The following is a 288,358-nucleotide window of genomic DNA, read 5'->3' on the forward strand; positions in this document are numbered from 1 at the left end:
AGCCCAAATGGGATCATTTCCAGTGCTACACACTAATAACACTTATTAGAAGACCCAATAAAGCTTTCCTCTGTAGCCAGGCTCTTATGGTATGGTATCATTACATAAACAAGCCTTGGAAGGCTGTTTCCAGTTACACGTAGCAGAAGGCTTAATCTGAGAGGCCCAGTAGGGTGTGATTTCAGGCTTTTTTTCTGTCTACATAATAGCAGACTAAATATTGAGGATGATTTGGGGACCACAGTGTTTCAGCCAAAAACATCCCCTGCAATAAATTATTTCCCTTCTTTTCCTCCTTCACTTTAGAGACACGGAGGGTTTGGGGGTTTTTTTCTTATTTCTCTTTTTTTTTTTTTTTTATTCTGGGGAGTCTGTACCAGCATCGGCTTCCCATATGTTAGAGGCATCTCAGGGTTTATCAGTCAGTCTAGGTCAATTGAGATTTGCTGTATTTGCTTTCATGAAAGCTGTGTGTACTATATAGTTCTTGAACTGGAAATCACACAATGCTCCTTATTTGCCTTCAATCACTAGCAGATGCAGAACAGTCAGATCATTTCCTTTTAAATCGACCTAAGGGATTAAAGGAATTCAAAGGCATTTCCAGCTAACTAGTGCCCCTGCCTTCCTTGACTTTACTTCTTGAGCCTTCAGGGTCAGAGTCTCTGGTAACTTAATCTGTCTCTCTCTCCCCCTGATTTGTTCACTTCCTTCCTTTTGTTTGCCTCCGGAGCTGTAACTGAGTAGCCAGGCTCAACTCTGGTGTTTGCTGGCTTCCAAATTCTTAAACCAAGCGTTTGTGTATATCTGGTGGGAGGTGAGTTGAGAGCACAGGAGATTGAAATGCAGCTTTGTAGTGGTTTTGAACCTTTAATGCGCAGATATTAATCGGCATAGGATTGCATCAAAGGTAAATGTGAAAATGAAGATGGTTGGCAGTAGCTTAAATTTGCCATTAAAGGGACCCAGTCTCCCCTGAAAAAAACTGTAGAGATTTGAGGACTGAAAACTGCTCTCAGTGCAGCAGAGTATTGGGAACAAGAGTAGATCTCCCAGTGTTCATGAAAGCTGTCCTGAAGAGAAGGAGTCAAGAGGGGCAGTCAGCAGAAAGTGGAAAATGCAAAGGTGGGAAGAGAAGAGCAGGGCCACAGTCTGCTTCTGATCAGGGATGGCTAATGGCAGTTCTGCATCTTTTGTTGGTTTTTGTTTCAGAAATCGGTCAGGAGTCTTTGTGTGGATTGTCTCAACTATCAAGGGACAGGAGCTTACTTAGCAGGTGGCCATCTGAGAAGTGGCTACTGCTTTTAAAAATACCTCTACTTCTTTTGTTCTCTGCCTGCTGCCATGACTTTGGTGTTTCTAGTTTTGACATCTGCTCTTCATCCAATTACTCATTTTGACTATGTACTTGTAGGGCATGAAAGGGGCTTTCTTTCAAAGGCTCTATGTGTCATTACTTTCTTTGCTGACAGCCATCTTCTGTATAAATCAGTTTCCATTAAAAAAAAAAAAAACAACAAAACCAAACCCAGCAACCTTCTAACCACACTGGTGATCAAAAAATAAAAGAGCTTGCTCAACATTTTTTACTCAAATTTCTCAAAATAGTATTGATAATAAAAAGGTAGATATTCAAAACTCTCACAAATGCATCATTAATATCTGAAAGTTAGAAATTCTTAATTGACTGAACAAAAATCTTCAAAATATGAACCAGATCTTTCCAAGCAAGACAATGATTTATGCCTTGTATTTGCCAAGAATGTGAAAAAATATTCTTTTGTCATTATTAGAACTGCCACCTTTCTATTCAATGAAATATGGTCATCCCAACAAAGGTAATTTAAATGCTTATTTTGCCTACTCATTCCTGAAGAAAAAGAGGAAAACATTTAAAATAGAAGAAAGAATATAATGCCTGGTCTTCCTGTAATAAAGTTGAATTTTCACATAGCAAGCACTTGGCACATAGAATTATCATTTGTGTGACTTCTTCATTGTAAACCAGAGAGGCAAAAAACTGTGAGGGTGGAGCAAAATGTGAGGTACCACTGAATCCATCCAAAGTAGCCAGAAGTGTTTCCAGCAATTTTGTCATTATTTGTTTGGAACTGAATCTAAAGAGCCTGGGGAAACCCAGAAAGATATCAAGTTTAAGAAATCAGTGGGATCTGAGGCGCAGATACAGAGCAAAAATCTAGACAATGAACCTGAGGAAAAACAAGAATTGTCATTCTTTTTTTGAGGTTCAGTCCTAACTTCATTTGTTCAATTATTAGAAAGGAGGGAGGAAATGTTAATGAAGATACTGTATCCATACAGCAGCCTCCTAATCCTTGGGCTCCTCCTTTTGTGCACTTCTGTAGGAAGTGCTAAGTCCTGTCATTTTTTACTTCCTGGTGACAAGGATGAAAGCAATTATATAAAGTAAATAAAACCTTTACTGTGGGAAAGATGGAAGGAAAGGCATTTTTCTTCATTTTCACACGGCATCTTCTCATAAATCAAGCAGCAAGTTAGAGTGGTTTTAGATGAAATTGAAATATCTGAATTAGCCCGAGTATGTGATTGTTTCTAGCAAGGTGTGAAAGTCTAGATTCTTTTAGCCTATCCAGGATGCACATACTGCTAAATTTTGAGTCCAAAATACAGTCTGTCATTCTTTTATATGAAATTTCTCATACATTATACTGGTGAACAAGGTACACCAATTAATTGCCTCAGCAAAGAGGAGTTGGTTATTGTCTCCAATTCCTGCCAGTTTTGGAAGAAGGCACCGGCAGCTTAGTGAAAATGACCTCTATGGATAAGCCCATGGACAGAAGAAGTGTCAAGGTGGCTTTGTCCAGGTGATTTTACTGAGGAAAAACATAGGGGAATTTACGTCGTCCTTGGAAGTCCAAGGCAGACTGGTACATAGTTACAGTTAAAGCAAGGAGCTGCATGGGCACAGTTTGTGCCGTACAAATGCATCAGGTCGCAATCTAAACAACAGGCATACTATGAGACATGCGGAGAGAGAATCCTCATGCAACTTGCTAAAATACTTATTATTTAGTGTGTTATACTCTTATTTTAAATGATCCAACAGATGGTGGTACTTTCTTCTTCAGGGAGGCTAGACTTAGATTTCAGAGCACGGATTTTTTTTTATATTTGATCTACATTTTTTTTGGCTTTCTTCCATCTTCGGACTCACATTTATATCTTCTTAGACCAAGAACCTTGTACAGCTCCATACTGCAGACAACCATGTAGTGTCCTGTAGATCCAAGCTTGTTTCCTTCTGTGGATGACGAACAGAAAGAGGGACTCAGAGGACCGTTCATAGTCAGTCCTTGACTTGGATAATTCTGATGTCTCCCTTGTGCCTGCATCCTGCAGTTAATCACAGCAGCCATTAATTGTAATTAGCTGATCTTGGAGTGTTTTGTCCATGGAAATACTCGAATTGACTTCCATAGAAGAAAGCTCAGGACCTGCTTTTCATCACGGTGGTCAGTCCTTTATTTATGGAAGTTCTCTGAACTTTCTCTGACATATGAACAACTTTCTGGTTTATCTGAGTTTTTATGAAGTGAATATTGATGTTCGAGTTCAGTCACACCACTGCTATACAGAGAACTGTTACCTCTTATATAAGAGATATGATGGCTTTTTCATACAGTTTCATAAAGTGTATTGGTCTCTTTTGCCAGCAAGTTTCTATTACAAGTGCTTTGCTATTTTTGAGTTTTCTTAGTCTTCTTGAGCTTTTTTACCTTTGCTGTTTTACAAGTACCTCCTTCCTGCTGAATATCTGTTTCAGTTTATTTTCCCTCAGACCCATTAATTTGCCTTTTTCATGTTGAATCTCATTTTGTTACTTCCTGCCTATATTTCTGACCCCTCTAGGATACTTTGTTTTATGATTAAACAAAACCGTTCATGGGCTCCATGAAAGAAGAGATCGTGTATTTGTAGGTTTGTTTTTATTGAATCATAGTGAAAATTGTACCGTAAGGGAGGGCTTTATTACATTTAACTACTTAGCCAGGATTTATTAAAATAAATAGCATAAGAGTCAAGACCTTCCAGATGGGATCTCACTCTAAATTGTGCTTCAAAATATATATAGGCTTGTGGGTTATCTACATATAATTCCTCTGGTTAACGAAGCTTAAATCAGCCTATATTAGTTGCTCATTATTGTGGGTTCAGATGCTCCAGAACACTTTATATATCATGGATTTGGACAGGTTGAGTGTGGTGACTGAGGGGGATTTTCCCATTTCAAGGTTCATTGTGTGGGACCAATAATTAAAAATATCACACAAAAAATAATTGACCTATACCCTATGCTCTGCCATGATTAAGACGATTCCAGTATTTTGCGGTCCTCCACCATTTTTAAGAAGTCTTATTTTTTGTCCTGATGTACTGCATAGGGAAACTCTAGTGCGAGGCCAATTAGAGATTATGTAACTTTGGTGCAACTTAAGGGAGACCTGGATTTCTGCACAGAAAGTGTCTTTTATCAGATCATAAACCTCAGCTTATTTAAGAATATCATAAGAATCAAAGCCACATTTTTTGGCTGGTGTGCTGAAGACCCCAAAACCTCCAGTTAAAAATTGGAATATTTGATTTTGTAGAGAGTTTATAGGAAACGAAAGTATTTTGCTATGTAAGTGGAAGGGTTGAAATGAGCCAGGTTCTCATCTGTTGCACCAGTGCAATGATAAGCTACTGATCCTAGTGGGATGACATGGGATTTTTTTCTGGATTCACACTGGCCTCACAGAGATCAGAGTCTAACCTACTATTTTTTAATCGACTTTAGAGAAAGTATCGAGGATATTTGAAGGATTTCTGCAACACAGGAACTATGTGAACAAGTAATTTTTGCTTTACATATACGTATGACAAAGTTTTAGGGAAAACAGCAGGGAAAAAATTCCTTCACAGAAATGACTTACAGGTAAAATACTTTTTTTTTCTCCTTCTTGTTTTTCAACAGTAAAGTGATGGTAAGGTTTAAATAAGCATACTGCACAGCTATGGAAGAAATAAAACTCGCAACTGTATTACATCAAAAACTAGAGCTCAGGCAAGCTAAAATCAAAGCCCGTGTCTAGTACATCAAGATCACCTTCAGGCTTTGTCTGCCCGCTCAAAGAGCTTACTCTTGATGAAGGGGAAAAAAGCAGGAGGGAGCAAGGTTTTACACCGTAACTCACATTCCGTATTACATAACAGCTGCTCTGGGCTTTTCCTCATCCTTTAAATCTATTCTTTACTGAGGAATGAAAGAAAGGAATGAGAAATCTATGGGAGGAAGTGTGCAGTGCCTATGCAGAGAATCTTGTCGTGCTGACAGCTTGCTGTAATGCCATTTAAAATAACCACCACCAGCTAAGGAAACAGGAACACGGTTGTGGGCTGCATGCACCTTCCCCTTACCCCCTGCACATTTGTGCTCATTACAGCTCTTTTCTTTAAGCTGCTGGCTAGACAGCTGGCAGTGCCTCAGAGGAGAGCCGAGTAAGGGAGCATATAAATTACTGCTGCGTTTTACAGCCAAGATAAACTCAAACTGCAGGGTTATAGCCTGAACTGACACACAAAAAAGAGAACCTCGCAGGCCTCTGAAAGGCAAAGGGAAAAAGAAGGAAAGTGTATTTTGGTGAACCTACCAGTCATGTTTTGGGGGTGGATGGAAGAAAAGACACATAAAATGTAGGCCTTATTTAGGTCTAAAGAGAAGAGCAAGGTTAATACTTCTCTGCAACCGTAAATTTGCAATTTTAAATTAGTATTTTTTTAAGGTAGCTTTAGGCTTGCTTGTACTGTGTCATCACTGTAGTTTTTCCAATATGGCAAAGGAAGTCTGGTGATAATTTCCATTTATGCATTTTATTAAGTGAGGCTTAATATACATGTAATTTCAAGTGGGTCAGTGCTTGGGTAAAGTTCCCAGATGAACACTGAGAAGGCTGGTCTGCTTAGAACAGTCTGTGCTGACTCCATGTCTCCCACTTGGGATAAGCTATAGCCCATTATTGGAAAGAATGAGTTCAAGATACACCACAGTGTGAAAGAGTTATTAAGGTTAGAATAATATTTCAGATCCATGCCCATTTGTGGTTGACTTTACACAGAAAAGAACAAATAGTGGTTCCTAACTTGAGGAGTTTTATTTAATCCTGCACCCAATGTTGGGTACGTTATGCCAGAGAACAGAGGATTTGTTTGAATGCAAGTATGGCTTTATGCAGCAGCATAGGATACCAGGTGCCAAATATTCATGCATTTCTATACAGACATGCCAGTCTATTACCTCACACTACTGCAAGTATTTTCTGCTAATGCCACATAGTTTGTGCAACAAAAAAAGCTGAAATTGTATACGGCTTGACTTGTTCCCTCAGGAAAGAGTGCTCAAGTGTCAGAAGACCCACAAAATAAGTACTGGGCTTACTTACATTCAAAAAGCTGCAGACTGGAGCACAGCATGTGGTGTCTATTACTTCTCTGCTGCAAGGAAAAATAAAGCATGAAGCTTTATCTTTCAGCCAGAAACCCTGGAACCTCTGGGAGACCACAATCTAAATCAAGAATTAAAACACTTCCCCAACATAACTTCAAATTAAAAAGAAGCCCTTGTACTGTGCTGGCAAAGGTATAGATGAAGGACGACTTCAAAAAACTTGAAAGGTTCTCATATCAACTTGATAACTTTTCTAGGTGAGAAAAATACCAATGCTGGATATGTATTTGTTGTGATTGGTAGAGTCCTGAGAGGTAAGAATGGGAGTTCTTAAGAAAAGCAATCATTTGTTTGCTGTTTATTAACAGTATTATTGTGCTTATTTTAAAGATATTAGAGTGTGTAAATAAAATGTCATGACTAAGGAAAGTGAGGCAAAATATTCTACAAAATTAATTATAATAATAGAAATCCTACAAAGAAAACCCAGAACATGATTGTGGTATTTCAAAATCAAAGCTGTACTGCCTTTATACAACACTACATTCTATACCAAGCTGAGAGACTGAGTTTAACAAAACTTTTTTGAATTCAGTTCAATTTAAAAAAGTTATAGCACTAGGGCTTAGTACCAGGAGAAAAGGCTGAAGAAAGGGGCTGACAGGAACCTCGTGAAATTCAGCAAGGGGAACCGTCATGTCCTACACCTGGGGAGGAACAACCCCAGGCACCAGCACATGCTGGGGACCACCCGGCTGGAAAGCAGCTTTGCAGATAATGCCCTGAGGGTCCTGGTGGACACCAAGTTGAACATGAGCCAGCAATGTGCCCTTGATGTAAAGAAGGTGAGTGGTATCCTGGGCAACATTAAGCAATGTATTACAAGCAGGTAGAAGGAGGTGATCCTTCCCCTCTGCTTGGCACTGGTGAGGCCACACCCGGAGTACTGTGTCCAGTACTGGTCTCACCATTTCAAGAGAACCATGGACATACGAGAGAGAGTCCAACAAAGGGCCACAAAGATGATGAAGGGATCAGGAGCATCTCTTGTAAGAGGAAAGGCTGCGAGGCCTATGTTGGTTCTTCTCAGAGGATCTCACCAATATGTATACATAGTCGACAGAAAATTACTTTGTTCTTTTGCTTTCTGAATTTGACATATCAAACAAAAGTATAGGAACTCATTCAAAGAAACAGAGGTGGTTGCATATCGCCCATCTGTATCTTTTTCAAAACATACTTAGTCTTTTACTTCCAGTTGCTCCTACAGAACAACCATGGAGAAACTGCTGAAATCTGTCTTCCTGAGTTAGACGGACCAACATGGGGAGAGTGAAGGAGTGGCTTGGTCCAACATAGAATATAAAACTGAACAAATTAATGAAAGAATTTCATAAAGAGCAACAGACGTGAGATGGCCTCAAGCCACAGATGACTTCCTGGCAACTGGCGATGCCCGTTGTCATGATGGTGAGCACATCAGAGAGACCGGTAGTGGGAATCCCATTGTCATGGTGTTTAAGTTGTTCAATGCAATTGCTACATATATTTTGCTAAGTGTAACTGAAGTTCATATTGTGTTCTCTAATATACTTTGTGTCACTCTGCTAAATCAGAAATTCTATGCAACATCAAGTAAAATCAAATAAGTAAATTTAATGTTAAACTTTACACATTCAATGTACGGCATATTTAAAGGGACCTGGTCAGAGAGTAGTGGACTCTGGCAAGCAGGTTCCTCCTGGATGTCAGGAGACACTTTTTCACTGTGAGGGTGGCTGGGCACTGGTACAGGTTATCCAGAGAAATAGTAGAGTCTTACACCTTGGAGATACGCAGAAGTCTTCTGGACAAGGTCCTTGGTTACCAGCTCTTGGTGACCCTGCTTGAGCAGGGAGTTTAGACCAGATGAAATCCAGACTTCTCTGCCAACTTCAACCATTCTGTGATTCTGTGATTCTCAGAGATCATGTCTTGCCTTACAGAGAGGCATGTTGCCTCTCTCCTCTTCACACATTTCAAGCAAAGGTCCTTCTTAAGCCAGGAATTGATAGACAATGTTTGGGTCATGCTGGTTACGTTCAGATACTGCTTCTGTTTTGAGATGCTTAGTAATATACAACGAATATGTGAAGATGACTGTGTTCAACAGATGCTCAAAACAGACTTGACTTGGAGTTCACTGGAGCTTTCCTGAAAGGCTCTGGGTCATCCCTGGTGTGTGTGCTCCTTCCACCAGCTTCAGTAGTGCTGTTACCTTGCAGACAAGAGGCTGTGGTCCTGCTCTGGTGTGCCCAGCTGTTACACCCGCTCAAGGTGCTGAACCTCTGTGAAGACAGTGAGGGAAAAAATCAGAGCTGCCAGACAGGATCTGTTTTATGTCACACTGCTAAAGAGAGGAAATCTGAATTTTACAGAGAGCCTGTTCATTCCCTTCTTCACGAAAGCACAAAACTTCTCGACTAACCCTATATTTTCTGTAAATGCTGCATTAAGCCCAAGTGCAGATTAACAGTCACTTTCATAATTATTACACTTACAGAACAGCTTTTCATTACTAGAGATTTCTCCCGGACTCTGGCAGAGCACCTTCACAATGTCCTAAACCTGGCATTGATACATAATGTCACCAGTATGTGACCGGACATAAAAGCTATCTAAATACTGTAATCTGTTCTCAGTCCACAATAACACAGCAAACATGCATCCTTTCTGCTGTCTGTCATGAATCATTGTGCCTGACAAGTCCAGGTAAAAAGCTTCATAACATCGCATGCAAGCGGATAGGGTTTGTGGGGATTTTTTATCCATATGTAGTAACACTTCCGTGGCTGTGAGCTCTTCCAGTCAAGTAGAAGCAGAAATGGGAAATGGTTTCCATGTTTAATAAAAACACATGATGTCCATGATTCTTGGATTGCCCTATTAGATTTTTTTCATTATAAATGAGTGGTAATTCTTACCTGGAATTGAATTTAATTTCTATATGTGCAGTAATGATTAAATAGATTCATAAATAGAATAACATTTAGTGGTCGGTAGTTAAAAAGCATCTCAAAACTCACTTTGCTGAGGTTCTGATACTACCTTTGCTTTGGAGATAGGCTTTCAATGACTTCTTAGGCTTCTGGTCAACAAAAGAGAAAAATACACTTTTCTGTTTTATTGTCAACTTTTAACATCAGGAAGTCATATATACTAATAATGTTTACTACTTTTGTAGCAAATAAAAGTATAACATTTCTTCAAAGGAATTTTGAATTTATCTAATGATATCTTCCTCCAAACATTACATTTCTTCAAGGCAGGTTTCAACAGTTACATTATCTCAAATTTTAAACAAATGCACTAAGTTATTGAAGACACACTGTAATCTAAACCAGATGTAGTAACAGATTGCCTTGTGATTGAAAGGGCCATATTATTGCCTTTAAAAAAACATGACTTCTGGAACTTTATTTTATATCTTTTGAAGTTAGACATTTGCTGGAGTGTCTGTCACATGATCAGCTGTTTTCATGGGAGGTTACCTTTATAAAGATCTGGAAATTACTGAGTTATTCCCTTTAGAAAACTCAGACTTCCTATGACACTAAGTAAGGCACCAAGTGGTATCAGAGGTCAGAGGTGCTCCAAACTTTACTGATAATTTTTAACTTGCTCATCAGGGCTTCATATGTTATTCCTACAGTTGTTCTGTTTCTCTTTCACAAATCTTCTCCATTCCTCAATAATCGCATAAGAACTCTCCAGTTTGTTATTCCCCACTTATGCTCTTTCAGTGGAGTCATGTTATATGATACCGTGTTTTCCACTTCAATGACATTCTGTTCACTCACTTGACATTCTTAATCCTCGAGTGTAAGAAGTCAGGCAAGGAAGGGAAGAGATCAGCACAGCTCAGTTGAGACCTGCTGGTCAAACTACAGGGCAAGAGGGAACTGCACAGGCAGTGGAAGCAGGGACAGGTATCTTGGGAAGAGTACAGGGACACCGCCCCGTTGCGTAGGGATGAGGTCAGGAGGGCCAAGGCACAGCTGGAGCTGAATTTGGCAAGCAATGCAAAGAATAACAAAAAGGGCTTCTACAGGTATGTCAACCAGAAAAGGAAGGCTAAAGAAAGTGTTCCACCCCAGTGAACAAGAATGGCCACCTCATATCAACAGAAGAGGAGGAGGCTGAAGTACTCAACATTTTTGCCTCAGTATTCACCAGCAGCCTCTCTCCTCAACCCTCCTCTGTTGATGGACTGCAAGTTGGGGACCAGAGGGGTAAAGCCCCTCCCACTGTAAGGAAAGACCAGGTTGGGGACCACCTGAGGAACCTGAACGTACAAAAGTCTATGGGACATGATGAGATGCATCCCAGAGTCTTGAGGGAATTGGCTAAAGTCATTACCAAGCCACTCTCCATGATATTTGGAAAGCCATGGCAGTTAGGCAAGGTCCCTGATGACTGGAAGAAGAGAAATATTGTGTCCATTTTTAAAAAGGGTAGAAAGGAGGACCCTGGAAACTACCACCCTGTCAGCCTCACCTCTGTGCCTGGGAAGATTACAGAACAGATCCTCCTACAAGTTATGCTAAGGCACATGGAGGACAGGGAGGAGATTCGAGACAACCAGCATGGCTTCACCAAGGGCAAGTCCTGCCTGACCAACCTAGTGGCTTTCTTGGATTGAATGACTGCATCAGTGGACAAGGGAAGAGCTATGGATGTGATCTATGTGGACTTCTGTAAAGCCTTCAACACAGTCCACCACAACTTTCTCCTCTCTAAATTGGAGAAACATGGATTTGAAGGGTGGACTGTTCCATGGATGAAGAACTGGTTGGAAGGTCACAGCCAGAGGGTAGTGGCCAACAGCTAGATGTCCAAATGGACGCTGGTGACAAGTGGTATCCCTCAGTGGTCCATAGTGGGACCAGTCCTGTTTAATATTTTCATCAATGACTTAGACAGCAAGATAGAGTGCACCCTCAGCAAGTTTGCAGATGACACCAAGCTGAGTGGTGTGGCTGACACATGTGAGGGATGGGATGCCATCCAGAGGGATCTGGACAAGCTGGAGAAGTGGGCCTGTGTGAACCTCATGAGGTTCAACACGGCCAAGTGCAAGGTCCTGCACCTGGGTAGGGGAAACCCCTGTTATCAATACAGTCTGGGGGATGAAGGGATTGAGAGCAGCCCTGCGGAGAAGGACTTGGAGTTACTGGTGGATGAAATGCTTAACATGCGCTACCAATGTGCCCTCGCAGGCCAGAAGGCCAACCATATCCTGGGCTGCATCAAAAGAAGCACAGCAGCAGGTCGAGGGAGAGGATTCTTTCCCTCTACTCCACTCTGGTGAGACCTCATGTGGAGTCCTGGTGTCCAGCTCTGGAACCCAGAGTTCCACAGGGTGGACACAGACCTGTTGAAGCAGGTCCAGAGAAAAGCCACAAAAATGATCAAAAGGATGGATGATCTGTCCTGTAAGGAAAGGTTGAGAAAGTTGGGGTTGTTCAGGCTGGAGCAGAGGAGCCTGTGGGGACACCTTATTGCGCCCTTCCAGCACCTGTAGGGGGCCTGTAGGAAAGACGGGGAAATTATTTGCAGCAGGGCCTGTTGTGACAGGATGAGGAGCAATGTCTTTAAAGTAAGGGAGGGGAGATTTAGGCTAGATATAAGCACAAAATTTTTTATGATAAGGATGTTGAAACACTGGGACGGGTTGCCCAGAGAGGTAATGGAGGTCCCATCCCCAGAAACATTCAAGACCAGACTTGACTGGGCTCTGAGCAACCTGATCTAGTTGAACGTATCCCTGGCCACTGCAGGGGGGCTGGGCTGGATGACCTCTAAAGATCTCTTCCAATTCCAAGCATTCTATAATTCTACGATTCTATGAATCACGTGAGAAAGGCTACATATGTGTCCTTTTTATTTTTTTTAGTTTGTTTTTATTTCTAGAGTTTAATTTACTGACATAAAGTCCAGGGGATGACCAAAGAGGTCTTGATATTGGAAAGCACAGACCAATTGAAAATGAAAGTATTGCTCTTAGTTTTGGAGTCCACTTTTCCTGGATACATTGTATTTCTTTTGTGATTATTTCTCGTGAGTTACTTAGTCCATTTACTGGATATGTATATGGGCCTTGCAACTCATCTTTATTTTGTGTACATGGAAATAATGTGGGTGTTTTTGATAAGGACGTAGATTCAGTAACAACTTTCTGTAACATTTGCAGTTTATCCTGGATACGAAGGACAATAAGAGGAGAATAATAAGCAGTAAGGTCATCCTAAAGCCATCATCATTAAAACAAATAGCCATTATTTTCCACTTTCAAGTATATTTCATAGGATGGAGGTGGATATGTAACTCAGCTGGACTCAGCGTGCAAAACCTCCATTTTTCCCGGCTGTTACACCGTGTGAGACAGCAGAAGTATTTCTTGTTATATATGTGAAGGTAAACTAATTTTGCAGGTGCTGTAGAGTGCTTTTCACCAATAAATAAATGGTAATGATACATACAAGAATGGTCTTAATGAAGAAAGGCAAGTGTATGATAATCTATGTTATTTTTTTAAATAGAAACACAGACTTTCAAAATAAAATTTGTGTGGTCTCTGAAATCCATCCTAGATAAAACCGTGCGTAGTCATAGCCAAAGTATGTCAATGAATTCCTCTCTGGCTTTTCTTTGAAAAGGAAATAAAATAGCAAGTACACAGAATGTGGAACAAATTACTGCAAGCACAGAGAGAAATCAATTATTCACCATTTATTACAAAATAAAATAGCTCAACATTTCATAAATATGACGTACACTAAATGACTAAACGATGACTATTACACATGGGTTTATTTCTGTCTTTATTATATTTTGCTTTACAGAGCCCTTTAAAAGAGAGGAGGGTATTTATATGTGGCAAATTTACTGGGCAAAAAATTTCCGTTCCATTTTTGGTTATTTCATGCACTTGAGATTTCACTCTTCCATAAAATTCCTCTACGATAATGGAAATTTTTCACTTTGAGCCATATGAAAGTTTGCAAAGCCACTTTGGTGCGAAATGTCATGCTTTGCAGTTCTGATCAGACACTTAGGAGGAATAGTGGCTACATTTTAAATTTGTCTTTTGAAGAAAGGTATCAGTAAAAATGAACAAAAGATCATTATCTAGAGCAGCTGGCTATTGAAATGTTCTTGTGTATTTCTAATTTGTAACAGACCTGAAAAAAGAAAAATCGTTCTTTTTTAAAGAAAGGAAACAGTGCGCCTGATACTCCAAGGGAGTTTTAATCTATGACTTATTTGTAAAGGGACTCAGATGATTTTGCAGAGCCTTGTCTGCTGATAGATCATCTGCCACAGTGACAGCTTCTGATAAATTCCTTGAGTGGAAGGCAGATAGGGATGTAACTGTGATTTCAGTTGAGAAAAAGGAAATGGAGCCTTTCATTTCTAAGTATTTTACTTCCCAAATATAAGTCTTGAAAAGGTGATTCCTTAGTCCAGTTTCTGAGATGAGATTTTTTGCTTTGGATCTTGGGGGGGAGGGATGCCGCAACTACTAAGGCAAAATCCTCATTCCACCATTGTCCCTTTTCTTTGGGATGAAGGGGCCAGAATACCATGAATGAATCCTAAAACCCCTTTCTGGATTGCAAAAGAGTTCCTTCTGGCAGGCAAGCTCTAGTGAAAAGGGCTTGCTTGGGGTCAGGCAGCAAGCAGAAAGGGTCATGCTGCCTCTGTTAGGCGGCAGAGCAAAGCATGGTATGTATAGTCTGTTGGAAGGCAAACATGCTCCTAGGGCTATTGTAAACATGCTGAGGACCTCCTCAGACCCTGGACCAGTGAAAACATGACTGAGAGCTATCCTCCTGGCTGCATCCTCCCTTGGTTGTAAGCTCAGTGCTGCATGCCTACAGGAAGTGGTTGCAGATCTTAATTCTGCAATTTGCGTGCACGCAAGTGCCTCTCTGGTTGAAGGGTAGTAGGTGGAATGCAGTCCGTGGTGAAGCATCAGAGCAAACAACATGCACAAACTGCTAATATGGGAATCTCCAAATGCAGAATCAGTCCTTTAGAGCAAATAGCTCTTCCTGCAATCTCAGTTCCTTATGTTGTAGTTCATGCTCTAAGCAACTTTGAATCAGTCTAATGAGGAGACACCAAATTTGTCCGGAATTAAGTTTCTCTGACTTTGCTGAATCACATTAATGCCTCTATTTCCTCAATTTTACCACTTAATCTGGGATTTAACAAAGATGTTTAAAGTATCATGGCTCAAAGGTAAAGCAGCTTTTTAAAGCAATCACTCTGGCTGTTAAGGACTTCAAGTGATGAAAGAATAGAAAAAATAGAAGTAATAGAGATTAGAGATTTTCTGAAGTCTTTTTGAATTGACTAGAGGGTATCTCCAAAAGGTAGATGGTTTGATCAGAGTTGCAGACATATTTTCTTCACAGATTTTAAGACTTTCCTGAAATTATAGCCTCTCTTTCCCAGAACATCAAGAAATACTGGGTTGACTGGTGTCAGAATTGATTTTTCAGTGCTGATCTGATATCTGTGGTAGAAAGTGAGCAAACAATAGACGATGACATGCAAGTGGACAGCTTTGCAACTCTTATGATACATGTTTTGCTGCTCCTGGGGATGAAGAAAACACAGCAAAACCAGTCAGATGAGTATAGCAAAGCTGTTTGCACAAGTGAAAAGACAAAAATTGTTGGGCACAAAAGCAAGAAACGAGTTTTGAAAAAAAAAGGAATGAACCTATTTCTCAAAGGTACCCCACGATTTGTGATCAAGTTAGCAAATGTCAAATAATGCAGCTGCAAAGGGGGCAGGTGGTTGTCAAATCCAGAAACCGTATTTGCATTTGCACTGATTTCTCCGCTGAGTGAGTCATCACAGTTTCTCAGAAGCTGCAATGCCAGACAGATCTTCACGTGGAAATAAGACTTTGTTAAAAATATACTTGTTAGGCATTTCCTCTTTACATCTGATGCACGCCTCAGTGGATGTCATAATATTTAAATGCTCACTTACTGTTCAGAGTGTGTAAAATGCACAGCTTGAGAAAGTACTTAGTCACTTGTGCAGGACTATGAAGTCAAGGGCAAAAGGCAAGAGTGAGTTTCCAGACTGAAAACTAAACTGCTGGATGAAAAACAATAAGGATGGTGTTGGATACAGACTCACAACACCACTCATACATCTTAAACAGATCTTTGTCAGGCACAAGATCGCAGAGTCCCCCCAGTAATAATAAAGCAGCATGCCTTCCGTTTTTCACTTCTCTCTTTGAAGAATTGTATTTAGGAGCCAAGTCTTCTGACAGGTTTGACAAATTTTTATTACTGTGTGTCCAGCACAAATAGTTCTTCTCAGCACACTTAGAGAAGAGCAAAAATCTTTTAAAAACACAGAGGTGCTTTCAGCTCCAGTCAAGTGAGATTAGTCAGGTTAGTGCGGCTGCATGGCTGCAGTCATTAATTGAGAGCCAAGGGAGATCTGTTCTGCAGAGAGCAGAGTATTTTACAGCATATCACAGGTAAAACATCTTCTGGTCAGTATTAACTCCCAAGCCTTGTTAAACAGCATAATTGAAAGAAAAATGTCACATAATTTTGCTCCTAAATAATTGATAGCGGCTGAGCACTAGACAAAAGGCCAGATTCTCCCTCCCCCCTCTGAGGCTCTCCAGGCCAAGTCTGCAGAAACCTGCCTGCAGTCAGTGGAATTTATGGGGGTGTAAAAATATTGTAGCTGATAAGCGAAACAGGCTTGGTACATACCTGCACAGCTTTTGTTTAGTGTAGTATTTGTCTTTTTTTTTCTTAGCCCTGTTTTCTTTTGCTGAATATACAGATGTGTTCAAGAGAGCAGGGGAAAATACCTTCAGATATGCAAATAAAAGACTTAACTGACAACACTGTAACAAATACTGCTGGCATGTCTGTTGTATTTAAAGCAGCTTAAGACCTAAACAAATACAGGATTAAATTTTCTGTTTAAAAAAAAAAAAAGAGCACAAAATCAGGTTACAAGCTAAGAACACTTGAAAGAGAAAAAAGAAATATATTTTCCTTGTAGAAAAAGACAGATGGACGTTAGAAACAGAGATTATTAATAGTTCTTTTTTCAAACAGGAATTTTTGAATGCAATTTATTTACCAATTTAGGAATCATTTCCTCTAGTGCTAGGGTGACCTTTCTAACTTTCTAGGTTCACAAAAGACCTTCTTCACAGCATGCAATTCATACACGGCTATGAAATTTTGCATAATGCAAATGACACTTCTTGATCCGTTTTCCTCTTTCTCTTTCTTGTGAATTGCAGCTGCTACGTCTGTAGCAGTTTCCATAGTAACACTCAATTTTGGACTCTACTGAAGGGTGGGAATGAGTAGCTCGAGAATGACTGACCAGGAAACATGTTTAAAATGAACAATTACAAAACATATAGAGCCTACCAGGAAAAAAACAAAACAAACCACGAAAAAGCTTAAGCCCTTTCTAGCCCCTTACAGTGTTAAGTTAGCCTTCCAAAACCACCCCAAACAGCAGTTCTGAAAGCATAAACCATTAACTCTGTGACCTGAGGTTTGGCAACTTGGTGAGAGAGTGGTTTCTACTGTGAAGATTATGGTACGGGTGTCTTGGTACTAATTTTTAACGCTAAAGAGTCCTCTCATTTCTGCAATCGTTCCTCTTTCTCTCAGGAAGTGAGCTTGCCCCAGTAACATCTGTGATGGAGTCTCGTGCGACAGCATTAAGGTGATCTGGGCAGGCATTGCAGTGATCTCAGTGCACTAAGATTTAATACTGATCGCATGGTAGTTGCAAGGAAAAACAGTTAATAAATTTTATATGCATTTACTTTTGCCCCCGACAAAGTCAACTTTAGGGACCAAATCCTCAGCTTCAAACGTCACTGTATTAAAGGGGTGATTATACACATTTGGCTAAAGCTGGAAAGAAGACCAGCAGTGTTATGAACTGGTAGCAACCTAAAGAGCCTGGACAGCTTCAGAGAGTCTACCATGGCTACTGCACAAGTCCTCCCCATGGAATGAATAGTCCCTAGAAATAACAGTTGCAAATCACTTCAAAAGGATAGAAAATACAGAAGAGGACAGAGATTTGGTGGCTTAGCACCTAAAATTCTGAACCTTTCACCTCTGGATCCATGCTGAATGCCCAGCTTGAAGTCCTCAGAAAAAAGTATTTTCTACTTCAAAATGGAAAGAACTTACCATACATAATTGGAACTGATTTAAGATAAGGAGCTAGAATAGTAGTTTTATGAGGTCATGACCTTCTAACCTGCACGTTTTGTCATGGTGATTCTTACAGCTGGTGACATTTAGTCCAGGGAATAATTTGTCTTGATGTGTTTTTCGTTTTTGCTTTGGGTTTGGTTTTGTAGCAGTCGCACATAGATACTTTTTGTGATGAGTCTTTAGATGACCTGAATTTACTTATTAGAAGGTTGATTATCTAGCTAACCTTTATATAAATGTAATTCTCATTTATTGTAGCAGATAAATTACAGTGCAAGTGCATATCCAAAATCTGCTTTACAAAGGCATGACTGAATTTCCATGGAAGGAAATTCTTAAGCAGACTAAACAGAGAAGACGGATTGTATGCTCTAATGCCTTCCTGGTGGGGATGGACCATGTGGCGGTTCCAGGTCAACCAGAAGTCTTAATTTCATGCAATCACTGTAGACACCTTCTAGAAGACTGAAGCAAATCACATGACTGAGCCTAGAAAATAATGTTTATTTCCTGTTATCATCCTTTTCACAATGCAATTGTTGCTGTATAAGATGGCTTGGCCCTGTCTCAAGTTGTGCAATTCTGTCACAGCTGGGTTTCTGTGTAAGGGATGAAGAGACTTGTAAGCTCATGCGGTCTGTATCCGCAGCATACGTGAGCAGTGGCTATAGTTTGATTGTTAAAAAAGCCTTTGCTTGAGTCTTGGCCAGAACAGACATTCTGTTATACACAAAATAAATAAACATATTTATGCATACATGCATGTGTACACATTTGTCAATAAAAGATAGTGCTTAATGATTTGAAAGAGATTTCATCTTGTCCAGATATGACTTTGCTAACCTTCTTTAGAATTACTATGATGAGGAAGAGAAAAAGCACCTTAAGAAACAATTGAGCAGAAGTTTAGCCATACGAATTGTGATAGCTTAGGGAGAGTGGGAGAAGGGAAAAAAATAAAATTTCAGAAAAAAAGTGAAGTACTACAAGATGACTGGTGAAAAAGAGTTAAGTGCTTCACTTCGTGGAGATTGGAAAATGGAAGAACACAAATCATTACAAAGGAAAAAACACGCTTGAAAATCTCTGGAGACTGACTTCACATGGCTAATTTACAACCACATGCCGCATCTGTCACTTTTACAAATCCATGAAAGTGCCTACCCTTTAATAGCACAGGGTCACTGGTAAAGGTTGTTAGTGTCGGCCATACAGACGAGACCTTTCAGGATGTCAGCAAAGAACCTCGGTGACGCACATTAACACCCACACGCTCCTTTATGTCACTTCCAATTTACTTTATCTTAAATTGTCAGCTAGCAGAGCTCACTCTCATATTAATAACTAGAGGTTTGCATCCAAGCCAGGAAAAATAAACCCTGCTGATAGCTCCATGAGACAGCTGGCTCCCTCTAAGGAAAGCCAAAAGGGAAAGATTGAGCTCTTAGTCCTTCTTAGTAGAGTCTACAATATTAAGGAAAAGAAAAAGATGATATGACTTACAGATGGCCTATGTGTAGTGTATAGAGAAACATTTATATTTTGTTACTTTCTGTAGATAATGTTCAATAAGAGAGTGGTTCCATTCTTTTACAGTACTGGACTATGAAAGAAGACATTAAGGATGCATATCAATATAAAGTATTTCCTCAAGCTGGAACAGGTTTCCCCAGCCCTGGGTTTATATTTCTCCATGGTATTACTAGGAATTTAATCCTCTTTCCTACTCCGTTTCCAGTCTTCTTGCAGAGACTTAATAGGCCTGATTCACTTTTTTTGATTCAGCTGGTGGAAGCTGAGCTGTGGGACATAGTGCTGGAAACATTATTTGGGTAAATCAACAATGCCAAGCATGTCTCAGCCCAGCTAGCAGGCAGTCCCGCAAAGCACAGATCTATCCCCGCTCTTTAATAGCAGAGGGCAGAACGCAGAGCCAAATACTTGGGAGAAGTGCTGATGCAGTCAGTCCCATAAGTGTATTTTGCCAAGGGTACTCCTGTGGGATCACAGCTATCCATTGGGGGAAATCACAGAGGCCCTGCAGCTCTCCCCATGGTAATTGCAGTTTTCCTCTTTCCTGTATCTAATCAGGTGAATCAAACCCTAGATTTTCTTTCCAGCTTTCTCACCTAAGCAACTTTTATCTACAATTTTGACTGAATCTGCACACGAGAAGCTTGCTTTTGCAGGTAAAACTTGACTGTGTTCATTGGAAAGCTTAGAAGTGAATATATTCCTTTTTGGGTGATTGCAAACCTTCTCCTTGATAATTCCATTGGACTCATTCCCTATTTGTAATTTTATTAATTGCAGCGGTATACATTTAGTCATAATATTTCAAGATAAAGCGTTATGGAACTTTTTTTCTTTTTGTGTGGAATCCTTTTCATGTGTCTGATGTTGTCAGCAAGTTTCATCACCTACATAATCATCTTCTTGTCCTGGTTATTTATAAATGTGTAAAATGCATAGGTCTCAGTAGCAATATTGTGGCATCCTCCCCTTTCATAAAAGTGACCATTTCTTTCTGTATTTTATTTCCCATTTTTAAATACATTATTATTTCTTGGCCTTGTTTTCCATCCTATCTTGTAATACCTTTGGAACCAGCCTTTGATGAGGAGCAAGGCTGAAAACTTTTCGGAAAGTTCAGCTACGTGGTATCAACTAGTTCATGCTTACCCACATGTGCTAGGTGATATCTTCACATAAATCCAGTGGCTACACTAGCTATAACTTGCAGCTACAAAAGCATTGTTGATTATTTCCCAGTATGTCATCACAGTGATCACTAATTGGCTTTTTTCATCTTTCTGGAAATGAATGTTAGTGGCCTAAAGTTTGACTTTCAAGTATGTAATTTTCAGCATTACCCTTGAATGAGCTTTAAAGATTGATGTCACATTTGTCACTTTCCTTTTCTCCAAAAGGAAAGTTAAATACATCTGCCTCGTCAGCAGTCACATTTTTGGATTGCGGAACAGACATAGTCTAAATAGCAATCAATTCAGCAACTGGATGTGTGTCAGTGTGGTAAAAAAGGTTGAACTAGCTGCCCTCTGTGATATTAAGAGAAGACTAAGTACAACTCTCAGAGAAAGTTACAACATTTATTCAGACTCTTAAGCTTCAGGTAAGAACCAGCTCTATTCATCCACTTCTGTTGAGGTGACTGAGTTTTACATAGGAAACAAGAACTGACCTAGCTGTCAATAATCTAAGCTACATGCATTTCATGACAGCTGATCTATGTCTGGTGGCAGGTAGGTGGAGAAAGTGGGCAGTAACTACATCTGGCTGAGACATCCCAAAGTAAGGATGTTACAGTAGTAATAAGTAATAAGTTGCATTGAAAATTTTATCCTTGGATTTACCTCTATTAGGCTGGTGTTTACCAGGCTAGTGTAGTCACACTTTTTGATGTGATAGCAGACCAGAAAAAAACGTTGCAGAATTGTTGTTGCTGCTGTTGACAATAAAACACGGTATAGCTCTTCTGCAGTGCAGTGAAGCAAGACAATTTCTCTGTTGGAGAGATCTGCAAAGTATACAATGTGGTATTAATGAAGAAATATATAGCTATGAGGGACATCTATAGAATTTTACTTTTTCAATATGAATACAGGTCTTCAAGCAGTCATTTCTGCTCTCAGGTTCTGATGGTATCTGTCACATTCACACTGTGGCTTGGCAGACATAGTCTACAGATGAAGGTACAGGCTATTGCTGTTGAGAATAGATTTCCAGGCTTCTTTATATTACACCATTATGTCATCCCAGGTTAAAAACATGGGTCCTTCAGCAAACCTGTCCTCAGGATTTGCAGCACAGACTGACTGGTAATCACTGTAATTAACAATTCTTGTTTTACTAATGAGTACTTTAGCATCAATGTGTATACCGTACAGTGGAAGCTGCACTGATGATAGGTCACATTTTTTGATGATTTTGGTAACATTTGCATGCAAAGTCTCAGGAGTTTTCAACCTAATGCAACCACACAGGAGACCAACAAGGAGGTAAAGAATAACACATAGATGCAATAGGAAAGACACAGTTCCTGTTGTCCTGTATAGGTACAGACATTAGTTTGATCAGTCCATGTTGCTTTTCGGTTTCATTTCTCACCAATGCTTTCCAGAATGACAGAGACGTACACAAACTCTTCAAGTAGTACAACTGGATCCATCTGCTTGGCAGCTTCAGTGACCTATACTCAGATTTTTCTCTGTCGCTCTTGGTATACTGTTGTCACTTGTTCAGGACAAGTTGACAGCCTTAATCATGCCTTGCTGGCTTAGGTTCAAGTAAGCCTATAAAAATGCACTACTTACTTGTGGTTAAGATGCAGAAGCCCTTCCTAATTTGTTCTTTTCTTCCACTTGTGGTAATTAAAATATGTTTCAGATAAAGCATTGTTAAATATAGTTTATCTCACAGTAAATCAACACATATGCTGAAATCATGCTGAACCACGCTTCCGCAAAGGAAACAAACACTGGAGGTAAGGTAAAGGCAATAAAAGCAGTTCAGAGATAAGTGCATACTATTAGCTTTAGCTCTTGCACTGTCTTTATCCAGAAGATGCTGTGCACAGGAATGATTACGACATACCAGCTTGAAATCTGTTAATTTCTTGAGTTGTCAATAAATGCAATATTTTCTAAAGTCACAATCAGTGGCTGGTAAGGCATGTAGAAATTTTGTTTAAAAAAAAGTCTTACATTGCAAGCTCTGCTTGTTTTCACTTTTCCATCAGTGCTTCAAGGAGTAACAGTGTTCCAAATGCCTAGTGTGGGACAAGTTTTTTCTTGTGCCAGGTTAACTCTCTTATGTCCAAATACCCCACACAAGAGAAATAAGCTAAGATAAACAAGGGAACAAATTGCTCTTTAGGTTACACTGTTGGTAAAAAAATTAGAATTAAGAAAAAAATGGTCTATTCAGACACAGATTGTTTTGGGTAAACAGTAAAATCATTAGAATTACAAGAGTTCTGTTTTAGATATTTTTGTCAAAGAATTGTATATTTTTTAATTTAGGTGCCTAAGAAAAATGGGCATTGTCTATATTTCTCAGATCTCTTGCCAGAAAAGAATTGTACTTTATTATTTTAGACCCAGTTCCTGCTATTCTATCTTTTTTCTTAATTCAAAGCCCTCCAAGGGTTTGTTTTTTTATTTCCTCTTCCTTCCTTTTACAGTTTTTGATGTTCTCTGGAGAACATAGACAGGTGAGTAACATAAAATTTTATCTGTGCATCACCCCTGCTCAGCATCATCCCACAAAAGAAAATGGAAAGAACAATCGACACTGGCCAAGGAGCTAAAGGATGAACTTAATTCATAATTAAACAATACTTTCACATAGCTGAGTGAAAAGCAAGCAGTTATCTCTGCTCTGTGATTTTATTTTAGAAGACTCATCTCCACTTGAACTCTTACCTTAAAAATGTTATTTTTCCTGTTAATATTTTCAGCAAAATTTTAAATAGTTATCTAGATATTGAAATTATTTTCTTCTTTTATATGTAATCTGATAATTATTCATTTTTTTATGCCAAATATTATGGCATGAAAGTAAGAATGCACTGAATGTCAAAAAAAAGGCTGAAACAAACTGTACAAGGGTTGATCATCCTTTTCCCACTCTCCTAGAAGGCAGGAGGAGGAACTGCCGCAACAGGATCTGCACTCCTTACTTGTTTGGGGTGCTGTGGAAAAGAAGAGGTTCAAGGTGACATGGGATGGCAGAAAAGATGCTACCCGGAAAAAATATGTTCTTCAAGCACCCTGGACATTACCAAGGCTCCTGGAATAGCGTATCAGAACAAAATAAATTCAAAACCAAAAACAAAACCATAAATTTCTCAATATATGTATCTACTCCTATTATCTGTGCTCAAGAAGATAGCCTTGACTTCTTGAACAGATTCCTACTGTCTTCTTGCATGTGAAACTGTTCTGGGCACTACTGTTGTCATCCCAAACATTTGTTCTTTCATTTTGGATGTAAATCAGAAATCACAGGTCAAGTGTGAGTCTTAAAGGATCTCTCTCTGACTAGAGGTGCTCTGAACACCAGCCTTGGACATGAGGCTCCCACTGTAGAGATTACTCAAGAAGTCTTGATCTTTTATGATTTTTTACTTATGCACTGCCTAAGTCTTGTGCCTAGCTAAGGCCTGATAAACTAGATGACATTAGGTATAACCTAGAAAAAGTGTGTCTGCTCCACCTAGATTAAATAGATATTAAATAATGGCTTTTTCTGAGCTAACCCATTGGTAAACCAAAATATGAGAGCACTTCAATGCTGGTGTTCTTGAAGTAACTCTAACCTCTTGTGGATGGAAAAATATTGCAAAAAATCAGCTTCACACCAGGCTTCTGCACTGGGTGTTGTAATTTGGACATAGACCTTCAGCCTTCATATGTGTCCTGAGTTTTCCAAAAACGTCCCAGTCTGTAACATATTTATCTACCCAGTATCCACCCTGTTTGATATCTGCTCTCCGTTTGAATCACACTTCTTGCAAAACATCCACCTGGAGGGAATGCATGCAGCAGTGGGAGAAAGAATAAATTGCATAACTGGTCTTGCTCACTCCAAGTTTATAAAGAATGATAAGGGTGTCTTCTGCCTGTTAATCCTGGTGGTACAGGCCACCTGTCCATTTGTTGACAGGTATTGTTCAAGAAGTCTTCTTATGAGTGAATAAGATTTTTTTCTCCCATATAAATCTGGGCAATTCTTTTTATCTTGGCCATAAAAGCCTTTACCAGTACTTACAAAATAGACCTAGGATGCACTATTGTGTACCACATACCCACAAAACCAGTATCTTTCCCATGTTAATTTCAGTTATGCTATTAAACAGTATTTTGAAAAAAAGCAATTGCATGGAGATGGTGCAAGAATTTATTAAAAATAGCACAGTAATTCTGTAAATTATCACTTTTCTTTGCAATTATTCCTAAAAAATTTTTTGGAGTCATGGACCCCCACTCTATACCAATGGGGAAAATGTTAAACAAGAAAAGCTCTGGGCGTGAGAAAAACTTCTACTTTTTTTTTTTTACTTCCATAATATTCAATTCTTCTGATGTATTAGAATATTTTAATTCCTGGTTTTCTTTTTTAATTTAAAAATATCTATTTTCGTAAGTGTATTGACTTCAGTCTCCCTTTCAGATCATTCTTGGATGTCATGTATATAGCACTGCATATTACTAAAGAAGATAAGCTTCAGTGTATTCTTGATTTCCTGGATGAGGAAAGAATGATACTAACTGGTGGTAGTGACTGTACGGTTACTGTAATGCTTATGAAAAAATATCCTTTGGGTAAAATCATACTGAATGTTTTAGTAATACCGCATTAAATCTGGACTTGTTGTTTTCCTAAACCAAATTCTGTCTTGTGTTCTTCAAGACAGATGTACAGCAGAGGTGTTCATACATGCCAAACCAATGGTCTTTTTTGAATCTGTGATATAGAAAACATGAAAAGACATATGACCTCTGGGATTATTTGTTTTCCTTTCTAGAGAAGAAAAGGAGAGAAAAGAGTATTATGAAAGCAACGATGAGAATTTAAACATGAAAGCGAAAGAATAAGATGAAAATTAATAACTACACTGAGGCAGAAATGAAAAGGCTTACAGGAAACCTGTGTCTGTGTATTAAGATAGTATTCCTCTGAAGGTTCAGTGAGTATTTTGTGATAATCGTTAACATGTAAGTAGCTTTAACTGTAATATAATATGTTGGATACAGTTGTAGATACTTTACCTGCATTGGTATATAATTAGTTATTATGTTAGTCATAACATGTTAAAGAATATAAAATCTGTGAAGATACTTCCATTTTAAGACAAAGCATTTACAGGACAAAAGGTGCAATGTAGTAGGCACTGAATTTAATGTAATGGCTAAAACACACCACCTGATCTGAAGAGTTCCTGTACCTGCAGTGTGAAGATATAACAAGATCTTAACAGTGTGAAATATAGTCTTGAGAGCCAGGCTGTAAAATGCTGTGATTAGAAAACGAAGTAACAGGGCAGAAAACAAGATAATTGACCATACAGAAGCTAGGAAGGAAGAGAAAGCAAGATTAAATGCTAAAAAGGAACCTATTTCTGGAAGGTACGGTCAGAAATGATTGCCTCCTATTCTATTTCAAAGAAGCTTAGAAATGGCGAATAAGTGTAAAGTAGGTGTTACGAAAGCGTATGATGCAGATTTAAACCACACTTTTGATCAAAATGATTCAAAGAATTGATGGTGGGAGGCAGAAAGAAGTAAGGCAGAAGGAAGCAGACTCAGGTTCTTTCATTTGCTTAAAGGATGAAGTGATCCTAATTAAATAATTTCTTTTGATTTGAGTTGAGTAGTAATGACATTTTCTTCCCCTGGTACTGAAGTGCGTTTTACAGTTTCATCAGCACTCTGTGTTTAAATCCTATTATTGCCTACCAGAATAAACAAGAAGTTTAACACGATTATTTGGGATGTTCCACATTTTTAAAGCTGGATTTGCTACTATATGTATCAATAGATTCAGCATTTTCTTAGACCATAAAATGGAGTGTGAGCATCTGTTTGCCTTCCTCTAACATTTCGAGTGCTGCTTGATGAAAATCTTGCTGGGTTCAGGGAGAAATATTCTCAGAATATTTTTAAAAGCCTATTTCTAAATATACTATTCTTGAGACTTGTGACTATTGGAAAATAGGGGATAGTGAGCAGAACACAACAAATAATCTTGAACAGATGTTTAAGAGGGAGGAATAAGTAGCGTATATTTGCAGAAGTGCCTCTGAAGAGAAGGATAAAAACTCTTCAACACTTCAGGCATACACTGCCTCTGACATCCTTAGTTTATAAAGGTCACAGTGACCACATTTTTTTTCAAACTGAATGCTTAAATGTAGCTGTGTAACACAGGGGTTGGCAAGTCCCATTGAACAAAATACTGGAATCTTTTTCAAGAATAGAAAGATGGTGACAAGAGAGGCTGCCTGATGCTGGGTATCAGTCTTCAACCATCCTGTCACAGAATCACAGAATCACAGAATGGTAGGGGTTGGAAAGGACCTCTGGGGATCATCTAGTCCAACCCCCCTGTCAAAGCAGGGTCACGAAGAGCAGGTTGCACTGGACTGCGTCCAGGTGGCTTTTGAATGTCTCCAGAGAAGAAGGCACCACAACTCCTCTTGGCAGCTGGTTCCAGTGTTCCTCACCCTCAAAGGAAAGAACATCTTCCTTGCGTTCAGATGGAACTTCCTATGCTTCAGCATGGTCCTGTAGCAATGGCCTTCTCCTTCTATGGATGGAGCAGTGAACATGTGACCACTTCTGAACATGACCAGAAATGCAATTTTTGTGGTTTGGTTTGCTAAATGCCATGAAGTACCCTAGGGATGCCATGTTCCAGAGGGCTGGGAGAGGGTCAGGGAAATGGAACAGTCTCCCACAGCCATGGCTCTGCAGAGTGAGTGTGGTCATGACCCTGAACACTTCCAACTTACCCAGCAGCTCATTCCTTCTTCTTTGGTGCCATGGCCCCCTCCCCATCCACCCCTTCCCAGGGAACCTGGCAGGACCAGAACATTGATAAAGCAGGTAGATGGCTAAAAAAACCCCTGCTAACTGTTTAAAAAATGTGATTTCCTCCTAATCGTACCACTTTTCAGGAAAACAGTACTCCAAAGCTCATTTAGGTGCAGAGTCACCATTGATATTTTTGATACATCTGTATCTCCAGTAAAGTTTTTTTCTCATTAGGACCCATTAGCTAGTTTACGGCACGACATCATAATCATTACAGAGTTACTCATTGCTAACTGAACATTTAAGACTTCTGCAATTCATATGGAGTATATTTGTCTAACGTGACAACTCTATTGATGATTTTCCTTATTCATAAATTTTATAGTACAAGTAATTGAAGCTTGTTCTCTGTTAATATACAAATACTGTATCATAGCTTTTTGCTTTTTAATCCAGAGGTTTTGTGCAATTCAGAGAGAGGACAGGGTGTAATAAATTTTTGCTAGAGGTTTTGAGCTCGTTACTGCTGGTAATTTTCCCAAACTCTTTCAAGCTTGAAGTCATCAGCCATCATGTGGTAAAGTCTGCTGCTAATTTTGATTTTCTTTTCTAGTTTGAACTTAAGAGGGTGTACAGCCTTGGACTGTGGCTCTTTTTCCCATTCTATTCTTATCTGCACATAGATAATGTAATAATGCACACAGAAGTGTTCTTCTTTGTTGGGAAAGCTGCAGCTTAGTGTGCTCAGACTAAATTCAACTCCGAACGTGACAGTGCTCAAAGATTATTTTAGCTCTTATTAGCAAGTATGCACATTTTCTTATGCAAGATGCTAGCGCAGATAGACTCTAGCAATCTTGGTTACCGTATCAGAACTGCAAGATGTATTAGGATACCTTGTAGGATTTTGATACCTGATTACAACTGCAGTGCCTGTGTGTTTAAAATTGCAGCATAGTATCAGCATAGAAAGAAGTGTCCATGAAACATGATGTGATGCCATGATGTGCTCCCACACCAATGCTTGCATCAATTGGTTTATTGTATTAGAAGGAGTAATCCTCTAAGTAGTCCTTGCAGAAAGTCGTACTAATATGTTTATGCTGTTTATACTAGTTTTCATTTATACCTCTTTTTTTAACACTGTGTTTTGCCTGGAAACTGACCTTCCAGGTTTCAAGTTTTATTCAAGCAAACTGGGTTTTCATTTTGCTTTTCTATCACCTGGTCACTTGGCTTCATGTCATTTTATCATGTTACTATTATGTTTTATGTAATAGCACAGGAAATAAAAAACTCTTCTGCCATGTTAAAGAGAAGATTTTCATTTGGAAGGGGATATGGTTGGCATTTCTAAATTGGCTACAGCAATTTACAAGTAAAACTGGCAAGAACGGATGAGACATGAATTGTATCTCCTCAGTGAATAACACCTATGATCTTCAATATACCACAGAAATTCAGACATCTGTTCTGTTAAACTTCTGATTGTTTGAAAATTGTCCTTACACACAAACCCCCCTGTGACTGGAGTGTGTGGGTAACTTTAGTTCTATAGCTGTCAGCTCTAGTTAGATATGATAGAGACTGAGTATAATGTGCTTCAGAGAACCTTAAGTGAGGAAGTCAGTGCTGTCTTCAAAAAGAGAAATTGCAAGTGTCTCTACTCTGATATTTCAGTGGAAATAATTGAACCTCATCAGGTAAATTCTATCATCTGTGCTAGATCACAGAATCACAGAATCATGGAATGGTAGGGGTTGGAAGGGACCTCTGTGGGTCATCTAGTCCAACCCCCCTGCCGAACCAGGCTCACCTACAGCAGGCTGCACAGGACCTTGTCCAGGCGGGTCTTGAATATCTCTAGAGAAGGAGACTCCACAACCTCCCTGGACAGCCTGTGCCAGTGCTCCGTCACCCTCAGAGGGAAGAAATTCTTCCTCATCTTCAGACAGAGCTTCCTCTGCTTCAGTTTGTGCCCATTGTCCCTTGTCCTGTCACTGGGCACTACTGAAAAGAGCTTGGCCCCATCCTCCTGACACCCACCCTTCAGATATTTATAAGCATTTATTAGGTCCCCTCGCAGCCTTCTCTTCTTCAGGCTGAACAAGCTCAGCTCCCTCAGCCTCTCCTCGTAGGAGAGATGCTCCAGTCCCCTCACCATCCTCGTAGCCCTCCACTGGACTCTCTCCAGTAGCTCCTCATCTTTCTTGAAGTGGAGAGCCCAGAACTGGACAGAGTACTCCAGATGGGGCCTCACTAGGGCAGTGCAGAGGGGAAGGAGAACCTCGGGACCTGGATGAAGAGTTAGAATGTAGCCTCAGCAAGTTTGTTGATGACACCAGACTGGGAGGAGTGGTAGATACACCAGACGCTCTGCTGCCATTCAGCGTGACCTGGACAGGCTGGAAAGTTGGGCAGAGAGGAACCTGATGAGGTTCAACAAAGGCAAGTACAGGGTCCTGCACCTGGGGAGGAACAACCCCATGCACCAGTGCAGGCTTGGGGTGGACCTGCTGGAGAGCAGCTCTGTGGAGAGGGACCTGGGTGTCTTGGTGGATAACAGGTTGACCATGAGCCAACAGTGTGCCCTGGTTGCCAAGAAGGCCAGTGGCATCCTGGGGTGCATGAAGAGGAGTGTAGCCAGTAGTTTGAGATCCCGTTTTGCAAAGCTTCCTGTGTAAAGTAAACAAATACCTTATTTTTTATTTCAGTATTTCAAATCTTTTCAGGCCATCACCACAGAAAAAACAACAAAAGGTTAGGACCAGGATTTTCAAAAGTGACTTTAACAGCCAGTTTTGATCTCCTCAAATTGGGGCTGATTTTTACCCCATTAACACTGAAGATTTTCTGAACAACTTTCAGTCTTAAGTCATGTCTTTTACCTCTGAAATCCATTTTTTTTCAGACCATTATGTTCTAATTTGTCCTAAACATCTCTTACGATCCTGATCTAAGTCTGACCATGATAATTATCTGACCTGATTTCTGGTGTTGCTTTGCCTGTTGTTTCCACTCTGCATAAACTGTCTTTTCTACTATGGTTTCACTTCATTCAATGTCTAGGTGATCTTGAATGCTGTAATTACACCTTTTGCAATATTTCAGAGAAAATATGGAGGGCTTAAATTTACTTGACAAACGAAATGTTTCTTGAAACTTACTGCATTAATGCCCTGTACTCCATTTTTTATCCTCCAGCCTTTGAGGAATTGTTACATGATATGTGCCCATCCCAAGCCACTGCTTCTGACACCCTGGAAGGTAGCAGGTAGATGTATCCAGACTTTTAGTTACTATTCAACTTCCCTGATATCCTTCCCAGTCACTGGAAAATTTCTTCCATAAAGCAAGATGTAATACTTTTTACACTTAACGCTTATGATACTCCTCCTGTTCTGGTCTTGTTTCACTTTTTTTTTTTTTGGTGTTCCCTGTGTACAAAACTTGCACGAAATGCTAATTATAATAAGCTTGATTTTCCATTTCACCAAGCAGTTTTAGTCAGATAAAGCCTCTATGGTATTTTAAGTATCAACCAGCAATTCAGAACTGACCTCAGCCCGTAACAGTGCAGTGATGTTTAGGGACCAGGAACCAGCCCTGCTCCAAAGTTGCAAACAAAGCTGCAGAGCTGCCTGCTGAGAACCTTCTAGGCTTGTGCAGTGCCTTCCCCCAGACACCACGTAGAATAATCACTCAACTTGGAAATGCCATAAACTGGATTGCTGGGGTATGTTACTGCAGAAGAAAGGTTCTGTTGGGGCATACATAAAATTACGGCCTATCTTCGTTCCTGCTTTTAGTTTCACTAGCTGTAGCCTCCCTCTTGGGGAGTAAATTAGGAGACGCTATTAAATTAAAGCCAAAGCTGCTGCAGATATAGACTATGATGCTGGTCATTGGACTCACGGATGCAAAACTGATCGCTAGGAGTCTCCCCAAGCATCATATTTAATGTCTATAGGTACATGCATATGTGTATGGTCATGTATGTAAATGTATGCAAAATGAAATCAGCTAAGTATGATAAATTGATTTAACCATGCTCTATTATAATCCTTAATCATTTTCAGTTTTATTTTAGAGTGATCATATGAATCTCCATACATTTAGAAGATACGTATGTTATATTATTATATTATTACACAGATAAATGTCATAGTTCAATAATAACATTCCAGTTCTCTCTGCAAAATGCAGATATCAGAATCCATGTGCATTGCCTTTGTCTTACTCAAAATACACAATGTTCAGCCCTTAGGGAAAGACCGGTAAGATTTCATATTAATCTCAGCCACTTAATATTGCAACATATTTCCGCCAAGCTCTTCAGCTTCCTTTTCACAAATAGAAATTTTCTCAGAATAATTATGATTCTTGGTTATAAACAACTGATTTGATCAAAATCTTCACCACTGAAGTGAAAATCCTGAATCTTGATCAAACACTTAAACTCTAGCCACACAGTTTTAAACTTGGTGCAATCTTATTAACTTTAGTACTGAATAATAAGTGATAACACTAAATCTGTTACCCAAACATGAATCATGCTCTGCTGTAACTGTTCAGTCCTTTAAAGTGTACAACTGCACAAGATCAGTTTAAGGAGAAATATTTTAATGAGTTAGGTTTAAGCTACAGGAGGTAATATACCGAAGAACAAGGAAGATGGTGTCACTAGCAAAGCACTTTTCCTGTATTAATTGCATTCTAAGTAATCAAAGTTGTGCACAAGTTTGTAAGAAATGCAATAAAGAACAATAAGTTTAAACTGAAAGCAAACTTTGTTTCAAAAAGATGGAAGAGATTTGATCCATTACATATTCTGTTGGAAAATTAAAGCAAGAAATGATATCATTCTTGCTCTCTGGTGAGACAGTGATCATTATGCTTCAAGTTTACTTTAAAATCCCATCAGCTAGCATTTCTTTACTTGACATATGCACCAACACTCTACAGTGAAAGTTTCAGCTAAGTGGAAGCTGTTAAGACCTTGCTCTGATTCAGTTTGGTATTTGCAGCTTGCCTAGTGGAATTTCACTGTTTCAGTACTGTGGTGTTTTTTAGAGTTCTGCAAAGATGTATTGGCATATGACTTGGAAGTTAAGTTTGTTTCAAAATATATTATACATTTGAGATTTAAATATTACTACATGATCAAGTTAAAAAGTCTATCAACATATTATAGCTCCTAAGGAATCATAGAGTCATAGAATGCTTTGGGTTGGAAGGGACATTTAGAGGTTACCTAGCCCAGCTCCCCTGCAGTGAACATGGACATCTTCAACTCAAGCAGGTTTCTCAGAGCCGCATCCATCCTGGAGTGACTCTCCTATACAAAATTACTGTTCAGATCTAGTATTAAGCCTATTTCAAAATTAACTTCATTTATTCGTCATTTGCTTATCTGCGCCACAGAAAAATATGCCTTTCCTTCACTGTAAATCCAGCATCCAAACCAACAAAATCTTTACACTGTGGTATAGTCTAATCTGTCCAATGCAGCTGATTATTGCCACATGCACTAGATTTATTTCTTTAGTCCACTCCTTTCTCCAAATGAAGATAAACCTTAGGAACTACCAGAGAAGGCAGCAGGATTTGATTCTTATGCAGGTTGGAAACAGTTTGCAAAATCAAGACTGCTACCTCCCAAATCCCGTGACAGCCAGCCTCCCATCACCGTTCTACTGAGGATGGGCTTGATGATGTTCACATGAGTACCAGCATCAGACCTCAGGGGGTTTCAGTTTGGTGGTGCCACAAAAGGAAGCAGGTCTCCCCAGCAGCTGTGTCCTGAACCACTCCAGGCCCAAAGCTGCTTCTGGCCATGAGGTTGGGCATGATGGGGAGGTCGGAATGGGACCAGTGTCCCTTGGTCAGTTACCCCTGATGCATGTGTGTGCACCTGTGCTCTGGTGCAGATAACATTTTGGAGCTGTCTTCAGTTGTAGCCTGCTGTTTTGGTTGTTTGATCTCAGGATTTGCCTTGAGCCTGAAAGACTCTATACTTTGCACAGTTATGTCTTAGACTTCTGACACTGGGTGATTCTAACTTAATACATCTGTGCTCCTACTCCTTACTTCATTTTGCTGGATCTTCTTTACATCTGGGTCTGTCAGCTAGTCCTAAGCCAGGTCGCTGCAGTATATTCTTCTTCAAGATCTGAAAGAATGCTTTATCTTTAAAGATGTATCTTCATGAGTATGCATTCTCTTCACTGTTCCTTTGCAAATTCTGTAAGATTTCCAATAGACACTAACAAGCCTTTAACTGGATCCCAAAGATTAAAATCCCGAATGTTCAAATTCTATTTATGTCCAACTTTCTGGGTTACATCTTAACAGAATTAATAATTATCTTCCTCTTTTTTTATTCATGTATAAACTTTTTATAGACTAGTGGTGTTTGGTACCTCAAATTACATAAAGCTATTAATTTTTTTTGAAAACAAGGTCAGGAATTAAAAAAAAAATCCACATGGCTGCAGTAAGATGAATGGTGAAAAACGGTTTGCTAAAGTAAGAACTTCAGATGTTATAAATGAACATCTTCAACAATGAAAATGATTCTTTTTTAATGTTGCCTTGTCAGTTCAATATAAATTAGAACTACACAAATTCTCATGTCAGTAATTGTCAAACTAACAATTTTTTCAAAGGAACTTGGACATGTCTTTCTGCTTCTCTGATAAGATTAAGTTGCAAAGAGTAAAGAGGTCTACTTTTCCTAAGAGTTTGGCATGTTTACAAAGTAGACTACATAAATATCAGAAGTGGATTGAAACAAAAACCTTGACTGTGAATAGTCGCAAAGGTATAAGAATAACATCTTTTGGTTTGAATGTAACATCAGACCCAATATTTTCTAATGGAGATAAACTAAAACCTTCACCTTTGGGGAAAACGAGTTCAGAGATGATTTTTTTTTTATTCAGCACCATCTATAAACACATCATGTTAATAAAGATAGCTCAGTGCAAAGATAGACTTGATTTTTAGACTCTTTGCGTAGTTTTTGTTACTACTTCTGTGTAGATACTTGTTTCTTTAATTAAAGAATTTTAAAAAGCCATCTTAAGTGTGTTGCCCACCTTGTTTGATAGAATAAAGAATTTTTTAAAGGAGTCTTTGTGATTACTTTATCACATCTTTACTAAATATATACCAACCAGGGAAATGACCAGCACCGCATCTGCACTTTAATAACTTTCTTTCTATGATCATTATTTCATGTTCATCCTCATATACAGAACACTGCTTACATTCTTTCTCTATTTGCAGAGGTATATCATTATAATACTGTTTGAGTGAGAAACTGTTCATTCTTTTCTGTGTGTGTGTTGGCTGTATATACCTTCTTAGTATATCATCATAATTTCAAGCTTAATCTGATCCAGGCAGAAGTGTTAGCAAAATTACCATATGCAAAGCTACACTGATCATATCTCTAACCTAGACAAAGTGAGGAAATTCTGAAAAAATTCCAAGTCAATAGCTGACTCCTAGACTGGTTAAATTAACATTAGAAATAACCTTTGAAAAGATTTGGATGTCATCTGATATAGAATCATAAGAAATATAGGACTTTCACCTCTTAAAATTTCATATGAATTTTTTCCTTGGTTTTGTTTCACCAGGAGGTGCAACAGCATCTCTAAGTTATGGGATGAATGCATAAGAAAAACTGTGTGGGTTAGAATTTTTCCAGGAATTTATTCTACATGCTTACTTTTTTTTCCTTCCCTTTTTATTTAATATATAAGGATAAAAAATTAGTGGAAGGTATTTTAAAGAAAATACTAAGAAATAAAATAAAAACCAATAAATATTGCTGAAGAATAGTTATGATTTCAAAACAGTGACAATACAAAGTACAAATATAGAATCATAGAATCATAGAAAGTTTTGGGTTGGAAGGGACCCCTAGAGGTCATCTAGTCCAACCCCCCCGCAGCGAGCAGGGAAACCACTAACTAGATCAGGTTGCTCAGAGCCCTGTCCAACCTGGCCTTGAATGTTTCCAGGGATGGGGCCTCCACTATCTCTCTGGGCAACCCGTTCCAGTGTTTCACAACCCTCATTGTAAAGAATTTCTTCCGTATATCCAGCCTAAACCTACCCTGTTTTAGTTTAAAACCATTACCCCTCGTCCTGTCACTGTTGTCTCTACTAAAAAGATTGTCCCCATCTTTCCTATAGGCTCCCTTTAAGTACTGAAAGGCTGCCATCAGGTCTCCCCGCAGCCTTCTCTTCTCCAGGCTGAACAAGCCCAACTCTCTCAGCCTGTCCTCATAGGAGAGGTGCTCCAGCCCTCGGATCATTTTTGTAGCCCTCCTTTGGACCCGCTGCAACAGTTCTATGTCCTTCTCGTGCTGAGGGCTCCAGAGCTGAAAGCAGTACTCCAGGTGAGGTCTCACCAGAGCAGTGTAGAGGGGCAGAATCACCTCTCTCGACCTGCTGGCCACGCTTCTCCTGATGCAACCCAGGACACGGTTGGTCCTCTGGGCTGCCAGCGCACATTGCCCGCTCATGTCCAGCCTTTCGTCTATCAGTACCCTCAAGTCCCTCTCAGCAGAGCTACTCTCGATCCTTTCATCCCCCAGCCTGTATTGATAGCGAGGATTACCCCGACCCAGGTGTAGGACCTTGCACTTGGCCTTGTTGAACCTCATGAGCTTCACACAGGCCCACCTCTACAGCTTGTCCAGGTCCCTCTGGATGGCATCCTGTCCTTCTGGTGTCTCGACCGTACCACTTCAGCTTGGTGTCATCTGCAAACTTGCTGAGGGTACACTCGATGTCGCTGTCCATGTCATTGATGAATATATTGAACAGCACCAGTCCCAGTACGGACCCCTGAGGGACTCCACTCGTCACAGGTCTCCATCTGGACATTGAGCCGTTGACCACTACCCTTTGGCTGTGACCATCCATCCAATTCCTTATCCACCGAACGGTCCACCCATCAAATCCATGGCTCTCCAATTTAGAGAGAAGGATGTTGTGGGGGACCGTGTCAAAGGCTTTACAAAAATCCAGATAGATGACATCCATAGGTTTTCCCTTGTCCACCCTTGTTGTTACACCATAATAGAAAGCCACTAGGTTGGTGAGGCAGGACTTGCCCTTGGTGAAGCCATGCTGGCTGTCTCGAATCACCTCCCTGGCCTCCATGTGCCTTAGCATATCTTCTAGGAGGATCTGTTCCATGATCTTCCCAGGCACAGAGGTGAGGCTGACAGCTCGGTAGTTCCCAGGGTCTTCCTTTCTACCCTTTTTTGAAAAGGGGCACAATGTTTCCGTTTTCCCATTCACTGGGAACTTCCCCTGACTGCCATGACTTTTCAAATATCATGGAGAGTGGCTTGGCAACTACGTCAGCCAGTTCCTGCAGGACTGTGGGATGCATCTCATCAGGTCCCATGGACTTCTGTACATTTAGGTTCTGCAGGAGGTCCCGAACCTGGTCTTCACTTACAGCTGGAGAGATTTTACCCTCCTGGTCTCCTTCATGCTATTCATCGACTCGGGAGGGGTGAGAGAGGTTGCCAGTGAAGAATGAGGCAAAAAAGTTGTTGAGTACCTCAGCTTTCTCCTCATCTGCTGTTGCCAGTTCGCCGGTCTCGCTCATGAGTGCGGGTACGCTTTCTTTGACCATCTTTTTCCAGCTGACATACCTGTAGAAGCCCTTCTTGTTATTTTTCACATCCCTTGCCAAGTTCAGCTCCAGCTGTGCCTGGCCTTCCTGACCCCATCCCTACACAACCGGGCAGCTTCCCTATACTGTTCCCAGGAAGCCAGTCCCTGCTTCCACTGCCTGTGCAGTTCCCTCTTCTTCCTTAGTTTGACCAGCATCTCTTGCCTCAGTCTCTTCCCTTCTCTGCCCGACCTCTTACACTTGGGGATCAAGAGCTCTTGCGCTCTGTGGAATACAGCCTTAAAGACCTGCCAGCTCTCTTCTGTTCCCCTGTTCCTGAGGACCGTTTCCCAGGGAGTCCTTCTGACTATCTCCTTGAAGAGCTGGAATTTTGCCCTCCTAAAATTTAGGGTCCTGACTATGCTCTTCGTTATTCCCATTTCCCTCCGTAGCGTTAGTTCCACCAGCACGTGGTCACTGCAGCCCAGGCTACCTCCGATCTTGACATCCCCAATGAGCTCACTCGCATTGGTGACCACCAGGTCTAGTATCACATCGCCTCGGGTAGGGGTGCTTATTACCTGGCTTAAGAAGTTGTCCTCGATGCATTCTAGGAACCTGCTGGATTGCCTACAGCTTGCCGTGTTGCTTTTCCAGCAGATGTCGGAGTGGTTGAAGTCCCCCAGTAGGACAAGAACCTGCGAGCATGAAGCCTCCTGGAATTGGAGGAAGAACGCTTCGTCTGTCAGCTCCTCTTGATCTGGCGGCCTGTAGTAGACACCAATATAATTTTAAGAGTTGTATTTCCTTTGTTGGGAAGATTAAATTGTCTGTGAAAATAGTATGTCCAAAAGAAAATAATCAAAATACCTCTGATTTCTTATGTTAAACACACACCATACTTTTTGAACCTTTTAAAAGATAATAATTACTTACAGCAATTCTAAATAACTTAGGAGAACAGATACTTGATTTTTTGATTAAAAGTTTTTGTAGAGGTTTTAACTGAAAAGAGACAAGACTTGCTGGTCTTTGTCAAAATATATTTGTCAGTTTTAAATTAATGCAAAGCAATAACACCATTTGCCAAGTTTTGCATTCAAATATTAAGATGAATTCTGATACAGGATCATAAATCATCTGTAACTCATCTGAAACTTTGTGCAGGCTTATGAACTTTAAAGATCTTTTTAACGAAACTGGCTGAACTCCAAATCTGCAATCACACAAATCTATGTTTCTTTTTATTTTGGTTCATACTTACTCACATTCATCTTTTAACAGATATCAAATTCTCTGTGTTGCATCATGCCCTTTAAACTGCACCATTTAGAAGCAAGAGGAAAATTCAGTATCTCATAGTAGAAGACTGCCCAGCCCTTTTGAAGTAAAGGGAAATTTTTTATGCGGCAAATATGTTTCTGGAAACTGGCTATGTCTGTGATAGTATGTGAATAAGTTGACACAGTTCAGCTTTGTCATACTTTGTATTTGATCTGAACAACACTCATTTAAAACAGTATATTACACTGTTACATAAAAAGGATAAGCTCACTAATTATAGTTACTTGCACTACATTCAGGAAAAGTACAGCAGATGTATATGGTATCTTTTGTCTCCTTGGTTTTCAATGATAAAAGAAAAAAAAGCTATAACTGTTTCATACACATAAACATAAATAATATCTTTAAGCGTATCCTTTCTTCTGAGCTGCAGCATTTAGCCTTAATGATATTTTTGGCACTACTAAGGGTCACATGCAAGACTTTCTTTTACTTGGCTTTTTTTTTTGGTTTGTTGTGTTTTTCTGGGGGAGGAAGTTCATTTTTTGTTTTTTCCAGGGGGAGATTATTCCTGTGACCAGTAAGCATTAGATGTAGAAATAAAATCCATGTAAAATGACTCAGTTTCATTTAAAATGCCACACAGTTTCATTTATTATTACAGCTGGTTTGGAGAAAGAAAGTTCTCTTTGTTAATGAGACCAACACAACTCATCCCATTATACCAACTCTAACCTAATAAATCAAATATTTACACATTTCCCCTTCATGTTTTTACAAATAGATTTTTTCTTATGGCCATAAAATCTAGTGTGAAATAGGTGTTGTATCTGGATACTTTAAGAAGCAAAAATGAATGGGAAATCCTGTCTGTAATTCCACACAGCCAGGAAGGCTTGTTGAAAATGTCTTAAAGGCAGGAAGGAAGTGAGGTACCTTTTTCACTTCATGCTTGTGTACAGGTCTCATTAATGTCACCATGTTACCTTGTTATTAAAAAGCTTCCTCCAATAATTTTTAGCAGGCTTCATTCATATACCTCTAAACACTGGAAAAATAGCATGGTTGCTAGTGTCGGTGGAGAGACAGTGTCACAAACCTAGCTTAAATACTGTAAGAATCTTATCCCAATGCTTCAGCAAAGGATGGGGAAATGCAGAGTGGCATTGATTTCTTCTAGGCAGTAGGGTAAGATAAAAGTTATTATTAACTCATGAAATCTTGAACTTCAGCAGCTTTCTCAGTGCATGAGGTCAAACTGCTTTCTCTAACCCGAGCATGCTAATGAAGAAAAGCATTTCCAGTGAGAGACCTCTGATTTAACACACAAGAAAGTTTGGTTGCTACATCGTCTCGATTTGTGCCTGCAGCCCACCACTTCGGTTTCGTTTGCTTACCAAATAAAGGCATGCAAACACTTCAGGGATACATTCTGCCTTTCAAAAAGTCAGAAAGCCCACAAAAAGCTTTATTACAGTCATACGAGTCACGATTATGCATCTAAAGGAAGACACAACAGAAACTGCAGCAGAGTGCTGAGGCAGAGGAGAACAAGAGCATCAAGCAAGGAGTCAGCATGTGCAACTTGGGATGAGGCTGACAACCCTGAAAGCGGGTCTGGAAGCTTGACATTGACAGCAATGAGTAGACTCTCTGAGTGAAGGAGGACCATGGTGGATCAACATATCTTCAGAAAACTTGTGTGAGGAAAAGATTTACAGTGGAGTTTTGAAGGGTAGTTTGGCTTGAATCAGCTTGGCTAGCCAGTAGGAAATCACACTACTTCTGTGGTTATCTCTGCCATAAACTACACTGCTTCACTTGGAGCATCATGTACTGAGGAAAGCAGCACCTTCCCTGTTTCCCTGTGACCTAACCCACCATCATCACTCTTCACTTTGTTGGTAGGAATGCATGAGTGATACGCTTTGATGAAAGAAATCAGTGTGATAAGGAGAGGTAAGCTGCAAACTGTTTGTTGTGTGTAGAGTTATGCTTTTTTAGAGCATTTTTACACAGTGTATGTAGGCAAAAACTTGTTCTGTGTGCTTAGAAATGATGACTGCGAAGGCTTTTACTGTGACTACAATGTCATTATTCAAACACAAAAGGCCGTATTCTGCACTGTCTGTTCATGTAAGCCCACAGTGTCCTTTCTCTGGAATTTCTTTGGCTGAGTCACAGTTGAGTGTTTTTGACATAAAGGGCCTGACAGCAAGACTGCATCCTAAGAATCTGCTGTCTTTAACTATCTTCAAATAACTACTTCCTGTTTGAAAAGGCTTCTAGTAATAACACAATTTAATGCAAATAAACACAAGACCAAAAAGAAACTATGCTTTCTACGTACAACACAAGGGGAAATATTGTTAATAATTTGTATATGAAGCTTCACAAGATGCTGCAATACATGATAGGCTACTTTAAATTAGTATCCATTATAATAATAAGGTAGTACTATGTTAGATAATAAAGACCCATAGAAATCCTCAAAAGATACCCAGTATGACCTAAATGGTTCCAGAAGAGGACATCATCCATAAAGGCATCTTTTTTCTAAAGTAGGTGTATTATTTATATTTTATGAAGGAGATTTATTGAGCAACATGGGCCATACTATTTCACTTGCCCAAAGTCAAAGGTGTAAACTTTGGAACTGATCACAAAGGGAGATAAAAGTACAATTCAGGAGAACACAGAGGAATTGTATTTCCTCTTTAGAGAATCCTTTGTTGAATCATGCAGAAAGTATTGATTATATTTCAAAGGTGGGTTTTTTTAAATACATACCAGTGACTTTATCTGTCTAGAGCTGTCTGAACTTCAAACAGATTTGGGAAATACAGTAGATAAAAGGAGTTTATGAGAATTATATTATGTCATAAAAATGACAGAAGTCTATCCCCAAAAGAAGGGTCTTTTAACAGAAAGATTAACCTTTTCCCTGCTTATTGATAATCAGGAAGTTGAGTTGTAACATGCATTTCTTAATAAATAATTTAAATGAGAGGTTTTAAATAGTAATTCTGAAATTATGCATAAGAATCTGTCAGTTCTTTTCTATCAGTTCTTTTCTATTACTATGAAAATATGTTTTGCTTTGTAATTTGAATGTGTATTATGAATGTTTGCTAATTTAGATTTTTCTATCCTGACTACTGTCACGTCTGCAAAAAGTTGACATGTATCTCCCTTACTCTCTCTGATGACATTCACAGAAAGACTTGAAGAACATAGAGAAAGCACGGGCGTCTTGTGTAGTGTTTATTGCTTGTGATTAGAGAAAACTCTGGCAGTATATCACATTGAGTCAACAGCTTGAAGGAATGGAAGAAATCCTGGGCAGCTGTGTACCCAAGTCCCTTCTTTAAGTCAGGCAAAACAGTGATCAGAAAACACTGTCCCAGTACTGTCTCAGGTGACAGCACTCTCAGTGACCCACTGGGAAAGCAGAGAGATGTAAGCAGCCTCAGATGCCGTCTCCGAGTGGTCTGATGCTTGTGCTTAAACTTTGCTCCAGAGGGAGGTGGGGAAGCTGGAGCTTGGGTATGGGAACCTTGGCTGACGAGCAGTGTCAGGAGCATGACGGTTGCAGCCCTTCCCATAGGCACAAGTGCAAACATGCTGTGTGCTCCTGTAGCAGAAACATGGATGTTTCTAGCCCACACCAAAGGGTTGGCAGAAAAAGAGTCTGAAGATATCAGTATATACAGTAGCAATAAAATTGTTGAAAGTCTTTGTTTTCATCGCTCACTGATAAGGTTAAAATTAAAAGGGTTTCTGTTAATTAAAGAATGAGGTGAGAACACTGAAAAGACCATAGGATTTAAATTAAACATATTTTAATCTGTTTTGGAGTGGGAAGGCATTTCTTTAAAAATACAGTAATGTGGGGATGAAGACTTCATCTTCTAGCACCACATGAGAATAATGAGTTTCCTGAGGTTACTGTAAGAGAAAATACCTATAAATTATGCCATCCTAGCTTGATTGTTTTTTCTGTTACTAAAAGTTCATCTTCAGGACTATCTGTACCAGGAAATAGTTTCTTCAAAATCATGTCAGGCTGCCTGGCTGGGTTCTGGGGCTGGTGGAAGGACCAAAAAACATGGCACATGGCACATGGCATGTAGGAAAAAGGAGATGGTGATCTCTTCAGGTGAGATTCTCCAGGGATTTTTCACCTCCAAAACACTATCTAAATTCCTTACTCTGTCCTCTAGACATTGAGGCAGAGGCAGAGGCTGTATAAGAAGACTAATTGTGACATTCTACTGGGTCTGCACTGTCTTGATTTGTCCGTTCTGGTAGTTCTCCTGTTTATTTAACATGGTTGATTTATGATGTCTTGGCTGTGGCTTGTGTGTCCAGCTCGGCTCTTCATTCTGGCAGATTTGCTTTCAAGTGCCATCTGCCTCTGTGAAGGTACCATTAGATCTGCTTTTAGTGAAGCGAATGGGGAGCGAAACTGACAGGTAAAATTGCTGTGTTATTGAAGAAAACAGACGAGTGTATGCTCTCTGAGAGGCAGTGCTTCAGATGCCTTTTCAGTGACACATTTAAAATGCAACATTTGTCCTTTGCCTTTGTCTGCCCAGTTCAGCTCTTTTTCAGTACTGTTTAAGAAAAAAAAGGTAAAGGTGACAGTCTTGCCTTGCAGTACCATTAACAGGTAATCTGCTAAACCACTGAAGTGGTTACAAATAAGTAGATCTCTCATATACTTGTTCAACAAATCTACCAGCTGTTATCAAATGACTTGAGGAGAAATGTAAGGGATGAAAAAGTCCCGTAACTTGCCTATTCCAGGAAGGGAGGGATCTTTCTCAGTAGGATTGCTGGAGCAGAAGTGACAAGTCCAGGATGCCCTGTGGCACCACAGAGCTACTGACGTGTGTGCTGCCTCTCAGTGAAGCGAGTGAGAACAATGTCACATTGTTCAGGCTTGGCCCACAAGCCTGAATTCATGAAGAGAGCTTCGGCACCCTGAAGTTGTTTGCTGATTGTCTACCTACTCCTCTGGTCAAGAGACAAGATGTGACACCAAACTCTGAAAGGGGACCTCTGTAAATCTAGCTTCAGTCCACCAGGTCTCGAAGTGGTTCCGGGCAGCATACACTTTGGGGTTGTGCTTTTGATTCCCTACCCTACCTTGAGCATTTCAGGTTGTTTAATTTAACATTCTGCTGGAAACCCTTTAGAAAGCAGTGGATCTCCAGCCTGCAGTCTGTTCCAGACAAAGTTTTTTACTTTGATTCTTTTTTTTCAAGCGTTCTTGTTCCTGGGGTTGCAAGTAACTTACTTTTTGAGTAAAAAGATCTGTTATTACCTAAATGAGAAGCTACGCTTCTGCATTATACGGAGGTAATGTAGGATGTAAGAAGTGGTGGCCCTTTATAATAGATTTTCTTCCATTTGCTTCACTGAAACTTCAAGGATTGCATTTTGATTCTTCCTTCATGTTTTTACCTCAGAGGCTGGGAATGTTAGGGTTATGAAACTAGAAGAGCTCTAGTCAGATCAAAAGAGGTGGCAAATAAGTCCATTAGGTGCATAAAATCCTCCCCTTCACATATATATGTTTTATGTGAGCACATCATCAGTGAATTACAGCACAAAATCAATGTAATTTAAACAGCTCACACAAGTTCTTTTCACTTTACTTCTACCTCTTCCCTCCTAGCATGAAATAAATAAAATAAAATAAAATAAAATAAAATAAAATAAAATAAAATACTTCCTTATACATTTTTCAGTAAATGCACTTTTGATATCTTTTATCATATTAGTATGACACTTTTCCCTTTCAAGTCTGACATGCCATTAAATAGATGTGTAAAGATTTTTAAAAGCCTCACAAACCAACTTAATTTATACATTTCTTAATGATATAGATAAAAACGGCTTTTAAAAATGGAGACACTCTTATGTGTTTTAAAAGCTGTGTCTTCAAGGGCTGCAACGTGTCATATTTTAATCTATCATAGTAACTGCTTCACTCATTAGTTGCTATGCCTGATGTTAGAAATGTGTAGCCGCTGTAACCACGAAAATTCAACATTCATCCTCCTGCCCGAGGACATGTTTATTCTGAAACAAGAACTACACTGTGCTGCATTCATGTGATATTCACATGGAACTAATTATGGGTATCATGAAATTTGCAGGCTCCATAATAATGCTATTACACTCGCAATTTGATCTTTTCTTGGTTTCCTTCTAAGAATGTCTGCTTCTGCATTCAAAAAATTACACTTAATATTCCCCAAAGAAATCCTGTGTTAAGAAGTATAATAAATCAGTTATAAAAATCCATAGATAGGGTTTTTTATGGAAAAGGAGTGGAAGTTATGAAACGTAACCATCAGTTACCTTCGCCACTCCTTTATGTTCAAGAAATAGTGTGAGAAACAGAGACAGCTTTGGACTTCATTTGAAAGCTTTTGAGCTTGTGCACTGTTTGCTAAGAGGTTGGAAGTGGAAGAAGTCATAATTTCTATCAGAAGTGACTGGGCCACATTGTGTCTTTAGAACATTGGCTTACAAATGAGTACGTGTAATACACTGGCAAACCTCAAGTGAAGAATAGAGGATACAAGCAACTCTCATTTGAGCTGGATGGCACTACTCCTGTTGGTGTAAGTGAAATCACCAGAATCTATTCACAAAATGAAACTAGCTCTGTCTGCAGAGCTACATCCAGAAACAAGTAAGATATTGAGACTCTTTGTGAAATCCAGGCATAATACAACAACTTAAACTACTGAGAAATGTCATTTTGTTTAAATGGTGACTCCTGACTCTCTCCAGGGACATTTCTTCATGCAAGCACACTGTAGCAAACATATCTAGAAGCCACAAAGCTTGGAATGACTAAATGATTACAGTAGCCTCAGCAAACTGAAAATAATATTTTTACCAGTATCACAACAGGAAATGCTCTGAAACACAAAACTGCATTTGTATAGCATTAGGGAGGGCAAGGACTGACAGTCTCCCATACTTTGCCTTAGGTCCTTCACAGTGTTTACCAGAGCGATTTTTCACTGTTCTACATGCAGTTAGCTTACATTCACAGTCTTGCCTCAAGCGAGTAAAAACACACAATTGCCATAAAATCTCTACTGTGCCATAAATAGGAATATAATGCATACCATCTTCTCTTCAATCACAGTAACAAAATGTATAGTTCCTTGGTGATAATCAATATGACTATGATGACAACTGTTATGAAGTATTTTATTTTTCACCCCTGTTTCTTTTTTGAGGACGTGGCAGAGATAATTTGATTAGCTTCTTGGTTAACTGCTTCCTTGTGCTTGTGTTCTTAAGTGAGTGGGTGTGTTAGGAATTCACTGAGATAAAGCTAATTTAAAGAAATTAATTTTGCTCTTAATTGTCTAGTTTATTACTTATTTTTAACTCTTTCAGGGGTAAGCCCCACAGCAAAGAGCCAGTCTGTATGAAATTTCTTACAGTGCTGAGTTTCCCCTTAACTGAAATTTTCATCTAGTACAACAACATTAGCGGAGAAGCAGCTAAGAGCAAGACCGAAAGTCATGACAGGTGCTCTCCATCTGTGGAGAAGATGACTACTTGCTGACTGATTACTCCCAGGTCTTCTTGAGAGAGTCATGGGAAAAATGCATATAGGATAGAATATTCTTCAAAACCTCTTAGAAGGTGCTACCAGCCTTGGAGTAAAGTTTCATGAGAAATAGACCCCTATAGGACTCAGAATAAAGTTGTGTTGCAAGCAACCTATGAGATTTTCTTCTTCAGCACTGCATTATTTGTGTCTATGCCTTTCATCTGAGTGATTTTTTCAACTCCTCTGATTTACTTAAATCAACATCAGAACAAGTATGGTCTCATTTTAGTGGAACAGGAGGTTATAATCTTGATTACAACATCAGAATCATAACTCAAATAGGACACCCCAGAAAGTACATCCTGTTCTGTTTCACACCTGAGGAAGATTTTAGGTACCCAAAAGAGTATTCAGTTTTTCTGAACTAAATTAGTTTGTCTAATCAGAAAAACAGTCATTGTCTGCACACCTTGCCTGCCACATCGTTGTTCCAGCTGCTGCTCAAGGATTCATTTAGGCTCTTTCTTCATGGCTGTTAACTAACCCAAGAGCTTAGGTTGTTGCCTTTAGAGAGGACGTTGCAATTCCTCTTTGCTCTGGTTACGCTTGAGATTTCTGATATTACTAATGCAGCACAACTATTACAGTATATTTTGAGTATGTCTCTTTTTTTATTTTTCTTTCCTGATACAGCCTGCTTTCTACCTGAACCAAAAAATGGTGTGCTTTTACTCAGCCCCAGGAACGCATGCTAAGCATGGGGTTGGGTGCCACTGACTGATCTGTTGAAAGAGACGACATTGGGATATGTAAATTTTTCACAACAGGGCAACTGAATTCCTGAATTCCTCTTGGATTTGATTCCTCTCTTCTTACAAGATGATCTGCATTTTGACATATTCATATGTTTGTAAAAATGAAAATATTTTAAGTCATAGGAACTATTACCATTCTGATAGTCTCACAATGTATGCTGTATAGTTGGCTTTATATAAAGATCACAGGTAGCATATTAGTAATAAAACTGTCAGAGCTGGCATTTAAACTCTCTTGCCACCCACTCTCTTTGTTGGGGCTTGGGCCATCACAGCAGGTCATGTTGGTGAGTTTGAAAGTCGCAAGAAGCATCTGAAACTGGATTTGGTTTCCAAGACAGACCCTGTCTGCAGACACAGGAGCTCAGGTATTCGCAGCAAGGATGCTAAGCAGACAGGCTGGTATGGCTTTGTGCACCTGGAATTTTTCCAAAGCATATGGCTTTGTTCACAGGCATAATGAGCTGCAGTAAGCAGCCATGAAGATTGTGAATCTGTGGATCTCCATGAGCAGTTGCTGTAGGCACAACTGTATCTGAGAAGGTGGGAGACAGTCACAGGTGAAAGAGGATGGATTTGGTCTTTAAAATTCAGTAGTACCTGAACAGAATTAGCAGGCTAATACCAGGCAATCTTGATTGTTGGGGAAGCTACATATCAGAGGATGGTTACCCATTTGTTTTTTCCCTCCAAAATTTGTATTTGGCCAGCTACTTCTCACAGCTGATTTTCTATAGATAGGCATGTGATTGACCATACGTGGAGTGAGGCACAGAAAAATGTTGTCCTCAGATTTGTTTCTCCTTTTTATTCTTTGTTTGTGGCATTATTCAAAGCGCTCTTAAAGTCTCTCTGAATTTAGGACACTACTTATACATAGCCTTTGACTGTAAGGGAATCAGAAAAGAAAAACGCTTGCAAAAAATCCACATCCAGTGAAGGACTGTCCTCCAGGGAAGTCTCAAACCATCGTGGGTTGTATGTGTCTCTCCAGCTGATTATAGGCATTTGTTAAGCTGCTTCTCTCTGAATTTGTCAGGTTTCTAATGCAATACGTAAATAAGTTCCTGCTTGACTCCCACAGCTGGTTTTGATCAGTCTTCTATGAAAAGGAAGTTTCAATTAGCAGTGATCCAAATGTATTCTGGAGGTATATTTTTATGGCTGCTCAACGAATAACACCCTTTGTTCATAAGGGTGCATGTGAGTCTAAAACGCAACGCAGCCGGAACTGTGAGTCATTACCACAAGCACTGTACTTTGTTGCAGAGGTCAGACCCTGCCAAAACCAGAGGAGTTAGCTAGCCAGATTGAATTAGCGGTTGAAACACATTAATTTATGCTGCGTAAATGTTATTGTGGCCCTGTGGGCAAGTACTTAGGTCATATGCTTTATGAACTATTTGCACCAAAAGGGCTTTCCAGCTGTAAATCAGCTCCAAAGTGCACCTTTGCAAAGTGTTCACGGCTCTGTGCTGTGTGCCTCCCCATCCACATCGACTCCATCTCTTGGCACAGCGGTGTCTCGCCGTTCTACATGTGCTCTGCAGGATTGCCTGCAAAAGGAGTGGATCAGTGGCCAGTGGGTTGGGTCTAGTCAATAAGTGGAGACTTGGCCGGCCGTGGGCAGCTGCGGGGCTGTGGCTCCAGGCATCTGGCAGCAGGCAGGGAGGCTTGAGTCAGTGCAGCTGTGTGGTAAATGGAAACCCTGATATCTCAAACACACACACAACGCAGCCCTTGACAAGGCTGTTTCTCTTCTGGGGGAGGAGGTGAATTAGATATACTTTTGGCCAGAATATTTCAGAGTAAAAAAAGTAGAAGTGTTTTCTGGCTGCAAATCGTGGTAAATGAGGACACGTGCCAAGGAAGAATTATGCATAAACGATAGTGTTTAAACTTGTTTTTATGTGTTTGGATGTGTCTCTGCCAAAAATCTGACAGGGCCTCATTGTTGGAGCTTTTTAATCAAGAAGCCACTGACTGCACCCAGTAAATGTTTCATAAATAATGAAATAACTGGGGGCCTTTGGTGTTGTCTGCTGGTGTCGACAGCTGCATGCAACACACTCTACTTTCCAGCAAGCCAGGTAAATGCTACAGCAGTGTGAGAGAGGAGGCAATGTCTGTCTCCCGACAGGAATGGTCTTTTTAAACAAGCATATTTCACTTGGAGCTCTAATTCCACTCGGTTTGTTTGATTTGGGTTGCACCTGCCTTTACACAAAGGGTTATTTGTTTTACTATTGTTCGTTTTTGCTCAGCTCAGCTAGCACATCCACTCCCTTGCACCGCTGCCTCAGTGTCACTGAATCAGGCTGCACATACATCTTCCCCCGCAGAGTGCCACAATGCAAGTCTCCTGTTTTTTTTAAAAGTAACACTGCCAACATCCTTACTGGGCATCTGCAGTGCTGCTGTTCTCAAGGACACAACCACCTCATATCAGACTCAAGACTGCAACTTGCTTTTACCCACGTTCCCTGGTCTCTGGGCTTGTCGATTTAGGAGTCGTGGACATTAATCATCTGGTGTAAATGGCAGTTTTCTTTATGCTGAATATTTCAACAGGATCACAAAAAGAATGTTTATATAGCATTAAATATTCATAAAATCATGCTAAAATAGTTAAGGCGATGTGAAATAGATGAAGCTTTGAAATTATAAATATTTAATATTTTAATACCTTTTCATAGGACTTTTTTTGTTTTCCATGAACCTCATGCTGTTACCATACTTTTGTTTTTTGAATGGGGAAACTGTTATTCTTTTAAGTGTTTCCTATTGTAAATGAAAACATTTAGTCTACTTAATAGCTATTTAGTTTTGCTTAGCTTATGAAAAGAAAAAAACATCAGGTCTGAGAACTGCCAGCCCTGCTTGTGTGAGTAATTGCCATTCCTCCTGCTTCTGAAACTCTCTTGTTTTGACTGTTTTTACTGCAGTTTACCATTACAAGGATCGCAAGATGGCTATTAAAAACTCACGGAATGTATTTTTTCTGCATAAATAGCTTTTTTCTAGAAAGCACATAAATGGTTGTCTGGAATGAAGTTGATTTTCATCTATAATGAATCCATATGTTTCCTATTAAACCTGTCTTCAGAAAACTCATGACAGAAAGAGAAATTATTATCAGTGACAAAAGAAATTCTGGTGCGACTCACAGGAGTTTTTCTTCTGTTTTCTTTTTAGATGTATCTCCATTACCTTTGTGAAACCAGAAACAAAGCACGTAACATTGCGTGGTAATGGTTCTGTGTTTCCTAAGCAACTGTTTAATCAATAAAGTGGTAGACTAGGTATTTACTATATTTCATTAATTGGGTTAAGGAAGTAGGGATATTCATGACTGCTATTTGGAAAGCTGTGTAAAAAGATAGCCAGACAAACAAACCTCTGTAATCCACTTATACCTCACAGATGCCAAAGGGTTGAACAAGCATATTAAACAAGCTATACGCCTGTCTGTTTGGAGGAGCTGTTAAATCATGAATCTCTGCACAGCACCTGAGGCAGTCAGTTAATAAAGATCTTTTGTAGCAGATTTCTGTTCTATTAAGGGTGGACATAAAGCAGAATAATTTAAAATGTGTCAATAACTCAAGGCAAAAATGCTTAATGCACGAAGCATCATCTTCTTGTAGCCAAGCGTACACAGTGGTAACTAGTAGATGGAATGCTACTCATGGGATCAGAAATCATTTTTTTTCGCAAAAATATCCCACAGCGGTTTAATATTGTTGTGTCCGTCTGGAAGCCAGATTTCAGCTTTAAATACAGAAATTATCTTATTTTCCATCAACTTTTCCTAGGAGAGATTCTGAAAACTTGGCTGCCCTTTCACATGAATGAGTGCGTAAAGTGGAGACATTTTCACATTTTGTTATTGGAAAAAAAATTCTTCAGTTCAGGGAATACATGCTTCTGGAGGTGCTCCAAGCAGAGCGACGTGGTAGCAGGAGTAGGTGGTGACGGCAGTTTAGCAGAGCAGCTCCATGGAGGCATGCTGGCTTGCTGTGTGCTGCGTCTCATCGACCACGCAGCAGAGCCATTAACCACATGCACAGCCCCAAAGAGCATGCGCCTGCTTGACAAGCAGACATGGTGTGCACTGACACGTTTTTCTGAGGGCACGTTCCCAAGGATTTGTGAACAACGGGTGCTAATTCAGCAAAAGCTCTGCTCTTCCAGTTCTGCTGCATCCACGGCAGGGGTTTTACCAAAACCAAGCTGTCGAACAGGGCTATGCATCGCTCCTGCCTGGGGCTGGCAGGTGTGCACCAGTGAGAGTATGCAATGTGGGTCAGGGCTGGAAAGTGCCTTCTGAACAGTAAAAGGAGACAGAAGAGGAAAGATAAATATATATACTACTCGTCGGATAAGGTTTGCTGATTATCTCCAGAGGATTAGATCAGCTAGTCTGACTTTCTGTTCCTCTTTTTAGAATCAGTGTTTTCCACCGCCTGGGTATGGCTGGAACATGGCGTCCTCTTTCAAACTATTTGCTCTGTGTTCACCCTGTCACTTTTCATGGATCTTGCTTGAATGAGGAGACAATAGCAGGCCAAGGTACAGCTTAAAAAAGCGGGGGGAAAAGTGCAAGAGGCCTGTGTTAATGGTTATACTTGAAATGTGTAGAGACACAGCAGAAGCTTTAATTAAATTCACTCTATTTAGTAATTTTTTGGCAGTTTTTATTGATTTATTATGTGTTGCATCTGCTCTTGATTTACTGCATTTCATTTATACTACTGTTTTTTTTCTGTCGCTTATGTGCTGCATATTTGTCATGAGTTCTTGTGGTTTGCAGTTTTTGAGTTGCACTGTGCAAAAAATTCATGCTAGAACTTGAAACCAGGTGTTTCAATATGAAAGAAAATCACTCCAAGATTTACACAATCTACTGGGATAGCAGCCCATAGAGTTTGTCAAAATATATTTCTTTAGGTTAGAATTTTGTTTCTAAAGATGATGGTGTCTGCAGTGAATTTTCAGAGGGTTGTGTTTGTCATTTGCAATATAGTTTAGTATTGTAATTATGTATCTTATCAATTAATTGTGTTAATGGTTTTTTCAATGTACTTGCCCTGAGTCCTATGCCAATATATTTAACACAAAACTCAGCCAAATGAAACCAACAATCCTAGCTAATTCTAACTCTGTGATCTATTCAATTTAATACCTTAGTTTAGACTAGTGGAAAGGGTTTTAAAATTTTTGCTAACACACAGAAAAAAAAGGTTCTTTGGACAACCATTAAGTTTAACAAGATGTTTCCTGTGAAATATGACATGGTTGTGATGTAATATATCTAAGATCTTAAGTGTCAGGAATTGTGCAGCTGCTTGAGAAATCAATGTCCTTGTTTAGCTCAAAATGCTGCCAAATTATTACAGAGATCACTTAATAGAAAAATCACTCAGCATTGAAGTGAGTATTCTGAACATTAATAAATTTCAGTATATTCATTTTGTCAAGTAAACTCATAAGGTCACCAAGGGCAAAGAAGGCAATGCAAATATTTTTAATGTGCTCATCACATCACAGGATTGAAAATGTTCATGATTTCTCTGGAAGGAAATAGATCATTGCTAGAAGTTCAAAAGAACATTTTAGTATCTTTATAACTGTGCGTCTTTCTGATAGTAATAATTAATGTGGAATTTCTCCTTTTGCAGATGTGTATATATATTTATATTTTCTGGAGGACATTGGTGTGTTTCAACCACAAGAAACCATGCTGATCATTATAAACTGCCTTGGATTTTCAGAGCTTCTGAGCTGGCTGAAAACTGATCTTGTTTGCGCTAAATCTACTAATAATGATTTTAAGATTATACTGATTTCAGTGGAGTTTCCATTGATATGTGTTGGCATCAGAATCCAGTTCGTGTTGGTAAAAAAGGACTTTTTATCTAACTGTTTTCTAGAAGGAATATTTTCATAATCATCTGTATTTTTTGTGTGTTTGGATTTCAGTATTACTATCCCTCAGTCTTCTTTTTATTACTTTATCTTTCCTTTAGAACAAGGCCTCCTCCTTGTCTTTTGTCCTGCAGTTTAGCAAGATGCAACTTTCTATGGCAGGACAGGCTTGAGGCCATCCTACTCACTGACTCTCCTTCTTGCTCCTGTCACATGCTCCTGGTGTGCACCCTTGCGGCTCATTGTGTCCAGTAATGCTGGACGACCATTCATGTGGCTTTGAACGGACAGTTGATATGAACATTTTTAAATACATATTTCACTCAATTGTTTCTCAGAATATCATTTCTCCAGTACAGCTTACTGCGTGGCACTGCCAAATGCAGCATGCTGTAGCAAGGGAGTGGTACGCAGAGCTAGTACTGCTACCAGCGGCTACTTTGAGAAAACTGCCCTAGGTTTCACTGAAATTATCTAAGAAGCAAGGAATCAATGGCTAATGTCTGAAACAAAATTTTAAAAAAGAAAAATATAATAATTAGTAAATGTGGAACTTGGTGTCAGGTAAATCTTGGGCACAGATATCCAAATGGTAACATGATTTTAGGCCTAGCTGTTAGGTGTCAGGTAAATCTTGGGCACAGGTATCCAAACGGTAACATGATTTTAGGCCTAACTGTTAGGAATCCAGGAACATCGGATGGGCCTGTAACATGTGTTGTTGTTTAGCTATGCGTAACACCTTGCTGGTTAAGAGAAAGATGGTAGAGAAATTAAATCTTTACTTCTGGAGAACAAGATGCTGACACCGTTATCGAGAAGATGGTTAGTATTTGACCTGTGTTCTTGGTACTGATTTTGAAGAGCTTGGATACTTTGAGTTTATTTTGAGTGAGAGAAAAGACAGTGAAAAAATTTTGCAAGTCCCTGAGTACCTTAGATCCCAAGGACCCCAGCTAGCAGATCTTAAGCCTACATGTGTGTGGTGGGTTGACCTCTGCTGGTGTCCGTCAAGCCCTCGTCAGCAGCACGGGGGAGCAAATATGATGAAAAAGCTTGTAGGTAAAGATAAGGACAGGGAGACCACTCATCAACTACCATCACGGATAAACCAGAGTCGACTTGGGGAAATTAATTAAATTTATTACCAACTAAAAAAAGGGTAATATACTGAGAAATATAGCAAAATTCAAAACAACTTTCTCCCCAGCCCCCCTTCTTCCCAAGCTCCACTTCACTCCTGACTCTTCCACCTCCTCTACCCCAATGGTGCCAGGGGACGGGGAATGGACATTGCACCCAATTCATAACACTTGCTCTCTGCTGCTCCTGTCTCCTCATGCTCTTCCCCTGCTGCACCTTGGGTCCTCACCATGGAATGCAGTCCTTCCAAAACAGGCTGCTTCAGCATGTGTCCCCCATTGGTCACAAGTCCTGCCAGAAAATGTGTTCCTGCTTTGGCTCCTCTCCACAGGCTGCAGCTCCAGTCAAGAGCTTGTTCTCGTGAGGGGTCTCCATGGGCTGCAGCTTCCTTCAGGGCTTGTTCACCTGCTCCGATGTGTCATCTTACACGGGCTGCAGATGGATATCGGCTCCACAGTTGACCTCCATGGGCTGCAGGCGGACAGCCTGCCTCACCATGGTCTTTACCACAGGCTGCAGGGGAATCTCTGCTCTGGCACCTGGAGCATCTACTCCACCTCCTTCTTCACTGATCTTGGTGTCTGCAGGGCTTTTTCTCTCACATTTTCTCACTTCTCTCTCACAGCTTCTGTTGCACAACAGTTTTTTTCCACTTCTTAAATTGTTATCACAGAGGCATTACCAATCTCACTCATGGGCTCAGCTCTAGCCAGAGGCAAGTCTGTCTTGGAGCCTGCCAGGACTGGCTCTGTCAGACACGGGGAAAGCTTCTAGTGTCTTGTCACAGTAGTCACTTCAGCAGTCCCACCTTCCCCTGCTACCAAAGCCTTGACATGGAAACCCAATAAAATGTGATAAAGAGATAAATGTGTAGTCTGTTGTTTAAGTATTACTGTGTTGATATGTGGACTTGAATCTACGTATCCTAATTTATGGAAAGCCAGTCGGAAAAAAATACGCAGTATGTTATAGCTTATTCTTCTTTTCTGGTTATGGAGCATAACTTTTAACTTAAAACTAAGAAATACCAGACGTTTCAGATTGTGCATAGTTCATTTATCAAAGACATCAGTAAATAGCAATCATTTTTTATATTGTCAATTAAGGTATTTTAAGACCTCTTTTTCTGGTGACTGAATGAGACTCTTGGAAAATGCAGGATTAGAAAGAAAAACATTGGGAAATACCCTTAGCCAGGAGGAAATATGCATAGTTGGGAAGGAAGGAAAGCACTGGGAAGAAATCAGTTGGCGTAGAGGTATTTGGCTTTATTACTCCCTTCAAAATCAGCAGTAATTCAGGCACTGAATATTAGTTGGAAATCCAGTTCGTAGCTGTGAGAATAAAGGACAGTATAACATACTTTGCAACTATTCTTATATCCTTCTTCTCTAAGGCTCTCTGCTTTTGAAAATATGCCAATCCAGATGCGCAGTCTGTTGACCTAGCTGATTGCTTTTTATGAATTTTTAGATAAAGGCTGGGAAAAGAGGACTAAAATAAGCTACAGCTAAATACCAGTAATATAGATTGGAAAGCAGTTTGCATTTTTTGACTGTGTGAAGTTTGACTACTGCAGATAGTTCACAACAGTTCTGTAAAGAAGGCTGCAACTTCTTACAGTCTCCCTGCTTTCAGAGGGAAAAGACACCATACATACAAAAAGTGCTCCTTACTCAGATGTAACTTCTCATTCTTTGACACTATAGGTTTTGTTATTCAAAATTAAAAGTTACATGTATTACTTCAAGGTTTTTATATACAAATGAAAGATATTCATAGGACAGCTGGGCATTCTTCATCTTCTCTCAATTATTCACTGCACGTGATTTGATGATTCATACTTCACAAATGCTAAAATATGAGTTTCTAGATCATGTTCTCAGTAAATTTCACTATTGTCAGGAAAATAGCTGCTTGAGAGATCTTGCAAACGTTCAGAATTTAACGGCTTGCAATCTCAAATGCAATGAATATAATTAAAGGAAATCAAGGCGGAAGACTCTCCCTGTTTAAGAACTCATGATTCTACACCTATTTCCTAGTTTTACCTTAAATCTCTGGCTGTCTTGATTTACTGTCAGATACTTCTAAATTCTGGAGAAGATTTAAGCAGATTGCAGGTAACCTCAGCCCATGACTCTTTTTGTTAAAATGTTGTGCAGTTACTTTCCTGGGATAGAGCTCCCTATGTATTGGTGTTGACTTCCTTTTCTCCCCCCATGCACATATGGCAAGAGTTGTGGTTTGGCATGCCAAAATAAATAACAAAAAAGCTCAGGAAATAGGCAGCTTTTATTTTTCTTTACAGAAGAGATTCATGTTGTCATTCAAGAGAATTTACATAAGCTCCTGCTAATTGTAGATTTATTCTAACAGTATTGACTCAAGCTAAATTATTGGAAGATCTCGTTCGTAAATCACTTGGCAAGTTATTTGCTGATGTATCAAGTTTATTTCCATTAGAGAAAATGGGTTTCCATGTTCGTCTTTCAACCACTTCAGCTTTGGCATCAAAATTGACAAATAACTTCTATAGTGATATGAAACCAAGGGACATATGTGGTAGGGCACATGATTTAATGCAGGGTTTTGAGCTGATGAACTGTGGCATTTATTTTGCAAAATGTTTGCTTTACTTTTTTCATTTCAAATGTTTTCCATGTGTAATCTGATTTTGCAGGTAAGTAGGGTTATTCTGTAGTACCACCATCCGATTTCTGGAATTTCCAAATGACTTTTAAAATAATCTAGAATTTCTAACTGTCAAAACTTTTGTTTCCCTTTTTTTAATCAGATTTCTTCCTTGATATGGAATCATAGATCTTGTATCCAGAAGAGATGAAATATATATAAGAAAGTTCTTATACAAGCTTTAACAAGATAGTTATGCAAGCAAGAATTATAAACACAACTTCCGCTGACTTTCTGGGGGATTTATCTGCATAGGCCATCTAAGTTAAGGCCTGTAACTTCCATTTGCAACATCATATTTAAGATAGAATATATTGTGGTTTTATTTTAAAATACCACTAACACCTGCAGAATTGTTACAGCACTGCAAACTCATTTTTACCACGTTGGGATGATTCACTGTTAATTGCTCTATTTTAAAGAGGAAGAAAAGCAAATATGGTGTTTCTTTCCTGGGAATAGGTTAAGATTAGAATTACTGGAAACGAACTAAGGATTATATTGGTAGATAACAATCAGTTTATTTTCACCTGACACCTTCAAGTATTGTAATTTGATACAGTAAACCTGATATGGTTTTAAACAAAAAAGAAAATCAACATTTGATCAGCAAAGTCTTGGAGCAGACATAAACGGGAACTAAGTGTATTGATCTAACCATACGTCCTAAAGGAACAGAATCACTGAATCACAGAATGGTAGGAGTTGGAAGGGACCTCTGTGGGTCATCTAGTCCAACCCTCCTGGCGAAGCAGGGTCACCTATACCAGGTTGCACACGATCTCGTCCAAGTGGGTCTTGAATATCTCCAGAGCAGGAGACTCCACAACCTCCCTGGGCAGCCTGTTCCAGTGCTCCGTCACCCTCAGAGGGAAGAAGTTCTTCCTCATGTTCAGACGGAACTTCCTCTGCTTCAGTTTGTGACCCTTGTGCTTTGCCCTGTCGCTGGGTACCGCTGAAAAGAGTTTGGCCCCATCCTCTTGACACCCGCTTTTAAGATATTGATAAGCATTTATTAGGTCCCCTCTCAGCCTTCTCTTCTTCAGGCTAAACAAGCCCAGCTCACTCAGCCTTTCCTCGTAGGAGAGATGCTCCAGTCCCCTCATCATCCTCGTAGCCCTCTGTTGGTCTCTCTCCAGTAGCTCCTCATCTTTCTTGAACTGGGGAGCCCAGAAATGGACACAGTACTCCAGATGGGGTCTCACAAGGGCAGTGTAGAGGGGGAGAAGAACCTCCCTCGACCTGCTGGCCACATTCCTGTTGATGCACCCCAGGATGCCATTGGCCTTCTTGGCAGCCAGGGCACACTGCTGGCTCATGGTCAACTTGTCATCCACCAGGACACCCAGGTCCCTCTCCACAGAGCTGCTCTCCAGTATGTCCGTTCCAAGCCCGCACTGGTGCATGGGGTTGTTCCTCCCCAGGTGCAGGACCTTGCACTTGCCCTTGTTGAACTTCATAATGCTCCTCTGCACCCAGCTCTTCAGCCTGTCCAGGTCACGCTGAATGGCAGCACAGCCTTCCAGTGTACCCACCACTCCTCCCCGTATTGTGTCATCAGCAAACTTCCTGAGAGTACACTCTGTCCCTTCATCCAGGTCATTGATGAGTAAGCTGAACAAGAATGGGCCCAGTACTGACCCCTGAGGGACACCACATTCATCAGATGTGTTCAGATTTTATCTGAACTGTATGTCTTTTATGTTAAACCTATATGCATATTTAAGGACAGATAAATCAGGAAATTGATTAGCCTTGTTAATCTAATCTGAAGCACTGTGGTGTCAACTTCTCTCTTTCTATGCACAGTGTGAAGTGTACACTTACAGTCTGGAGTATTACATTTTCTGTGGAAACGAGAATTTGGGCCAGCCTTGTTCATCTCAGATGAGCAATAGCTTGTGGACAATGCATATTTATGTACCAGCAGTTTTAGCTGAATAATTATGAATGCATCTACAGCTGTCATAATGCACCTGTAAAAAGCAGGGCTGAACACAAGTCATGGCCCTGCTGCTGACACACTTTATCTTCACTTTCTGTTCTTTCCTCCTTTACTTTGTAAAGGAATGGATTTGAGATCTAAACCATTAGATGACAGTGCTGCCACTGACATTAGATGTCCCATGCTGCCACTTTCAGGGACGTGAAGTCACTCCGCACCTCTGCTTCCACTCTCAGGTACTTAGGGTCTCTCTGCAGTCCCTGCCATGACCAGGTTTTGAGCTACTGGCTCTGCATGACATATTAACTCCTACTCTTTTGTGTGTTTTTCGATACTGAAGATTTGCCTCTCCACGGGTATTCTCCCTGTGAGTGATGAAACACATTACTACAACGATGTAATTCTTTGTAATTATTATGTTGTAAACAGTTGGTATTAGGAGAGTTTCAAAGAGCCATTTATCTAAAAGAAAAGAAAAGATATCATTAGAAAATGCTAATGCTTGAATGCAAGATTCTGCAAAGTGCTAAAATTGCACCCCAAAGACTTTTTGTGCTTTTGCAGCATGGATGTAACTATGGTGACAGTTTCTTTCTTAGTAATATTAGTCTAGTGTTCCCTAAACTCTGAGCAGCATATTAAATCAGATCTGATTAAATCAGGTTCCCTTGATAGACCAGAAGATTGCTTAAACCTTTCTAATTTGTGACCTATGATTGTGCTCAGTTAAATGTGATATCAAGGTCAAGGTCTAACGTAAAGTCACAGAGTACACCACAAATTCATTACTACATTTTAATTCATGTAGTGACACGTCTGAGAACATGCTCCTTTACCTTTGACCCTCAGTTGTAAAGGAAATCCATCTGTACTTACTAGGTTATGCAAACCTCTGGAGAGTAGCTTGCCAGGATAGTTAAGGATATAGAAGGTCACTATAAGGAGACATCTGTATAAATACTCTATCATTAATGTTCTCCTTCTCAATGAATATCATAAAAAATCAATAAACAAGGACCACAGACAACAATGCTTTGTAACATCTTTCAGAGCGGAGGACACTTTGAAGGGTATTTATAATGACTATTCCACTTCATGTGTCTTTCTTAGGTACAATTAAGTGGACCAAATAAGGCACCTAAATTTCCTCTGCAGTTAACACAGACAGATACTGACAAGGCAGCTATTCACTACCAAAGTTAGATGCTAAGAAGGCAGTAGGAATACTATCTTTGTTTTGACGTACAATATATGCGAGCAAGACAGAATGGTCATCAAAATGCAACAAAAAAAGCTGAAGGAGAGCAGAAAGTACTAGACTATAGTAATAATTAGAAATGCTTTTATGATAAGATGCCTGTTCCCATGCAGGACAATTCTTTTCGCCCACATCCCATTTATTTGACTCATTCTCTATACGAGTATTTTCATAGGTGAAATAAAAAGAGAGTTTACTGCTTTGTTTGCTGTAGCTCTTCAGCTGGTACAAATGTCATATATTTGGTCATACCTTGTTCTTTAGCACTGTCAACCACCTGTCAATCTTCATATTTGCAAAAAAGAAAAAACGTCAGCCACCCCACTGTGCTGAATGTAACAGCATTGTACTGTCAGAGGAGCAAGAGACAGGTGATGGTTTATGATAGAAATAAATCTTTTATGAGAGCAAACTTGGAAGAATTGCATGCTTTTGTAGGGGATATATCTCTGCACAGCTATCACTGACAGTCTTCTCAAATGCATCAGTTTGATAAGCAAGTTTTTTATTGTGTCTAATCATGTATTTGGGGGGAGAAATAGAGGAGGTATATGTGCTTTGTATAAGTGTAATATGTAATATATGTGTATGTGTATGCATCAATATAGATGCATACATGTCTTCATATATATTTGGAAAAAAATTAGATTCATTAAATCATCCTTAAACTGACTCCCACTTTTTACAGTAAAATTCTGATTGCTACACAGCATACAAGAGTGCTTTGGCCTAATTCACTCTGAAATCAGACAAAATGCTTTCTGGAAAAAGACTTTGATTTGAAAGAGAGGATGTGGAGTTAAACTGTATATTTTGAAACACAGTGAGATGTTGCCTTTTTCATATATTTGCAATTTTGAAAATATGTTGCCTGTAACTAAGTTGCAGAATCATTTCACTTTTTTATTTTAATATGTACAAAAAGAGTCCTACCCTACCAGAAAGAAGTGGAAACAGAAAGCCACACATCCTACAGCCAAGAAAAATCATTTGAAGGAATTTATTACAAGCACTTCCTATAAAGGCAGCCATCACATCCTGCCCTCTCAAGATTCCATTTTTACAGTTAAGCTATTCCGGCCCTGTCATGTTGCCAAGATAAAAATAATTGATAAGAATCGCACAACCCTCACAAATCTCTACTTTTTTGTTATTTATGAAAAAAGCCAGGTTTGTTCCAGAGAGCCACAATGTCATAACGAACCTAGCGAATAGATTTGCAATTCTAGTCTCCCTTCAGCTGTTTGTCTAACTATTGTGTAGCACTTCTGTCATTCATTTCCTAGCCTGACTGCACATAAAGTTATAATTACAAACCTCATCCAGTTTTACTCTCTTTATAATGACAATCACTTCAGTTAAAATGAGTGCTCAAGGTAGTCAGTACCACAAAAGCACAGCACTAATAAGAAAAAAAATCATTTTATTTTTTTCTTTTAGTTCCTCCAAAGTTTTACACTATTCTATACTAACCTTTTCCATTCTGCTTATATAGAAGCTGTTTTTCCTGTTTCGTACTGTAGTTATTGTAGCTTATCTGACTCCCATAATTGCTGCATGGTGTCGTTAGTTCTGTCTCTACCACAGATTCATTTAAAGGGTCAGCAGACAGTCACGGAACCCAAAGGGCAGACCAAGGGTGACAGTGTCTTTTTGTAGTAAGGTAATCTTATAGCAGGAAAATTCTTTAGCTTGGTAGCTGCTACATGATACAGCAGTGGATTTTGGGGTTCACAGGCTGAAGCCTAGACACGGGACTGGGAAGTGAAGGGAAAAAGAGAATAGAAGTGTGTTTTATTTTTACTCTGGATAAAAAAAGCCCATTTTACCTCTTATGTGAAGATCTATGCCAAGCGTCCTACAGAAACACCTGACAATTTTGTTTAGCTGTGTAAGAGTGTTTGTTAGTGTGCTTCAAGAGACCAGAAGACATTACAGTCTTGCACATGACACATATTTTATTCTTATGGCATGAACCTGGAGTGTAGGAAAATAAAGAATACACTGACAGGCCAACACATGGGAAAGATCCCAGTCTGGCCTTGTGACAGTCAAACTTAGTGCCTAGTTAATTCCATCTACCAGTCCTGGAAAATAAAATGTATTATTCCATACACTATTTGGCCAAATAATCCCCACTAGTAAAATTGTTAAACTCTGCAGACTTCAGCTGTGGTTTTTTTGTGAAGTGACCTTGTTGTGTTTCCTCTCTATTCTATTTGACCTAAACCCTCAAATTTTGGCTTTTGGTACAAGCACATGTTTTCAGAGATCTCTTTCTGGCTCATTTTTTTCATAACAGGTATGAATATTAAAAACAAACGGTGATAAAGAATCAGATAGAACAGGATTTCTTAACCCAAACAAATTCCCTCATTCACTCTTTTCTTTTTTTTTTTGCTGTTCTGTTTATTTGTGTGTGGTTTTTCACGTGTATTTTAGATCCTCTGAACCCCATCTGGTGAGTAGCACAGAGTGTCTCTTCCCAAAACTCCCACTCTCAAGAATGCTGTGGGATGCCAAAGCGTAGGATGTGTTAACGTGAAGGCCAGAGCTAGCCTGCTCTGTCGTCAGTTCATCCTCTGCCAAGCCTTGCTCTCCAGAGCACAGACAGCGGCAGTAGACAAAAGTCAACATACGTAGGTCAGATTAGTAGCCAACGGTCTGAGGGTTATCCAGATGGTTCAGATGCTTATTCAAATGACCAGGCATTTAATCAAATCCACTGCAGCACCCATGACCCTAGTCCTACAGCTTGCTATAAGTCTTGTAGTCTTCACAACCTCCCCCTTCCATAATAATCCTTCCTTCTTCCCTTTGTTAGAACTGTTGCCTATTTCTGTTTCTTACCTGTGCAGCCTGTGGTCTCCTCTGATCTCCCTCTGTCCCCATTTGTGGGTGGGTTCCCCCCATGCATTTTGGCTGTGCAGGGGGAGAGGGGGGGGAACTGGTTTCCCAGTTCTGGTGACATTGAAGCATCTTCCCACATTTTTGCAGGCTGCGTGAACTTGAAAAGCCAGCATATTCTTCTGACATCAAACACTCTTGTAGTCTGTTTGCTTATTTAAGCAAACCAGAGAATTTGCTATGAGGTCCAGTAAAGCGGACAGCTGAAGACGTGATCTCCTTTTTCTGGGTTAATGACTTTGCTACATTAAGAGCTGCTTTTTTTTCCAAACACAAGCGCTGTCTAGCCTGTTGGACAGGCGGAACGTTTGCCACTAGTAGGGTTTCAAATTGAATAATCTGACACTTCTTAATGGATATATAGAAAAAGTCTGGATATCACTAAATTTAAGTCTGTATAGCTATTTTCTCCCCAGATTGAAAATGATGTCTGTCTAAATGGTCATTCTTCATCTGGGTTGGTTCAGACTAAGGCATAGAAGAGGATAAATAAGGGAAAAGGGGTTAAATGTTATTTACACACAGAATTATTGGTGAAAATAATATATGTTTCTCCTTGTATTTTAATAAGTGGAAATAATTACTATGAATTTTGTCATAGTTAAGAACAGTTTCAAAATAGCTGTATGCTTGTAACTGATTTTATAAATGTCTATAAGTGTGGATATGTTTATGTATAAATTTTATCCAAAAGTGATATCTGCAGAACATTCATCTATTTTGTTCCCTTTCCTTTGTAGAAATAAAACTAAAAAAGAGACTGGAAAACAGAATCCAAATCCTAAATGTAACTCTAGATAATTGCAATTTCTCGAGGAAAATGATAACCAAAACCATTTCACTGAGAAGAAGTAGATTTTATTTTTATTAAAAATTTTTATTTCGTGAGATGAAACCAATCTGTGGAGAAATCCAACAACCGTACATTCCGAACTTAGAAATTATGAGAACTGAATGGAAACATTCCTTTTGCTAGTAAACTTGTGGCAAGGTTGCTATTCAAAAGGCTGGGAAATTGAAAGAAGACACTTCCTGGAGGACATTATATAGTACAATCTCAAAAAGGTTTGTACAGACTAGAAAAGCACTTACAAAACATACAGTCTTATTAAGAAATACAAGTTTCTTGGATATAGATGTGTATCAGACTCTGTAAAAAACTCTTGTAGAAAGTAATATTTAGATATTTCTTTCTTTTCACTTTAGATTGTACCTTTGGAAAGGGCCATTTTGTCCTGAGAGATGGTGGTGGAAATGGTTATTTGATCTTTCCTCTGCCTTTTAGTTCTTCCCCACTCCACACTCCATCACTCAGACTCTGCTACTAGTCTGTTGCCCCTGGCCTAAGGCTTGGTCCTGTCCCCAGGGTCTGTTTTCAGAAGCCAAGGAACACTAGAGAACAAGGGCAATCTGTCCAAATGACGTCTCCTTTGATTGTGCCCCCTGCTCATACAAATTAACACCTAAACAGAGTCAATTTTAATCCTATCAAAACACTGTCCTTTAAATCTATAGAATATATTAGTGTGCAAATTAATATAATCTTGGGGCAGCTGAGTTTTACCTACAAGAAAATCTGTGAAGGATTATTCACTGTTTTCTCACATAATAAGAAATATGGGTGGAAAGCAATATGGTCTGCAGACCAGATGGAGAACCAAGCCAGTTAATTCATCTGTGTTTTATATGTAAAGTATAAAATGATTAGGGGGAAGGGACAATATGCAGGATATGTGAGTAGATGCATAGAAAAAGTTAATATATTACATTAGTCAGCAATACATGTAAAAACAGAAGGGAGAAGGGAACCATGAAACGGAAAACAAGTGATTAAGTGATCCATGTGGTTTACTGTTCCATGGCCTCTTCATCTGTCTTTACATTATTAAAAAACCTTACTGGAAATGAAAGGTTTAAGAGCAAAATATTCTGCCGCACAATTTGAAAAAGAAGAGAGCTGGGGCATGCAAACTTGCCTAAGTGAGGGAGGAATCTGATATTGAACAGACTGGATGAAGTACAAAGGAACGACACAAAAAGACAAAGACAGCATAGAAAAACTGTGGAAATCAAGGGATCTCGATTTGAAAGGCAACCTTAAAATATGTAAGTTTAAGGTGGAAAGAGAAAAAGTTGATAAGCAGGCTTGTAGACAGGATAAGCATGGTCAGAAAGATAATATGACCATTACTGCCTTTTTGCAGTACACTAGTTCTGCCCTTGGAATATAAAGAGGGTCAGAGTGAGAGAAAATAGGTAGAGAGGATGACATTTTTTTAATAAATGGTAAGAGATTAAGAACCAGATTTAACAGTATTCTTCAGTCGATGAAATAAAAAATGAAAAGCTAAGTGTGAACCGAGAGCACAAGAGGGAAAAAAAAAAGGTGAATGAGAAATACCGTTCATTTTCAGATGTTTTGCAAGACATGTATGTTTGAGTCAAGGGGTCTGTGTTCAAATGGAGCGTTACAGGTGATGAAATAAAGACAGAAATTATTAGGACAAAAGAGATAATACAAGTCTTTGTTACCTTCTACAACTATTAATGTCATTATTAATTTTCCCTGAGCTTCATTATGTTTTGGATCAGAATGTCTGTGAGAAGAGCAGAGACAGACAGGAGTCCAAGGAATGATCAGAATGGGAGCTGTCATTTATCAGGAAAGATGAAGAACATAGAGTCATAGACTCATAGAATGTTTTGGGTTGGAAGGGAACTTATACATGAAGCATGAAGGCAGCAATGTTGGTTGATCACTTGTTATCATGGGGATTGAAATTAACACGAATAGGATAGATGGATGGAAGGTGAAAATTAGGAGCTGTGGGTGGACTGAAGGACATAACGCAGCCTACATGCAGGCCACTGAAGGAGGTAGCACCATTATCATCTACTTAGTACAAACAAGATAAATGTGAATATAAAAGGTTCTCGACCCCATAACAAAGATCAACCATTCCAAAAGCTGAAATAATGAAAAAGAAATAACTTTGAGGAGGGGTTGACCTTCTCTTCCTACTTTCCTCAGATGTTTCTGAAATATGAAAATGCACTGTACTCGCTAAGCAGGTTGGACTGCCCACCTTTTCAATTTTTTTCCCTGACCTTTAAAGTTTTGACTTCTCAGAATATTTTTCCCCTTTGTATATAGATTGTCTTTATCAGATTTCCAATGTCTTAACTTAAATATTTAAGTTAAAAAGCACTTGCAGTAGTTCTCACTTGTCACATTGGGGTTTATATATTTTCACACAATCCAAACTGCCTATGTAGATGAAAGGAGAGAGTGGATACACAGCACTGGAATAGTACTTCACACCTCATCTACTTTTAAGATGTTCTTTCCTTTGCAGGAGTGGGAAAAAAAGTACCTTGCCATTTATCTCTCTAAAACCCACATACTGAAGAACTAAGCTATCTACATCACAAAGCAGAAAATACTTATTAAAATTCATCATAAAGTGCATTAGCTACAAAGGGAGCTTTAATGGCCAACAGTCATCAGTCTCCTAGATTCTCAGCAGTTATTGGTACCTACATCTTCAGAGACATCAGATACCAAAGAAGTGATTCAAACCTTGAAGAAAAAAACAATGAATTTGTTAAAGTACTTTTACAGATATAAAAGCAATGAATGCTTGATCAAGCTTAAGAATTAAGTGAAAATTCTTGTTTATCCTGTTTAATATAGTCAACAAAATGAGAAGGGCCATGATTCTCTCTGCTGAGTACCAAATAAGTTCTTACCACAAGAGATGGTCTTGAGGGAAGTTCTGGTTCTTCAAGCAGTCTATGTGGCCAGTCGTTGGGGAAACTTCCTCTGTAGCTGTTTATTGAAAGCTGTCATGGTCGAATTAAAATGGAAATTTTTCATAGTGGCCATCCTAATATCATATATTGAGGAAAGAAGGAAAATATTTGTGAACGAGTTAAAAATATTTTCAATAAAATCTCTGTAGGAATCTTTAAATGAATGTTTTCAAAATAAAGGATATCAATATGTCTTTACAAATGGAATATCAAAGGTTTAGAGATGGTCATGTACGTCTATAAGGTGAGACACTGTTGTAAAAACTCTAAAGTGAAGAGCTTTGTCACATAATATTTATGATCTCTTATAAAATTAACACACAAAGAATAGGTTAAATACTGCAGTTAGGGAACAATTTAACTCTAGTGAGGATAAATTGGGAAGTCTTTGGGGGTTAATTTGTCATTCACAGATTAGCTACTTTTGTAGTTATGCAATTTTTCTTCATACTCTTCAAGTTGATATTTCCTTCTTAGAGTCTGTCACTGAAATTGGGTTGATTTGGATATTGACAAACAGAAGGAAGTAATTGGGACTGAGGAGGAGAAACAATCTATTGTGGCATATGCATTTGCTGGAGCAGTAAAGTTATCAGAAATCAAGACAATCTAGCAACATTACTGTAAAACATGGAAACTTTTCTATACATTAATATGTTCTGGCTACAGAATTTTTCTTCTAGCCTGCTTAAGCTTTCCTTCTGAAGTTTTTGTCACATATGTAAATGGTACCTCTTGTTGTGTAGGACATTCAGCTCAAATAGCTTTTCTTCTGGGATGTATCATGATTGTTTCTTGATGACTCACTTCTGAAGCATACAACTTCTTTTAATCATTTCATTTAAAGGTCAGGAGAGTCCTCCCTCTTGCCAGATGTTCATTGCATTTGCCTTGCTCTGCCATGGGGCTTCAGAGAATATTCCTTCCCCTTTCATTGCTGAGACACAGAAGCTTGCCAGGGTCTGACAAACATGCATCTCATGGAAACACCAGGAAGGGAGAGCTGGGTCAGTGGGGTAATTCAGCTTTCAGCATCTTTAACATACCAAGCAGAAGTAAGAGCTGACAGCAGTGGGATGGGAAGAGCAAAACAGACCCTCAGCTGAGCTTTCTCATCTCTCATCTATACCTTTAATATTAAAGCAGAGAGTTGCTTGCGCTTTTAAATATTTCCTACAACTGTCTACACCTGACTTTGTGTCACTAACGGTGTAACCTTTGTGTTATTGTATCTCCTCTGAGAACAGTGATGTACATTAGAGTGACTAAAGTGCTTTAGGACCTAATGTTACCTGAAATTGGGTCAGGCTGGATTCAAACCAGCTGTGTACACACTCCCTGGGAGAGAAGAGCTGGTGGGTTTCCACTAATGGACATCTAGATGCCTCCAGTGCTACACGGCTTCTTGAGAGTTCATAAGCAGAAAACCTGCAAATGAAAACTTAACTAAGAGACAAACTTTTTCCTACTAAATCACAGTAAAAATGAGTGACACCAAAGTGGGAGGAGGGGGTCATGGTGCCACCCAGACAGCCTCAACAGGCTGGATAGAGGGACTGACGGGAACATCATGAAGCTCAGTAGGGGGAAGGACAAAGTCCTGCACCTGGGGAGGAGCAACCCCAGGCACCAGCACATGCTGGGGACCACCCTGCTGGAAAGAAGCTTTGCAGAAAATGTCCTGGGGCTCCTGGTGTACACTAAGTTGAACATTGTCCAGCAATGTGCCCTTGATGCAAAGAAGACTTAACAGTGTCCTGGGCTGCATTAGAAGTGTTGTCAGAAGGTCAGGGGAGGTGATCCTTCCCCTCTGCTCAGCACTGGTGAGGCCACAACTGCAGTACCCCATCCAGCACTGGGATCCCCAGAATGAAATTGATACGGACATACTGGAAAGAATCCAGTGCAGGGCCACAATGATGATGAAGGGACAGGAGCATCTATCCTATGAGCAAAGGCTGAGAGACCTGGGACTGTTCAGCCTGAGAACAGAAGCTTCAGGGGGATTTCATTAATATATATACATACCTGACAGAAGCATGCAAAGAGGACAGATCCAGGCTCTTTTCAGTGGTGCCCAGTGACAGGACCAGAAGAAATGGGCACACACTGGGACACAGAAGGCTCCATCTTAACATCAAGAAACACTCTTTCACTGTGAGGGTGATTGAACACTGGCACTGGATGCCCAGGGAAGTGGTGGAGTCTCCATCCTTGAAGACATTCAACAGCTATCTGGACATGGTAGTAGGTAACCTGCTCTAGGTGACCCCCCTAACATGGGGGATGGACTACATGACCTGCAGAGCTCCCTTTCAAACTCAATCATTCTGTGATTCCTTGATTCCGTGAATGTGTATTCCAGATCTACATTTATTCAAAAATCAGTGAATCAGAACAATCTTTGTATAGTCATTGAAACTGTTATGAACTGAATTATCTTCCTGTGTACACCAGGAGAAAACATATTCCTGTAATTTTTACACTAACACTTCACTATTTGTTAGAGTGCCCTGGTGTTGTAAGACCACCTATGAAGCTTTTAACTGTGTTCAGAACCGTGTGTTTTATCACAGTTACATTGCAACAGTTCCACAAGATTCTTCCGCAGAATATTATAATGTATTTTTCTTGATCCATGTATAAACAGGAATAATAAAAGAATAGACTTTTAATAACAAGTTTGCATCCCTGTTACCTTTACCAAGAGTCAATATTCCTGCGATTCCTAAACACTTTTCTCTCACCCTCCTCTTCATTATTATTTCACTTCAAATAAATCAGATACATAAGGTCATATATATTTTTGCTGCATTGACTTTACCAGAACTATTATACGATGTTGATTTTCCTGCTATCATTATTTTGAAAATCTGCTCATACACAATATCTGCTCTATCCTTGTTCAAATGTCAGAGGGGTTGGGAATAGGGAGATGTTATGTGGACTACCCTTCAAATATTTCAAACTGTGCAGACTTAATATGTCTCTTTCTTGCCAGCTAATAAAGCCGAAGAGTGATCCAGGTCATCCACTGTTAGGAGATGGGTCTTTTGAACTGTTCATCCACACCATACCTTGACTATATATTACAATGCCATCTGTAAAATTAAAAGAAGAATCTGTTCTTGTTCCTTGTTAAGATATAACAAAGCTTTCAGGAATTTGTAAGAAAGGAAAAGAACCCATTAGGATCTTTACTAGGCTCCTCCTCAGAAACGGGCACCTCTTTGTTATCCCCAAATTCACAATTAATCAGGTTTCCTGTGCAGTTCAGTCTACTTCTCCATTATGGGATGGAGTGGGAGGGTTCACAGATAATGAATTAAAGTGTGCCTTAAGAATTTCTTGTACAGGGAGGAGAAGGATGCAAGAAATCACAATTTCTACTTTGCTCACAACCACAATTATTTCATCAGTAGCAACAGATATTAGGTCACAATCATCTGTGTTCTCTCAGAGGAATGCCCTGAGAGGTCAAGTCTCCTGTTATTTTATTGTTAGGGCCCAAGTAATTTTATTTTCCTTGTCTGCTTAATCAAATATTATTGATACCCCAGGATAGGAGGAAAAATAATTCAGAAGACTTTCATAGTCTGTGTGCCTGGCATATAAGTTATATTGTTCTGTGTGATCATGTAGCTGAAGACTATTATAATACACACACACAGGAAGACACTCTCATAGTTGTGAATTCATCCTTAACTTTGGCTTTTCTTGACGTTTCAGTAGTTTGCCATGTAAACTTCAAGTTGCATAAACACAGGATTTTTTGGCCCTTAGTTTCTTAAAGCACTTATTACAGGAAAAACTGGGTACAAGAGAGGGAGAAACTCAAAGTAAGTTACAAGGTATAGATGGACTTTGAAGCTTTAGAGTTTGGAAATGATGTGATTACAGCTTCTTGATTCCATTTTCAATGTAGGTATCAGGATAGTCTATGAACTCAATAGCCCTTGATGAACAGCACCAGAACAGAACATTCTAGAACCTTTTTAACGAAAAAAAGCCCTCTCTTTCATCTTCAGTTTGTAACTTATATCTTAAAAGATTGTCCATGTTAAAAATACCAGCTTAATCGCCATCAATCTATTTGTTGCTAGAGAAATTCATGGTAATGTTGTTTCAGTCAAGCAATGATCATTACTATTCACTACTATTAAATTAGCTCAGTATCCTGGGAGATAAATTCTCCCATATAGCGTCTTCAAATGCAGTATTTAAGGCCTTTCATTCTGAACATGACTTATACACAAATTATCACAGAACTGCGATTGCTTCTGTAGAGGACAACAGTCAACAGCCTCCAGGATTTAACAGAAAGGACAAATGTTTAGCAAATGCAGGCAGATTGCTGCTCTTTCACCTTCTGCTCCACAAACTGCATACAGTATCAGAGTATAGGTATAAAGTTTTGTTGTGGAGTATCTTGTGGATAAATTCACAATAAATGGTATAAAACTGTCCTGAAGGCACAAGGAGAATGAAAGTAAGGGTCAATTCACTTCTGAATGGGATGTGAACTCCCAACAGAGTAAAGATTTCAAGTGTTGTTCCCATGAGCCATCCTCCTGAATAACTCTTGTGTTTATGAAGAAAGGATACAGTGCAGACAGTGTCTTCCAGACCACACATTACTTCTACTTTTGCTCTGCTTCCTCAGCCTCAGTCACTGCAGAGCATGTTGGGCTCAGAGGAAGGAAGCAAAGGCTGGGCCAGGAGGAAAGAAGTTCTCTCTGTACAGATTTCTTTGTTCCTCCAAGCACAAGGAAACAAATATCTATTTAATCCTTCACATGTTTGAAAGGCATTACATTCAGGAAGTCTTTCATAAATAATATCTCCCCAATGAGTATTTATAAATGCTATTACACAAATGTGAGGAGCTAAATCTTTTATTCTAAGGCTACATAGACAGCATGTTTCTCTACTATGAGTGCTTTGCTCCAAATCTGATGGATATTTTATGTCCTATAGAGAAAACAGTAATGATATGTGATCTCTTGCAACAGAAACTAAACAAGCAAGAACTAGTTCTCATGTTCTATGCACACGTAACTTCAGAAAAACTATGGGAAAGAGATGGTGAAGGAAAGCCGTGTACATCACATACATTTTTGACTGAAGAGTAAATCACCACAGCAGGTCTTTAAACACTTGTGACTCTCTAAGAATAGTTTTGGATTCCTTTCATATTTCCTTAGGCACTTACTGGTCATTAATGGACTTCATAATCTATTTCCTCAGGAAGAGTTTTGGGGTTTTTTTTCTTCAATCAGAATAACACTTTTTGTTGTCATAAATCTTAAATAGCTGAAAGGAATTTTTTTAAACTGGTCCAAGATGCTCACTTTTGGAATGAGACCAAACATGAAAAGTCGCCACACTAGCAAGGAGTGATCTGTTCTGAGTGTGCGAGTTTTACATCCCTAAACACTGCAGCTACAAGGGCTTTGCTGTGTGTACATGCCTATATTTCAAAGCACTAAATGTTCTGTATAATGATTCACAGTGATATCATTACACCAACAAATAGCCTCTTTTGTGTATTTAGGTTCATTAAGTGGTAAGTCCAAGAGTGACTTAACTGTTGCTTCTAGCCTTGATTTTGTTCGTTACGCATTAAGGAAGCAGACTGACCGTGCTTAGTGCCCCAGTTGCCTGTCTCTGCATGCAAACAACAGTCAGCTTTGCTGCCTTTCACTTACAGCACTTTTCAACAAGTGCTAAAGAATTGCTTTAGGAGCTGGGGAAAGCTGTCAGATCCCCTGTGAGATTAGATGAACACGCTTGCCAGAACAGAAAGGAAAAAGAGAATTTGCTTGCTCAGGGCATGCATGCTTTGGCTTGCTGCTGTCAGAAGAGGGGCTCTGTAGATGCTAGCTGTAGAAGCAGGCTGTAGTTTAAGGAAATGTTTTTGTGTGCTTCACAAACCTGTAAGGACGGAGTAACCGGGTTAAGTTCTGATCCATCTCTTTCTTAGGGCACTTCAACCCACGTATACAAAACTCCCTTAAACTCAAAGAACTCCAAGGCCCAAATGAAATATGAAGACTTTTTTGCAGTGATGTATTCAGAGATATTCATTCCACCTTGGTGGTTTTTGTCAGTCCTGCTGTTGCTTACTTGTCAAGGACTGGGATGCACAAAATAATAACAGTGCTAGCAGAAAACGTTGTGGATACAAGTAGTGACATGACAGACTTTCTCACAGGTGCAGTTCTATCACCTTTTTAAAATCTGCCTGTAGATTCATTGAGCAACTGTGAATGCATTGAAACAGATTTCAGCTAATGAAGGATTTCTTTTGTGCATGCATCTTAGTTTTCTGCTCAGACAATGGAAACAGTTCTGTCTGAATTAATTATCCATAAGGAATCACTGCTTGAATTAGAAGCATTTAAATCAATGATTGTATAAACAAGCTTGAATCTATTTTTTTTTCCAGAAATACTTCATTAACTGATATTGCTTGGAAATTGTTATCCAGGATGCAATGGTAAGAATGGACAACACTGAGACTAATTGGGGAGGCCTGTAAAAAATGCTTATAATATTTCTGTAATGTTTACTGTAATTCTTTATTTCTTGTTCTTTGCCTTTCTGATATACACTTGCTGCAGATTACCTGGAAGAGACCTTCTCCTCTCTGCACTTTCAACTACAGCTAAGACATGCTTCCTGACCAGAGTGTCACTTAATGATAAACACAGTACTGAAATTTCTGAGCACTTTTCTATGTTTCTAGGAATAAAAGACAAAAAGAGTTCACTAAAATTATTATTTCTCAGTCTTTAGCAAGGGTAGGATTTGTGTCTTGTGAACTGGAATCAGATGTCCAAAGATGTTTAAATCTGGGGCTTGTTACCAGACTCCAAGCAGACTAAGAGAAATCCATTAAAGGTGAAGCAGACCCTTTTTTCAAAAGTAAGTTAATGTAAGCTAAACTATAGCAGCTCTTAAAGAAGCGAGAAAGATTTGACAAGCTGTAGCTGTTTGTTGCTATAAGAGGATGAGATTAGGCATATCACAAGCGGGTAGCCAGTGAGGCCATTCATTAGGTTTATGACGTCTGTTGGGGGGATCAAGGATGACTAGTAGGTGTGATGTAGACGGGCAAATGTTATGTGCAAGCAGTAACAAATATGATCTGTGCTGCATGGTCAGGGAATACAAAACAAATAAAATTAAATTCCTCCTTATGCCTTTGTAGAGTAGAGACAAAATGTAGCTTTATACAGGGAGGTGGAGTGAGCAAATCATTGTGCACGGAGGCAGCTAATTGCTGAACTTGATTGCAACTGCTAATCAGAGTCACAGGGAAAAAAAGTGTTGGGAATTAATTAGGCAAGGACCTTCAGAACAGCAGCAGGAAGCCTCCAAGTGACCTTTATTTACAGTCAGTTAAACAGAAGTGTGACTAAAAATGCCAAGGAGCAAATCAGATTATTAATATTGATTGCTTAAAGAAAATGAATAATTTAGGAGCAGTCAGAATAAATATGCAGTGACAGAGATGAAAGAGTACCACGTACTGCCTTTCCAACATTCATCTATCATGCAGCAGTGCCCCTTCACACAGAAATGGAGAATTTCCACCATCACAAAACATAATTAGTTTCATGACCCAGCATGATTGCAGTATTGCTGCTACAAGGAGCTTTCTTTTATTATTATTTTCCCAAGGCAGCAAAATGTGGAGGGAGACACGAGCCAGCTGAACAGAAGCTTTGCTCTTGGAAATTTCCTCAGAGATCAAATTCAGGTACTATGGGATTAACTTTTAGTTCTTTGTCGACAAAATAGCAGAAACATAGTATATAATTTTTTCAGAGCTGTCAGACTAACTATTTTAAGCACAGCTTAAAAGCATCTGTAAAATCTCTAACTCCTAAATTTCATCTCCTGTTGTCTATACTCCAAGACTTTTTCCAGTGATTTTTAGACTGAAAATTTTTAATATGGTCTCCTTTTTTGCCTAATTTTAATCTTGTATCCTAGTAAATTGGCACAATTGGTTTCAGGCACTGTTGGAATAGACACTGGTTTTTTTTCGTGGAAAGCCATGGAGTGATTTTTTTTCAAATTTACAAATTTGAATAAAAATAATGTCATAAAATATAATCATGAAGTTAAAATAGCACTAAAAGTATAACATAACAACAAAATAAGTTTGTGTGTATATTTACTTAATCAGTCCCATTTTTCATAACCTCATCTGAAAAGGAACCTGGGTATCTTTTTATTTTCTTGTCTCTTTTATTTATCTCCTCTTTTTTGAAAGAAAAGGAGATGAAGATATAATTAACAAGCACAAGTAAACCACATAAATCTAAGACAGAAGTGTCTCCCATTATTTTGCTGCTAGTCTGCCCAGGAATGTCAAAGCAATCTTTAGTATTGAAATTGTGCAAAAAAAGATGATTCCAAAAATTTTGATTTTTTCTCTGAGGAAAACAAGAGTGCCACTACCGAAGTTTTCAAAAGATGATACTTAGGTTAATTGTATTGTGTGGTGGCTGTATTTACTCCTTTACTGTTAATGGTCTCAAAGGTGGTGGCACACTGACTGTCATGGTACATTTTGACTACAGAGGGGTTGGACTCACACTAGGGGAATTCCCTGTTGGCAGTATTTAGCAGTATTTTGTCTGTATAAATGAACATAAGGGTCTGATGACAGCATATATCTGAGGATTATGGCTCCAAATTTCATGGTAGTGTGTGCCCTCTTGCACAGGCAATACTCAGTTGGCACAAACAAAACAGGTCAGCATGCATTTCATGTTCATACATATCTGTTGAACGTAGATCCATGGGGCAAAGTTGTACTTCAGGAGACACCTTGGATAAATCATCAAAAAAAGTGAGTGATTAGAACACACTCCCACCCCTTCCCCACGACAAGTGCCTGTCAAAGTCAGCCAAATGTGACTGAACAATACAATCTGTGCAGAAAAGAGACCTGTGCTGGTTATCCATAAATTCATACTGGCAATCCTGAGCAAGCACTGCTTTTCTCATGTAGGTTTGCCTTGCTAAATGTGGGAAGATGTAACTAAGGCAGGTAGGTGTACACTGTAACAAATGGTATTAGGAGCCATAAATATTTTAGTTTTCATTTTCTTTACTGCCACAGAAGTGGTTTATGGATGACACGATGAGTTTGTTTCTCAGATAATTGTCTTCAGTTCAGCAGACTTTCACTATTTGCATTTAAGCGACTGTTTGGAGTCCCCAAAGTTTGCAGAAAGTGCTTCATTTCCCTGCTTTGGATATGCCTCAGTGAAACAGAGGGATGATGCCAGCAGATTAATAAACAAACTAAGTAGCAGTGACCAAGGAAGCTATGGTTTCAGTATGAATAGAAATATATTCGAGCCTTGTAAGACCTTACTCATGCGAGTTAGGCCTGTTGATTTCAGTGAAACTATTCAGAGGAACACCTACTCACATATTGAACATCAGTATGACGACAGACTATGTCATGCTATATTCACAGCACTATGAAAGAAAGAAATGCTGAAATTCAGCTGGTCTATGTATCTTTAATTAAGACCCTTGGCACAGAGGATACTCTTCATTAACAAGCCAGTGTGCTCCTCTTTTATTCTGTGGACCATAAAAACATTCAAAACGGATGATGAACAAACAAGGAGAACCTTGATGCATGTTTAACATCAAATCTGGCATTCAGAATTTGTTTTTGCAAAATAGATAAGACTCTTGTCAATGTAATTCTTTTTAATCAACATCAGTGTAAAATTTTGTCTCATATGACAGAAAACATCCTCTATATGAATTTTAGATCATGTGTGAATTTTAGCTCATAAAGTGAATTAAATCCTGCTTTTAAGGACAGAATATGTCTGATAAATGGATGCTATTGTAAAGTGAGTTGCTTTATGACATGCATAGCCTGACCTATATCCACCAGATTCGTGACATCTTTGTGAGCCTCCTAATTTCTTGATCTCCATCAGACCACAGAAAAATGTGTAGAGAACAACGAGAGCAGATTAGATGAGTTTCTCTTTAATGTTAAGCATGGAAACTTGCTTGGTGACCTCTCATCCTTGTGCTTTCAAAACCATCTCATTATAAAACCCACTGTAAAGTTTAAAAAAAACCCAAATTGACAGCTCCTGCTCAGGAGTGGTGCAGAGCTGGGATAGCAGGCGCCCTGCTGCTCAGGACCGAGAGGTGTTGGCAGCGCCGTGTGGGAAAGCCGGCATGGCATTAGCCCACGCGATATGATACCTGGCTCCTTTTCAGTCAGCGCTGTTCATCTCTCACTTTCATGAATGCCATAATCACACTGGTTGCTACTTAAAAGTCAGCATTTGCCAAGAGCTGTCACCGAGCTGTGTCTCAAGCACCAGAGCTTTGCAGGAAAAAACTGTGGTAGCTGTGTGGTACCTGTTGAATAATGCTGGCTTTTAAATGGCTCCCAGAGTAAAGAAGCCCTCAAAACCTGTTCTAACTATACCAGTGGGAAGCAACCATTTGTTTGTTCACACGCCTTTCCATTCAGCCTTCCTCTGGTGCGTGAAATGTCTGTAACTTGAGAGAATTATAAGAGCTTCTTTGGACGTGCATCTTGTGAAAGGTCCTTCATCCTGAGTAAAGCATCATTATTCAGGGGATATTCCCTATTTCTTCTCCGATAACTCATTCCAGTGTATTTTAAATTAATTTGTTTAAATTTACATTTTTTTATAACCGCTATTCAGAGGACAGGACAAGAAGAAGCCATAGAGATTTAATAAAGTAGAGGCTTAGAGCCTTAAACACATTAGATATCAAAGTAATTTATTTTTTTATTGAGGTGCGTCAAAATGATTCCAGAAGTTGACAAATGGGTTACTGGTGGTTTATAGATGATATGAGCATTGAATGAGCTTCTATTTGCTCCCACACAGTGCCAAGACTCTCTACCCTCCTTCCCAGCAGAGGCTGTTTTAATTTGCATTACACCACACAGTCATGCCAAGTTATTTTGCATCATTTCGTACAATGAACCTGTGTATTAAAAGGGAAAAAAAAAAAAAAATAACAACGAATGAAAGAAAAAGACTCAACAATGCAAATCTACTTTTCTCTGCTGCGGTGAATATAAAGCCAAGTTCTTTTGACAGGAAAATCCCCACGTAACAGGCCAATACGCCGCACTCGGTAGCGGCGGGCGCAGGAGCAGAAGCTGGCTGAAGCATGTGGGAAGGGGAAGAGACACAGCGAGACCCCTGCTTGCTCCTTCTGGCCCTTTGCCCGCCATCACACGGATGCTGTCACAGCACTTGGACCACCGCACCTGGGGGGGTGGAAAGCAGAAAGGAGGAGGGAACAAGATGGGTGAGCTAAAAATGCACAATTTATCCAGGAAAGAGCTATTGTTACTCCCAGAAACAGTCTTTCTCTCTGTTGTTGCCTCTCCGTCAATGTGCAGTTAATCAATTTGTGAAAGTACTTAAGCAAATAATGAAATCCCATGATATTTGAAACACGTGTCTTGAAATTAAGCATGTGTTTAAGTGTTTTCTGAAACTGGAATAATAATAATGAAGCACGGGGAATGCCAGCATGGTTCATAAGGGAGTCTTCCTACTCTAACGTGGTGGAAGGCTATCATCACCACGGACCGGCCACCAATCTCCAAAGTTACCTTTCCTTTAAATTGGCCTTGGAAGAAGCACTTAACACTGAGAGTTAAAAAGGCAGTGGCAAACACGGAAGCTGATTCCAGAGATCCTGATACACGAACATGATAACACTTGAGTAAAAATGTTGATTATTTCAATGAAATTACTCCCCTGAATAACATCTCATATCGTGGCAGTGTTTGAGAAATCCTATCATGTTTAGAATAATGGTCTAATCCTGCATAATGCTCGCAATCCTTCAGACTCACTGAAATTTGTGCAATCATGCAACTTGTAGTGGATCAGAGTTTTTGTGAGCCAGATAAATGACAGAGAAGCAGAGCAGTACGTGTGCCAGTCTGTACATAACAGGCAGACAATTTAATCTCATCCATTTTCCAAAACCAGACGGTATTATTGCAATGCAGCCTGATGTTGCACTATAATAAAGCATCATCCTTAGAATGGGTACATGTTTCTGTTTTATCCTTTTGTTTGTACACAGATTAAAGTGTGATCCCCATTGACTGTAACCTATAATTGAATCAAGGATTCTGCCGCTGTCACGGAGAGCAGGAGTGGCGCTTGATTGTTTTATGAACTCAAGCAGCACAACCTGAAGATTTAACTTCATCTTTGATCTTCAGGCTGCCACCATGAATTTTCTGTTCATAACACAGAGAAAGAAAAATAATACTGATAATTAGGAATGGGAGAGTTGAAGAGGAAAAGAGGTTAGCCAGGGATCAAAGACACTTGTGCTCTTTTGGTGTGAAACTTTGATGACAAGCAGTCAGCTAAAACTGTGGAAAACTGTAACTGGTTGTATTTTTTCACATCTATTTCAAAAAATCTGTTAATGTTTTTGAAGGGCAGATCATTGGATCCAAGTAGGTGAACTAAACTGCTTTGTTAGTTCTTTAAGCTTCTGAAGTCTCAACACAGTTTTGAATGAGAATAAGTTATTTTTTTCCTGCGCTTTACATGCAAGTCACAGTTTTCTTACTGGGTTCCAAAGTACCCATGGTCTCAAAGCGCTACTGCACAGCTGCTGCTACATATGTTGCTGCTGAAAGTTAAAACTTGCTGAAATAATCATTCCCAGTGTTTGAAGAGGATGTGTTTTAGGCACTGCTTGATGCATCTTGTTTCTTCAGGGAGTGAAGTCACAGCACAAAACAACATCGACATCAATAATGCGGGTTGGTGTGGGTTTTTGTCACCCCCCCTCCCATCCCCACCTCAGTCTCTGGCAATGTGAAGGACTACAAAAAAATGCTTGTGTCATAAACCTTTATTTTAGGGTGACTGGATTGATGTTCATGTATAATTGCCCATGCTGGATATGAGAGCTGTAAATTTTTAATTTGTAGATGAAAAAAGAACAATACAGTGAGCACGGTGTAAACTATCGAAAAAGAAAACAAAGGAAGGTGCACTTTTACACTGTTCCGCTGTCATAGGATACAAGATGCATAAAATATAAGCTAGCAGGCTCAATCATACGTATAGGCAAGACCAAATAAGCCATATAGTAACCCTGGGAGACAGATGTCCTTCCCAATTCTTTCACTCCATCAAGATAAATAGCTGCAATTTGGTTACCTGACTGATGCAAATTAATTGAACTCCACTGAAATCTGCGGCAGTGTTGGGATATTTTTTTCTCCGTGAAAATGGTTCTCAGCAGAGCTTGGCCCACTACAAACCATGCAATGAAAGAGCAGTTCAATATGTTTTAAATTTGTTTCTATGTTCCTTTTTCTCCCTTGAACTTTATTACTGGCAGCTATGACAGACAGTGAGAAATGTTCAGAGGTAGAAAAGGAGTAATGAAAATATTCTTGTTCCAAACAGACAAAAGAGCAAAACCAGACATCAGAAACTGGAGGAGGAGGTGGGTGGGAATTTTGGTTCTGACAGATCTGAGGCCTTAATTTGTCACCAAGGTAAAAGCAGAATGAAAATGTTGAAGGTGGTGTGTCCAGACCTCACCAGAAGTGGGAAACATTTGGCTCTTTTTGCAGAGCAAAGAGTTCTGATATGATCTCTACCCATAGCATTCAGAAACTAACTTTAGCCATTGAGGCTGGAAAATTCCCAGCAATGCCTGGTAGATCTAAACCTGTGGGATTTTCACAGCCACTTGTCTCTTCAAATTAAACCTGAAAGGTGCAATCCACACCTGTGCAAAGCCCGTGAAAGGCCTGTGAAGCAAGCAAGGGCTGAAAGCAGAGTTGTGCATGGGGTTTATGTGGTGCCAAGGCTGTGTGATGCTCCACTGCACAGGGATGAATTTAATCTGAGGAGAAATGGGCTACATGCTGGATAGCCAGTCTAGTCATAACATGCTATTGAGGAGGACAATAACAAGGACACAGCATCTGGTGGAAGGAGGGACACAATTACTCCTCTTTCCTTCTCTTTCAAAGACAGCAGCTCTAATTCTCTTCTCACTCCCCTTTTTTTTTTTTTCTGATGCTGTAACTTCACAGTTTCCTGTGAGGCAAAGCCAAGGTGTGCCAACACAAAGAACTCAGATTTCATTCAGCCCAGTGCGAACTCTTGATATTCTTTGAATATCTAATTGCAGCTTAGGGGTGGTGACATCAAACCTTAGTAGAGAGCCACCATCTGAAGACTGTGCCTCTTTAGACTACCAAAATCTGTGCAGCAGAAAGGCTTTTCCATGCAGGCTCACGCAGAACACAGAAATCCTGCTCTGTGCACAGGAACCAGAGCTGGGAAAATAAGCTAACAAATGTTCCTCATGAATATTCATACACATTTTCAAAGGAAGGAATTGATCCATGTCGACATCTCATTTACGTTTGCATTCTGCCAAAGTGTAATAGTGAATAACCCAGTATGTACACAATTTAAAGCAAATTTTAAGTTAAAACAATGGCAGCTATTTAAAACTTCATTCTTTATTTGAAACTAAGTGCATATCACCCTACCTGTCGTTTGCTCTGTTTAAACGTAAAAGAGCATGGAGTGAAGACTCTACCCAGGGTATCTTACTGGGGCTTCTTACACATGTAAAACAGTCTGCAGATCTTGTGGGAACATTGCTTCCTCTACCAGTCACCTAGAAAGAGCAAGACTTTTGGCTTATTTGAAGACATATTTCTCCTTTTATCTGTAACTGGAGGTGTAATACACACCAGATGTCAGAGAGTTTTAGAGTTTGCTGAACCTCAGAAATGGTCCAATTTAATTCTAGGTTACAGATCAGCATAAATTATTCTATTTTATGCATGTTAATAAATATATCTCTGCTGAAGACTGAAAGTGTATCGTTTCATGTGGAGTTGGCTTGTTCTTCTTCATACAAGCTTCTCTTGAAGATTTCCAGCATTTGAAAGGACCCTGGCCTGTGCAAGGAACCAAAATTTGTCATTGTATAAAAGGTCATTGAGCTCAGTGGAAGCATCTAACACGACATAATCTTTTAGTCCTTTCCTCCCCAAACAGCTCCTAGTGTTCTGAGAAGTTTTAGGAAAGCAATAAACGCAACTGCATTCAGATGGGTAAAATCAACCCCTACCACAGCAGTCTGGCAAAGAATATTGTCTTGAAAATTGTTATCTAAAAGTCGAAGACAGTGTCCACAAAGATTTATCTGTAACAAGCCTTACTTTAAATCCAGACTCCCAGGACTATATAACGTGTCTCCTATTTAAAGACACTTCTCTTTTGTGGCCTGCAGCTGGAGTAGATACTGTAGTTCACACTTGCTGTCGGTCAAAGAAATGCTTTCAATTTTTTCTAACAAGCTGTAAGCATCAGCAAGTTTTAAAAAAAGGAGACTGAGAGAGAAGTTATCTCAACAAGCAAACTCCAATATATTCCAAGGTTACTGCTGTATAATTAATGGCATACCAAATGGAGCTGAAAGTGTAGAGTCTGCAAATGGCTAATAATAAGGATTAGATACGCACTCTTTTTCATTCATGTTCTTACTGTTTCTTGTGAAACTAATTGAAATCAGGAGGGTTCTTCCACATGACATTTTCAAATTCAGCTCTCATCAGTGGCAAGCAGTGCATCTGTCCTATGGAAAAACCTCTTATCATGTATTTCTAGGAAAAAAAAAAAGAAAAAAGAAATCTTGCTTTTCTTCTTTTGGATCAAAACTGCAGTAGGATTTTTCACATTAGAAAACTGGGAAAAGTGTTTTCAGATGGGAGGACTGGCGCTGTGGCTGTATGCTTTTTTATCTCTAGGATTACATTCAGTAAGGTTTTATTAATGGGAACAGCCACTTCTTGCAAAAACGTGTTAAAGATATCAAACTTGCTTCAAAAGTCTGTAAAAAAATGGAACACAGACCAATGCTGGAAAACACTTCTAAATGAATCATTCTGGCATCAGATTACTCTGTGATAACAAAATCCACTTTAGCAACTAGGTCAGAGTACAGCTGCTAAAGGTAAACATTCTGGTGCAATGGAGGTTATGGTTTTAAACACTATAAAAACGATTTTGGATTAATCACCTTCCTGCCTGCAGTAAAGGTTATTTATAGAGCGTGCTTAAAAATAGAAGCAACTTGGATAATATCTCTAATGTCCTACTAACCTTATACAGTAAATAGCAAAGCATTATCTCTGTCTGCATTTCTGAATCCAGTCTTTAATTATACCTTTCCCATGTTTACATGAACTTTGGTTTGCTTTCAAAAGCCTCATGGAACAATTCCTGCAGCTGACCTGTGTGTAGTAGTGAATTTCTCCATAAAGTGAGTATTGATGAGCTGAAAAGTTCAGTGAACAGGAAAATTCTGCTGCTTTTATTGCCAGTGTGACAGGTTACTTTATTACCATGCCTTTCACAGCAATTTAACAGTTACCCTGGTAACGGATTCAGTGAGGTAATGGGATCAGAGGCATTAGAGGAGAGGAAAGGCTAGCGACGAGAGAAAACCATCTGCTGGCTTATGTTCTTGGGGCTGTTTGCTCACTGCGAGCTCCTGACAATCATTGTACTTGGATGTAAATGAGGCAGGTTAAACCACAGGCCTGCCCTATTTAGCCGTACTCTGGTGATTTGTCTTTCTAATTCTATTGAAATAATAATCAGGATTTGTTTCTGATTAATTAACTAACCTTTTGGTAAAAAGATTAGATAATGAAATTGCTGCCTATTCAGAGATAATGAGATTTTTATTACTCTGTCAAAGGGAAAAAAAAAAAAGTACATTTATGTGTCACCAGCCACCACGTCAAGGGAGGAAAATACAGATTTAAATCTTTATGTCAGACATTTATTTCCTCCACAGATTAAGTGTATATTGAATTCCATGGGTGCACATCACCTTGTTTAAAGCATTTCAGAAGAGCTTTTAAAACACCAAATAAAGTAATAAGCACATTTAAACCATGAGGTATTTGGCATTAATTTGTTTCAAATAAGTCTCCTAATGGAAGAGAAACACTTGACAATTCAGAAATCCACCTGTACTGTGTGGGCGTATATATGAAAGTGCAAGAGTGTGAAGAAAGCAGTAAAATTTCAGTGTGAGCGCTTTAGACTGACATATGTAAATAGGCTGCTATTATATCTCGCAGTACAGACATGTCTGATACAGTAATTACAGTAAAAAATTATTTACATGGAGGAGCTTTGCCTCACTGTGTGAAATACCACACAGGACACTGGAAGCCAATGTAATTAAATAACAAGTGATAACAAACCATGACATTTAGAGTCTCCTCACAAAAGGGTGCAGGAGAAGATGCAGCTGCAGCTCTTGGTGAGTGACCCAGACCTGCAGAAGTCTGCTTGCCAGACCCTGGGCGGCTGGGATGCAGCCCGGCCAGTGCCTGCCCACCAGCACCTTACTTCCTCCCCACAGCTATCCACACCAACAGGGCAGGAGACCAAAAACACATAAAAACTTGCTCCTGCAATCACAAAGCCAGTACATCTATGAAACCAGTTCACTGTGCATCAGCGATGCAGCTGTGGAGCCGTCAGCCATGCCTTGCATGATGGTGTAAATGCAAACTCTTGGTGATAGAACTGTAGTAAGTGGACAGAATTTGCTGTGCCAGGTAGCATTCTGCGGCTTATCCATTGCAAGAAGAGCTGTGTGCTTTGCTGACTGTCAAGTCACTAATCGTGATCTGTTAATTAATAGATCTCTACATAAAATTGCGATGAGAGCGTTTTCTGTCACGCACACAAAGCAAGAGAAAATATAGGACACAGCAGAGTATTTTGTTGCAATGGAGTTAATGAATGCACTCTCAGATATGAGGTGACACTTACATTGGTGGCGTTCGGTGTGCTTCATTACTTTTACTTTTACACTTTAACACGAAAGGCTCTCATATACTGAAAGTCCCTACTTCTCCCCAGCGGTGTATATAGCTGAAAGCCAGTCAGAAGCGTGACCCAGTTAACAAAAAAGTCTTTGGTAAAGAAATCTGTGTTCCTCCCCTGTTCCCACACCTCATCGTTTCCCTTTGGTGATTACCCAGTATGGCCAGCATTCCTCCCTTCCCACTCCAGCTTTCCAGTGTTATAGTCCTGACAAAGGATGTAGACAAGAGAGCTTTCTTCTGCCAACAGAAAATTATTTCCCTCCCCCTGCCCTCCAAAAATTCTTACTGCAGACTTCTGACCCTTGATAATCAAAATCCCTTGAAAGGCAAGCAAGGCTTTTTGGCTTAGTACCCATTGTAAAGAATTTGTTATCCCTCTCTCTTTCCCCTTCCCCCCATGTGAAATTTAAGTTTAATATTAGTAACTATTCTTAAAATTAGCAAAATGTTATCAGAGGATCTCAGCTAAGGAGAATAACTATAGGTTTCCTTTTTCCAGACAATGACATCTGCAGCTCTACATTTTCATGAAATGACTGTACTTCACAAAAACATTACTTCATTTTCATGGTATTTCTTTTGTGCCTAGGAGCAACCCTGTAATTGTTCACTTCAATTACAACATTACTATTTTAAACTGAAACCCATTTTATCTGCATGCCAGCTTTTTATTTGTTTTACCAACTATATCTATTTCCATTACTGCAAGGCTGATGGTTTGTCTCAAGAGGAAATCAAATCCATTAATTCAGAAATTTCAAGCACGGCTGCCTCTGCCATAAGCAGCATTTCTTATGCTAATAGCAAATGTGCTGAGACTGAAAAGAACTGACACAGCTCTGTTTTTTATCATAACTTAAGCATTTATGTAAAAAGGCAAATTTAATAGTACTAGGAAACTGTAAGTGTTATTATGTATAATTCACTTTTACTGAGATCTGCATAGGACCTGGTTTGTGCAACTGTGGTTTAAATCATGCTGTTTGTGGTTAACTTGCTTGACATTTGGGGTCTGATTTTGATCTTGGTTACCTCAATGTAAATCTGCCATTGTTTGTCTGATAACAATAAAATTATTTCAGATTTACCCCAGGCAACTGGAGATGAGGACATGTTCATTTTGCTTAATGTGAAATACCACCTCACAATCGTAACATGCCAAACTAGCTTTTTACTCGGTGTGTGTGTGTACAGAAAATGTATCATAGAAGTTGGACATCTTTTTTCTCCAGCCACAAAAATAGCTATTTCAAAGATAATTTAGGTATTTCCAGGAAGCTGCACCCTCTCAGCGCACACAAATTAAACGCACCACCCCTTCCCACTGCCTCCTCATTTAAAACACTTAGTCCTGTTGTATCACATGTGCTGTGTTCAATTAGATAGCTTAACAAGATAAACTCTGACTTTGACCCAGAAAAAACAAACCAGATTGCTGCTGAGTTCCACGTAAGCTTTTGCAGGCTTTGTGACCTGTTTATGTCAATGAAAAATGTGAGAGAGCCTTACTGTGGGGGCCAAATTAGTTTCTGAGTGTTTGGATTTTTTTTAATATATGTGTGCACAGACAGGATGTACAAAAAACAGTGTACTGTTCTTGCCCTTCAGTTTTGCAGCAAAACCCTTTAGTGCTGTAAATCAGATCTCATTGGGAGATCTTATACACTGGCCACTGATAAGCTGTTGAGAAGTAGACAGGGCTTTTAGGAATTGCTGAACCATGAAGCTGACCTGCTTAGGGTTTTGTTGTAGGCTATTAAATCCAGGATTGGTGTTTTAAGATGATTCTGCTTTCTTCTTCCCATGGCCTGGTTAAGCAACTCTATCCCCATCTCATTATTTAGCTGATTAAAATAAAACCTAGAATGAGAAGCCTGCTGTTTGAAAATCCTACCTTTGCCCATCAAATTAATGAGGGTGACTTCTGCTGACGTAGTTTATGGCCTTAGCAATTTGACACTAATTTTGCATCTAAGAAAAGATTTACTAACTCGGCTTTGGTGGCTGTCGAGTGATATTCTTTTCTCCAAAAACAAACTCTACATCTTTTCTAAACATGCATTATTTTGTTGCTTTGTTGTAAATGGATCCTGGTCGGGTAATCCTACTTCTTCTCACTAGTATATTGACAATCATGCATCAAAATACCCATTGAAAAGAGTAAATTTCAGCTGGAGTGTTCTTTTTTTTCAGAATTTTCAAGTGTTGTAAATATGTTTTGCACTGTACATGTTACTGCTGCCTAGTTAGAAACATGCTGGTTCTTTGCACTTCCCTTTCGTACTGAGAGAGAAATTAAATGTGCTGGTTTATTTTTCCTGTGTTTGACAAGTGTTAACAAGTGCAGCATCTGAGAAAACCCAAACGAAATAAGGCTCTGTAGCTGTTGCTGCTAAGTAGAGTAAAAACCACCTGGTCACTAAGTTCACTGGAGCTTCATTTCTTTGTGTGACTGAGAGAAAGAAAACAAGTGAGAAAGGGACTCACATACACATGAAAGTAAATCCTGTTGAATCGCACTAGAGAAATAATATCAGAACAAGTATATGTTACATACATATGCAGGTAGACAGACACATGCCCTAGATTCCCCTTGGTGTGAACATAAAGGCACTCAAATTCCAGGAGGGGAGGAAAAGTACTTGTAATTAGAGGTCACTCTGTGCTGCCAAATGCACCTCCACAGCCGATTTTTTGAAGTTAGATATATTTGTGTCACAGGCATATGTTTATCCCCGTGTTATTTAGAGCTCTGATATCAGTTTGACTCCCACTGGGGCTATTTTCATATGATCACTCTGTTTATATTGGGACTCTTACCATGGCTTAGAGTACTTGAGCTTTTAGTGCAATGGTCTTATTTAATGAAGCTGTCTGGTTTTAGTTTTCCCGTAGTCAGAAAGGAAAGGTGTGAGAAGTAAATGAATCAAAAAACAATAGGGCCCATCACATTAGAATGAAAAAAGAATTAATTTGGATATTATATGCACAAGCAGTTATGTTTTCCAGGAAGCAAAGCAAATTACTGTGCAACCTTTCCCCTTCTCAGCTAAGCTATTGTTCCTTTTTTAATTGCTTATTTATATTTTTAACACAGACAAAGGATAAAATTGAAAATTCAGCTCTAGTATCCTGGCCGCATCAGAGATTTAGCAGTGGTTCTTTTCATAATTTCAACAGCTGCGCATGGAACAAGCTGTATTTCCCACATTCTAGGTCAGCAAAATTTGTTTTCCTCCATGTATTTTACAGGCTCAGATTTCACTACAAGCCTTACGTGTGCATTCAGGCTTGCAATGATGAGCAGTCTTCTAGGGCAGTTAGATCACAAGCTTAGAGGTTTGCTGTTTGTTTTTTTTTAAACAGTATTCACACAACTGCTGCTCAGTTTGCTGCTGTGTCGTATCTGTGAAATAGCAAAATAATAACACTAATAGAAAAGAACATTATTTACTGCTGTGGGACTGCTTCCACTCCGCCTGGAAAAAAGGAACACAGTAGTTTATTAGTGAGAAATCATGTGAGGCTGCTGTAGGGAAATCTAGATTATTTCCATGGTAATTACTGACTTCTAGTGCCATAGCTGTAAATAATTATACTAATACTATGTAAAACACTTGCACTGTAAATAATTGTGTTAAAATTACGTAAAACACCTGCTTCAGAATAGCAACAGTTTCTTAAAATTATTCTTTGAAGTTTAGAAACGGTATTCCTCCATTAATCATCTGTCTTCTAACAAATAATTGTTATTTCAGCAATGATCTATGTAATCAGAAATGAAGTTTTACATGCATTTTTTATAATTTAAATCAGAAAAAAGGGTAATGAGACTTACTGACACTTTTTCAGGCATATTCTACAAAAGAGAGAGCTGGTTTGTGACTCAAGGATTCCCCCAAAGTGTTTCAGACTCTGGGTGTGATTCAGCTCATAATTTCAGTCATTAAAAGAAGGATATACTGTACTGGTCATCCAGTTACCAGGAAAAGAGACAGGTGTTTTCAAGCGCAGGTCTATTCCCTGTGGTTTTGCTCCTTGCTTGTGGATGGATCCAGGTTAACTAGCCTGCACAAGACAGATAAATTCTGTTTGGGACTGAATCCCACTTTCTGTGTTACCTAGGGTGGGTGAAAGGTTGTGCAATCCGAACAGCTTTTGAATGGCTAAGTGCAATCATTAGCTTAGGATGAACTGAACTAACGCCTCCGTAGTAACTTTACCCTAATATAAACTATTTCCTCTTACCCTGACCTTCAGAACCCATAAAATATTTTTTCTAGTCTAGCTACAATTTCTGACAAGTAGTGCATGAGGATATCAGTTTGCTCAGTTGGTCAGCAATGGCCAGTCAACCGTGAAGCTATTTACATGATATCTGAGGGGTCTGTTCTCAGATCAGTGTACAGGCAGGATTCCCATTAACAGAAATAAAAGTTATGGACAGTCATGAAAGTAAAGAAACTCGCTAATTAAAAATAATGAAACATCAGGCTGTTGTAGTTCTGAAAGGCTTTAGTGCCCATATTTACTTTGATATCAAATGAACACAGCAACTAAAAATGAAACATTAAGCTCATAAAATGGGGCAAAAATAATTTACAGTTTGACGTACTATGTAACCCTACATACAGCCTCTTCATGAAGACATGTGCAGACGTATTATTCTGCTGCAATGTGGATTTGAATATGTTTTCTACATTTAACATGAAAGCACATGAATGAAGAAAACCTAGGGAATTGATGTCAGTGCACTAGGAGTTCCTGACGACTGTCATCCTGATACTGCTTGAAATCATGCTGGATAATGCCTTTCATAAACCCACAGAGCGTCACTTTAAGTTAGCTCTTTTATTTGTTTCTATCCTGGCTACTTGTCTGGGAGTTCTCCTCTGAAGCCCCCTTCCTGCAGGGCTGCCGTCATAAGATTTCCTAACCTACTCATGGCCAATTTATGGCTATCTATTGCTATTATAGCTTAAAGAGTTCTTTTTGCTCACTGGTGTTTGACATATATTGTATTTAGTGTATTTACAGAATACAGCCTTCGTTTCTTAGGCAGAGGAAGAAAGTTTCTTTTTAGCATTCTCGTGTTAGACAGACTGTCTATTTTTATTGTCCACAAAGAACACGTTATTTTCAAGGCCATACTAGAAGAATGAATTAATTTTTTCTAAATTTATGTTCTTGGAATACGGGTTCAGAATTCTTTCCCAGATAAGATCTCACCACTGTTTTGCAGATTAATAAGAATTATTAAAAATGTAGGAATATGTTTTAACATATGCTAGGTTTTAATTCGCTTTCTTTCATAGGCAGTAATATGACTTTTACTCGTTTACTGTTTAAATAAATGCTAACGTCTTTCTGTTTCTTCATATGCTTAAAACCGATGAGCTCACAGATTGTCGCAGAAATTGTTGTTACCTCCAAGTGCATGACCTTGACTTTTGTATTCTTTTTCTTCAGATAAGCAGTCCTTAGTGTAAGCCAATTTGTTAACAAACCTACTGTGCAATGATAAACGTATCCTAATTTGATCCTCTTTGAGGCATATGTACCAGTTTGGAATATATTGCTTAGAATATCACAAAATCACAGAATCACACAGAATCACAGAATCACAGAATCACAGAATGTTCAGGGTTGGAAAGGACCTCTGTGAGTCATCTAGTCCAACCCTTCTACCGAAGCAGGGTCGCCTACAGTAGGCTGCAGAGGACCGCGTCCAGGCGGATCTTGAATATCTCCAGAGAAGGAGACTCCACAACCTCCCTGGGCAGCCTGTTCCAGTGCTCCGTCACCCTCAGAGGGAAGAAGTTCTTCCTCATGTTTAGATGGAACTTTCTGTGCTTCAGGTTGTGCCTATTGCCCCTTGTCCTATCTCTGGGCACCACTGAAGAGTCTGGCCCCATCCTCTTGACACCCACTTTTAAGATATTTGTAAGCATTTATTAGGTCCCCTCGCAGCCTTCTCTTCTTCAGGCTGAACAAGCCCAGCTCCCTCAGCCTCTCCTCATAGGAGAGATGCTCCAGTCCTCTCATCATCCTCGTAGCCCTCCGCTGGACTCTCTCCACTAGTTCCTCACCTTTCTTGAAGTGGGGAGCCCAGAACTAGACACAGTACTCCAGATGGGGCCTCACTAGGGCAGAGTAGAGGGGAAGGAGAACCTCCCTCGACCTGCTGGCCACACTCCTGTTGATGCACCCCAGGATGCCATTGGCTTTCTTGGCAGCCAGGGCACACTGCTGGCTCATGGTCAACCTGTCATCCACCAGGACATCCAGGTCCCTCACCGCAGAGCTGCTCTCCAGCAGGTCAGCCCCAAGCCTGTACTAATGCATGGGGTTGTTCCTCCCCAGGTGCAGGACCCTGCACTTACCCTTGTTGAACCTCATCAGGTTCCTCTCTGCCCAACTTTCCAGCCTGTCCAGGTCACGCTGAATGGCAGCACAGCCTTCCGGTGTATCCTACCACACCTCCCAGTTTGGTGTCATCAACAAACTTGCTTAGGGTACACTCTAACTCTTCATCCAGGTCATTGATGAAGAAGTTAAACAAGACTGGGCCCAGTACTGACCCCTGAGGGACACCACTATTTACCGGCCTCCAACTAGACTCAGTGCCGCTAATAACAACCCTCTGAGTTCTGCCATTCAGCCAGTTCTCAATCCACCTCACAGACCAGTCATCCAGCCCACACTTCCTGAGCTTCCCTAGGAGGATGTTATGGGAGACTGTGTCAAAAGCCTTGCTGAAGTCTAGGTAGACAACATCCATGGCTCTCCCCTCATGTACCCAGCCAATCTTGCCATCGTAGATATTATATCAGTATTACTAACAGAACTGTTACATTAAACCAGTCCAAAGACTAATCCTTTAGAACAGCCCAGGTTAACTTCTTTTGGGCTAACAGCTGTTTTCAAGCAACCTGTGGATGTTTCCCATTATTTAGTATCTCAGTGTTCTTACAGTTCTTGCCTCTCTAATCAGAGAGATAAATTTCCACATGAGGGCATGTTGCACTTCTTTGGACTTTACTGAATTTTCTTACAAACTCTTAAGAAATTCCACTGCATTTGAAACTATTAGATGGAATCACAGAATCATAGAATCATAGAATGGTTTGGGTTGGAAGTGACCTTAAAGATGATCTGTTTTCAACCCCCCTGCCATGAGCAGGGACATCTTCCACTAGACCAGGTTGCTCAGACACTGCCAGGAAGGGGGCAGCCACAGCTTCTCTGGGAAACCTGTGCCAGTGTTACATCACCCTCATGGTGAAGAATTTCTTCCTAATATCTAATCTAAAGCTGCCCTCTTTTAGTTTAAAGCCATTCCCCCTTGTCCCATTACTACACGCCCTTGTGAAAGTCCCTCTCCATCCCTCCTGTAGGCTCCTTTCAGGTACTGGAAGGCTGCTCTATTGTCACCCTGGAACTTTCACTTCTTGAGGCTGAACAGCCCCAACTCTCATAGCCTGTCCTCATAGGAGAGGTACTCCAGCCTCTGATCATCTTTGTGACCCTCCTCTGGACCCACTCCAACACATCCATGTCCTTCTCATGTTGGGGGCTCCAAAGCTGCATGCAGGACTCCAGGTGGGGTCTCACAAGAGTGGAGTAAAGGGGCACAATCCCCTCCCTCGACCTGCTGGCCATGCTTCTCTTGATGCAGCCCAGTATGCGGTTGGCTTTCTGGGCTGCAAGCGCACATTGCTGGTTCATGTTGAGCCTCTCATCCGCCAGTACCTCCAAGTCATTCTCCTCAGGGCTGCTCTCCAGCCACTCTCCACCCAGCCTGTACTTTTGTGCTTAGGATTACCCCAACCCATGTGCAGGACCTTGCACTTGGCCTTGTTGAACTTCAAGCGGCTCACGCAGGTCCACCTCTCCAGCCTGTGAAGGTCCCTCTGAATGGCATCACTTTCCTCCAGTGTGTCAACCACACTACAAAGCTTGGTGTCGTTGGCAGACTTGCTGAGGGTGCACTCAATCGCACTGTCCATGTCGACGACAAAGATATTGAACAGCACCGGCCTCAGTACCGACCCCTGAGGCACACCACTCATCACTGGTCTCCACCTGGACATCGAGCCGTTGACTGTAACTCTTTGTGTGCGTCCAACAAGCCAGTTCCTTGTCCAAAGAGTGGTCCATCTGTCAGATCCATGTCCTTCCAATTTAGAGACAAGGACATCATGCGGGACAGTGTCGAATGCCAGGCAGACGATGTCAGTTGCCTGCCCTTTGTCCATCAATGCGGTAACCCCATCATAGAAGGATACCAGTTTGGTCAGGCACGATTTGCCTTTGGTGAAGCCATGTTGGCTGTCCCCAGTTACCTCCTTGTTATCCATGTGTCTTAGCATGGTTTCAAGGAGGATCTGCTTCATCGTCTTGCCAGGCACAAAGGTGAGACTGACTGGCCTGTAGCTCCCTGGGTCTTCCTTTCTTCCCCTTTTAAAAATCGGGGTGATGTTGCCCCTTCTCCAGTCGGTGGGAACCTCCCCAGATGGCCACGACCTCTCAGCTGTGATAGAGAGTTGTTTGGCAACTTCGTCTGCCAGTTCCTTCAGGACCCACGGATGCATCTCATCAGGCCCCATGGACTTGTGCACCTTCAGATTCCTTAGGCAGTCTCGAACCTGGTCTTTTCCTACAGTGGGCGATTCTTCATTCTCCCAATCCTCGCCTTTGCCTTCTGCAACTTGGGTGCTGTGGCTAGAGCACTTGCTGTTGAAGACTGAGGCAAAAAAGTCATTAAGCACCTCAGCTTTCTCCACATCCAGGGTAACCAGGTCTCCAGCTTCCTTCCGGAGAGGGCTCACATTTTCCCTAGTCTGCCTGCTATCACTGACATACCTACAGAAGGTTTTGTTGTTCCCTTTGACATCCCTGGCCAGATTTAATTCTGTCAGGGCTTAAGTTTTCCTAACTTGGTCCCTGGCTTGGTCCCTCTACTTACCATGGGTCAGTAATATTTTTGGGGTAGGGGGGGCTTCTAAGTTAGCACAGGGCTTGTTTTCCACCTCTGTTCATGTATTTTATTCCTGTGGGTCTGCTTTCACTTAATTAAGGGCACTTTCAGCTGGAAGTAAAGAATACTACGTTAAGTGACTTGTGTTTAGGAAACGTTGGAAAGAAGACCCTAAATGCTGACTTCAGAAGAAGCTGAGTGATAAACAAAGAATACGGACTTCAGGGACCAGCTGGATACAAAAGATAAGATTTTTTTTTCAGACTTCCACCACAGATGGGTTAGCACTGGGAGAACTGCATAATCTGAGTGTTACTAGTCTTCATGGTAGTTTTCTAAAGAAAATACATTTATTGTAGCAGTGTTTTGACAGTAAGATTAGAACTGCTGATCAAAACATTTGCCTTTTTTATCTGTTCTACATTCAATCGTTAACACACATGAATAGATATGTCCATCACTAATAACATTTCTATATCTACAATGGACAATGCTTCCTAAATGTATTGGTCTTCTTTCTCTACCGTTCAAAGTAAAGACCTTAAACAAGTAGATTTAACAAAAAGCAGCAAAAAAGTCTTTGCTTTTCACAGAAACCATTTGTTAAATAATTCAATAATTAAATACCTTGAGCCATCGGTAGTGTTTGCTTGACTGCTCTGAAATGAAGAAAATTTTCATAGCCAAATCTAGAAGCTATGCCCATCTAGGGAACCTTAACATGTTCTTAGAACATGCCCAAATTCCTCACCATTGCAAAGAGAGCGTTTAGAGTACAACAGATGACCAGAAAGAGGAGGACATATTCAAGCATCCAAAGGGAAGAAATAAATAATTCACAAAAGTTTTCTGTTTTCTCTGTTTTGGTGTTATCAGATGTCTTCTGTATTTCATTAGAGGGTAAATCTATATTTACTCATATCGATTTTTTATTAATTTAGAAAATTTATCAGTTGTGTTCCATTAGCTATGTCATAGTCAATGAAAGCAGTGGTGGGTAAAACCCCAATAAGTACAATTGCTGAGTACCGGGTACTTTTGCAGCTTGTTAAAGAGTCTGAACTTTTTGAGAGGTCAGCTTTCTCTCTGTTTTCTTCCTTACTCCACAGCAGCAAGACCTACAACATCAGTGCCAGCCATTATCTCTAGACCTTTAAACTTTACAAGCTAATGTATTGCTGAGATTTCACCAGCCCTGATCTTGCTAATTGCTCTGAGCAAACACTGCTTACTCCATGCTGTTCATGATACTTTTAATGCTATGCAAGATTAACACTTCTTAGCCGTTGCAAGGTTTGTTTTTGTTCCTCTCTACTTTTCTGAAGTGTGACGTGGTTGAAGGGAAAGCCATGATAAAGACTTTTTGCAGCTGTGCTCTTCTGTAGTCAGACCTTGTGGAAAAGCATCTCTTTTTTTCCTTCTTGATCAGTATATACTATAGTTATCTCATGGGAAAGACTTTAGAATTTATATCTAAGACAACCAAGTGGTATATTTGCATTTAGAGCCTTCATTCCAACAGAGATCTCCATTCTGTAAATGCAGAAAGAAATATGCAATAAACCAAAAACTTGACTCCCTTAAAATGGACTGAAGGAGGTAGCTCTTAGTCTTGCACGCTTTCTAGCAAGTTATGCTTTACGCTTCTTACAATGCATTGATGTGAGCCCCAGCCCACCAAAGTTAGTGGAGCATCGTAGCAATGACTGTCCTTTCTTAAAGCCCTGCACAATGTTAAGTCGGTCAAAAACTACTTTATTGTGACACAGCTATACGTGCACATCCAGGTGCTCATCATCAATGAAAGTACAGGGATAAGCATGGTTTTATGCCTGTTTTTGTAATGACAGTATCGCTAGTGCTCACAGGAACTATCTATCTATGCAGGTCTGTCACCCCAGTCTCAACAATGGTCACTGTGCGTGCGTGTTAAATGAATAATTCCATCTACATGGCCCTTCAGTCCTGTCCTGTTCCCGATTTTTTATGTGTACATCACTTCTGTAACCTTTTTTCTTCTTTTTTTTTCCTCAATTTTCTTGACAGAGATTTAATATGACTAAACCATTCAGCTCACAAACTTTCAACTTGAAATATGTTTTACCTTTTTGTCCAATCTCTGATCAGGCAAGTGCTGTCTGGATGTTGTCTACTTCATTCCCTGTAGGTTTTGTAATGTAATATCTTCTGAAAAAAAATAGAAAAAAAAAAGAACAGACAGAGAATCCACCATTTGCACTTTGCAACATTCCCCTGTCTGGGTCCTCCACTTTGGACTTCATGAGTGACAGGGAGCAGTAACAATTCTTTCGCTTATATGAGCAATCCAGTTATGGGCACGTAATGTGCAGTCTTCAGTTTTTTTAAGAATTCCTGGTCCACAACTACAGAAAGCACAGCAGAGAGCATTTTGGCGCTCTCTGAGAAATACAGGATCTAGGCATTTTTGACTCACTGTGTTAGAGACCGGCCACATTAGGTGTCTGTACTCTCGCTCCAGATGTGAGGGAGTGAACAAGCATAACCTTTCATTAGCACAGTACAGCAACGAGTGAGCCATTCCCAGTCTTACTCACTCATGCAAGATAGCTTAGTGCAAGGTTGGAAGAAAGCACTGAAATATTTTCCCCAAATACATTTGCTGTTGCAGAGTTTGTAAACAAGTGAAAATGACACTATATACAGTGAAATGTTAGGAACGTGTCTCACTGTTTTAAGATTGACCTACAAGATACATATGATCCTTTAGCAGCTTTAAAATACTATGGTCTCATTTAGATTGATGGAAGAGAGTTATATATAATTTATTTATATGTTTGTACAGAAGATGAAAGAAAAAAAAATCCATTTCTGATGAATTTCTGGGTACTTGTATTTCTGAAACATTGTATTTTGTGACTCTGGTTGGAAAGACCAGCCAAACATGTTATCTTGATTTCCTGAATGCTGCATCTTACACGTGAATTAGGATTCTTTTCTAGTGTGATATTTTCTTCTTACAGATGTATATTGGAAATAAAATAGAGAATAAAGATGTACAAGCACACATTTAAAACATTTTTGTTGATAGTAGATCTTTCATTTGAAAGATCTATAGGATCATATTTTATCTCTATAAATCCTTTGTGCTAGACTAAAATTTGAGACGTTTTTACCTTGGTTAGAGATAACACATTATAAGGCACTAGTCAGGAATATACATAAGTACTCTTTTCATGTACTCTCTACTTTCACTCTCTACTGATTCACCAGTGGGAATCAGTCTGGCACATACAGCTTCTAATAATTATGTTATGTTGCAACTGTGCACTGAGTTTCATAACCTTTTATTGACATTGGCTCATTTTCACATCTATTTATGATGTAAGGAGCAGGTCAAAAAGTAGCACATCACAGATGTCTGAAAGTGGTTGTTCTACACAGAAATTTTGTACTTGCTAAATGCATAATCAGTGCAGTAGAGTTAGCTATTCCTGGTTTTTACGCATGTGAACCTCACTAAAAGCTGAATCTTGAAAAAGTCTGGGTTTTGTTATTGTGAAAACAGGGCAGATATTTTTTGCCAGATCCCATCCTATTTCTGGTGATTCACTCTGGATAAAAGAATCTTTTATAATTCTGGATGCTTCTCACTAGATGATGTGCACTTTCAAATGGTGAATGATGGATCTTATAGTGAAAATCAACAAAGAAAATGGGAATAAATGGTTTGCAACATCTAACATGCAGGCCCACCTTACACTGTTTCATGAAAAAGCATTGGGGAAGTGGAGAAATTGCTGTAAAACATTTCAAGTATTAGTGAAAATTGAAAGTATTTGTAAAAAGTACATTATTGTCATTACAAGAAATTTAATGTATTTGTGAAAGCTAGAAGTAGGCAATGGCAGAACAACACCTGTATTATAACCAAAGGGGTGAAGATGGTACATGGAAAGGAACAGAGAGTAATCTTTCTAACGCATAAGTTTTTATTTGGTACTGTGTAAATTCTCAAACAGATTTCTCTAGAAAAACATGATTAGGGTCTTGAGGCAAAAAAAAAATAATAAAATACAGTGTAGTTTTATCAAAGGTAGATTGTGCAAGACTGATTTTTTTTTTTATTATATCTGATTTTTTTGACAAGGTTAATGTGGTGGACCTTGTCTGTCTTAAGTGTTTCCTACAGTGTCCTACAGTAAACCATCATGTAAGATGGAGATGATGGCCATTAATATGGGAAGAATGAGAGGGGAAGAAACTAAAACGGAAGATGCAACAGAATATAATTCAGGGAGAATTATCAGCCTGGTGGTTTTCTTTACAGTATTCAGAATATTCTGCTTTGTATGGTGATTTCAGACTAAATAGTAGACAGATGTAAGTGAAATATATGGATGATAAACACTGACTCCCACATTCCTGTCAACAAAACAGAGGAACATAGCATCTATAAAAGGGATAGGACTGGGAGGTGGAGGGGATGGCAGGGAATAAAAAGCCTTATTTGCATGATGACCTTCCTCTCCAAAGATAGTGGTCCTGTGCAGATGATGTTTATTGACCCTCAGATCTGCCTGGTAGTCATTCATATTCACTTGCAGCACCTCCCAATGCATTTGTGCCCTGGTTCGAAACCCAGAAACAGGATTTCAGTTCAAAGGATCTCTGACTACTCGCACTAGTATGAATTGTACTCACAGCAGAAAAATCCCTAAATTTAGATCCGTTCAGGCTTTGCTCCTTCGTCAGATATGGAATCACAGAATCATAAAATCAAAGAATGGTAAGGGTTGGAAGGGACCTTAAAGATCATCTGGTTCCAGCCCCCATGCCACGAGCCGGGACATCTTCCACTAGACCAGGTTGCTCAGAGCTCCGTCCAACCTGGCCTTGAACACTGCCAGGGAGAGGCCATTCACAGCTTCTCTGGGCAACCTGTTCCAGTGTTTCACCACCCTCATGGTGAAGAATTTCTTCCTAATAACTAGTCTAAATCTGCTCTCTTTTAGTTTAAAGCCATTCCCCCTTGTCCCATTACTACACACCCTTGTAAGTAATCCCTCTCCATCCCTCCTCTAGGCTCCTTTCAGGTACTGGAAGGCTGCTTTAAAGTCACCCTGGAGCCTTCTCTTTTTGAGGCTGAACAGCCCCAACTCTCTTAGCCTGTCCTCGCAGGAGAGGTACTCCAGCGCTCTGATCATCTTCGTGGCCCTTCTCTGCACCTGCTCCAACACATCCATGTCCTTCTTATGTTGGGGCACCAGAGCTGGACACAGTCCCCCAGCTGGGTCTCACGAGTGCAGAGTAAAGGGGCAGAAGTAATATTTTACACCTGCTTCTCATGCCCAGATTTACAGGAGAAGTGGATGTGCCTGCACTCGTGTCCCCACTGCAGGGCAGACCTGGCACTGGGTCTTGTCTCCCTTACTCAGGCAGCTAGGAAGAAGAACTTGTACCAGGCTCTCTGCTCTGCCTCTCAGGCAGAAATCCTCAACAAATGTTCAACTTCAGAAGAAAAAAATCTGGCTGGAAATCTCCGAGTGAAAAGTGTAAGTGTATGGTAACTAAGTGCTACTATTACTGAGAAAAATACCATCACACAAGAAGTACAGGATGACCTTGTAGACAAGGAATAGAAACGGGAATGAAATTTCAGAGCACAAAATGCAAAATCATGCACTCGATCACTAATAACAAGACTTTTCGATATTACAGAGGTGCTCATCAATTGTAGTGATGATGAAGTATATGCATACTGGTCATGGGATGACTAAGAGTTGCTGTATTGATGCAAGTCTGAAAAAAATTAATGCAGCAGTTAAGGTGTTTTAAGCAGACACAGCTACATACCAGTACAAGTCTACGAAGCAAAATCTCACTGTGCTGTTGTGTACGTTTCTGGTCACTTCTATTCAAAAGACTTAAAACAGGAGAAGTACAAAGTTCTAAAATATTAGGAAAATTTTGAGTCTATTGAGGATGAGGGATTAAAGACAAGTTGTCATGCATAACCTAGAAAATCAGAGACTGGAGGTGGGGAACAGTATATGTTCATTCTGTGTATTTTTGGGAGGTCCAACTTTTTAAATGAAAAGATAGCACAAGTGCAAGGTAGACAGCTATGAATTTGCCATAACTATGTTTAAACTAGAAATGAAAATATTTCTAATCATCAGATAGTTACTTTCCTTTCAGATAGGAAAGTAGGACTATAATAATTTCAAGACAGACTTTGAAAGTTGCATGGCAATGAATGTATGTCACAGTAACAGTGATCTTTTAAGTTGTCTTGTGCTACATGGAAAAAATCAGATCCTTTAACCTAAGTGCTTAAAACCATTTTAGATGCTATACATTATTGACAGAATCTGCATGAGACTCACATATTTAACAGAGGAGATCTTCACACATTCCATGTGGCAACTGGAAGCCCTCATGGTATTAGAGGGCAGCAAAATCACTCTGAGGACATTTTAGCACTTATTTTCCACTAGATGGACAGATTTGCTGGCATCTCTAGAGCATTTTGAAAAGAATCTTAGAGTCATAGAATTATTAGGGTTGGAAAAGACCTCTAAGATCATCAAGTCAAACAGTCAACCCAATACCACCACGCCTACTAAACCATGTCCTGAAGGGCCATGTCTGCATCTTTTTTAAACACCTCCAGGGATGGGGACTCCACCACTTCCCTGGTAACCCTGTTCCAATGCTTGAACACTCTTTCAGTAAAGAAATTTTTCTAAATATCCAATCAGAATCTCCCCTGATGCAACTTGAGGCCATTTCTCTCTTCCTATCACTAGTTACTTGGGAGAAGAGACCAACACCCGCCTCTCTACAACCTCCTTTCAGGTAGTTGTAGAGAGCGATAAAGTCTTGATCACAGATGATTGCCTTTGAGAGGTATTTACTCTATAGATTTTTCTGTTGCCCATGGCAGCAAAAAAAGAATTCTGTTCTTCTCATTTCTTTTTTTCTCTTTCTCTTCCTCTCTGTCCTACCCCATATCTCCTGATACAGAGTTTTATTTCCAGGAGGATATGTTTTTCCTCTTTTGCACCAGAAATTTATCTTGGACAGAGACGGTGTATTGGTATTCCTAAGAGGGTCAAAACTCCCTCAGGGTTTGAGCAAGATTTCAAGACAAGGAGGGATCTTTTCTCAAAAAGAATTGGTTGGGTGCTTTGGGATTTCTCTGGCTTGCTTTGAAGCACAATGCTTCACCTACTTACTGCCTCACATTCAAATTTATCTAGTGGTCTCTTGGTTATTTTGGGGACCTTGGAAAATGGTATTATCTTTCTCATTTTCGTCACCTGTGACATATTGGTCATTCTTGGTGCTGATCTCTTGTAGATTTGTTGCTGTTGTTGTTGTTAATGATGACCTAAATATCATGTTACGAAAAGCCTTTGCTTGTGGGGAGCAAGAAAGATGCACATTCCTAGGGCGTTTCAGGAAGCTGCCTGCAGACCACTGGACTCAATGCCTAAGTAGCCTGTACTAGTCTGTGATTTGAGCTGCCTGAAACAGTTAATGAAGCACACTTCCAGCACTATATTTCCATACCCAGCAGTTAGTTGCACCGTAACACTGTGCAGTCAATACAAAATCTGACAAAATAACTTGACAAAAGGCAGTAGATTAACATACAAGGAAATACAGTTCTCCACACATGAAATATGGACTGAGTGTATTTAAGACTTGTGTTCTTTGTGATCAAAATCCATATTCGTCATGACTTTAATATTAGTAGTATTCATGGTCACTTTGGTATATTTGTTACCTCTACTGTTGAGGTGTTTTTTTAATGATGTGGAAAACAATCGCACAGCATTCAAACCACTCTCTAGTCATGTATGCACCTTAGTGATGAGTACAGTTTGACATTTGCAGAATCCACCTGTCCATCTTCCTGGATGACGCTCTCAGCATTGACATAAAGGTATTCTTTTCTCTTCTTTGACCTTGTATCTGTGTCTTAGGATCACATAGACTGCTGTCCGCTGTCAGTGTCAGTCTCTTGGTTTCACATAATGTTTCATTCATTGGATCCAGTCTGAAATCAACAGGCTAGAGAAATTCATCAAAAGGATGTAACTCACATAATGCATTCAAAACCTGAGCCCAGAAAGATTTAAGCCTGGGAAATTTGTGGAGGAAAAAGATACTAGGCTGTATTGCCCAGAAACTGAAACTTCTGAGACCTTGATTTAACAGAATGTCTTCTGTCCCCTTATATTATTAATGCCAAGTTTTCCACACCAGGAGCTGTTAAGTGCAAATTCAAAGGATGTGTCTTTGCATGTTGCTCTTTCCTGTCCCTCTGCTCCTGCCTTAATCCCTATGGTTTTGCAACAGATTGGGTTGTCTCTCACATTCAAGGCAGCCATTTCCCACCTAACTGTTCCATGACACAAGCACTTTTAGTGGGAGTTATGCAAATAGACTGATCACATCCAAGATGCAGTAGTCTAAACCACAGCAATATATGTCTTATTGATATAGAGCTTAATTTGAATGACATGAATGCAGTTTCTGAATCAAAACTACAAATTACAGCATCTTTAGTGCAAAGTATATCAACACATTTCCTCATGATTGCACACAGGTTATGTGAGCTCTAAGTTTATTTTCCATCATGTTATATTTTGGATTTACTTCCATACTAATAAAAATTTGAATATATCAATATGGCCACCTCCAAGTTGAGTTTAAACTGGATTCTGTTTGTATTTTCCGACAGAGTTTATACTCTCACTCTAGCATTGAAAGAACTAACATGGGATGATTTGTAACTCTGAAAAATTATATTGCATATAAGCTGTTTTTTCATACAATCAGCTGGAAAGAGGTAAAAATATAATGATACTGGGGGTTACTGCTTTTACTCTTGAATTATTGCTTTATCTTAAATTTCTCAAGATATCAAAGACAGGATATTTGTAAATTCAGATACTCTATTTGCACAAAAACTGTCTGGAAATGACATTAGAAAGTATACTGGGAGATTTGTTGATTTGTGAAAATAGACTGTAAAAGATTCCATTTTGCCCAGTACAAATAACCTTATTGGTCTTTCTGTGCGTCTGCTTGGAGAAGAATTGAGAAGGCTCAGAAATCAATGGAATATACCAAATTATAATTTTAAAGACATATACAGTTCTCATTCAAGCAGAAGCTGAATAGGCCTTATTAGTCAAGACTATTCACTCCATCTTTTCTCATGCCGTGTTCAACATGGCACATGTTTTTGAGCCCTTTCTGATAACAGAGGAAACACAATCAGCTACAATAAGTTTTAATTCTGTTATAGCTTTCTTTAATTTCCTTTCTTTGACTTCCATCTTGCAGAAACACCTCCAAGGAGGCTGGCACCCTCCTAAACCCATTGAAGTTCATTTTGTCTGAGACTAAAGTGTTGCTTCAAAAACACGGTGTTGTTGATCCCAGGATCATGTCATAGACACAGCGTTAAGATCCCTGAAAGTCTTGATAATAATGGGACATGACACGTTCTAAACACCAGTGTAATAACATACTTTGCCACTTACAGTTTCACTGTGTTTTCAGATGTTATCAGGGAATTAACTTCAAAGGATCATGGTAGTATTTGTTCCGTAACTTAATACACAGTCCACATTTTTTAAAGACACTCCATGCCACAGGTAAGTACAATTCATGTACAATAAAACCTCCACTCCTTATTTTTCTTGATAACCAATTTAAAAATGGGTAAAGGGAATTTTTGTCAGAGAGGCCAGAAGTATGATGTCAGCTAATGTAAGCATTTTATTGGTATCCCATTTATTATAAAGAGCTCTCCTGAATGACAGAAAAAAAATAGGCAAGAAATAATGCATAATGATTCAATCGTGCAGCACAAGAGAACAGCTAGTTTTGACTAGTAACAAGGTCACTAGTTAACAAGGAAAACATTTGTGAAAAATGACTTTTTCAAACATGTCAAACTTGGGAAAAAATGTGATTTTGACTTTGCGGATACAGAGAGTGATGGAAAAAGTTGTAGCTTTCACTATGATCCACTTTATAACATTATTGTTGTAGCATTAAACTCATTCTGCTATATATTAAATTGATTTGTATCATTCGCGAAAGCCTGGTATATTTACAAAAAATGATCACAGCAAGAAAATATAAGCCAAATCCAATATGAGTTTCCTAGATCTATTAATTTGCTGAGTAGGTTTGGAAGCTCTCCTAATTACTACTTAATGTTTTGCAAAAGTCATCAAAACCTCCTATTACATCTGCAGACTGCACGACTAGACAGATTTAATTCTAAGATGCAAAGTGAATGTGTAAACACGTATCATTTCAGCCTAGCTTTCTGTAAGACATTTGAAGGCTGCCAACTTTTGTTCAAATTTTGCAACATTTTTTTCGCTTCCTTTGGTCTCTTTCTTCATGTTAAGCACACATTTAAATGACTTCTATCATTGGTGTTCGCAGCCGGCTTTATTAAGATTTCAGGATATTGTTCATTATTATTATTCAGATATATTTGCCAGGTTGCAAAGATCCAGAATTTTTTTTAAAATTACTTGTGTTAGCATACATATGTGTGAACCAAAGACTCATTTGGCCAGCTGGCAAATGCCAGAGAAATAAGAAAAAAAAAAAAACACGGAAAAGGAGAACTAAATAGATTTATTTATGTGTTTTCTGTAACAAAATTCTCCTCAGATACAGACACAGATTAGCTAATTGTTGTCAACATGTGCTATATTCTTTCAGGACTATTTAAAATCTAGAGTGTTTTTTTCTTTACTGTAATATTGTAGAAGAAATCATACCTGTTAGAAAAGGAAAGTGGGATTTACAGCTGACTATTAATTGAAAAGATAAAGAAGTGGAAAACTCATGTTCTGTTCTAGCACAGTTTTTATTAGACTGCAACCTACAAGTTGATCAACAGCTAGGGAACGTATTCAGCTGGGGAAGAAGAGCAAGATAGGAGAAGGAAGATGTTACAGAGGCAGGTTGGTTGCCTAGGTTTTGTTTAAACTCAAATCTAAAGAGCTATATGGCTCTTCTTTCCTCATTTAGGAAATGATATGGCAAGTAGGGCTGAGGGTTAAAATAGAGTATCAGTTGTACAACCTGTGAACATACACACATCCATCCCAGCAAAAGCTGGAGCATTACAAGTCTGAAAATTTGACCAGGGATCAAATATAAATCCTGGATATCAAAGCAACTGCACACTCATGAGACTTAGAGAGCTCTACCCAAATGGATACCGAGGTATCTCCGTATAATCCTAATGAAGTCCTTCTACTTTCCAACTTTTGCAGGGTACTCTCCTTTGCATGCAGGTCAGGAAGGAGCCATTTATGGTCATCCATATGACAATACTCCAGCACATGAATGTGGCAAAGATTCCCTGCTTTATATTTTAGCATAATGATTTAAGAGAGATATGCTAACTTACACAAGTTGTGCTTCTGGCTATAACTTCACATAAATATGCCAGCGAACATAAGGAAGGGATGACTTTTTTTCCTCAGACATACACATACATTTCCCTTCAAGTTCAGCAAGAATATCTCAAGTCCTATAGAAGACAGGATTTCACTTTTAAGCACTTACATGTGTAAGTACATGTACATACAGACGCAATCAATTTTTTTGTCCTCAGCTTTGAAATTTCAGCAGCTTTGTAATGATTATAGCAAAAGCAGGAAAAAAATCCTAGTTCATTAACTTCCTTCTAAGCTCTAATCCCAAGATTTACGTGTGTGTTTCCTACTAGAAGGTAAAACCTAGGGCTTGTACCATGAGATTTCGGTAAAATTAGTGGAAGGTAGCTTTTGTTGTGAAAATTGTGGCAGCAGATCTGAGATGAATAAAATTTGATCAAGTTTTGCTTGGTTTTTAACAAATGTGTTGCTCTTGTACAGTAAGATTCCAAGACCCTTTAAGTGTTTTATACCATTACGAAATTCTCAGCATCTGACAAAAGAACCCAAAAGCATAATTGTTTTTGGAAAAGAAGATGTGTAATAGACCATCATAAGTGGATTATTTGTATCATTAAGGAGAATTGTTATGCATTCTTCCATGAGAAAACATTCTGGAAGAATGGAATTTGATGGTAAAAATACATATGCTGAACAGCAATGCAGGTGTACATTCACAGAGAGATAGTTACTTTACATGATGATACTGACAGAAGCATTTGAAGTCCATCTAAATGTCAAGCAAAGCATTTAAAAACACATTTTTTTTATGATAGCTGAAAGAAATTTTACACCTCTGTCAGCTTTGCAATGTAGCTTTTTTTTCCTCCTTCATAATAAGTTAAATTACTCCCAGAAAAGGATTTACACTGTTCCCAGGTGCTCCTCTGCATTTTTCAGTCAACATTCAGTATTTAAACCATGACTTGAATGGACCACCTCTCCAGTATTATGAATGGTAATTTAATCTCCATCCTGAATCAGCCATGAGCCCCAGAAGCAAAGGTTGCCAATTATGTTGAATTGTACCAAACTATGCATCATTTTCTTTCAGACATTCCGTTTCTCATTGTTTTCATTCTTATATCTTTTGTCTTTGGCACTAAAGAGAGCTTTTACTAAACCAACTGCTTTAAAATGGAAAAAGCCATATGTGTATGGAGGAAAATACAGGTATTTGATTGAAACAAATAATTCAGCTATACTGCATAACATTTGTCCTTAGCAGAAAGCAGAGAGCTAGACCATGTTCCTGCAAATCCCAGTGACAGACAGGCATGTGAAAGGGATAAAACATTGTAATTTAGAATAGTCTTAATCAGTTTTGTATCTCAGTTTTGTATATTTGGATTTAGGTGATCTAATTTTTTGAACACATTTTACTTACTATCTAGCTAGTTCAGCAGTAAACCTTCCTTCTCTACTTTTCTGGATAATTTGAGTGTAATATGCTTATGTGCGTGATAAACCTTTTTCAAAAGGTTCTGCAGTACATTCAAACTGAGCGCTATGAATTTCCAGGTGTTGCCTGGGGTTGCTTTTAAGGATGAAAAAGATTCACTAATCTGTTTTCTGTGTCGACAGTGTTCACCCTTCTTGTTAAGATGGTTATACTCACTCCTCCAAAACATATTTATACACTTCATAAATGTATGGATTAATTTTGTACTCATTAGGTGTGGAGGTAAAGAACTGCAAGACTTTATCCTGAAAAGTTGAAAATGCACATAGTTCAATATCCTCAGGCAAATATCTGCCATCACTACTAACTGAATCTATGCTAGCCAGTGCAGAATGTAGAAATATGTCATCAAATCAATATTTCAAATACTGAAGTAGTGTATCTTGCTCTTTTAATTGTTGAACAATATTTTTTTCTAGGCTATTGGATGGCAATGTTATAATTCAAACCACATTTTAAAGGAATTTCTTGCAATTCTTATGTTCTCAGAAAGCAAACAGAACTGATCGGTAATTACAGGTATTCAGGAATGCAGCTTTAGTAAAATCCACACAGTTATGGATCTTGTATCATAACAGTACAAACAAACAAGATCAAAGCAACATCATGTTAATTGAAGTGATAAGACTTAATTGTCAAAAAGTCAGTTATAAGCCACCTTTTACACTGTAGTTCTTGGGTTTTTTCAGAGATTTGAAAAACGAATACCTGAATCAGACCATGGAGGGCTGAGCCTTTGCACTAAGCTTAGATATAATCATCTTTTTATGGTCTGAATGTGCAAGGCATTGTCCTCTGATAGGCATGGCTGTGCCCTAACTTGCTTGTTATTCAACACATACTGAACACATGTAAATAACACGATCGTAGCTAAGACATCTTAAATTATGCAACTTCATATGAGTGGAAAACCAATGAAAATTCCTGGCTTACTAGAAAGCATTTTTATTTGTAAGCGGTAGTGGAGCTCACTGAATGTTTATTTTTTCTTTTAAGAACTTCTCCTCCATTAAAGACTGTTAAGTCCCAGCAAATGGATCAGTAGCACAGCAGACTCAGTAACAGTAAATGAAGTGTTGTAAGCTTACATCAGACTAATTAGTCTGAGAGATAAAACATAGTTAAAAACTTTTCAGGTTGTTTTGTGAAAGACAGTTTGCTTAATTAAGCCAACGACTAATTGTTAAATATTTTTCAGGCATTAACACAACTACGCTTACTGTAATTAAATTTTGATTTTAGTGGTGTTTGCAGGGATTAAAGTCAAAATCTGTTGAGGTGCTGAGGTTAGTTAATATTCACTTCACTGGCACAGCTGTCCTCCATTACATTACAAAGGACAGGAAAAGAGACAACAGAATAGGGTGAAGTAATGAGAAAGCTATTCATTCATTTCAACCAGCTCCACACTGTACAGTTTTCTACAAATGGATCTGATCTGCATGACACACAAATAGGCATTAAATCCGATTTAATTTGATACAATAAAGGACAGCCTAAGCTCTAAATGCATTTTTATTTTTGTACTTAAGCACTATGCAATGTATCAAAAAATATAATCATGTGATTATCATATGATTCTATTCAAGTGGTATTTCTTGACTTATTAGCTCTACAGGAGTCCACAAGGATTGTAAACCAATTCCCACTAAGTCTTTATTTGTCCCATGTGTGTGTGAATGAACCCTTCACATTTCTGGATCGTGAATTTTTGTTCGTAGTAGAATATTTACTGGTAAGATCAATGTCTTGAAGGTTTAAATTTCTCTTTCTTCTGCACGTGAGTTGCATAAGATTGCCATGCAGATGGAGCAGATAACCAGGGCCTGAAGTATGCCATAGCTGAAAGAAGAGGGAGAAACTGGTCTTGGTGGTTTTTCATACCAACAGTATTTCACGCATAAGGATGTCCTTTTGTAAAGCCAATATTGGGCAGGGTTTGAGTTCACAGAATTCATCTTGCCAAGAAATGCCAAAGTCAGCAATCGTGCACATCCGTGCAAAAATGTTCCTCTTCATCTCATGACGTGCCCTGTATGCTCTTTGTTGTATTAAATCTTTCCGTTTGGCACAGCCTCAGAACCTTTGATCACTATTGTCACCGTCAAGCTGGCCTTAAAATTGGCATGTTTAACTTGTAGGAATAAGACCTAACCTCTTCACCTCTTAAGAATGTGCCAGACAGTCCCTGGTTCTCTGACTGGATGCAGATCAGTTTCACTTCTTTTCTTGTGGATGTGCAGAGTCCTCCTGGGGAGAGGTTGCACCACGGCAATACACAGTAGTTATAAGTACCCTCTGATTTCCCCCTGGGAGACAGAGGTCGTGCCAGTTACCGTAAGGCCTTTGTAGTGGCTGTAAAGGCAGTGTGTGGCCATGCTTCAGTCACTCCACGAGAGGAAAAGAACCCTGTGGATCTCAAAATATTCATAGTCTTCATCTTTTTTCTTCCCATTTTCTCCTGGTTGTTGTTCCACTAATGTTTCATTTTACCTATTTTCCAATGCCATCTTCTTAACAGTTGCACCTTGCCTGCTTACCCTTTGGCATCTACTCATCAATCCATTTCAGACTGAGTAGCTGGGTAAACTCTTAAAATGCAAATGTGCAGAAGTCTGTTCTCCTTTACTATGTGCCCAGCATAAAATTAATTATTACAGTTCAAGATTTCTAAGGGAGGGATTTTTTATAAATACCAGAGAGAACTTCATCACAGAAAAATGTAACTTCAGAATTTATACAGTAATTCCTAAACACTCAAGGCTCTTTCAACTATCTTCTTCCAAATGTGATTTCTGACTCGTAGTATAATGAACGAAGGGTTTTCTTTCCTATTTCCTGTAAACCTAAAGACATTCATTTTCTCTACCAGCAAATTTGTTTTAAACCTGAATTTAGTCAAGACTATTGCATTTGTATCATATGGACATGTTGTATTAGGACTAGATGTTGTCAGCAATCCTGTTTGTGTGCATTATCAAAAATCTCACGTTTCACTTAAGTAGTTGAGGAACTACTGGTATAAATAAATCTATGAATAAAGACAACTTTTCCAGAATCAAGGCCTCACACTAGATACAGGAAGTAATACTACCATGCTTTCAAACCAAAAGGAAAATTGGAAAAATGGTGGAGACTAAAGTCCATGTTTAAACAAATATTTCTGACAATTATAGTAAGGAGCATGCGAATTTTTCCAAAAATCATGAGACTGGAATGGATTTATATTTAGGTGTATTGTATTTCAAAGTTTCTCAAGTACAAAGGTGTCTCTTTAAAGAGGATCTTTTCACTAGCTATCTAACAAGTCATATTGAAGAAAAACGAATATTAGAGAATATAATTCATACCAGAACTATATAACATAGGTAAATGAACAATAAAAATGATAAATTGGACAATAGAAAAGATTACAGAAATAATGCTTTCACATATTGGGCATTCATTAAATTGACTTTCCAGTGTAATTACTTTAACATTTCTGCCTCTGATTCAGCACAGACTTTCAGATCATTAAACTGGATAGCAAATACTACAGAGTTTCAGGACCTGCTCTTGCAGATGTCTTTCCTGGAAATTCAAGAGCCACATCAAAGCCTTTGCTCAAGGCTGACCTTTTCTGTAGGTCCAAATGTTCTGGATTGGAAAATGAATTCACCAAGAACATTTTACTTTCTCAAAAAACTGTGCAAACTAATAAACTTCACTCTTGTGTAAAGACTAAAATAATTTTAAATAGTATAGTAAAAGTAGGGATGAATTAACATAAAAACATGATTCACATTTGTACAGTTATTTGTGTGTATTCTAATAATAGGTTAAGGCCAAAAATAAGGATTGGTTAAAACAGATAATTCCAAAGTCATCTAGAATTGTTATTAATTCTTATTGTTGGTGGAGTTAGAATTTGCTATTAGATACATCTAGGTAATAATTCTCATGAATAATTTCCTTTGGAAAATGTTGACGTTACTGGCCATTTCCCTGTAGTTATGGCTCCCTCTTCCTTAAGGCAGCTGCCTTCTTTTCTGACTCATCAAGCTTAAACTGGGAGTTATGTCCTGTAGGGTCTTTAGAGATTTGAAGATGCCAGCTTAGTTTGTGGAAGGCATTCTTTCATTTTTTAGTATATAACAGGCTGAAACAAGAGAATTTATGCAATATTGCAGTTGCATTTTTTTGTTTATTTCTCTGTTAAATTAATATATGTATTGAAAACCATATCCCTGTTGGGGTAAGATAGTTTTTCCTTTGACCAAAACTAAGGAATGACACAGAACACCAAGACATGTCTTTTGGGGAGTTGTCAGCTGGATTTACCTCTTTAGCAGGAAGGATATTCAGGAAAAGGTTGGCTAAGGACTTGAAATTTATAGTTGTTCTCTACAAACCAGTAAAGCAATGCACATTACACTTTCGTTATCAGTGAGGTGTTTTAAAACTTCCTAAACTAAGGATACTGACAATGATTTGGCAGTCTGATCTTGCCTCCCAGAAAGATACATTTTGACACTGTGCTGCTTACCATGAGGTGATGTTGCTTTGTAAGGTGACAAATGAATGCCATGACACCGGAGCTCAAGGTGTTGTGTCAGATTGCAACAGCTCTGTTCTGGAGAAGAGAATGAGCACCTGGTTGTAATTTAATCTTTAAAAATTAACAAGGCTACCCCAACAGAAATCCTGGTGCTTACTAAGGCTCTCATCCAAGAATATGATAAACTCACATGTGTTTTGAAAAAAGAGAGACCTGATGATGTCCAAAGGATGGCTGGAAAGCCTAAATATGAGCAGGTATTTGGGTTTTTGCCAAACTGAGACTTCAAGGCCCAGCTATGCCACCAAAGAGCAGATTTATACGGAAATATAGGAGAAGTGGACAAAAGAAAGGAAATCTTTCAGTAGTACCATGAAATATACCATTATCTTCTCATAACTGTGTTTCCCCACACCATAATTCATCTCCCAGTCCAAATCTAAGCATATTCATACTCAGATCCCTGATCATAAATAGAAAGTTAAGCATATTAATGTATGTCTGTAGAGTCAAGTAACCCCTTTTCAGTCACTTTAATTAGCAAATGATTCTCTTCTTGATTTACTTTTAGAGGTGTTTTCTCTTTTCTCCTCCCAATTTCATTAAATCAAAAATGTTTCCTATCAAGACTGAAAATTTCCAGTTCAGCACAATATTTTTGACATTTTCTTCTGTAGCTTAGTCTTTTCCTCTTTCCTTTTAGAAGCTATTTATTTCTAAGTAACTGGATGGATTCTGTCTTCTACATCTTCCTGCATTTGAAAGGCCATTTTCAGACTAACTTGCAATAGTAATGTGTGGTAAAGTAGTGCTTTTGATCATGTAACTGTATCAGGTGATCAAGCTAACATGTTTCAACAAGGCACCAGTCCTCAGCAGAAAACCGTCGTAGATCACATGAAATATAGTAAGGGAACAAGTATAAGGATGTTTTCCATAGCAAAGACAAGGAAAAACAAAGTGTGTTGAGATCACTCTGAATGTGAGGACGGTGTTAGTTGCCGTTTACTGTTGCCTGAAAGAAGAACAGAAGCTGACTCACTGCAATTCTGTGTTCTTCAGTTGTGTTTCCAGGGACATTTCTCTCACAGGCAGTGTCAGCTTCAGCACTTGCCCGGTCACTTTTTCCTGCCTATAAAACCTGTTGTTCATCACATACCCCTACAAAAAAGCACAGCTGAGAGAATACTGTGTTGAAAATGATCTAACAAGAGGATGTGGACAAGGAAAGCAGAGTACTACTTTCAGTGGTAACAGCTTAGGGGAAATGTGAATAAGATTACAGTCTCAACATGGGTAAAAATGAAAAAAATAAGCTTGTAAGTGAGCAATTACTTTTCATTATGTCTATTGTATTATTAAAGCTTCAGCTGACATGCTTTTCGTGACATATCTCTAAGTATATATTAAGGAATAACATTTATAACTTAGTCTGCAAAGGAATATTCCATTTCATAGTGCAATAGTCACAGCAGAAAAGTAATTTAATTCCAAAGTCTACATAAAGAAATAATAGCAGTTATGCTAAAAATATTTATTCAGATCACAGATTTGCAAGACTTCAGTATAGGGTAAGCAGGCCTTTGTCGGGAGTCCTGTATTTTTTTCATGTGTAATGATCTCTTCTCACTGAAGTTCCCGTATGACTACAACAGCAGTCATTGAACCTTCCACTCTGAACAAGAAATACACGAAGTCGGGCTTTATGCAATGCTTTCACAATCTTAGTCCTGTCATGTTGGTTTGCTCTCAGTCAAACGGAACTACCAAGAGAATAACATATTGCTGTATTCCTCTTTCATGATGTGGGGGTCTATTTAATTTTTAACTATTTCACCTTTCTCACTCCCTTTTGTTAGGTGTCTACTAGGAAAAATATATCCACCTGTCTTTATCTTCAGTGGCTGCTAAAATACTGTTGGGTCTTGTAAAACCATGCTGAAAAAATAAGTTGTTCTAAATCAAGACCTATTCCCAAGGTCACCACAATCAGAATGGCTGCAATATTCTTGTATTTCATAACAGACTTCCACGTAAAGAAAAAAGAAACAAGAAATTATCTAAAACATTTACTTGTGTGTGTAAAATGCATGCAGGTACGTAGTGGTTGAAGTCTCATGAAAAAGATAATTCCCTTGGCTCTTCTCCTGTGCAATGTAAATGGCCTATTTGGCCAAATCCATCATGAGTTATGCAGAGAAGAATGTGTATTGTAATATGATGCTTCATCAGCCTATACCAAAGAATACTGGAATGGTCAACAATGTAAAGTATTGTCACTATTTTAACCAGTACTGCAGGTTTCAGTCCTCCTATCTCATGCATCCAATTACTATGTAGGTCCTTAATGAGGCAGTCTTCCTAACAAGAATTCTGCAAAAATCAGTGAAGAGACATGTTTCTGGAGGGGTCGAGAAAGAGATCTGCAATCACCAGCTTGACCTTCCAAACTCCTTCATGCAAGAGGACATATTGTCCATCAGGGAGCTTCCAAGATGTCCAGCATCTTTTTTCTGTGTAGAGAGGGAATTAGGGACTTCCTTTAAGGGAAAGGCTTCACTGTGCAGCTGGATGGATCCCACACGTCTTGCATGATATAAGGCTCTCTGCATGTTTTTCTAGGATAGTTAAAACAGGCAGACATGGTTTCATTTTTAAGATCTTTCCTTGGAAACAGGAAAACTTGAAACAGCTGAAAGCAGAGCTACTGCTTAACAACAGAGGAACTTGTTTAGGTCCCAGTCCTGCTTACTCCCTCATATCCATGCATCCACACTCAGTTTGCTAGATCTCAGTGACTCATTGATTTCCCTGAGAAGGAGGTACCATCCCCTGATTTTTGGGCATAAACCTAGCGTTCTCTGATATAGAATCACAGAATTCTAGGGGTTGGAAGGGACCTCTGTGAGTCATCTAGTCCAGCCTTCCTCCTGAACCAGGGACACCTACAGCAGGCTGCACAGGACCCTGTCCAGGCGGGTCTTGAATCTCTCCAGAGAAGGAGACTCCACAACCTCCCTGGGCAGCACGTTCCAGTGCTCCGTCACCCTCAGAGGGAAGAAGTTCTTCCTCGTTTTCAGACGGAACTTCCTGTGCTTCAGCTTGTGCCCATTGCCCCTTGTCCTGTCACTGGGCACCACTGAAAACAGTCTGGCCCCATCCTCCTGACACCCACCCTTCAGATATTTATAAGCATTTATTAGGTCCCCTCGCAGCCTTCTCTTCTTCAGGCTGAACAAGCCCAGCTCCCTCAGCCTCTCCTCATAGGAGAGATGCTCCAGTCCCCTCACCATCCTCGTAGCCCTCCGCTGGACTCTCTCCAGTAGTTCCTCATCTTTCTTGAAGTGGGGAGCACAGAACAGGACACAGTACTACAAGTGGGTCCTCCCTGGGGCAGTGTAGAGGGGAAGGAGAACCTCCCTCGACCTGCTGGCCACATTCCTCCTAATGCATCCCAGGATCCCATTGGCTTTCTTGGCAACCAGGGCACACTGCTGGCTCATAGTTAACCTGTCGTCCACCAGGACACCCAGGTCCCTCTCCACAGAGCTGCTCTCCAGCAGGTCAGCCCCAAGCCTCTACTGATGCATGGGGTTGTTCCTCCCCAGGTGCAGGACCTTGCACTTGCCCTTGTTGAACCTCATCAGGTTCCTCTCTGCCCAAATCTTCAGCCTGTTCAGGTCACACTGAATGGCAGCACAGCCTTCCAGTGTATCTATCACTCCTCCCATTTTGGTGTCATCAGCAAACTTGCTGAGGGTACATTCCAACTCTTCATCCAGGTCATTGATGAAGAAGTTAAACAAGACTGGGCCCAGTACTGACCCCTGAGGGACACCACTTGTTACCAGCCTCCAACTAGACTCAGCGCAACTGATGACAACCCTCTGAGTTCTGCCATTCAGCCAGTTCTCTATCCACTTCACCGACCACTCATCCAGCCCACACTTCCTCAGCTTCCCTAGGAAGATATTATGGAAGACTGTGTCAAAATCCTTGCTGAAGTCTAGGTAGACAACATCCATGGCTCTCCCCTCATCTATCCAGCCAGTCATGTCATCGTGGAAAGCTATTAGATTAGTCAGGCATCATTTCCCCTTAGTGAATCCATGCTGATTACTCGTGATAACCTTCTTTTCCTTCACTTGCTTGATGATGGCCTCCAGGATAAGCTGCTCCATCACCTTTCCCAGGATGGAGGTGAGGCAGACCGGCCTGTAGTTCCCTGGGTCCTCCTTCTTGCCCTTTTTGAAGATTGGAGTGACATTGGCCTTTCTCCAGTCCTCGGGCACCTCTCCTGTCCTCCAGGACCTCTCAAAGATGATGAAGAGAGGCTCAGCAGTGACATCCGCCAGCTCTCTCAGCACTCGTGGGTGCATTCCATCGGGGCCCATGGATTTGTGGACGTCCATATCGCTTAAGTGATCCCTCACGCAGTCCTCCTCGACCAAGGGAAAGTCATCCTCTCTGTGGGCTTCCTCTCTTATCTCCAGGGCCTGGGATTCCTGAGGGCCTGCCTTGGCACTGAAGACTGAAGCAAAGAAGGCATTCTGTAGTTCTGCCTTCTCTGCATCCTCCTTCACCAGGACTCCCGCCTCTTTCAACAGTGGCCCCACATTGTCCCTAGCCTTCCTTTTACTACTGATGTAGCTGAAGAAACCCTTCTTGTTGTTTTTGACATCCGTTGCCAGCTTTAATTCTAGGTGGGCCTGGAATAGATTGAGACAAGCGAAGTTGTAAGTATTTAAATCACTGAAGAGTAGAGGAAAACAGCCTTTGACTCTAATGCTTATAAAAGCAGCATGAGAATATACATAGATTTTTCCACAACTAAAGCTTAAAAGCTGAAGTTTGTTGTGTTGCTCCAGCAACAACAATCTAATGAAAAAGGAGAAAACTGCCAAGTGCAATCAGGATGTGCAGAAAGAAAGAAAAGTGTAAGATTTCTCAAATTTACATCAGAAGAAAAGATTCTCAGCTCATGCAGTTGTGTGTTGTTCTGAAGCCCGTTGTCACTGAGATATGGCCATTTACCCTATTTTAAAAATGAGTTAGGAATCTCAGAAAATGATTTGCTGGAGCTTAACACATATTTTCCCCTTCAAAATACAGTAAGGAAAAATAAAAGAGACAGCAGTCTACTGAATGTGCTTGGTGCAGCGTGCTCTGTCGCTCCAAAGTGTAGCATGAGTAATGCAAGGTTACTGCAATAAGTACACATTTCTTATTGGATATCAGAGAAAATGGGTGTGTAAAATCCATGTAATTTGATAGCACATACATCACCACTGCCCCTGGGAGTACTGATTCATAGAGCTACATATTTAGCACAGTAAAAGAACATTTCTCATCTTTTCGCTGAGAAAATTCTATAAAAATGAGTGTGGGATGGGAGAAAAAGCTTATAAATCAAGTATTAAAACAACAGGCAAAGTGTAGAGCTGCTGCAGAGACAAAATGTATATCTTTTTTTTCATTGCATGACATTTTACTTTAAGTGCCCCTCTCCCCTCTGTGTTTTTAGTACCAGTGTTAAATTACAGTAGCACTTTTATGGAAATACATGTGAGATTCACATGAATACCAAGTACATTCATTATGATCGGTGCTGAATTCCAAATGAGAATAGCTTCTCTTTGTTTTCGTCTCTGTGTTAACCTTCAAGGCAAGTCAACACATCTCAAACATCCTAGTCTGCTTTCAATTTGGAAAACAGTCTTAAATATACCAGTGCCAAGTCAGATCGACTCAAAGCTGTGAGGAATGAAGGCAAGGAGGAGGAGGGGAGGCAGGACTGCCGCAGCAAAGAAGCACTGTGAGAGAAAGAGAGGTGAAAATGAGAGCTAACATCAGCTCCCCCGGGGTCTGCTGCAATCAGCAGACAAATGGTCTATACTCATGGCATGTATTCATTCTGCAGCAAGGGGCTGCCAACAAGAGCCTTCCTCTGTCTGTTCAGAAATACAGTACTAGCCTTCCGCTATTCCGATGCTTTGAAATAAAACAGAATTGCTGACAAACACTGCTTTGGGCATTTGACACTGCTTTTTGATCTAGTTATTCAGACAGTGTAAAATGAACAAATTAGGAATCTACTACAAAGGAGTCTCAGTCTTAGCTTGCTAAAATGTCAGGGTTTATAAAATTAGGGCTGGTTTTTGTGGGTTTTTTCCTCTCGTTCTCTCAATTCTTTAAAACCAAAAGAAATCCCTTCCCTTTTTTTTTATACTGGCAAATGTATGTTTTCTTCAGTTTCTGGAGTGACATTTTTTAGATGCATGTGTGTGCATGAAAAGGGCGTTAATATCACACATACCAAATATATTTTCATATTCAACATCTAGATACATTTATAATTTGTGTAGATCCTATCTCTAGATATGTGATTTGGATTGTGAAAGGTGAAAATATTCTTTCAAAATGTTTTACAGGATTTCTTTGTTTCCCAGGAGGATTCCACTGTTAATTACCTTAATTTCCTGTTTTAGTGGAACAAAAATATGTTTGTGTGAGTAAAATGCCCATAATCATGGCTTAACAATTACTCTGGAGCAGCACAACTGTTCTTTTTTTCAAGTACATTATTTTTCAAATGCACTTTTATAGTGACATATTGTTTATTGAGCACTACTGAGCTCCTCTGTGGAGCGAAGTTACGTCACATGCTTTGAAGCATGTTATGTGTGCTTATGTAAATGTCGAAAAGCTGCTCCTTTGAAACCACATCTCATTTTAGAGTGAGGAAAATTAGGTAGGCTGCTAATGCAAAGCCAAAAGCAGACATCATACAATAGCCCCCAAGACTCATAATGAAATTAGATTTTTTTTAAATTCAATGATCCAGATGGATTCATTGATGGAACAGCAAACCATTTCTGAGATCACTAATACTCTAATATATAATTGCAGGATAGCAACTACTTATCCATTACATTCAGCTGTTCTGCCAGTGCTCCCAAGTTTAATTATCAGTCTGCCTTAGAAAATCCATTTTTCCCTCTCTTTCTGCAACAACAAAATCAAATTTCAGTCACAGTTTGCATTATAATACCTTATCACGAATCCACGGTTCAGGATGAATAATTATAGTCATAGGTGCCTAGTGATGGAAAACATTTACAATGTGCAACTGTTCCCTGATGATTCCAGCTCTGATGGAGGAGCACGTGCAAGCATGGAAGTTCATCACTGTTTCCTGATCTGGCTGTGATAAAGAGGCAGATAGATAACAGCCTGCTTTTCACCTGTGAGTATCCCACTTCTAAGCAGCCTTAAAATCTCACAACAATGTGACCACAAAGGCACAAGGACTTTGCAAAAATGGTCCAAGCAAAGGGTCAATGGAGTCTGTGAATAAAAATTTTATCACTTTAACGAATGAGATCCCAGCTGTGTCCCATCTGCTCATTATTTTGGATATTCAAGCTCATGCTCACACATATGAACAACAGGATGGAACTTGTTCTAGATGCGGCTTTTTATGTAGTGCATATGTACGAACAGTACAGAGGAAGGGCAGAGCACGAATTGTAGATCAAAGCAAAATCTTTTTTTCTTTCCTGTTTTTTAGTGAATGCTGTGCTTTCACTAGGTGATGGATTGGCAGTCTCTGAGGCTGTGTTCCTGCTCAGTGAGAGGAGAGGCAGAAAGGATACAGTGGAAATAGAAGGTTCCTGTGCCAAGGTTTTCTACCTGAGACAGGAAGGACTATGTTTGCTGTGGCCAGGACAGACAGCTTCCACAACTCAGTATTTATTTCCCTTGTCCAGCTGTAGAGTAGGGTACTAATTGTTAATGCAGAGTACAGCTTCTAAGGTCTTTCCCTTTCCACTGTATATGTAGCAGATACATACATAGACAGACAGACAGATCACAGAATCACAGAATGGTAGGGGTTGGAAGAGACCTCTGTGGGTCATCTAGTCCAACCCTCCTGCCGAAGCAGGGTCACCTACAGCAGGCTGCACAGGACCTTGTCCAGGCGGGTCTTGAATATCTCCAGAGAAGGAGACTCCACAACCTCCCTGGGCAGCCTGTTCCAGTGCTCCGTCACTCTCAGAGGCAAGAAGTTCTTCCTCGTTTTCAGACGGAACTTCCTGTGCTCCAGGTTGTGCCCATTGCCCCTTGTCCTGTCACTGGGCACCAGTGAAAAGAGCTTGGCCCCATCCTCCTGACACCCACCCTTCAGATATTTATAAGCATTTATTAGATCCCCTCGCAGCCTTCTCTTCTTCAGGCTGAACAAGCTCAGCTCCCTCAGCCTCTCCTCGTAGGAGAGATGCTCCAGTCCCCTCACCATCCTCGTAGCCCTCCGCTCGACTCTCTCCAGTAGCTCCTCATCTTTCTTGAAGTGGGGAGAACAGAACTAGACACAGTACTCCAGATGGGGCCTCACCAGGGCAGTGTAGAGGGGAAGGAGAACCTCCCTCGACCTGCTGGCCACACTCCTCCTAATGCATCCCAGAATGCCATTGGCCTTCTTGGCAGCCAGGGCACACTGCTGGCTCATGGTTAACCTGTCGTCCACCAGGACACCCAGGTCCCTCTCCACAGAGCTGCTCTCCAGCAGGTCAGCCCCAAGCCTGTACTGATGCATGGGGTTGTTCCTCCCCAGGTGCAGGACCCTGCATTTGCCTTTGTTGAACCTCATCAGGTTCCTCTCTGCCCAACTTTCCAGCCTGTCCAAGTCACGCTGAATGGCAGCACAGCCTTCCAGTGTATCTACCACACCTCCCAGTTTGGTGTCATCAGCAAACTTGCTGAGGGTACATTCCAACTCTTCATCCAGGTCATTGATGAAGAAGTTAAACAAGACTGGGCCCAGTACTGACCCCTGAGGGACACCACTAGTTACCAGCCTCCAACTAGACTCAGCGCCGCTGATGACAACCCTCTGAGTTCTGCCATTCAGCCAGTTCTCAATTCACCTCACGGACCAGTCATCCAGCCCATACTTCCTGAGCTTCCCTAGGAGGATGTTATGGGAGACTGTGTCGAAAGCCTTGCTGAAGTCTAGGTAGACAACATCCACGGCTCTCCCTTTGTCTACCCAGCCAGTCATGTCATCGTAGAAAGCTATTAGATTGGTCAGGCATCATTTCCCCTTAGTGAATCCATGCTGATTACTCGTGATAACCTTCTTTTCCTTCACTTGCTTGATGATGGCCTCCAGGATAAGCTGCTCCATCACCTTTCCCAGGATGGAGGTGAGGCAGACCGGCCTGTAGTTCCCTGGGTCCTCCTTCTTGCCCTTTTTGAAGACTGGAGGGACATTGGCCTTTCTCCAGTCCTCGGGCACCTCTCCTGTCCTTCACGACCTTTCAAAGGTGATGGAGAGTGGCTCAGCAACGACATCCGCCAGCTCCCTCAGCACTCGTGGGTGCATTCCATCGGGGCCCATGGATTTGTGGACATCCATATCGCTTAAGTGATCCCTCACGCAGTCCTCCTCGACCAAGGGAAAGTCATCCTCTCTGTGGGCTTCCTCTCTTATCTCCAGAGCCTGGGATTCCTGAGGGCCTGCCTTGGCACTGAAGACTGAAGCAAAGAAGGCATTCAGTACCTCTGCCTTCTCTGCATCCTCCGTCACCAGGACACCCACCTCATTCAGCAGCGGCCCCACATTGTCCCGAGCCTTCCTTTTGCTGCTGATGTAGTTGAAGAAGCCCTTCTTGTTGTTTTTGACATCCCTTACCAGCTTCAATTCCAGGTGGGCCTTGGCCTTCCTCGTCGCATCCCTGCATGCTCTCACCACGTTCCTGTACTCTTCCCAAGTGGCCTGCCCCTCTTTCCACATTCCATGGACATAGATATATGTCTATAGATAGATCTATAGATTGTGTGTGTTTATGTTACTACCTGCAGATAGTCTTTAGAAGCCACTACACCAGGCACAGACAACATATAGTTAATATCAGAAGCGATTCATAGCTAAAACTTTCCAGTTCTTATTATCAGTCACCTGCATATTTCAGTCCCTCTGGGAACCCTGCAGCATGCTGACTTAGCAGAGAGGCTATAGAGCAGAGATGGCAGGGTTTGCATCCATCTACAAATATCCACAAGATTTTAGAAACTCCTGTGCAATGAATCTTTGTGTGGATATGCTGTGAAAGTCACAGTTTGTAGGACTTTCGTGTTCTCGTGGTGTGCTTAGTACATCAGCGAATAAGGAGGCCTACCAACTTATATCGGATAATAAAATACAATATTTGTTCTGCTAGCTATGTCACCCAAGTAAGGAAAAGTTTTATGTATTTTCTAGGTGTAACATAAATCAGATACAAGAACTGTTATCAAAGAATGATGATTTCCAAATCATTGGTAAGTAGCTAATCCAGTGAAGCTAAGGACTGTGATGATTATCTGCTGCATACATTGTGGCAATGGCCAGAAGCAGGCCAAGTCAGCCCGTAATTTATTCAGTTAACACATCCAAACTACTAGCTTTTCGAACTTAGAAGTGTGCAATACAGTCTGAGGGCAAAACATCAGAAACGCATACTGGCTTTATTTGAAGGAAACTGTTTCATTGACGTTTGAGGCAGTAGGGAAGCTGATTGTCTCAGGCTCACCCAGGCTTACCCAGGAATTTTCTGCAGGCTATGGAGCACCAAAGCATGACTATTCCTTACTTGCATCTTTGCTGTCTAGAGATGACAGTCAGGAGTCTTGACAGCCTTCACTGATGATTAGAATGATTTCCTAATTTGCAGCATGCATTGTGCATAGAGCTGTCTGAATACAGCTGTTATAGCTGGACAGAGTATCAACCGCAATGGCCATGCCACCGTTTTGGTCTCCTGACTCTTTGCGGTCGACTAAGTGGAGAAATTCTGCCATCTTAAAATCTCAGCTGTGAAGGTATGTTATCAAAATTATGCCGGTCCCTTTCACGTAAGATATAAATGGTAAATCACAATAAATTGTTATCACTTCAGTAAGGGTCCCTTTGGGATCTGGCCTGTGAAGTGAAACCTGCAGATGACTTTGACTACAGTTTCTTCCTTGTATTTAAATTGTCCTGCTTGCTTCATTTATTCTGAACACTTCTCCAGGGCAGATGAGAACAAACTGATGAACAGGTCTGTGAATGCTGAGAGTGCAGAAGGATTGACATTTTAAAGGTAAACATTGAGACTTTTTACCCAGAAGATGCAACAGCTGCTGCAGATACTGATATAACTTCTGACACATAGTGATGAGTGATATGTAATGTCAGTTCAAGATGAGAGGCTACAACTTAGTTAAAAGAATCTACTGAATGCGAACCACGAGGCTGGATGCAGCTGCCCTGAATCTCTTGTTCTGGAAAAACGACCTACTTAAATGCTAGGGATGACGTCAAATACCCTGTCAAATTTCAAGACAATTAATTTGTGATCAGGTCCTCCCGACTATAGCGAGGGCTGTTTTAAATTCAGAATTTCTGCTGAAAGAGTTGCCCAAAAAATACCTTGCCAAGCAGGGCTAGTTGGAGAACATTATACTCTGGACAAGCCCCTGAATTCCTCTCACCGGCTATGAAAAGGATCTTGCCAAGGCATTACGCAGGAGGCACAACTCTTCTGCCAGGTGAAGACAGGTCACATTTATAACTGTGTATGGAACTCCAGAAACATTACTAGTCAGTATTGAGCCTGACAGTGGTTAAAGGGAGAACCTGGGGGTCCATATCCCCACGTAGTCCAAATCTTACTGTAATTTTAATAACTTCATTTTGTTGATTGGCATCCAGCCTGTGTAACCTTGATGAAGAGATGCCAGATCGGCAGCTGAATTACATTTTTGTCATTACCAGAAGCAGTTAAGTAGAAAGGAGATTTGATCTGAAAGAAGCCTCCAAATTTTCAAAATGTTTGAAGCTTGCTTATATTTCCACGATAAAAGAGTGACTTTGAAAGAAGGTGAGAACAGCTCAATTCCTTGGTATTTCCATTCCAGGCAAATCCCACAATGCAGAGGAAAAGAACGATGAAACAAAATAGAAAGAAACTGAATTTAGCTGATAGAAACAATATAGAAATATTGCACTTCAGTTCAACTCTACATTGCAACAAAGATTCCAGTTAGTTTTCATTTTATACCACATCTTTTTTCCCAAACCTTATGACTGTATAATTGTATTCCTTTCCTCTAACTTTGCAAGATGCAGACACCACACTATTAGATAAACAAATGAAAATAAGTAATGAGCAGTCAAATTTGTAAATCTCAGGTGGTTGTGATGCAGCTTGGAGGTTGATTCATCTTTTAAATCTAACTACATTTGCGTTATTTGCCTCTCTCAATTTATGCGAATTCATGTTTTTTTATTCTCCATTAAACTTCATTTGACTCTGCCTAACTTTGTTAGTCTGCGGTATTTTTATGAAAGTGTGAATCAAAGATCTAGAAAGAACTAGCTATTATCAACTTGAACATAAATTAATAATATAAAGAGGACTGCTTGAATACATAGTTAACTCAATTCATGGGGTGTTTTCTTAACCTTTGACACCAGTGTTTAACATGAAGTATTTAATGAGAACTTCCAAAAGGAGAACTATCTATGAGTAAATGTCTTGTTTTAAAAATATATGGGTTCAAGGGACAGGAGCACTTAAATAGTAAGTACTATTGTAAATCATCAGCCAATATGTGTTTTCGTGGGAAAATTCTTTTTTGTGTTAATATTAGTCATTGCATAATATTTTCCAGGCTTCTGTGTCTGCTTCCCAAGTACTTGTGTTAGGAACAATAAATCTCTCTGATTCATGAGCGATACATGTTGATACTGTTCTATCACAGAAAGTCTTCAATTTATATTTCTTCTGTTTCTTTGAAGTCTCCTATGAATGAACACCTCAACCACTTCAAAAAGCTTGCACGAAGGCACAGATATTACAATGTCTTCTTTTATGTTTTTGCTATAAAACCAATAATAATAATAATTATTATTATTATTATTATAAATTGTAAGAATTAGAAGGCAATATGTTTATTGCTTCAAGGAGTTAAGCAGATTGTAACTTTCTGTTGGGGAGTCCACAGCTGGTGTCTACATGTGCTCTGATATTTTGATTTATTATTAGAGAATAAATAAGACTTCAGCAGCTGAAAGACTAAAGCTGTTATGTGGAGGGAGCAATATTTTCAGGTATGTCCTATTTTCTTACTTTCCTTTTTGCTTGCTTACTTGCTTTTTCTCTTGCTTTCTCTGTTTTCTTTTTTTCTTTAATATTCATATTTCTGAGTCAAGGCTAGAGAGCAGATGGCACCACTAAGGCTTTTCAGTCTCATTTTGTGGCTCTTTCGTACCTCCACGCTTGACAATGATCAGTGCATAAAATGTTTGGTTGTGGAACAACCATAATGGGTTTTGAACTGTGTTCAGTCATAGGGATTTCTCCAGAGGGCAAAATTAATTCTGCACATGAGCCCCCTTCTCCCTCCCATTTCCCCTGCCTTTTAGCTGCATGCTTAGATAGATTCACTGGAAGAATCATTTCAAAATACATTTGATAAAAGAATATATTATTGCAGCATCTCCTATCAGTCATCCAGTTAGAGCACACCGTATGTAAATCTTATAACACAAAGAATTAGCTCTTTTCTTTGGTAAACACGCACTTTAGAATGAAATGTAGGTATTTTAAACAGGCTGATCTTTATAAGCTCCAGTTTTATAAACAGATATTTGCATGCAGATATCAGCAGTGGCATGGACTACAGGCTTTTCTCGTCATATCCAATAAGATATTTCAATTCACAGTCAAGTGACCAGAGCTGAAAAATTCAGAGTTAAACAACCATTTATATATCAAACCCAGACTTGGTGACGGGAAGTTATTCTGAACACAAAAGAATTACTCACATGTGTAAAACTACTTACATGTATAGCTGTTTTGCAGAAGAAGAAGCTTCAGATTGATTCTGGACTGCAGCAGTCAATAGTTTTGCTATTTCAATCAGCTGGAGCACTAACCAGCCAGCTTCAGCTATAGGTACTCTCATGTCAAGACCAGCAACTGATGAACAGCAGTTTTGCAATATTGTAGAACCCTAGAATCATAGAACGCTTTGGGTTGGAAGGGACCTTTAGACGTCACCTAGCCCAATCCCCCTGCAGTGAGCACAGAGATCTTCAACTCGACCAAGTTGCTCAGAGCCTCTTCCAACCTGACCTTGAATGTTTGCAGGGATGGGGCCTCCACTACCTCTCTGGGCTATCTGTTCTAGTGTTTAACCTTCCTTATCATAAAAAATTTCATCCTTATATCTGGTCTAAATCTACCCTCCCTTACTTTAAAGTCATTGCTCCTTGTCCTACCACAACAAGTTCTGCTGCAAATATTTTCCCCATCATTCCTATAGACCCCCTACAGGTACTGAAAGGCCGCTAGAAGGTCTTCCTGGAGATTTCTCCGCTCCAGGCTGAACAATCTCAATTCTCTCAGTGTTTCCTCATAGGAGAGGTGCTCCAGCCCTTGGATCATCTTTGTGGCTCTCCTCTGGACCCACTCCAAAAAGTCCATCTCCTTCCTGTGCTGGGGGCTTCAGAGCTGGATACCAGGACTCCACATGAGGTTGCATCAGAGTGGAGTAGAGGGGCACAAACATTGACCTTGCCCTGCTGGCCACGCTTCTCTTGATGCAGCCCAGGATATTGGCCTTCTGGCCTGCGAGCACACATTGCTGGCTCATGGTAAGCTCTTCATTCACCAGTATCCCCAAGTCCTCCTGGGAAGGGTTTCTCTCAATCCCTTCATCCCCCAGACTCTATTGATAACGGGGGTTGCCCCGACCCAGGTGTATGACCTTGCACTTGGCTTTGTTGAACCTCATGAGGTTCCCACAAGCCCACTTGTCCAGCTTGTCCAGGTCCCTCTGGATGGCATCCCATCCCTCACATGTGTCGACTGCACCACTCAGCTTGGTGTTGTCTGCAAACTTGCTGAGGGTGCACTTGATCTTGCTAAGTCATTGATGGTAATGTTGAACAGCACCGGTCCCAGTACTGACACCTGAGGGACACCACTTGTCACCAGCATCCATTTGGACATCGAGCCGTTGACCACTACACTCTGGCTGTGACCTTCCAACCAGTTCTTCATCCACTGAACAGTCCACTCATCAAATTCATGTCTCTCCAATTTAGAGAGGAGAAAGTTGTGGCGGACTGTGTTGAAGGCTTTACGGAAGTCCACATAGATCACATCCATAGCTCTTCCCTTGTCCATTGGTCTAGTCACTCAATCCAAGAAAGCCACTATGTTGGTCAGGCAGGACTTGCCCTTGGCGAAGCCTTGCTGGCTGTCTTGAATCTCCTCCTTGTCCTCCATGTGCCTTAGCATAACTTCTAGGAGGATCTGTTCTGTGATCTTCCCAGGCACAAAGGTGAGGCTGACAGGCTGGTAGTTGCCAGGGTCCTCCTTTCTACCCTTTTTTAAAATGGGCACAGTGTTTCCCTTCTTCCAGTCACCAGGGACTTCACCTGACTGCCATGACATTCCAAATATCATGGAGAGTGGCTTGGCAATGACATCAGCCAATTCCCTCAGGACTCTGGGATGCATCTTATCATGTCCCATAGACTTTTGTACATTCAGGTTCCTCAGGTGGTCCCAAACCTGGTCTTCCCTGACAGTGGGAGGGGCTTTGCCCACTGGTCCCCGTCCTGCAATCTATCAGCTGGGGAGAGGTGAGGAGAGAGATTGCCAGTGAAGACTGAGACAAAAATGTTGTTGAGTACCTCAACCTTCTCCTCATCTGTTGGTATGAGGTTGCCATTCTTGCTCATCAAGGGGGACACACTTTCTTTAACCTTCCTTTTCTGGTTGACATACCTGCAGAAACCAATATATACAGAATCCTATATGCATAAAACATTTATTTATCATGCATGGTATATTTTGCATGGGTGTTGAACAAAAAAACTGCAGTAGAATGGAAACCTGGAGAAAGAAATTAGGAAGCCACCAATGAAATGAACTCACCTTTGGGGAAGACTACTAATTCATAAGAATGTGGCTTTCTTATTTAGTAAATCTGATATTTCCTTATTTAGTAAATTAGAGGGCTTTTCCAGCTAAAGCCCACAGAAATGGGATTAGACTGAAGTAGACAGCATTTTTAGATATATGGATATTATGAGTTAAGGGCAAACAGCATTGATAGGAGAAAAGAGAATCAGGACTAGAAATTAGCCAGACCTTCTGACAGTGTGTAGAAGAGGATTATATAAATATAGAGAAAAGTCTCATTTAAGAAAGACCACCAATAGAAAGACAACACCATCACTTAATAAATGACTTTTTGTTAACAGGTAGAGTTTCATTATCACATGAAAAAAAAAATTAAACAAATCGGAAGATGCCCATTATTTCACAGACCATACTGTCAACAGGAGCACTGACTTATTAAATGTGCTTATTTAGAATGCAGGAAGTGGAAAACTACACTTGTAGGTGAGGAAGACTATTGGAAAGGATCATTCCATTAAAATTAAAGATTACCTCATCAAAGTAGAGGCAGCCCTACAGGTGATGGCAAAGCCAATGTCTCCTTCACAGTCCCATCAATTTCTCATGATTTGATAACATTTTTCTGTTTCTTTCCTCATCAGGATTTATTGATTCTGAGAGGACAATTAGAGCAAGTAGGGAAGATAACATTCTTCCTTTGCAGAAAGTTTCCTTAATGACAACTCAACTACACAGTCACAGAAATTTTTTATTCATTTTTTTCGTGCATACTCCTCATGAATCCAAAAGAGATGAATAGCTCTGGAAAACAAACTCTTCACCTTTTCTACACAAAATAGTTGGTGGACTTTCTTAATGGAGCTTGAGCATCCCTCCTCTCTGACCTGGGGTGACTGGTCTACGGGTCAGAAATTCACTCTTCTCAGCTAAGACTGCATAAAAGATTGTCAGTTGTGAAGGTGCTTATCACTCTTGCCTCAAAGGAAACCGGCTTAAGACTCTGACTCATTTTAAAGGAGCACAAAACCACCCTCAGATGGTAATGACTCTTGGATCACTGAAGACTTAGACTTGAATCAAACCAGTGACCCAGAGTGAAAGGCTCCACAAACCCTTAGCAGCTTACTAAGCCATTCAGGACTTCATGGAGAAGGGGAGGGGAGAAAGCAGTCTCAAAAAAAGGCCTAAAATTTACAAAGAATTTACCAGCACCATGCTAAGCTTCATCCTCTCGTACACTGGCAGAATTCACTACACCAGATTCCACAAGCGAGATCTACAGGGACAGAATAGTAGAATGTAATGACAAATATGAACATTACAAATAGATATGGATTGAAGAAAAATATTTTTTTTAACATTCTTCTTAATTTCATGAGGCAAAGAATCTTTGAAGCAAAGAAGTGTCACCTACTTGAAAGATAAGAAATACTAAAATCCTAAACCTTTCATGTGAACAGAAAAGGATCTTTGGAAATATACCTGCATATTTAGTTCACCTTTATGTGTAGGTTTTTAGGTGGACTTCTTTCATTTTAGTTCTGACATTTGCCATTCATCTGAAGTTGATCATACGTGTGTGTGTGTGCATGCGCATATGTGTGTGCACTCGTGCCCACATGCCCACATATAGATGTATCTAATCTACTACTGGAAATATAATCAGTGGCTTTAATAACCTTGCAAAAAATAACAATTATTATCACTCAGTAATATGTAGTGTAGGTTTTCAGCATTGAGATGAAGTATTTTTTTCCTTCTTTTATTGATTCACTATAATTATTATCACTTGCCTTTTAAACGCTGATTAATGCCTCTCTTTTACAGAAGTTAGTTGTTTTGTTAGTTTCTTATTTTTCTAGATGATCTGGTATTGTAGGCATTTGTCTATTGTGACTGCACTGTTTTGCTTTTTACTCCTCTTCACCTAACTCCATCATTTTCCATTCTCTTCATGTACCTTTTCTGAATTTCATTTAGGGAGTAAAGACAAATTAGTAAATGCAGACTTTGAAATTTGATTTTTTTTTTAATTCCTGCATTTTTTTTTGTTTATGTCACTGCAGTGATTAACGTAGGGTTGATGTGGTTAGCAATTGGTGTCTTTCTCAAAATTGTCCCTCTCTATTGGAAATTAATTCATCAAATTTTTGGATTTCAAAAACTTTGGCTAGACTACCAAGATAACTGCTAAATTAATAAAAATTGTCAGGCTCTGTGAAAAAACAGCTGTATTTCAATTTTAGGGGAAGAAAATTAATAAAGTAGTCCAAAATATATATACACAAAGGGTGTCTTTCACTGGCCACTAAGGTACAAAAGGTTTAAAGTTTCATGTTTTCAACAGTATTCTTCAGTAGCAGCCTCCAAAAACTGCAATTCTTGTTTTATGTCTGAGGTAACAAAGAAAATCAAACAATTCACTGGGTATTTATTCTAGTAAAAGTTAACTACTGACCTTCCTACCTATTCTATAGACTACTATTAACCTTGCCTGCAGGAGGGTGGTGATTTTAAGAGTTATGATTGTTAATGGCCTTTGAATGCAGCAGTCTCAGACCACTTACACCCCTGTGTACCACATGGCTCAGACTTTTACGGATGGGAAAATGATAAGAAGACAAGGAAGATATCAGGTCATTCTTGAGGCAGCCTTGAGAAATGAAATGAATCGTGAAGGTCTGTGGTGCTTTACCCAGCATTTTTCTGTTCTAATTTATCAAGCCAAAGCTTGTTGACATGAAAGTGAATGAAATGACTGTGCAGTATGTTCTGAGAAGCCAGTTCAAAGGTTTTGTGCATCAGCTCATCTGCAAATAAAAAAGAGGATCCAGGAAATATTCTGCATGTTGGTGCTCTCCATAACATCTGATATCCATCTACCACATGCTCAAATACTATCATTATTTTCAGCTGCAAAATAAATAAAAAATGAAGTCTCTGAAATTTTCCAACAGTTTGTTTTACGTCTATTATCAATTAAATCAAACTGACATTGGCGATATTTCCTCACCTGGCTCTGTAAACCTTTATTTACTTGTCTATATCATGAAATAACTAGACAGGATATCTCTGTAATGGAGGGGGGGGGTACATTCAAATGAGCATGGCATTACTGTTAGGAAATTTCATACTCCAGTCCAAATCTCCAGACTAAGGGGGGGGGGGGGGGGGGGGGGGAGGGGTGGAAAATCTCCCCACAGTCATCCAGTCTTGGAAATCTTTGCTAAAGACTGGCAGCCCAAGCTACATGTTGTCTTTGTGCAAGTAGGGAGGTGTGTTAAGGAAACATGAGATTTAACAATATGAATTTCTAGCTGCTCTGTTTTGTTTTCTGTATTTGAGTCTTCCAGAGTGAAACTTACTATTTATTACAGTGAATCTTGCTGTTTATTGTAATACTGCTTCATGGCTCCCAGTGCTGTAATTATGAGAACGACATTAAATGCTGTGTGACTCAGAACAGAACCACTGGAGCAGAGCAGTAACATACAGCTCTGAACAATTTCCTCAGGGTTGGAAAAACAGATACATGTTTCACCTGCTCTTCCTTCCTTCTCACCCTTTTGGTCTCTGTCAGAACCAAGCAAAGCATTGAACAGAGGGAGAGATGCAGAGTACAGCCTCTTGCTCTATAGGTTATGATGATATTTGTGGTCACGTCTGAAGCAGGAAAGTCATGACAGTGGCTTTAGGGAGGTCTTCGCAGTATAGTACAAAGGTTGGTGAGATAGCTCGTGGTTTACTTCATCTAATATACAGCATGAACATAGACAGCCTTGAACAGCATGGACATAAACTAGACTGTGCAACTTGACATGAAGATCTACATTACTCCTGGTTGACCAAGGCAGGACAGAAGCAATCCCTCATAACCTAGGTCAGTAGATTTGCAGTAGAAGGACACTGGGTAGGAGGTAGATATTATAAATTTTGACATTATTTCTGATTATCATGACTTTCTCATAAGAGAACTAGTAAGTAGTTTCTGAGCTTTCATTCAAACTGTTAAATAAAGTCTTTGTCAAATTGTAGTCCGTATATTGCATACAAAAAAAAAGACTGGAATTTCAGCTGTGTAGGCAAGACAATTATAGAAAAACTCCACTCCTGAAAACTTGTTCTAAATGTTTTATCACATCCTAATACTAATATATGACAAAATCCTTTTGCTCTTAGTGCTGTCACGTTTGTGTGAGATGAAGGTTTTTGTCTCACCCACACAGACGATAAGATGACACTTTAATTGGAAAGTGACATTGTTGGGAACATTTATGAATAATTTAGTATGTCCTCCCCACTCATCTTTTTATATGTTCTCCAAGTCATTATTTTATTTATTATTTATTAAGAACTGACATTGTGCTGAGAGAAGAAAGGAGAACACAAAGTCCTTGCCCTTGTGGATCTTATGCAGCAAGAAACATAGAAAGCTCTTTTCCATCCTGCTTATGAGGTAGCAAACATATTCTGGCTATATTCCAGACTTTTTCCTCGCGGAACTTGCCTTTGCTGACAAATACAACAATAACATTAATAATAAAAATATCTCAGCATGAAAGTTCTGTTAGGTTAGGCTGGTTTTAAGGTTCTTCTTACCCTCTGAGACCTGCATATCCTGCTGTAGTTTCCTTTTCCTCGCAGAAATACACAGAAATTTTTATCATGTTGGACTGAAGTTGATAGAATTTGCCTGGGTTGACATCAGAGCACATCAACAGAAACTATTTTGTCTTTCTTTGCAGGTACCTGAAACTCACTACCCTTTTACAAAACTACAGGATTTCTTAATTGTTTGCTTACTTTTTGCTCTTTTTTTTTTTTGTCTTCTTTTGCACAAGCATGTAAACATGCTTGTGACAGGTTGGATTAAAAGGCTTTGCCTTTCTCTTTGGTTGCAGAACTCTGGCAATGTAGACTGTTGTCCTCTATTTGAGTCTGTAATGCACATATATGAAGAAATATAGATTGTTTGGGTGATTGTAGTCGCTTACTAATGCAGGATTGACTTGCTGACTTTTATTAATCTAGAACCAGCTCTTATCCTATTATATCTGTTACCTGTATCAGCTCGTTAGACATGAAACATTGAACCAACCTTTGTTATCAAAAGATAGAAAGAATCCTGCTTAAAATGATGTGTTTAGGGTTAAGTAATTGCCTTCAGCCTGGTATGAGGCTTTTAAATCTTTTATCATTTTCTACTGAAAGACTAAATATATTTTACCTTTCAGGATGTCTGCTTTTTAAGTATGTGATTTTTTACCAGTTACCATTTAGAAAGTTTTTGATCACTCACAGTACACATTAAAGATTTACTCATAGTTTATGTCTTGGTGTAGCAGGTGTTCTTCCCTGTAAGATATTTACTTTCCAAGCAGCTGATGCCTGAGGAGAAACATTCCATTAGAGACAGCTATGCTCATGTATTCTGTCTGTATGCTGCTTTTTTGTCCTTCTATCATTACATTTGGGGCTTTTTCCCTGCTGGAAATGAGTCTTTTCTAGGATATCACAGTATTTTCTACAGCAATTATGTTATATACATGGAGTTTGTGAAGGACTGAATGAGAATTTAAGATGAATCACCAAATCATCCAAATTAGATTTAGTTTTGAAGGGAAAATAAACCTAAGGTAAGCCCAGCAATGAGTAGAAGACTGATTGACAACTGATTTTTCTGAACCTTACTTTGTGAAAAGAGAAAAAGTTATCGTCACCATTTTCACGCCAAATTTGGCATTGCTCAAGTGTTAACACTTAAGGGAAAGCTAAATTGTAGCTGCAAATTTTCACCCCCAAAAATTAAGTTTTCCAACAGTAACAAATCAGTGATGGGGAGCAAGTGACAACATGCTGGAAAGGAGGGAATTTGCAGGGCCTAATGCAGCAGGCAGTCTCTGCGCAGTGAGAACAAGAAGAATGAGCATGAAGCCTAATTATCTGAGAGTGAAAGGTCATCAAAATCAATTTGCAGCATGATGTACAAAGGTCATTATCTGACTCAAATTTTCTATGCCCATTTAAAACACAATAAAAAAATAAAATAGTTTCTTTAATAACTATGATTAGTAAAGAAAAAAGGCATATCATTGAGCCATCTGTTTAAACATTTGTGCTACCTTAGTTTTTATTCACAACATTGCAAATAATGAGAGGTGGATTTTGGAAGGCAGTGTTCCTGAAATAGACTCCATTCATTTTCAGGATCTATAAGGCTGACAGAACTGAAAGCACCTCTGTAAAATTACAGACCTTCGAAATCAATAGCATAATATTTGTAATTTGTTTCTTTTTTATTACAGACCACTTCATTATTATTTTTATTCTCAGTTTATGAAACGAGATAGACTAGAATCCATCATTTTCTTATCTGCAGTTAAATTGCTTACTCAGGCGTGCAGATTGCCTGTTTTGTTTTGCCTGTTTTGTTATAACGTCTCAGTGGCAGTACAACCCTTGTGCAAGAAAACACAGATCTGTACAGCCAGCAGAAAAGACATTACAACAGCAACACCTAATCGTAAAAGCATACTCAGAAAACTATTTACGCTGGTTCTGAAGGTAAATATAATCCACAGTACAACAGGAAAAAGATCTGAGCTGTCAGAAGAGGACAGTTACCAGAGGGTTTTTCTTACGAAGCTTTTTGTCAGACATCAGAGGTAAGAAGTCCATACAGGGAGCTCTCATGCAACAGGAGCTAGTGGCTAGTCTGAGTATGATCTCTCAAAAGGTGAATGAAGTTCTGAAAATTGTGCATTAATTCCCTTTTGTGTTTGGTTCCCTCTTTTTCTGACACAAGGACTCTCCTTGCTCAATTCACTATAAAGAAAAAACACTTGAAGTAGATGAAGGACCCAGCTGGATATGGGTTGGAGAGTGACTGGTGTCCACTAACTAGACACATTTCTACAGAGAGAAATTTCTCCAGCTTTCCCTTTTTGTCTGGACTGTGTTTTGCAGGACATTAGAAGTCCACTTGAAAGGCAAGAAAATAAATTTCCTGCCCACACAGGCAGCAAGCCTGCAAGTGCTGCCCTTCCGACAGTGCTTCTGCGTGGGCACTCCTCATGCAGGCTGTGCTGTGGCTGTGTGCAGAGCCCACAGGAAAATCAAGAGCATGTCGTGCTCACAGCCACTGCTCTCCTCATGAGCTTTGTAAGCATAATCTCTAGTTTCTTGATACCTTATCTGTATTGTGTGTCATCTAGAAATGGGAGCAAAATAGAACCATAGAATCATGGAATGGTTTGGGTTGGAAGGGATCTTACAGATCGTCTAGTTCCAACCCCGCTGCCATGGGCAGGGACACCTTCCACTAGACCAGGCTGCTCAAAACCCCACCCAGCCTGGCCTTGAACACTTCCAAGAAGGGCGCAGCCACAGCTTCTCTGGGCAACTTGTGCCAGTGCCTCACCACTCTCACAGTAAAGAATTTATTCCTTATATCTAAACTAAATCTACCCTCTTTCAGCTTGAAGCCATTCCCCCTTGTCCTATCACTACATGCCTTTGTAAAAAGTCCCTCTCCAGCTCTCTTGCAGGCCTCCTTCAGGTACTGAAAGGCTGCTAGAAGACCTTCCCGGAGCTTTCTCTTCTTGAGGCTGAACAGCCCCAACTCTCTCAGCCTGTCCTCATAGGAGAGGTGTTCCAGCCTGCTGATCATTTTTGTGGCTCTCCTCTGGGCCCGCTCCAACAGCTCCATGTCTTTCCTGTTCTGAGGGCTCCAGAGCTGGATGCAGGAGTCCAGGTGGGGTCTCACCAGAGCAGAGTAGAAGGGCAGAATCCCCTCCCTCGACCTGGTGACCATGCTTCTTTTGATGCAGTACAGGATGTGGTTGGCCTTCTGGGCTGCGAGCGCACACTGCCGGGTAATGCTGAGTTTCTCATCAACCAGCACCCCCAAGTCCTTCTTCTCAGGGCTGCTCTCAATCCATTCTCCTCGCAGTCTGTATTTGTGTTTGGGATTGCCCCGACCCGTGTGCATGACCTTGTACTTGGCCTTGTTGAACTTCATGCGGTTCACACCAGCCCACTTCTCAAGCCTGTCAAGGTCCCTTTGGATGGCATCCCATCCCTCCAGTGCGTCAACCTCTACACACAGCTTGGTGCCGTCGGCAAACTTGCTGAGGGTGCACTCAATCCCACTGTCCATGTTGCTGACAAAGATATTTAGCAGCTCCTGTCCCAGTTCTGACCCTTGAGGAACACCACTCGTCACTGGTCTCCACATGAACATCGAGCCACTGACTGCAAGACTTTGAGTGTGACCATCCAGCCAATTCCTTATCTGCCAAGTGGTCCATCCGCTAAATCTGTGTCTCTCCAATTTAGAGACAGGGATGTTATGTGGGACAGTGTCAAATGTTTTTTTCATGTCCAGGTAGGTGACATCAGTTGCTCTTCCCTTATCCACCAGTGCAGTAACCCTATCGCAGAAGACCACCAAATATATCAGGCACTATTTTCCCTTAGTGAAGCCATACTGGCTGTCACAAATCACCTCCTTATTTTCCATGTGCCTTAACATATTTTCTGGAAGGATCTGCTCCGTGATCTTGCTGGGCACAGAGATGAGACTGACTGGCCTGTAGTCCCTCATGTTTCCCTTTCTACCCTTTTTAAAAATGGGGGCTATGCTTCCCCTTTCCAGTCACTGGGAACTTCACCAGACTGTCATGACTTCTCATGAAGTCCATGATATCATGGATAGTGGCTTAGCAACTTCATCTTCCAGTTCCCTCAGGACCTGCAGATGCACCTCATCAGGTCTCATGGACTTGTGCACCTTCAGGTTCCTTAGGTGGTCTTGAACCTGATCTTCTTCTGTAGCTGGCAGTTCTTTATTCTTCCCTGCCTTTTCCTTCTGCGACTTGGGTGGTGTGGCTAGAGGACTTGCTGGTGAAAACTGAGGCAAAAAAGAATACCACAGCCTCCTCCATATCCCAGGTAAACAGGTCTCCTGTTTCCTTCCAGAGAGGGTCCACATTTTTCCTAGTCTTCCTTTTATCACTGACATACCTATAGAATCTTATCTTGTTGCCCTTGACATCCCTGGCCAGATTTAATTCTACCAGGGCTTTAGCTTTCGTAACCTGATCAGAAAATTTTTCTGTATTCCTTCCAGGCTTCCTTTTTGTGCTTGACTTTGTCCAGGAGCTCCTTGTTCACCCATCCAGGCCTCCTGGCATGTCTGCCTGACTTCCTCTTTGTTGGGATGTATTGGTCCTGAGCTTGGAGGAGGTGATCCTTGAATATTAACCAACTTCCTTGGTGCCCTCTTCCCTGCAGGGCTTTATACCACGGTACTCTACCAAGCAGGTCCCTTAAGAGGCCAAAGTCTTCTCTCCTGAAGTAGTGAGCTTGCTGTGTGCCCTCCTTGCTGCCCTAAGGATCTTGAATTCCACTATTTCATGGTCACTGTAACCAAGGCTGCTCTTGATCTTCACATTCTCCATCAGCACCTCCGTGCTGGTGAGAGCAGGGTCCAACATAGCACCTCTTCTCGTGGGGTCCTCTGTCCCTTGGAGAATGAAGTTATCATCATTGCACTCCAGGAACCTCCTGGATTGCTTATGCCCTGCTGTGCTGTCCTGCCAACAGACATTAGCGTGATTGAAGCGCCCCATGAGGACCAGGGCTTGTGAATATGAGGCTGCTCCTATTTGCCTATAGGCAACCTCATCTGCTCAGTCTGCCTGGTCAGGTGGCCTGTAGCAGACCCTCACTATAATGTCATCAGTCCCTGCCCTGCCTTTAATCCTGACCCATAAGCTCTCAGTCGGCTCCTCATCCATCCCCAGGTAGAGCTCCATGCACTCCAGCTGGTCATTCTCACAGAGGGAGACACTCCCTCCTTGTGTCCTCTGTCTGTCCTTCCTAAAAGGCCTATATCCTTCCATTCCAACACTCCAGTCACAGAAGCCATCCCACCAGGTCTCCGTGATGCCACCAAGATCACAGCCCTGCAGACATGCACACATCTCTAACCCCTCTTGTTTATTTCCCATGCTGCGTGCGCTTGTACAGAGGCATTTAAGTCGGGCCCTCAGTGAAGCTGACTTACTGGCTGGAGTTCCTTTGTGCTGTCCTTCAGGCGCTCTCCTGCTGAGCTGTCATGCTTCTCCAAGCTCTGGGCATCTACTACTGGGACTGGCATCACACTGGTAACTGTGTGATGGAATGAGGTTCCCCTCCCCCAGCATCTTTAGTTTAAAGCCCTCTTCACCCACTTGGCAAGCCTCTGACTGAAGATTGTCTTCCCTTTCTCTGTCAGGTAGACACCATCAGCCCCTAGCAGACCAGGTTTCTCAAAGCTTCCTGCGGTCTAAGTAACCAAACCCCTGGCTGTGGCACCAGTCCTGTAACCATTTGTTGATAGGCCAGATTCTACTGGCCTTTTCAAATCCCTTCCCTTTCACTGGGAGGATTGATGAAAAAACTACCTGCTCTCCAGATTACCTCACCACCTGTAATCCTTCTTGACGCTCCTCAGGCTGCTCCTGACTGTATTGTTTGGGCTCACATGAAAAAACAGTAGCAGACAATAGTGGACTGTACAAGGCTTGGAAGTCTTTTGGTGATGTCCCTGATACGGGTCCCTGGTAAGCAGCACACCTCACTAGAGAGTGTGTTAGGTTGTCATATGGGTGCCTCCATACCTCTCAGAAGAGAGTCACCTACTACTATCACCCATCTGCTTTTCTTAGTTGCACTGTTTTTTGTACGGGGAGCAGATTGGGCTGTCTTTCTCGGCTCCATTGTCTCTCCTAATGGGCCTTTGTTCTTCAGTCTGCAGAGAGGTGAAGTCCTTCTGCAAGGGCATCTCAGGCTTCGGGAAAAGTCTCTTCCTCCTGCTGGTCCTTGCCTTTGCAAGCTTCCATTCATCTGCATTAGCGTCCCCCTTCTCTTCTGCACGTGCCAATAGCGAAGTGTTTTGCTGTTTGGCCGTGGGCTGTGGGTCCACTGCAGACTGCATTTGGAACCAGGTATCTATCCCCTTCTTAGCCTCCCTGACTTTTCACAGCTTTCTTGCAGGTCCTGCAGCCCAGTCACTTGAAATATCAAAATAGATGCTGGGAAACCTGGGGTTTTTTTCCCACATACTATGCAGCCTCTGAAACCATAATGTTGTTCATTATTAATATGTTCTTAACTGTAGTCATCACACTTCAAACCTTCAATAAAAGAAGCTCTTCCTGCATGCATTTTCCTTCTGTTTTCTTGACTTCTAAGTCTCTTCACAAAATGATTTGTTGTGGTTTTTTCAATACTAAGCTCAAAACTTAATGCTCTAATAAAGATGCTGCTGTCATTTTCCTAACATCTTTCTTTTTTCTACAAATTAAAAGGGACAAAATTGTGTTTTATGTTCTTTCAGAGACATTTTTGTGAGTGAGGTGACCACCACAGAATATTTCCCTTTGTGTTAGTCATGGAAATCTTCCTGCTAAGGAAATGAGATTCAGCATTGCTAACGGAAAGATAAAAACACTCAGTATTTATTTTACAATTTGCTAATAATGAAGCAGACTGAGAGGATGATTGGCTGAATGCACTTGGAATAATAATAAAGGGCAGGGCAGATGCAGAATGATATTTTTCATGTTTCTTCTTCTAATTGATGTTTGTTTCTTGTGTCCTTTGTGTGTATTTCCTGAATTAGTGTAGCATTCTCTGAGGGTAAATCAACCTAATTTTCCCCTCCTGACAGCTGCATCCTTGATGATATTCAAGGAATAGCTCCAGCCTTGAAACTTGGTGCTCATGAGAAGGCTGCACCGGACTCAACTTTTTCTAGATCACAGGCAGAGGTCAACTGCTCTGCTTTTGCACTCAGAGCCGGCTGTGGTGGGCTGCAGATCCGGGCCACTCAAAGCCTGCGGGTGCTGTGCCACACCTAACATCAGGCTGTTCGGAACCCGATGCCTCCTCATAAGATGACTCTTCTTTGACGTCAGAGTTCACACAGCCCTGCCTGGCTTGGAGTACCAGGCTGTTGGCAGCAAACTCTGCTGACATATGAGTATGCTTTGAGCAGGTAGTAGTGAAAACACTGAAGGACTTGAGTTAGGGTCTCAGTGACAAACAGACAGTCAGACTGGGAGAAAAAAGTTAGTGAGTGAACTCAATGAGAGCAAAAGGGACTTGAACTCACTTGCACTGATGTCATGAAAAGCAAATCTTCATGTTAATGGAAGAGCATTAGAAAATTAAACATTTAGAATTTAAAATTTAAAATTGCAACAATAATTTTTACATCACAGTACATTAAATCTCACTGGGCTTTGTTTTTACAGGTACTAGCTGTACCTGTTACTAATGAGTTACAGTACCTGTACTAAATGAGTATCATTACAGGTACTGTTCTATGATTCTGTGACTCTATGATTCTATGATACTAGCAGCGTATCTAATTTTTCTTCTCATAGAGATGAATGGGATTGATTTGCTTCTGAATTTAAAGACTGTTTCACTTTAGTTATTAACAAAACAATGCTATAACTCATAAGTTTTGAGCACCCCAATTACAGATGTAGAAGTAAGCAATGGCCTAACTTCAATGCTCTGCCACAGGACCAAGTCTCCCCTCTACAACTAACTCCTGCAGTAGCTGCTGGTATACACATCTAGGTCCCTTTGACTGATCAGTACCTATTTCCTGTCAAGCCACCTCTCACAAGAGCCTCTGGAAAAATTGACTTTAAGTCAGCTGACTGGTGCTTTCTCTGCCAAGGCAGTCTATACAGATGTAGTTTAGGTGCAAATAGGCTGATTACTCATTTATCTGGAGAATGTCATACGCTTACACTGTTAAGAGGCCCTAAGTCCCTGTGTTGTGTGCATTTGTTTATTGGCAGTGTGCTTGGGCTTCAGCTGATCTTGCAATACAGTTCTAAAAGTCTTTTTATGGGGGAAGGTCTATGTGCAATCCTGTGTTCTTTCTTCCTCCGGTGTCTTGACATTTATTGAGGACTTTGGCAGCAGTGAAATAATACTCTACATTAGAGCATTATATTATGTGTTTTATGAATAAAAATGAATTTGATTAGCCCAGCAACATATACTCTTTAGTAGAATATATTTTTTTCCTGCCCACCTCAAATGTGTCATATTTTCTTCAGGATTTACAGTCTTGATAGCAGTCAACTTGTAGAGAGTTTGGCCTAACCCATGTTTCACTACCATATTTCTTTTCATGCTTTGATAATACAAATCTAATTAAATATTACTTCTGGGAATGTGTGGTCTCAAGATATTGTGCTTGTAAATAAGCATTTGATTACAACCACTTTTATTCTTAAAGTGGAGTTACAAAGTGATCCCAGGTATTCCACAGAGCCAAAATTAGATCACGAAGAGCTTCATGATTGCAGCTCTGCGGAGAAGCCACAAGATCAACAAGTGTATTTGATGGACAGATGTAGACTTCCATGCCACATAAAACTGAAGGCTTTAAATTACATTAATGAGACTACCTGGGTGTGGAACAGACTATTAGGAATTCATTCATTTTTTAGCTTTTAATTATTTCTACTGGCATCTGCCTCTCTGTAAGGCAAGACCAGTGAGGTGCTAAGGGGCTTTTGGGAGATGTTACTGAGTCATCTCTGGGTTTGTGGGAATTCTTCATTGCCATGATGGACAGGCATCACAGGGCAAAAATGAAAGATCAAAAAGCATTGCTAATTTGCCTTTGAGCTTACATAAAATGCTAACTGTTCCTTAAAAATACATGCCCAAAGCATTGAGGTCGCATATTGCAGCATTTAAAAGCAGCAAATGCAGATGGTCAGCTTTGTGAAAATTACAGTGCTCAGTGCCTGGCCTACTTTAATTTGTCAGTGCTAGGGAATGCACATAACATTTCAATAATTAGTGACAAGATTACATGGGATTTCTTAGTAAATATTATATAGTATCCTAACATTTAACCCCATGAGACAGTCTGGACTCTGCAATCTCCGTTTTTTCCCTTTGTCTCCAGTTTTAAAAATTTCTCTCACTCCTTGGAAAATAAATTCTGAGTCTAATGAATCTGCTTTTTACCAGCATTTGCTAATATTATGCCTCTTTTCACTTCTTGTCTGGTGACCAGAAGCTCTACATTTTTCTGGCCTCTGATACAAAGTTTGATTCTGCATAGATTCCATAAAGTTTACGACTAGTTCTGACAAAGACAAAGCATCCTGTAAATATTGTCTTAAGATTCTACACTGGTCTTCCTGTTTGAAGAGCAGTTAGCATTGCTGGTGTCCTTGCAGGAGAAGGACTTATGTGAAGGCTAATTTAACTGGCTTGCTGCCTTTCAACTAAGGTCACCGTGTTACTTCCTGTATCCTGTTTTCTGGTCCATTTCAAGCTTCACATCAATTGTTGACATGGAGTTTGTTGATGAACGTGCCCTAACAGGACCATAAACCAATTTGTGGAGCAAATAAGCAGCCTACGAAAGCAATGACATTTCCACTCTCTGCAGTGAATTTCCACTCTCTGTCTCATGTCTGTGTCTTAATTTCCCGATAGCTGCATCACAAAATAAAAAGAGTTAATAGCCTTCTTATTCTTTGTGTTCCCCTCCCCCCCTTCTGTTAGCTTTCAGTGGACTAGTTCAATAAAAGGAGAAAGGAGCACTATTCACAAGAAAACAGTTATTTAGGTACAATAATTTGTACTTTATGTCATATTGTAATGGTGAGTGTAAATTTTCCTTTGAACCATGTTTTATTAACATTTTTTTCCACAGAGTTACATCAAAAGACTCTATAAATAAATGATGTGCTCAGCCTGCCAGCTCTTACGTGCATACCAATTACTTCTATTGGTTTCAGGACACGTAGTCAGTACTTTAAACAACCCAGATAATATTGCAAACTGAAATATTCAACATCTCCATCTTGGTATGCTGTCACCATGCAGAGAATGATTATAATTGGTAATCAGTTTCACTGCTGGTAAGTTGAGTGGCATGATGCATTTTATATCCATGCTTATGTCAAACTCAATTAACATTCTACACAGTGTATTTCAAAGACACAGACCTAATCTGAGTGAACAACGCAATTATTTTTTTGATGTTCAAAATTCTCAGTTCCATGAAGAGAAGAATTTGAAGCACAAATACATTTATTAATACTGTAGCACTTTCAGGTTTTGCTTGTCAGAGGAATAGGTGACGAACATTTATCTTTCATCTCATATTCCTGTCATAAGTGGGGCATGCCAATGACATTAGAAACTGCAGTGAAATCAGAAATACAAAGTGATGAAGATTTTTCTTTGTGATACATGCTGCTGTATCAAGGCATGATGTGTATTATGATACTGTGGACTGAAAAAGGGTTTAATCACAGAATCACAGAATAGTAGGGGTTGGAAGGGATCTCAGTGGGTCATCTAGTCCAGTCCTCCTGCCGAAGCAGGGTCACCTACAGCAGGCTGCACAGGACCTTGTCCAGGCGGGTCTTGAATATCTCCAGAGAAGGAGACTCCACAACCTCCCTGGGCAGCCTGTTCCAGTGCTTCGTCACCCTCAGAGGGAAGAAGTTCTTCCTCATGTTCAGATGGAACTTCCTGTGCCTCACTTTGTGCTCATTGCCCCTTGTCCTGTCACCGGGCACCAGTGAAAAGAGCTTGGCCCCATCCTCCTGACACCCACCCTTCAGATATTTATAAGCATTTATTAGGTCCCCTCGCAGCCTTCTCTTCTTCAGGCTAAACAAGCCCAGCTCCCTCAGCCTCTCCTCGTAGGGGAGATGTTCCAGTCCCCTCATCATCCTTGTAGCCCTCCGCTGGACTCTCTCCAGTAGCTCCTCATTTTCTTGAAGTGGGGAGCCCAGAACTGGACACAGTACTCTAGATGAGGCCTCACCAGGGCAGTGTAGAGGGGAAGGAGAACCTCCCTCGACCTGCTGGCCACACTCTTCTTGAAGCACCCCAGGATTCCATTGGCTTTCTTGGCAGCCAGGGCACACTGCTGGCACATGGTTAACCCGTTGTCCACCAGGACACCCAGGTCCCTCTCCGCAGAGCTGCACTCCAGCAGGTCCGTCCCAAGCCTGTACTGGTGCATCAGGTTGGTCCTCCCCAGGTGCAGGACCCTGCACTTGCCCTTGTTGAACCTCATCAGGTTCCTCTCTGCCCAGCTTTCCAGCCTATCCAGGTCACGCTGAATGGCAGCACAGCCTTCTGGTGTATCTACCACACCTCCCAGTTTGGTGTCATCACCAAACTTGCTGAGGGTACCTTCTAACTCTTCATCCAGGTCGTTGATGAAGAAGTTAAACAAGACTGGGCCCAGTACTGACCCCTGAGGGACACCACTTGTTACCAGCCTCCAACTAGACTCAGCGCCGCTGATGACAACCCTCTGAGTTCTGCCATTCAGCCAGTTCTCAATCCACTTCACCGACCACTCATCCAGCCCACACTTCCTGAGCTTCCCTAGGAGGATATCATGGGAGACTGTGTCGAAAGCCTTGCTGAAGTCAAGGTAGACAACATCCACGGCTCTCCCTTCGTCTACCCAGCCAGTCATGTCATCATAGAAAGCTATTAGAAAGATACTGATATACTGAGGACAGTTTTTATTGACTGATTTATTTAATAGCAATGATCATCACAGTGCTTTGTCAAATGCTGCATAAATAAATGAGTAAAAAAAAGCATGAAGACAAAGCTAATATATGTAACATTGTTAGGAGACATTAGGAACTTGAAAAGCACAGATAAAGGTTGTAACATTGTGGAACTCGATTTCATTGAAAAATCTTGCCCCCACACCTTTTTTATGCGTTATGTGTTTCTCCCATCATCCTTAACATAATTTTGTAATAATGTAGGAGCCTTTACAGCACAGAATGGAAGAGATAAAATGCACAAAAGATCTTTTATAAAAACAAACCAAACGCCCAACTTTTCCTGAGAGACATTACACAACTTGTCTAGAACAGTCTTGTTCCACCTGTGGTTAGTTTGGTTATCAGGCAGATGGTCACAACTTGCTGATTCATTTGTCCTGGTGGAAGTGGCAGTATTTTGCTGGATTGTCTTCTCCACATGGGCTCTCTAGTATTCAGTAGCTGCATGGTCTTTATCACAATAGGTATTCCATCAAGTGACCCATGCGTGGAAGTTACAGAACCACAAAACAGTTGAAGCTGGAAGAGACCTTTTAAGGTCATTTTGTCCAACCTCCCTGCTCAAGGAGAGTCAGCTAGAAGAGGTTGCCCAGGTCCATGCCCAGATGGCTTTCAAATATTTCCAAAGAAGCTGGAGGAAGAAGAAACATGAAAACAGTCTAATGCTTTGCTTTTCCTTCTTACAGCAAGTTCGTGGGGCTTTTTCGGGGGCCAGGGCAGGAAATACTGGAAAACATCAAAACACAACTGCTCTGCTGAAAGGAAGCTTCATAGCTGTGCAGTTCAGAAAATAAACAAAAAGGTGGTACCATCTACCTTGATTCCTTTGAGATAGAAACGCAACTCATTTGGTGGCAGGTGGGATTGGTTGAAGTTTAAATAAATGTAACCATGTTTTTCTTGAAGTAGTTGAATCTTTTGAGTCTGCAGACCTGGCCTGGAAATCTAGAAGGAGAAAATCTGTCTGACAGTTCTAGCATACTGCAATCTTTTTAAGGATTTTTTTTGTCATCTAATGTTACTGTTAATTCACCACAAAATTGTCAGGATGAAAATCCTTGACTAGCTTGTGGAACAATCAAAAGGTTCCCAGTAGCTTTTACTATCAGACTCAGACCGAGTTATCACAATTGACTTTTCTGAACTTCAAAACATTAAAAAGTTGTCGGTGGAATAACTGACCTCAGCTGTAAGCTGTGTGAGCAAGACCATATGAAATAGAGTGCAGTGGAATCCTACCACTGTGCAAAATCCTCAAATCTTGACTATTACTGTCTTTTGATCCTCCGAAATGGAGACGTATAATGGAGCATGTTCTAACAAAACCTGACTGAAGACTGACATGACTAGTTTCTGTGTCACAATGTCTGGTCCACTACGAATTTTTATGAACTGTTGACCTGAAATTTAGAAAGAACACTCTCTTTTCTTCCTTGAAGAAATGGAAAAGTCTTATGCTGTTCCATATTATCAGGAAGAATGGAGCAAGATGTCAAAACCGTGTATCTTTACATCTCAAGAGCAAGACCTTATGCTTGCTTTCTGGCAATACAGACATTGTTTTCATCACTCTCTTCCCTCCTCCACAGCCCCAGGTGCAAGATTATGCTTTTCTATTTAGTTTTACTAGTACCTGTGGGTTGGTACAAACCTCTTCTGAACAGAGTACGGACTATATTTTTTATGATGATATACTCTTGTTTATTCTGTTCTTGACCATTGAAACCTAGATAAAGTCTTGATATTACCTGATGAATTAATCAGAATGATCCTGTATTTATTGGAAGCTATTGAAAGAAGTTATTGATATAAAGATATTTCATCATTCTTCGCATACCAGTCTTGTCTCTGATTTGGATGTATTGATTATTTGTACATCATTTGCTACTATGATTCCTTTGGGAGTATCAGCATTTGGTAACAGGACAGAAAGCAGGCATCTAAGTCATTTGCTATCCCTTTTGCTTCTTTACCTCAACAGACAATTTCGACATTATATTAATTATTTTTGACATTCAAAAGAAATATTCCATTGAGATTAACACCTTGGCATTCTTAGGAAGAATCTTTATATCCTTTTCTATATTCACAATATATTTTACATGAGCATCCTGGCTGCAAGCCATGGAGAATAATTTTTGCACCTTATCAGTGCAAAGAATGTTTCTCACTGTTAACTTAGCTGTTCCTGAGAGGGACTAATAACCATGGTGTCACATCTGACCACTCTGTTTCCCTGAAAAGCAGTATATTCGATGTGGCAAGAGCACTTCTTTAAGCAGCACCATTTACAAAGACCACATTTCTATTTATCCCAGGACTAAACTCGCAACAGCGTTGCATAGTGTTTTGGCCACAGGGCTGATTAATGTAACACATTCTTAACAGGGCTCCAGGCAGTGTAGGTTAATTCCCTGACACTGATTTAGTGTGTACAGTATATTTGCTCAGTGGCAGAAGCTTCTGTGTTTTGAATATTGCCACAGATTTAATTTAATTTAAAAATTTTGAGGATTTTTTTTAATTTATCAACTTCTGAGAATGTCTGAACAGTCACTTCTTTCTCTTGATACGACCTTCCTCACAGTAGGAGCAGAATGCATGATGTACATTGTTCTGCAATAGACTTTTATAATTGCTGTGTACTAGTAATTAATATTCCTGTGGCATATTTACTTTAGTACAGAGAGCGTTGGACTACGTGAATACTATCTGATTCTGTGAGTAGCCTTATTAAAAGTCATGTTTGGAAAATAAATATGTGAAACAGAGTCTTGGAATCTGACAAAATTATTATTGCTATATTGTTAATTAGGAAAATGGTAAAATCGAAACAACCTATAAAATATCTGCTGCACTGATGTCTAAACAGTTCTTATTATTTAAAAGTTCTGGTACTGCATTTTAAGTTGCAGATGCATTTACATTCAGTGATCACTGGGAATAGTATTATGGAAGATTTTGTCTTTACCAGCACTCCTTTTCTTGAGCCCTTTCTCGAGCCCTTTCTCCCTTACCCTTATTTCTGTTCAAACACCAAAATAGGATAATTTGTATAAAATTCATATTTATTTCATAGCATGTTTCATAGATTATATGTTACATCATATAATGACCTCAGATAACAAAACGGATTACAAGAAATTTTAGAAATGCAGTAGAGATTGTAAAATACTTATGATGCCAAAACATTTCTGGCATCATAGGATTTTTTCGATAAACTGAGCTTCCTTCTTTCTTAAAAAACAACTTTTGAGGATGCATGGCCTCATCTATCAGCCTCATCTTTCATTTCCTTTTTGCTTTTATCATAGTCTGGATTCATAGAAAATGTAGGAAATAATAGTTCACATTAAAACAATGGCAGAGTAGTCATCCTGGTAAAATCTGTGAGCTTTTTATACTGAAATTGTTTATTATTTCTGTGGCTATTTCTGATTTACAAAATTACAAGAACTGATCTATTATTTGAGTATTCTTGTATCTGCTTTCCAAGAAGGCATGACACATATCTGACCTTTTCTCCAAGCAGACTGTGCATATACTTGCGTAGTAGATAATTCTGGTAAAATGTTTGTAGAAAGCTAATTTCATCTTTGTGAAAATTATTTCTTTATGCATGTATGCCAGATGATACTTTCTCACAAATGTCCAGCCAAAGAAAAAGATAATATCATACCATTTCTGAGATCAATCCTAATGAAATCATTCTCACACATTTAGAAACTGAGATCAAACACTTATAAGAAGTGACTTGTGATTAATTCAGGAGGTAGATGACTTTTAAAAAATTTTGTGACATATAGTTGACAATGTATTTGGCATGTAACACTTGCTTTACAGAAATTTCCTAAGTGGTGCTAAATGTTCTTCCACATTGGTTGTTATAACTTCTCCTACCTGCACTCTTTAATTTCTACAATTTCCTCTCTGATACTTATACTCCCTTATTTCCCACCACCTCTGTTTTATTGCACTCCTCCATTACAATCCTGCATTCTCAGTCACATGCCACAACCAGCCTTGCATTTTCTCCAGCTTCATCTCTGTGTCACACAAACACTCTGACCTTCTCTTCCTTTTGAATTGACTTCATAACATCCACTCCTTAAATGACATCGACAAACAATTATAACTGAGGGGCTTTAACATCTAGAGATGCATAATTTAGCTATTTTTTAAATTATCATATAGTTCTGTACAGAATTATATATAAAGCACAGAAAACTTTGCTTTGCACTTTTCATGTGCTTTATTTAATAACTTTCTTCACATCCAAGATATAGTTATTTTCCTTTGCATTTTTTTGTTGATGATAATGTATCCTCATCTATATCCACATCTTTGGGACCTGACTATCAGCAGCTTCTGAGCTTACAAACTTAATAAAAATAAAAACATTAGCTACTGTTAGCAATTTTATTCACATCAAGTCAAAATCAAGAATGGATAGATATCCTGACAAAAGACAGCCCAGGGCTATGGCAGCCTCTCCCTTGCACTTTCGCGAAGACTTCTGAGAAGCAGCTAATGGCATGATTAATGCGAGATAGAAAATTGACAACATTTGTTGGGACTGGTTTCAGGTTGCAAACGAGGAGCCCAGCCCATGGGTTTACACCAGTTTCAGGATTCGTGCAAGGGACTCTCATGCGGGGATCCCTGCATCCTTCCATGGGGACAGGCAGCAGTGCTCAGCTGTCCTCTCCATACCAACCTGTGCTTATGTCAGAGATCCCCATGGATGCACTCATCTTCAGAACATCTGGGTAAGGTAGGGAAGCACAGTTTTGTTTATTTATTAGCCTGGAGGGTTGCATTGCACACAAAGACCTTGGCCAGGGAGGTCCTCAGCCACTATTACAAGGTCACCCAGGAAACACGAGACAGGTGGAAAACAGAGAATGGGGCGGCTGAGGGATTAAATCACCCATTATTTTTCTTTTTTTCTCCTGGTGTGAGGCAGGATGGGCTCCCTCAAACCTTGTACCGACAGGAGTGATAAGGTTTAAGTGGCGGGGGCTACAGCAGGGTGTGGTGTGGGAGGAGGCCATGGACCCACACAGGCCCAAGGCAGCTGGCTGCAGCCACCACTGATGCCAGTGGAAACAGCACTGGAAAGAAAACCTTCCTGAGCCATGACTGTGTCACTCAGAGCAGCACAGACAGACCCTGATAAGGAGTGTTTAAGGAAGGCCCCAGCTGCTGGGGCTTAAGACACACACTGGGAAGGGCATAACGTGCTAAAAGGGTAAGGGTGCCCCCGAGGGACTGAGGCCATGGGACACACACATTGGGACAGAGACACCCTGAGGTCCTGCGGCCATGGGGAAATCGTATCAGACTAGGGACATCTCTGAGAGACTGTGGCTATGGAGGACCCTGCAGCCTGTGAAAACAAGTGGACCTGGGGATGGGGGAGGACAGGTGTTCACCTCAGTGTGTGTGTGTAAATGAGTACGTCTGTTTTTCCCTCAACACCTGAACTGGCAGCTAGAGTTTTGTTTGACAGTAGATTAAATGAAATTCCCCAACTCAAGACGGCTGCTTGCAGTAGGGATGAGTGCAGCGGTGGTGGTGACAGAGTAGGGTGCAAGGGCAGGCAGCTCCTGCCAGCAGCCAGGCAGCAGCATGCACGGCGCTCGCTGAGCCAGGCTGACGCACAGGGCAGCTTGAAGACAGACTTTGTGCTGCAAAGTGAAAACACACACGAGATGGTTCAGAGCCACAGAACGCATTGCGTCCAGCCTCGTATAAAAGCTGGATCTATTCATTATGCCAGTTTAAGAAGACCAAGTCATAAACGCATATTCATCAACAAACTGCAAAACCTTGAACAAAGAGTCTGAAAAAGTTGAAGGCATGTTCCTCTGATATACTGCCATATATGTGAGCAGACATATAACTTCAGCAGAAGCGTTGGCTAGAGGCACTACTGAAGTACAGCTGCCAAGAGTGCAAAAGGAGTACAGCAGCCATTATAGGCAGGCAGTGGCATCTCTGGGACTGCAAAGACTTTCTGAAGCCTGGAAAGGCAATGATATCCACCTACTAAGTATTTAGTGTCCTGTCACATACCTCTGTATTTACCCCTGTCAGATAACCCCACATGTTCATATTGCTTGTGCTTGATGGTCATGCTGGGGCCCCAGTGGTGTAAACAAGCACAGTTAGAAGAGTAAAATTCCCCACTGGAAGTAGATCAAGGAATGTCTTTAAGACTACAACAGCACAGGAAACGCAGGGCTGTACTCTAAAAATAAATATAATTTGATTTGTTATTCTTAAACAGTTCCTTCATTCCTTCTTTCTCTCTATTCATAAATACAATGTGTTTTGCAAACACCTAGTTTAATGCTGTTGCAAAGGGAAGACTGGTTACACTGTCCGTAGCTGAGCAGAAAGTCTAGAACTGCTGAAAGCTGAATGAGCTAGACTTCCACTTAATAAATCGAGTCCAACCTATAATCTACCTACTCTTGTCACAGACTGACACTATCAGCCATGCTAAATGGGAATACATCATTATGAGCCAGGTAAATTAACTAAAATTACACACTATGTTTACAAGTGTTCTGAACTCTTTCCTGCTGAAATACCCCTAAACAACAGAGTTGGCCTTGTCCCTGCTCTGTGAAGCTAAAAAGCATCTGGCCTGTTTGTGTTCAAATAGTTTTTTTGAACAGAATGGAAATACTGTAGTAGTAAACATACTATATAGCACGGTTAAAGCCTGTATTTGGTTAATTTTTAAGTTACAAATACTAAGGGTGAAATGTCTCTCTTTTGAATCACATAAGGGAAGATCCTTCTAAAAGGATTTAATAAGAAATTGTTTTTGAAATATAACAGAATAAGGAACTTCATAGTGTTAGCACTGCACATAAACATTAAAGCTCGTTTCTTGGACTCTATAGTAAGAGCTACACAGGTGCCTCTTCATGTGTTTTTCTATATTCCACTGCAGTTTCTCATCTCTGCCTCCCTTATAAGAGTTAAGGTCCTCCCATAGCTCTGAAAAATACCCATTTACTCATATGCTATTCAAACTGACCATAGACTTGTCAAGTTGACAGGTTTTTGTCTCCCAAAGGAAAAGCACAGTTGCAGTTTCTCTCACAGTACATAAACGGGGTGCAATAAATGAAGAGAAAGTGATTCATTCTGGATGCCAGACACATGCAAGTACTAGCTTTCCTGTCCTTGTCTCCCTGCAGACAAAAGACCTCAGCACAGAGAACACAATGTTCACCCAGAACCTGCCCAGATTAGCCAATTATACAACGAGTTGACAGTGTTCCTGAAATATTTTCCTTGTGACTTTAGACCTGTTTTGGAAATACTATAGTTCCCAGAAGGCTTAAAGCAAAGAGAAACAAGTATAGTGCTTGGGTCAGAGAACAAGTGTCACTGAGCACAAATGAGATGAATGAGGTCTGTGTTAATATGGAACATGAATTTATCACTCCAGCTGAACACACAAAGGTAATATGTAAAACCACAATGTTTATTAAACCGATTACAAACAGGTGCACTTCAAAACAATATGGCTTCCACACTTTAAGGTCTCTAAGCTTACAAAAAAGCTGAGGCTCCTTCACATTTTTTTTTCTCCCTCCTCCCTTCCCCCCCTCCCCCCCACTCCATGTCTGGCTGAAAAGCAGCTGTTAAGGAGAGATGATGCAGTGTCTCTTGGGTCATATCATTTTATTAGAAGTTCTGAGCGAACAGCTTTGCCAACAAAGGATCAAAGTAACTTTTTGATAGTCCATGTTTAATTTCTATGTGGAATGTACTAAGTACAATAGAAACACTAGGTTTTGGCAGTCTCTAGCCTGTTGTCTCCTCAAATGAGTGCCTAAGAAGGTCAATTATACATCTGCTATAATGCATCCTTATTCCTAATCTGACAACTAGTAAATCAAGAATTACCACAGAAATTGTTGAAATTAACCGAATAGATGCAATATTGTTTTTAAACTAGATTATTAACATGCATGAAAACTACTCCAGTTTGAAGGTTTGGGCTTTCCTTCACTTCCTTCTTCACCTGTTGTTCCTCAGGATAAAGTGGTACAGTCAGTTCAGTGTTTGTGAGCCATGTTTTTTTAGGCTTCTTTTGCAGACCAGTTGAAGGAAGGGTAGAACAATGTCTGTTCCTGGAGCGAGCTAAACAGAGCTGAGGCAGTAGCAGCGCTGACTGGAGGTGTTACTTCACTTGTCCAGCGTCATGCTGCAATTTGTGCATCCTGATAGTTTAAGTGTCTTCCTCGCAGTGACAGAATGCTGTGGATTCATGTTCTACTGCTGATTAATCATAACCTGCAGATCCTTTCGTGCAGTACTGCCACTGAGCAGTTGCACCCGGTTCCACGTCGCAGTGACTGATTAATACTACCAAAGGACAAGAAAAATGTTCTGTAATCCTTCCCTTTTCTTTTTGTCTTTTTCTCCTGGCTATTTATCCAGTTTGTCAAGATCATTTTGCATTCTGAAGTAGCCCTCCAGCACTTACAACTGCTTGTAGCCCAGTGTCATCTTCAGATGTACTAATTATGCCCTACTCCATTATCTAGGTCATTAGTGACCGAAATAGTATGAGACTGGGAGCAGAGATTTGGGGAATCCCCTCTTTATTTTTCTCTTCTATTCTTATAGTTAGCGCTTAGTAAACGCTCAGTGAGCTCATGCAAATGTGGAATATTTTCATTAAGCTTTTTTTCCCCCACCTTATTTGCCGCAATGAAGTGATGGGGTGGCCTCGCTAAACTTTGCAGAACTGAGGTCTTGATGCTTCAGTAGCCCAAGCCTTTTGAAAGCTGTGTCCATCGCCATTCAGAAAAAGTCCTCGTACTTCTGGATCCTTGTTGCAAATAGTTTTGTTCCTCTGGCTTCTGTAATTCAGTAATGCTGGTATGATTGCCAGCTAGGCCCTTAACATACTGCTGCAAAATAAGGAAAGTTCATTAAAAAAGATCCTTGTGTTTGAAAGACTGCTCTTAAAAGCTAATGACAAGCTCTTGTTACTATCAGGAATACATTCTAAAACTTGGTTGTTTTAGGAAACTACCTATTTGTGGTAAATCTCTGCATAGCTGCTTCAAAAATTTTGGTTTATAACTGTGTTTGTAAACACTTTCCTCTTATTAAGAAATAAGCCTTTTCCCAGAGATGTAGTGGTGATGTGGTTTGTTCATTGACTTTGCTAACATTTAGCGAGCAGAACAGCAGAATCTCATTTCAGAGAATAGCTCCATAATTTCATGCACCTGCCATAAAAACAAGCAAATTGACACCCTGCCAGGAGTAGCCAGAGGAGATCTTAGAAGAGACTTCATAACGATACTATTGCCATATTGCATGCCTGTAAATAATTCATTAAGTCAGCTACCCTTTTGTTTTAAGCAAACATGAGCAGATGCCTTCCTAAATTGGATGCAGACAACAGTCTTCAGCAAAACATTGTTATAATACGACACTTAAGAAGAGTAACATTTTTCTCTTATTGATTTTTGAACCGTTATCGACTCTGATAATTCACAGTGATTACTTCTGTTGCACATTAAGTCCCTCATTGCTTTTCATCTACATGTTCCAGATTTTTTGCTGTGTGGTAGCTGTAGCATGGTGGAAAATAAAATAAATTCACAGGCAGTTAAGAGAACAGAGAAGTTTTGCAGAGGCCCAAAATGTTAGTATTAATTATTTAATGGAATACCTCTAGTTTAGCCCTTATGTCTGCTTTACATTTAGAAAATCAATGAAGAGAAATAGGCAGGTAATTAAAAGACAAGAAACAACAGTTGTGGGAGTTCAAGCAAAAGGTTAAGGCTAGTGTTTACACAGCTGATGACTCTTCAGTACTCAGCTTGTAAAATCAGGTCACACCTTTCAAAATACCATAGTTATAGTGTGTGGAAGTTTGTAAAATTCACTCTTATCTGTAACCGTGTTGTATTCTTTTTACCTCCCCAGTGGTGTGGAGGAGACTTACATGGGATTAAGAGGCAGTATTTTATGTTTTGCTGCTTCTGCTCTGAATTTTACCAACCTCTCTTCATGTCAGCATTTTTCTGTGTACAATTTCACCCAGCATGGGCTCTCCTTATGTGCATTTCCCTATACTGATTGCGTTCCAGATTTTTCTTCTCCTTTGCAAAAACTTTGAAATAGGAAATAAGCATACTGGATGTATCAAAAATTAGATGTTTCTGCAAGTTCTGAAAAGTGCAGTAAAATATCAGACTTTTGTATTATTTAACGATATTTTTTTACATGTGTTTTAACTTATTACTGTGAAATACTTGTGGCAATTTTTGCACTATTTCAGTCAATCATTAAATTATATTTCAAGTTCTACTAACTCAGCTTTACAACGAAAGTTTCTTCTCCTTTAGAAACTCTTATAAGGGCATCCAAGGGTAGATTTTCCATATATTATTTACAAATATATATCAAGGAATATTCAAGCATAATGATTTTATCAGTCTAACTGGTGTTTCAGTATGCTACAATGATATTTTACATATTGTGTAAGACAGTTATAAACCTTAAATAGTTTTTCATATGAATTACATAACTTTTATGGTACAATAAGATGTTTGGAAATGAGTTGCTTTCTAAAAAATGTTATACTTACATACTATGTGTTTGAGTTAGTCTAGTTTAGTCTAAAGCAGTCGAAGGCGGGGAGGAAACTTACAGTGAATTAGACCTTTATTTTTCTGTCCATATCTCTTATGCACATCATAATGCCTGCAGATGTCAATCCGTTTTCGTTTTGGTTTGGTTTTTTCCCTTCCCTTTTCCCTCCATCCCCTGTTTTCCAGGGGACGAACTGCAAAAATGCCATTGGTGCATATCCCAAGCATCATACAGAGAAATCGTAAAATGTAATTGGGAGACTCTTAGGATCTCTTGTCTGAAGGGATTTTTAAACCCTTCTAATCTCACAGGCTCCAGCACACGATCTAGTTATTTTTGCATTAAGGTAACAGTGCTTATTGTGAATTTAAGTCAAGAGAAATAATGTATACACAGAGCTTCTAGCCTTTCTTCAGTTGTATATTATTGGCATATTCAACATATCAAAGTGTGGCATTCATTAAAAACCTTTGGGTCTAATTCACGCCTCTAACCGTGACTACTCTGAGGAACTTGTTTCTCATACATGAGTAACGATGTAGACAATGGATGCACAGGTGCAAAATCAATTTCATACTATGGTCAGGTTAAAAGCCTTAGCAAAAATAAGAAAAGCTTTTATGGTGAAAAGTCACAATGTTTTTCCAATTATTACAGATAGTGTAGATGAATTTTGATTTGTCTATAAAATCTCCACACAGAAAGGATTTACTCTCACTCATTTATTAAAAATATTCCACTAACTTAAAAATATTCCAGGAGAAAAATAATTTTTCCAGACTGGAGGACTCGATGGACTTGATCAACTGCTCAGTGATTTTGTTGAGGAGCAGGGGGGTGTGGGGAGGATTGCCTTGTAAGGTCAGTCTTATAACTTTGGGTATAATAAATGACTTAATTATTCTAACGTAGCCTGAAAGTCAGTAATTTATGTCAGATCCACAGTGTGCTGATTTTTCTGAATGGAACTGAAATCTCTTTCAGAAAGATTTACAGTGTTAATAACCTCCAGCTATTTTTAGTCACAGACAATCTTCATGGAAACACCACAGAGATTACACAGTTGTTTTTTTTTTCCCTGTGGTTACAGCCTTATATTTTAAATATAAGCTGCTGGATGAAAATAGTATTGTACATTCACACTTTGAGAATGCTCACAAGGTTGTGACTTTCTTCTTCTCTTCCTTTTGTCCCCACCCCCTTTGCTCACACATTACATGTGGAAGAAAGACTGTTACCCTCTGTCAGCCAGAACTGAACAAATGGCTTTGGGTTAAACTGATTCAATTGGGAGCTGTTCAACTTCAACTAGATTCACTTACTGTGAGCTCAGTAGATAGTCCTAAGCAGTCATCCCAGAATGCCCGCATTTAAACAAGCAGACAGACAACTAGCATATATAGATGTCCTTAAGCTGACAAACTGTTTCTTTGAAAAAGACTATTCGCACATCCCAAGTGACGAACAATAAAGAACAGGTCCTTAACCTTGCAAAGTGTTAGAAGTCTGTACGAAATCCGAACTCTGGGACATTATCCAGGGAACATGGTTTGTTTTCAATGAGATCAGTGTGTTGTCAACTGCTGCCTAAAATAGCTCTAAATAGTAACACTGTTTGAATGTGTTATCTTTGGGCATGGTTATTACCTAAACCAACCATTGTCATCAATTTTTCTCTAAATGACTTTGTCAAATTAGAGTAGAACTTTTCTAAGCAATAAATAACCTTGTGTTAAAAATTATGCAGCAGCCTTGTTTTCTGTTTTACTTCAAAGTGTCATAAAGACGAGTACCTAAAATTAAGGAAATCTTAGCAGAGAAGTTATGAACAACCCAGTTCCTTGAAACAAAATGCTGATTTTGTTTAGCACTTTCTGGTCAAATACTTCACTTTTTTTTTCATATGAAACTTAAATGGCTTTAATCTGCAGAAATCTGATTCAACCGGAACACGAACCACTATGAGAAAACTTAAATTTACAACGTACTTGCTGTTTTACCAAGCACACCATGAAAAAGTTGTGGCACCAGGACTGAATTGCAGGTATGGCAGCAACTTCATTATGTAAGATGTTTCAAGAATTCTTGGTCAATGATTTATCCAGCACAAGCCATCTTTTCCCAGTAAACTGTTCCATCATTGACTCACTTTTGATTCAATGTAATGTTGAATGTGTCACTGGAATCCACCAAATCTCCTGTTACACTTAGGTTAAAAAAATTGCAAAACAGAGTTTCCTTGACCGTCACTTTTCTTAACATGACTGTGTCAATAACACAGTGCTCTGTATGTATATTTTGTTGCTAGTGTGACTTATGTGATCTTGCTGAGTGGCTCTACAAGTAACTCTAAGAAAAGTAGACGAAAACCTTACCTCCTGGTCTAATCTAAGAATAAGGAGAAAAATTTTTCTAGTTCTTGAGAGAGATAATTTGCTGATATAGTAAAACTGCAAAACTCTGTCTTGTTTAGCTTAGGTAAAACAGTTTGAAGTTTTCTTGGTGGAACATATGAAGTACATGTATGCAATGCTATAAGTCACTGCCCTTACATCTCCTTTATACCTCTTGTGGGTTTAAAAGGAATCAAGCACTTTCCTTTCTCTGTACTTTACACACCACACAAAGCTTATGATGTGCTTTTTTTTCTGTGCCTTTTTTTTTGAAGACAAAAACATTTTTTTGTTTTGTAAGGACCAGTTGCTCAGTTCTTGTTGCAGTAAACCCATTCTTTCTTCCCAAGCCAGGTATCCCTCTGAGGCTCTGTAGCTTCAGACATCTGTCTGCCAGGTTCCAGCAGTGACCAGGGGAACTGGAGCTGACTTACTCAAATCATATTTTTTCTCAACACAACCTGCTCTAACATTTTATTATTGCAAAACTGTTATTTAGTTTCCTGAAAGCTATAGCCATCTGTGTGTTACAGAACTTACATAAGTGAAAAGACAGTCTTGTTGTGGGCTTTGGTATAATAGTGAGGCCATTTTTTGCAGAATTAGTATCGGTACTTGGAATATTTTAGATAGAAGTTGTGAGTATGCACTGAATTCTGTCACCTTACTACCCGCTAATATTTTTGATACAGATAGCTTTTGTAAATTTTTACTTGCTATGAAATGAATATGTGACACCTGTGCATAAAATCCTACTGCCCTAAAAGCATAGCTTCCCATCACAGTGGTGAATATTGGACACTTCTCTCAGGAATAAGGTTGAAGTTGGTTTAAATACATACAATAGTTTCACACTTGTGTTGACCGAGTATATTTTTTCCCTAAAAACACCCAATTTCTGCAACGGGTCACAGTCTGTCGTGTCCTGAAGACTATTTTAGGTCAATAAACAAGTAATTAGAAAGCACATGCCAAAAGGGTCTTTTTAACACTAATAGAAGAATTCTTCTTTTGGTTGCTCCTATAAACTTCGCATCAGTGCAATCATTTTGCTGGTTGAGTCATTCTTTGCTCTACACCTCCCAGTTGGCCATACTGAGTGTTTTCTACTGCATTCTTTTAGCTGATGGAGGAAACAGCTGATGTTTATATTTTCAGCTTCTGCAGAACAATAGAGTGTTATGGTTCTCTTTCCAGGACAGAAGCCCTGCCAGGCATAAGAAGAGGAGAGTGAATACTGCATAAAAGAGTTGCCAAATTCTTTTCCTATTAACTGGCATTGTGGTACACATTAAGTCATTGAAGCAGCTGTGGTAAGAATGGTGCATGTTCCTAACCTATATTTGATTTTATTTTCCCATATCTGCAAATAGATATATGTTAAAAAATTTGGGTTTTCCTTTTGGCAGCTACAATATGTAAGTTGTCCTAAAGCAGCATTGGCTTTTTGCAAACACCTTGGAGCTCACATCTAGCACAAAATCTGCCAAAATGCATCCTCTTGTTTTTTTTTCTCTTTTCATCTCCCATAAAATGAAGTGTTTGAATATTGGTCCTAAGCAATTCCTCCTTCTAGGCTGTAGAGACGGAGGTTATTTTGCCACTGGTGCTTTTATTTAGCATGAAGTCTGAACAACAGCTGTCTTGTTTATATACTGACTTAATAGGTCTGACCCTTTAGCACAGTATGATTATCTTGTATAGCACCGACAGCATTTATCTTAGTCTTGATCAAGCTGGTTGAACTTTCTCAGAATAAACACGATCCAGTGGAGCCACAGAAACTTTGTTACACAAACTGCTGAGGCAGGGGAAAACAATTAAGGTGGAAGAAAGCTGTCCTATCTGACTCTCCCGTGGCTACATGAATTCTATGTCCTTGGGCAGCTATCGTGTACAAGAATTCAATTTTACCTTGAACCAGCATCTGGTTTGCGGTAGTGTCACATCTAGCCTTTTGAGTTCCTGTAAATGTGGGCTTCTGAGCTGCCCTACATGCAAACTGGCTTTGTGGCATGGTACGGCTCTTTACCATTGTTTATAGCATACTACACAGCCTCAAAGCATGTCTCTCAGTTAGCAGGGTACACTGAACTTCCCATTCTTTACATTGCAAAACATTCCATGTATCCAGAGTGTCATTTTGCTGAGTGTTTGTGTTGTCATGTGCTCTGTCTTTTTTAACAACTCCTTTCATTTGTATCATTTGATCTAAATTTTCATTTCTTGTAGTGCTTTCTGCTTAAGGTCTGGAGACCAGGGCTTATTTCCTGTTGCTTCAGATAAACTTTACATCATGGTCCTGGATGTTGTGCTTTGTGTATTTGCTATCTTCAAAGCATAAAAGAGAAAACAGCTAATCCAGGCACTGGGCTAGAGACTCACTTATTTGTATGCAATGAACAGGTCATTCTGACCTAAGAGTAGCAGAAGATTGAATGCTGTAACCCTTTAGGCTCAAGCTTCGTCAGTAAAATTTGGGAGTTTGCATAACCAACGTGAAAAGGTGCGTAATAAAAGGTAGGGTGTTGAAATACTTTCCTTTCAGGTTTCATTGTTGAGGGTTTTTTTGCATCGTATCTTGCCCATCTATTCCCATTTGCACCTGCAAACTCTAGCTGAGAAAATACAGACTTCATGGTTCTTGCAGAAATATTAATATCTTTACTTTTTGCCAGTCTTGGAATTAATGATAAAGAAAAATAAAATTGAGTATTGGAAAGCAGGCTTCTGCACTTCTGAAAATCACTAGGCTCCACTCTGTGAGAAGAGCAGACTGGGCACTGAGTTGGAGTGGGAGTGGGTGCACAGTAAAGAGGAAAACATAATTCACCCTTGACGTGATGGGAGAGTGAACAGCAGAGCTGCCTTCATCCACTGCAAAGTCTTCTAGGGTATTTACAGTATTCTCTGCTCTGCCTGATGATAAATCTTTCTAGCCACTCGTGTTGTTGCCTTATGGCCTCTGCTAACTTTTCTCTCTTTATGGCCTTTTGGGCATAGATTCTCACCTTCTTAAATAACTTGAAGCTGAAGAAGAAACACTACCAAAACATATAACAGATGCACAAGTGTACCTTTGGGATGGATGTCTTAAGGACACAGAACTGTCATCACACTTCCATAAGCACTTTTTTACCGTCTCATTCATCATGCATGTGTGGCTTGCTGGCAGAACAGTTGCTCCCAGTGGGGTAAACTTCTATTCTGAGTCCAAACTAGCCAGATACATCTTTTTACCCTGCATGTTAGATTTTCTCTTCCAGTCTGAGGCTTCAGATCTCCATCTCTTGTAAATGGTCTAAAAAGCATTTTTATACCCTACTTGATGTGCAGCTGAAACTTAAGTGTAATACTAGAAGTTTCCACTACCCGTAGCCTTGGAAAGAAATTCAAGGTCGTTTTGACAGTGTTTAGAAACAACGGGAAATCAACAAGTTTTTAAGGTCTGTGTGAAATTTACAGGAGTAAGATTTGTTTTAAAAAGATTACCAATGCCTGTGCAGAATGGAGTTAGATGTAATTATACAGCCCTGGTTTTATGTGAAGCTATTACAAATGGTAATCTGACCTAGATAACTGAGTAGATAGCTATAAAAATGCCTAAGTAAGAAATGATGGCAGCATGCCAGTCTTGACTGGCATAGTCCAGCATAACTGCAGGAGAAAACCTTCATGACTCTACACCAATAGTGATTAAGTACCACTTATCTTCACCCATTTTCAGAGATATTCAGAAAGATTAACTCCCTATGGAATAGAGAACTCCTTTACACAACAGTCAAGTGTCAGAACTTAACTTGTGTTGGGATTTTGATGTGTATAAACTATCCTGACTTTTTCTTTCTCTGGGATGATTTTCCCAGTTTTCTCCAGTGTTTTCTTCTAGTGTTTAACCATCAAAATGAGGAGAGGAAGGAGGGAATAACAGTCTCTTCTCATTGATTTACTCTACTGTTAACCTCCTATAAAAGCATGATTAAGGCACAAAAATCTTTGTTGTCTTACGTACTGAAGGGTCTTCACCATCACAGAGATATATGAAGCTCTTTCAAGTAACTGAAGAATCGTATGCAACCTTCCTCTTTATGTCACTCTGAAAAAAATATTTTCTCTGAGTTGTTTTCTCTGTAAGACTATTGTTTGTTTTCTGATTTTAGTAATTCTATTAATTTCTGGAAAACTACTCTAGATTTCCACTACAGAAAAAGTGACCACAACATCTCTTGTTTTTTTGCTTCTTCGAAGGTTTGGTGTGTGTTTGCAGCTAATGGAGAAAGGGGAAGGTGGCTCTTCCAGATGTGCTGAACCAACCACTGAGTGTATTTATTTCCAGAGGCATGCGAAGCAGTTCGTGGAGCTAAGGGTTATGTACACCCAGGAGATAAGATGCTGGCTGAGATTCTGCTGTTATTTTCACTGTTGTGCAACCTATAGTAGGACAATTTTTCTATGATCTTTAGTGGTATTAATACAAAATTGTGCAAGTTTTTATCCGAGTGTTGATATGTGAGTTTATGATATGCTGCTGGTTAGGAACGGCTTGAAGGTATTTCACAGGATACACAGAAATACGTATGCCATGCTACCTTAGTTACTGTTGCCCTTACAACTCATTGCTACAGTTTCTGGACATGAATTAATAAGTAAAACTTTCTGTTTAGACACATAGAGATTTTTAAGAGTAGTCCTGTACAAAGATTTTATGTGCTTGCCAATGTAGAGTAATGTTAGGAAAATTGACTTTTCCTAGCTTATAAAAGCTCTGTCAAGGCAACAAAACCCTACAGTAGTGATGGTGTAAATTCTGCAATGCCTCATAAATGTCCACACAGCATGAAATCGGGAACACAGTTTGAGACAAGATCAAAACAATATTTTAGCTCCTTTTTAAAGGAGATTTATCCAAATAATGCAGAAAACAAAAGGGATGTCTAAGATGCCAGCAGGATTACCACCATAGGAAGTATTCCTCAAACATGTGAATGCAGAGAAAGGAAGAAAAACTTAAAATTACACATCTTGATTCAGAAATAAGAGAAATATCCTAGATGAAAAGACCTTGTGTGTTGGAAACATCAGTAATTTTTAATCATTATTTCAGAAAAAAAAAGTTGCTTAAAAATTAAGAATGCTAGAATTGAAATGAGTTATATTGCTATACCAAATAATTAAACAATTAAAGTGTGTATCAAAAGCATTCGAATCTCGTCTTTCTTGCAACCACAGTTACATGATTTTTACCTAAACAAAATAACAAGAAGTGTAGCATGGACAGCAATGCAGTTAAAATTACCAACTCTTATCACTCTACATCATGGTCAAAACAATCTATTACACATCCCTTTCGTATTGTGTTATATGTCTGCAACATGAATGCTGGTGATTGAGCAAACAGCCTATCATTCACAGCAGAAATACAAGACTTTTAAATGGAAAATTAATTTTAGTACAGACCAGGATGTTATCTCCAACACTGTAGACCCTACAAAGGGGAGATCAAGCTATAATAGAAGCCGTCAACCCCACATGAACCACTTAATCAAGTTTATATATAACTTGCATATTAAAAAGCAATATCCAATGTCAATGGCTCAGATATAAAAATATCTTAATAGTCAGTAACTGACTAATGAATACTACAGTAATAACAGTTTAATTTGAAGAATTCTGACAGCTGGTTGCCTTGATGAATGCTGTTGCCAGGGAGCCCTAGTCCCATGCTGAGAACATCCACTGCATGCTGATTTATAGCAGCAGTGCAGAACTGTTTAATGTCAGCACCTCTCAGTTAAAGTAATAATAAACAGGAATGTTATGGTTTATTTTTCTGTATGAATTGTTCAGGCTCTGTATGGTAAGCACCAACTCAATAAGGGATAATAGCTGCCATTCCCCAGGGAGCTGTAAGTGAGGTTTAAGCATTTTTATTGGCAAGGATAATACATCGAAATGAATCCAGAAGTTGGTTTTGCTATTCTATTTTTTCTTTCTTTTTGCTTGATTTCTCATCCCATCCTGCAAAGCAAATATACTTCTCATAATTATGTAAGCTTCTTTTAGGTTTCAACTGCACTTCTTTTTTGTAATAGTTTAACTGCCTTCTTCTGTTTAGTGTTGGGTGTGAACTTACTACAGACATTGCTGTGTAGCTTTCTCACTCCTTCCTTTTATCCCTCCCCCTCTCCTAAAACTTGCAAATGTGAAGTAATTTTGCAGACTTCAAAGATTTGAAAGCAAGCTGCTATTTAGTTAAAACTTTCATGTAAAGAAATGTAATGCATTGAAAGATTTAAAGCAAACGTTTTATTTTTTTTGATCAGGTTGATTTGCAATGTTTCCCCTTTCTGTATACCTGCAGTTTTGAACAAAAGAAATTCCTTAGGGGCAGCACCTTAGAATACATTTAGAAGAAGTCTTTTCTCAAACCTTTTTTCAGAGAACTTCAATATCACTGACCCTAACCTCTTAAGCACATGCTGTATTTGGTAAACGTAGCCAGGCATTGGTAAGATTCTTGCCTTATTATTCCTTTTTCCCTTTTGCACTGTGACATTTTTGTTTTGTCTGGAAATTTAGATAGGAGAGTACTAACTGCCTAACCAAAAGATGGAAATGAAATCTTTTCATTGTTGATGGAAACCAGTGTATCTCTCGAGTACCCATTGGAGTTCTGCCAGAGCCCAATAAGGGTCACTCCATAAACTGGAGTTAGAGACTTGAGGAACTGTTTCTTTCTTTGAAGCAAATCAAAAAGAAAAATCTGTGATTACAGAGCACTTTTGGTTTACTACTAGTTTATGTTTTCTGCAAAGACACTTACTTTATCTGTGCTACAATTGTTACATTACAATTGATGAATATTTGAACATTCCTCTTTTATAATCCTGGGGCACAAAACATAGAGAAAATATATCAGGGACTGGCTAAAACCATGTCTATCTTCACACTAATGCACCTTGACAAAGGTAAGCACAGAGTAAGCAAAAATTCACACACACATGCCTCCCACGCACAGCCCTTGACACTCCACTCCAAGAGGGTGTACCTCAGGCACCCCTGCAGGGAAAAGCTGCATTAGAAGTGGAAAAGGGGGAAGGTGGTAGAAAGAGATGAAAAAAGGAATGTTAAAGTCTGCATAGAAAAAATATATGGTTTTGTATGTTTATGTACGTTTTATGTAAGATATGGTATATCAGTGAAATGTGCATCAGGAGAAGTGTGGCCAGCAGGTCGAGAGAGGTGATTCTGCCCCTCTACTCTGCTCTGGTGAGACCTCACCTGGAGTAATGCGTTCAGCTCTGGAGCCCTCAGCACAAGAAGGACATGGAACTGTTGGAGCGGGTCCAAAGGAGGGCTACAAAAATGATTCGAGGGCTGGAGCACCTCTCCTGTGAGGACAGGCTGAGAGAGTTGGGCTTGTTCAGCCTGGAGAAGAGAAGGCTGCGGGGAGACCTGATTGCAGCCTTTCAGTACTTAAAGGGAGCCTATAGGAAAGATGGGGACAATCTTTTTAGTAGAGACAGCAGTGACAGGACAAGGGGTAATGGTTTTAAACTAAAGCGGGGTAGGTTTAGGCTGGATATAAGGAAGAAATTCTTTAGAATGAGGGTTGTGAAACACTGGAACGGGTTGCCCAGAGAGGTAGTGGAGGCCCCATCCCTGGAAACATTCAAGACCAGGTTGGACAGGGCTCTGAGCAACCTGATCATCAAACAAGTGGAAGAAAAGAAGGTTATCAGGAGTAGTCAGCATGGATTCACCAAGGGGAAATCATGCCTGACCAATCTAATAGCTTTCCACGATGACATGACTGGCTGGGTAGACGAAAGGAGAGCCGTGGATGTTGTCTACCTTGACTTCAGCAAGGCTTTCGACACAGTCTCCCATGATATCCTCCTAGGGAAGCTCAGGAAGTGTGGGCTGGATGAGTGGTCGGTGAAGTGGATTGAGAACTGGCTGAATGGCAGAACTCAGAGGGTTGTCATCAGCGGCGCTGAGTCTAGTTGGAGGCTGGTAACTAGTGGTGTCCCCCAGGGGTCAGTACTGGGCCCAGTCTTGTTTAACTTCTTCATCAACGACCTGGACGAAGAGTTAGAATGTACCCTCAGCAAGTTTGGTGATGACACCAAACTGGGAGGTGTGGTAGACACACCAGAAGGCTGTGCTGCCATTCAGCGTGACCTGGATAGGCTGGAAAGCTGGGCAGAGAGGAACCTGATGAGGTTCAACAAAGGCAAATGCAGGGTCCTGCACCTGGGGAGGAACAACCTGATGCACCAGTACAGGCTTGGGGTGGACCTGCTGGAAAGCAGCTCTGTGGAGAGGGACCTAAGCGTCCTGGTGGATGACATGTTAACCATGAGCCAGCAGTGTGCCCTGGCTGCCAAGAAAGCCAATGGGATCCTGGGGTGCATCAAGAAGAGTGTGGCCAGCAGGACGAGGGAGGTTCTCCTTCCCCTCTACACTGCCCTGGTGAGGCCTCACCTAGAGTACTGTGTCCAGTTCTGGGCTCCCCAGTTCAAGAAAGATGAGGAGCTACTGGAGAGAGTCCAGCGGAGGGCTACAAGGATGATGAGGGGACTGGAACATCTCCCCTACGAGGAGAGGTTGAGGGAGCTGGGCTTGTTTAGCCTGAAGAAGAGAAGGCTGCGAGGGGACCTAATAAATGCTTATAAGTATCTGAAGGGTGGGTGTCAGGAGGATGGGGCCAGACTCTTTTCAGTGGTGCCCAGTGACAGGACAAGGGGCAATGGGCACAAACTGAAGCATAGGAAGTTCCGTCTGAACATGAGGAAGAAATTCTTCCCTCTGAGGGTGACGGAGCACTGGAACAGGCTGCCCAGGGAGGTTGTGGAGTCTCCTTCTCTGGAGATATTCAAGACCCGCCTGGACAAGGTCCTGTGCAGCCTGCTGTAGGTGACCCTGCTTCGGCAGGAGGGTTGGACTAGATGACCCACAGAGGTCCCTTCCAACCCCTACCATTCTGTGATTCTGTGGTTTCCCTGCTTGCTGCGGGGGGGTTGGACTAGATGACCTCTAGGGGTCCCTTCCAACCCAAAACTTTCTATGATTCTATGATTCTGTGTCTCTAGAAAATGATTTTTCTTCCTTCCTAAAGGTGGATGTCACCTGGATGCAACACCAATGCAGACGTAAGCTGAGTAAGAAAAGCAGACAGTTCTTGGAAAAATCTTAAGGAAGTGCCTTATACTAGGAACATGCTTAAATAATTTCTCAGAGCGTTTCTTTAGGAAGGGGATTCTCATTGAAATAATTTTGGAAAGGCAGAACAATACTTCATATACATCAGGCAGCAGTTCTTTGAGCTATTTTGGAGAGGAGATTGGCCAATTATCTTCCAAGGAGGCACGACTGGAACTAAAGATGAAGAGCATCTTTATTTGAAGATTTGATCTTTCTCTTGAAATAGATAGCAATTTTCTCAATTCTATTTCTCTACTTTCAGTACTGAAAGCTTGCAAGTTTGAGGGCTTGTTTTTCTTTTTTTTTTTTTTTGTTAAGCAGCTGAAGGGACTTTGCTGTTCCTTTATCTGTTAAATGTCATACCACTGGTTCTGGGGCAGTGACCTGGCATGTCCACCCTGTGGCAACAAAACTGAGAAATATTCTGTTCCTGGTCTGAGGCAGTCTGCTGGTGAAACTTTCCATTGGAACCTCCTGCAGCTGCTCAGTCAATTCGACATTTTTGTCAGTTTGTTGTGGGTACAAGCAGTGAAACTGATGAGATCATCAATTTGACTTAACAACTGCAGAGTTCAGAGAGTTTCCGGTTCATGGGAAATTTAAAAATGTCTGATTTGGATCCAAATCAGACCAAAATTATACAATAGGGAAAAAAAATTCCCATCAATCAAAATATTCTTTTTGTATGGGATCCTCTTTGCTGAATTTCCAGGAGAAAATTCCCATGCTCTGCATGTTATTTACTATATGTAAAAGCTGTCTGCTGATAATTGGTACTATAACTCAGAGTGTTGACTTTTTCATTTTTGGTAGCAACTATGGCTCATAATTTGCACTTAATCTGTGATGTGTTTTTTCACTTTGGAATTTTAGTGGTGGTGTTCTGTTTTCTTTAGGGTTTGTTTTTACTGTTTGGCTCCTTTAAGTTCAAACAATTAGAAGTAAAGCCTTTAAATCTTTCTGAATGTAACCCTTTAATATTAGCATGTAATGAATCGTTCCACGTCTCACACAGGCAGTTAGACCACTTGTGCAACAGATCACTTTTAACCGCTTCTTATATTTGTCTCATGTTTATGTCTACTACCTGCTTATACACGATTCAGCATTTGTTAACTCTTTGACTCATATATATAACCTTAAGAGGAAGTGTAACAATTTGAAGGTCACCGTATGATATGCAGACCACTGTAAAAATCTCATTTTAAGGTGACAGAATTACAATATCAGAGGTCTAAGACCAACAGCAGGATCACATAAGTGACTTCAGCTCACATTATATTGCAGTCCTGTTGGGTAGAACTAGTGTAAAAATTGTCTATAGATCTCTGAATGCGGCAAGTTCATGAATGCAGTATGACCTTTTATCTCTAGCTGGTGACTAACAGGAAAAAAAGAATAGGAAAAAAGTAACATAGCTATAATTAATCTGAAGTCTGTGCTGAAAATACGAGAAGCAATCCAAGTCGTCTTAAAGAATTTTTCTTCAATAGTGGCACAATATGAAGCTAATGAATGATTTGAGCTATTTCTGAAATCACTGTCTCTGCAGCCAATAAAAGCAATTTGAAATAGTCTTGAAATCAAGCGAACTGTGAAAAAACAGAAATAAGGAACTTAACCTTTGCTTATTGATTGCGTTTTTGACACCATCTTTATATTATTGCCTTCTTTTGGAGCTTCAGACTGTCAACTGCAGAAGCAGAGTAGGACTTCTTCTTCCCTAAAGGCATATATCAGCTTCTGTTGATTTTTATGCTTTTTTATGCTTTTTCACTCTTTTCTCTGAAGTAGCTGATAAGCCATTGTTAGCATTGGGCAGCAGCTTCCATTCGTCCAAAAAAGGAATCTCTCTTCCTTCTATACTCAGGATTGGAAAAATGGATAGAATCAAATCTGGAAAGGATTTTCCCTTGCCTGAAATTTCTAGGGAGTACTGGGAATCTCTCAGCTACCTCTGGGTGTTTTATGAGGCATGTATTCCTGTTCCTAGGAGAGCAGCCTGACTACTACAGGGCTTAGGACAGTCGTGATATTCCTTAAGCTCTCCTTCTCCTTTTCTGTCCTGTTTTCATTTGTGGGTTTGGGTATTACAACAGCTGTTGAAGAGAGTTACTGGACTGTTGGAAAGTGTTTTATGGTAAGTACACACTAAAAGTTTATTCCACCTAGCTTGTGTACTGTCTGCTTAGAGTTAGCAGAGAGAAAGAACTGAATTCAGTGATCCAGGCAACGGCTATCAGTCTTCTGTTGGTGAGTTCCTAAAGACATACACGACTATTTATTTCCCTCAGTTGCATACACTTCTTGCTTTTATGCTAGGATCTTCAAAGGGTTTGTTGCTACTTATTTTTCAACGTTTCTGTAATTAGTACCCCTTTACAAACATTTTTGACTTAGCAGCAGATCACAGGGGTTTTTTACTTAGAAAGAAAATATGTTGGAGCTATCCAGTTCTGCTAGCAAAGCATGCTAGCATCTATTAGGCTCATCTTACAATAAGACAGATGCTTTAAGTAGAAATTTTGATTCTTGTGAAAGTGGGAGTCTATCTAAATAAGCTTTGTCTTCAATGCAATAACAAATACATTAGAGCTGGGCAAAGATAATTATCTCTTACATAGAAGTGACACGATGCAGGCCATTTGTACGTATGTTTACATAAATCGGTATGTCAATTGAATAAAATTTCAAAAAAATTGGTTTCATTCATTTTCTTCCCATTTTATTGTTAGCAAAAGGCACTTGTGAGGGAGGGAAGGAAGAGAGAGAGGAAGACAAAATCAGTTTGCTGTGGTAAATTTTATGCAATGGCAGTACAAAAATGGAGACACATTTTTGCTTCCTGTTCTTCAAAGGATTGTTTTGGTTAAAATGTCAAAAATGCCTAAGGGTTTACCCTGTGCTGAATGGACTATGCCATCTGTTTGTGTAAGGAGTTACTTGGTATGCATAAACTGTTACCTAGGTGGTAGGATTCTCAGTCTGTCAGCTCTCCTGTCAACTGCTGTCCTTGTTGCAACTGTGACCCCTGAAGGAATTAGTTGCTTGATTGACTGACTGATGATGATTGACATCCACGCACAATTAACGCTTTAGCTGCAGCCACCGTAGAAGGCGATCCCTATGTATTTAATCTACAGTACAGGTATGCTGTTATTTTCTTGCCAGTGAGCTTGCACAAAGTAAACATGATTAAGCTGATAAGTGGAAGTCAGGCAGATCTGTGAGATACGAGGTTTGCTCTGAAGTTTAGTTACTTTCAATCACTTGCAACAAGACTGTTTCTTGGTATACTTTCAAGCAAAGATAAAATTTGCTGCCCTTAAAACAGCTGAGCGTCTAGGGTCCAGCTTCTAGCTCTCAAAACTAGCCTTATCCTGGAAGTTAGTTTGAAGGATGGCACAGTCTGATATTTGCAATAAAAGTGCTTAGACACAATGTCACTGAATTAAAAGGGACCATGTACAGAATTGATCCGGGCAATGGCTGTTTCGTCTCTCTTCTTGAGTTGCCCAGAGAAGTGGATTGAGACTTCTCCCTTCCCTCAACTGTATTCTTAAGGTCATTCTTCTCAGCGGAACAGTAGTAGTCTAATACCTGTGCTTATCAAAAATGATAATGTTTAGTCTTTGTACAAAATACAAGTCTGGAACGAAGCATCTTGGGAGAGATTTTGGAAGTTTGTAGTGTTAAAAAGTGCCAAAAAGATCGCTTTCATGTGTAGGTAGCAACCATATCTTATATATGTAAATCTTTTTTCTGATATAACTTCAGATGCACCACTAACAAGAACTAAATAACAACCAAATCTGTCATTGTAATAAATATCTACCAACAGCTTCTCAGACATGGCATGACAATTCTCATCTAAGCTGCTAAATCCTTATTCTTCTTCAGAATTCACCTTTAAGATGCTAGTTCCTCAGAGCCCTAATCTGGGGACCCATTTTTCACGGTGAATTTTCCCACCTGATTCACGCATGACATGAGTTGTTTAACTTGCACTTCCATCTATGTCTTATTTGAAAGGCAGAGCATCCCATGACTGAGTGACTTTTACGTCTGGGGGCCTGTGTTTGAACTAGTGAAGTCAATGACTGAATTCCAGTTGTCTCGAGAGTTAAAAAGCATATGTAGATTTTTGCTCCATTTTTGGCATGCTGCTGTAAGCATATAGTCAAAAGACTTCTTGTTAAGAGTGCTTATAGTAAATTGAAGTTCTGATCTACAAAAGGCTTGTGATGTACAAAGGACTCATTGAATGATCTAAGCTCAGAGCAGTAGCCTAAATCCAAACAGACTAAAAACTTTCATAACTGCTCCTTTCTTAACACATTTGATCAAAAATAGATCAGCAGATTTTTCAAAAGAGTAGCAAAAATAACTAGGTACTGGCATGCTGGATATAGTGGCAGTTTATTCTGGACTGAAGTATCATTTCAGTGTGCCTTCTGTTGGGATCCTAGGTTGGTGAACTGCTTTTCAGAAATGGAGAATATTTAGCAGGTCCCAACTGATTGTGAAAGCTTTGGCATGAAAGCATGCAATGCTCTCTTAAGCAAACAATATAATAAACACTGTCTCATTATTTAACCATAAAGGATTAACTAAAGGATTTGTGTTGCACTGCTATTAACATATTTTAAGTAAACAGTTTGGAAGGAATATGGAATTGACCATGTGTGTTTACAGTAATATCTGCAAATGAAATACTTTTTACTAGTACTGCTTAACCATGTGGAATGGGGAAAAAAATTATTGAATTTATTTGTGTTCTGGCTGCTAAATTGTATGTGTAATTTTTTTTTTAACAATACTATGTACTTAGAGTTATAGTATCTTAGTGCAATTTTCCTGTTGGTTACAAATGACTAAAGTGTGGTTTCATATCCCAAGTTTTGAGTAGACAGATTTAGGCAGAGGTTGCTGAAGAGTGTTTGCCTGTGACATGAGATGCACATTTTTATTCTGGCTCATTGAAAGTTTTCTGATTGGTGGTGGAGAAGGTATTGACAACTATGTCTTCCAAAACTGGATTCCAATAGGACTTGTGTGTCCCAGTAGAAAGTACTTTGTTTTTCTGCCACTTTTTTCCCCACCATTTGTAGGATGGTAGATTTCACTGTATATCAGACTATGTGTATATTATACTTGCACACATAAACATATTGCTATATTAGACATATTTAATGCACATTAATCTTATGAATTAATACCTAATAAATTTAAAATAAATTATATACAAAATATCTCTAAAGAGAGGGTTTTCCCAGGAGTACTGGTCAAATTCTAATCCCGTTGCAGTTAGCAAGAATAACTTCATAGTATAGTTGTGGGAATTCCGACTTTTTTAGCAATATTCAAGCCCTAAAATATATTGTTTAGCCTCAGCTTCTGGCTTTGCTATAAGAATTGACCTCAGTCTAGAATAAAAGAGAGGACATGCTGTCATGTGCCATGTCTCTCAAAACTTTTCAAAGACGTGGGAAGAAAGGTGAGATTGAAGATGGCAAGCCTATTATTGCACTCTACCAGATCTTGACAGAAATTAATACAGCAACAGAAGTGAAAAATGAAAACAACCAACCAAGTAAGACTTTTTGCATGTGTGCAATGTATTACTTGAAATGCCAAAAGGAAGAAGATGCCATAAAGTGGCATCTATAACTTCCTAAACCTCTGTAATTCATTTCATCACCTTCCTCTTTAAGTTTGCCTATTGAAATCATTAGCACAAAACTGTGTGTTACGTAAATCATTTAGAGTAGAGTCTTAGGGTGTTTTTTCAGACTTTCAGGATGAGGCTTGTTTTGGCTTGAATGCTTGAATAGCTGGAACTCTGTAGGGAAGAAAATTTTTTTCTAGTAAGGGTGGGTGTCAAGAGGATGGGGCCAGACTCTTTTCAGTGGTGCCCAGTGACAGGACAAGGGGCAATGGGCACAAACTGAAGCACAGGAAATTCCGTCTGAACATGAGGAAGAACTTCTTCCCTCTGAGGGTGACGGAGTCATGGAACAGGCTGCCCAGGGAGGTAGTGGAGTCTCCTTCTCTGGAGATATTCAAGACTCGCCTGGACAAGGTCCTGTGCAGCCTGCTCTGGGTGACCCTGCTTTGGCAGGGGGGTTGGACTAGGTGACCGACAGAGATCCCTTCCAACCCCTAACATTCTGTGATTCTGTGATTCTGTGATTAGTACAAGGGCATCTGTCTCTACTGATTGTTACTTGGTTTGGCTTCTTGCTTTATGTTTGCAAGATCAAATGGTGCAGTATATCTATTTTTACAGCAATGTACCTCTGTTTAAACAAGGTTAAACATAAACTCTTCGAAGCAAGAATAGTCTTTTTGTCTATTTACATATCACCAGCCCAGTTGGGTGTTACTGGAAATGGCTACATGCAACCCTATTGTAATAGATACCACTTTCAGCCTAGTGTAGTTAAAACAGATTGTGCAAACAGGCAATTCTTAAAATAGCATATGTAACTTTTTAAATTCAATTTCTGCTTTTTGGAAAGTTTTTTGCACAGTGAGAGAATCTTCTATTTTCTGTAACATGCTGGTTTTGGACGCTTTCAAAGTTCTAAAAGGTATTAAGCTGCTACCAGAGGACTATATTTTTTTAAAAAGGTAATATTTCAGCCCTGTGGCCGCTCTATCTATGGTTAAAACTATGTAGCTTTTGTATAAAAGAAAAATTAGTGTCTCGATTTGCCTTCCTTATATCTTCTTCTTTCAGTAAGTGTAGATCATGAGTTCATATAGAGGCTATGGAATAAATAGTAGTGGTACCTTCTGACTGAAATATTTGAGACATAGGATGAGGAGAGGTGTCTGCCTCTGAACTTAACTATTTCACTATGTGGCCTGTAGTGACGTATGTCTGGGACAACCCATATCACCCAGAGCCACACAAATTTGTGAGAGTAGGATACTGCTGTTTTGAAAAATACTTATACCTAACTAGGTTTCATCTTGAGCCTTATGGTTTTGCGTATCCAAACTTTGTCTTATGCTCAGTAGACATTACACTATTTAACTTGTCTGGAGTCTTATAATTTTTCTTAGCAAAACATGTGTTGGCATTATTATTTATGGAACTAAATTAGGACCAGAGTTAAAGGACTGAACAGAACAGAATCTCAGTAACAAATTGAGAGCTGAAAGGAAAGAAAAATGAGCATTTGAATAAAAGATGGTAGAGCTTGCATGAAGGAATGTAGAAAAAATAGACAATTTGAGGAAGAGAAGACATTTCCACAGTGAAAACAACGCAGAAAAGGCAGCAGAGGGAATGAGAACATAAAGCATAATTCTTGAATATTTTCTCTTCAGAGGCAGAAAAGAGCAAGAGAAGTTAGCTTATGTATTAATGTGTTGTTTGTCACAGGTATGCTGATATTATAATGCCAAAACAAAAAATACAGATTCAAACAACAAATATATATAACATCTATGGAAGAAACAGGAAAAAAAATTATAGTTCTCATATGTATGTCTAGACTATATTGGTTCATTATTCAGGAAAACTAACTGCCTTTATAGAAACTGTCCATGTCCCCATCCCCAGAAACTTTCAAGGTCAGGATGGGTGGGGCTCTAAGCAACCTGATCTAGTAGAAGATGTTTCTGATATTGCAGGAGGACAGACATGATCTTTAAAGCTCCCTTCCAACGCAAACCATTCTATAATTCTAGCATTCTACAAAACTACATGTGTGATACCAGACAACCATTATGCAAAAAAACTGATGCAAACAACTGCAAACGGTTACTTTTTATCGTGGAGAAAGGAACATGTTTTCCATAGAAAAATACTCTTATCTTTGACTTTCTTTAGACCAGCACTGCAAAGAAGACTTTGGAAATAGTTAATAAAAACTTTAATTTTACCTCTAAGGTCTATTTTAAAGATATTAACCATGATATCAATACAAATTTGTTTGATTGCACATTGGTTTGCCATAGAGCAACCTGAGTTTAACTTTTCACAGAATCACAGAATCACAGAATCACAGAGGCTGGAAGCGACCTCTGTGAATCATCTGGTCCAACCCCCCCAGCTGAAAGCAGAGCCACTTAGAGCAGGTTGCACATGACCTCATCCACGTGGGTTTTTAATATCTCCAGAGAAGGAGACTCCACAACATCTCTGGGAAACCGGTTCCAGTGCTCAGTCACCCTCCGACGGAAGAAGTTCTTCGTTTTGTTCAGAAGGAACTTCCTATGTTTCAGGTTGTGTTTGTTGCCCCTTGTCCTGTCACAGGGCACCACTGAAAAGAGTCCGGCTCCATCCTCCTGACACCCACCCTTCAGATATTTATAGACATTTATTAGGTCCCCTCTCAGCCTTCTCTTCTTCAGGCTAAACAAGCCTAGCTCCCTCAGCCTTTCCTCATAGAAGAGATGCTCCAGTCCCCTCATTATCTTTGTAGCCCTCCACTGGACTCTCTCCAGTAGCTCCTCATCTTTCTTGAAGTGGGGAGCCCAGAACTGGACAGACTACTTCAGATGGGGCCTCACAAGGTCAGAGTACATGGGAAGGAGAACCTCCCTCCACCTTCAGGCCACACTCTTCTTAATGCACCCCAGAATACCATTGGTCTTCTTGGCAGCCAGGGCACACTGCTGGCTCATGGTCAACTTATCACCCACCAGCACTCCCAGGTCTCTCTCCGCAGAGCTGCTCTGCAGCAGGTCAGCCCCGAGCCTGCACTGGTGCACGGGGTTGTTCCTCCCCAGGTGCAGGACCCTGCACTTGTCCTTCTTGAACTTCATCATGTTCCTCTCTGTCCACCTCTCCAGCCTGTCCAGGCCTCGCTAAATGGCAGCACAGCCTTCCGGTGTATCCTTTTCACCTTCCTAGGGGCAGTCCTAAAATGAGTCACTCTTAGTCCCAAGCGGACTAATAACCTTCCCATTGTTATCAACCCCCTCAGCAGCACAGATACTCTTTCAATCATACTAATAGTTTTGCATTGAAGTTAATAATATTATTCATTGTTTCCAGTCTCTTTTTACACTGAATGATAGATCGTTTCTATTTCAGATCTAAAGACTTTACTTGTCCAAAGCCCTTTCCTCCTCCCCATCAGTTAATTTATTAAAATGTTATTTTCCCTGCTAAATATTTAGTCTGCATGCATTTATTGGATCCAGCTTGGAATCAGAAGCCCAAGAACTCTGTTAGTGCAATGGTTCCTTTGGACTAACTACATCTTCTGAGGAAGAAGAGTATGCCAAGAGACTTGCTTTGTGAATATAAACCACTCTGTGTATTCTTTGGGAATATTTCTACCTTTCTGCTAGTGACATGTTTAAGCAGTTTTAATGTGCTTAAATTCAATGGGCCCATGCCTACTTCAAAAGTTGAATTAGAATCCCTGCATTGCTTTCATAGTTTACTTGACATTGGTCTAAAATGCTATTAATGTTATTAAGTTAAAATATTATTAAGTTAAAATGTTAAATTGAGTTAAATTGTTATTAAGTTAAACCAGTACACACTCTGTAGACAGCAACTCCTAGGAAGAAGTAATAAGGAGAAGGTAAATCACAAAATTTAATAAAGTGTTCCAGAAACAATAACAGAAGATAAAAATTCTAGCACAAAATAAGATGAGGGGGTCTAAGCGAGAGCACAACCCACGTGAGGATAAATGAATGCAGAGTATATGTCTTGGGGCATTGTTTCTGCAGTGTCTATGGATAGATATAATTGCATAATACTGCACAACAGTGTGAATCTTCATCCTTCTCATCCTATAGAATATTTCTTTGAAAATATATTGACAGTGCATTTATCTGCAATGATACTTTATGAACCTAAGAACAAACCAACAGTAATGAGCAACTGGTGTCACTAAATCCATTTTTATGTAAATTACCATATTCAGAAAGCTGCAAGAGTAGTTAATGAACCTTGGTTATGTTCTTGTTAGAAATGCCTGACTTAGACCCTGATCTCCTCTTTAAGCCTTGATAATGATTATGCCTTCATAGTTTAATGTGTTTATTGTTTCCCTTCATGACACTGTAATTATAATATTGTCTCTCCTCTTTCTCTTCTTTTTTTTTTTTTTCCTAAAGCATTTAGCAAACTGGCTTGCAGAAATGAAGAAATCTTAGGCTTATGTTTGATTTTCTGTCTACAAATCTAACTCTCTCTGTGGATCTAATAAGAACAAAATGATAGTCTTCTGACAGTTTCTCCACAATTAAAGGAAAAAAAATGTTCCTTACCTTGAGAAGAAATTTTCTAAACCTTTTTCTTTCAGAACAATCATAACTAAAACTAGCAGCTAAGTGTTATCAAAAACAATTTTAAAATTAATCAGGAATTGGAAAAACTGATTACATAGAAATCATGTGAAAGTAATACCTGATACTAATTACATTCATGTCCCAGTTGTGAACTCACTTACCTCTCAGCTCGTAAGTCAGTGATTTCCTCTGAAGTACAGGATGGCTTGCTAATGTCAGGACCTGTTTTATCTTCCAAGTTTTACCACTGCCCAAAGCAAAAACACAGGGAAATCATTTTTCAGCTCTGTTTTTCCATATAGAAATGAATATAATGCTGAAGATCTCTTTTACTGTGTTTTTTTGAGATGCACAAATGAGCAGCACCGTACAGAAGCTGCTGTTATATGATGAAATGTTTACACTTTTATAAGGGCCTAATAAGGTGTGTGTTGACCACTACTCCAGCCCTGGACTTACGTTGCAAACAGCTGCAAATAAGTATGCATGTTAACAGACCTTTAAGCTAGTTTTGTGAATACAGTTTGAACATTTGTTTGTTTACAAACAAATGCATTTATAGTACATAAGGAAAGTAAATTCATAAATACTAATAACAGCTATTCTAAAAATACACAAATTTAAGGTTCAGATTAGTGCTTGGAAGAAGTAAGAGGTGGAAATATCTTCTTAAGTTTTTGATCTCTTTTGTTTATAGAATGTTCTTGAATATAGATAACTCATTTCTCTGGATATTTGTGCTTTCTGAGATCTGTTTTCAGTTACTGGAATTGTTCTCAGCTCAGATGCTGTAGGGCAGCTAAAACCGATATGGCAATCCTCATTCTTTTTCTCCACTGGAGTTCTTATCTCATTTGTTTAAAGCAATTTCAGGTAGAAAAAGAAGGGAGACTCATATGAATTCTAGAGGCAGTCTCCTCTGCTGTCAGCGAGGTGGGCAGCAGGGAGGAGGTGGGCAGGCTTTCCTTGCAAGTTTTCCTTGTTCCCTGTCTACAGCCCAGCAGAAAACTCTGATCTTGCAAAGCAACCAAATAAACTTTTAATTTCTTTGGAAGATTTCAAAACAAGTGAGTGTGGATTGAGTAATTATTTAACATAGTAAGAATTCTTTCTTATCCTCCGTCCTTCTGTCTGTAAATCTATCCCATTGGGCAGGCCTTTAATGGAGAATAAACAGGACCAGTAGATCTGTGATTCAAAAACCAAAAGTTCCCTGCAAAAGTATCTGTAAGAGTCTTGGACAACCTCTGTGTCTTGAGACCTCTGTGGGTATAATAAACCAAACTACTTGCTGCAAAGGGGGAAAAGAGAATACAGAGGCACGAGAAGCTCTGAAGTAATTCAAATTCATATGTTCCAGTGGGTTTTTTTCCAGATTGTCTTTTATTTCTGCAGGTAGCAGTGACTAATATTGTTGCTTATTTGTATTCAAAGCAAAGTAAAACAGCTAAACTGCTAGAAAACTGCTAACTGCTAGAAAAAATGTTTTCTCTCCTTTCTCTCCCCATCCTAACAGTCAAGCTTATCTTTGAATTCAGCAGCCTCTTTGATGTCTTTCATTTTACAGTGTATTTTATAATTCAGGTTAATTGAGGACATGGTCTATGGTTGACTCAAGAGCTGCTTTAATAAGATTATGTTTATTAAACTGATGAAAGAACTGTTTGTACCCATAATCGACTATGAGAATGTTGTTTGTGGTATTAGAAATAGATTAAGATACACTCAGCCAAATTAAACATTTGTATAACAAGTTTTATTTGTGGAGAGTAGTACTGCTGGTTTTTCCGTGTGCCTTTTTTCGCCTGTACTAGTGCATGTCAAAGGGCAACATTTCTGGATCTCTTTTACTCACAGGAATTCATTGTCCTGTCCTAATCTTTCCACCTGGCAACTACTTGGTGTGTAGCAGTCTGGCAGTGCCTCACTGGTGGAAACTGTGCAGGGATTCCCAGCTGTCCACAGCGCAGGATCGGCAAGCACACTACGTGCAGTCAGCATGCCTGTCTGTAGGGTGATGTCAGCAGGACCTGCATGAGGATGCTCTGCCCTGATTCGGTTGTCTGACACTGTGTGGAGCCTGAAATTTGCTGTGAGCAGGGGAGTTTTTGGTTACTGGTAAATACCTGTGCAGAGATAATATGAAGACGAGCCGAGATGCTTCATAAAAAAGCAGAATAATGATCAGACATGAGGAATAGATCTTCCTTGGGACTATTTAAGACATTTCTGCTTGTTTCATCTCCTACTGAATTTCCAGTTCTTCTTGTGCGAAGTTATCCTTTTTCAGCAGCTTTTCTTAGTTCCATGCTTTCACAGTTTTATATGAAGCCACAGGTTCCATCTGAGCAAAAAGGCAAAGTACTATTTCAAATTCAAACTGCAGTCATAATTTTCTGCATGATGAAAACTTAGTAATACCCATGAAATTAAAGGCAAGCCACAAAAGAAATTATCTGATGATTTTTTTTTTAGCTCTGAATTTATTATTGGCATTAACAAAAACTGCCCCACAGAAAGAGGAAGATTTTTGGAAGCTTGAGGAAGTATTGGAGGTGAAATTTCATTTAGAAACATAACTGCCACAGTAGAGGAAAACCCAAAATATAGGTTGATGAGTTTCCTATCATAACTATGAAGTGCTATGTTTCTTATTTCCACAATAACTCACATGAGACTAATGCTTGCTCTCACAGAAAAATTTACTGCTGTTTCTTCTCACATAAAAGTTCTTTGTCCTAGGCACTTGCATGACAGGTACTTACCCTTGTTAGTTATCCGCAGATGTATGACTGCTACCAGATTTCAGATCAGAGAAGAGAACTGTTCCATGTTGGCTGTTAGTTTGGTACCGGTCTCAAATTAAGGGACCATTTATGGGAGTCAAATTATTGGGCTCAGTTATTAAAAATAAAGTTTATCATTTTGTTTACAGTTCCCACCCACTTGACCTATCATGGCCAAGTTTTTACTTTGGACACCAGAAACTGTGTATTAGGAACTATTTCAAGTTTTCCTTCAGTAAGATAGAAACAATTTTGTGAAACACTTGGAATGATCATGTCTCATAAATGTACTTCAAAAGTATGAAGAAATACAAGTGGCCAAGATTAAAAGATCTCTAACTACAATATACATGTTAAAAAAAGAAAAGCTAACCAGAATTAAAGAAAAAAGCAGACAGCAGACTGAAATGGTAATCAATGGCTTTTGTGTGACAAAGAGCTATTGTGAGTTTCTTAGTCAAGCAGAGAATTAGGAGAATTTTGCTTTCAACATTTTGAATATTTGCTTGATTAAATATAGAGTTTTCATGTTTATAGTCTGTATAGAAAACTAGGGAGAAGGGCCATGAGATTTTGCTACTAAGAAATGGTATAAACTAAGTGAGTGATGACTAATAAGATTACAAAGATCTTCTCAAAACAAGAGCAGATTTTAAGATCCTGATTTATCTGCATGTAGAACTTGATAATTCAAGTAAGACGTGCATGAAGGACTCTCGCACCAGAGTTTTGATGGCAGTCACCAACCAGAGGATGCCTCCATTAACTTTTATAACATTTAGGAAGCTGGAAAATGCTAGTATTTCTAGTTATATTTCTCAAAACCAAAGAAATACTGTTATTCTACCAAATTGTAGTCTACTCATTTTTAGACAAGGTGAGACCACAAGGCAGCTGCAGAGCCTGAGAGCTTCCTCCCAATCTATTCCAAATGGGATCTGCATAGAGCATTTCCCAGCCCGCCATGTGTATGCCCACACTGCCTAAAATATATATTTCTTGAGACAAACACTGGTATACAAAATATTAGTGCATCACAAATTGGACAATGCTGATTTGTTTCTAAATGTCAACTGTTTCAATAAGCAAGCGTATCAAAGCCAAAACTTTGGAAATGATGTAGGTATTTCCAAATTACTCTAGTGTTATAAACATACAGACCTGGCTTGGAAGGTAGAGAGGGTGAAATAGCATGTTTAAGTCTTTTCATTTTTTTTCCTTCTTACAGTTCTTTGCTTCCCCATATGACATCCTCTTTGCCACTTGGTGCAGTGTTTTAATATTCTTTTTTTCTGCTTCAGTACTTTTCACATCCAGTACTCTTCACCACCCCTATACTAAGCTTCGTATTACTCAGGAAAACTAAAAATGCAGACTGGACTGGCACGTCTTTCAAAAAACCAAAACCCTTCCCTTCAGAGGTAGAACAGGTTAAGTTTTGGAGACCCACCACCAACTGACCCTCAAATGTAGCACTATTGTATTTTTGTTATCCCTCTTCCTTGTTTTATTGCACAATATTTTTCTTTTCATGTTTCATTGCTTCAGCATGTATAGTCCAGGCATGATAGCACAGACTATGAGTGGTAACTGAAATGACACTCAGAATTTCTTCTGCCTTGCTACCTATTAAGCAATTAGTTTTCCTCTGAGCCCTCATACCTATCAGGTTTAGCTCTGCTGGAAAAGTCATGAGCTTATGATATTTGAATAGGCTTTAAAATTCCTGTAATATAATATGTTCATTCCTTTGAATTCTTGCTATCTTTTCTTTTGTCAGAATAAATCTTTGTAGTCTGTTGTCGATTTTCCAAGATGCTTAAACTTGATCAAAAGAAAGGATGTTAACCCAAACCATTTTTATGTACTTGTTCCTGTGGAATACACATGAAACCTATGCTCATTATTTACAGGAACTAATTTAAATGATAATGTTTTCAAATGGCCAACACCAAATAAACTCAGGGAGTAAACATCAGTGCAACATGGTAAACAAGCTATGAAGTGCAGCTGAGTGTGAAGATGATTATCAAGGGATAAGGTTTGTGAGTACTGGGCAAGTAAACCAATCTACTTCTAGATAATAATAATGTAATTTTGCCATGCAATATGCCAGATTACTTCTCCCTCAGCTCTGCTCTTGCTGCTCTCTTTCAGTAATATTGTTCATTTGGTGCACTCAATTCCTGAGCCATTGCTGGCTACTGCAACAATTATCAAGCTGCATGTGTGCATATATGCATATGCACAAACTGCTGCTAGTATGAATTTTCTTAGCTGCTTTTAGACTTTCAGAAATTCCAAAGTAGTCATTAATCTGTTTCATTAAGCAGAGGCCACAAACTGCTTGTAAACTGGGCACATGAAGGGAAATTAATCTTATCTCTTTTGGTAGCAAAGATAAAAATATTGGTACAGTGCTTAATCAGAGGAACTTTTATTGTATTTGTCATCATGTTTTAGTTTAAAATTTTGTAGACTATACTTAATGATTGGACCCTTAAACAGACTATTTATTGACAGTGCTGTTCATGACCTCTGCAAAGTCACATTTTGTAGCCAAGTGTAAAGGCATTGTAAGATATTACTGAAGGATTTTATTAAGTTTTTCTTGATACATGTTTCTGCTGGCTCTCAAATTGGAATGTTAATCTAATCCACATTTTAGGTGTTTTTACTTACAGTGGACAGTTTTTCTTTCTATCAGTGAGACAGGTGTTTGCAAATATGTGCATTTATTCAACTCTTTTCGTCTGATGAGCTCAGTAAGCTTTCAGCACCCAATTATTTAGCTTTAGTTGTCATGCTTACGAAATTAATTTTACAGAAATGTGATATGAGGCTCATGTACTCCAAATAGATTGTGATACATTTGGGGAACAGTGGGTATTTTCAGAGAAAAGATGTCTTTTTCAGTAACTTGGCATGCATAATTCAGAAATAGAAGCAGTGGGATTTGATGAGATTACAGCCTGGAATGTTTTTCATATGCATTCTGCAATGAAAACCATTAGCAAGCATGTGATTAAAATCCGTATGTACCCAAACCCAGTTCCAGACTCCTTACTTCCTAATACTTATGGGGTACTGACCTGAGAGAAAATAATTTTCAACCTGATTTAAACTGGACATGCAGTGCCAGATATGGGAAAAGCAGGTTAGATACCCTACACAGGCCATTTTTCAGCAAGCCACTGTAACTCTGCAGCAGCAGCAAGTGCTGGGTCAAGTCAGCCCAGGGAAAGCAAGCAAGACTCACTTTTTCTCAGTGGTGGATTCATCAGCACTCTTTATGTGTCATCTGGGAAGGAACTCCCTCACAGATGTATACCAGCTGAGCCCTGAACCCCTGGTTGCTTGCACCATCTAACACATAAGATTAAACACCTTTCATCGTGAAGCACGTCTCTCCTACGCTGACTGCAAATGTAGAATTTCCCAAAGAATCTATACAGATCTGGTACACACAGATGGTATATGATTCAGTCCAGGATCAGTGAAGAATTAGTCTAACATCACAACCCAGTCAAAGACAAAAGCAGACGTTCCTTGCCAGTAACAAGCCAGATTGCCATCTTTCTAGTTATTGCATAGTTAAGGACCATTTTTTAATACACTGTTTAAAAATGTTAAAAATGCTTTCAGCTTGATATTGGTGAATTTGGAAAGGCATCGCTTGCAGTTGTTCCTGTTCTGTACTTTTTTCACAAGGAGACATCCTGATGCTACTGGCCTCCACCTATAAAGCTGAGAACTGAAAAATGGTACCAGAGACAATTTTATTAACGTCGTGATATATTTACCAAACTCTGCTCCACTAATTGCATTGAGTGCATGCAGTAGCATGGAGTAATAGAAGATAGAATAGGTATTTTATTTGTGATGATTTGTACAAGATATGCCTGGCTTGTCTTGCCATGTAATCCTCCCAAAAACCATACACAAAGCTATCATCTCTGTCCTCTCTAAACAGAGTAAACTAAGTATGTATTTAAACTTACATGCACCTAACATCTTATTTTGGATTCATTTTCCTTGTGCATCAAGAGAAAATTTGTTTTGTGTTTTTACTTCCTTCTGTTTCTGCCTAGATGAAATGACTAAATTCTGTTCTTTTTTAGGAGCAGATTTAAAAAGACATTGATTGTCCAAAGAACAGATGAGTCAAAATATGGTCTGATTAACAGATTGTAGGATTCTGAGAACACGTATAGCTTCTAGTAGCCTAGATTTGATTTTAAAAATACTAGCACTTGTAATGAGTTAAGTGAATCACAAGGACACTAATCATGTAACAGGATATCTGACCAGAACAGCATGGATCAAACTAGAACACCCCAGCAACAGAAACCCTGTAGACCTAAGCAGTTAGTGTTACTAACACAAGCCATAACATTTAATACAAAAATTTGTAGAGAGCAAAACAGAACATCAGGGAAGGGACTGCTTCTTTAATATGCATGGGTCCTTTTTGTATACAAAATTGCTGCTCCTTGGAGCAGCTGAAAATATTATTGCAAACGCTGAATTTTCCCTGATTTACTTTACCATGATCATTCCATTTGATAACCCGTCACCAATAAGTAAACTGTAGTTCAGGGTGTTAAATCTTAGCTTGCTCTTCTCTAGCACTTACCCTTTTGTGATAGCCAGGTCTTTATTAGATCTCAGGGCAGGGGTGTTGGGTTTTTTTTCTTTACGGAAAGATCTTGCACTTCTTTTTTTTGTATCTACTGAGCTCAGCCGTTACTGAGGTCTGCTTAAAAGGTAGATTGCAGTGTTTTCAGTTTTGAAACTTCCTTTTGCACAGGAGTGTGTCAAAAGGGTACAGATCAAGATCCAGCATAAAGTGGAACCTTTTGTATTTTAAAGTGGATTTTCATTCTATGAAGAACTATTTTTTTTTGGCATTGTTTTGTTGTTTTGGTGGAGTCCAAAAACTGCTGATGGACATTGCAGGTCATGTTTTCTGTATTAACTCTTCTAGGGATGACAAGGCAGTAATGCTTGCTCTGAATTGCTCAGTGATAAATGGTTTCAGTTCATTAGGCAAGATTCCTTTATTCCAAATGCTGCAAACTAAAGAATGTCAGTCCTCAGTCACTACAGAGATGTTTGTTCATCTCATTCCTCATTCACTCTGACTATGAAAAAAAGTCTGTTTGAGAACACACAACAGTGTAATTGACTCTATGGAGCAGATGTCATAGGGGTTTTGCTGTAAGAAGTCATATTAGCCTTCCTTTTAAACTTGTTCAAGGTAATAAGTCATCATTGACATTCAAAATTCTCACAGTAAAATAACTCATAAAAAAACCCCACATACAATATGGAGCTTGGCAAAGAAATAATACCAGATGTTTGTCATGCAGATTATGTCCATTTTTAAAAGTGACTTACAAAGGGGAGGAATGAATGTTAGTTTCTTACCTCTTATTCCTCTTTATTTTTTGTAGGCTGTCTAAAAATCAGGGAGAAGATTTTATCTTTTCTAAGCAGGATTAAGTACAAGTTACTGGAAACATTTCTTACTATTGTTATTATTTTAATGTGGAAATAAATGTGTTTTTTCTGGCAGCCATTATCAATGATACCAAAAAAAGGCCACTTCCTGGAAACACTAATTCTTTCAATGGCTGAGTACGAGGGATTTTTAAGCGTCTGATTCCCATTTAGTGTGAGTGCATTTTAACACCCCTGTACGTGTGTTTATTCTGAGTTGTGGAGGTAGAGGCTGCAGTGAAATATGAGTTTCAGAAACTTATAGGACATATCATGACAGTGATGGATCTTGGTTTGCCCCATGTTTTCTTTAATTCTTTCAGCTGAAAAAGTCTTTTCTTTTTCCACAAGCAAAGTTAATCCCAAGAAGTCAGCTGGAATTAACCTCCCTTGAAAAGTCAGGTCCCTTTGGTACCGACTGTAGAATATTGTTTTCAGTGAGAGATACTGACCTCTTAAATGCTCTTCACAGCAGTCCAAGATGACCAAAGTCGCTTATCTGCATACACCCCAGACTTGCATAAGTGGCAATAAGCAAACAACAGAAGCAGTGGAGAGATGCAGCTTCTCTCTCCTACGGAAATACACCAGAGACAGTGAAAAAAACTGGGCTACACTGACCTTCAGGAGATGTAGAAAGTGTTGAGGAGGGCATTGTGGAATATCTTCTAGACTTAACCACAAAGAAATATTGCTTAAAATACATCAGAGAAGGAAGCACAGCCCAAATTAAAAACAACTCGGTTTTATATCTTCAAGTATGTATTTCTCATGACTACTTGGTTTTGGGTTTATTTCCAGCTTGCCAGCTGTATCTCATAACCAACCCACAGGGGTTGGGTACAACATGTTTGTAATGATCAAGCTACAGTCTAGGAAAAAGTCAGAAGTTTCAGGGAATTTAATTATATCCGTATACTTTCTTCTTGTTGTGGTCAAATATAAGGTTAAGTAGGACTAAATTGCAATGTGGATGTCTGAAGTGGAACAAGATTTGTTCTCTTTAGAACTGGTCATTGTCAAGTAAACCCGTTTAATTTGCTGTTTCAGTGTATTCCAACATGGTAAGATTTTACAGCAAGTGCCTTCCTGGATGAAACAGAAACTAATGGCCCATTAGTACTGTGATGTCTAAATCCCAAGAGGACTGTAATTTTTTTTGTTCATTTGGTTAGGCTCAATTTACATCAAAATTTAACTGTGAATAATTTACATTTTCCATAAATTTTTTTGATAGACTTTGTATTTTGTTCAGATTACATAAATAACCAAATGCCTTAATTCTGTGCACATCCAAACGCATAAATGCCTCTGCTTCTTAAAGTCCCCACTGATTCAAGCCTCTCTTATGTCCCTCTGACAACACAGTACTGTAAACTGTCTTGTAGCTGATTTAAACACTACACCTTTCTTTTGGCTGCACTGTCTAAAAATAGTTTTGACACCAGCTTGCTATATTTAGGATTATAAAAGATGGTGGAGTGACTCACTGAAAGTCTAATTCTATCCATTATAATCTTGCCTCCCAGTTTATACTATTTTAGAAGTATTATTTGATCTGGAAGATCATTCTGTAACCTTCAGATTACTGCTGGGTGACTTCTGCAGAAAAGGAATTACCAATGCATTAAATTTGAATTAGCTTTGAGAAATCATGCAGATGTACGCACAGAATATTACAGCAATGCTGTCTCCAAGGCAAGCAGAATTGCCTTTATGCAGTTTTAAAGAATCACTTGAGCAACCCTTAAATTGCACACATGATGAAGCTGAGCCAGCATCTTTACTTTGGAAAAAAAAAAAAGTACATGCATATGCACGTACACAAAGCAAATGCAGCTTTGAGAGTTGTCTTTCAGGGAAATCTGATCACAAATGGACTGCTGCTGAGTGGGCCATTTGGGCTCAGACCTGCCGTATTAGAGAGCACTACTGCACATACTGCAGAAGTGTCACTTAGACTAATGATTATGAATTATGCAGAGGGTCACATCCTCTTAGTTACAAGTCATTTCCACAGTTTCCCTCTAGACTGGCTAGCCTAGTTCCATTTTTTTCCCCTTTTAGTGCTGCTAGCAAATAACACAAGGAATGAATGCCAAGACCTTCATTTATTGTCATTTTATTTTCCTCCCATAGCTTCAAGTCAGTAAAATGACTGAACAGTTGGAGGGGGAGAAAGGGAGCCAGCTGCTATTGGTGGATTAGGAAAAAGCTCCCTTCGGTTCAGTAGGTCATTTAGCAAAGTAGGACAGCAGAAAGCTGTAGAAACTGTCTGTTTTGCTGCAGGCTTTGTGTCCCAAGCATTTATGTCAAACACATTGGTTCTACACCTTCCTGATTTGGAAAAAAGGCTATAGTTTGACAAATTTTAAAAAGCATTGCTGTTTTGGAACTACTAACCTGGCAGCACTGGGTGCATGACCTTGCGGTGTCTTCGTGCTAACCAGAAAATCTACTGCGCAGATGAATAGGAGTGCCAGCATGGTTCAGGGAGCCTCTGTGGATCAGGGCCTGTGATATGTACAGCAAACACATTCTCTGGCATGTCTGGATATACCCTGAACGTCCTTGATACTGCATGGGGACACGTCACATTTGGAGGGCAGCAGCTAAGCAGCGAGCTGTGGCAGTCATGAAGATGAAGGAGTGTGCGTGAGAGGATGTTTCCTTGCTGGGAGACTTTGCCTTTCTCCCACTGATGATGGGTACTGGGGGGAAGGATAACAGCAGCATCTATCTCCAGGAGGTTCCTCTCTCACAAGCACTAAGGGGCGATGAGCACAAACTGAAGCATAGCAAGTTTCACCTCAACATGAGGAAGAGCTTCTTTACTTTGAGGGTGATGGAGCACTGGAACAGGCTGCCCAGAGGGGTTGTGGAGCCTCCTTCTCTGGAGATAGTCAAAACCCACCTGGGCGTAGTCCTGTGCAGCCTGCTCTGGGTGAACTTCCTTTGGCAAGAGGGGGTGGACTAGATGCTCCACAGAGGTCCCTTCCAACTCCTACCATTCCGTGATTCTGTGATTCTGTGATTAAAGGAGGAAGAGGACTGTTAGTTAGAAGGATACCTGCATTTCTTAAAATGGATATACTGCTTTCTAGCTTTTCTTTAAAAGTTAGTTAATGTAGTAGAAAATGTAGTTCATCCCTTAGCAATGAGCATAAAAGCTCCTCCAACTGTAACACTTTGATTATAATACCTTTCTGTAAATATCTACCAGTCTTGTTTTCCATTAGAATCTGTGAAAAATTGTTCAGCAGGTGTGTTTCTATCTGTACCATGCATTCAGGAAAGAAAAAAACAGGGAACATTTCCCAAAGCTTTTCCTTCTTGTTAGTACGTGGCCAGGTTTGATATTAACATTTGGGAACAAAATATTTCATGACACACTAGAAAAACTTCTGTCTTGCAAGAGTGTCTAAAAAGCAAGTCATATTTAATTTATAAGATACCTATTCTCACTGATGTCAAAACACCTAAAAAAAAAGGTAAATTAATTAATACTCTTGGAGCCAACTCAGTTAAATGGTTTCCTACTCTTCCTGCACAAGGGAAAACTGTCTCCTCCATCAGCAAAATCTTGCACTAACATTTAGATTTTGCAGTGTGTGCTTGGGTTGAATAAATTTGGACTTTCTGCACAGAGCATAAGGAGCACCTGTAACTGTCCCATAGGTAAAAGGGCTACTAGTTTGAGTAGCCCACATAATGCTAAACATCAGGACAGATCAAGAGGCTTGTGGTAGCTTTTTATCATGTCTACCCAAAGAAAACTAAAAAAGGAAATAAACACTGATTACCTCTTTGGGAGCATCATCTGGACCTTTTTTAAGAAGACTTTCTGGACATAATGTTAAAAATGCTGTTGAAAGTTAACACTCCATCTGTGAGTGAGCTTCCAGTTTCCCTACAGTAAACAGAATGAATATTCATCCATCTTTCATCCTAAATGACCCTCTGTTTCTGTTCTGCTTTTTTAAATTCTTTTGTGATTCAAGTGTTATTTTCAAAGAAAAGTCCGAAGTGCTTTTCCCACATACTCTTTCCAACTAGGACGTATGGATGGCAAAGACAAAAAATGTAACAAGCAAGTGTGGTTAAAAAGAACCAACCTGGACGGCAAACTGAAAAGTCCTTGTTTTCTGTGCCTAAATCAGACGTAATCAGACCACTTCTTGTAGGTGTCATCTGGAACTAAACCACAAATTAACAGGGATTATGAAGTACAGATGGAGAAGCACAGCTAAGTAACGTGGCATTCCATGGTATGTTCCAGTTTTTGAGTAGCTTTAGGCCTAGCATAGACAGGGTGTGCTGGAGTATCTGGAAGATCACCATTTGAGATTTTTTTTCTGTTTACTCTTAGCTGCTGTGATTTCAATTGTTTAAAATATCTACGGATGCTGCAAAACACTCTTCTAAATCCTGTTGTTCATACTGACTGACAGAAAGTGTTTTATCCAGAAAACACTTTTCATTTTCATCCTGGATTTTTTTTTAACTGAGAGGTTTATTCCCAGCTGGACTTCAGATGAAGTGAATGGGAATACTATCGACATGCTGCAAACATTGCGCATTCAGCTTATGGGGTGACAAAAAACATATGTGAAGGCGTATAGCATGTAGAAAGGTATGGTGTGGTTATATTAATTTCCGGGAAGAGTGACAGTAATCAGGATAACTTACCCCCCCTAGGACAGATGTTCATTAAAAGCAAAAATTTTGTATTTTATTTATTATACACACTGACTCCTTGGTGCTGTGTTTGTATTAGAGTACGAATCACGGTTATCCATGTTTTTTGCAAGGAACTCCAGCATGCTGACAATCTGGTCAAGGGAGTTAAACTAAGCAATTATCAGGATTTGGCTGTAAATTTGAAAGAAAATCTATTTTGAAATAAAAATAGTAAGCCCCATTATGGTAAAATACAGTATGTCTTTATAAGTATATAAGTATAGAGAGAGCTTAGTAGAAATCCCTTAACCATTACACAAAATCACAGAATCACAGAGTCACAGAATGTTAGGGGTTGGAAGGGACCTCTGTGGGTCACCTAGTCCAACACCCCTGCTGTAGCAGGGTCACCTACAGCAAGCTGCACAGTACCTTGTCCAGGCGGGTCTTGAATATCTCCAGAGAGGGAGAGTCCACAACCTCCCTCGGCAGCCTGTTCCATGACTCCGTCACCCTCAGAGGGAAGAAGTTCTTCCTCATGTTCAGACGGAACTTCCTATGCTTCAGTTTGTGCCCATTGCCCCTTGTCCTGTCACTGGGCACTACTGAAAAGAGTCTGGCCCTTTCCTCCTGACACTCACCCTTCAGATATTGATAAGCATTTATTAGGTCCCCTCTCAGCCTTCTCCTCTTCAGGCTGAAAAAACCCAGCTCCCTCAGCCTCTCCTCGTAGGGGAGATGCTCCAGTCCCCTCATCATGCTCGTAGCCCTCCGCTGGACTCCCTCCAGTAGCTCCTCAATTACATTACTATCAATGTGACTTCTTTGTTTGTGGTCAGGCCATTCTGTGACTTGATACTGTGCTCTCCTTCACTGATACAATGCAGAAATTGAAATGTGAAAGAAAAAGAGATATCATTATTCCCTCCTCTTGACAGCAGAGAAACAAACCATGTAGTGTAGCAAATCACTTTGATCCATAGTAGAAGCAGACGATTATAAAATAATCTACTGAAGTGCTAACATTGGTTTTTAAGTGTACTTTGGGTTTTCTGACTTCTTTACTGGAAACCAGATACAACATTGATGCCTGGGTGTCTGAAATCCTCATCCGCAAATGTGCCTATGACAGGGGCCTTTCCTTTCCCTTCAAGTGAAGTGCAAGGACCGGGAAAAAGAAATTCGATTGCACACTGGTTCAGCCCTTAACACTGGGGATGGAGCAGCAGCTCCTCAGCTGCCTCAGACCTCCCATCGCCTGAGAGCCTTGCTGGTGCTGCTGGACAGACGCAGTCTCCCTCCACCGCCTGCAACCCCTCTGCCTTCCCCGAGCCCCTGACAGCCGGCCGCAGCCCTCTTTGAGGCCGTGCTCCTGCTCCGGCTCTGTCCAAGGCCGGTGGGGCACAGAGGGAGAACGGCGGGCATGGAGGGAGCACAGTGGGTGCGGAAGGAGCATGGCGGACCCCACAGCCACGGGTGAGCAGGAGGGCACAGCAGCTGGAAAGCCATCCCAGACGGCTGGCAGGTGCACAGAGCGGCAGGGGGGCAACACCAGACGGGCGGCAGGTGGAGAGGGCAGCGGGAGGGCAACACCACTTTGTAGTTGATTGGACATTAATTACACTTGTTGGAATACTATGTGGCTCCCAAGACCTTTTTTAGGTGTTAAATTACAAATTATATTTGTTTAGATTCTGGAAATAGCTTCCCTTAATGAGTGAAGACTAGGAAGGTGGCTGGAGAGGAGGAAGGAGAAAGATGACCTTCTCCCATCCTTAAACCATGAAACGTGACCGGACCTTGTGGGCAGGTATGAGCTGGCATTTCATTAATTTGCCCCTCTCCATCCTTGCGTTTTAGGAAAAGGCCGCAGAGGCATTAAAATGTTGCTGCCTTTCTCGATGGCTCTATTGTGTGGAGTTCCACATTGTGCTGTTTGCTGAGGTGCCCAGATGTTTATAATTAATTTAGTCTGATTGTTTCTAATCACTCCTTCCTATCTGCGTTATCTTGCATTTGTCAACTTCATATGTAAGTAGCCCTCCTGCCTATTCGTTTAGTTTTGTAAGGTCCCTTTGGTCCTTCTTAACCTTCTCTAGTGATGACTAATCTAAATAATTGTGCTGTCTGCAAATTTTTTCCAACCTCTTTTTCCAGAACATTAATAAAGAGAACAGAGTCTTGTCCCAATACAGAAACAAGAAGAATCCCATTGCAAACCTGCCATCATGAAAACTGACCAGTAGCCTCTCTTTTTGTTTTTTTCTTTGTTTTTTTGTCTGTTAACTGATTTCTGATTCCTGGCAGTATTTTAACCCTTCGGTCTTTACCATATGAATTTCTCAAGTCTCTTGTAAGGTATTTTGTCACAGGCTTTTTCAAAGTCCAAGTAAATCATATCTGTGCCAACTACATTACTGGTATTCTCAAACAAATCTGTTAGACGAGAGAGATGGATTTTCCTTTCTAGAAGGCGATTTCCTTCAACATGTCTTGCTCAGTTATCTGTTCTATAATTTCATTTACTTTTAATTGCTTCCTGTTGATTTTCTGAATCTGAATTAAAACATAGTATGTAACTCAGGGCTTTTTCAAAGTGCCTATTTGTGAGTCCTTCTAAAACTTGGATCTACAGTTTCAGACAAACTTCTTTTTTCTTGGTCCCGCTCCTTGAAGCCTTCTTCTTTTGGCAAAAATTACATTTCAAGTAGCCATTTTAGTCTCTTCTCCTTATTGTTCTCTCCAGAGGAAAGCAGAAAGCTTAAGAGAAATTTATACACTTAAAATGTTCACTGGTCACAGCTACAGCAGTGACCTAGAACAATCCTCTGATAGTACGCAGAAATTATAAGATAAGACCCATATCCAAAATTATTTCACTCTTCTAGGCATCCTTTATTTCATCCTTTATTACATACATGACCTCCCAGCATTGGCTCTATCTTTCTGCATTGCAAAGGTACCAAACAGAGAAGGAGCCCCTTCACTTTCCTGTGCTGCTGGTGACCTTCAAGGTCACTTTTCTTCATTTTGTGGCTCTTGGTCCACACACTGGAGCACACTGAAAAGTACAGATCTTCCTGGGTGAGAATTTCTAAATAGGCAGATTGCTGCAAGGTCTAGCTAGAGAGCAGGAAAAACAGGGAAAACTACTGGGATGAAAACATAGGGGAATAAATGTACAGGTATTATTTCTGTCTGCCTGAAAGGAATTGAATTCTGTCTGTCCACTTCCCGTTGCCACCCCAGTGCCCAAACACAGCACCCTGAATAGTAAGTAGGCAGGGGGAACTTACAGGAGCTCTCAGGAAGGGCAGAGCATGAAATGTTTGCAGCTTCCCTTTTCTAATCCTGCTTTTCTACTGCTCTTGCTCCCAACTGTTAAGCTACAAAGGAGACAATGCATTGCACTGCACTATTCCTGTAAGTTGGAGAATTTTAAGGAGAAAAAAAGAAAAACTCTCAAGTCGTTCAATGTGAACCTTTGCTCTTTCCCACTGAAGATGATCCATTTGCCTTTACCTTAGAGGGACAATTTGACATGAAGCACTGTATTTTTTTCATTTGTCTTTGTAAAAGCTGTGCTGCATTTTTTAATTCTTCCCCTTCCAATCAATACTTTATGATCTGAGCTGAAGAGCTGTGATCCCTTTCTTTCTGAAACAGTTTCGAAAACGCAGGTCTTACAGTTTTGCTTAGATGTCATTTGTGTGCAACAGATGGATGTATCCAATTTCTAAAACAGGACATCCCTTTTATTAAGACCATTAAAAATGAAACCTGTTTGTATCTGGCATTACTTGACAGAATATAAAGTAGGAGTCTCTAAGTCTGTTTTCTTGACTAGTACAATCTGAACATGACTCACTTAGCATTTCCAAAGTATTTTCATCCAAAAGTTTCAAAATCTTTACAAACTAACTAAGCCTCACAGCTCTACCTGTAATAAGTTAGATTGTGTCAGAGCAACCATTCAGCAGTGTAACTGTAAACACAACATCACATTTTAGGATATCGAACAAGTCTATTTTCCTTTAAAACCACAATACCAATAGAGTTAAGTGCTCTGAGAAGGTACATATTCAAGAGGGAAAGTAGTCACAATGAAGGATGACTCTTTGCAGAAATGCTAAAGCTATGGCTACCAAAATCTCAGCCTTTCAACAGACTTTGCACATCTCCAGATCTGTTCTTCACCCCCACACTCATAAATGGGTTGGTTCATCGTCTTGTTCCTTTTTGAGTAAGGACTGACCATAAGAGGCATCTTGACCTGTTTCATTAGGCAGACAGACCTGAGAGGTAGCAGAAAATCACTCAAATGCTTTGGCATTGCCTGCTGAGCCTGGACTTAGTATCTCTAATGTCTCAGTGATAAGAAAGACAAATCTAAAACATTCAGTAACGCTTCTGCTGTTATACTGTAATTTCCTCTTCCTGCAGGCGGAAGACAATGGGTCAACTAGTAATGGTTAGGAGCCAAAATGACACATTTGTGTGTAAATAATTTGGGCACTGGTTGAAACTTGTACAAACCCGAGCACATTTCTAGTGCCAAAATCCATAACTCTGCTTGGGCCCCTTGTATCTGCCCCTGCTGGCAGGAGCTGTTTTTTGTGTTTGGATCTGCTCGGGGGTTTGCAGCCACCATGTTCAGCAGTCTTCACAACTCTTTCCCACTGCACTTGGGCTAATTGTGGGTATGTGAAGCACATGTGCGGAGGTGGGAGCGCAAAGCAAGAAGGTCAAGGAGTGTTCACCTGCAACCTGCAGGGGTTCCTCAGTAAAGTTAATTTACAAAGGCTCTGTACTCAGGGCCCCCATCCCTCTGAGCCTTGATGAGGTATTTGATTAATGATTCTGGAAGTCAAACACGAGGAGTGCCCCATCAGTTTTGAAGGTCACAGGTAAATCCTGGCCTTATTCTGACTCCAATAACGCATTTATCTAAATGCCACGTCTGAGTCATAACCACCCATCAAAGTAGGGACTAGGTAGTGCAGCAATTTCTACCAAAACATAGAGCGCTATTTGATAAATTACATCTGCAAGATTTTTTTCATATATCAAGCACACACTACTTCTAAATGAAATCCTAAAACATGCCTTATTTAGTCAAAAGTAAGCAAAATGCTGTAATTTATAATCGTCTTGAAGCACACTGCAGTGCACATGAAAGCAGACTATTAAAATTTAATGCCTCTTTGGCGGAGTAGCACATTTCTGGCCATGTTTGATGCAGCGTTGTTTTCTCACAACATTGTGTACGCACAAAAAGTCAGCTTGTGTTTGCCAACGTTTGTTGAAACTAATTGAAAAAAATCATTTAGCTGTTAAAAGCTGACATGGGGCTGGAAAATAATTGTCAGCAGAGACACTGATGGCAGTGGCTCCTTTCTCATCCTCTCACCCCCATCCACTGGCTTTTAACAATTGCCTGTTGTTCTTCAACCCAGCTCCCTGCAGTACAGTTGCTAGCAAGTATTCATTGGAGTGTCATCTCTGTTTAAAGTCTTGTCCAACACACCTATTCATCTGTGCTAAGTGAACAGCAGCATCAGCTCAAATTAAGCTGGCATGAAAACAGCCAGTGTTAATAATTTCTGCTGTGATTCAGCTTAGCTTTGGATAACAGGTGAAGATGTTTCATAACGGAGGCAATTATAGCTCAGTAAGCTCTTTCCGGCTGCCTGTTTAATCAGAGGAATGGAGCACGGTAGCTGCTGGAGCATGTGGCATTGCCGGGCCCAGCCGCCATCAGACTGCATTTGTTATCTGCTGGATTGAGCAGGCTGCCTGTCAGGGGCAGATGCTGGGCACAGTGATTAGCATGCAAAGTGCTTGGAAAGGCAGGGATGAGGGGGTGGAAGTCAGCACACTTCATCCCAACTTACTGCAGACCTTATCCACCAGATAAATACCTTCTAAACCACCATTGTTTTTGCTGGAGTGGAAATTTGTGTAAGGATGTGCAGATGTGCCCAGACATCACATGTGTACGTGCTTCAGTGTCGTGTGTCCTATATGTAACTAAAGATAAGATTACAGGAAGTGCAGAGCTTTATTTGACAAAAAAGGACAAAATCCCGTTTGCAAAACAGTAACAAGCGGTGAACTTCTGAGATGATAATCAGGTCTGCTAAAGAAGTAACTGTTTAACATCTGCTCATTAGGATGCAGATGAAGGAGTGAGATGAGTGGAAATTAATAACTAGCAAAATATAAATGAAGCCTGTACTTTCATATGAGAAATGTTACACTACTGTGATGGATCTTTAACAATTTTTTTAATTAGAGAACAATGTATTTTTATCCACTGAATCCCTATTGTTCTATTATTTAAGTTATCTTTCATGTCAGTGCCGCATGGTTTGAAGTATATTAAAACACAGTCATATACTTAATTGTGTGGATTTGCAGATGGTTCATTTCCAGCCAAATATTTTTTTCCTTAGAGCTCGAAAGAAAATTTCTAGCAGCTTAAATTGAATTTTTATAAAATATGATTTCCAGAAATGTACTTCTTAATGGTTTCTGATGTGCCTAAAGGCATGAATCTTGAACTACTTTTAGAAATGTGTTAGAGAGAAACTGCAAAGTGTGTTGTGGGTTGTGGGTTTTTTTGTTTTTAGTCCCACTCCCACCCCAGCTGCAAAGAGTGAATTTCAGTTATGGGCGTTAACCTAATTTTAATGTATTGCCATAATGCTTTCCTGAGCACTTGTAACAATGAAATATAACAACACATATTTCAGAAGTGCTTGATCACAATTCCACCGTATCTGCAAAATGTGTGGTTTATATTGATTTCCAGAAACAAAAGACATGTCTGCTTCTTTTTCAAAGAACAACCTCAGTTGCTTTGAAATACTTGAGGTTTATCTCTTACAGAAGTTGGCACTGAGAATGACCTATTTCCATATTCCCCTTTTTTTTCCAAACACAACATTGAAGGATTCTCCATTCAATTAAGGGAAAATATTTTTGCAACTATTTTTAAGTGCCTGAAAAATGAAATTGGTTGTGAGCTTGTATCCATATTCAAATTCTACTCTTCCCAGCAAGTAATTGTTTTATTCAGTTCTGACAATGCTTTATCTATTGTCATCTTAGACTATATTCTGCATAGTGTCTCTTCCCCTGACAATGACTGCTGTTCCTTATCCCTGCAGCCTTTAAAATCTCTGTGTAACATTAGCCTATCTAGCCTAGTGAAAATGTCTTTACAGATTAGTGTTATGTTAATACTGCTGGCTCCCTGCTTTTGACCTGAAGTGGAATATATTGCACTGCTGGAGCAGATGGAATCGGGGCTTCACTGGGAAGTGGAGATTGCTTGGCTGCCAGCCAAGAGCGGAGTGCTGGCGGTGGTGGCCGGAGCCCCACCACCGGGACTGGCGGCAGCGCAGAAGTCGCTCTCTGCCCTTGCAAAGCCGGGGAGAGGGATGGGAAGCATCACTTAAATTTACTTGGGATCAAAATACGTTTAGGGTTGCCCATCCACAGATGTTCACATGGCATTCTAGGAAGAGAGGAGTCTCTGTAAAAATGGAAACCGCTTTACTCTAGGTTTTTAGAGTTGGGGGAGGGGCTGGGTTACTAGTTTTTTTAGTGGAAAACATGAGACAAAAGAAACATAAAACACAGACTACGAAGCTGTGAACTCCTAATAACCTTCTGAACGGACACAAATTGGGTCATAAGGACAGTGTAGTGAAATGTTCCTATTGCTTTTAATGAATCAAATATACTTTTCTTCCTTTGCTTTTTTATCAAAATATTATGATATCCCAGTGAAAAGGATTTCCCTGAAATATTTACTTTTACGCATCCTATGAAGCTCATGTCGTGCTAAAAAATAGAAATGGATGGAGGATTAGGACGGACACTTCTTCTGCTGCATGTTGTGTGTGGTTCAGAGATTAAACGCATTAACGGCAACACATGCACTTTATTATTATTACACCTAATGAAACTTCCATTGAACATCCATGTCAAATCTGTTACCCAGGATTTCTATCTTTTGTCCCTCTCTGCAATCATATTTTTCTCTCAAGTACTGCATTTCCCTAGCAGTAAAACATATGCTGTTTTCTGCCTAAGTAGATGGATAATGTAAGCTGTGATGTGGAGAGTATTTTTTCTTATCATTTTCTTTTTGAATAGTTGTAGTAACATATATGTGCTTTTATCTGTGATAAGAACTACCATCTGGTAGCCAAATGTGCACAGCTTATTGCTTGAAGTGCTTGTACACATTGAGAAAACACACAGCTTTTGTGTACGTTAGGATACAGCCTATATGTATTATTAATAAACCCACATATTAGCTATTTGAATATGTCAAACGATTGTAAAACAGAACAGTGATTTTAGACAAATAGGATTAGGACAGGCGTGTTGCCAAGTGTGTATTTATTCCAGCAGTACTATTGTGACCTTTTAATATCATATTTTTCTCAACCTCTTCCAGACGATAATTGTTTGAGGGGGGGAAACGGAGCCTCTTTGACAAAGGAGAAGGCCTTTGTTACATTCAAGCAGCTGAAGCTTTCATCCTTGGTATACCAGTCCACAAAGATGTGCGCTGAATGTGTGTGAGAAGCAAGAGAGACAGAATATATAAATTTGAGTTACTTTGACCTTTAATCCAGGAGACCAAGAAGAGAAATGCACTAGGAAAGCTGGTTTGTTGCTGTCTGGAGACTGATAAGCTGTAATAAAGGTGCACTCCATTGCAATTCATCTAAAGCTTCCATTGCTATCATCCTCTTTTTTCGATTTTTGTTACCTCGAGTACTTATCTAAATCCCTTTCAATGCCAGCTTGAATGCACTTTGTATTCTCTCCAACTGTGACTGGTGCTGTCTGTGTGTGTCAGTGTGCTTCAGCATACACTCTTTTCCCTTGTTTGACAAGAGCCAGTGCCAACACCTAATTAAGGATAAGCCGTGGAGCTCTCTGCTCTATCTTTGTCAGCTGCTATGTTCCCAGCTTTCTACCTAGTTGAGTTTTTATGACAAGAGCAACATTTCGGGTTCAGCCTACCTCTGGCCTCTTGGTTGCCCACGTGAGAACTAAATACAACTTAACTCAGCGGTTGATTTTAGAAACATTTATGGTAACTAAATCCACAAATCTCTTCTGTCTCTTTCTGTTTATACATAGATCTGTCTCTTCATGTCTATATAACTAGACAAGAAAGCACATGTATATCTGAACACACTATGGACATTTTTCAGATTTCCTTCTGTCTGGTTTCCCCTCCTCCCCCACAAACTCTTTCCGAGGAGATGATCAGAGGGGTTGGGACGGTATTTTTCTTTTGCAAATAGTGTGTCTAAAAGTCTACCGGGAGCCTAATTTAACAGAACAGAAAGCCACTAGTTCAAACTCCCATCGAGCTGCTTTAAGCATTTTGTCTCAAAGACACAGATGTATTTAGGTCACAAAATAAGAAACTCTTTCAAAGAGTTAAGAATTTGATAAGCTTGAAAATCAGATTAATACGACTGAGAGGTGACTACCAGACAGATAATTAAATGAGTACATGCAACAATTTTGTGGGGAGATTTAAGTATATGTCTGACTGCATAACCGAGTTAAATTACTTCAGAGACCAGATTTAATCTTTTTTTTCTTTTTTTCCTGTGTCCAAATCCTTGCATCCAAATTCTGATCTGAATTTTATGTAAGACTGCATAGCTTGCCAAGCACGTAGCAAAGTTGCAATGGAGACACACTGGCAGAGTTCAGAACAGAATCTGATTTAGTGATCAAGTGGTAAAAACTACTGAATCTTCTAGATGAAAATCCTGGCTACATAATAGGAACCTCCTTTGCTGTTAAATACATACATAACTGAAGGCAAAAAATGTGATTAATGGCTCTAGTGTTTGAGATCTTGCTTTGTGTGTTGTTAATCTGACAAGTAATGGAGGGAATTTGAGTGTGAATTTCTATCAGTAAGTCCTGAATCTTAAGTCTGTGCTAATTCTAAATGAAAATATCAATAGCAGAGACAAGGATCACCTGAAAAACTAGTTATGACATTCAGGACACTTATAAACAGTTCATAGAATCTGGACAGCCCTTCCCAACTATACTTCACAGTTTGGCCAGCTCCCATTTTTGAAAGATGTTTAGGACCAATTTACTTTGCAACTACAAGCTCATCTCCTCCTTGAGTTTTGTCAGTCGCAGTAGCATCTGTGCTGCTCTGGTTTTAAGATCTTCCAGTTAGTCCCGCCTTTTTTCACCACCCTTAATTTGTCATTACATTGAGAAAGAAGAGAAAGAGGTTTGCAGGAAGCCAATTCTCTGTGCAGCTCCTAGCTGTCTTCGTGAAATTACTTTGCATTCATGGTGAACTGTTCCATAGCGGATTTCCTGGGACACTAGAGCAAAAAGGACAGAAGTATTTTATCTAAGTTTTTGGCCAACAGTGAGTAAAATCTTGCTGACAGCATCTCTGCTGTACTTCATAAAGTGCATAAAGACATTGTCTTGTCATTGATGTAGACTATGATAAAACTGCCCTAAATGTTTTTTAATTGCTCAGGTATGACAATGGGCACTATGCATTTCAGAAGGTTAGTCTCTGCAATTACAAGCAATTTTTCCTGAGGAGCAAGTCTTTGGAAAAGCTGTTTAGAAATCAGAGAAGAACAGAAAGAGTATACTTTACTCATTATCTTAATCTTGCATTTATTTGTTTATTTATTTTACATTAAGCAGCTCCCCAGCCAAGACATCTGGAGGCTGAAAGTTAAAACCTGGCAGTGAAAGAGATCGTAATGGGCAGACATGCGCATTGTGTGTTCCAGAGAAAAAATGGATTTGATTTGGCTAGGTTATGAGCCTTGGAAAATCACTTTTCATGTGAGCACAGTACATTTAATAATGATAGTAAAATTAATTTCAATCACGTTAAATTCCAGAAGTAACATAAATGAATTTCAAGAACTTTACTCAGGCAGAGCATGGAAAGACAATATTGCATTGTGTGGGACCTATGTATTTTGAGTTCAAAAAAAATCCCAAACAAAAAGATAACATTGTGCTAATTGAGAAATAATAGTGTAGACACATTAGAAGAGGTTAACTTTATTCATTACATTGCAATTATGAGAACAACTAGGCTGGTGATCATTTTTGTTCCCACAAGCCTGAATAATATAACTTTTTACAGCTTTCCTGGAACAATAGGTCCAAACATCCTACTGCTGCTCACTAAAAATATTGAGAGCTTTTATGCCCCATTCTGCCTGACGTGTGCCAGGATTACTGCAGCAGCCAGTTGTGTATTACGAGAAGCAGCCACTTCATCTATTTTTCCACAATGCAAGCAGGTGCTTATAAACTGACCTTGGATTCTAATGCAAATGAAGTAGATAATAAAGATCTTCAAGCATATGTCTACATTAGTAGCTTTAAGCAGAACCGGGCTGAGTATTTCACACAAGTATTTAAATCTGAACTACCTGCCCCACAGACCCCATTGCACCCCATCATAAACAATATGTGAAGAGCTCAGCTACAATCGCTTTGCCTCACTGTTTCGATTCAGCTGCTACAAGAAAATTGCTAGTATGAACACAGTCATTGACTTGTGATGAGAGCTAGATTTCTTCTTGTTCAAGCTATTTCTAAAAGCTATTTTAAAGGCTTTGGAAAATGTTACCCCAAGGAGATGACAGACTTATCAGCTTTTCTCTGCATACTCACAAAGATGACCATAGAGGAAGAAAGAAAAAGCGTGGTTTGAGGATTATGCACACAGCCCTAACTTCTTGGCATGTCTAGGGAGTAGCTGCAAAATATCAGTGTGCCTTCTGCACGGACAATGGGTGTCTGTGGCAGTTTACACTGAAAACAGGGCAATCTGACAAGATCCAAGTCTGGTTGTTCCCGTTCCAGTGCAGAGACAGCAGGAAAAACACACAAATCTTATCACTGTAAGAAGTGGTAAGCACCATGAGCCAAATTAGCAACAAAATCAGGCTGTCCTCTACAAAACATAATGCATGGCACTAATGTTCTCATCAACAGTGCTTATGTCACAGGCAGCACCAAATATGGAGCAACGACAAGCTATTTTCCAGCTCTAGGAAACTGTGGTGAGTAGTTTTGCATATGGCTGTGTGTGTGTGTGTGCTCGTCTGTGCATACCTATGCACCACACATGTGGAAAACGGCATCCTACCACAGCACATGCGCATGCTGGATCTGCTCCAGATTTCCCTCCTCCCTGGGGTTTCCTTTGTAGTTAACTTAAATAACAACAAACACGCCTGCCAGATTTTGCTTTGGAGCTTGGCTGCTTCTTGGGCTACACTCTGCAAGACCTCTTTTGTCCCTGTCACTAGTTTCCTGTGCTCCAGAAAGGCATTCACAAGCCGTTCCACATTCAGGACTGGTGCCAGAAGGATCCACCTGCTCTGCTTGCTCTCCGACCAAATATCTCTACATCTTTCTAGAAGTCCTTAAATCATGACCACAGAAGTGAGAAAACAAAATAGTCTGGCACTTTCATGCAAGGTATAGGTGCTGCTTGCTTGTTTACGAGGTGCTAGAAGCAGTTTGTACACTAATGCACCCCAGCTGACAGAATGGGGCTGGGGGTGATTGAAACAGCCAGAGTTTTCCTGAGTAACTGAAACCTGCATTTGCATGTTCGCAGTTGTCAGGCCTTTTCATCTCTGCGGTGGTGTTTGTTGGCTTGGATTTGCATAGGGATCAAGTCTGCTGTTTTCAATCACATGGCACTTTTCCTCTAAGTCCCTGTCCACTTCCAAACTCCCCTCCTGTATCTGCCTGTGTTCTAGTCTAGTCAGAAGCTGGTCATCTAAGACAGCAGAGAAGTCACTCAGATGTTTTGCATGACAGAGTGCAAAAAGGGTTGTGACTTAGAAATAGAGATTACTTCTCTGTATACCAGCTATTGTTCCTCAGAAGTACTGTGTCAGTAACCGGAAAGCAAACAGTAATAAGCAAGCTGGAAAACGCATGCGCAGCATCAGCTTCTGTTTTTCATAGCTTCTGTGGAGGAGTATGGTGAACGACACAAAGATTGAGGCTGAAGGTTTAATTTGTTTTCATTTACTTTTAGTAGATGTGTATGTGCATTACACATGTCAGCGTGAACTTTAAAGTCCTGGTATGACCATAAAAAAAAGTTATTCAAGGCTACAAAGTGTTTTTCCTGCAGTTTGTGTGTGAAAAGGGACACGTATATGTCTGAAGTCCCAGTGCTGATACTCTTTCTCATTTTTATCACTGGGCTCAGAAGGTAAGCATTCCTGCATGATTCTTAAAGCATTTTAACTGATAACAATGACTCCAAGCATGTAGGACTAGCCTCCAGAGAAGTCTAGCTAACTTTATTAAATTTCTTCAAATAACAGCTGATCTAACTTCCCTTAGCCTGCATACGCTTTGGCATTGCTTTTCTACAAATATACTAGCACTTAGAGAATATCCCTCATCCACCAACCTTTTCTAATTAAGGTTAAATGAATTCTCTGCTGTAAGTACACATATAACTCTTTTTAAAGGAATATGGTGTTAAATATCCGTTTGCATGTTGCTTAGAAGACAAAATGATAAGCTTGATTTTGCTCAGGGAAAAAAAAAAATAAAGCATCTCATTATGGCAACTTGGTCAGAGAGATGTAAGTTAGTTTCAACTAGAGCAGAATCTGATGTCAGCCTGATAATTACTAGGCAGAGTCAATAATACCTCTCCTCAGTATAATTGCAAATCCACTACAACCATGACCAGAACTAAATTGCTTGAGAGCAATCAATAGAAATCTCCTGATTGCATTCCCTGGTGTACACATCCGATATAAAAAGGAAAACTGTCCATCCAAGCTAAAGGTCAACTTTATAAATGAAAACTGCAGTATACGGCTAAGAAGTTGTCTGTCCACACAGAAGCCTCTTGGTTAACTCTCGCTATAGGTTAAGGATGGAGGCTAATCCTATGTGAGCAGTAATTTGATACAACTGGAGTGGAGCAATAGGTTCATGTAGCTGATGCTGTGTTCCTAATACTTGTTCCCTGTGTGGTTTGTGGCTTTTAGTCAGACTAAATTTAGTCTGTTTCCTTAAACCGAATATTCTCTTCACACGTGGCTCAAAAGTTGTTCGAAGCACCTATATTTGACTCAGACAGGCTGGACACCATTAGATTTGCATGTGGAGTGGAACTTCTAGCTCAGATTCCTCAGAGACGAGTGTAGTTCAAGCACACCAAAACCACTGTGAGGACCAAAGCAAAGCATAGTAAGTGGGGAAGCTCAAGGGATTCATTTCAAAACCTCACTGGTGCCTGAACAAAAACAGTATCGTAGCTGCAGCCAAAGATTTGCTCCAGAAACCTTAATTGTTGTTTTCCTAGGTGCTTAGGACCTTACCTTGCTGCTTTTTCCTTCCTCAGTCACTTTTGCTTGTACATAAATCCCTGACTACAAACGTTACTTTCTGTGCCATGTAGTTCTTATCACTTGAGTTTTTCTGGCAAGTATTAAATAAAAAAAAATCTAATGATTTAGTAGAATACAAGACGAATTTTACTTACTAGTCTGATAGAGTGTCAGAGGCAATAGATGAGTTTGGTGCTGATGTTGTGAGTGGGTTCTTTTTAAAAAGATGAAAAGCTTTTTCTGTATATGCTTCAGCAGTTGAATATAAGATTTGAAAAGTGCTGAAACTAGGTCCCTTGAAACTTCAACAAGAATTTCTAGGCACCAGAGCTGTGAGAGCCCGGATATTTACTTAGGACTCTCAAAAGCAATGCGGAAAATAAGCATCTAATAGCCACTGAATTCCCTTTAAATATCTGTCCCTAGTTGCTGAAGGGGCTGGAGCTGCGGTATGTTAAATTCTTTTTTTAATATCTCTTCTTTATTATCTTTGTTTATATTTTGTAGCAAATGAAGCGGCAATTGTTATGCATTCTGTCTGCTACTACTTTTTCTTTTGGAGATTTCTGTTGCAACGGATTAGCTTTCTAAACTGTCTGGAGTTTTCAGAGAAATCTGCTTGAGCATAAAATTGTTACTTTTCTCACTATGTCAAATTACGCTGCCCACACACTACACAACACAAAATAAATACACATGCACAAAGCTGTGCTGTAGGAAACATTGAGTCTTTTTCCTCGGGCTGTGCTCACAGAAAATTTTTTTTCCCAATATAAGTCTATCTTTCATTTGACAGGTCTTTTGTTACAAGTTTATGAGCCAAATATTTTCAACAGGTGCCAGATTTAAAAATATATATATTTTTCAGATGTCTTCATAATTCCATAATGAGAGAAAAAGGTATTTACCCCAAGAGAAAGTGTTTTGTAGAAGTCAGTACAAAATTCTATTCATTGCTCAACAGAGAAAAAAGTATGACAGGCATTGCACTTACGTTATGGTATGGATTAAAGTACTGCAGTCACAATAGCATAAAAAGGCTGTTAAATAGCTGATAATTTCATCCTGTTGGAACCAACTGTGGAACTACAATGCAGTTGCATTAGTACTGTAATGCTATGAACATTTTCAATTATCTTGCTTAATCTTGCTAAGAAGCTAAAATGAACGCTATCCGTACAGTGTGGCAGGGAGTGGCACATAACAGCCTGCTATTCTCTTGCTTTCTCTTCCTCTCTTTTTTCCTCTTTGTTACAGTAAGGGAAATGCGTGGACTCTTGCCCACATCATTTCTAAATTGCCCAAGCAATTGTTTCCTGTAGATTAATTTGTAATTCTGAATCTTGAGAAGAAGGAAATGTAAGCACGTTCCTCCCCCAGGCCATTTACAGATCTGGAGTTTTAATGTAATCTAAAGCAGAGGCTGAGGAACCGACACATGAGGAAAGGGAGGGAGGCAGCAGTGAAGGCGATGCCAGAGTATTTCCTCAGCAAAGGTTTTTCTTCATGTGCCAAAAAAATTTGCTTTACCCAATGCTTACAGCTTCCTCGCTGTTTTCTTTCATGCAGACAGGCTTACACAAAAAAGCTGGGGAGACGACTGTGTGTACATGGCGTATCTACACACACAAGGCTATATTTCAAGGAGGCCCATGTACGACTGCCTTTTTTGTTGCCCATGGTTGCTCCGGTGATGATAGATATTTTCCTTACATGGACAAATTAAAACAAACAACTTCCATCAACACTGACTCTGTTCTTCATCCTGTTTACACGGGGCAGTTGGAACTGTGTTTTTAGGGTTATTCAGGCATGAAAGGCAGCAGATAGGCAGATTTCAGGGAAAGTTAGAAAATAGTTAACGAGTGATCTGAACACGTTTGTTAGTATTAAAAGCCCCTCTAGTAGTTATATATGACTCCATTGTCTAAATACTGTTTAAAATCAGGCATTCCATAGGCACAGAATTACCAATCTTCACTTTCTTCTACATATTTGGGCTATTCAGAATAACTAAATCACTTCTATCGATGTCTGTAGGGCTTTCTTTTGTTCTTCCTTAGTAGTGAAGTTTTCTGCTCACCTTAGGCTGACCAGTCCACCATAAAAGAAGGATAAATATGGAACAGAGGAGGCTAAAGGGACGCAGAAAAACAAAGTGTTACTGAAAGAGGGAAGTTAATTTGGCTTTTTGCAAGCTTCCCGGAAGACTTTCCAGAGGGGAGTTCCCAAAAGGTGACATTGTTCTATTCCACTTTACAGGGTGAAAGGGACAGAAGTCTCCAATGACAATGAAAGAGAACTCCATGCATGTGACCATGATGAGCCTTTAACACAACAAAGTCATCAACATTACAGCAAGAAGCTTTGGAGAGAATACTTCCTGTCTTTACCAGGTTTCTCAGCCAACTGCTACCAATGAGTTTTAACCAGAATATTCCAGGGTTTTTTTATGTTATGGGTCTTTCATCTCTGCTTGCAAATGGGAAGTTACACTCCCTGATCACAAGTGTAACTTCGGGTCTCCTGCCTCCAGGTTACCTGTTTCTTTCTGCCAAAATACAGCCCTTCAAGGCAGACTGCCCTCAGCACACTGGAAAAATCATGCCTTGGGAGCTGGCAAAAAGCACGAAATCAAGTTGTCTTCCATCATTTCACTGGTGAGTTCTTATGCTTTGGTCTAGGGTCTCTATAACTGAGTGGAGAGTGCATATTCTCCTGAAAATGGCCAAAAAAACAATTAAGGAGGAGAGACGGACAGTTAGAAAATAAACCTCTGTGACATTATCCCAAGGACTCCAGCCAAATTTTTCTCTCCTTACATTTTAGCAAGGATTGATATTGATTTTTGATTGCTTAGTAAATTTATTTTTATTAGAGACTTAAGGGAGTATTGTTAAATAAATATTTAGTATTACTGTGGAGTCTGGAGCCAGTTTGTTTCACAAAGGTGTTAAATTCCCAGCCATTCTATTGCAGTGCAGGGAGGGGTTAAGAAGCTTATCTGTTCTCTGCCCAAGGCATATTAACTCCTGCCAAAATCTCTTTGCTCAGACAACAGTGTCAAAACTCAGCCTATAACTGTTCACAAGACAAGGAAAAACAGCATGAAACAAATGGGCAACAGAACAGGAGGGGTTTCCAGGTGCTGCAGAGCAAAGGAGAAAGTCTTCCTGGGCGCGACAACTGAGAATTGCCTTGTGCTCCTCTTGAACAATTTGTTGTGGTACCACAAAGGTAGAGAAGGCATCTGAAATCCTGTCTTTGCCATCTACAATGGGGATCTCGCTGGTCATAAAGAAAATTTATCTGTGTCAAGAGGACGCTGAGATTGCGCCTGAGCACCTCCTGGTGCGTGAGCACAGCTGGATGTTTGAAAAGGAGGATCAGGAACCTGGAAGAAGGAGCATGTGCTAGAATCAGATGCCATTTGGCTGAAGTTTAGGCATCTGTTTAATTAAGGTGGAGAAGGTAATCTAATTGGGAAATGAGAGAATCTGGGACATTTTTATTTGATTTTTATTGTTTTTCATGGATCTGTTTTCCAATTACAAATATTTTAGACTTCTAAGATACAGATGGCATTCACTCTAGTGGCTAGACCAGCAGCCCTCTGAATGTCACTAATTTTAACTGTTTAACTTGATTAACCAGGGAAATTGAAACACTTGTAGAACTACACTATATTTTTGTCTCCCTCATATCTGTTCTCTTAACCTCTAAATGTCTCAAATAATCCACTTCAACCTGATGAGTTAGAAGGCTCTTTCATGCTCAGGTAAAATATATGTGTTGTCCAAATGTTGGCTAAAACATGCTGGTAAACTAACGCAGTCAAAGCAGGTGTATTTCAAACATGAGATTTACATGTTGAGATTAAACTTAATGTGGCAAGGTTGTGAAAACCCTCCTGTTTTCCTCTTCTGTTGTTTGTACTCTGCGTATCATGTGTGCAGATGATGCTCTGATGCTGTCCTTCACAGAGGGACTGCTGGTGTGCACCCCTGGCTTGAGCAGCACTGTTCATTGGTGCAGCTGACCCAGGCCTTTCAGGCTGGATCAGAGACCTCCCTCCTGTTTGGTACAATTAGACTCTGCCCCAGGGCTGGAGTCCTAAGTGCTTTGGATTGCAATGAAAGTGAAAAGGGAGGAAAAAAGGAGCAGCTACAGCTATTGAGTGCCAAGTCAAGTTTCCGACCATATGTACAATCTCCTCTTAATACTCATGGAGATTTCCAGGGCAGCTTTTCAGGTTATCTGATAAGCTTTTAGAAGGAAGGCTCTGATACAGAAATCCTGCTTTTTAAACAAGATGGCACCTGTATGAGGACCTTGAAAAATTTGGACCTTTCCTTTATGAAATCTGTACTCCATAGCCCAGAAGAATTTAGTAGGAGGAAGCTAGCATATATGCCTAAGGGGCCTTAAAAATATTAGGTGGAGACAGGTATTCCACTGTCAAACAGCTTTTCTTTGTGTTTACTGTCTGCAGATCTATCTTAGAGAGCTTATTACAAAAAAATTTAGAGTTTGTCTGAAGTTGTCCACTGGCTTGAAATTCAAAATAACTCTTTTTTCCATTCAGCTTTTTGAAATGTTTGCTGAGATTACTCAATGTCTCAACACAAGACTGGTTTTGCTTCAGACACTTTACCACACAATTTGCCTTTTCTTTTCATCCCTTCACTTAAATTTTTTCTGCTTGGCAACTCCTTGTAATCTGACTTCAAGAATCCTTCATGGGCTTGCTGTCAAAAGCATTCAACTCCCTCTTCTCAGCATGTTCACTCCATTTTACGTGCCCTATAGTCTTGTTTATTGTTGTTTAACTTTACTATTATATGGTTCTTAGATTTTTCAGCTGTATAGGATCTTTGAAACCTGGCAGGATGAATTGCTTGGTTTCCAGTCTTTAATGTTTATCTCCCCTTGGATCTCACCATCTGTTCTTATTCGGCTGTGCAGGTAAGTGAATTTTTTTCAACTTCCTTTCGTTTGCCCTGTTTCCTGCAGATATCTAGTTTGTCTGTTTCCTCTTTCTCTCTCCAGACTTCATCAAGAAGAATTTGATGGCATTTGCTAAAGCTGATGAATCTGACTGAAATTTCCATGGTGGATTGTGTGTTGCAGGGTTTGCTTAATGAGGAAGAGATAGGGATTTATTTTTTTTGGTGGGGTTTGTGTTGACTGATGCTTACTCGTGGAGTATAATCCAATGACATCCACAAAGTCAGGACTGGGTTTTTTTCCTTTCATTCAAGTGTATTCCTCCTAACTTCTTCCATTTGCCTTTATTTCTCCCATCTTTGAGCATATCAGCAGGCCACATACCTGTTATTTCAGAAATTAATGTCTGTTCTGTAAGAATTCTGTCCCAGTACAGTCCAATCCCAGCACAGTTACAGCTACCAGAGAAAATCCCACATTGAAGACCAGTAGTCATGTAACGGAGTCTTGAACTTCAGAGATGGTGCACATTGTTTTTGCAACTTTTCTCATTTGTGGTCACCTCAGAGTGACTGAAATCTTTCACTCTCTTTACCTTGTGAATTGCAAAACCTTGAAGGGAGAGTCTCAAGACCTGGTGATCTCTTATGCCCTTCTACGTACTGTTCAAGGGAAAGGAAATAAGAATGAAACATGGAATGTGGAAAGGAGAAGACATTTGTTTTTCTAATACTTATTACCCATAGTAGAAAGCCCTGCTTTGAAAAGCTGCCTTCAGTTTTGAAAGTTCTTTACTGCTACTCTGGGTAATTGTATTTGTAAACATTTGGAGGTACAAATGCCATCTTTCAGAGTCAGAGGTACTATTCTTCTTGTGCACAGCATTCACTTCAGGTCTTATAGAGTGTTCTTTCACAGTATTTCTACTTTAATTATTTTTTATAGTTGACATTGAAGTCAAATGGGATCAGCTGGTGGTGTATGCTTTAATGAGTTACTGAAGGGCAGTTAAGGATCTGCTTCATGAAAGGATTAATCTGAATGAAAACCCATATGTTGTTCCCTTTTGTCCTTCAACTGTCCTCAGATTCTCTTCTCAGTCAGACCTATGAAATAATTTGCCAGTTGTTGCAGTCTGTCAGCTATGCCTGTTAACTAGAAGTTATTTCCATACAACAGCTGTCCCTCTGTAGCTTATGCATAAAGAGTTGGTTGTCGGTCCCCTTCCAAAACCAGAACCCACAGCCATTTGGCCTGCTTCTCGGGAGGGCTCATAAAGAGCCCAAGACCCAAGCTGACACCAAGATTAGAGTGCCAGTCTGGGAGTCAGGAGCCCTTCTTGCAGTAGCCTCTAGGATTTTCAGTCATTTCTTCTAGTTCATTAGGTCAGTGATGTTGAACGGACAAAGTGAATCTTGCATAACTGTTGGTACAGATTTATCTGTATCTGCTGTATGGCTAAACAGAGTATTCTGATTTTCAGCTCTGTTAGCCAAGTATTTTTCCCCAGTTACTGAAATTTAATTTCTAAACTATACTATAAGGGCTTTTACAATGATATTTTCCTTCTTTTCCAGTAATATTTGGAACTTCCAGTTCCTTGAAGTTAATGCAGGACCATCAGATCCTTTTGATGGCTTAATGTCATGGGTTTGTGTGGCGAGGTTTTGGTAGTGGGGGGGCTATAGGGGTGGCTTCTGTAAGAAGCTGTCAGAAGCTTTCCCCGTGTCTCATAGAGTCAGTGCCAGATGGCTCTAAGACGAACCCGTCGCTGGCCAAGGCCAAGCCAATCAGCAACAGTGGTAGTGTCTCTGGGGCAACATAGTTAAGAAGGGGAAAAACCTTCTGTGGAAGGCCAGTTCAAGAGAGAGGAGTGAGACTATGTGAGAGAAACAACTCTGCAGACACCAAGGTCAGTGAAAAAGGAGGGGGAGGAGGTGTTCCACACCGGTGAGCAGGGATTTTTCCCCTGCAGCCTGTGATGAAGACCATGGTGAGGCAGGCTGTCCCCCTGCAGCCCCTGGAGGTCCACAGTAGAGCAGATATCCACCTGAAGCCCATGGAAGACCTTACTCTTAGCCAGAGTTACTCATTCCTTCTGACTCAAGCCAAAGAAGCTGTAATAGATGTCACAGCGGTGTCTGGACTATTGACACAGGTAGTATATAAATGATGAATAGCTACTTAGACATTCTGGTCTGTGATGATATTGGTTTCCCAGGTACTGATGATTTCCTGGTAATTGCTGTCTTCAACAATTTTGCAAGCAACTACAGGATATCTGGTCTTTAGACTGAATAATGCTTTTAATTTTTTTTCCATTTGGGTGAACTTTAGATTCTAGACCTTGTTCAGAAAATATTAATAAAAGCACTTAGGGCTTTATTATTTGAAAAAAAATGTTTCCTGACTTCAGCTTTGCCTGTTTGATTCAAAAAAATTTGTCTGTTTTTATTTCCTCCAGCTTAGACTGATGGCTCCGCTTGTTGATTCATCTAGTGAAATGTTTTACTACACTCCAAGCACTGTGTGAAATTTTGCTGTCAAAGTGCAAAAAAGCAGAGTGACACTAACATGATTCTCATTTAGGACTTGCTACTCATGCAACAAAAGATAGATTTCAAGGCCCCACTAATGTTCTGTAATGTCTTCTATCATCAAGTCCTGGAAGACATTTCAGACTTAGATCTTGGTATTGCATGATATGTATTTCACATATTAATGTACTGCGCGACTGAAATAAAAACGACCACCTGAATCACTGTGTTATCACATGTTTAAATTATCTATGGAGTGCGCCTTGCTCTTTTGTGTGGGTTATGCTCTCATGCATCACAGAGCTGGCAGAGGGGAGGAAGAGCAGCATACACTAGGCACTCTGTTTCACCACTCAAAACCACGTGAGCTGTTATTCAGCCTTATTTGAGTCCACTTCAAATTTCAGTTCTCAAATGTCTTATGCTAAAACAAAGCCAAAACCACCACGCAGTGTCTCTGAATTCACTATGTCACTTCAAAACACTGCTTCTAGTTAAATCAGGTTAAACCCTTGGTGACAAGGCATAGCTGGTGTTGCTGCAGCTGGCTGGGTTAGGAGATGAGTGACTCCATGTGCACATTCCCAGCTGGTTCAGATTTTCTGGCTTTGCTGCTTTTGCAACTGCTGAGAATAAGCTGTGCTAACTTGCATACATCTTAGGCTTTTTGTTTTACTGTAACACTTTATTTCACAGAAACTGGTGAAGATGTCACTGCTTACCTGTTGTGCTGGCATCGCTGAGGGAGCAGGAGCGAGACAGAGGAGGGGGTGAGCAGATGAGGACAGCGACCTCTTAATCAAGTTAAGCTGTAGCCACAGCACATCTAACTGTGCTCTGAACAATTTTAATTAAAAAAAAAATACAAACATTAACATGGGGATAGCTAGGAGCCAGGGATGAAGTTCTGGCCACGCTGAGCATGTAACTGGGAGGAATTCCCCGCATTGACGAATTTCATCTCATGTTTTTCCAGGAAAATATTCTTGAACTGATCATGGTCCACATTAAAGTTTATTTGGTCCATTGACCTGCTACCCTTGAAAGCCAAACATCCCATAGACATCATTTGGTTTGGGATTTCATTTCAAGTGATTGTTCAGAGGAGCCATAAATATTCTCAGAAAGTTTCTAACTAACCCTTCAAACTGGTTTCGCCCACACAGACGCCAATCACAGAATCACAGAATCACAGAAGAGTAGGGGTTGGAAGGGACCTCTGTGGGTCATCTAGTCCAACCCTCCTGCCACAGCAGGGTCACCTACAGCAAGCTGCACAGGACCTTGTCCAGGCGGGTCTTGAATATCTCCAGAGAAGGAGACTCCACAATCTCCCTGGGCAGCCTGTTCCAGTGCTCCGTCACTCTCAGAGGGAAGAAGTTCTTCCTCATGTTCAGACGGAACTTCCTGTGCCTCAGTTTGTGCCCATTGCCCCTTGTCCTGTCGCTGGACACCACTGAAAAGAGCTTGGCCCCATCCTCCTGACACCCACCCTTCAGATATTTGTAAGCATTTATAAGGTCCCCTCGCAGCCTTCTCTTCTTCAGGCTGAACAAGCCCAGTTCCCTCAACCTCTCCTCGTAGGGGAGATGTTCCAGTCACCTCATCATCCTCGTAGCCCTCCACTGGACTCTCTCCAGTAGCTCTTCATCTTTCTTGACGTGGGGAGCCCAGAACTGGACACAGTACTCTAGATGAGGCCTCCCTGGGGCAGTGTAGAGGGGAAGGAGAACCTCCCTCGTCCTGCTGGCCACACTCTTCTTGATGCACCCCAGGATCCCATTGGCTTTCTTGGCAGCCAGGGCACACTGCTGGCTCATGGTTAACTGGTCGTCCACCAGGACGCCCAGGTCCCTGTTGCTGTCCTGATGCTTAAAGACACATCTGCTCAGAGTAGTGCCCTCCATTTTTTAGGGAAGAATCAGAATGGCTCTACAGGTTGCCAGAAGAGGATTTTCTGCACATTAAACATGTTCTGCCCCACAGCTGGGAAGGTTTTGTGGTTGAAGTCTCTGTTTCTCAACGGGTAGGTGGTGGCAGGGGAAGATTTCTTTTTCCTTTTCTCACACAGACCTTGCCTTCACCCAGGCTGTGTGCTGGTGAACAGATTTTACCCCAAGCTAAAAGGCAAAATTGAGAGTGTTAGAGGTTGAGGCACTAACCTAGCTTACAGTATTACAACTTTTTGCCATTGGCCTTGTGCTGGCAAGGGTAATTGCTTCTCCTTTCTCTGCAGTCTTCTGATTTCTTGCTTGGTCAGCTCATACCTCCCAGTTGTACTCATTTCCCTGCCAGTTCTGGAGAAACTTGTCAAATGGGCTTTGCCCTTTGCCTTCCTAAAAACCACACATCTGTGTTTTCCAGCTTTCCTTTCAACAGAGGATTTTTGTTTATTTCCTGGTTTTGTCATTTCTGTGTATTTCTGAAAAGTGGTGGAAAGGAAGACAAGCAAACGAGACCATTTGCCTGTCTGGCAAGGGAAATGGTATGATTTAAAAGAGGTTGAGCTAAAGAGATACTAAAATCTCCCGGAAAATTCTAACATTTGTTCGGATGTTTTTTGTTTATTTTTGGAGCTGTGGAATATCCATGATTTTCAGTGTTTTGACCTTTACTAAGAAGAATGTCATAATTGTGCCAGCAAACTCAGCTGTCAATATTTTCATTTCACACCTCTTTATAGAAGTTCATAACTGACCTATAAAATTAGACATACTGAGCATATGTGGTCTCAGGCAGGAAAAGATTTAATATATAAATACATAAATACAAATGTGTCTTATAAAGCCACAAAAAATTATATTGGTGATTTCAAATGCATTTGACAGTCCTGTAACTCAAAAACTATCTGGTCAGGCTTTTCTTCTTTTAAACTCAAAATTACTAACCTCTTAGTCTTTAATGTGGACTGATGCAGTGCCTGTGGCCATTATGGCAAATAACCACATTATTGCATTTAGGAAATTAGCTACTGTGTGCTTGTGGTAATTTTGTCTCCATGAAAATAGCTCACAAATTTTAAGCAGGCAGACTTATTACAGGAGTCAGTTCTGCTTTTAGATACACACCATCTTTGTACATTCATGTAGGTCCATCAAACTTCGTTTGAAAGGATCTTTGTCAGCTAGCTTTAATATTAGTAGTTTTCCTGCTGAAGGACTGGAGAAGGGAGGAGGGAAAGGGTCTGAGTTTCATAATGCTGTCTGTTTTAGAGCAAAAACAAGTCCATTTTTAATGTTCCTCTTTTCAGAATTCATGTCCTTGTTTAACAATTAGTTGGTAATATGCCTGAAAAACTTGTTATGGCACAATAGTTTCCAAACTGGTACTTATAGTGTAAAAATGTTGCTGGGTAAAAGTGATGATTAAATTCACAGGAGCTTAATCTTCAACTCACTACCTAGCCTCCTTTCATAAAATATTGAAACCACCCAGCTACCTTGTACTTTTGAAAATTCAGCATGATTCTTTTTTTTTTTCCTAATGAAACATACATCCTTATTATGTTTTCTTCCAAAATTGAGTTGATTTTAGAACAGCACTGTGTAGCAAATACTCAACTCTGCTAAATGGAAGAGGATCAGTGGGGTACATGGCAGACCGGTGAGAAGATTTTATGCTACGAAGATAGTGTGGGTGGTAAATTCTTCCCCTCCTTTTCTGCTCACTAAATATCAAACTGATGTGAAAAGGAAGAAAAGCAGAATGTGTCCTCTGCACAAATGCAGTGAGAGATGGGAGTTTTCTTCCAAAGAAGATGAGAGAAGGAGCCTCTCCCACGTTTTGGTGAGAAACTACTCTCACCAGGCAATCCAAGCTGTCATTGTGTTGGTTCGGGCAATGCTTCTTCAGGATATCTCTCAGAGTGGCACACTGTTCAGCCATCAGTCTTAGTAGTAAGAGTGACAGCACAGGTCAGTCTCATGCTGGCCTTTTGTTGTCCTGCTCACACCTGCAGTCCTGAGAAGGGTTAAACAGCTATGGTGTAATCTCTACCATGTCCATGTTGCTTCCACTTCAGGAACTGTGACTTGAACAGGTAAAAGTTTATACTGAAAACTTATTTTAGGGGGGAAGGGAGGATGGGAGGGTGGAAGGTGGTGTTGGCCCAGCCCTGAGGATTTCTGAATGCCCCAATGTTTCAATTTGCCCTGAAATCCTAAACCCGACTGTGCCTTGCATGGTTTTAATTTCAGTGAGAAAAGTTCACATAGTTCAAGTCCTAAGGTTACATTAATAAGGCAATATGTTGAAAATATATAGGCACAGCATATGTAAGTAAACTATAGCAGTTCTGTGCTTGGAATACACGAGTTTTTGGTGCCGTGAAAATCCTATGAGGGTCTTCCATACCCTAGTCTTTTCAGTTCAGTGTTTTAACGATTAACTAATTGATCCCTTAAACATCTTGTTAATTCTGTTACAGATGTAAATTAGCATACTTTCTCTCTAGAGCTTTACAGGATACACTAATAAATCTCAAGAAAATAATGAGTAGAGAAGTCATGGAAACCAGTCTGGAAAAATATTCCATATCCTTCAGCTTATGTTGCAGGACTAGGTAAATATTCGATAATTCAAAGAAAATGTTTGGTTTTCCAGCATTCCCTTACCTCTATTAGTGTGCAAAAATAGCCCATTTCTTTAAAATGTCTGGGTTTCTTTTTTCCATTTTGCACAGTACCGTAGTATGAAATGAAGATTAATGTCAGTCTTTGTATGAGAGCTGTCCACACCTGTAATAACAAAATTCCAAATGCAGTGAAACCCTTCTGATTTCAGATTTGCTCACAGTTTTTGTTAGATTTTCTGATTTTGTGAGCAATGTACCAAAATTGGCAAGTTCAAGTCATATTCTTCAGAGGCACTCTGTACTGAACTGCCAAGAGTATTCTGGAGCTGGTGATTGTACCTGGGAACCTGGTAGCTGGTTTTGCAATTTCACTGGTGCTGAACAGAGAAAGGAGTCTGGTAAAAGATCTAAAAATCTCCATTGGTCCTCTGAGAACTATGTTTGTTTCCCTTGGTTTGGAAAAGAGTCCTGCAAAATAGTAATCAAATGGGAATAACCTCCTTCTTGACTCCATATTCCAGAAGACTATGAAAATATTTAGCTAGGTAGTGCCAGCATTTCATTTTTAGGGACATCTCATGTATTTCACAGATTTATTTAAATCTTTGTTTATTATTTATTTGGAGTCCCTTAACAAAAATGTTGCACGGAGAATGTGTACAATGTATAAATCCAAGCTGCTCCTAGTAGTAAACCATTCTCATCTCACTAATGAGCAACTCACAGACCAAACTTGATTAAAAATAACACGTTTATGGGAATCACGGATATCTCATCCTAACACACTTTCTTAGACTACTCATACTGCAACAGAACTATTTTAACTTTCTGAGCAACAGAACAACTCTTCTCACTTAGCTGTGCATAACAATAATGCTATAGTAAATGGAATTGGGCTCACACTTGAGAGCTGTATTACCTGGAAAGTAAAAAGAAGAGTCTTTATCACTGCTAGAGAGGAGGCTGCTAGAAATCCTGCAGTTGAATGCCCTGGGGAATGGATGAGTTTTTCAATGTGCTCAGAGGATTACAATTCAAAGACAGAAGAAAATGCTGTACTCTCCCAAATAGCTATTGATTGACTGATACACTTAAAGGATAAGGACTGAATCCTGCAGAAGGCCAGGAGGCTGAAGACAATCATACATAAAGAAAAGAGAAGAAAACCGTGTTCTTTCCAGAGCTTGAGTCTAGTACTTAAGGTAGGGGACATATATCTGGGTGCTGCTGAAACAGGGCTTTACTAAAACAGTGGAAGCATAAGATCTTGAAAGCTAGGAGGCTCAGTTATCAAGGACAGGTGCAGATGTCACTCAGATCAACCTCTCAAACAGTTTACTTGGAATTTGGTAGATGATGTTTCAGTGAACTGAATTAGTGTTTTTTAATAATAAATATTTGATAAATTACCTACTCAGAACACTAAATACAAAATATGGAAACTATTATTTGTTTAAAATTAAGCCAGTTAGCTTTTCTGTTTGGGAAGGAGGGAAAGGGGCAGGGACATTGAATTTTTACTTCTTACTTTTAGCATTTTTCTTACATGGAATCTTTTTGTGAACAGTATAGTCTCTCCCTGTGTAACCTGGTGTTGTTGACAGAGTGTAAATATTTGAAAACAATAAAAATCTGAGACTTCCATGTGACATGAGAAGACCTCATCACTCTCTCATGTACTGGTGTTTTCATGTGCAGTTTTTTTCTCTTCTTCTACTGTTCAGAATTATCGTCATGTATCCCTGGATATTCAGCTCTTTTGTCTCCCCATAATTCAGAGAAGCATAAAGCAAGTATTTTTGTAACACTAAAATAGCCTTAGAACTGACCTGTCTCTTGAAAAATGAGCAATATCAGAACTTATGAAGTGCAAAGAAAATATGCATAATGAGGAGCAACAGGATGACCTTGGAACAGTAAACTAAGGAAAGGGAGTAGTATTTCTGCCCTTGCTAGCAGGAATGGTGCAAAGGTGGACTTCACCAAAGAACACCAGTGTGCATAAAGAAAAAAGGAAATCTTCCAAAACTCTTCCTATAAAGTCCCATCCCCTATCTCCTATCACATGGGAAAGAGACAGGTCCAGTGGGAGGACAAAAAAAAAAAAAACCAGCAAAAATTAATTTCTTTCAGTAGTCTTCTTTCTCTTTGAAGTGCATTACCTAAGAAAACAGCGATTTTACCCAGGTCAGGAGAGAAGAAAATGTTTTTTCCCTCTCACATTTTTCTCTTAATGTTGTGGTTTTGCTACTCTATGCAGAATACTTTACCTAACTTCCATTGTAAGGAGCTGATTCAGAACAGATTTCCTAAAGAGAATATTCAATTACAATGCTAAGCTAAGTATCAGAAAATGGAAATAATCAGTTTTGAGAACTCCATTTTATCTGCAGGAGTTATATACAATTAAAAACATCATCAGTTCTTATATGCAAGTAGCAAGAGACAAAAGAAACAAAAGATAAAGTGATGGACGAAGTGGGAAAAGTCTTTAGGGACATTAAGACAACTCAGAACAATATGGAAGGAATCAAAAGTCAGTCAACAGACCAAATAAGACTTCAAAAGAGAAAAGTACAGACTAAAGCTGATGCAGCTTAAGGAAGGCTGGGTGATGGTAGAAGCATTATGTTTACGTATGAGACTGAGAGATTACAAAGCAAGATATGAAATAATTAGGGTTGGTTAGATCCCAAAAGGTTTGGAACTCTGTTTTAGTTAGAATAAGCATCAAGATGTTTGGCTGCTCACCCAGATCTTCTCCATGGTTTCAAGAAGTTGACAAACAAAACTAGAAAATCACACGAATGAAGAATATATACTGAAATCCTTCACTTTCTTCTTTCAAATATTCCCCCCCACCATGTTCTGACAAGTTGTTAATGCTTCCAGAGGCACATAAAAATTGATAATGACCCTAATGTTTCTTTAAACACCTTGATTCCTAGGTAGCATTTGCGTAACACATTATAGTTTGCATGAACATGTTCTTCCAGAATAACTAGGTCTATTTTGCAAAACTTCTACTTAGGGAAGCATGTGTGTCATTACCAAATGTGTGTGTGTGATTTTATATAAACATATATATATATGCATGCAGACAAAGTGGAGACATAATGTTGAGGAAAAGCAAAACATCCAAATTCTAGTGCGAAATTCTAGCAGTCCTTCCTGCTATCTGTGTTTGATCTCTTCACTGACATATGTGCCAAGCTTGTAGCTGACTATACTTGCTACTATTCAAGAAAATCTTTCAATCTTTTCTAATAAAAGTGTTTACATATATGACAAACTTTGTGTAGTTTGATGGCTTATCAGCTATCTTACTTTCTTTTTACAGATAAATGTAGTATTTACTTAATGATGTGTTAATATTGCTATAAATGTATCTCCCGTTCTGGCACTGACTGTAATGCACCGTTCAGTTCTGTATATAGACTAGTGTACAACTAAGGGCAGTTTTCACATCCCTGACTGGGGTTTGAACTTCAGGTCTTGTGTCAGAATGAGCTGGTTTACTTTGGCTTTCTGTATCAGTAATGAAGAGAGAAAAAGAAGTTATTCTGAGGGAGGCTCAAGCCATGAGTTCACATCAGGTGTTCTGAATTACTCTGTGGAAGAATCCCTCTCCCCTGCTGCTCGCTATGTAAGGACACTATGGAGATTAGCATCCTAAACTCAGTGCCTACAATCAGTCAGTGCAGATGTCCCTCTTAACACCATTTCTGCTACCAAAAGTGTACTGTGAAGTATGTAGAGCAACTGCAAGCATTTTTTCACGGGCTCCCACAGTACTTTGTATCAGGATGACAACTTCCCACTAGAAAAGGAGGCAGACTGGATGCATCTGCCGTAAAGCCTGATCGCTTTCTTAAGGAAACATCTTAAACTGTAAAGAGATGAGCGCTAGTAGAAGGGAAAATTCAGACAGCAGACACAAAACCCCTGACTGTTTCCAAGAACAGAAAAAGGACGTAAGCTTCAGAGTGAGGCCGTGTTTCAAATAGGCACATATTTCCATAGCTGTTGCCAGATATTAGTTCTAGGAATCTGTAAACAGCAAAGACCACATCCTAGGCCTGACTTTGCTAAATAACTCTTTCTATGAGGTCTTTAAAGGACTAGCAAGGAAGTCTAGAAGCTTAAAGGGATTATGGTATGTAAGCATATTCTCAAATATCAATAAGAAAAAGTTACTAATTTAAGTGAGTCAAAGCAGCATCGATGATTTCAGAGTGAAAGAGGGCATGCAGTCAGTTGTAGCCAATTTTAAGTTATTTTTGGTATGAGCTCTACTTTGATTACACTCCTGGATTTACTGTTGTTGCAAAACATGTGCTCTAGATATTGCATGTCTGTGTTCCCAGATGCTTAAAACCTATTCACCAATCAGACACATTTCAGAGAATAATTCATCCTCACTAGATAGAATATGTATTTCTGGTCTGTAATATGTGACTCTACCCACAAGCTCTGTTCATTTACATTTTCCACCACTGAACATTTTCTTTTTTGCCACTGATTGCCAATTTTCCTTGTGAATCTTTGTAACAGTAATTTATTCTACTTCTGCTAACATGGTCTGAGACCAAATCAGTGACATCTAATGAGAGGGGATCACAGGTCTATGTATTATCTCCACCATGAGTATTGTGCAATTGGCAGGTTTGTTGGTAGTCTCTTGAAAAAAAGCACAGGGAATTAAAGAGGTCAGGACTTGCAAGTAGGTGAGATACAAAGGAGATAGCTTGACTCTGAGAAGAATTTAACAATTGTGAAACAGCTGTGTTCCTGAAAAGTCCTCAGTACCCTGAAGAGACACAGGAACCATCCAAATGGCCTTTAGCTAGTGCTTTAGCTAATAGACAATAATGGGGCTTGTTCAGTTCAGAAACATTTTATGTGAAGTAGCCTTGTGAACTGCATTGTCCGTTTCTGCAGCACAGCTGCATAGTGGTAGGATCTCTCCAGGTTTCAGAACTTTTTGCCAAATTGTATGATACTCAAGCACCAATTCTGTGAATCACTGGGAACTGACAGAAGGCTGAGGGCATTTAATTTCTCACTGTCTCACATTTGAAAAGCTAGACCTGGCCCTACAGGTATTCCAGTCATACAAAAAGTAACCACCACAGCAAAACACTGAGCAGTCATTTGTGGCTGATTTTGACTATTTTCTGAAATAAGCAGAATTCAGGAACAACACCAAAACTGCACTTGTATAATTCAAACAAAACAGCAACAAAATGTATATAACTAATTTATAAACTACAGAACAAAGTGCTGCATTCTATTCTTTCTATTCTCATTCTTTTTATCAGTTTTGAATGTAAATTTTCATAAAATATTCAGCAACAGTCTCATTATTTTTAACTAGAAAGTACAGTGTAGACGGCTGAGAAACAAAGAGTTTTCTGACACACTCTATAGTCTGTCTTCAAAAGCAGTGTATACTGCTTTTATGACTGAAAGCTGATTTCGTTTTTCAGGATCAGTGTAAAGAATACCTAATTACCCACAATGTCCAGAACCAACCACTAAGGATTGCCTGCACAGCCTCCTGATTGTTTTACACCTTCTCACCATCTCTGTTGTTCAAATTTGTCTGATATTTTAAATATTGTATGATTGATTTAACACCCTTTTCCAAGATATGCAGAAAAGACCCCCAGTGTTCAATTATTGTTTCCCAGGCTTGCTCACATTAGCCTGTTAAGAACAGGTGCTAACCTTTATTAGACCCTGGAGAAGAAATGAATTTCCATTTTTTGCATTTCTTCCAGTGGTGAAAACTGGGAAGGCCAGCTACACAAACATAATTTCGCTGTTTTTTGTGTACAAAGAATCCAACCACGCAAACACTGACACACTTGCTTGGCTTTATACACATGAACAGTCCCATTAAAGTAATCTATTGGTATTTAAAAAAAAAAAAAGGCATGAAAAAATGTGCATTTACAGCTCTCCAAAATTAAGGCTACTATTGTATTTTATGAGTATAGTTTAATGGATACAGAATTTAGATACACTTAAGGTTTAAGTACGGGCTTGCCATTGAGAAAGTCTAAGAGAAGAGTATGTAAAGATATTCTAGTAATCTGGAACTCACGGTAAAGTCAGTATGTTCCTTGATACACAGCAAATTTACCCCTCGTCTGTAATTTTACATGAAACTCTCAGTACTTTACAGCATCTAAGTAAAACAAAAGAATGTTAAGACCATGCAAAAAAAAGCACAGTCTTTCAACTGCTTCTAGAAAACTAGTAACTTTGCACTTGTTTGCTAAGGTAAATAAAAAGAAAATATAATCTCTCAAAGATTTCTGAGATAAACAACCAGCTTCTCTTTCAGTGATCATAAAACAAGTATGAAATGAAATCTGAAATATAACTCCAGCCCAAGAAGAAATTTAAAACATAATAAAGAATGTGAAAATGCTACTGTAAAAGCAAGGGGACTGTATCACAGGAAAATCTGTGTGACTACACACAGACTTTGGGTGACTCAGTCAAAGAGTCTCAATGCAATAGCATCTATAAATCCAAATCCAAGTGTACAGGTAACTGCCAGACAGCCTAATCAAGAAAGGATCACAATAACAAGGATGAATATTGGTAGCATACACTTGGGACTCCAAATCAGGTCCAAAAACGCACGCCAATATTGAAGCCGTGAAACAGCCACCGAAGTGAGCTAGGCAGCATAGTAATCAATGATGTATTTTCAAAGTCTATAAACAGTACCTGAGGTTTGGTAATATACTTGTATTCTAAATGCTGATATTTAAACAGAGTGGCTGTGCCAGGCTGGAATAGATTATGCAGGGTGTTTTAATAGTTACATTTCTGGTGCTACAGCAAGAAAGTCCATAACCAAAAATCACTGAACAAAAGAAGGCTTCAATTATTATTTTTGGGGGGGATCTGTAAAGGTCTGTCTTTAGATGAAATTTTGAATTGCTTAAGGACTTTTTTTTAAACTGTTGATAACACTGCTTCTCAAATGTTAGTATAATATAGGATTGGGTAAATGGATGTATTAGGTGGTGAATCGGGGTATTTCAGAAAAGTGTTTTTGTAATGATCTCATACATTGTTTGAAGAGTCTCATAATGATACTTCCTTGTATTACAAAAAGCCTATTTTTCCATAATGGTATCTTGATCGAATGTAGGTGGAACTAGTGGTTCCCAGGGCATTTGCAAAGCAATAAGAAAAAATATTTTTGTTTTCTGTAGCTGTTCTTTGTAACTTGAGGTAAAATAGGTATTGAATTATATATGCTGAAAAACAGTGTATCACTAGAAAAGATATACATCAAGAAATTGTAATTTGCATTTTTGACATTATTCATTAATATCACACCCAGTCTCTTGAGGCACTGCAAGTAATCTGGGGCATTTCTTTTGAATTTACCATAACACAGAAACTGACATGTCTGAGACTAAACGGGATTTCTGTTTTTCTGAGATGCTTAAGTAAACATCCCAGCAAATGGATTCAGAATTTCTCTTCTCAGAGAATCACAGAGTATATGAGGTTGGAAGGGATCTCTGGAGATTGTCTAGTCAGTCACCCTTGCTCAAAGCAGGGTCAGCTACTGCAGGTTGCTCAGGGCTCTGCCTCTTGACATGAAGATACTCCAAGCCCTCAGCCACCTTTGAGGTGGCCCTTTGCTAGACATGCTCCAATATGTCCATGTATCTCTGCACTGGGGAGCCCAGAACTGGACCAAGAACCTAGACGTGTCTTTAGTCCAGTGCTTCATGGTGTGGAAGAGTCACGTCCCTTGACCTACTGGGAACACTGTTCCTATTGCAGACCAGGAGGTCTTTGTGGCAAATGCACTTTGCCGGGTCAAATTCAATTTGGTGTCCACCAGGACACCCAAGTCTTCTTCTGCCAAGCTGCTTTTCTTCCAGTTGGTCACTAGTATGTACTGATGCCTGGGGTTATTGCCCCGAAGGTGCATGACTTCACAGTTCTCTTTGTTGAAATTCATGACTTTTCTGTGGGCTCATTTCTCCAGCTTTGTGAGGTCCCTCTGAATGGCAGCACAACTATCTGAATCGTTCAATCCCCCCAGTTTATTATAACCATCAGATTTCCTGATGGTGCACTCTGTCCTGTCAGCTGGGCCATTAATGATAAGGCTAAACAGTACTGGCCTAGTGTCAGGCCTGAGGGTACGCCATTAAGGACTAGTCCACAGTTGAACTTCATGTCACTGATCACAAACCTTTGAGCACAACAGTTCGTCCAATTTGATGTCTACCCTACTGCCTGCTTATTTAGCCCATACTTCATTTTGTCAATGAGAATGTGACGTGAGACCTGAGATTTATCTTATCCTGAGATAAATAATACCCACTGCTCATCCATGAAACTAGTCATTTCTTTTATAAGGCTATTGGATTGGTCAGGCATTGCAAATCAGTGGTGACTGCTCTCCATCACCTTCCTTAAGTTCCTGTTTCTTTTACTCTGAAGAGCACAAAAAGGTTTATGAACTTCACCTGCGTAAATGTGATTAGTTTACAGCTGTTAGGATATGGACATTGTAAAAAATGTTATACCTGCCAATCTCCTGATTAAAAACATGATCCTGATGTAAGCATGGAGTCTTGTGGTTAACCAAAATGAGAGCGAGATGAAGACCGGAGCTGATTTGTAGAGCTGATTTGTAGTAAAAGGTGAGTTTGGCATTGGTGTTTGGAGACTAGTTTCTATCTTTTCGGGCTGACTCAATTTTATAATGTTGCATTTCTCCACTTTGCTGTAGCTGGTAAATGATTAGTGTGATGTGCTTTGCCACAGCGCAGCAACTGAGTCAGTGAAAGATTATGATCCCGTCATAACTTTGCTTCCCTAATCTTTCTAATCAATGTGGCAGTATTCCTGAAAGTTGTTCCCTGGGCTAGCAGCAGAACGTGGCCTTAAGTGATATGCGATTGCATGATTGCAACAGCACAGGAAGTTAGATTGCAAAGATAAAAATAAATATTTAAAAAGTAAGACAAGTCTTGTTTATGTACCTTGGGAGATAGTATCCATTTTAATAGTTCAGTTATTGCAGTTATCTAGAATAGGCTGCAAATCCATTCTATGAAAACACTGCCATATTTTTCCTCTCCCCTTGTCATTTAAAACAGAACAATAAAACTATCTTGATGATTCTTGTATTTAACTGTCTCTAACTGTCCACAGTATATTTACAGACTGACTGCCAACCACAAATCAACAGTTTGGTGTAAAGTAATGTTCTGCTCACCCTTGTATCTGCTGACTTCTGAGGAGTCTTTCTTCCAAAACATATTTCCTTTTACCCTGTATTTGCTGCATTATTGGAACTCTGTCTGCCAATACAGCCAAGTGTCTGTCAGCATTTCCATTCTGAACCCTCTATTTGGGGCTGATAATTCAAATGTTCCCATTAGTCTTAAGCCAAATTAACTGCAATATTTTAGCCGAAGAAGGGCTTCCGTAATCACCCACAATATTTTCATGATAGTAAGTCTTCAGTAATGACAGAAACATTGAATTGTATTGGATTTAGGTTCAATTTCTCTATTCTTCAATCTCAAATCAAGCTGAGTTTTCAATCTAAAAACTTTATTTAAGAACTAGTTACTATTTTAATTTTGAGAATTGAAACTATTTCTTTGACTAGATATAAGGAAAAAATTTTTATAACAAGGATGGTGAAACTCTGGAATGGGTTACCCCTCCGAGAGGTGGTAGATGCCCCTTCCCTGGAAGCATTCAAGGTCAGGTTGGATCCGGCTCTGAGCAACCTGATCTAGTTGAACATGTCCCTGCTCATCACAGGAGTTTGGACTACACGACCTTTAAAGGTACCCTCCAACTCAAACTATTCTATGTTCTATGATTTTAACTAATTTGTAATGTTGGTCTTCAATGTGATCTAGATAGCATGGTTTGAAAATGCTCAGAAAAAAATTCTATGCAAATGAAACTAGAAATATTTAAGTCCATGTTTGTATTCTGAGCGTCCCATGGTTTGGAATTTTACCTTACAGGTGAGGTAAAAATTCTTCCATGGCAAGGAAAGTGAAACTTAATTTGACTAGGGAGTTTAGTTTGGGTGAATCAGAATTTCCCTCTGTGATTCTGTATTGATTTGTTCTGATTTGTTGTTAAAGAGCTTTGTTAGACTGCAAAGATTTTCAAGTAACTTTGCAAAAGAGTACCACTGATTTCATGATCTTAATACACTACTGTTATCTTCCTGATAAAGCCCACATCTTGTGTGGGAACTGATAGTTCGATATTCAAATATTACCTTTTCCGCAGTGGCATCCATCATTTTATGCATTGCTTCTGATAACATTGGCCATGAAGTATAAGATGTCACATAATGTTGTATTACAACTTTTCCTGAAAATTGTGTGTTGTAAAGGATTTGTGAGGCATGAGGAGATGGGAGGGAGGAAACACTCTGACGGGTATTTGTCACTTTCCTGGGTGTTTGAGAAGTAAGAAAAGAAAAGTGAGCTCACCCTTAACCTTTGACATGTGGACTCCTCTAGAGGTGTTCGAGCTGTTGGACGTGCAAATCAGTAGCAAATAATCTCTTATGCAAGGGCTTTGAAAATTTTCTAACTGCAGCTTTCAGCCTGTGTCCGGCAGATCCCTTCCGAATTTGCTAAGTGTGACTGCAAAAAGTTGGTCACTGACACCATGCAGCAAGCTATGCGTGTTAAATTCAGCTGAAAAACAAAAAAGCTGAAATACACTGCTGTATTCCAACTCTGTAATAAGAAACAACTCTTGAGACACTGTAGTTGTCTTTATTACTGAGTAGATTATGTGTAGTCATAGTCTACCACCTGATATTCTTTGGCTCTGTCACAAGGTCTGTCTATACATTTTCTTTACGACAACAGAAGGTGCTGTCAATAGAGGCCAAGGACTATTTTAATTCTGTTCTCCATTGCTCCCGCAATTGGCTACAGGCTTTGCTGGAAGAGGGAATGTTTTATTTGCTTGAATCCAAAGAAAACGTAGGTGAGAAAAATTCATAAATATGCAGGGGCATCTGAGGTCTGAAGCTGAGAGTGAAGTCAGAACCAGCAGAGAGGTTAGGTCAGGGATCAATAGGATTCAGGACCAGGCAGGCAAGTGCGAGAGCCAAGGCAGGGAGCACCATGCCTGCAGTGAGGGGGTACAGGCAGCTGGAGCCCAGCGGGGGTCCGGTGTGCTTGGGACACAGGCAGCACTCGTCCGGACACGGCTCCCACACCGGTGAGCACAATGTGCATCTCCCAGGAGAGAGAAAGCAAGAGGTGACGACCGAGGGCAGCCTTCGAAAATTCCAGTTATTTTTTTTTCACTCATGCTGTGCTGATTTTGAAAGATTGAAACACTTCAGCAGAAACAGACCAGTCAATGCCTCTTTTTACTAAAGCTTAGGTCTCCTGTTGAAGTAAGGTCATCATCTGTTTCTTAATCTGTTAGATAAGGACACTGGTCCCAGAGAACATTTAGACAGGTCTCCTGAATTCCAGGCTCTCATCACAGCCATCAGTGTACACAAGGCACATAAAAGTCTTTTATTTCTTTTCTGAAGAAACATGCTTACAGTAATGTATCACTATAATATTTTCAGGGCTGAACAACGTACGTATTTATTTCTGCAAAAAGATCTAGCTTGCTTTAATGAATGTATGTGTGCATGCATGCAGTTAGCTTTTGTATATGCTTGTATATAACAGGAACAATAAGTAAATAAACAAAATGAGGCCAGATTTTCTGAATTAAATGCCATTTCCAGCAGTTCCTTTAATGGATAAACCTTTTCTATGTGAAGATGAATTCAGACATTGTATTTAAGCAGAGAGCAGAATCTCACAATCATTTTTACTGAACAGACATACTGTCTTGGCATAAGAACACCAGTTGGCTTATTTATATGTTTTTGCCTAATCATAAAGATTTATGTTGTGTTGCATTGTTATTTTCACTTGTAACTGGGGTTATATTTGTGTTCTTTAAGAACATTGTCAATATTTCATGTTGTGTCTTTAAGAAGTAAAGGGGGCCTTGGAGGTATTAACACGTGAAAGGAAAGGTGAGACAGCTGTTATTACTGAAAGTTGCTAAGATGTGGCATGTAAGTAAAATATTAAAAGTGTGTATTACAATTTGTGTGGTAGGATGGGGATATTAGACATCAGACATTTGTTAATCATCAGCAACTCAGAATCACAGTGCAGACTGGAATAGGATGCTGATACTTTGCCACAACACCCTCACTTTCAAACAGCAAAAAAAGAACAAAGTGAGGGAGCAGGGAGGGAGGTTTTAAACCACCAGTCTGTAATTCCCCCGAAGAAAAAATATAATGGTAAGTGATTTGTGTGTGTGTGACTTGCTGTCAAATCCTGCAATCATCCAGTAACAAAATTTCATTTTATTTTCTCAGAGAAATAGAAATTAATTTATTTATCCAGAAAGTCTTGCAACTAGCAGAAGATAACTTGACTTGGCTCTCTTTCTTGTGAATTTGTGAACTTAAAACTAGCAACTACTTAGATATCTTGGTCATGACCCTACAGCGTTTACTTGATGACAAGAAAACAAAACACCAACCACTACTGTGTATTTTTGGATCTTCAGCAGGGCCAGTTTTCCAAAGCTTATAAAGCAACTGACAAGGGAAATAAATTTTAAATGCCATCTTAATCTGTTGCTGCCAGCTCTGAAAATATAGTTGTTAACAGGGAGATATCAATCAACAGAACTGTTTCTGCCAGGAGACTAATTCTTGTTCCAACAATATTTTTATGAACAAATCTGAATGTTGATACCATGCCTTTTCTGCAACAATTTTCAGGTGGGACAAAAATTGGTCTAGCTATAAATAATTAAAATGGAAGATTCTTTTTTTTTCTGAAAACTGACATGAATCACCTATTTAAACAATTAGAGTTCAACTCAAATTTTGTAGCACAGCTCGTGCTTGTGAGGATAGTAACTCCAGCGTATGACTGTGGGGTAGGGAACCTGTCGGAATTCAGTGACTCTGGAAAGGCTTCAGGGTAGATGGAGATAACCTGCAGTGCTGCCATAGAGCAAGCGAAGACCAACTTTCAGAATGTAAAGGAAGTAAAAGGATGTGAAGGTGACCTAGTATCTGAATAACTAGCCTCACATAAGGATGCTTAATTCTTTGAGGAGAAAGATGACTTATTCATTCTATTCAAGCAACTGCCCTAAGCTGCAGACCTCATGCACAAGGGGCAAATTCCTCAATCTGTAGTGAACAAACGTTAACAAGTTTCGGTGGTTAGGAGTAGGCAATTATAAAATGCTGGGGTTTAGCACCAAGAATTTATCTGGGGAAAAGTTACTATCAGGAAGATAGGAGTGTGAGCGTCATCTGAAATTATCTAGATGTGAATTTCATTCTGTTTCCAGGAGAAATTCTACAGATTATGTGTAAATATCAAAGTCAGACAAAGTTTGTGATTCTTTCTCTTTTTGGTATCTTTGACTGTCTAACCTTTGCCTTGAAAATATTCCTTCCCTTCCTCGCTAAGGAGGGCCTTACTTGTGCTCCTCTCAACAATATTATGGAAATTCCTGAGCCGCACTAAGTAAAAAGTCAGTTTGTTAAGACAACTCATCAAATGGTCAGGAACACTTTTTTGTCTGGTTTGGTTTTTTTTCTCCCTGCTACGTAGTTGGCCGGAGGTCTTGTGTCAGTATTTTCTGCCCTTTCCTGTCCTCGTGGAGGAAAGACACTGGAAGAAGTAGGGCCAGTGAAGAAAGAAGAATGTAGTTGTTCCAACTTGTTCATGTATTCAGCTTTAAATTGACCATATTTTTTGAATGGGAAGGAATGCTTCCAGCACACTAATTTATAGGGTTTGATAGATCTCTTCTGTTCTGGAATAGCCTACACAGGTGCTGCCTACACAGCTGCTTCATTTAGAGGCATCAGTGGCACTGTTTTTCCATTTTTCACTGTCCATGGTCAACACATCTGTAGACCCAAGAAAATATAAATAATATAGTCTATTATTACTTGGCTACAGAGTTCTCAGTTAAAGCAAAGGAATATCTATGGTACTCAGAAAATTAGAATGGATAAGCTTACCTAGAACTGTGTGTACCTATTATGAATGTTATTTTATATTTTCCATTAAGAATCGTAACCTCTTCTAGAATGATAAGCATCTCATAAAATACTAGGAGTTTTCAAAGATTAAATATTAGAAACTCATTTGAAATGGACTAATTCTTTCTATGGAGAGTGGTCTTACTCTAGGAGCAATCTTGTTCATTTTTACAGTTACTTTCAAATCCAGGCACTACTTTTATTCAGGAGTAGGTTATGTTAGTAAGATACGCTGTATTATTTAGGTTCTTTAAATAATGTGAGATGTATATTATAGTCCATACAATTCCTTTTAAAAAGTGTCAATATTCACACATGTTTAAGTAAGCATATGAGAAAGGCTGCCATTCTCAAAACATTCTCGGCATTGAGAAATAACCTGAAGAGCTTTTTGACTCTCCTACCTGTTGTACTTCTTATGTTCATGTTAAATTTAGAGAGAATTTCAGAGATATGTGGCAAGGCTTAGCAGTACGAGTAATAGCTGCTTCTTAAGAAAGCACTAAATCATTGTGAAAACCAAGTATCACTAGTTAGCTGTATGCAGGAGAAAAATACATGACACAAGAAGCTTTCACTTTACACAGTGGTTGCACCTAGGATGAAAAATACAGATTTTAAAGTGTGAAAAATACCAGCTATAATGAGAAGATATCCAATTCAGAAAGCATTATTTGTTGGTTTTTCCCCCCCTGTGGTATTCTTTCTGCCTTATTTCTGCCATCTACCTTATGTTCAGATTGATACCATCTGGTCTTTAGAAACATAGACCTGGAGAAAGCCTGACTAATTTTTCTTCAGAAGAGGGTGAAACTCAAAATAAAAGTATCTTTCAATCCATAGGAGAAGGACAGGCCAAATTAGGCTCATAAAGGAAAAAATCCATTTCATGCCTCTTTAAAGGAACCTTCTTCCTTACAGTCCCTGCTTAGACCCAACTAAGGGAGCTGCTTCTCATGCAGCTTTCAGCTGTCGTAATCCTGCTTTGTCCACCTCATGATAGCCAGTTGACTTGCATGCCTGTGACTTTGTTTTAAAACTTCAGGTGTGATACTGCATCCACCATTGGATGGGTGTACAAAAAGCCATATTTTTAGAACAGTTGGCTTCCTGTGATGTCATGGGCAAGTGTGTACTGTCCAGTTTTGGCTATTTCACAGGCTTAAAAGCAAAACATTCAGGAGATGATTTACAAGTGCAGCACTTCCTTTATCCTCCAGAACACGATACTCTCCCCGTTTGCTCACTAGAGTTTGGAATTTATAATTTATAGTTGTTGTATTTCAATATCAATATTTGTCTAAAAATGGAAATTGACAAGAGGCCCACTTTAACTTTTTCTCTCCCAGCTCCATCAGTGAAGGAACACTGGAATGGCTCTGGCATGCTGCAGTCATCCAAAAAATGTGTAGCATGTATGCATGAACGAATGTCCCCATATCCCTAAAAGAGCTCTAACAAATACTAATTCTGCTTTAACGGTGAAGTACATGTCAGTCACACCCGGGATCACTGCTCTCTGGGAATATTTATAATATTGATTCTCCAAGCCAGAATCAAGGGCACTCACTTTCATTAAAAATAAAAAAACAATTTAGAAAGCCTTGCAATATTGATATCTCAATGTCCTGTGTGCAGCTTGCTCCATTGTTCTAGTTTCGTATGCTTGAGAATTACAGCAAGTTCTTTAGAATAATGAGATCTCTTCATTCATTTTTTTTTTTAAATATTAGAAGAAAATTGATATATTTTCCCTTAGCCTTCAGAAACAGTTGTGTGTTTTCTGTAAGTTGAATGTACATACATATGCAGCCACATACTTATGGCTGTGGCTGCTAGTTCATACCTTCGGTTTACAAACATCGAACCGTAAATGGCAGCAGAGTCTGAGATCATGCTATTTCATGTGGATGTGCCAGAGCACAAGGCTGATGTTACCAATACAATCTCAGCCGTAGAGTTCAGTATCTTGTGGTCACAGACACACATAGAATCAGTGTGGCAATAAATGCCAAAGGATCCTCAGAAACCTTTGATATGCTGTGACACACCTATGGTCTTGAAATGTGTAACTACCACCCACAACAAAATTTAAACTGGAAAGAAAACTTCTGAACACAAACCTGGTAATTATTTCAGCCCTGAACACAGGGAAAAGCATATCAAACTGGCAACTGAGAAGTTCCAATGTTAGTAGGAGCCCCATCACACATTATCTCCTGTTATAGACAATCTCAAAAGCATCAGAGGAAACGAACTCACCCACCATGTTTCTCGCCTTGTGAATGCATCAGAGACATTAAAGTTTTCACGGCCCCATGGACAGCCAGCAGAAGCACCAAAATTATATTAATATATCAAATAATATCAATGCAGCAATATATCAGACAGCAAGTTCCTGCCTCGTGTTGCATTCCCTGACATATTCCAAACACCACAAGCATAAGAATTCACCTTGCAATTTAATAGTCTACCTCCAGGATTTTTTTTCTATGATGTAATTCTTCCTACAAACTTAGCTACCCCTTCATTAGTAGCACAAAATACACAGTTCATTTGCAATATTTCTCATTGCATATACTGTCCTAAAACTACTTACTGGTTTCAGAAAACAGAATTTGACTTGAATTGAAACAAATTCCATTTGAAAATTGTGAGAGTCATTTCTTACATGTGGGTCCAATTAGTACCTCTTATATTGTTATTGCACTTTGACCTCAATGCTCTATTAGAACAAGTATTTATATTAAGCTCATACACTTTTAAGAACTGATAGGTCCTATTAAACTGGTGCAGATTTAATAATTTTTTTTTCTTAGGAAAGTTTTTTGGATATGTGGTAATTTTTGAGATGATCTGGAAAAGAATTTAAAGGATAGCAAAAACCTCTTATCAGTTTCTGTGGTTACAAAGCTCCTCCTGGAGAACATATGATGGCTAGAATGACACCATCACATCCCAGGTTTTGTGGAACAGCTGGTGGCTTAAAGTGTCCAGGGCTGCATAGCATTAGCAATGCTTGAATTTGAGATGCTCGGTAAAACGTGAGAACTGATAGTTTTATATTTTTCAGGACTACAGACTCTATAGACAAGCAGAGTATTCACAATCTAAAATCACAGGAAATAATAAACTTTAAATAACGTATGTTAGTTACGTAGTTAGAATATAGGAAATTTGCAAATGTCACAAGTATCGTTTCTAGCATACTGAGTTGGTAAAAACATCTTCTGTGTGGAACTGATCAGTAATAATCGTGGATAGCTGTGATATTTTTGAGGCACAGTTCTATACATGGGCACCCACTTAAGTGAAGCATTTTTTGTACTCACTGACCTGTAATTTTAATGCAACTGCACGCATAGTTTTGCTGTGATTTCGTCTAGCTCTAGCATCTGTGTTTAGATGACTGAAATTATACTGATGTTTCTCAAGTGAAACCACATGCTAACTAAAGCCAGTTTATTAAATCTTCATGTTCTTCTATAAGTTTCTAAGCAACTTACAAAACACAAAAGGAAAACCAGGTGGGGTTTCAAGCCAGGATTACTACAGGGAACAAGCAAATCTTGGTCTTGTGTGGTTGCAAAACTTCATAATAATTCCCTGAAAAAAATTAAAGGTACCAGTTTTTAAGAATCAGGAGTGTTCAATGCCTCCTTGTTTTTGAAAGTCACTTTCTATGATCATGCTTGAAAGTACTTAAATGTCTTACCTCTGCTCATCTCAGTGCTATGGAAGTTGCTGAACCTTGCTGAAACTCTCTTTTGAAAATTGTATTTTGGTTCCTTTCATGCTCTGACACTTGGAAAAACTTTATTCAAACATTAATACAAGCAAGGTTTGTTACAACATGGTCATGACTAATGACTGGAGATTTTGATGTTTTCTTTGACAAGTCTGCGCTGACTTCAGGAGATGTATGAAGGTTTGGAAGAACCTTTTAGGGAATACTTATATTTACACAGATTTTGGTATTTGTCTTTTAGAGTTTTATTTTTTACAAAGATTACTTAAATTCTCTAATTTGTGGTCTGGCTCCACAAAAGGCTGTATCATAATATTTTATAGGCTAAGAATTACAGCATAGACACAGGTCTGAAAAGCAAGAGAATAGGTAATAGCTATTTCTTAAGCATTTACTGTCAAGATGCTGTTTTCTATATTGGCTACCTTTTGCTTGTTGCTGTTGTATATCATTTCTATTCTCAGGTACAGTGACTGAAAATTCAGGATTTAAAAGCCTGAAAAGGACCACTGCCATTAACCATGCAGATGTGTCCTGTATTACTATTCCTAGAGACATAGAGCTCTTTGAATCAAACCAGGGATTTCTTTCTATTTCATCTTGGTTTCAAGATTTTGCACAGCAGCAGACCAGAATGTTTCTGCTTATTGTCCTGGTTAATTACAGTCTGTGCTGCTCTACCTTTTCCAGCCTAAATATGACTAGCATACATGTTCCAGCCATTGGGTTTTGTTACGTCTTCCTCTGTTCTGGAGCCATTTGTAATCAAATATTGCTTTTCCTTTTTGGCACATTGTCACAAGCAAAACAGTCTCGAGCTGGGGAAAGGTGTTTGACTCATTGTCAGTAAACACAAACTTCTGATCATTGATTTGAATGTTGAGAAGGAAGAAAAAAACACAAGCAATTATACAAGCACTTTAGATAAACAGCTATCCTTCTCTCTCCCCAGCCTCAACTTTTTGCATGTTTTCTGAGAGGTGTGCTCAGTCCATCAGGGCTCACCCAGAGAGGTGGGGGTGGTATAGCAGACTGAGATGCTCTGCCCATTGGCTTTCCCTTGTTCTGCGCCTGGTCGATTCTGCTGGCTGATGTTTCATGGTATTTCACTGCTTCACGTGTAGCTCTGTGTGTGGGTCTGTTCCCTTTTGTCCTTGCTGCAGTGCAGGTCACCCACAGGCTGCAGGCCCTGCAGGGATGTACCATTCCTGCTTCTGGCATGAAAGCTACCCAAAGAGCCCATCTCCAACTGTCACTGGCTGACAGCACTTCTCTGAAATATGTCTGAGCAGGGCACCTTGTCCTGCTATGATTGGATATACTTTGGCATGAAGTTTTAAAGTTCTTTATTTTTTTGCACCGTTGCTTAAATTGGTTTTAGAGCCAGCTGCAATGATTTTCATCTGTCCTCCCACGCAGGTCACAGCTGTGGCCCCCTACTCCTTAAACCTTGTAACTTCTGTCATTTACATGCACATACGCAGTCAGAAAGAGGATGTTACTGCTTCTTCTGGACAAACAAACAGGCTAAGCTTGTTAAGTGGCTCAAGATAAGGCCTGTTTTCCAGCTATCAGACATTAGTTATACTTGTTTTCAAGTACTTTCTAACTTTTAAACATCATTTTTAAAGCATGGATAGTGATCATGACACGCCAGTACACATTTACAGTGTGTAGAAATGCCAGCCTCACTATTCAGATTTACAGGTTTACCTACTAGGGAATCTGCCACTTTTGTGGTTGCTGCTGTGGTGTGTGGCATAAGCTGAGATTGGTGTCCAGTAATTTACCTACAAATAGCACCGTGTCTTCCCCTTGCTGAAGAAAAGCAACTCAGTATTCTTGTAGTAATTAAAGTGTCCTGCATAAGTTCTTTATTCTTACTGTTTTATGGTTTTTGCTGCCTTATTTAGAGTTCATATGTAACAAAATGGCTGATCTATTGCTACAGGTCTTGCAAGTGGGGTAAAAACTGTCTTACCCTCCAATTTCAGATGTGCAAGCATGTTGCAAGCAGTATTACCTCTATTTTACATTTTGACAACAAAATCAGGGAGTTTAAGAGTGCCTCCTACTAGTCTTATGGGTTCAAATTGGAGTGGCTTTCCATAATATGAAGGTAATAATCCTCTCAAAAAGCACAGAAAAACTTTGCTAGCCTTGAACTTCAGTAGAGAGCTTGCAGTGAATTCAGCATTAAGCAACAATTCCGCGTAATTATTTTTCGGAGATGTAGAAAGAAAAGTCATATAAATTACGTTTCAGCTCTGTTCTGCAGGATCACCAGTAAGTTAAATAACTTTAGTTTGAACAGAACGGTGTAACTTCTAGCTTGGGACGTCTGTGAGTCATAGATTGTTGGAGGCTGGCAGAACATTTTTGTCACAGTGTGCTTTCCTCCTGCTTTTGCATTGCCCAGGCACATGCTGCAGAAGACAGGCTTCCGGGCTGGCAGGAGATCACTCCCACACCTTTCCTTCTCACCAGGAGAGCAGAGGTGTTGGGAGGGCCAACAGCACTATCCAGGTCTCTGGGTTGCACGAGGAGTAATTAAAATGTAAGATGTCAGCAGGCATGAGTTTTATTCTCCCTATTGCCTGAACCTTCCTTTTTTCAGTTAGCTTAGTGCTTTCAGGAGAGGAGAAACCTTTTTCCAGTTAAAACACAGTAAAACTGTTTCTTCCAGTGGCTTGCTGCACAGCCTTCTGTGACTGGCTAACTGGTCTCCTATAATTATTGCCCTAGCTGAAATAGGTTTATTATTTGATGCGACATTTATGTAGGTCATCCAGTTTCATGCAAAAGTTGGGCTGCACTCAGACATGAAGCCAGTCTACGTTATCTCTGACTTTTCTCATTTGCTAACATTGAAGCACTGCCACGAAAAATATGGTTTAATGGAAAATATGTCTTTTGTACACTAGCATAATTAAAGGAGGAGAGCTAATATTAACATATTCAGAGCTTTGATGTACAATGCTGTGTGAAATAACAGTCTTCCTTTACATGTTCTTTTCAGGTAGTAGGTGATACGCATGCAGTCATATATGTGTCTGTGAGACTTTGACACCTCTGGTAAAGTATGGCTTCAAGTTTCAAGGTTAGACTGCATGCGCCTGTAAACAGCTATTCAGCTTAGATATACATACAGTTGCATCAGATGTATGTAAACAGGAAAAAGAGACATTTTACTTCTAGACCTCGGCTTTCAGCTTTTATATTTTACTATCTAATTTTATCTGACACACTGTTTTCCTGTTTCCTCTCTGGACAGAAGTAATATATGGAAATTATGCCATAGATTACTTGTTTTAAAAATAAAATTATGTCTATCATTAGCCTGTTTTTAGATTAACTGGATGTGTAAAAAAGTTCAAGTGCTTCAAGATCTCAAGCAACTCATTAACTGAGGAATTCCTTTGAAACAGAAGAATTAAATTTCTATTGCCTGCTAAGACCTTCAACATCTAATCTTTTAGTTTGCTTGTTGGGTGGAAAAAAACCTCCTTATCAATATCAAAAACCTGTTTAGTTAGTTGTTTTCCATTTTTATTTACTCCTGTTAAATTTTGTTTTAAATTCAATGCAGTCTTTTCCTTCGTATTTTATCTTTGACTGTAGCAGCATTTCACCAGGGTGGAATTCTCTTTGACTTGCCTGGAAATGGACTCCTTTGTTATTTATTATGTGACAGAGGGGCATTAGAGGTTCTTTTCCGTCAGGTTGAGGGCCTGCGCAATTATAGGCACAAAAGTAGTGCATCAAAGCAGGGCTCATTAGAAATCTACATATATGGCTAGTTGGGCTACCCATTATTCTACCTGTCGTACACAGCAATTTACAAATGTCCTTCTGTGCCAAAGTACCAGCCAGAAGCCTTGTATGCACACATCAGGATCCTAGTAAATTACACTGAGAGCAATCAGATAATGTTGTTAATATGACTCACTTCAGTGCAATTTCTTTGCTCCTCCCTGTATGATTAATTACAACCAAATTGATGTTGCCAGCAGTGATTAATTTACAAGTTGAGATGCAGACTAAATGAGCTAAGCAAAGCTGAATTGGCATTGCCCCTCATTTAAGAAACTGCACAAGGGATAACAATTCACAGCTAACCTTGTGATCCATTACTGCACTTGCATAAAAATTGGCTAGGTTGAATAACTGCAAAATTATAATTTATTATTTAGTGATAGCCATTTAGGAAAAAAAAAATATTTGGTTTAGTTTAGTTAAATGACGAAACACAGAGGGTGAATCAAGATTCTGTTGCAGAATTTCTCTGTAATTCAAATTCTTGATCAGATAAAATAAAAATGCCAAACTTTTGATAGGGAATTGAAGATGAGCACCATATTCTTGATGAAATTTCTGAAGTTCCTTTTGAAAACAAACCACTGAAAAGAATAAATGCTTTCATTTAATAACTGCTTTTTCTTTAATGATAATAATAAATCCGTCCTCTAGGAACTGTAATTTCTTCCCACATTGCACCTAAGTCAGAACTGCTGTCTGTATTAAGGTCTGCGTTAGACTTTTACATTATTCTGTGTTACTGAGCATTTGAGCATCGTCCACATATAATCCACAGAAGTAATAGATTTCGGGGGCTATCAGAGACGCTTACTCTAAAAAAAATCACAGGATTATTGGGTTTTTTAATCAAATTTCCTTGTGGAGTGTACAGCATTTGTTTGGTAGAGGTGAAATTCGGAATTCAGTCTTCTTCATTGAAGTAAGGAAGAATTTTCACCCGATGGCAAGTATTTCTGAGGTATGAGAGAATTGACTGGCAGCCTACCTTAGGCTCCTTTTCCACTACTCTAAGTTATTTTTTGATGTAAAAGATGGTTTAAAAATAAAGTACACTTTTACCCACAGCTATTTGCAATTTCTTAGCAGGGGAGTTCTAGAGGCTCTCAAATTGAGTGTAACAGACAGACAGGATCTGGACTGAGAACTTTTGGTCAGTACCTCCTTTCCAGAGAGAAAATATTTTGGCTAACCTGACACAAAGAACTCGGAGGAAAACTCTCTTCTAATTATGAAGGTCTCAGATCAGTCCCCAAATCACTGCACTAGACACAATGCCATTTGTTCAATTCCCTTGCGACCTGTGCCCTTGAAGTTGATAATTTAGTCTCTGCCATACTGCCTGAGAGCTGGTGTCTAGATGACTACCGCATGCTCCTTAGTGTTCTGTGACAGTTTGAAGGTAAAGGGAGCAATGCTCGGATGAACACCAAGAAAGAGTCCAGGATGAAAGAAATTATAGTGCTGTAAAGATTCAAGACCCTAGTTAAAAAGAAAAATAGCAAAAGCTTTGGAAGCAGCTAAGGCAACAGCCATGTGTCCTAGTCAACTTTTGCTCCTCTTGCACGCCTTTTTCAAAACTTTCTGCCCAGATAAGCAGATAGGCTTTGAACCAAGAGCTATGTCCCGTGAGAGATTCCTAACCCCTGTGCTGAGCAGCCAATGTCTCACTGGCCTTGTGGATACCTACTTCCTTATCCAAAGAGGAACAGGTCCAGCAGGCAACATAAAGAGATGCTGGCTCAAAAGCAGCTGTTGCTTTAGTGGTAGAGTCAGACAAAGGATCTGACCCAGTATATTTTACACCTCTGTACATATATAAACTCTTAATCTGTTTGCTCTTTGGGGATAGATGGGTCACACACAGGTTTCCTCCCTCTCTCTCTCTCTCTGACATAGACATAGGCACACTATTTTGAAATGCCTGGGATTTATCCCAGCACAGAAGGGAAAAAGCTTAAATTTCAAATATTGTGTGGGAGGGGAAGGCCATTTCCCATCTAATTCTAAATCTAATGCCAAAAAGGGTGCAAACGTTGTTTACTATCATCACATCAACCTGAAATCAACCTTCTGCTTGTAGTTATCAGGAAGTATGGTTCCATAATTGTAGATTATAATATAGAAGCTTACACAGTTAAATAAAGGGACACAGTATAGAGGGATATATCGAACAAAATTTTATATGTCTTAGAATAACCTATTCTGGATTGAGTCTGTGTAAATTTGAGTAGCAAGATGCTAAAAAACTATTTAAAGTGAAAATGGAACTTCACTGTTCAGCTATTTTTAATGACTTACTTGACCTGCAATAACCTTAGTGACTCCCTCCAGACAATTTTGGTTGCCAAGCAATGCTGTAGTTGTTGTTTATGCAGTGTCCTAAAATTTTCAACCCATGGGAGACAGAATGCACCAGTTTTTGCCTTGTGAAACTCCTCTGAAGTCAACAGAGTTGTACAGAACATGACCTCTAATTGAAGATTATCTGGATGATGTCAGCACACGTAGCATACACTAAATTTTCAAGTTCTTATTTGTATTATTGCAGAAGAATAACTTTCTTTTGCCCTTTCTTTGCTGCAAATCAGAGAAGATATGAGATTTAATCTAAGTTGTGTTACATTTCATAACAACAGAGTATATGAGTTTATTGAAATGAAAAAAGGGATGCGTTCAGAAACCACACACTGCAGAATAGGATATATGCTGGCAATACATGAGTCTAGTAGATTTCATCCTTGTGTGAACTGCAAGGATAAAGAGCTGTTGTATGAACTCTGATCTGCTAATGCTAGACTCTGGATCTTTGGAGTTAGGCGTAATGTCACTAAAAATAGTCAGGCTTTTGTGTTACATCAGCTTAAGTTACTGGCATATCCTAGTGGAGTGATGAGCTAATGAAAAGCCAGCTGTGTTCAAGAACATCTTGACTATTTTAATAATAGATTTCAAGAAAATGTACATATCAGGTATTATAACTTGCATGCAGGAGTGCAATTTTTGTGCTTATCTTGAAATTCTTCCAGCTCAAACACAACAATTAATAACTGGATTGAGATTACTGAAATTCAAGTCCTTGTTCAAAGTCTAAAAGTGTTTTCTGTGTAATTTTACACTATTCAGGTAACAGTTTGGACTTTGCTGACCTCCTAGTGCTTTTGTAGAGGCCATCTATGTAGCTTCCCTAAGGAACAGGTTTTGCTGTAAACTGTTCATTATAACAGCAAGAGCTCCCTGAATGTCTCTTTTTTTTCAAACCCTAGCACTCTTTTCAAACAGGGTAGGAATGGTGCCCTTTCCTACGGACTGTAGACTATTTCACTGTTTTCCAATGCAAGCCACCTTCCAATTAGGTATATAGCTGTATTTCCCAAGTCTCTATACTTTCTGAGTCTGAAGTGGGTGAATATAAGGTGCTCTCTGCACACACCATGTAGTCTCAGTAGGAATGTGATAACACGGGAAGAAAGGAATGGTGCTTTTGAAATAATATAATATTCATAATTCATTCCTTTCACTACAGTAATATCCACCTTACGCAAAAGAAACTTCACCACAAATGGCTTCCAGGCCCTGCTTCTTGGGTACACCTCGCAAAAAGGCTAAAGTTTGAGTTCATAAAAAATACACATTCTCATATGGGCAGTCAAGATCGAGATAGAGAATTTTCATTTCCTTATCACCTCTGCCACAATCGCAGCTCTGGATGTCAAGTGAAAGGCTACCCCAGCATCTGCCATCTATGCTGACATTACTGTAACCTGTTCTGTAAACAGTCCAAAGTGCTATCTTTTTTGGCACTCTTTAAAGGCTTTAAAACCTATTTAAATCAAAACAGATTCATAGTATTTCACCTGAGACGCATGTAAGATCCAAACAGAAAAGCATGAACAGCCCTTCTGGATTTAAAAGCCACCACACACCATTGTCCTCTTCTTGGGAGCTCAAGAAATTTGAGAACGTGTCGAAGTTATGCCAACAATTCATTTTTCTCTATTCTTGTTTACAATACAGCAACACAATACACCTTTTTAGTAATCACAAGAACACAGAAACAATTCCGTAGAATAATCGTGTAAGTGAACTGTTGGGCTTGAAGAGGTAAACATTCTTGCCTTCATGCATGGATGGTCCACTATGCGTGATTTCTTCAAGAGGAGGGAAGTTTCCCAGCTCGAATATTAATTCGGAGAGAAATTACAAGGTATGTCTCTTTGTCCTGTCTCTCAGAGGAAAAGTTCATGTGTTTACAACATCAGCAGCAATAGCGAAGCTGCCTGTGTGTGCCTTTCTGATAACAATCCAATGATATGGCTAGTTTAAAGAGCAAGAAACTGCGATTGTTAAACAGGGGCTACTCAGTGAGTTTGCAGACTCCTTCTGAATAACAACAGTGTTATAGTTCTGTTGTTAACATTTGCAAAATTATTTTCATCTTTTATACCAAATCAATCAGACTTGTTCAACAGATAGAAAATAAAATTTTGTTTCATTTTCTGTATTCAGTAGGCAATGGCACCATGGTCCAGTATCCATTGGTGGTGTTAGTCAGAGTGGTCTGTTGCTTTGTAGACAAAGTCAATCTCAGCTGTCATTATCTGTGTCCTGGGCATGCAGATAAGTCTTCGCATTCCTCATGCAGCTCATTTGAATATTGCATATCTCCAGCAACTGATACGGAAATAAGGTGTAAACATCTGAGGACCTTCTATCCTAACTTTGATACTGATGGAGTTTTTTCTGACAGATGAAGAAATCATACTATTGAAATAATATCATGAGTACTCTATAAAACTATTACTGGAAACTGTCTCAAAAAAAATCGGATAACTCTACATACACAGCAAATTCTACTTTGGTTTTGTTCCTATTTGTCACCAAAATCAAGCAGGTTTTCAATTTCACTGTGTTATTGTAATATTCTGGATGTAACAGGGAAGTTATTCTTACGTCAAACATAGTTTAATATAATCAACCCAAATTTAAAATAATATTACATTGAATTAATAGCATGTTTATACTGCAGGGTTGAAATTTATGAAGCTTCAACTTTTTTCTTTAAAATATATTAAATTAACTTATTTCTATCACTTAAAGTATATGTTTTTTGCCTCCTACTACAAGTGCTGCATAAAAATTATTTGAAAACAAGTAGCCAAGTTCTTTTATAAGACTCTGGTGTTTAATGTGAAAGTAGAAAACTTTAATTTATTTATAAATTTAGGTTAAAATTTAAAACAGGAGACTAAAGAAAACATCTTCTTTCTGTTACTTTATGCAATAAAGCCTTTCCTTTCAGCTTCAATGCTAGTTCAAGTGAATTTCAGATTAGGTTCTTGTAGTGTTTTACTTTTTTTCCCTTGGTTCAACCCCAAACAAAAATGTGTTCACACATCCGTAACTGTGAGATTACGTAAACACATAGAAAATGTAACAGTAAGCACGTGGATATTGAGTAATGCAACAAGATACATGGTATGTTGTGCTGTGAGGAAACATCAGCCTTAAGCTTGGGAAAACTTCAGATCTTGCCATGCGATACTGCAAGATATTTATATAATAGATCATTTCGATCTCTGTTATAGTAGAACATTTGCTGCAATACACAAATGTGTGATTTTTGTATTATGTTGGCTGGCATAAATACTAATTTAAGGAATGTGTAATTGTCGTAATCCTTAGGTCCAAAGACTTAGATTCAGTCTTTTCTGGAAAAGTATGAAAGTGTAGTTTTAATACGAACTTACATACACTAAACTTACTGGGTTTTTTATCTTTTTTTTTAATTGTGTCCCCCATCAACGGGCTTGATTTTTTACTTAAAATACTAATATTGAAGACACACGGAAATTTTTCTAGATTATTTGTGAGGAATTTTTTCCTCTTGTATGGAATTTCATCACCCCTGCTGGGCTGGTTATATCTGACATTTAAGTCCTCACTGAAGGTAATGAACTTTATCTTTTATTGATTAACATATTTATATGAATTAGGAGGTTTTGGAGAGATTATTTCTACTGGGTCAATTTTTTTTTCTCAAATAAATGGGTGCAAACTCTGTTAAGGCCCTAGGAGACACTGAAGTTCACATTCACACACACAGTCAGTCTGTATTACTCAATCAGCTTTTCCAATGAGTAGCAAATATACATTCCCCTGTTGCATGCCTAGAAACATTGAAAGACAAGGGACTTCAGGGCCTGAATGACACCATCTGAAATTAATAAAAGTGAGGGGTTATTAACAGAAATTCCTTAGACCTATCCCTGCAGAAATAAACAGAAGCATTTCAAGTCATTTGATTTTGTTATACATGCTCTTTTATTAGACTTATAACTCACCATCCTGAAGAGGTTTTTTTCTGCCATCCTTAGCAGCAGATTGAAAACTCTCCTTTTTTTAGAACTTATGGTTTATTGTAGCATGTTTATACTCCTGCTTTACTTGTTCCTCTCAGGCCTGACTTCACTGTTTACAAACCTACCACCTTCCCACTTCCACTTAAGCGGCTTCAAAAATGATCAGAGGAATTCATGAAGAAAAATCCTTCTAGGGCTAGTAAATACTGGGTTGTACAAACCAGCTCTGAAGAAGCCCTTAAGCCCCCAGCTGCCGATAATGAGTGAAAATGCTAGAGGGAGGATGCCTGTCACTCTCATTTTTTCTGGTCTTGCTAGCTTCAGAGGATGTCAGACACAGAGCAGTGGGCTGGATCCAGGCAGACCTTAGATTCGACACTGTGCATCTGCTTTTATGCTATTAAATATTTCTTTACCTGCTTTCTTTATGAAATACTCCTTTTCCAGTTTTAGAGCTCCTGTATTCTGAACAGCACCTTTTTGCCTCGCAGAGTGGGCAGTCCGAGTTCTTCATAGCTACAGCATAAATATTCTCTATTAGCACAGATTCCCAACTTTAGGAGGCTGTGTAGAGATGTAGTACACTGCAGCCTTTCTTGTGCATGTGTAAGAAGTTTCTTGCACTGGTGTTTCCACTGAGTGGGCAAGAATTTGAAACCAAGAGAGGGAAACGTACTTTGATTAAAAACCAAAGTGGGAATCATTGTCTTCTCTGGCAGCAAAACAAGGCCAGCATGAATAACATGCACTTTTAACACTCTCATGGCGCCTAATCAGTCAATAGCTTTGCATGTCTATAGAGTTGGGAACCTTCTGGAGTGGTGGCGAATAGGTGTACTTCAAATGTAGGTGTGTCGTTTTGTGCTTGTGTTTTTCTTCTTCCTCCGTTGCCCTTTCTCTGTCGAAGACATGAAAAAAAACAGCAAACGGGCAAGTATCACATTTCAAGATCTTTCTAAGTGCTGCTATCAAGACAATCTAAAGGAAAGAATAAAAAATGCGTGTTTAATTTTCTCCATTACTTGTGAAAGTAATGAAAAAATAAAATAAGTCTTTTCTGGTGTCCACTTTAGTCTTGTGAATTTTGATCACAGGAATAAGTGGTTTTGACATAATTCACTTTAGATGGAGTTTTTCTGCATTTTACTTCGTATGCTTAGACCAAAGGCACACTTCCCATAGCCAGACTAAATACCAAAACTTAATTCTGTGCATTTCACTTAGGGTGACACCATGGCACCTGTGCCTTTAGTTACAGAATGAAACTCTTACTGATGTGTGAAATGGTTGCTTTTCTAAGGTATGACGGGGTATTTACCTGCAGCCTACGGGTAAGACCTTTTTTCTTTATTATTTGTATTGCCTGAATCAAGAATACCTCAGGAACTGGCAGCCCTTGAGGAATTGTGGTTCAGACTTCTATCCAGCATCATTTAAAATGCCAAAAGATGAGGGTATAAGAATAAGAGTATAGTACACAAGCAAAGAAAAAGACGTGAAAGAAACCAAGGGTTGAAAGTTAAGTAGTTTACTGTCAGTATCCTAATCTCTTCAATGCTGTTCGGGGTGGGGGGGGAATCCTCCAAAATCGGCATTTTGAAACAAGGCCAACAGAAATGTACAGGCAAAGAAAAATGGGTTTTTCCCCTGGTCCTTCAGATCACTATCTGCATACTAACATAATTTTAGCAGCTGCCTGAGCTGTGGGATGCTCCAGAGTCAGTGATGTGGCATCTTGACAGCCCTTGGCACTCTCTAAGACTCTTCAGTGAATGTGACCCAGCTAAGCCTGGCAAATAGTGCTGACATTTGATTTCACAAGCAATGTATAGTGGAGGTTATGCGCATATTCTCTTTTGTAGCAAAATGATTTTATGACTTGGCATGCTGTAGTACATATGATGAGCAACAGGAACACAACATTAATAAACAGGCATCTGTCGCCATCCCAGAATTCTTACTGCATCTTCTGCAGTGTTATTTTTGTTTTCTTCAAGAGAATATTTAAATCTAATAGTAGGTATTAATGGTTGTAAAAAGACAAATGTACAGATTTTTACTATGACTGAGGAGGAGCAAAAAGGAATGAAAGAAAGAGAGACCATATGTGTAGTATATTTGTTGTTACAGCTTGCACTGATTAAAACTGTGTTTGTCGTATTATACATCATTGTACTGTAGTTGTAGTAAATGTTCCTTGTAATGCATTTTCAAGTACAAAAATTGCCTCAGAAAAGAGCGTTTAGGAAACTAATGCTATTGAAACCAATGAAGTGTTGACACATTGCCTGATGTGGATTTGTTTAAGGAGGCATATTTTAGGTTATAAAAGTACGGTCCTTAAGGCAAAAATCAGTGACTGCTTGGTATAGTGACTGAGAGAACACTGCAACAGTTATGTTCAGCAAGAAACCCCTCATTAATTCTTTCCTGTAATTCTACCCTATTCACCTTCCCCCTTGCCTGACTCAATAGAATTTAAAACCTGCTGTCAGCACAGTAACTAACCCAGAACCCGTTCATTACTCAGTCAAGGCATTTGAAATGTTTGCTGATTTGTCCGTGAATGGGAACACAGTGTAAATCTGGACTGAGGAGAGCTTTTTTCCCCTTGTCAGTTTAATTGCTCCTGTGTGATGTGTTCAAGTGTTAGAAATCATCAGGGGTTTTGACACTCTCATCTGTTTGAACGGCCATAGCATTTCACTGCACCCAGCCTCTGAGAAAACCCGAACGTTTGCAGCTGAGCAGAAATATGCATCACTAACTAAAAGCTGCTTATTCGCATCAAACTGGGCCACTGGCAGTTCCAGAAAACTTGTAGTGCCTAAAGCCTCTGCTAGAATTGAGCATAAAAAAGCAGGCATCCTCCTGCATCCTCAAAAGCACTCCAACATGACAGAATTAAACAGTGTAATGATCAGAGGAGGAGACAATTAATTCAGTGACTCAGCTGTTGCCAGAAGGATGCATGCCACAATTTTATAGGACTTGTGTTGAATGGACCAAAAAGGCAAATGGCAATTTGTAGTGTATTTACATGGTCCCTAGTAACTACTTCCTCAGCAAATGGCCTCTCAAGACTCAACAACCAGGAATGCAGTGGCAAGCTGGACGCCCATCTGGAATCTCAAGAAAATTTATATGTGTCAGTCATTTACTTAACGGACTAACATCATTTGTTGCTGACACATAAGAAAGGCAGAAGGGGACACCTGGACATCTGTGATGAAGCTCAGAGGGCTAGTCCTTTTGGCAACACCGTGCCAAGTTTCTGTATGTATCCTGCCTCAAGAGTAGCAGTCTTTGTTGACTGGTGGAGGCTCTTGGTGTTTGTTGCTTTGCCATCAACAATAGGGAGGGGAGGGGGCGGACAACTTCCCACTTCTATTTTAAGTCAAATAATTTGATGGCTCAAGAGATCTTTCTGTTCTTTGGCACCTCCACTCCTTTAGTCTCCCTCACAAACATTTCTAATTTTCTTATTACACCTCTTGCTCTGAAAGCCTGGCTTTATGCTCTGTATAACATGGCAAGCTTTGCTACCGACGGCATAATGGTGTTCACACACACGTACCCACACACTGCCCCCAGACTGCAATAATGGCATTGTCTGACATCATTTTCTCATGCAAACCACACTGCACCAATGGATCACCGAGATAAGTCGACAAATGTGAAGCTGCCAATAGACCAAATAAATCATGGGGTTAAATCCTCACACCTCGGGGGAACTCCTTCCAGGCTGAATCTAAAAGTCCTCTCTTGCATGGCACAAGATTGGCAGCCAGGCCCTCAGCTGCCTAAGCATACGTAACTCTGAAATTGGTAGCGCGGTATTAACTTTCACTTCACCTGCCCTGACAGTGGGTTCTTCGGGCTGCAGAGATGCTTGTCCCTGTTGAGCCTGGGGTCCTGATGCTGCTTTCGTAAATCTCTCCCTCTCCAGCAACTGTGAAAGAGATTTCTAATGAATTTGTCCAGCTAACACCTTCCTAGCTTCCAATGCGAAAGAGGTACTACTTCTGTTAATTATTGTCAAACCCCATGCTAAGGAGTTTTTGCACTGCGGTTTAGGGTTTCATGCCGATCCAGTTGACATAGCTTGGATCAATTTGACCCGCTACCGCAGTTGTCCTCCTTTGATCCAGAGCAGTTTGTAATTTGACCCATTCAGATGACTTTCTTATAATAGCCCTAGCAAGACAAAACCAAATCAACTCCATTTATCTTAATGGGCTTTTTTCAGACATGAGGCCTTGCCGATCTTTTGTACAGAAGAAAAAGGAATCTGTGTATCTGATGGGCTTTGAAATACCATCTGCTGTTTAATGTTATTGTGCTCTGTTCTCACAGAGCTGTGCTGAATCACATCTTCAGAGTTCAACAAGCATTCACTCACAGCCACCATTCAATATGATTGTGTCATTATCAAAGATTTGGATTTACCAAACGCAGCCTGCAAACAAAGCAGATTTTACAGACGCTTCTCCCTGAGGCTCTGCTAGCTAAGAGGAGTTTTTAAGTGTGAAGCCTGTGTGCCTTACATCTTTAGCTGCCATTTGGATGCACAGCAATCCTGTTTAACCTCTAAAATTATTGTACGAGATACAATCATAGGTGTTACAAGCACAGGAAGGGCTTTTACTAGGGATATGTGAATCTCCTAAAGGCTGAGCTTTTGAGATCTTACCTATTTAGAGGTGGGTAAACCAGATTTCCAAATACCCTTCACCCCTCCCCTTGAAATCATACTTCAATACTTCTCTATTTGTTTAGTATTTACAGCATTTCAGTGAAAATAAAAAAATACAAGTGTTTTGCATTTTCTAACTGAAGAACCTTGTGTTACGCATAGAAAACAGGAAAACATCTCTCCCTCCTAAATGAGATTATCCACCAACAGGTAACCTACATGTGACAGCATATGTATCTTTAGGTGCTATTCTCTGTTCCTGTTTTTTTTATTATTTTTGTTTTAGCAGTCTCTGTATGGAATCTTGGCTTCCTTGAAGCCAGTGGCACGGTGCCCAGTGACTTCAATAGGGTCAGGATTTCACCTCTGTGTATTTAGTTTTCCACTCGGTTTACTCTGAACTCCATTTTTCTTTCTTTTTTTTTTCCTGAGCCTTGTGTCTACTTCTTTATTCTTTCTTCCCCTTCCCCCATCTTTACTGAAGCGTGATGTGAACCAAAGGACTTCTCAGATGAACTTACAACCTGTCATCTCAAAGAAGTTATTTCACTAGCTAGAAACCCAAAATTCCAACCGCTATTTTTAATAAAAATACATGCCTATCATGTTTCTGTCATTTTACACATGGTCTAACTATACTTATATTTTTCCATCTAAATTGATGTGGATGCATATTAATCACTTTTTCTTTAAATTAGAACATATGCCAATCAAGCAGAGAATTTTCTTTCACATTTAGTTAAATTAATAGGCTTACAAATGCTACCACTCCTTTGTACAAATAATTATCAATTAACCTCTTAAAGGTACTTTAATTTCTGATCTTGTGCTTGGATCTTTCAGAAAACCAACATGGTATTCTGTTTTTATTTAATAATGATTGGAATGCTTTTGCATGAGACACAAGTGTGGAGCATTTTTTGCATAATATTCATGAACTATTTCCCTAGAAATGCATTTTTGCTTTTATACCTCAGTGAACAGCTCTATTTGAGTAAATGATCCATCCTTGACTCATTGTGTATACAGAGAGAAGATCTGCCTTTGATTGTTGTTTTAATAAACTGGAAGTCTGCCAGTGTTCTCTGTGAAGAGGAAGAAAGCTTTGATGATTGCACTATGAAGCTCGTCCTTGCTTGGTCTTGCACCAAATTTAACCCCCACTGGCCATTTTTTCATACTGAAATGGCTACTCAGGCTAGTCAAAAAGCATAGAGTAATAACTGCTGTGATTTAGAAATAAGAAACTTTTACAAGTGTCTAATGTGACACATTTTAAATCCTTCTTATGGTGCTTAGAGGATGGTGATTAATGAGCTATCAAGAAGCTTCAGTTTGTGTTATCTATCAAAATGCTTCTCTCATGCTGCCTGGTGTGGGACACAATTTATGGTAAAGAAAAACCTGCCATCTGTCTATAGTATCTAAATCTATCAACTCTACACATTCATGCAAATAATCTTAAATGATAGATCTGCAGCTATCTGAAGATTAAAAATAAAAAGAGAGAAATTTTGAACTGCCAGACCAATATTCTTAAAAAAACCAGACATGAAGTTATTTCCTTCCACCCCCTTGAGCTACTGAGTGTTCTCTTCCTAGCACCAATTCCTTACTGAAACTAAGATAAGAAATTACAAATGATAAAGTGACATTGTTAGTGATGCTCAGTAATTTTTTTTATTGTTTTATTTTATTCTGTAGTTCCCTGGAAGTCATCTGTAATATATCAGATAAGGGTCATAGATTTTTATACAGAGAGCTCATAATTGCTCTGCTTTGTTCTCTAGCTCTTAAGCTTTCATAGAGAAACCCGCCTGCACCTTGCATAAAGCACACTTCTCTCCATCTGTCAGGCAGGGAATTCTCCATATGAGAGCAGCAAATGCATGAAGAGGAGAGGAACATATGGCCTGTCTTAGTCCTCCCACCCCTCCCCCTGTTACCTTGTGATTGGTCTCTCTCATGCATTTATATTTTTCGATCAACTCATACAATGTTTTATCAATCTTAGAACACTAAAAAGATTGAAGAGATGCCAGTATCTGCCATGTAGTATACATCATACCATGGTGATTGGCAAAAAGGAGGCGATTCACTTCACATCTCCATACCTGGTAGGGAGACAACCAAGCTTATTCCTTCTGTTTCACAATTAATTTTATCTTCATGCCTTTAAAATTTAGAAGAGTATGAAATGGCATAATAGCAGAATTTTGAGTTCCTAATATCTTGCATGTTGCAGGCAACGGCGATTCCTGGGATAAGAATGTGTGTTTTTCACAAAAATAATTTTTGTCACTGGCTATGATTTCTGTTCATTTTCCCACTCATGCAGCAAGGCGCTTTGCATATCATGCTGTAACCTCTGGTTCACCAATGAGATCAACAGCAATAACTTGAGAAATTTGTGTCCTTCTTACCCTTTGCCATGTTTGCTCATATCATTGCCAAGTTATCAACCAACATCCACAAAAATTTCATTACTGAATAGAGAGCTTGATTTTTTTGTTGTACTAAGGACAAATACAATCAACAGCTCCCTCAGGAAGAAAAAAATGTGTTTATTTTTCCCGAGATTATTTGATGTAATCAAATTAAGTGAAGTTATGTCCTTGGGCCTAATTCCAACCACACAGTGGTACAGATGCTTCATTCATTACTAAGGTCAGTGCGAGTTCAGTGTTTAGAGAGTTACACTATTAAGGTTCAGAGTGACCGCGAGAAATTTCACATCTTTTTTTAAGCTATTCATTACTTTTGTTAATAGAATAGAATGGTAGAATTAAGCTATTATGTTGTTTAAATTTCCACACTTTCAAACAGTCCAGAAGGTTTGTGGAGGGAAATGGAAGCAACTCCTTGATTTGAATTCTAGATGCTCAACAAAGAGTAGTGCTCTCCTGGATTTCCTGCTTGTAGATGAGAAGGAACTGGCTGGGATTCTTGTCTTAAGGAGTTTTTGCAGGGAAGGCAGGTTTTTTTTAGTTAAAAAAATGATGTATTAAAAATAACTTGGCATATTTTCTTGCAGAAATATGTAATTGTTTAACTATGTCAAAAAAGTCATCAAATACAAAGGACTAATATAGCATGAGAAAAAAGGGGGAATCATTTCACGTTCCTTTCAATCCTGACCATTCCTCGACCTTGAGCAAATTTAAAACAAAAAAGCTGAGGCATAGTAACAAGAAATATACTTTCAACACACTTGTCAATTAGTTACTCAAGCCTGATATTAAAAGTGTCTTAATGGGTGTAATTAAGTCTAACTTGTCTTGGCTACTTTCTCATATGTGTAGTAAAAAGGGTGAAACAACATCCCTAGATGTACTAATTTTCTAAGGTGAAAACCAGAAAAGTTCAGAGAGATTGATTATATTGTAATAGCAATATTTTTACTGAAGTAGATTTATGTGCTGTTGCTGTTCTCTCCCATGCCCCAACGACAGCAGTTGCATTCCCTTCCAGCATTCCTCCTCCTCCACTTTCCATTCTCAGTCATTATCAAAAGCCTCCATCTTGTTTAAATAGGTTGGTACTTAACCCTTGTTTGATGTTTGGAATGTAAGGCTGCTGAAATTACAACTAGGAGGATATGAGAGTGTGTATGGATATGTACTCAAAACCTTTAACTTAAGAATTATTCACCCAAGTACCTGCGTTGCAGTCAGTTAGATTTATAGCAAACATTTTGCTTGAAAGCTCTGATTAAATTAATAATAATTGACCCAATATATTAGCAATTATGCACATAATATTACAAATGCTGTTTTGTTAGGGTTATATGATATCTAAAATATGGGGTGTTTCCTAGTTAAATGTGTGTCTAGATCTTAATTTTAAATTGTGTATTCCATTGCAGACAGCATGTAGGTAAAGAGCATAAAGGTAAGAAGTAGCTGATGGTTTTGGATGGGTGTACTCTTCACTGGATACAGAACTGATTGAATGACTGAGCCCAGAGAGTGGTCGTAAATGGAGCTAAATCCAATTGGCAGCTGGAATCGAGTGGTGTTCCACAGGGCTCAGTTTTGGGTCCGGTCTTGTTTAATATCTTTATCAATGACCTGGATGAGAGGACTGAGTACTCCCTCAGTAAGTTTGCAGATGACACCAAGCTGGGCGGGAGTGTCGATCTGCTTGAAGGTACGAAGGCTGTACAGAAGCATCTGGACAGGCTGGATCAATGGGCTGAGGCCAGCTGTATGAGGTTTAACAAGGCCAAGTGCTGGATCCTGCACTTCAGTCAAAACAACCCCACGCAACGCTACAGGGTTGGGGAAGAGTGGCTGGAAAGCTGCTTGGCAGAAAAGGAAGGATCTTAGGTTGTTGGTCGACAGCAGGCTGAACGTGAGCCAGCAGTGTGCCCAGGTGGCCAAGAAGGCCAGCAGCATCCCGGCTTGTATCAGGAATGGTGTGGCCAGCAGGAGCAGGGAGGTGATCGTGCCCCTGTACTCGGCACTGGTGAGGCCGCACCTTGAGTACTGTGTTCATTTTGGGCCCCTCACTGCAAGAAAGACATTGAGGTGCTGGAGAGTGTCCAGAGAAGAGCAGTGAAGCTGGTGAAGGTCTGCAGAACAAGTCTTATGAGGAGCGGCTGAGGGAACTGGGATTGTTTCGTGTGGAGAAGAGGAGGCTAAGGGGAGACCTTGTTGCTCTCTACAACTACCTGAAAGGAGATTGTAGTGAGGCAGGTGTTGGTCTCTTGTCCCAAGTGACTAGCCGTGACACGAGAGGCAATGGCCTCAAGTTGTGTCAGGGTAGGTTTAGATTGGATATTAAGAAAAATCTCTTTACTGAAAGAGTGGTCAGCATTGGAAGAGGCTGCCCAAAGAAGTGGTGGAGTCACCATCCCTGGAGGTGTTCAAAAAATGTGTAGATATTCCACTTCAGGAACTAGATGATGTAGTTGCTAAGCCACTCACCATGACATTTACAAAGTCATGGCAGTCAAGCGAAGTTCCCAGAGACTGCAAAAAGTAAAACACTGCACCCATTTTTGAAAAGCATTGAAAGGAGGACCCAGGGAAAAACTGAGCTGTCAACCTCACCTCTGTGCCTGGGAAGATCACAGAACAGATCCTACTAGTAGCTATGCCAAGGCACATGGATGACAGGCAGGTGATTCGAGAGAGCCAGCATGGCTTCACCAAGGGAAAGTCCTGGCTGACAAACCTAGTGGCTTTCTGTGATGGAGTGACTACGTCAGTGGACAAGGCAAAATTAATGGATGTCATCTACTTCGAGTTCTGTAAGGCCTTTGACATGGACCTCCACAACACCCTTCTCTATAAATTGGAGAGATAGGCATTGGATGGGTGGACTGTTCAGTGGAGAAGGAATTGGTTGAATGGTCACATCCAGACAGTAGTAGTCAATGGCTCAATGCCCAGATGGAGATTAGTGATGAGTGGTGTCCCTCAGGGGTCTGTACTGTGACAAGTACTGTTTAGTATCTTCATCAATGACATAGACAGCGGGACTAAGTGCACCCTCAGAAAGATTCAAAATGACACTAAGCTAAGTGGTGCAGCTGACGCACAAGAAGGAAGGGATGCTACCCAGAGGGACAAGGACAAGTTCAAGATGTGGGCCTGTGTGAATCGCATGAGGTTCTACAAGACCAAGTGCAAGGTCCTCCATCTAGGTCAGGACAGCCCTTGCTATGAATACAGGCTGGGTGGAGAATGGATCGAGAGCAGCTCTGCTGAGAAGGACTTGGGGGCACTGCTGGATGAACAGCTGGATATGAGCCAACAATATGCATTTGCAGCCCAGAAGGCCAACCATATCCTGGGCTGAATCAAGAGAAGCGTGGCCAGCATGTCAAGCGAGTGGATTTTGCCCCTCTGTTCTGCTCTGGTGCAACCCCACTTGCAGTCCTGCGTCCAGCTTGGACCCCTCAGCACAGGAAAGATATGGACCTGTTGAAGCAGGTCCAGAGGAGGGCCACAAAAACGGTCAAAGGGATGAATCATTTGTCCTGTAAGAAAAGGCTGAGGGAGTTGGGGTTGTTCAGCCTGGAGAAGAGAAGGCTCTTGCGAGACCTTGTTGTGACCTTTCAGTACTTAAAGGGGGCCTGTAAGCAAGATGGGGACAGACTTTTTAATAGAGTCCATTGCGATTGGGGTAATGGTTTTAAACTAGAAAAGGGTAGGTTGAGACAAGGTATTAGGAAGAGACTTCTTGCACAGTGAGGTTGACGAGACACTGGAACAGGTTGTACAGAGAGATGGTAGATGTCCCAGCCCTGGAAACATTCAGTCAGGTTGGATGAGGCTCTAAGCAACCTGATTTAGTTGAAGATGTCCCTGCTCATTGCAGGGTGGTTGGATTAGGTAATTTTTGGAAGTCCTATCCAACCCAAACCACTCTGTGATTCTGTGGAAAGACAATGAGGCCAGCCTCTTTTCAGTGGTGCCTGATGACAGGACAAGAGGCAACAGGAACAAACTGAAACACAGCAGGTTTCCTCTGAACATCACGAAACACTTTTTCACTCTGAGGTTAACAAAGTACTGAAGCAGGTTACCCAGAGGAGTTCTGGGATCTCTATCATTAGGGGTATTCAAAAGCTGTCTGGACACGGTCCTCGGCAACTGGGGCTGGGTGGCCCTGCTTGAGCAGGGAGGTTGGACCAAATGACTTTCAGACGTCCCTCCCAACATCAACCATTCTGTGATTCTGTAAGTGCAGCAGCCACGATTATTATCTTTTCTTCAGCAGATGCCTCACTTGGAAATTAGTAAAACTAATTTAATAGAAATAGAGGGCTGTAACATCATATTTGCAAGTGACAGCCAGTTGTAATTTTGCAAGCAGGTATGGTACTTGTGCTCCATATGTGTATTTCTAGCAAGCAACAATCATGCAATCCAACACAGTTTGAAAAAGATCTTATCCATGTATGGCGTGCTATTTATACCAGGCTATTTCAAAATTCTAAATTCAAGTTTAATATGTAAGATATTTTAAATAATTGATAATATACTTAAATAATTAATCAGTGGAAAGATACTTTTTCACAGAGAGGGTGCATCTATTTATGTTCCATGATGCTTGAGGAAAGATGGTAGCTGCCTTTGAATTACTAGAGTAATTGTCTGTCATGACTTGCGGGAAGGTTCAGAGAAGCAAATCGCTTTAAAATGTCATAGAATCATAGAATCATAGAAAGTTTTGGGTTGGAAGGGACCCCTAGAGGTCATCTAGTCCAACCCCCCTGCAGTGAGCAGGGACACCACTAACTAGATCAGGTTGCTCAGAGCCATGTCCAACCTGGTCTTGAATGTTTCTAGGGATAGGGCCTCCACTACCTCTCTGGGCAACCCGTTCCAGTGTTTCACAACCCTCATTCTAAAGAATTTCTTCCTTATATCTAGCCTAAACCTACCCTGTTTTAGTTTAAAACCATTACCCCTCGTCCTGTCACTGCTGTCTCTACTAAACAGATTGTCCCCATCTTTCCTATAGGCTCCCTTTAAGTACTGAAAGGCTGCCATCAGGTCTCCCCGCAGCCTTCACTTCTCCAGGCTGAACAAGCCCAACTCTCTCAGCCTATCCTCATAGGAGAGGTGCTCCAGCCCTCAGATCATTTTTGTAGCCCTCCTTTGGACCCGCTCCAACAGTCCCGTGTCCTTCTTGTGCTGAGGGCTCCAGAGCAGAACGCAGTATTCCAGGTGAGGTCTCACCAGAGCACAGTAGAGGGACAGAGTCACCTCTCTCGACCTGCTGGCCACGCTTCTCTTGATGCAGCCCAGGACACGGTTGGCCCTCTGGGCTGCCAGCGCACATTGATGGCTCATGTCCAGCCTTTCGTCTATCAGTACCCCCAAGTCCCTCTCAGCAGGGCTGCTCTCGATCCTTTCATCCCCCAGCCTGTATTGATACCGGGGATTACCCCGACCCAGGTGTAGGACCTTGCACTTGGCCTTGTGGAACCTCATGATGTTCACACAGGCCCACCTCTCCAGCTTGTCCAGGTCCCTCTGGATGGCATCCCGTCCTTCTGGTGTATCAACTGTACCATTCAGCTTGGTGTCATCTGCAAACTTGCTGAGGGTACACTTGATGTCGCTGTCCATGTCATTGATAAGTATATTGAGCAGAACCGATCCCAGTATGGACCCCTGAGGGACTCCACTCATCACTGGTCTCCATCTGGACTTTGAGCCGTTGACCACTACCCTTTGGCTGCGACCATCCATCCAATTCCTTATCCACCGAACGGTCCACCCATCAAATCCATGGCTCTCCAATTTAGAGAGAAGGATGTTGTGGGGGACCGTGTCAAAGGCTTTACAAAAATCCAGATAGATGACATCCATTGGTTTTCCCTTGTCCACCCTTGTTGTTACACCATAATAGAAAGCCACTAGGTTGGTGAGGCAGGACTTGCCCTTGGTGAAGCCATGCTGGCTGTCTCGAATCACCTCCCTGGCCTCCATGGGCCTTAGCATTTCTTCTAGGAGGATCTGTTCCACGATCTTCCCAGGCACAGAGGTGAGGCTGACAGGTCGGTAGTTCCCAGGGTCTTCCTTTCTACCCTTTTTGAAAAGGGGCACAACGTTTCCCTTTTTCCAGTCACTGGGGACTTCCCCTGACTGCCATGACTTTTCAAATATCATGGAGAGTGGTTTGGCAACTACATCTGCCAGTTCCCTCAGGACTCTGGGATGCATCTCATCAGGTCCCATGGACTTCTGTACGTTTAGGTTCCTCAGGAGGTCCCGAACCTGGTGCCCCACTTTGACTCCGTGTGAGTGTATAGCATGGAGCACCACTGTCGGAGAGAGCTGAAACGTATGTATAAGGGCACAGGCACTACAGATGTACCTCTCCTTCCATTGACCGCGCAGAGAATTAGCTATCAGGGAGATCGTGTAAAGAAGGGAAGCCTCACCTCACCTTCCCGTCCTCAGCTTGGAAATGCTTTTTGCTCATAAATACCTTTCTTTTTCTTCAGGTGCTGAAGGTCTGGCTGGGCCTCAAGGTCTCCAGTCTGGGCTTGTAGCTGTGGTGGTGTCTGGGTTAGACTCTGTTCCCTGGGGAGATGCATCTGGGTACTCAGTGTTGTTGCTCAGATGCAAATGAAAACTGGAATTTCACTTTGCATGTAGGATGACTCTTGAATCTTAAAATCTGATTTCTCAGCAGGTGCAATATCCAAAGGACATATAGGCTGGGAATATGATAAGGCATGAGGTAGGGTTTGTGGTGAGAGGCTTGTTATCATGCATAAATCCCTGCCACAGCACAGAGAAAATATTACCTCTTAAAATCTATTATGTACTAGTAATTTATGCATTTATCTGTTCCACTCAAAGGAACATGTCTGAAAAATTACCAAATTCACTGTAACTGAAGCATAAAATCTCTACAAATTCCTATTTCATTTAAGAAAATGAGGAAGTAGAAGATCTGCACAATCCAGCTTTGAGACAGGAGATTTTTGTGACTGTTACTTTGTAAATTTCTATTGATATTACTCCATCAGATGAACTAATATAATTTGTTTGTAAAGTAGCATTAAATTCAGAATTAATTTTCCATAGTTCTGAACATGCATGTATGAAGTATTCAAATGCTGTGGGTTGTTACTGGCTTCCTAAGCATCTTCTGAGGCAAGCATCACATAAAAACAGTATCCAGAATTTCACCCACGAGATGTGAATACAGAGCAATATTCTCCTTCAGGCCTGTTTCCATTCTGCTCTGTCAATTTATTTCCGTAGCTGTTGAAATTAGTTGTCTATTTCCCGTACGGTTTACTATTTTCAGAAAAAGATCTGAATTAGTTCAGATACATAAAAATGCTTACTGAATGGTTGTTACATGAGTTTCAGAAGCCAGATACACAAAACGTTTGTGCAAAATTAAATTTGTTGGAGATTTTTACTGTGTCATGCGTGCTGTAATATTTTCCTATTTTACTGATGCTTCTCTTCTTTCAAAAACTCTTATCAGCTGTGCTTCCACTACGAAATCAGCAAAAATCCAAAGAAGTAATTCATTTTTTGCTATAGTAAAGCGCAGCAGGATTGACTTTTCTCATCTTCCATTTCCTATCAATATTCTAAAATACCTTCAGTTTATGTCAGCTGTTCTCTCAGGCATTACAGGGAACTCACATATCTGCTTGCACTAGTTATTTTGGACTGTGCTGGTTTTGGTTTTTGTCTAAATAGTGGTTTGACATATGTTGGCAATAGCATTCAACAAGATGAGCCAGAAGTACAGTTTCATGCAAAATAAAAAGCAAAGTTACCATTCTTAATCTGGAAAAATAAAATAACCCAAACAAAACCCCCAAATATAATGGGATAATATGGAATTAAGTTGTTCAGGTATTTATGTAGCCATTCCATTGCTGAATGATGGCTCCATCCTACAGAGACAACACTCCAGTACTTCCAATGAGTTTCAAAATGAATCCTATTGTACTGAAAGTATTTATTTTACCACACTTCCCATAATCTGAAATATCCACTCCTTCATAAAGGAATCACATTCATGAATCACATTCATATGCTTGTGATTTACTGTAGTCTTAAAGATACACTAGTATAATGTATGAAGTACACTACCATTTGGCTTAGCATCAGATATGTTTCAAATAAATGTATGATCTTCTGCCTTTTATCATTTGTTTTACATGCAGAGCTGAAAATGACTGCTTTAAAGAATGATTAGCTGCATTTTTCATATTAAACCAGCTGGATTCCTTACAGTGACAGTAATGTCTGTGTTGAAGGCACTGGACCTTGACTGTTGACCTCATATAAGGATAATAGGTATGTTTTTAATCATTGCTTGTCTTCCCCAGCTGAATGGACTCTAAACCAATGTATCAATATTCTACTTGATAAGGACAGCATTGTCTTTACCTCCTTTTGTGGTCTTATACTCTTAACAAATAAACCACCTAATTTTGTCCCTCTTTTAGACAATGACTGTATATCCTTTGTACATGCAAAGTACAAATTCAAAAGTTCTTCTGTCTACTAGAACAATTACAGAGGAAAATTGGAAGGCTGCCAAATTCGTGGTAATTGGGAAGGGAGGGGAACCTTCTCTAAGTCAGATGGGCAATGGAAGGTAACTTCCATGCCCTTTAGCTATAAATATTTATGAAACTGTCTCACAAGAAGCGAGTTGAGAGTGGGGGGTGAAGGCAGCCCTCATAGTTTATAAGAATTCTTTTGAAGATAGCCCCTGTTATGTGATACCCCAGCACTCAAGACCCTGGTGAAAATGATCTTATAATGCAGGATACAATTTCTGCAGGGGTCTGTTGGATGCAATTCACAACAGTCTAGAAACACCCTATAAATCCTTTCATTAAAACCAGCTGGGACTTATTAGGAGAGCAATTGTGAAGGAGAATTCACCTTCAATAAGGATGAAGGAGGAATTGTCAGGATTAACTACAGGGTCTGTCTACCTAAACTTGTGTGAAACCTCTCCACCCCATCTCTTTTCCATTTTTCATTTTAAAACTGGGCCTGGGGGAAAAAAAAAAAAAAAAAAAAGATAAAAGAAAGGAAGAAAGTAAAGGGTCATACAGAAAAACTGCTCTAGACATCCTACCCCTTTCTTTTTCTGACTAAAATTGGCCTACTCTAAAGAAGTAGCTTACTACAAGTGAATTTGCATGAACATAGACACTAGCTTTAAAGCATGTCCTTACAAAAGAAATAAATCCAAGCTGATATTTGGTACTTCCAGATCAAAAGTATAGACTTTCTTGTGATTTTCAGCTGAGGAGAGTGTGGTTAAAAGGAGCTAAATTTGGGTCAACATGCATTTACAAACAAATTTAAGGCTGGTTTTCAGCACCTTCAAGACCTACAAATTCCAGCAGATAGTCTTTTATGAAACAGTTATCTCAGGAGAGTCCAGATGCATTCTGTTATTGCGCATAGTATCAAATGAACAACTGCTTTCATGGATAAGTAGGAACCTTCTAAAAAGAAAGACTGTTTTTCTTACCGATCTGATCTGTGTTTGTGCAATATGATACTACCACAAATTTTAGAACAGAGAAAGCCCACAGAAGCATGTAAACTCAAGCATGATAACTGGCAGATCTTAATCCTAGTCCTATTCCTAACCAGTAAAGGTCTTCTGACTTGCTGTTAAACTGAGACTTTCAGCTGAGACAGAAAATCTTGTTTCATTGATTATATTCTTTTCTGGTAGAGCCAGTCTTTTTGGAAGGGTTCCTCCACGACTCCTGACAAAATGCTATTGAGGACCACAGCTTAAAGAGCTGGAGTAGAAATTTCAGTGACAAATTCTGCCTTTTGCAATGGAGAGGGAATATGTTCAGAGGGGTTACAGGTGAAGCAATTAATGTCAATCAGCAGTTCTGGCATAACTAGGAGAGAGATGTGATGGGACGTCTTCACTCTGCAGGTGATGACTTGGGGTGTCTCCAGAACTTCTTCACAAGACCAGATATGCATATGAAAATCTTGTCCTGACACACCTACAGTCAAGCTGTCCAACCAAGGGGGGCCCTGCTAATCTGAAAAGGAGTTGCTGCAGAAGACGTGTAACAGCTGAGTAAGAGCTGATCAATGTGTTCTGAGGTAATCATGCTAGCAATTGAAAAACAAGGAGCAACTGTCAGTGCTGTGAAGGTCTGTTTTAAAAATTCATCACTGCTCTTTATTTATGGACATATATAAATTCTGAAAAAAAAAAAAGCCATATTCACAGAGTTCTTGAACTGCTATAGGTACTGGGTAACTGTGTCTAAAACAACTGCAGGTTTGTGATGGTGGAAATACTGCTTGGACTGTGGATGCTTTGTTGTGACTGAAATAGCCAGGCAGATTGTCTGCAGTTACACAGAGAACAGATTCTGCTGATTGGTGAGATGAAGGACAGCCCAGAGCAAACTGAAAGAAACGGAAGAAAAAAAACCTGCCATCTGGAGACTGAACAACCTATCAGATAAGCGGAGAGCTATTGAGATACACGGAGAGCCCTTGCAAATTTACCCTGCTTGGAAATCTGACGTATAACTATTTTTTCCCTTGCTCCTGTTCAGACATGCTGAGAAGTTAGTGGTTGTAGAGGTCTGCAAAGAGTTGTGGATTGTGTTAGTGTACCTTTTGTTCTTCATTTGTTCCTTATGTTGAAACTAAAAAATACTTTGCTTTGAAAAAGCTGATTAATCACAACAGTTAAATGCCATGTGTTGAAGAAAGAAATACACCAAAGAGAAGGTGAATAGTAGATTTCAAGGGAGACTCTGAAAAAATGGTGCTGAGAAAGATTAGCAAGGGTGAAAGAGGTACCTGTGGCAGCGTGGTGAGCAGCTAAACCTTTCCAGTAGGACTCCAGAATAAAATGACCCTTTTACAAAAAAGTCAGAATTTCTTTTCATTTCTCATAGTTACAACTCCTTATTTTTCCTTTTCTTTTCTTTTTTAAGTAACAGAGAATGTCTAAATGTGTATGCTTGTGTTGCATATCCAGTTAACTATGTGCAAGATGTCTAACCATGACCCTTCTCAAAACCATCAGAAGCTAAATGGGACAGACTCAGAACATACCCCAAACGAAACTGTTAATACCACCTTGTTGTAGAAAGTCTCTTGTAAACATGAAATCTTTCCTAGAGGTGAAGATGTCACATAGAGCTTTGCTGAACCAGTGCTTTTCTGGAAAAAGTTTTTGGTACTTGCCATTTTCAGAAAAAAGTTTCAACAACAACTTTCATCTGGGCCAAGCTGCGACCTCCACCAAGGAGGAGTACTTGGAAAAAGCTGTGCTATTTCCCAAGCAAGTTCTGTGGGCAGAAGGCAAGACCCTCACTACTTTCACAAGAACTAATGTAAGTGTGATTTTGTGTGTATAAGTAAATATGCAGGATCCAAAATATTGCCCTTTTTATGAGACTGAAAGTAAGCTCCCAGTCCTTGAAATCTATTTCTGGTTCCTACACAAATAACTTGAAGCCTGTTCACTTAAAGATGAGTTATAGTTATGTGTTGTAAATTGAATTTCTGTGATGACAAAGTCAATTTGTTGTTCTTGCTGTACAGTAGAAAAGCTTTTTCTAAAAAAAAAAAATTAGATATAAAAAATGTAAATGCTCTGGACTGACTTCATCCTTTTTATCTTTGATTTATTTGGGGAATGAAGTCGTGAACTATGAACCTTTTAGCTAGCTCTAATTTTGCCTTATGAATGTTTCTGCCCATCATGCATTAGTATTGCTGTGCATTAGGTACAAATACAGCTCTATCTATTTCAGCCCATTTTACTGCTAGCTTTCACTACAAAAGAAAATAAGGTTGGGAATTTCTAGTTTTCACCCATTGCTCTTTCAGTCAATTCTGCCTTTCTCATTGTCCACAATGCTTGCTCTCAAATCAGCAATTGTGTTGAATTATTGACAAACCACAGTTTACAGTAAATGTTATCCTAGGGTAACATTGTCTGAAGCACGTGTGCTTAGTGACTGAGTAGAAGTTGTCACAATGGATTATTCAAAACCATACTTTCCACAATCAGCATGTATCACAAAAAGACCAAACCAACTAGGAATACTTTTTTTCCCCAGGATCCTTATCAGCTATCATCTAGGGCTAAAAGAATGAAATGGGAAAGGTTAGTGACATGCTGAAATCACTCGCATCCACTGTAAGTTAATTTTTTTATTGCACAGAATGGCTTCAGGATTAGATGCGCACAAATGTGATCTTTACAATTGTTCTTTCTAACCTGTATTCTACCTGATTCTGCCTTTGCATATGCTTGTGCAATTCTATTAAACTATCTTTGCTTGCTAATTGCAGTGTCTAATGTGGGTTAGGTCCCACTTCTGCTTGAGTCCAAATAGTTACACCAACTCCAGAATTTGCCTGTGCTTCAGATTTTCATGTATTCTTTTCAAATATTGATGCATTTATACCACCTTTCAAATAAGGAAGTAAAAGAGTTGTTTCACCTTTAGCAAAAGTGATTGCTTTGCTTATTTGAAAAAAAAAAAAAAGTTTTATGCCTAAAAACCGGATTTTGCTTCTCAGATGTTTTCTGCCTGTTTTTAGCAACAGATGCATCAGAGAGATAGTGCAGAGTGAGCTTGTTTTGTAAACTAAGCAACCTTTCTTCTAACTGTGGCAGTTATATGAGAGGAATTTTAGACGAAAGCATTTCCAGCAGCTAAAAAAGCAAGTGTCTCACTGAGAAAGACGGAAGACTCTTGATAATTCCTCTGCCAGAAAGCAATGGAAAATGAGACCTGTCATCTAGAAAATGACAAAGCCATTTCTAGTCCCTGTAGATTAGCACTATATATTTCACTGAACAAATATGCTGGTAAAGGTGTTGACCTGTATACCAAACACAGAAAAATGTCACACTGGTATCAGAGTGGAACTATTTATCTGTGTTTGAAATGTAATATAATTATTAAATTGTTTGTATTAGAAGTGAGCCTTCCTAGAAACTCTCTTCTGAGAGAGGTAGGCAAAACACTAAACTACTATAGACAAAATGTTTCTTTTCCAAACAGCTAGTAAACTAAACAGATATGGGGTGGTCCAGGGGAGTGAAGAATCTTGTCCCAGTGTTGATTAGGTCAGCGGCAGAGTTATAGATAATTTTCTCCAGCTCCCAGTCTAGTGACCTATTCACTTGGCCACATGGGCTGAAAAGTGATGACTGTTGACACTGAGTCACTCAAAATCATTTGAAATATACTCTTTAATTCCTCTGCATCTTTCTCTTGTACACCTTTTTTCTATCTATCTGCTTCTGGCTGGGTATGACTTTACCAATGCCCTTCTAACAGCACCTTTTTCTCTCTCTCATTTTCCTGCTAAGCTGCTTATTAAACAGAACACTGTATGCAGGCAGTCTGTGAGATTAGCTGTCTATACAGCTTTTTTAAGTGATTATCCTCCTCCTTCCTCCTATCTTTTGGTCAAAAATATATAGTTTCTATCTGATTATGGCTGGCCTCTGCTCAACCTTTTGTGCAGGGCTGATTTAGATTTTCCAGTTCAGTCACAGCAGGAAAGATAAACCCTGAACAACATGATGATGTTGGCAGTGTCAGACAGTGGAAATGAAGTCTCCGGGGGTTACCAATTGACATTTCAACACTTTGGCTGCCAAAGAACAGGCTTGCACCAAAAAAAAAAGTTACAGGGGTAAAAAATGTTAAAAGTCTTGAAAGTTGAAAGCACAGTGAAAAAACTAGTATGCATTTGTAAACAGAAAGTGAGCATCTATTTTACTTTACGTATGTTTTTGCATAACAGATGCAAACTGACCTTAGATACTTCCTGCCTTCCAATAATACCACATTAAGTTCCCAGGGGTTATAAGTAACTCGGACATATTTTAAGAAGTGAAGAGTTATATTTAACATGGGATGATTGTTTTGTTCTGGTAGGAGTTACAAGGATCCAGAGCTCCCTTACAAATGTAATTCTTCTGCAAATTTTATAATGCAGTGGGCCTAAGTATTTCTTCTGCTGTACACTTGACTTACACCAACACAGTTCCATGGCTTCAGCTAATTCTTATTCACACAAGTGGCAAACCAGAATCTTCATGAATGTTTTTGACAGAGAGAAGGTTTTTATCATCCAACTCCTGCATTTTCATTTTTCTTCAAGCTTCAAGCTACATTTCTTTTTTCTTAATTAAAAAAAAAAGATGTGTGAGAAAACAGAAGAGCATATTCAAGTCATACTAAAAACTCTGTTTGATTTCTCCCACCCCCTTTTCTCTTTCTCCTTCTTCTTTCTTTTCAATGACATTTCCTATGATGAGCACTTAGAAAGAATAGCTATTGCCTCTCTTGTCAGTTTTGTTTTGTCAGCTCTGAATGCTGGGTCTTGCTTTGCCATTTTCAAGGTCTCTTTCAATCCCTTGAACACAGCTGGCTCTTCAATCAAGAGCTCACACCGTGAAGAGGCTGGCAGTTGATCCCCAACCAGCTATGTGGAAGATACATAATATATTTCACAGTACACAGTGGAATACCCTTTTCATTTCATCATTGAGAGAGACTGCTTCACTCAGGAGTTCTTCTGTACAAAAATATTAATAATGTCCCTTTCCCCTCAGGGATGTGAACATTTGGGATGTGAACTTCAGTGACCCCTGCTTGTCAGGTTGATGTGACTTTAACAAATTCAGTAAAGGAAGCCTTTTTGTGCCTCAGTTTACAGTTTTGTTAGCTTCACTTTAGAGAATTTTTTTAATCACTTCCAAGTCGTGGGAATTGAAGGCTGTGAAGAGAGTCTGTGGCTACCCAGTCATCACAGAAATGCATAACTAAATGTTGCAGTAGGAAAAATGCTGTAAGGTCTGAATACTCTCACCTTTGTTTTCATTAATTATATTTCAGTGATCAAACACACAACTGAAAACTCTTTCTTTTGTTATGTGTTTGCTCTTTAGTGTATTAGTTGATGCAGTTAGAAAATGTCACACAAAATTCCCACAAGCTTAAGTAAGGACTGCAGTGTGAGTGTAAATCTGTGAATTTTGCGAGAATTTTTGCATTGTGTCCTCCCTTTAGAGGGGAAAAATCTGCTGTCGGTGAAGCGCGAGGAGCAGAACTCCCAGCAAGCAGGGCTGGTGTCTAAGGATGACTTGTGAACCAGCACCTATTGCAAGCCATTGTTTTAATTAGGAAAAAAGGGGTTGCAAAGGCCCCTGTGCGCATAGTAAACCTGACAACAAGTCTACCTCTCCTCAGCTGGAGAGGATTTCTGTGGTACTGTTTGCTGTGTTAGTCTGGTTCTGCAAAGCATGTGTTTCTCCATGATTGAAAGTCTTTGATTCCTATCAGCCTCGTTGAACTAGGAGCTTAGCACTCAAGCAAGAGAGTTCATTCAGTTCTACTTTCCTCTTATGCAGTGAGCACAGGAGTTTCGTGAAGCACTTTCTTTCTTGATTTACATGTACAATCTAAAGTAATATGCTTATTAGCATACTTGCTTTTAAAATGTGCACATTTTAAAGTCAGTTGGAATATGTTAAATATACTCATAAAAGAGGAACTTTGGCCCTCTTTTTATATAGGGTATAAATATTCATTCTTACAATTCCCTATTTTAGGACCAGGGAAAACAAAGACACTGGGGGCTCTTAGAATTGTAAAGAAAAGAATGAAAAGAAAACATCCATTTGAGTGTGAAAAATCTGAAGCCCATTTAGTCACGAGTTTGGGGAACCCTGCATTTGTGCTTCAAACACAGAAAACCTGACAGATGGAGCCCATTTCCCGCAACACCCAAAGTGAGTGGAATGTACAATATTTACAGAAAACAGGCTGCTTAAGTGGTTTGGTGTGCTCATAGGACTTTTTATTTTCTCTTTAATCTTTTATTTTCTCTCCATTTCTCCACTCCCTCTTTCCCTTGCATGAAATGACAACCATGGCTAGTTTAGCAAGTTATGATGTCAGTGTGGGTTTCCTTTACTACAAAGGAGATGTGCCACTGTTAGTGACTGATCTAACAGCAGGGACACTGGCCTGGTAGCTGAAAGCTGTTCAGAGCTGTCCTTGGGCTTTTTTACCTCTTCCTACCTTAACTGGTGAACAACCTCTCTCCTTATCTTAACACCCAGATGCTCATTGTAAACAAATTGTTTTTCTCTTAGACAATTCAGGTTGCAAATTTTCCAAATACTAGTTCCAAATATTAGTTGAACATTAGGTGAAGCACACTGCATACATTTTATAAAGGCTTAAATGCAGCACTCTAGCCAACATTTGTAAGGGTAAGATGCACTATCACCATAGTGAGATTTGGTTAGTCTGGGAATGCTTTCAATACAGCTAATGAATTGACATGCATAATTTCACAATTACTTGACCTGAGAGGAGACAGTTCCCATCTTTCATTTCTCTAATTTTATTTTAAACATAACAATTCACCCTGTGTATTCAGTTACATCTTTAATTCATACAGAAAAGATACACCACCTATATTTAAACAACTTGATATTTTTGCATGGAACAAATATTTTGGTTATTATACAGATCTGTGGTGAATTTACTAAATTCAGATAAAAGGTCCACTTCTTCTAATTCTGCACACACAGCTGACATGAATAGGAAGTTCTGACTGAGTAGCAATTGCAGACACCTCATTTTCAGGCATTTTAAACTTGAGTTTTTAAATAGCCAATAGCTGAAACGCCTTATCTTAAAAATAATAGCTTTCCTGAGAATTTAATTAGGTCATCTACAGGGGTTATCTCTGGCGCTCTGAAATTAGCTTTGTTGTAGACACTTGGGAGGACAACAAGGACCTGTCTTATTAGCACTGAAGGTTAGAACTCCGATACTGTCTTGTATCAGGACATAATCTTTCATGCTTCACTGCTCTAGTTTTCACAATGAGCTGCACTGGAAACAGTAAGAGGGGGGAAGAGGAAAGTGCTGACGTGAAAGAGCCAAATAAACATCCAGTTTAAGGAAGTTCCTTCAGGCTTTTAATTCAATGAACTTGACAAATATGACCCAGAAGAAAAACCAAGGCTGGTGGAGATTGGTGAACTACAATTAGATCCAAAATATTCTCTTGGATGAATTCCTAAAACGATGTTTAAAGAACAGGGTATTTATATGATGTTGAAGTACATCCTATTTTTGTGGAGGAATATTAAATGGAAACTCCATTAAGAATTCTTGTGGTAATCAGATACATTTGTTCTGAATGAAATTGTTTCATTTTCATTTTGGTTGGGAAATACCATGCTTGCATGAAAGTAATGAGAATGGGTTTGTGCTCATGTGATAACTATGGAAAAGACTTCACACATCATAATTCCTACTTCAAAATACACACTGTATTATGCAGTTGTTGAACATAGCCTGTTTCTAGATTCAACATAATCAGTTATTCTTAAAGATTTTTATTTCAGGAAGATAAGTATTTTATAAACCTGCGTTTTCCTGTGATAAAAGGAAGTCGTTCTATCCTGCTTGCTGGCTATACACAGCCTTTTCATAGGAACCCGCCTTGCCACATGCATTGTGCAATAACAAGTAAATTGACCCTCCAGGGTCATGGGATAACACTCATGGGTTGCTGCTTGCTTTTCTTTTTCTCCCTTTCTTTTTCTTTTTTTTTTTTTTTTAAGTGGCACCTGCTGTGTGGTTCTCAATATAAATAGAGACTGCTTGCAGCAAATCACAGATGTTTTACACACAGAAAAAATGGACAGGAAGCAATCACTAAAGCAAAATCAGAAGCAGTGGGGGAGGGCAAAGGAGGAGAGAAAAGAAACCGTTGCTTTACATTTTCTTGTCCTTTTCTTACTTAGCAGTGATCTGGTGCTCTACTACTGTTAGCTTTTATTTAAAACCTTGCTTAGCACTTGCAGGATTACTTTGCTGTTGTTATACTCTCCCTTCATGAACATAGAGCAAATCGGTAATTGGTTTTCCTGTGGAGATGTGGGAAGCAGGCAATGCTTGTTTGGTTTGCTTTTTAATGGATTAATTAAAAAAAATATAGTAATACAGTGAAAACTTCTCATATTTCTAATTATTTCCTTGTTAAGCCTCTCTTCATACAGTTATATCTGGTTGAATCATATTTGTCTAGAAAGCAGAAAAACAGCATGCTGTGGAGGTCTCTTTGAAAGGGAACCAACAGTTCTGCTGAGCAAGAGGAGAAAATACTTTGTGAGCTGCCCTTTCAGACACTATATTGCTTTTATTTTGTGTAAAACCTTCTCTTGTCCCCTCCCAGCCTCTCATGATTCTTCTACGCAAATTCAGTATATACCATCTTTGGATATGGGATGGATATTAATCACAGCTGCAAGACCCTTAGATAGCACCTCAGCTCCTGGCAGTATCATCCATGGGTACCCCAGAAGGCTATAAGTACAAGGCTGTGACTATAACCACCTCAGCAACGATCTGATGAATCCATCTGGAAGATCATTGCCCACAGTTTCCCAGCTGAGACTTCCTGTGGAATGACTCTTTCAGTAGGTTTTTACCAGGATTTCATTCTGACAGCACATGTCAGTGTGTGCTTGGAAGGAGGCCAAGGAGTTAACGCAAACTTCAGAATTATTTAAGGACATGGCCATATAGTCAGGGTTAATAAAGAAAATAAGTTAGAAGCATTTAATTTCCAGGTCCTGAAGACAGAAAACCTCCTGGAAGATGAGTTCATTTTTTTCCCTAGCTATTTAACTTTTAATATTTAGCTATTTTTTCCTAACTGTTCTATATTCCTATGGCTAAGATTAAGAAAACATTTTGTCTGGAGAAGGGCCTGTGGCAATACATGCCTTAAAGTTCCTCTGTCATGTCAGATATCAAACTACACTGGGTCTGCTTGGCAGCCAGGATTGATGCCTCTTGCAAGAAAGAACATCATGGCAGGATTAAGTCAAACAAATTATGGGAATATATGGAAGAAATGTGCCACTGCTTTTCACTTTTAATGTGGTTTCCTGAGTGTGGTAAGACATACTTGGCTGCTGGTTTCAGTGGACTGCCCACCAGAAAAGCTAATATCTGAAGTGTTGCAGCTGTGTGAGCTACTGTCTCTCTTAGACTTTTCTTAATCTAGTTTATATCATCTGTGGCACTGATTTCATTCAAGGCAGAACTGAGGTCTCCTAGAGAAGGGAGCTGGGCACTATGTACCCAACAATAGAAAATTGTCTTCTCAGGGCTGATCTCTTTGACCTGCTGGGTACAGGTGTTACTGACAGCTGAGGTAAAACTTGTTTCTCTTCTCTGGATTGAGCAGTTTGCAAGAGTATTTCTGTATAAAGAACACTCAAGTGTCTTCCCTAGTCTACCAAGTGACATACAGCCTGCCTTCTCCAGGGCCAGTTAACAGTGCGCTTCCGTTCATACCATGCATTAGCGCAGTCATCACCAATGCAGTTGTGCTACAGTGTCTGTGGGTATAGCTTGCTAAGCATGAAGATTACTGTAGCAAAAAATAAATATCTCTGTGAAGCAAATCATTGTTTTAATATGCACTGTATTTCTCTTTCATACTATCTAGTTTCAGTATTCTCCTTGGTTTTCTTCAGCAAAAATAAACACAGATTTCTTGAAGATTCTGTGATCTCAAGAATTAGCACACAGATCTCTATATTTAGAGCAAGTACTGGAAACACAAGGGCAAAATCAGAAGGCAACTTTGTTCCAAGCAGCTGAGATCACAAAATCAGCAATTTCATCTGGAAAGGAAGATTTAAGGAAAAAAAATGAAAAAGTGGCATCTTTGGCTTGGCTTCAATAGAGTACCCTCATAAAAGAAAATTACTGACTGTCCCCATACAACATGTTACCTTTTCAAGAACATGCACCCAACCCAGTCAAAAGCTTTTCTGTAAGGCTAAGGAGGTAGATGACTGCTATAGCCTTATTGTTAACCTGTATAAATCCAGCATTTAACAATCTATATAATTATGAAACAAAAATTGTTCAGCCTCAAAAGCATATCTGCCAATACTTACCCGTTTGAACAGTCAGACTGATTTCAAGTAAATAAATACAGACGAGAGGGTATAATACCATTTTGAAAGAAAAGTCTAAAAAGGAAGAGGCATTAAATTTGTACAGTTCTACTCTAGAACTTCTGCTTCATACAATAACATATACACCTTAGTCTTCTCTTTTAACACGGTAAATCTTGGAGAGGGAGTGCATGAACTCTTTATCAGAAATATTGAATTGTGTTTTGCCCAAGGCTGTGAAATTCGTAGTTTTACTGTGGGAAAACTATACACCTTTCTTTGATTAATGATACTAGGTGCCATTATTTGTATTTGTCTGAAATTTGAGATTGGGATTGGATTTTGTTTTCCTGTAACCAGTAACCTTTCCTGTAACTATGCACCTTTTTGCATAGTCTGACTTGCTGATTTCTTTCACTAACTTTACATAAGAATTTTACATACTTTTAAAAATGTTTTCATTCTTATCAATTTTTAAGTGAGAATGGCCTGATTTTGTGTGCTCATAAGTGACAAAAGTTGGTTTTGTCTGGCTGTGTCTACACAGCTGAAGGCAAATGAGAACTCGCTCCAAGTCAGCTAGACCTGAGCTTGGTCCAGACTAGAAGCTGTGTAACCACATTAGCATGGCACTGAGCCCAAGCTAATAAGCCTTACTAAGAGGCACTAAAGCAGTTACACAACTTTTGGATCAGAGCTGGCTTGCCTCCAGCTAGCTTGGAGTGCAACCAGGATGATCTCAGGTTTGTCAGGAAAAGGCAGTATAGACAGAGTCTCAGAGCCTTGAAACTTGCCAAGTTTAACCTGTACTCTAACTTTGTTTTGTAACTCAGTATAAGTAAAAAATACGGAGTAGGCATATGTGAGAACTGCACATTTTAAGTAGGGATATTTGGGAAATAAAATAGTATTTGTATATTCTAGTTACTATTCTTTCAACTTGTTCCATTAACAAATCCACTTGGGAAATGTTTTTTTAAATACCACTTGAAGGGAGGGAACAAATGATATGTTCGTAAGACTTAAGGCAAAATTAGTAAAAAAACCTGTTGTTTAAGTCTTCAATATTCTTTTGCCGTATGTTTAAAATACAATTTTTTTATTTTTTTCCTCACTTTAAAGCGACTCTTTGCTTTATTGTCTCCTGTCACTTTTCCAAGGTGCCAGAATGCATTCTGGTGCTAAATGCATCTGTTCCTGTGGCTAGACCTTGGGATGAATTTTTGCTAGCTTCGTAACGTAACACCTTGTGAGCTTGCATTCCTTTCTTGATTTTTTTTCTTCTAGGCAGAGAGGCTCGATTTTTTGTGGCCTCGTTCTCTTTTGAAACTGTTAGTGTGGGAGTGGTGCTGGAGAGACAGTCATCAGAATTGGAAAGGCTTATTACATCCTAAGCCTTGTGAGTGTAATTATGAGTACTCCTTCTCTAGACACCTTAAGCATGATGTACCTTTATTCAGTTGGCCACAAAAAGGTTTTGAAGACACTGATTCTCTAGAAGGGTACCAGCAGAGCAGACTATCATATTCCTCTGTTTGTCTGTCATCCACTGTGACTTCTAGTGTATTTTAATTTAAGTCCTATTTGGACTTCTATAAAGTAAATTCTTTAATAACTAGTTCTTCACTCAAATCATATTAACATTATACCCCTAAAAGTATTCTCCTGAGTATTCACATTTTTTAAAAAATGACAGTTTCTCTATAGAGAGGAAAGCATTTGAAAGAATGTTGGGTATTTTGCCAAGTCTGTCAAAAGAGTAACACTTCCACTTTCTCAGCCCTGTCTCATTAAAATTGTATTCTAATTCTGTCTCAACTTTGTCTCTTTGCTTCATAACTCATTGCCTACTCATTACTTGTAGTGTGAGAGATGAAATTTATTCAAACCTGATAGCAGGGATAAAGAATTGAAAGGCAGGCAGCTGGGAGAAATTAAATTAGCTTATTCTAATGCTTTTTTTGACAGGATTTTTTTATTGCCATGGGTTACTATAAGTGTCAGTTTGGATTTGTGGTACTGTCTTTGTTAGGTTTGTGGGGGATTTTTTAAAACAGAATATTAAATGCTAATCTATGCTTTCCTTTGTCACATTGATTGAAATAATGTTCTATGTCTGTGTTGATAATAAGGTCGAATATTGCTTGCTACAGTAGTCTATAATTATTTTATCATTATAGTTCTCTAACAAAGATTAAGATTTTGCAATTGTTTTAAAGTAGATTCTTCAGCCCAGTATTTAGATAAATAAGATACGCTCAGTAAGGTCTGGACAAATGATAGAAAATGTAGTATAACTTACATGCAATTTAACGTGGAATACTGAGGGGAGCTGAGCTTTCTAACCCAAATATTCTCTCTCAAGCTTTGAATGTCAAACGAATACACCAAGGAATTTCTAATTTTGAATATAGGAGAGTATTAGAAGCAAATTGACTTAAAGCACAGCACTTTTCCATTATAAAATTGAGTTGTTAAGGAATTATATGGTCTAATTACTGAACTTGGTATTTTTGACTGCTTGGATTATGAACAGATATTGTCATTAACTAGCTAATTAAATTGACTGCAATAACAAGCAGTAATTTAGAAATATGTTTTAAATTAGTTTTTATATGAAAGCAAAGTCTTTGTTGATCTGTGCATGTGATTAATGTCAAGTGTCATGAATTAGCTTAGGGATCTCGGGTGGAGGAAGGGCATCATAAAGAGAAGTATCTGTGTATTTGACAGAAACATGCAGTCAGAGGAGCAGTTTCTATTCAATTAAAAATTTGAATTAGAAAATGTTAATAAGTATGCATACATGTATTTTCTGGAAGCATACAACATAATGGTTCAGTACAAAGACAGTGAATAAGATTTTTCTCTCTAAAGGCAGAACTGCAGTGCAACAGATTCTCTTACCTCAGAATCTTCCTGCTTGATTTACTTCACATTTTGCTACTTGGAAAATGAAGCATAGGGCTTTTAATCTTTATGTGCTTATATACTATAAACACCTTCAAGTAGGTTGGTTATTAAATGGCCTGTTAATTAAACACGCTGTCTTTAAAGCTTTTAAGAACATAAACATGAAAATGCCCTATGTATTGTATTTGGATTTGTGGTACTTAAATGGTAAAATATACTTTCTTCTGTCACATCATTTGAAGTCCAATATTTGTGTTCAAAACATTCACTGAGAGCACACCACACATACTTCCAAGCAGAGCAATTTTACCAGGATACTCTGCAGAAATATGCTATCAGGAACTACAAACTCAATTAGTAAGGGCAGTCTTTATTTTAGATTTTGCTTTCTCTTCCTGTATAACAGTCATGGCGTACCATTACTGTATTCCTTGTTCATTGTTTGGATGTTAGATGCTTGGGATGAAATGGTTTATACAGGGATCTAACTGTAAAAGCACAAAACATACATAGTAGCAGGAAAGTGAACCGTTACAGATCTTCAGGGGAGACATCATTAATGATGTTGCTATATAATAAGTCACCTGAACTGATTTCTAAACAATATTTGACACCAATGAGGTAATAGGAAGTGAATGTCAGAGGACTGATGAGCTCAGTCTGCAGCATTCTGAGCTCCACCATTCTCAGTAATCTCATCTGGGGACAGAAAAAAATGTCATATCAGGTATCAGTCCTCCTTTTAGTTACAAAATCCTGTAGGGAAACAAGGGAATGGTAAGAACTAGACCTTCTTTGTTCAGTCATTTATAGGACCAGAGAAGTCCTTGGCAGTTTAAGATTTCTAGGGTCTGATAAAGTAAGGAGTGATAGACAAGTGTAAGCATTCTCTTTCAAAGAGCCCCTTAAAACAGCTTTAACAGAAAAATGGTACTTCTAAACATAATTTTATGTTTTGCAGCTATGTATGCTCAGAGCCATATACTATAAATTGGACGGTGAATTACAAAGATAATTTTATTTACCTTGCACTGATAAATGAGAACCAGATTTTGCATTTATCTGATTCAAATGAAATCTCAGTGAACAATTGATTCCTCAGTTTGATCACAAAAAATCAAACCACGAATACCTAGTATTAATTAAAACGGAAATAAGGTTTTGAATGAGACAATTTCATGAAAAATATTTGAGTGAAACAAGATGTTCTTCTTCATCACATGGAAGTAAATCTCACAGCTAGGAGATTGGAGTACATCTTGGCTCACATAGTTCTCCAGACAAATGGGCTAAATACTCTCTACCCCGAGTCTTGAGAGTTCCTGTCTAGAAAGCTGCAGGTCCATTACGAAGTGTTTTTTTAAATTAATAAACTAACTTGAGGGGTGGTTGGCACACAAAAATGCAAATGAAATATTTTTATTTAAGAAGGAGAGCGATCAAAAAAATAATTAACCTCAAGAACTTGCAGAGCTGTAGAATAAATGCTGGAGGAAAGAAGAGTTGAAGGCACAGAGGTATGTAAGGAAGGGGTAAATTCAAATTGTGATTTTAAAGTTACTTCCTGCTGGATTAACAAATAACTTTCTCTGTTTAGAAAATTGTATCTATTGTCAAAAAATGGATAATCTTACTTGTCACGATTATAGGTTTGTCAAAACAAATCTATTCCAATACAAGCAGTAGGAGCAAGAACTTTAAAGGGGTTGATAATTTTGTGGAAGGAACCAAGGAAGAGGAAGAATTACAATGGTAGCAGGCTGGATTTGATGACCTGGGAGGGCATAACCCCATCACATGTGTTCCTAAATAGAAGCAAAAGATTTCCAAGCAATCTAAACAGAAAGTCTCAAACTAACTTTTTGAGAGCACCCTGAATTTTTCATAGTACTTATTCTGAGTAGTGTCTGTGAACAAGGGAGAGCAACACTAGATAAGTGCTGCAAAGAAACTACCAGGAATTAAACAAAAACATTACAAAGCACTTGTGTTAAGGCAGCTGGAGAGTAACAAGGGATGTCATGTATGAGCTACTTTAGCATTACATGTGTGGGGATCTTTTGACAAATTAACTTCAAATGCTTCTTGAACCCTGACTACAATGCAATAGGACTATGCTCTAGTTGAGGGGGAAAGCGATGCCAATTGTTTATGACTGTGAGCAACTTCATAAATGTGTTTACAGGGAGAAATCAGTTGAAGTGGAAACAGACCATAAATCTTAGGAAGGCATATTGCAGAAAATGATCACAAAACTGAAAAGGTGTTTGTTAAAAATGAAATACATGTCTGATGAGAAGCTTCCTAGAGCTGACATGTTTTCAGGAGTGGCTATAAGTAGTGAAGGTGAGGAATAGCAAGAAGGGAAGTGTAATATTACTTGTATGTTGCCCACTTGCTAAATGTAGTTAGAGTAATTCAAAGGAGAAATAAAATGTCCTCTCTTTTGTGAAGCTTAGAGAAATAAGGTTAGAGAGACAGCCAACAAAGAAGCCATTGAACATGAAATTATATCTTTATTTTAACACAGAAAATAGAATGCTTACATGGGTAGGAGCTAACAGCTTTTTGGTCACATTTTTAGAGCTATTTAACCAGCTGAAGTGCCAGAGAGTACCATTTTTTAAATCACATAGACATTGATCCAGGTATTCAGAACTATAACAAAACCACCAGGGTGATTCATTTTGGACATGCCTGGATGCCACAAGTGAAGCTACTGAAACTATTCGAAATAAACAGCAAATAGCGTGCAACTAACATTTCAAGTCATCCATAAATCAGGTTCAAGATATTTTAACTGAAGAGGAAAAGATATTTCTTATTAGCAGTGTCCTTATAGAGATTTTTATAGAACTCTCTGAGTAGCCATGAAATAACATTTTCAGTCATAATTCACTCCCTGCCAGATACCAGGTGAGTTGTTTAATGCAAAATGAATAGATGCCTCCATTCAGCCATTCTCCTTGCCGTTTCAGTTCAAGTACAGAATGCCAAGCTTTTACTCCGTACAGAGACCACAAGTCAAGAAGACCAGCATTAGAGAAGTCCTGTCAGATGCAAAGATCCCCTGCCAACATCACTGATTGTGACAATATCATTCCTCATATTAATTAGTGGGATTACCCAGCCATTTAATTCCCAACAGAAAAGTCCATGCACTGGTAGTGAAATACTTACCTTGAAAGCTGTGGTAGCTGTTATAGTAATCAGGACTGATCTCAATGTAAAAAGTTTCTTGAGCATTAGTTTTTTTAGAATTACATCCTAATGAATTAATACAGAAGTAATGCTATTCAAAGACTGGCAGCTGTCCCCATGGCCAGAGATCTGGTTCTACGGAAAGAAGACAGGGCACCTTTCCGTTTTGCACCAAAACAAAGGAAGAAGGGGGACATGCATTGACTACGGATTCTACCTGATCATTCCTGTTATTTGACCACTGCCGGTTCTGCGTTCCCTTTGTCAGCTAGTGACATGATCCTGATTGCAATCTGCAACTTGTGATCTTTCAACCTGTGAGGTCAGCAGTCAACTCAGGGTGCTGAAGCCCTGGGCCTAATATACAACTTGATCATAGTCTAATATACAACCTGATCATAGTCTAAAGGGTGGAAGTGCAAGGGCACTGACCATACAGACTTTCTGAGGACAGACAGCTTATTCCTGTCTGTACCTGCGATGTTGTGCGTGCCTTCCCACTCACTGATTGTGTAAAATAGGAAGATCAATGTAAACAGGTTTCAGGTGACTGACTAGCTGGGATGCATAGGTCACTGCAGCAAGAGTTGGTCTAAAACACAGAAGTACCTCCGCAAGCAGAAAGCTGTTGTAAGCCGTAGACAGCAATTATTGATAGCTCTGCGTTATAAAGCAAAATATTCTGTCATCTATCAGGGGAGTGAGGTGTCACCGTTGCCTCTCTCTCCTTTCTCACCTGTGTCTTTTTAATCAACTGTATCACTTTGTGATTGATGTGTTGACTTATATTTGGTTTCAAAAAAGGAATGAAAAAGAACAAAGGTGCTGGCCCTGCCATATAACTTAGAGGTAACCATCAAGGTCCCCACCCTGTGTTATGGCTCAAGAAAGCGAAGGCAGGGAGAATTCAACATATTTCTACACTTCATGCCTTCACGGGCAACACCTATTTCTGAAAAGACTTGCTTCTGAAGTACGTTTTCCTGTGGCTTGATGAATTGCTAACCTCTTGCCTTTGCTGAAGTATGGCTGGCTGTCAATCTTCTGGACATCTTGAGAAGGGCAGCTAGCCTCTTCTCTGAAACAATATGACCAATGCTTTCCTGGTTTTGCGGACTCCCTGTGAGTTTATGTCAGCTCAGTGGACTTGCACAGTATTGGATCCTTGCATATTTTCCAAAGGTTGCCTTTGGTGTAAATCTTGCCACAATGCCCCAGCCAAATATCATTCATCGGGAATGACAGCCACACATTTGCTCTAGCTGTCATTCTGTCATTCAAGTCAGCTGCAGTTGCACTTAAAGAAGGCCACCAGCAACGAGCTGCTACTCCAGCTGCTGAGAAGGTAACCAGGCCTTGCTCACTCTCCCTCCCTCACCATCCTTCTGCTAGCTCCTTTGCTTCTGATTTACATTTTAGTGTAGCAGTGTAGTGAGACATATGGTGGTGCTGCTGTTGCCAGCCCCATATTTTGTTCTTCGTTCTGTCTCTGACTTGGAACACCATCTCTGTGCCTCAGACTCTGCGCCTCAGCTTTTACTGAGCATTTATCAAAGTCCTTTGAGATCTACAGATGTAACAGATCACTTGGATACAACCTAGAATCCCATGTTTTCAATTAAGATATAAATGACAGACATGCATTCTAATTTTACTTTTGGAAAGCCTCATAAAATATCTTTGGAATGTAATTTGTGACCTGTGAAAACTGACACTTGGTTTTAAAAACAGGTTTTGCTTTTGTCTGTTTGAGCAAAACTCATTCTGTTGATGCATAGTTGTTTAGGGAAATAAAAGCAACTTTGAACAAGCTAAGCTAATGGAGCTTTAACTTGAAGGGAAAGAATTATAGCATGCTGGGAATTACGGCAGGAGCAGAGCTACAAAGATGTTGCCACATTTGTTTAAAGTGTGGTTAAAACTCTGGTTGGGAAAAGACAAAAGAGCATAGAATTGGATAGTTGCTTTATGAATGTGGATGTTAACGGAGAGAGCTCATTGGTTTTGTAGGTCGGTGTTAGATTCCCACAGCCCTGAACAAACAGCTCTCAGCCTTATATTTTCTAAGCTTTTGTCTTCCCACTTTGGAATTCTGACTACGGGCACATTACCAAGCCAACTGGATTCACTACAAAGCTCCAGTGTAGCTCTTTTTATCGCAAAGATCAAGACAACAATTGTGTGCCTACAAGAAAAGAACAACTAAAACCATCGAGCAAACATTAAAAGAACAATTCTAGAGATAGTTGCCTTTGAACTGCAATAATGGGCAACATTCAGTCCCGAGATTTGAATTCTGAGTAAAAGGAATTCATTACTAACTGTCTTTTCTTGTAATTATCCGAGCTGCTGGCAACATATATTTTCAGCAGCATTAATTTTGCACAACGTAATATTTTGTAGTTGTGCTGAACCCCACACAATGGCAGCATTGTAAGTCTGCTTTATGGAGTTAGTTTTGTTTATTATAGAGTTCATATATGAAAAAGAAAGAAATCTAAATTTTGTGTTGGCTTCTTCCCAAACCACAGAAAATGGAGTATTGTTTTACAAGAGCTCGTTCAGAAATATCACTACCCGAATGTTAAAGAAGTATGGTATTTGTGCAGATGCATTCCACAATCGTGCACAATGTCCAGCTGAAAAAATACAGTGAGAGCTGACCATTTTTTTTTCTTTCCAGAATAGCCCAATTTCACACTTTCAGGCGGGCTGCGAGTGTAGGGAGATAACAACAACTTTGAAATAAACGCTTCATTTTGCAATGCCCCAAAAGTAATTTAAGTTGGAATCCATCAGATACCAGTAATTCAGAATAAACATTCTGTCTGAAGATCTTTGACCACTGTTATTTTAGCTCTCGCACTACAGGCCTAAACCACAGAAACAGTTTTAGTGAATCGTCATGCACTGTTTTATTCCTCCTCCCCTCCTCCCCTCCCCCCCCACCGCCTTTTTAGTACATTAGCTCTGGAATCACTGCTAATCACTGCCTAAATGTTTATTTTTTCTTGGAAGGAAGTTACATGATTTAAAAAGTCCTTCCTAGATATTTTGGTTTTAACAGAAAAATTACAAAATATAAAGTGAACTGCAAACATCCAATTTCAGATTGGTCTTCTTGGCCATTGTGTGGATAGATGATGAAGTATACATTAGATGTACAGTCTAAGCAAATTGTAAGTTATTTACAACTCATAAGTGACAAAGAGGACAAAATTTTCCACTTCCATCTACTGAAGTATGGACAGACGTGCAGTCCCTTTTTGGCACTGTTGCCTCTTTTAGTTGCAAGAGGGACAAAGGGATGCAATGGCAGCAGCCTCTGTGATTTCTGTGCAGGAACAATTAGCAGAGTGAACATTTCCACTAGAAATATGTGTCAGGCCACTTGGTTTCTCATCCACACAGCTGAAAGTTTGCAGGAATAAAGAATGACAATACATTCAAAGACTTTTCTTTACCCACCACCTCCACGATGCCCTAGAGCTGGCACAAACTCATGATAAAAGTTCCATCTGATTAAGTTAGCAAGCTTACGATGGAATCACTGCCCCTTGCTGACTTCTGAGACCGTATCAATATAATATACGGGAGTTCTTCTTGAAAATGTGAATAAAAGGAGCACTAGTGATCTGGAAAGACGGACTACATGAAGAGAGACTGTATATTTCACAATACTAGGTGTTCTGGATGTTTTCAGGGAAGTTTTTCAGTGTGACTCAGGTGAAATTTGGGCTGTACTTTGCAGTTCACATTACATGCTCTAGAAACGTCCAACTTGAAAAGCATTTACCCTGTTTCTTGAATGTGTTTCTTTCATATTGGAACTACGCCTTGCTCATAGATATTTACAAAAAAAAAGCATGTCTTTAGTATCTAGAAAATAGATATTACAAATAAATTGTTCATAACTTTCAAGATTTTGGGTAAGTTGCTTTCTAAATTCCACAGAGTTAAAACTTTCCCAACTTGTGATATAGTAGTGTGGTAGCCATTCAAATTGCTCAAAAAAAAAAGAGGAGAGGAGGTCAGGAAACAGCTAGTCAGTAGGCAGGATTTACAGCTTTATCAGAAATGCAAATAACCATTTTTAAAATTTTTTTCTTCTTTTTCACATTTCTAGGCTAAGTGTCTATACAAGGCAAACAGTCCTCCTCATTTTCTCCATTCTGCCCTAGCCAGGTCTTGTAAATCACGCTGACGTGTTGAGATATCAACAGAAAGTAGACTTTTCCTTTGATCTGAAACTATAATTGGTCTTGATTTGTGGTCTCCTCTTACTTTGGGGTAACTCGCATTTAGCATTGCCAAAAGCTCTGGTACGTTCATAGCAGACAAAGGAATATCCTGACACTGCAAAGGCTCTCTGGGACAGACACAGTTAGAATGGACATCTCTTCTGCTGTACTGATAGTAATTTGTTGTCTTTCATAATGGGATTATTTTCCAGTACAAATCAGCCCAAGAACTATTTCACCTAAAACTACGTACCTCAGGGGCATGTTCGGAAACCTGATTCATTAGTATTCATAAAGTTCTGTGAAAAGCTAAAATTAAAAGGGCTGTGAAAATCTTAATGTTTCTTTTTCTGGTCTATGGTTTTAAGTTCTATAAATCCCTTAATACCAATAAGCTCTTCTTAAAAAACACTTTTCAGACAGTCAGTAACACTGTCCATGAGATCATGTTAAGAATTCAGATATGGCCGGTCATATTATTATGACACTGAAACACCTGCATCACGTTTATATTTCCTTTCCATTTCTCTCTAAAGGTAAGGATTTCACAAGAACTACATCACCTAAGAACTAAACCCTGGAATACCCACCTCAGTTCCACTCTAATACTTACCTCCCCATGCTGAAGTGGTATTTTTCTTCATAGAAAATAGCACTGAGGCACTTTTAAAAAAAATTGTTTTCATTGGCAGATTACCACAAGTCCAGTCACTTCAGAAAAGAAGTCTGAGTACTCTTTGTAAGCACTAGATGATGATAAGACCGGCTGTGAGAGGGTAATGCAAGTGCATTAAAAGTCCATCAAGTGCAGTCCAGTAAAGGCAATCAAAATTAAAATAATGTAAAATGGAAAGAAGTGATGAAACCATGTTATATCACCACCATTAGTTCTTAGTAGGTATGTCAAGATATATAGGTATGTCAAGATATGTCACTTGTTTTAGATTATCTGAACTTAATAGGAAGTTGCTAATTTGGAAATGCTACAGATGCTAAAAAATCTTAATAAAATTTTTGCAGGAAAATTAAATATTGTTCATATATAAGTGAGTGTGAGACAAAAATTCTACTGTGGCTTTAGTATGCAGTTGTAAAATGGGGAATTGGCATTAAAAAGCGATCTCATAATCATGCGTTATTTATATAGTTATAAGAGACGCTCCAGATATCCTGAGGTTTATAGTATTGTTGTATTATTTACCTTAAATTGCAAGTCTTCAGCTTACTAAACATTAAAAGTACAGGGTGTTGTTTTTAAAGAATATCATCTTAAGAAAACAAATTTTTAGATTAGCTTTCAAAACCTTGAAAAACCCAAAAGGCAGATATAATCCCCTCAACATTAATTGCTGTTTTACTAAATGAACTAATCTTATTTGTTTTAAAGCCCTCAATCAGAAATCTCATTAAAATAGTACGCAGCCTCTAGTTTGAAAGTTAGGAGGTGTAGCTTCTGGGAAAAAAAGGAATAATCGTGTAAATTTTCCAGTATCTTTTGGAGTGATACTGTACTTATTATAGATTGTTGTTAATAAAACTATGAGAACTAAAATGTTACAAATGAGATTAATTTCCTCTTCATTTTTTCTTTATGTTCATCAAAGTGCTGCTAGTACTGGACATTCTTAAATACAGACTATAGCTTAGACTTACTTTGTCTACATACTTGTGTGTGTATAACAGATGCTATCTGTTAAAGCAAAAAACAATACCTGTGCAGCCCTAAGACTAAAATTTAATTTAGAAAGAAAAAATGAAAGAGTGAAAAGACATAAAAACCACAGAACCAGTTCAGATCATTGTTTTGTACCTTTACCTCTTGAAAGCATTTTTTTGGCATTGTGTACATACATTGCTGACCTGGAAATCTGCAATATGGAAATCTGAAATCTAACTACACCAGGACTTCAGTGGGATCTGTTTAAAGAAAAGCATAGCTCTCGACACAGTTTCTGGGAAGTGATGATCAGTATGGACCAGATGTGGTAGAAAACAGTTTTTGCCATGTTTCGGGAGAAATGGCTCTTTGTGGATAGAAGATCAAAACCACCTATTTGCCATTTAATCCATGTGTATCTTTTGCGTGTTTCTTTCTTAATATTTGTGATAATTTATTTTAGCACATGATGTGGAAATGTGGAAATGGTGATAGCTTTTTTTCCCTTTAGCATGGAGGATGAGAAGCCTGGGAAGTGTCCAGTCTCAATGCTAGAGTGTTTTGAAGGCTGGGGAAGAATCTACACATCACATAGACAGAGTGAGAAAGAGACGTATTTAATACCCTTTCCTACATCAGTGATCAAAGTAGCGAAAGTGAAAACTTCTTCAGCTCCTAACGTAGGTCCAGGTGCAAGTGAGAGTAGGTGCAAGTAGTGGTAGCTGCCATGTAGTCTCCTCCAACCCCTTTCAATCCTGGATTAACTCCACTGTCTGTAGTTAGGTTAGAAATAGCATTCACTATGAGACACATAGGCATCACTGACCTGATAGTCAGTGTGGCTTCCTTTGGTGAAGCTTTCTTTCTCCTTTCCATTAAAATTGACTTTCTGTTCATGAGTTTGTGCAAAGCAAGGGTTTAGCATATTGCATTTAAGAGCTGAGTACCAGAGATTATTGTGGAACGTTCAATGCTTGTGTATATCTCCTGTGAACTCAACTGGAAATCTGCAGCAAGTGGTACCTGCTTGGCTGCATTAGGAGGAGTGTTGCCAGGAATTTGAGGGAGGTCATCCTTCTCCCCTGCTCAGTTCTACCGAGAAACACCTGGACTACTGGGTCCAGTTTTGGGCTTCCCAGTATGAGACACATGGACAGACTAGAGTGAGTCCAACAAAGGACTACAAAGTTGATTTAGGGCTCGGAGTATATGACATGAGGAGAGGCTGAGAGAGCTGGGACTCTCTGGCTTGCAAAAGAGGAGATTGAGGGGAATCTCATCCATGTGTACAAATATCAGGGGGTGGGGGGAGGTAATGAAGATGGAGCCAGACTCTCTTCTCAGTGGTGCCCAGTGACTGGACAAAAGGCAATGGGCACAAAATGGAGCACAGAAAATTACATTGAAGCTTCTTTTGATTTTTAAAAATGTGAGAATAATCGAACAGTGCAACACGTTGCCCAGAGCAGTTGTGAAGCCTCTGTGGACATAGCCAAAGCCCTCTGCAACCTGACCTAGCTGATCTTGCTTTGAGTAGACAATTTCAACTGGATGATATCCAGAGATCTCTTCAGAACTCAATCATCCTGTGACTCTATGACTTCCCAAGAATTATTACAATGTGATTCAACATGCTGCACAAGACTTAATTTTTTTAAAGTTAGCTAATGTGAAGGGAACTGGTCTTTCCATTAAACCCAGAAGTGTGCAGACCTTGGTCTTGTACGCTTTTGGAGCAATAGTCCCATAACATTTCAGTTCTTATGTTTAATTTCAGGTTCTTTATGTTTTGGTCCTGTATTTATAATAGATGAAAGACTTCGTTCAAACAGCTGACCTCTCTCCTTCCCAGAAGAGGGTCAGTCACCACTGAAACAAGAAAAAAGAACAAACTTTTTCTTCCATTTTCCTAATCCCTGTGTGAGTCTGACATCGATAAGAAATGACATGGGTTTGAGGTATGAGATGCAAAGGAGAAATAGTATACTCCTCTGGCTGCACTAAGTGGGCAGCCTGCAAACACTACCCCGGTAGGTGCAAACCAGCCATGAGAGCAGGAGCTGGCGCTTAGTGGGGGACAAAAGCCCACCCTTACTTCCCTCCCAACTTGTAAGTTGGTGCATGCCAAGGAACCCTGATTCTCAAGACCAACATTGATCACAACAGAAGAACCAATTTGCTCTCAAGGTTTGTTGCACCTCTTCGAACTCAGCCTCTCTGTTCAGTGTCCTCACTGCTAACTGCCAACATCTCCTTTTTAAAAACTGGTAACAGTACTTCAAGACAGTTATATGTAGAATGTATATGTGTATATCTATAGTATGTACACTGTCTGTATAAACGTATCCAAACCACATGTGGTGAAGTGACATTGTTCATTATTGTAATGTTATACTTAGATGGAACCAGAGAAAATCTGTCATTAGTTATTTAGGCTCCTTCCTCCCCAACAAAATATCTCTCCCAGAAATAATTAGGAGGACAATAATGATCAGAGGGATGTGTAGTTTAGGGTGATTTCAAGCCACCAAGATAGTCAGGGCTGGAACACCTGCCCTGTTGGGAGAGGCCAGAGGACCAGGGCTGGTTTAGCCTAGAGATCCATTAGCTCCAGAGGCACCTCCCAGGCTCCCTCCCTATCTGTGTTAACTCCTCACTCCTGAGACTGATGAAAAAGAAACCTCTCTGAAGGTGGAAGGAAAAAACACAAATGATTGTTTAGCACTTTAAAATCATAAACCATTTTATTCTACAAAATTGATATGCCATAAAGCTTATCAGATGAAAAAGGTGAGGTGTGAGGATTTTAAGCAGAGCCAGAGGAACAGCAAGTTTATAAAAACTTTTTTAACCACCAGCCATTTTTTCACAATTTTTTTTTTTAATCTAGACAAGATTTCTGGTTCACTTCAGAAAAAAATCCCATTTACTTCAATGATTTGCACAGCTATTGCCTAGCTCTTTGCTTTCCATTAACATTCCTGGAACAAAAATAATCACTTGTGCAAATGTTTATGGAAAACAAATAAAAACATCTCTGAACGCCATCAAAGTAGATACATTCTTTTTATTCCAGTACATATTTATGAATACTTTCTTGAAGTATTCTGCCAGCTCTAGCCTTGAATTCAGTTTAAAAAGCATTCACAAAATTCTTTTCGACTTCCCTCTGTACCACCACATTTATTCACTCACACTGGTTTTCTGTTTTCCATATGTTATCTCTAAAAAACAGGTTTCCACAAAACTGCAAATGCAGAAAAGCTTGAGGCAAAGAGGTATTTGACATGTTTCCCTTATTAAAATCCTGTGATATCCTTCAAATATATAAAACCTAAGCCCGAAAAGCAATGACCAGAACTGTGCACTTGTTGGTGTGCCAGTTAAATAAAGCACTTCACACTGTTTTATTGGTTACCAAGATATTTTCTGAGTATATAGTCTTACAGTTAACACTGATCTGTCTGGGTTTTATGCTGCATTTTGACAGGCAGACCCTGGCTCCTGACCGTATTACTGCAGTATAATATCTTTTTCTTTCACATGAAAACCAAACGATATACAGCTTTAATAATTTATGCTCAGGAAGTAGGAAGGATGATAAAGTTCTGACTGTCAGACTTCCACAACTGCACAAGTATGTTTGCACGTGCCTTGCTTCTGAAAGGAAACCCTTGGCAGCAACGTACAGACTGGGTGTTAGTACACAAGCATAGGCAGTGAGCGATCTATAGAGTCATTTACATTACAAATCTTGTTCTACATACATATAAAGGACGGTTGTCTGTCTAAATTATTTTCACGTACTGTCATATATACCATCCTACAAGGCCAGACTCGGGCATTTTTCTTAATTTTACAAGCTCTGTTATTTGTAATGGTACTCGGCTTGTATGCTCCAAGAATGGAAAAAAAGGAAGTATTTGATTAATAGCTGCGCTGTTCTTATTAACATCATATGTGTTAAGCAGTTTTGTTTTCCCTTAAATTTGCTGTTGTTGTTACAATTGGTTCTGTGATTGGTAACAGTACCACTCCAAGCAAGGTGCTAGCATTTTCACTAGCATATGATATATACCACCATCACCTTCGGGATATGGCTTTCTGTAAGGAGGAGACACAAAGAACAAAAAAAATTACCTTAACTTCATAAGTTTCTGTATTTAGGAGGACACACAAAAAATCTGTACAAAAATGTCATTTTCTAAAAGTCATACTCTGTCTTAATTATTTTAATGTCTCATAAAATACACTTTTTGTTTTTTATAACGGTACTGTAGATAACAATACAACATTGGTGGTCTTTATTGTGTTTTGGGGGAGGGGAAGGTTATTTGCTTGAAAGCTGTTCTAAAAAAAATAATAGGATTATTCTCATCTTTCATTTAGCTTAATAACACACTACATACATTTGTCAATCAAATTAGAATTACTGTCAGACCATAATAATGCATTTTAGTTTAGCCAATATCAGTCAGACCTGATTTATTTGCTTAATACAAATCTAATTGACTTTCAGGCTGCTCTTCCCTTTTCAGCTGTTAACCGACCAAGTACATCTTTAATTTCCAAGACCGATGGTTTGGTAGCAGTTGAGAGGAAGAATGATTTGCATAGGGCCCCAGAAGGGTGCCAAAACTCTTCACGCTTTAAACAACAGCTTTTATTATTCTGTAAGTGGATGTGTTGAATTTTCATGCTTTTGTTTCCAGTTCAGCCCTGACAGAAAGAATAAAGTAGATTTTGCCAGCACCCCTGCTGTGCCCTGAGGGAGAAATTCAATGTGCCTCATTTGTCTTAATTGGAGAACCGCCCTTAGCACCAGCTTTTTCTATGAATATATTAGCATAACAGACAGAAAAGTCTAAGCCTACTTTTTTGTAGAAGTATTTTTTTCTCTTTCTAAGAAAAATAGAAACTGGGAAGAAGAAAAATACGTGCATCATCACCAAGTTTCTTACTATTATTGTTGTTGTAAAACACACTATACAGGAAAAATGCATCCAGCCTACTTTATCTCCTCAGTATTGTTAGGAGCTGCGTAGAGAGAAATGTGATAAATACCATCCATGACAGAGAGCTGAAAGCTGCTCTTTATTCTTCATAATGTACTAATCCTATATATTTGTTCCTTGGCTGGTTGTGTTCCTTTTTTCTGATGGAGGAGATAGTTTTACGCAGAGACTGATGGGCAGCAACTAGGAATGAATCTAAGAAAAAAACCCTCAGTCTTACAGAAGTGAATTTATTAACACTGAAACAAAATGCAGTTACCTCTGTCAAAGGAAGATTTCAAGCCCTGTGCTATTCATTTGAGAAATATTAAATTCGTCTTCACGTTTTTCATTTCATAAAAGAACTCTAAATCTGGACAAACAATCTGTGCAGTGTAAATCATTTCTAAATCAGGGCACTTTCAGAGTCAGATTGAACTAATGAGATTTAAAGGGTAGTTTTTAAAGAAGGAGTATGTAGTTTACATTATCTTATGACTAATATTAATCTTTACATCTGCTAAATCAGCCATCTATTTCTTGTACAAGAAAAACGTGGGAAATAGGTAACTTTTAGTAGAGTGTGATGTACACATATTCCTGGAAATGTGGCTGCATTTTAGAAGCTGATGAATCCATAATTAGTCTTGATATTTTTCCCCCGAGGCTCTAGTATACTGCATCAGTCACACAGCAACTTAAACAGAAGCTTTCCATCGATGTTAGAATAAAGGCTTGGCTGTTTGAGCTTTTTTAGGTATCTTGTAGACA

This window comes from Opisthocomus hoazin, chromosome Z (assembly GCF_030867145.1).
Source record: "Opisthocomus hoazin isolate bOpiHoa1 chromosome Z, bOpiHoa1.hap1, whole genome shotgun sequence".
Taxonomy (NCBI): Eukaryota; Metazoa; Chordata; class Aves; order Opisthocomiformes; family Opisthocomidae; genus Opisthocomus; species Opisthocomus hoazin.